Consider the following 288,358-nt stretch of genomic DNA (forward strand, 5'->3'; position numbering starts at 1 on the left):
ACATTCTGATAAATGGCTTTTGCAGAGGCTACTGGGGTGGGTGGGGCAATAAGCTTCTGTTTCCTCTCCTGATTAGGCCTTTGCTAAGAAAACACCCATAAGACTCAGTAGTGTGGTGCGTTTTATAGTCTTAAACAACCCATGTATTCATATATATTTTTATATATATGTGTGTATATGTATATGTATGCTTTCTCTTTCTCCTGTCTAGTATCATATTGAAAATGTATCTACTTTTTGCAAGAGTAGAGGAAAATTCCTGGCTGGCAGCTGTGTTCCTGATATGAAGCCAAGCACTTACCTGCTGCAGCCAAGCTGGTGATGAAGAACACATGCACTGTGTCACATCACAAAACATAACTGGAAGGGAAGGCAGACTGAATTCTGCATGTGGACAAAACCTCTCCTCTCTGCTTCTCAAACACTGAAAAGCTGATGATCCACTTCTTAAAGGTGTTGTGAGGGTGCTCAGGCATTTTGGGCATTTCCATTAGTATATGTAATTTCCTTCCTATTTTTTCAGTGGTAGGATGCTTCTTATTTAAGAAGCAGGAGATTTGGGATTAACCTCTGAATGTTACCTAACTAAATCAACAAAAGTTTTGTTTGCACAGTCCTCAATAAGGCAGGGATTTCATCCCTGATCATAGAAAAAGTTTCTCATTATATATTCATTTATGATGTAGTGAATTGGAACTTGAACCCGCCTATAAAGGAGCAGCCTGCTAACAAACACTGCTGCTCTGGGCAAATTAAGTTGAACACTTGCATTCTGGGAAGTTGTGCAAAATGTTTATCTTAAGAAACAGCCTTAAAAAATACTCAAGGCTATCAACAGTGCTGGGCTCAGCAATAAGAAGAGGGACACAGATACATGCAAACTGACTCCAGTTCTCTAAACAGGAGAAGGAGAAAAAAAGCACAATGAAACTTTGATCACAACAGTGCATCAAATTTCCTTTCTGTATTGTATGTGAATTTATAAATACCACTCATTATTGACTGAGGGAAGTTGATGCAATTGTCCAAGAAATGGGTCTTGAGATAAGAGTTTTGGCTACTGTATCTTCTGCTGGGCTGCTTACCTTGCCATTTTTGCAGCATGGCTGTTCAATTACTCCAGCAGAAAGCCCTCGGGACAGTCAAGTTTCTGAAGGCTTATGGAAAACACAGACTACAGGATTTCCAAGCATTGGTAATACAGACCCATTTCTATGTAGCAAAGTTATGTCCTTGATAGAGTTGTAAACGTTTAAACAGAAAGTGGCTTTCATTCTAGAGAAAGAGAGAAAACTTCCAAGTTTAAATGGCTTATTCTGAATACAAAGTAAAGCCATGTTCATCCCCTGGGTACTCGCTGACTCACAAGCGGTTTTCCAGAAGTCTTCTGGCTTTTAAACCTGTATTCTTAGTCTTCAGAAAGAGGTTACAGAGCAGAGTGACTTCTGCAGGGATCTCCACAGGATGGGAGGGACAGAACTTACCTTTTCCTGGTTCCTGTGTGACAACCTGCCCTGCATGAAGGGAGAAACTTGGCCTCAATCCCCACTTCTGGCACATTAGCAATGTTACATCCCTAAACAGGAAGGCACTCTGGTACCTGAGGAAAAAGAAAGAAATTAAACAGGTGGCAAATGCAAAACAGACAGAGCTCAAAGGCTCTGAAGCGTCAACACAAACAAGTACACATATATATATGTGCATGTGTATGTAATACACATAAATATATATGTATATAGATAAAGAATGAAAACAACATTAACTTCCCAGCCTTATTTTTGCAACCAATGCATGATTTTTTTTATGCCCATGGCTGGCATTGTACACAACTCCCTGCAGTAAGATGAAACTAATATTTCTAATTTATTTATTTGCAAGACAGGCTGAAGAGGCTGCTGGTCTGGGGTGGACAGGCATCAGAGCCATGGGACACAGCCAGGCAGGGATCAGCAGTGAGACTGCTGAGTGGGCCAGTGGCAAACAAGACCCTTCATCAAGGCAGAGTATTGCACCCAACTCCAGTTTTCTAAATTGTGTTAAAAATCCACTGCAGTATGGGGGAATATTTAAGGAAAATAACTACGGTAAATTTGGACACATATTTGTAACAAATACGTATAACACTGGGATATGTAGAATAGATGATAATTCTTACCAGGGTACAGACACCAATGATATGATTTTATTTAACATGGCATTCATATTCTATCTCTTGTATTTGGTACTACTGCTGTCCTCCCACCTCTCATCTTACTTTAGAAAAAAAAATAAAATCTAATTACTCCAAACATGCAGGCCTAAACCAGAAGTGATAAATGAAGTAATCAGCTCAATGCATCTAGCAAACGATGAGCTCACATATTTTGCTTTAGAAGCTGGTATCACTGCATATCTACTCTCAATAAAATTGACTTTGATTAAACCTGCTCAACTAGTCTTGTTTATAATTTTTTAAAACACAGTAATTTAAATATAAATTAAGTCTTTGAACTTAAATATCTATATTTCTAATAACATGTTAAGATATATATTAATATACTTAATGTATCCACAGCAGTTTTTGAAGATGCAGGGTTTAAACTGATTCAGATGTGATGTTTGCTTTTTAGAAGAGATTTCTAAAAACCACACTAGCATACATGCATCAAGTTCAGCATTTCCAAAAGTATTAATAATAAGTGTTAGAGAAGGGCTTCAATATATATGTGATCCTTGTTAATTGTTTAAGATTTAAAACCCTTGTTTCAAAAAATGTTCACATTGATTTAGTTTTGTTAGAAGCAATTTCAGTAAATTAATCAAGATGCTTCAGGGCAGAATTTGCATGTACAAGCCTACACCTCCCTCATCTCCACAAATCTCTCTTATGTTCCTTCATTTTACAATCTGTATGATCTGGCCATGGCTTTGTATGTGCATTATAGCACAATGACAAATTTATGTCCAGGTTCCTGGTGAAGCACTGAGCATCCAACAGCTGGAACAGAATTGCTGAAAGACGCTGTCAATGTGAAAACTTTCCATGAGCCAGTACCTGGAGACAGATAAGCAGCAAAGACAGGTACTTCGGAGTCTTCTCTTTTTCTCTCTCCCCTGTTTCTCTCCAGTGTTCCCATTTACCAGGCAGGACAAGCTCAGCCCAAAACATGAGTTAAGGCAAGCAGAGCCTAATGGCAGACCTCTCATTTAATTAAAGGACAAAGGATAGTTAGGATGATTCCTAACCTAAACTATACTAAACATCAAATTCATAATAAATTCTGGCACTAGGCAGACTGCCAGTTTTCAGACACTTCTATGCTTAATTTTAACTGCAGAGCCATCCCTGATGTTATTGCAATAGTTGTCTGTCCCCACCATGCATACCTCTGTAGTTTCTGAGTTTCACAAACCAGTCACAGGCCTTCTCAAGGGTCAGTGTTCTGGAAAAAAAAAAAAAGTGGCTTGGATATTAAAAAAAAAAAAAAATATTTCTGTTAGGACCAATTCCCACACAATGTTTGTTTGTTCAGCACACAAAAGGAAACTGCACTTTGTTCTCCAAGAAAGCTGGCTGTGCTGCAGACAACATTACACTGACTGAGAGTCCCAGTAGGGCAATTCAGATGGCTCACAGGGTATATTTCCCAGCCTGTGCAGAGCTGACCAGTCCACCAGTCCCCAATAGCTTTGATGAGGTTTTTGAGGCCAAAATGAGACTGCTGTGCACATACCGCATCTGGTATTTTCACGAGCAGTAGGTGGCAGGATGCTGGTTTAAGGTTCAGTGTTGTTAAATACAGTGTTAAAAACAAAAAGCAATCCTGGGTACCGGATACTGAACTGCATGAAATACCCCTCTCAGGTAGGATGGTCACACTGCTGGAGTTAGCCCTTATTTTGCTAGCCAGAAGTGCACCTAAGTGATAACCTGACCTGAGCACACTCCCCTGCACAAAAACAAAGACACTTCCTGCTCCTAAGTACTTTGCATTTATGCCAACAGGCAATGGTGACTCACTCCCTTCAATTTTCAATTGTGCTTTCCCTTCAAAATGGCTCTGGCTGACTTGGTGTGGATGGATCCCTCCTGCTGCAACAGCCAGACCTGTGCTGGTGTCCAAGTCTACCTGCTGGAACGCCTGTGGATCTTAACTGTGCATAACATTGTGCTGCACTGGAGTAATTTACCCTTTTTCTCACTTGTTTCATGAAGAAAAATCCACTGTAGTGTGGCTCAGAGGTTATTGCTGTAAAGCACTGGTGTTACTTGTCTTACATGGCCCTGGTGAGGGCACATGGCAGGAGAGCCTTGTGGTGCAAAGGCAATTGGGCAAGCAGGGCTGAAAACCGCACTGCAATTGAAAAGACACCCGGCTCGCTTGGTTACTTCTCTGCTCTCTTCCTCTCTGCTACATACAATGACGTTTCTCAGAACAATTCCCCCAGTTACAACCTCTGCCGGCATTGCACCAGGCTTGGGTGAAGCTGTGCAAAGCCATTTCCTGGACTGCCTGAGTTCAGGCTCTGTGGAGGTGCAGCAGCCACCCCATCTTCACCTGCCACTTTGGTACTGAGACACTACGTGAGCTTTCACCTGACAGAGGGAGAAAAAGATACAATCCAGGCAGAATTATGGAGCAGCTCCTGATGGCCAAAAAAGCCAGAGCTGCTAAACAGAAATCAGGAGATCATCACTGCATCCTCAAGCTTTGCTTCAAAACTGGGGTTTTACAGCATTTTCAAGTTTGAAGGAGAGCTGGGAGGGAAAGGCATGTTCTGTGCATAAATCAGCATCATTTGGATTGAAAAACATTTTTCAGAAGCACCATAACATTCAGACCACTAAAGCCTGTTTGTAGACAGCTACTGATCCAGCATCTCTCACAGTTCCCCCTTTCCCCTGCAGCCCTCACTTTGAAAAGGTCTATTTCAAAAATGCACAAAAGCTGGGGAGGCTTCTCCCATTCCTTCAAAGGAAAACCTCAGGGAAAGTCCTTTCTGAATGTCCTTTCTTGCCTACATATTTACATTTCGGTGAAGGAACTGTGCAAGTCACCCAAACTGCAAACTTGGCTTGTGATGCTGCTGCTCTGCTGTTCACTTGAAACACAGTTTTGCTTTCAAGTTCAAAATGAAATGTTTTTCTTTTCCTGCACACAGCAGCCAAATGCTCCTTGAGCCTTCTGAGGTGCAGCACGTTTCCTTTGCTGGGAGAGGGGAACTTCCTCTTTTCAAAGCATCAAATCCCTCTCCACACCACAGTCTATATCTGGTTACTGTAAACAGCCTCTCAGAAAACTGAAAAAAATGTGAAAGAGGACTTTTTTGGCCACTTTGTATGTATTCAGTTGCTTTGCTCATTAATTGTACTAGTCTAACCCTTCCTTTCCTTGCAGGGGCGGGGATAAGAACTTAAATCACCACTTTTAAGACCAAAGGGAGCCCAGTTTCTCCTTTGCTTCATGCTCCCCAGGTGTCCATAAGTCAGCACCAAAGATTTCCACTGACTTCCCTTTGCAAAATGAGAGCTCTGTGAGTCTTTAGTGACTTATGCCTACTCATCCTCTCTCTTCTGCCTTCTTTTTATTAGCAGGGTAGAGCTGTTACACCTTTGCCATAGCTTTTCATGTGCAGGCAGACAAAGTGTCACAGCTCCCAAGGGGCAAGGGAGAAATGGAATCATACATTGGAGAGAAGTTGTATGTAACTCAATAGTTAAAACAAATCAGAGCTTACAGGCTTACAAACATGCAAGAAACTCTTTATAAATACATCAGAAATCTGTAACTGCACATTTATCTCACTATATAGGCTATATATTGCAAATAATCCACAATATATTACTGCTGTAGAATTCATAACTATACAGTTATGCAGAATTACATTATTTATAATATAAAACCCCCATGTGTTATATATATATGTGTGTGTGCAATATAAACATTTTATAAATTTTATAATACAAAATTTATATGGTTAAGATGGTTTATGAGCCTTCTCTGAAATTCCTGAAAGTCTACTTGAAATCTGCTCAGCCCTCCTAACATCTAGTTTATAGTTTCAGCACATTCAATGTATAAGAAGTTTGTCTGTGTTTCCAGAAGCCATGTGTTTGAGCCTTATTGTTTTGTTTCTCAGACAGGAAAAGTACTGTATCCCTGGCATCCTGAACAGCTGCTCCAGGGAGGGCAATTCCAAGATACAGTCTTTAGCCATGCTGCCTGTCACAGCAATTTCTCCTAAGCTCCTGCAAATTACCCTGTTTGAGAACACGGCACAGTGCAAATGTGAAACAGAACATGAAAAGAACGGGGGTAAAAAACGAAAGGAAAAAAACGAGAAAGGAAAAAAGAAAGAAAAAATAAGAAAATATAAAGAAAGGGGGGAAAAGCACTTCAACCTTCTGATTTGAATCTATTTGGTTTCTTTCATTACTTGTTTGCATATTTCTTCACACCTTTCATTATCCCATTACAAAGCAGCCAAACTTGCTGAACATCTCTGCTAGCGGCACAGGAGCAGAGCTGAGCTTTGATGTTGTGCTCTGGATATGTATAGCTTCATGTGAGGAGCAAAACAAGCAAAACAAACCCTCAGCCATTCCTGCTCCCTAAGTTTGGGTGTGAGTGCTGGGCTGCATGGCATAGCAGGGGCACAGGGAGGGAAGAAGGAGAGCTGTGCCCTTCCCAGAGCAGCATTACTGCAGTGACACCACAACCATACAGACCAGTTTCCAACCTGAAGCATTGAGGGGCTTAGATTTGGGACCATTCCCACAAGTTAGAGATTTTTAATTTTTTTTTTTTTTTTAAATGCAAGCTGTTACCTCTCAGTAGAAATAGCTTTTAGAGACATTGTCAAAGAAACCACAGACACCAAGATCATGATGAGCTGCCTCTGGGCTTCACCTTGTGTTCTCAAGGGGTGGTTTCCTGCAGGTCCATACAGATGGGAGAAGAAGGCAGAGAGGAGAAACTCTATAATGAATTAGACATCTTTTGCACAAAACACAGCTACTTTATTCACAGCTGTGGTACCCTTGCAGTCTAGTCTACACAGTCTAATCTAGGCTGCATTTGCTCTCTGGTACACAGAACAAAATAATTTTAAAATAGCAGGGGTAAAATTAACAAATACACAGATCAATTAGGAAGCATCTGGTTTTGGTAAGAGAATAAGACCTCCACCTAAATTGTTAAGAAACATGGGAGCATTATCCATATCCACCAGGCCATTGAGGCCATGAGCTATCCCATGCCTCACTGGAATTACTATAATTCCATGTTCCTTTGGAATACATATTTCAATTGCTGTAGTTCGTGTGTAATTGTCACTGGGCAGATCCCAACAGCCCCCTCACCTTTATGTGCCTACACTGAGGGCCTGCCTTGGTGACTTGGTGACATTGGCTGCTGCAGCCTGGCAGCTTCTTTTAGGGATGAACTGCCCACGCAATATTCACATGGAAGGAAAAGGCACACACAAGTTATCCTGGTTTCTTCCCTCTCCATTCAAAGTTGCACCTCTCAGCTGTCCCCCGCAGGACCAGGTTATTACAGGGGTTTTGGCTCTGAGCTGGCACTCACTGGGTTTACAGGAGGATCCATCTTCCTGCTGCCACAGCCAGCTCTTCCTCTCCTGTGCTTTCTGAGGCCCCTTGGAAAAGCTTTCACAGAGACAGAAGAAAGAAGAGCAGCTCTTACATCACAGTTTACTTGTCCTGAAATCTGGACAGCCCCAGCAACTGTTGGGACCTAAAAAAAAAAAAAAAGCAGCTTTGTTTCACTTGCTTGATAAATTTTTTTTTTCCAGGAAACAAAGTTATCTGGAATACCTCAGGTGGCTGTTGCAACTCTCCCTTCTAAGAGCTTTCATTACTAAAGCTTGCAGGGGACATTTATCACTGGATAAAACCACACAATGCAGTGACTGCAGAACCAGAACTGTGTGACTTCATGACGTGATTTCTGAACCTGCATCTATGGCTCTCTCCATATATGTATTTCTTTTATCTGTTCTTTGAGGAAGCCATCTGAAAGCCACCTCAAGTGCAACTTGAGGCAGACTGAAGTAAACCTATTTTTCCACATTCTACCTGAAAAAATAGGATTTATTTCTACATCTAACAAGCTGATGACACAGCACTGGTATGAGTTGAGAAATGTTGCCCTGTGCTGGTGCTATTAATATTAACTGAAGGATACCTCTCAGTATTAAAATGGCCACACAGTTTGCTCTTTTCAAATGCTCACCTGGGGATCAGAGATATTCTCCAAGTGCTTTTGTGTCCAACACCAACACTCTGCAACAGCCTCCAGTTGTCACAAAGCAGCAGGTTGGCCAAGGCTGTGCAAGTGAGTTCCCTTCACTCTTGGATTTACTCCCCTCATTAAAAATCCATCTGAATCAGCAGTTCACATGTGTGTGCATGAAGCCAGCCTGTAACAATCAGGGCTGTGGGCAGGGTTTGCATCAGCAGCAGCCCTCTCTGATGGAGGACCACACAATACTGAGAGAGCTCAAAGTAAATTACACTTTTCTCAGCAGAGCCCATGTCCACAGCAACCTCACACACAAAACCAGAGAGAATAACACTCTCAGAGAATGAGAGACCATTTCAGACCCTGCCTTGCATGTTGGAGCACGAAGTATGAACATGTGGTTTCAGGCTTGACAGACTGCAATTAGACCAGGGGAAAGTCAAGCAATCAGTGCAGGCTGCAACCTCTCACAATAGGTGTGTGTTAAAAACATCGCAATTATCATGCTAATTATCTGTGAGGAAAACTGCTGTAATGCTCCAGCCCTCGGAAGGGGAGAAGGTACTTGCTAGATATAAGGTGTCTCACAGAATTCAACTTTTTTTCCTATTTGCAGTGGAAATGGAAGTCACTGCTTCGTAGAGGTAGGACTGAACAAAAGGCTTGAATGTCTTCATTTTCCTCTGTTTTCCCCAGTCACTGGCAGATCACTGAGGGCTCATTGGCTGAGAATGGCAGCACTTCCTTGCAAAGCAGTTTGGACCTGGCTGCCACCCAGGCATGGCCTGGGGTGCACTCCCTACAGTGGTCTCCCAGTGCACCCCTGAGCTCGATTCCAAAGCCACAAGCCTGTGGGAGAATGTGTGTATGTGTGTGTGTGTGTGTGTCTGGGAGCCAGGGCTTGTGCTGTCTTCTCCAGCACACAGCTGTGACCTCGTCCTGGCCTGCTTTAGATGTTGTTCTTGGTCTTATGCCCCACTTAGCCAACTAAAACTGAGTCTGATTTATGAGGTGTTGGTCTTTAACAGGCTGCAAAAAAAATACCAAGGCTGAGACACTTCTCATCCCTGCTCCTTCTCCCTTCCCACCCTTGTTTGTGGGAAATAACTTACAGTATAAAATCTTGCCCTGATGCTTCTTCCATGGTCTGTTCCTTCCCCACCTGTACTTGATGCTGCTTAGAGGTTTCCAAGAGCAAAGCCTGCATTTGCTGTGCCATAACACTGCTGTGTTATTTCCTATATTGTACTTCTGCAACATGGTTTAAATGACCTGGAATGCAGAAATATTTCTCTACCATTTTACAAGAGTAATTTCAGTCTGTGGTGATAAAACATGCCAGTTTTTATCTGAGATTTCAGCATTGTGAGGTTCACAGTTTGCTCATAGGCTAATGCACACGTGAAGATGCTGAGCAGCACAGAAAGGATTGGTCTTGTGCTTCTTGGATCCACCTTCAGCTTCCACATAGTGCCAAAAGCAGGAAAGGCTGCTTTGGATGACAAATTGGAGGAACTTACTGGGCACACTCTTTGATCAGGAAACAGCATCCAGCTCAGAACAGCATGCTTTGAACAAGTAGATGAATTTTTATCTGGAGAGAGTGCATGAAAACACCAACCTTGAGGACCCGGAGGGAGCAGATCTCAGCAGAAGCTGCGGGTGCTGCACAAATCAAAAGGTACAGCATAAACATACAAGAGCCTGCTCCTTTTGAAAGCCCAGGAGACTCCAAGGGAATCAGTTGTTGTGAACCTGATGCAACCCCCCCGGCACCATCGGTGCCCCCACAAGGAGATCCTGACATCGCTGTGACCTACATTGCTCTCCCAGCCGTGCTCCAGCTCCCGGCGCGTTCTGCAGCGTGAGCACGCAGCCCTCGCCTCCCGCAGCACCAACAGCCAACACAGCATCATTAGTGGCTCTGGCAGCCCACAGAGCAATAATTGCAGGCATTATGAGGCAGCCACAGCGATGACAGGCTCAGAGGACAGTGCCATAATCAAGGGAACGTATAGATAAGAACAATAATAGCATACGGGATCTCAGAGGAGGATAACAAGAGAGTTATTGAAATGTGCTTCGAGGAATAGAAAGATCAACTCAGATAGGAGGGAATCAAACTGGCATTTCTTTTAATTCTAGTTCAATCTCAGCTAAAATCTATACATTCAGGGCTAGCTCCAATTCAGACTACCAACAGACACACACACACCTCACTGCTTCACGTATGGAATAGAGCTAGATCACTTCAGACCTCAGCTGCACTAGAAATATTTTAAAATGTGGATTTATATAAAGTTCTGGAAATATTCAGGAGTAAATTTTTTTTCTAGAAGGTTTTTGTGTTGCTAGGCAAAAATGCAGGAATCATTCTGATTAAACCTTAGACTCAGGGGACAAGAATGATGATTTAAATTTTGATTATTGAAATTTATATTTTGTAAGAGATTTTTAAAGCATTGACAGTATTCAGAAAATCAAAAGTCTTAACATACAGGAAGCTACACATGAAAAAGCAGTAACATCCCTTTAACATGACACCTGTGGCTTCATCAGCTCCACTTGTAGCACTTGCGCATATTTTGATTTTAGGGTGAGATAAGCCTAAAATCTAAACCCCAGAGCTTCCCAGGTTTTATTGTATCCCACTTACAGTGGGATACTTCTAGACAAACATGCAGCAGAGCAGCATCAGTTCTAGAAGAACCTGCCTTAGAAAAAAGGAACAGAGGCTAGTTTCTCTGATTTTCTGGGTGCAGGTACACCTCTAGTATGGTCATTTACTGCTTACTTTCCTCCACTTCCCCAAAATAAACAGCACGCACGCCACTGTCACGTATTCAGATTCCTATAATTGGAATAACCAGGGCAGGAAGGTCAGACACAGGACCGAAGCACAGCTAAGCTGAGGTACAGCACCAGCTGTACCTCCGGCACTCCCCACCCATTTCTCCCCGTGGGCTGCCGGGCTGCGGGAGCCGAGAGCCTGTTCCCCAGCACACGGATTAGCGAGGAGGGCTTTTCTGCTGGAAAGCCGGAGGACGATGAGTGTGGAAGCCGCGGCGGCGGCTCCGAGAGGCTCCGAGAGCTCCGGGCAGGGCTCGCAGCGGGGCCCGGCACGCAATGAGCTCTGGCCCCGGCACGCAATGAGCTCTGGCCCCGGCACGCAATGAGCTCTGGCCCCGGCAGGCAATGAGCTCTGGCCCCGGCAGGCAATGAGCTCTGGCCCCGGCAGGCAATGAGCTCTGGCCCCGGCAGGCAGTGAGCTCTGGCCCCGGCACGCAATGAGCTCTGGCCCCGGCACGCAATGAGCTCTGGCCCCGGCAGGCAATGAGCTCTGGCCCCGGCACGCAATGAGCTCTGGCCCCGGCACGCAATGAGCTCTGGCCCCGGCAGGCAATGAGCTCTGGCCCCGGCACGCAATGAGCTCTGGCCCCGGCAGGCAATGAGCTCTGGCCCCGGCACGCCCGGCCCGCGGCGCGGCTCCCCGCTTGCTCCGGCCCTCGCTGGCCCCCAGGACAAGCTGCTGGCACCTGGGAGGTGCGGGGCAAGAGCCGGGGGCTTTGCTCGGGTTTTTGTTGGATTGTTTTGGCGCTGTGGCCGATGGCAGCGCCGGTCCCTGCGCCTCCGGTGGCTCCCGCTGCTTTCGCTCTGTCGCGCTCGCCCTGCAGCGAGCGGCTTTCCAAACAACAGCGCGTTTCAGTAATCTGTCGGGAATCGGCCTCCCAGATGGCAGGGCAAGAGTTTTTAAGAAGGAATATATTGGATTATTTAGGTCAGCGTTAAGCTGCTTTATGCCTTTTGTTCTTCTCTTTTCCTGAACAGATCCTGTTGTAGCGTTCCCGAAGTGTAACATACTGTATCACAGCATCGGTCCTGTTGAGTTGCCTAAATGAAAACCTCAGACACTGCTCAGACAAAAATTGCTCTCTATTAAAATAATCGGAGTTGTGCTGGATTTATGCTGTTGCACCTCTGAAACATAACATCAAAAACAATTTGGTTTGCAGAGCACAGTAGGCTTCATAAAGGTCCAGCAGTGCTTTGCTCTGTCATTTCTCTCGTTTCTTGCTATAGAGGATAAGTTATATGTACAAATGACTCTTGAAACCCCACAGAAAAAAGGTGAATGGTATTGTTATGCAGTACAGCAGTAGGCTCATCTAGCTAATTTTGTGTTTCACTATATAATTATAAAACATAGGTAGATATTTTCTATAGAGATCTGAAACACTGAACCCAAAGAGCATCTGTGTCTTGGTCTACTATGCCGAGTTAAATTTTTCCCAGGGGAAAAATATATATTTCAGATCATTGCTTTCCCCCACCCCCTTTCTTTTTGTAATTATATATATACACTACTATAATAATTACTTATTTTAAAAATATTTTTTATGCCATTTTAGATTAAATATGCAGCTTGAAACCAAACATATAATTTGGGTCTTCAAAGACAGCAGTACCAGACTACTGCTTTGAATTATACAATAAAATGAGCTACAATGATTTTTAAGTTTCTATTATAATTGTTTCTCATTTACCAGTAATTTTGCATATGAAGAGATCCTAACCAAACTGAATGCATCAAATGCATCTTTTTACATCACCTGGAGAGCAGTGAGTCCCTTCTGCTTTAAAAGCAGATGCTGTGCTCTTTCACATGACGTGTGAGATTCAGTTGACTCTGTAGCTTTTCTGGTGGGGAGCCTTGGGGGTGAATAAAGCAGAGTTTTTCTTGTTCAGGTCAAATCACTGAATATTTGTCTCTGAAGTAACTTCTTTCAGCATTTAAAACAAGGTCTGTCCCTAGTGGTGAAGGACAACTCCCTAAGCTTGCACTGTGTTTGATGGGTTTTCACAGCAATCTTAATTCAAGTGTGATTTTTCATGACATCCGTTCTCTCTTCCGCACATCTGCGTCAGCGACTCAAGATGACCTCAGAGGAGCTGCACACATCTGGATGAGTGCCAGGGAAACACTCACACAGCTGGAGACGTGCTCAGGGCCCTTCAGTCCCTCCTCTTGCTTGCATTGCTCTTGTCCTGGGACATATTCCTTCCTTGGACAGTATCCCAGTGAGGAACATTGAAATTAACCAGCCTGACTAAGGAAACACTTCTGCCATTTTTCATTTGTGACAGACATCAAGGAAAAGTGACTTTGGCTGGGCTGAGCTGGTCCAGGACTGACACTGATTCAAGGAAAGCAAATCCTTCAAGTAAATAAGAATCAGTGGGTTTTATTCCATGATATTTAAAGCAAAGAATCAAACTTGTAAAGTGGATTGCAGGGAATTTCCAGCTGGAACAAACCCAGGTCTCATCTAACCTTCCTCTCAAAAGAAGGTCAGCTGTAAGGTCAGGCCTGCTCCCTCAGAGCTTTAGCTGTCCTTGATATAACGTTTTAAATAGGTCAGCAGAACCTTCCTTAGTGCCTGTGCTAACACCCAGCAGTCCCACCCTGCATCATATCACTGCAAACGCTGCAGCTGGTAACCTTGCCAGCAGATGCCACTGCAGGAAATTTGTTATGAAACACAAAACAGTCAAGATTAGGACTTTTTGTTACTTGGTACATCGTGGTACCTACCCAGCAGCTTTCCAGAATTGCTTACATCAAAAGCTGGTGATCGGAAAAAACCACCTGTATCACTGTCTTCCCATCTTGAGGAACTGAGTTCTTTTGGGGTTGGTGTAGAAAACACAGCATGGCAAAGAGTGAAGGTGCAGCAGAAAGACTGGACATGACAGATGCTGGTCACTGCATTTAAGCCCCTCTGGCAGATGCAAGGTGGATGATGAGGGACACAACAGAAACCTTGAGGAACAGCCACACTTGGAGCATCCTGCCTACAGTTTGTGCTGCCCGAATCCTCAGAGACCTGCTGGTGCCCAGGCAGCCTGAAGTATCACAGAACCATGGAATAAGCTGAGTTGGAAGGCATCCATCAGGATCACTGAGTCCAGCTCCTGGTCCTGCTCAGGACATCCCCAAGTATCCCACCCTGTCTCTCAGCTCCTTCCATAAGGAAGAGACTAGGAAAGGGTTTGGGTTTTTTGTGAGATTCTTTCTGAAGTTTCACTGTGAATTGTTTGTTCTTGATACAAGAAACCTGGCCAGGCACATACATGGAAATCCAGTGATCAGCAGGCACCAGCAGCCACCTCTGGGGAAGATCAGGCTCCACCTGTGCTGCAGCATTTTCCTGCTGAAGCTCTGTCTCTGGCCATGCTGACACTGCTCAGAGCAGGAAAGAGCAGCACTGATTCTGCCAGTAAACTGTCCAAACAATGCACATCTCTCCCTGAAGAGGTTGTGGGAGAGTGGTGGAAGAACCCATCTGCTTTTCTTGGCCTACATTCGCTGGAGACAGACACTCAGTGACAGGAGCTGGAACACTCCTGCCTTGCTGCCAGCTCAGCAGCCTGAGAAGCCTTGATAAGGCTCAAAACATCATGTGGAGCTTGGCAGTGGTGGCCTGTGACTTATCCAGGCAGCAGCTGACTCCAGCAGCCAGGCAGGAATCACCACACCCCAGCCTCCCCCAGCTGCAGCAGCACCTTGGCTTTGTTTTTAAATGAAACTCGTGGGTGCAGAGGCGGTGGGGGAGATCAGGTGTGGTGGGTCATGTGCTGTAACAAAGACTGGTTGATGTGGAGGTGGACCTGCAAATTGCAGAGCAATGATTGAGGGATCACTGCTGCTGAGGAGAGAGGTGGTGAGTACAGGAAGGTGAGAAAACCCACCTTAAAGAGGGGAATAGGAACAAGACAGACCCTTAAACAACAAGGTGTCCACACAGTTCCTGGACATCCTCTGAACTGAGGGAGTCTACCAGCTTCTGAAAGCTGTGGAGAGGGACACAGGAGAGAGGCACTCACCTCCCAGCAGAAGATTCTACCCCAGGCTCCTGGATTTTTCAGAAGGTAATTTCTCTGCAGGTGCATCCACAGGAGTCCACTCTGTGTGTAATGAGCCTCTTTTCCTTCATAATCTCACTGATCTCAAGTTAAATGATTAAAACCTCCTTACAACAGCACCCAGACCACCCACTGCCAGCACAGCAGTCAGGGAACTGGAACAAATCCCTTGACATAAAAAAGAGCCCAAAGGCCTTCTTGAGCAAATAAGGTCCCTTATTGTCAAGCCACAGCCTGAGAGGGATGAAGCCTTCATCATCTGGAGATGCTGCTTTGTCTAGGCTGGGCAGTTTAGAGTTGGAGACCTAACCAGCATGGAAAAGCTGAGATGGTGCCAGTCCCTCCTGGAGCCGTAGGTTTCCTTTAGGGCTGCCAGCACAATCCTTGGCATCTACAGCTTGTGACTTTTCCTGTTCCCAAGATGCTTTCTTCCAGTCACAGGAAAAGAGGATGTCCCCTCTCCCTCAGCACCACTCCCGAGTTACTCCTCCATCTCTCCATGGTCAGATCAGACTTTTAGGCAGATGAAGATGGCATCTGTCCTGCAGCAAGGTGCAACCTCCCAGTACATCCCCCTGCATAGCAGCACCAACATTCACCTAACAAATAATATTTCCTGTCAGCAACAACTCTCACTTTACCAACTCCCCAAAGCATTTTGCCCTTGCAGCCTCCAACTCCGCTGGCCATGGGATGGTACCACCTGTACATCTCTATTCGGAACACATGGGCAGGGTGAGGAGCTCACAAGACAATTTTCTGCTAACTTGGATTAACTGTGTGTTTGTGGCACACAAAGATGTTGCCTTGTGGCAGGAAATAACTCAAACCACAGAAACATTTCCTTTTCTTTCTTTTTCTCTTGAAATTTTAGCAGCAGGTTTTGGGGTCAGCCCCTCAGAAATGTAGAAGTATCACTCTTGGGTTTGTGCTAGAGGATAAAATGCATAGTTTTTTACTGGGTGATTATTAGTGGGTCCAGACCCACTCAGTCACTGGAGTAAAACAAACAAACAAACAAAAAAAAAAAACCCAGAGGAATAATTTAATAAAATCCCTTAGAAGAATGAATGCATTTGAACAAAGCCATCACTAAAGTGCACCAAATGCAGCTTTTACTTTTTCCCCCCAACAACTATTGGTGTTTGATGGTGCCCTACCATCATACTTTTAACAGTCCTTTTGAAACATGACACAGTATCTGTGCATGCTCAATATAAATTCTGGTCCATGGGCAAAGCAGACTAAACACACTGAGAACATCTGGCTGCCCACAGACACCGAGTTCTCTCATCTGTGTCTTTTTTTTTTTCTGCACTTGAAATTGTGAAAATTGTGGGCTTAGGTAAAAGTTCAGATTTATGGAGGAAAAGACTATAAAGAATTAAATTGCTTTGCTAGACTAAGAAAATAACAGATGCTGATGCAAGGAGTGGAAACACCACAAGTTTCTTATGATATTCCCTATGTAGTTTGCTGGGAATATTTAACCTGAGTATGGAAAATTCCTTTTAAATTGTAGTCCTCACACAAGCAAAGCTTTGGTTTTGAATGAGAATGAAATAATCAGATCCTCTAATCAAAATCTCTCTATTGCCACAATCTACTTTGTGTTCTTGCAGGGGCTTTCTTTGGACAAATGTAACAGAAATGTGAGTATGGATGGGTCATGCAGGGAATCTCCACTCATTTCCACTCTTTTCTATGAAAAGCACACCACAAAACAGAGAGGCTGTGAAGCTCCAGTGACATTAATAATTTCTTGTAAGAAAAGAAAAATATATGATATTTTCCTTATTCCTCTCTTGGTCCAACACTGTCAGTGATCCTTTTGTCTCTGTATCCCACACAGACTGCCATGTCATCAATCCCATTATATCCTGAGACCTTGGAAAGATCTTTGATCAGTTTTTCATTTTAAACAGAATCTTGTGTATTTGGGAACAGAGATCATGCACAGAACATTTTCTCCTAATGGGCCCACTGTATTCTTCCCCTAGTGGGATGAGGAGGAGAATCAGGAAAAAAAATGTAATAAACCCCAAATTCACGGGCTGATATAAGAACAGTATAATAATTGATAGTACTACTACTGCTAATGGAGAGAGTAATAAACCCCAAGAGAAACAAGGGAGGCAAAACACAGCTCAGGCTCTGCCAGGAGCTGAAAAAAACCTTCTCAACAGGCAAGTGAGAGGATGATGAGGGAGAAGATTTAGGAAGCCTGAAGGAAAAGCATGTATCTATATCCATGTGCTTACCTTTAATGATGAATTTAAGATTTAAAAGACCATGAACAGCCTGAGCAGTCACCCCCTGCCTCTTCTGAAGCTGTTTCAAGACTAAAATCACCCTGGAGATTGTTCTCCAGATTTGGAAGGAAACAGTCCCATTAACAGTTCAGTGATGCTTCAGTTGCTCCAAAGGGTATTTTCAAGAGGAAGAACTGAAATTAACTGGAACATGAAACCTATATGAAGTTCACAAAATACAAAAAGACTGTTTCTAAGTCACAGTTTGCAATAAAGAATCTCAGTCTGGCTGTGATGCATCTGTGCAGCACTTGAGTGAAGGTTTCCTCTGGGAGCATTAGCCTTGGCAAACAACATGAAAAATCCCCTCTGAGAAAACCTTGCAATGGGAGCATTTTTATTTTCATTCCCTTGAAAGCAAACCTGTAGCCTTTACAAAAAATTCTAGTGAGGATCTTCTCTCTAAAAAGGATTCTCCCTTACCTGTTGCAAATTCAGTGCTAGTGAAACTCAGTAGCAGAGCTCAAAAATCCCTCAAGGCCTGCAATAGCTGCATCCCCCTGCAATGCCAGCTCCAAACTGCCCCAGCTGGAGATGCCACCCAGCTCCTTGCTCAAAAAGGAACCCTGACTTGTCAGTAATTCCTATTTATTTATCCAGTATCTCTTCCTCAGCTATTCAGCAGATTACCAGGAAAAATAAAAAGGTGCCATTTCCTGCAATTCACGTTCTATTTTATTTGCTTAAAATATTTTTCACAGATGCATAAAAAATGCTGGGCAGTATTTACTAGGTAGTAGTAACAAGACAATTATGTCTGATGGCTGGGAACATTTCAGACTAAAAAAGCCCTAACTAGTATTGACTTCAGAGAAGCTGAGCATACTCAGGGCTTGAACATGTGCAGTTTTTCTTTCTGATAGCCGAGAGTTACACAGGGAAATCTTCATAATTTGGGTCCAGCAAACAAAAGCACAAACCATTTCACCTTTAGAGTAACATAGAAAGTAAATTTGGTCTTTTTATTGACTTTTTTGCTCTAAAGGTTGCAGGCTGACACCGAGGAAGAGCAATGACTTCATGGCCATGAAGCTGTCCTTCAGCAGATACATAAAATGTAATCATTGCACAATGAAAAAGCCCAGATTTCCTGGTGGTGCTCAGGGCTTCAGGGCCAGGCTGTGCTGGATCCTGCAGTGCTCAGCCCCAAGCTATGCCCCTGCCAGGCTCTGCCTCCAGACCTGAACTCATCTCCTTTATGCTAGTCAAATATGTAAAAAGCATTACCATGGTTATGTAGTTCACCTCTAATGAAAAAATAAAGGCATAAAAGTGAAAAGAAATGCAGCAAGAAATTGCAGTAATTTTGAAGTTCTCGTTCCTTCTCTTATTCTCCTCTGGTTTTCCTCACACACAATGCTTGGAAGCACACAAAACCCAGATGTCCAAATCAACATTAATTGTTTTGACCATGCTAAGTGGGCCACCATCTTTGAAGCATTTTGCATCTCTGTTCCTTCATTTTCAATGAAGGAATTTGCATTTTTGGCTGTCAGAACCCCTCTCTTCTGGAGTCCTCTCATTTGCCTACCACTGCTGTGGATTTGCGACTTCTCTACCTATTTACCCTGAGGGTGCAGTACCCCAATCCATCCCTAAGGCTAACCAATAAATTGCAGAACTGCCACGTTTTCAGCTTGCAAGTTATTTTTTAGAAGTCCTCAAAGACTGCTTTTATTCTTTTTTTTAAAGTAATTAAGAGTAGTAGAAAGCTGTCACTGGTGTGCAGTATGCTCCCCTTCCTTGTAGTTTGAAAACTGTGTGGGCTTGTGAGGATCTGGTGGAAGTTTGCCACTACAGCTTCACAAAAGCTCTCCTGACTCCAGAGTACCTGAGAAGAGCATTTAAATCTCTGAAAGATTTTATTTCCCCCCATGGAACAGAACAACCCAAGCAAATCTTAAGGCCTCACTCAGTAACGCAGCCTCCAAAAAGGTCTCAAAATGTCTCAAGCACACACTGAGCTGCCAGGTGAGGGAGATACCCCAATCTCTAGCTTTGTTGAGTATCACTTCCTCAACAAAGCAGTAACAGGCTTTAGGGTGAAAACAAACGAAAAAAGGCGACTAGCAGTGGATTTCCTTTCTGTGCTGGACTAAGGCCTCCTGATCATCAGACAAAATCTGAACCTGTGCATCCATGGCTGACTGCACTCTCCCTCTGGGGACACAGCATTCATTAGGCACTGCCCCTCCCATGTCCCTGAACTTCCAGTGACCAACAGGACTGAGCTCCTTGGCCTCCCATTGTTCCTGGGCACGGTGGTCACCACCTCCTCACTTCATTAAGTCACAGAACAGCCAATCTCAGTTTTCTGCGTGCCTCACTCCTACTTAGGTCACTTTTGGAAGGAGTAACAAATAGACTGGTTCTGTGACTGAGACATTCACCTCCATAATAAGAATGAAAGTAAGAATACGCTATAAAAAGGTTCTCACCTCTGAGAATCCAAACACTGGCTGCATTTCTGTCTTCACTCACTCTGAACACAGGTAAGGATTTTTCACTTACCCCATAAACTCCTTGATGAACCAACTCCATCAGCACTGGACTCTTTGGCCCCCTCTCAGCTTAACTTAACACTGCAGTGGGAACCTGTGGAACCGAGAGCCAAGCAGAGTTCTTTTGTCATTAGTGGAGCAAAGATTACTGAGCTTGTTTTTGATGCTCACCTTTGAAGCTGAATAGTCTGGCACTGGCAGAAAGAAAATTTTCAGCCTAAAAGCCATGGAAAATTCTGTTTCTCAACTTCTCCAAGCACAAGGCTTCCTGGCATTGACAGACATCCCTAGATCCAGTCAGGAGGCATTTATGAATGTGTCTGCACCCCCCTTTTCCTCAGGGAGGCTTTTGGGGCTGGTTCTGCAGCATCACAGGGCTTACTGAGCTATGTGGGGTCTAACGGACTTCACAATAACAGGACTGGGGAAAAAAAAGGTCAAGTAGCAAAAAATTTACCTTCAACATAAAGGTAATTTTTTTCTTTACTTCCCAGCCCTACTGATGGGCAAGCAGCCTTCAGACTACCCAGAAAGCCACCCCTCCTGACTACATCAATTTGTGGATTCCATCAGCATCCAGAGTAGGTTTAAAAGCTGTTGGTATTTTCAAGCCTCCTGCAGCCCTGTTCATTCCAGCAGCATCCTTCCCTGCAGGCAGCCTAAACACGTCCAGAATCCCCTACACTTTCTCTTCCTGTACCCACTTCCTCACTACTTTTTTCTTTTCCTCTGCCTGTGTCAGCAGGACAATTCCCAGAGACTCTGCAAGGAAAAGCAGTTCAGCACACTTAGAGCACATTAGCACAGACAACTTTATTGCTGAGTTGATGTTGTTCAGGGAATAGCTGGGGACTTAAGTGGTTCCAGCTGGTTGGTGATAAAAAGTTACATTACAGATGGTAAACATCAGATGATGATGGGAGATCCCTTCCAACTCTACTGTGCTTGAGCAGCTGAGGGAGAGACCTGCAGTCACAAAGAGAAGTGAAAATGTCACGTAGGTGACAGCTCTAAAACAGGCTGAGAAGGGAGGAAAAGGTGGTGCCCACCACTGAGTAACAATAATGGCAAAATTATGCATCTCAGAGAAGATGTCAGCTTGCAGCTGCCACAGCCAGAGCAGCAGCACAGCCCAGCTGCATCAGCTGCTCCACATCTTCTGCATGGAACAGTTTATCAGTAGGATATGAGAATAATACTCACTAAGATCCAGAACACCGAGCTCTACAACTTAAAATGTTAGAAAACAGAGTTATATAATGACACAGTTCAACTGGGATCCAGTTATAAAAGGGAGGCAATTTCCAAAGCTCTTTGACTTTCAGCATCATTGTGATAACCAGCTACCCAAGGAAGGCCCTGTGCAATGAAAATGCTGTAAGGTTTGCCTGAGCTTTTCCAACATCCAGAACCACCCCTCCTCTGCCATATCTCAGAAAATTACATCAGTTTCTATTGCATATGTTTTTAATTAGGATTATAAACCTAGACCAACTTGAATATATCTCCTGATATATCAATTTCAACATTCTCAGATGACCATTTCCACTGTGTTAAAATAAATATTAATTCCTGGTAGGCCCTCAAAGAAGCTGACTTAAAAACATGCTCTTCTGAATGTGCAAATACCTGCTGTGACAGTACTGATTTAATATACTACTCCTCTCTCCCTTAAGACTTTCAGGTAGCATGTAAAAGAAGCCTCATTTCCCAAAACCATCCTGTAAGACAAACAATGTAAGTGATCTTTAGCCAATTCTTCAAAAACTTTGAAGTGGCCCCAGTTCCTCCAAAATCACCGACTTCTCCCTTTTTACCTTCTCTCCATCACCTCCTGCCCAACAACAGCCCACAGAATCAAGAAAATTTTACAGCTTCAAAAGGAATTGTTAATCTTTGGTAAAAAGCCAGTATGGGGCAAATTTTTCTTGCTTCCCATCTTGTGCACCTACTGAAAACTGAGGGAATCTTCTTGATTTTGCATTTTCTTTGATGACTAGATGTAAAAGACACTGGCAAGTAATATTCAGCACTGGAATGGAGCCTAATTAAAGATTTTTAAGAGCCCATGACAATCCCCACTTTGATCAACCACAGACCATCTCCCTACCTTTTAATACACACACCTTTAAAAAGTAGCTACCTTTCATCTTTTGACATTGATGGACTGAGTTGGTGACACTTTTAGGAAATTTAAATCAGAAATGCCCACATTTGGTGCCTAAGCACTGCCCCAAGAACAGCAGACCATTTCAGAATCTAGTGATAATTTTATTTAAAAAACTCCAAACCTTTATAACTTATTAAGGTTGGTGCCAAACTTAGCACTGGAACCAAGGTTTGCCAAACAACAGCAGCAGCAAAGTACAGCTTCAGGATGTCAAGTCAAGGACATTTGAACAGCTCTGCTCAGTATTCTGCTGTAAGATAAATTGAGGAAACTGTCCTTAGTGCACAGAAACCTCTAATGATCTGCTGTGGTAGGTTTGCTTTATTACCAGTATTGAAAATAAGTCATGAACATAAAAGCAGCAAGAGAAGAAGTCAGACTGACTGCAATTACTTCCCACCCAGTCTTTCCTTCTCCCTCCATGGATACAGAGACCAAAGTGTGTATATACCATGTGAGAATGTAAATCACATCATACATTTGAAATTAATTTTAATTTATGTACAGCAGTCACTGTTCATGAATGTACACAGACCCTGCAGTTACATTCTTTATAAGGTTAAGTCTTCACTGTTCTCTACTGGATCTTCTGATGCAGAAACAGAAAGGAGAAGTGGAATCAAGGAGTAAGTCATTAAAAATCTGGGGACTTTGAGTAGTAAATCTCAGAGAGTCTTCTATGAGGTTCCAGAAATAAATGGTGGCAACGTGTATATATTGCAATTTTATTTCATTCGCTCAAACAAAACGTTAGCATGTAAGAAATTTAAAATGACACAATATGATAAAAATAGCAGAGAATGAATTGAGAAACTAAAAAGAAGGTAAACCTAAATGCATGAAAAGTCAACATTCATTAGTGAACAGCTTCAGTCTTTGATTGACACTTGGTAACTTTAAAACAACGAACTGGAAATCATTATGACTGTCTGAAGAGATTTCAGCACCAGCACTAAGGGTTTTACATTCAGTTGGTTTGCGGTTGACTCGGTAGCCACTTGTCTGTAGTGCAGGTTTATCACAGGTCAGATCACAGTGTTGAGGAAAGCAACGCCCTCCTGGCATTAGGAAGGATCCCTTAAACTGCCCTCAGCTTAAGACATCCATTGTACAAAAGCACAGAACCACCACAATATGGTTTTTAAAGAACTTAGTCACCAGTAAGCAAAATAATCGTAACTTCTGCAGTTCATTTTCAATACTGAAATCTCTGGAAATGGTGCAACTGTCAGTAAGTCAGGAAATGTCTACAGTAATCTTTAATTCAATCTGATTTCCTGGAAAGAACCAGTTCTGCAGGTTGGGATTACAGAAAGTATGTATGTAGAAGCAGCACAAAAAGACAACATCTGTTCCTTTTTCTTTTAAACAGAAATCATGTTAATTGTAGACCAAGGCACAAAACGTTTAGTGCATAAGCCAGTTCCTTGCACAATCTAGAAGTTCAGCCTTTAATTTTGAACCACTTATAGCCATCCATGCTATTCCACTAGGTAACTCCTGAACCCTCCTAGAAACGAATCAAACGTGATTTCTGACAAGGGTAAACATCCTTACTGCTCAAAAAGTCTGTGTAAAACAAAAAGCTACATCAACAAAGATGAAAATGCCTCCTCTTGTTTTGAGAAAAACAGTACTTGACAAGCTTACTATGGATTTTTTCTTTTTAATGCCTTCAATAAATGCATGCAGAAAGGTGATATTGTTTCTCCTCTTTATTAAAAAAAATTAATAAATGGAGTTAGGCAGTATTTCCACTGTTGTCTTCCCTTAGAATCTGAACCTGTAAGATCAGACAACATTTAAATGGGAAAAAGATTTCCTATTGAAGCCTTTCTGAAGCTGTTAAGTGCTGTTTTGCTTTGGTGTTCAGTCTGCTATTGAAAGCATCTGTGCCACAAATGGAGCTGCCTGTACTTGTAAGCAAATCTCTCCACAAGTTGTAGGTAAACTTTTCCTCTGGATTGGCACAGATCCCAAAGCAAACATGGCTTCGAAAAATGGACAGTGCAAGGGAAAAGGGAAGATTTTGATCCATATTCTTTGTCCAAAGCACTACAAAGCCAATTTGCAGAATTTTTATTCCACTGAACTTTACCATATTAAAACACAAACTTAAAAAAACTTACACTCATAAGATTGAAAACCCTGGGAAAGAGAGGTATCACCTCCCCTAAAAATGTTGCTGAAATTGTTGAGCAAAACCAATAGCACATCATTGCTATTTTTCAGTGTTTGTCTCATGTGGAGCTGTGGGAGTTTTTTATTGGTTTTGAGTTCTTTTGGAAAGGAGGGTGGTAGATAAATTAGGAGGAGAAGGGGCCATTTACTGTGACCTGATCGTTCTCAGGTAACTACTGCTGTTCTGTTTCATTAAACAACCAAAAAAAAAAGGGAGTCTCAGAAAAGAGTGAAGCAGAGGGTCATGGTGAAAAGGTGAAGGACAAGACACACAGGGGCATCCTCAGTAAGTCAGATGCCTACAACATTTTTTCTCTCACCGAGAAATGAGTTTGGTTCACCTGGGAGTTTCAGAACCATCACTGGAAGTTATTACTGAATTTCAAATAGAAAACTGAAAAAAGATACAAAAGGATCAAGTACCTGGTTCCATTAACATGGTTACTGATAAAAGTCATGTTTTCCTCATTATTACACATGCATGTAAGATGAAGAAAAAGTGTAGAAAGTAATAAAAATGTGTCACCTTCCCCCTCCCTCTTCCCACATCTTCCTGGGCATAAATTAAGCCTTACAAATGAAAAGGCTACTCTGTGACATGCAATTTTTCTTTTAATTAAAAAGCTGGCTGTGTTGTGTTACATTACAAAATGTCCACATGCATAAATCTAAAAAAAGCCCCAAAATCTACTGTAAATCTACAACATACTAATGATTTACATTTGACTGCTGATTCGCTTTATGTCGAAGTCTTAGATTTGGTAAAGCATCGTAACAATGTAGGAAGGCATCTACATCTTTAAACTCTGGACTGTGTTTGCTTTTTTTTTTTTTTTTAATTTTCCTAGAAAATTGCATGAAGGCTAACTAGAGAGGCTTCCTATCATAAAATTCGAAAATCTTGATATGTCATCACCGTCTAGGTCACCCTTACTTACAAATATTGCCCTTTAAAAGCACACATCTCTAATAGTTCCTTGTCTCGTGAACCGAACTTCTACACATCTGATCTCTTAAATTACTCATGGAAATATCAGATATGATAGGAAGACAAACCTGAGATACATTTGAAGTACAACAGTATAACTTGCTAACTCCTTCATTAATAAAGAAAACCTCTCTGAAAAGCCTTCCCAAGCTTTTCCCTGTTTTTTGTTTTGTTTTTTTTTTTTGTCTTAACAACAAATTCTGAAACATGTGCAATTTTATCTTGACATGAGTAGACTTCAAAGCACTGTGATCTTGTCTGATAGATGTAGGAATTTCTGCATAATCATTACAGTAACTTTAAGAGTCTTTTCCACCCTGCTGTAAAGGTCAGAAAAAAGCTGCAAACTAGGAGGGGAATAGCATTATCACCAGAGTGATGTGTCTGAAGCTTTTCAGAATAGGTTGTTTCTCCCTCCTTCCAAGTGTCTGTCTGTCTCCGTTTTCTTCTAACAGCTCACAAAACGTAGTCAGTTTTATATCAAGTTAAAGAGTCACATCGGCTTAGTACGAGTCTTTCTATGCAGTATTGGACTTGCTGAGTTCCTGCCTGATAGCTGCAGAGAGACAGAGACACAGTTAGCAAATCAAATAAAGTAATCTTTACTAGGCAGGAAGCTGGAACATACAGCTGACCCCCCAGAGCAGGCTCACCCTGCTCTCACAACATGAAGAACCAACCCCTAAAGCAGCCCCATGTGGCTTCAGACAAGTGACATTATCAACCAGGCACTACATTTTTTCTTCCCGTAAAATTTATGTTCAAAACTTAATTTTTAGTTCCCACCTCCAGCAAGGCTGTAGGAATCACCACCATTGGAATTTCCAAGGAGTGTAAGTATGGGCTCATTTATTTTATTTTTTTTTATTTAACAGCAGCCTCAGGGCCCTGTTTGCACTCTACAGGTCTAAAAGGCTGTGGTACAGCACAGCACAGATAAAATATAGGGAAAAGCACTACATTCCCCTTAGTCCCAAACCAGCCAGTTCTTTCTACAACATCAGTTGATGACATGCAATATTTTATCAGCAGTGGTATTAGATTAATATGATTTTTTTCCTCCCCACACTTTGTTTTGGTACATTCCACAAAGCCAAAAAGAATAAAAGGCCCACCAAGGTAGTAAATCATACACAGAGTTTTGCTTAATTCCTGGCAAAGGCAAACCTTCAGGATTATATTTTCTCAATGATTTCCCTTAAGTACAGAATATTACATAGGAAAATAGCTTCTGTTGAAATGAAAATGGAAACTGTGAGACTTCTTTTCTTTGACACTTATGTTACAGATCAAAGACGTAATTGAAAGCTGGAAGCACAATTCTCTTCTGAATATTACTAGTTTTGAATTACATACCTCAGCAGCTGTGCATTATTTAAAAATAACCTACCTACCACCACATGATACTAAGGATAACTTCAAATCACTCAAATACAGCATCACTTAAACCACTCTTAAAAGACACATTGGTGTCAATGTTCTACTAAAACAAAACCCTCAGGAAAGAAATCCTTGAAGCACATCAATTGGAACAGGTCTGGCACCAGTGGTTTGCCACTAGACAAAGAACAAAGCTACTTTTACCAATAAATAACTCTCAGGCTACCAATACATTGTATTTACATTTTAAAGCACCTGCAGCTACTCTAAACCTAAGCAGCAGCAGTGAACAAAGCAACACTTACCATCAATGAGTTCTTCCTTTAATTTCGTTAACTCCTTCCTCATTTCATCTAAAATGTCCTAAAATGTGTCAGAGCATAAATAACAGATTAGCAGATTTGTTTTGCCACCTGTAAATTTCTGTGGAGAGAAATCCAGAATTCTCTCTACAATCCTTCCTGTTTTTCCTTAACCCTTCTGAGAAGCATAACCCACCCTTCAGCTTCCAAGTTAATCCTCAAAACCCAAGGCATCCCTAGAACATTACTAGTGCAGTTATAATGCAGAAAAAACAGTCCCTGCAATTGCCACAAACCGATTCCTGTAGAATTTATGCGGAGAAGGGATAGAATGAGAAAGCTTTGCTACAAGTGAAATGTGATGTGGAATGCAAAGAAAGGAGCTCACTAAACACCACAAGCCAAGGAAGTATTCTACGGGGAAAAAACTGAAATGTAATCAAGGTATCAAGGTCCCAGTCCCAGTGGAATGTGATGGAATGAAGATAACAGAGTGAAGTGCTGTCCCTGCTTGCTGTTTTTTCCATCCTTTCCTCCAAGCTCCTTCAGAACCACTCACCAGGCCAGAAGCCACTCTAGAACTACATGGGGACATGGTCTAGAAGCAACTAAAAGTTGCTACCCAAGTAAAAGCGGCTCTAGAATTACCCACAGAGCTGCAGCCTGCACCAGAATCTCCCTCCCCACTTAGGGTGGAGCCACTGATCCAAACATCACTTGCAGATGCTTCACCTCCAACTCCACAACTGCCACAGGATTCCTCTGCTCTTGAACTGGAGAGCTGCACAAAAGACAGAATCCCTGGATGCTCTTCCCCACCTAACTTGTGACCACAGGTGCTCACATCTGATATTAAAATTCGTTCTGCTAGAGCTGCCCCAAGTTGCTTGTTTGGCTACAGAGAAAAGAATGAAAGGTTTTCCAGGCAAATTGATTTCCCAGTTCCATCTACAGTGTCAACACCATCCTGTGTGTGCTGCCTAATGCAATAGCAGGAACTTTGTGAGAAATGAATGGGGCTGTCTAAGCCTCCATCCTACAGCTCCAACTCCTAAGAATACTGACAAATGCCTGGGCAAAAATAAAGGCTAGCAATTACTAAATCATTAACTTTCCAACTGGCTAACAAAACAGTTAAAAATTGGTGTTGGACAGCTGCAAGTCCTTATATCCAACTTCCATAGCAATCTTTTTTTAAAGCATTATCCACATACCTGCTTCAATCTGTCATAATCTAGACCTTCTGACTGTACTCCGTTGGCACTGGGCTGTCCCGTTGGTGTAGATTTTGGTCTGCAGCACAAAAACACATTGATGAATTACTGGTTGCTCCTTATTGCAGGATTCATACAACTCCCCCGTCAAAATTGCTGACATTTGTTCAACAAAAACATAGTAAAAAATCAGAACAAAAACCAAAAAATGTTGGGAGTGGGAGGATGGGAAAAATCAAGCAGACCCAAAATACCACACAGAATAGAAAGCAACACCCAAGAATGTTTTACACACACTGGAAATATTAATTACCATAAGAGTTATTAGTTCAAAACAAGAACTTTCAAAGCAGCAGACAGATTTCACTGTCAGTGGTTTCTGATTTCTTCATAATGGGCATAAAAGGCTGAATGCCTTCAAATGTCAAGTACTTTCCTTTTGAAACTGCTTGCTCATTCAAAAGTGGATCTCCCAAGGAAGCACTCCCACTAACTAATGACTGCATGCTGACTGTATGAATGCTGAGCAATCACCCTGGGGGATTTTCAAAGGTTGACAGATCCAAGCAATACTATCCAACTCCTCTGCAACCTCAATTATCCCATAAGTTGCTTTTTAAAGCTACTGAGAGCAAACACTGTAACAGCAGCAAGATTTTTCAGGTGATACTTGAGAGGAAGTTCTAATGTTTTGGACTATGTCATGTTTGATATTTGCTTATGAAATACTCTCTTAGACATCAAAAACTTGCTTACCCAGATCACCCTGCATTTTTTAACAAGGATTCCAAAAGAAGGGGGTTTCCTGCCTTCCCACTTCTCTTTCCTGATCCCCTCTTTCATTCAAGGGGTAATTCAGACTCATGGACTTACTAGAGCTGTGAGCAGAGATAAAACCTGGATGTCCACAGCAGCAATACCAAAAGAGTTCTCCCAAGAGGGAGGAATGTTCTGCTGTTCTTAAATACATTTTACATCTTGGCTAGCATTCTCCATCCCTTACCTGTAAAACTTCAAGCCAGTAAGAAGCTGTTGATAAAATTCCTGACAATTCATCTCAGGGGGTTTCCCTGATGTTTAGAATTATCATAATCTGCTAATTTTAAGGAAGAGCAGAGTATAAAGCAGGTTAAGCTGGGTCCTATTTCATTGGCCTTGTATGTGGCATCTCTGAACAAAATAGCCTGGCCTATACTCAGTGTGTCCCTTCAAAATTCCTACACAGGAGAACTTAATTTAGCACTGCATTTTTCTGTATTTGTTACATGAGAGTGCAGGCTGATTTACTGCAACAAAGGTAGACAGGAATGAAAAAAATACTTCATTTCTTCATTTGTTTTAGACAATTACTACCTTGAGCTTTCGTGCATCTTCCCTTACAAGACAGGAGTTTATCCATAAGGAAATTATCCTATTCTACTGGTTTTGTTCAGTAAGAGCTGAATGAACCTCACACTAAATTGTCTTGCTGTCTTTTACAACCTGACAGGACTATGTTCTGACTTGCTAACTGAAGAACAAAGTGTGACTCCAACAGAAAAGGGTGCACACATCAAAATGCTGGTTTGATACGTCTTCCCTTGGGATCACAAACCTAAATTGTCACAGCTGTAAAGGCTTAAGTCCACACAGTTTAAATGTAAGTTCCCAGAGAGAAACTGCTAATTACTCTTCTTGAAACACACCAAAATTAAATACACAATCCACCGAGTAAGACAGAAAATGAAATATTGAATAATGTGATAGTGAAAGAAGCTGGAAAATAGAATTCACCTTGCAACCACCAGAGAACCTACTGTGTGCACTAATGCTATGAAGGCAAACCACAGTTTAGGATCTTTTCCAGAACTCTTTACATGTTACAGTGCTTAGTTCAGTATGGAAGAATTCCTTGCTCAAAAACATCCATCAGCTGAGACCTTTGGCTATCACTGTTTCATCTGATACGTGGTATTTAAAGAGTTACTTGCAGTTTACACCTGAAATTGTGAGCCCTGACCTACTCCAGGCAGAACAGCTGAGTTTTTCAGATAGTTCATATATAGTTTCTGATCATTTCCATTGACTATGGTTCTGTTCCCATACACTATGGCATGACAGCATTTATCCAACAGGACTGAAAAAATCCTCTTAAATGCAGCTCCTGGCAATTGCTAACAGGCACCTAGTGCCTGCCTTAATGGAAGAACCCAACCAATACACTTTAACATTTTTTTAAAACTACTTATGAGTTTAATGTATTAATAAGAAGACTTCAAAGAAAACCTCTACACAAATTGTTTCTTTTTTGTCATATCTTTAGAACAAAAAGTCAGTTTTACCCACCATAACTATCTACTGCTTCTATCTGTTAAAAATCTCCACAGGAAAGCTTCTTTATCAACGCTGCCCCTTAATCTTGACAATGTACTGCATTTTTGCTTTCCCAAATGCAAGATATTCTTAATTCAAACACTGAAATACCATAATTAGCAAAACAGGTAATTTCTAATCTCAGGAAAATCTAGCTGTGTTCCTTCCCAAAGTATGTTGTGGTTTTGTTTTTTTTTTTCCCAATTTCAGCCTGAATGCAGTTGTCATTTAGGAAAACATTAACTAATGAAATTTAGTGAATAAAAACGTCCCAGCCATTCAATCCCAACGTGGCTGAAGAGCTCTCCCGTGTGGTTCTTCATAGCATTGCCTACCAGGACAGCGAGGCAAGCCTGACAGTCCCTAACACACCTTCGACCAAGCATGCAAAGGAAAGATCTTATTCATGCCAACATGCATAATACACCACCCAAGATAAGTAGCTAAAAGGGGAACTTTTAATACAAAAAGATTAAGTAATCACCACAATGAGTGCCTTCATGAAAAGCAAAGGTGGAATTTGACTCAGTAATTCTGAGGGGCTCTGGAAGACATTTACCTCTGGAAAGCTCTCAAAGCCTAAAGAGTTTCAATGTCAGTACTTTATGACCACTAGAAAGTGAAACTTAAATCTCTGGCAAAAAATACATATCATGTTACCTAATTTGTGACTATGTTCCAAGTAGAAACATGAATTTATGCTTAAAAAGTCTTTAATCAAAAAGCAGACGTGAAAACACACCCACAAAATGAATTCCCATTCCTCTGTATCTAAACTTAAGAGTTTGACAGCCTGCTTCTTAGAACAGTGCAAATGGTCCACTAAATCCTGGAGTATTCAACAGGAATTTGTACCTTTGCAGGTGGAGACTGCCAGAAAACCAGCATTTTATATTAATTCATACCTAGTTCTTAAGCCATCTCAATTTGCCTTTGACACCGTCTGCTTTTAATCAGTGCAAAAGTGGGCTCAACTGGACAAATAAAATGTGGAGGAGGAACCTGGAGATGCTTGTGGTGATTACCAACCCGTGTAGAAAAAGTCCAACCCTGAACTGGTCAAAGGGGTTATTACGAAGTCTCAAATCCCAACAGGATGATACCTGTTTAGTGAATCATAGAACCTGTTTTCAGAAGCAAGCAGATTTTTCCATGGAGATTCCCGTCTATTAGGGGGAGAAACACTACCTTTAAAAGCTGTAATAGCTCTTAATTTTGTTCCGTTTTAGCACCTTAAACACCATGGGGTTTCAGTAGATTCAGAAGTTTTACTTGCATGAAAAGGCCTGATTTTAGATAGGACACTAACTTGCTTTAAAATACTTGTAACATTCACTCTGAATAAAAACAACTTCATCCTCTACCTCTGTGGAAGCTCTGAAGAGAAAATTTTGCTGACTTGCCATTTTCTTAAGCGTGCTTTGCTTAATCCCTGTAAGTGACTCACATCCTCCCTGCAGAGGTCAGGAGCAGCTCTCCAGCCCTACCAGGTGAAAGAAATCCCCTTCTGGCAGACACAGGGTTAGTGTTTCAAACTGCAGCTCCCCTTGGCTAAACAAAGCTAGTTTAGCAAGCTGCTTGCTGAGAGAGACTTGGCAAGTTGGGAAATGTAGACACTTAAGAAAAATACAAGGATATTCAAGAGAGACTTCTTCTAACAGCTTTGCTTGCTATAAAATTTTCCTCTTCCTAGCAGAGGAAGCCGTCAACACTGACTAGAAAACTGTATCAGCAGGCCTAAAGTATGTGCTATGGCACCTTCCAGCAGGTTATGACAGCACTGGAAAAGAATATTGACGTTAAATAAACACAGATTTCTTATTTTGGAAGTACTTTTAGAGTATATACCCAGGGAAGCTCACATCAAGTTAAATTCTATCTGCATTTTCCATTGGATGAATGAAGACAAAAGCTTGATGGAGAGAGTGCCCCAATAAATCTAAGAGAAATCTCAAAAATCTTCTGTACTCCTCTAGGTCAGAAAATATTTTTAAACAGACCTCAGCACCTCTGAATTCCACCAGCTGGAAAAAGGTCAGAGAAACTGGAAGCATGAAACAGTTTGCGAAAACCTACTCCTGTAGGGGCAGGTAGAATCAAAACTTCAGAACATTCCCGACTCCCCAAAAGTCACATATTGAGAGTTGCCCTACTTATTAATCCCTTTACCCTATGGATAAGCAATTTGAGCAAAGTATCTACAGCCAAAGGGCTGGGTCAGCAACTGTCTTCCACAATATGAACTCTGAAATGCTCTTTAGGATTCCTTACACCAATTATTTCTGTGACAAGTTCCCCCTCAACACCACGTTTTGAAGCAGATGAAGGTATCAACACCAGAGACCCTGGTCAAAGCAGGGCAGACCTGCTGGGGAGGAGGGGGAAGAGGGCAGGGCAAAGCCAAGGCCAAAGGTGATGCAGTATTTTGTTACACTGACAGTGTAGCAGAGAGAATGTCACCACCAATGGCACCTGCTTCCTCACAAAAAAAAAAACAAACAAGTAAGCAACCAGAACCAAGGCTGCAGACACCTCAAACTCCTGGATTTATTCTAAAAGAGACAAAGATACTGAGAGTGTTTAGTGTTGCATTTTAGAACTGAAGACCTCAAGGGCAACTTCAACTACCAATGAGGCCTCTCAGAGAACAATTGTTTTTAATACTCTGATCATCCAATCTTCTACAGCTATTCCAACAGCCAAATTTAAATGGGAATACAGGAAATTTCAAACATAGCATTCCCAAGTTGAACATATTCTTTTGTTTTCTCTCAAGAAATTCAGGTGACTTCCTCAGATTATCAGGGGTCAGAACCCTTTAACCTCTGTGTACACAATACACAGGAATTCTAAATGAACCACAAGCCTCTTGCTTAAAGTAAATGACAATTAAATATAGCTCCAAAAAATTGCTAAAGCAGCCATTTCACTTACTGAAAATGCCTACCAAAATTCCAGCTGACAAGTTACCAAAGACTGGTTGATGCACTGAACGGTGTAAAACATTTCTACACTTCTTTAAGATGGACATTCTTAGATTGGTATGAGAGCTACTGAAAATTGTCATAGAATCAAATCTTACCAAGATGGCTTAAATATCCACAAAAGCATTCTGTGAGCAGCAGAGAAATAGAAAGAACACCTCTTCTCTAAATTTACTACTGAATATGTGAACTGCAGCACTGAATTTGGTTTCACCTTATAGGAAATTTCACACTTCAAATAAAGAACTAAACATTTCTGTAGGCAATTGTACACCTTACTAATTCAGGTTATACACCAGCAATTGTTAAAATAAACTTTTTTGGGTACAACTTTTGTTTTTACTGTCAAAAATTTCTCTTATTAGCATTCTCCAAAAGTAACTCTTAATTCCTTCTTAAAACTGCTAAAAGCAGTTTCACAGCAGCAGTTTTAAACCCATAAAGATGACCTTTACTCTTCTAGTCCAGTATCTTCAGCAGCATGTGCAACAAGAACAAATGTAAGGAAATGACAGCTGGTACAAAAGGGGAGTACCTGGAAATAACAGGTGACTTGCTTCCATTCACTGTATTTGTCCTTTCCCAAGGCTTTCTTGTTAGTTCTGGAAAACAGAGTGAGGAGATTAAAAACTGTCTTTTTCTATGCACTGTGTAATTTGTATGAGGAAACTTCAAACAGCTGGCAACTCAAGTCAGCTGCTTGGTGTTTTGCTCTTTTTACTCCATTGCTTTAGGTCTTTCACATTAAGCTACCTCTTGTATTCATCTGTGAATGCATCAAGTGAGAGCACCTTCAAGTCTCACTGGTCTCCCAGACACTGTAAATGCCATTTGATTCTTAATCTGGCTGGGAGAAGGCCTGACTATACTTTATAGGCATTGGATTTATTTGTAAGTATTTATAGGTACTGGATTGCTGCAGCTGTGAAACATGGAATTCTGTAACCAGTCAGCTGCAAACACTTGAGGAATAGGCTTCTAAGCTAAAGGTGTTTTCCTAAACTCTTAATGATAGAAAATTAATTCAGTGCCAGTGTCAGTGACATGCCAGCAGATACAACCTGACACAACCAGAATATCTTCCAGCAATGAGAAAAAAGAAGGTTCATTCCTTACAATCTGCACAAGTTAGTACAGACTTTCTATAGTGTGGATTGTTATTACTTGCTATCATTACTTACTCAGGACTTCAGTGTGCCAGTGATCTTATCAGTCTTCACTTCAGATTTGGAGTTTGTTTGGTCTGCTCCCTTTCTTTTGTATTATTTATTCATATTATTTAGCTCTGCTAAACTAGGTAAGCAGAGAGGCAGAAAGACCCTTTCAGAGTCTCTTATTGACCAGAAAATTCCCTGGAATGCAGCTGAATACTGAGAATACCTAAATTGCAGAAGGTTGCCAGCATAGTCTGTAACCCAGCCAAGTACAGGCTACTTATGCTAGTAATGAGCTTTAAACTTAATTTTATACACCAGTCTTCAGGATTTGTCCTGCCATAGGAGCTATTTTAGCAGGATTTTAGCCGTATCTGCAAAACTGAGAAACTTCTGCTATGGCTGCAGTTTGCTCAAGGATGCTATGCATTCCTCTTAAAACACTTTAAAGACCTGTTCCAGTGATGAGGCTCAGCATTACCAGAGCATCTCACAGTAAGAAACAAAGAAAATTTCTCAACTGGAAGGGAATGGTCAAATTCTGAATGCATTTGACATTTTTAACAGATTAGATGAGGCTTCTTATCATCACCAATTAAAGGAACCACTTCCACTGGTTTTCATTTCCTTCTTTTTGGGCCTGTATTATCAGAAGTGTTCCAAAAGCAGTCATTTTCCCAAGGCTAATGTCCTTTCTGTTTAACAGAACGAAGCAGACTCTCTCTTAAAGGAAGAGGAAAAAAAAAGGGGGAGGGGTGTGTGTGTGAAAACCTCGATTTGTGTGATGTCATTTACTTCCTTGCAGTCTGACTTCTCCAGATGAGTGCCTGTATCTCAATACTAAGTTTGCCAGTTATTTCCATCTGGACACACAACTCCTAGCACTCTTTTTTATTCCCCAGCCAGGTGTCACCTGGGTTTTGTTCACAATACAGCAGTGGTTTTCAATATTAAGGCCTGCACATCATCAAGTGGTTGAATCATCTAGAGGAGAAGTGTACGCATGGGCAAGCAGTCAGCAGAGGAAGCTGGAACAGACTGAATGCTGGTGTATTCATGATCCAGTTACTTCCTTTCTGCTTCAACTGCCTTTTGGGAGAACAGACTGCAGGGTTATATGGCACAGCCTCCCTGTTTTGCAGGTATGTACTGAGCGGTGGCCAGGGAAACTGAGGGTGCAACAAGGTACTACTAAAGGACAGGAAAATAAACTCTTGAGTGTCTCTTGAGAGACAATAATTTACAGTGTGAATATATATGTATGCTGGCAATGCCTCTTGGTCAACTGTAGAATGTGTAAGCTTCCCTTACTCACTGCAGCAGAGGTGTTGGCTATGGAGCTCCAAAGAATGCCTCTTCAGCAGAGTGATCATGGGCAAAGAATTTCAACACTCTGCATTTATATTCTTTATTCACTTATGTTCTATTTATCCATCATCTTCTCAACCAGGAACCATTCTACGCAAAACCCCAGGTTGAAATCATGGAAGAGGAAGGCTCCAAAATTCAGCAGAGCTGACCAAGATTTGTCACTAGATTTTAGCATTACAGAGTCCCAGAGTTCACAAACCTGAACTACTTACCAGGTGTGCTTGTTGAAGAAACCTTGGAAGATGAAGACTCTGATTCTTCCTGATTAAAAGGGAGAAGAGAGGGAATAGGGAGAGAGGAGGGAGGAAGAAAAAAAATCTTTATAATCTGTTATATTCATGAGAGTCAATCTCAACTGTTTAAATATTTCAGTTTATATACATATCTATAAAAAATGGTTCTGTTCAAGTGTATATAGAAGATGGACGAGCACTTCAGAGTAGTGGTGATATGTGTGTATATTTATACATTAATGTATAAATAATCTTTTGTACACCACTGGAATCTCTCTGATGATCCTTGTATTGAGTAATGTGAAGTAGATAAAATTTCTCAACTCACAGCTTTATCTTCTTTCTGCTCTGGTTCTGTTGATCCCTTTTCAGCAATTCTTCTCCTGTAAGCAGAGACAAAAGTTATCAAGCTCATCATGGCTTTAAGATGGAAGAATGTTGTTTACTGCAATTAAAGACTTATACAGACTCATGAAAATTTGTGTTTTAAGAAGTACTTTCAAAACACCTTCAAAGGCAAAGTCCTCCTGCCAAAGCAACTGTGCAATTTGAAGTCTGTATGCCCTCCCCTACTACTGCACAAAGGCTAACACAGAAGTACTGGATTACACTCAAATAAAAATGGCTATTCATGAAACATGATCAGCTTCCCAAAGCAACCACGAGCTGCTGTCTATCTGATCCTCAGCCAGCTGCAAGCAGGCACCCCAAATCCCACCTGTGTGATGACTAAGCAGCTGGAGCAGAGCAGGAACAGCTCCTCACCTCCTGGCCAGCAGGGCGCTCATTTCTTCCATCAACCCACTGCCTCCCAAGGGAAGGGGTCCATTTCCACGGCCACCGTCTGTTTTGGATGAAGCAGAACCTCCTCCTCCTCCACTTGAACTGGAGGAGTCTTCACCCTTCAGAGCACACAAAAAGACACCAGATGTGCCAACAGAATGAGAGCTGACTTCATAAAACCAGCGAAGTTCACATGCAAGAAAGACACAAGTGCATAAAGAACGGCATGGGCTGGCAGCACATCCTTTAATGCTTTTTTCTTAATGAATTAAGCCTACCCCAAATGTCTCGATACCGCTGTTAACCTTGAACAGAGGTTAGAAGTGGGAACAGGAATCAGAAAAAGAAACCAGGGTTATATTTACCCGTGAGACTTTCCTAAGTTTGGCTCCTGCAAGTGCAGCTGCTAGTCCAGTTAGAGGGCGATTATCTTCGGACACGAATCCCGCTGAAAATCCAGAGGCTGGGAGGGGGGGAGCAGGAGGTGGCAGGGGAACGGGAGGGACTTGGCTGGGCAGCGGAGGAGGCGGCGGCGGTGGTGGCGGCGGCCCCGAAGGTGGGAGTGGAGGAGGTGGTGGAGGGCCAGGAGGAGGTGGGGCTGCTACTGAAGACTGAGCTGGGCCAGGGGGCAGGGGAGGTGGAGGAGGAGGTGCAGGTGGTCCTTGGACAGCACCTAGGGTCAGAGAGAAAACAAAGAGATGACATTAAGGATTTAGAAAACAAAGGTCTTACTTTCATTGAAATGGTGGCTCTTTTGCTCAGTGTACGAGACATTAAAGCTGGTAAGATACTGGGCAAGAAAACACTGAATTTCAGCAGGAGAGAAGCATTCTTATCCAATACACTAAGCACATTACACAGTATGCTGTGAGAGATCAGACAGCTCCAGAGACATTTACATGAAACCCCTCCAGTCAGGTTCTGTGCTGCAACCAAGAACAACTTTATACCAAGAAACAGGCAGAGAGTCAAGTTAGGCATGAGCTTCGTAGCAGGAGGAACAATGGGGTGTGCTCACATGGTGCTAAACAGTATCTCACTGCATTAACAAGCACTAACACATCACCCAAACATCTGAACCCTTAAACTATTTGAGTGCCAATGCTAATTTCTAAGCTATATGTAAATCTTTCCTTTAAAATAATTCCAGCAATCAACTTTTATGATTTAATACAAACACTAATTAGTGAGTTAGAAGACTGACGTATTTCAAGCTGATGGGAAGAAGCTGTTTTATATCTATTATTCTTTACTTCTTTAAATTCACATTGTTATCCAAATACAATGTGTACTTTGAAAAAAGAATATTCTGACGATCACTGTACTATTATTATTATAGGAAGAGTTTAAGAAATTTTGACTTAGACAACAGCTCCATACCTCCAGAGATCCTACCTCTGTCTCACCAAAACCACCATAAGGCAGGAAAAATTCTGTACAACTACCTTCATCTCTAAAGGCAGGAATTTCACATACAAGACAAGTCTTCCTGGTTTCCTACTCTGCTAACCACTGCAGAAATTCAAAAGCCTGTTAAACCCTTGGCATCACTCACTGTCCAAGTGCACACTTTTATTCCATACTAGAAGCGAGGCCATCCACTCTATTTCCACTCCATCCCAAAGCAGCTCAGACCTTCATTTCAGACAGGAGGATATAAACAGGGTCCATTCTGCATGGCTTGTACCAGGCTGCTTAACCCCCAGGAGCCCCCCTGCCCACATCTTTGGAGCTACTGCAGAGTTCTGTACGAAGACCTACATCTATTAAATCGACCCGAATCTGTTAAATCAATATAAAAACAGGATTCAGGTTAACAAAGACATGTATTACCATGTAAAATGCATTTCTATTGTATTGAGGAGTGTTCATGAAGGCTATCATCTGGCTTAATCAAACTTTTTGTCCAAAGTCTTCTTAGAAACACTGGCAAAATACTGCAGAAAGACCTGTCTCTCTGTATCTAAATACACACATATTTATGTATGTGCCCACAGCAATGCATCAAAATACAACCATTGTCCAGAAAGAAATGCTGCAGGTGTCACATATTACTTTCTAAATTTGAATTATTCTTCAGTGAAGGTCATTTACATGTCCAAAGCCACGCATATGCTCTTCTATGCTGGTTGCCACTAGGAAACTAATGATCCTGCCTGGTAACATCACTTCCCAAATAAACCAACAATGCAGGGTTCACCAAGCAAGAATCTGACCAACTCTGTTCTCAACAGGTGAGTTCTTAAGAAATTAGACTTTTCCTCATGACAGGCCACAGAACATGGGCTCCTAGGCACGGAGCTCTTCATTTCCCTTACCCCAGCCGTGTTTGGCTGCGGCATTAGGATCACTGCAGCTTGGAAGCGCTGTGTTAATGGCTGGGGGTAGTCAGGGGCTCTGACACCCGCGGGCTGCGCCCTGCTTAGCGCATTAGTAGCAATAACAGAAAGCCTTACCCTGCTGGGTCGGAGCTTCAACCGGCTGAGAGGCTGCCTGCAAGACTGGCTCAGAAGCAGAGGAGTCTCCCAGCACAGAGTTTAGAGAGTTCTCAACAGAGGCAGGGGTAGCTGCAGAGGGAGAAGGGAGAACACTAGGCTTGGATGAGGGAGTCGAGGCATTCGGGGAGTTGGGAGAAGGAGAAGCTTGAGGTCCAGAGAGTGACAGAGGCGGAAAGGAAGGCAGTGGGGGGGGAGGAGGTGGCAGAGGCGGCGTTGGACCTGAGGTAGAAGGTGAAGGAACCGGATAAGCCAGGTTTTCGGGAAGCCCGTTAGGAGCCGTGGGAGACGTGGACATTTGGGCCGCCGGGTTGGAAGCCGACACCGGGAGGACGGGTCTCGGGCCTGTGGCTTTGCCTGGCGGGCTGCTGATCATTACTGGAGGAGACGGGGGCAGGGGGGCGAAACTGGGCGCGGCCCAGGCCGCGGGCTTGGTGCTGGGAGGCAAAGTCGCCGCCGCACTGACGGGAGAAGGGGGCCGAGAACTTTTGTTCAGCGGACGAGGAACCGTAGCGTAATGGGGGAGAACGGGGTGGAAAGCTGAGCCTAAGGATGTAGCAAAACGTGATGCAGAGTGCCTTAGAGGCGGTGTAGGGGGAGTGGAAGTCGGTGGTGCAGAAGTCACTACAGCGTACTCCGGTGTGGCCTCTGCCATTGGCGCTGAGACTGCTTTTGCATATGATGGAGGAGGTGCTGAAGGAGGCTGGCAACTGGAGTATTCAGGAAGTGGAGTGCTATACGGGGAGTTGTCGAAAGATGGAGCTGGACAGAAGATGGAAAGCAGCAGCAAAGGCAGGATAAAAAAAGGAGAAAGAGAAAAAGGGAGCTAATGAAGCAACAAAACCAGCATTCAAACAAAATGTAAAAATGTAGACTACAGTTAGTACCAGAGGATTAGGCACAAGTGAAAATACTGTTAGGAAAGTTTTACATATTACCAACAGCTGCTCTTAAATTTTACCAACTCTTTTTGTGCCAACATTTGAATTTACAGGTACGTTCTAGAGAAAGTTTTCTCAAATCCCATCTGTGAGATGGGTTATAGGGTTGAGCAATCAGTCTTTTACCAGCTTTTATCTTCTTGTTTGCAAACTGCAAGCAAATGTAGCGACCTTAACATTTGTGTCAACTCCACTAATAAAACCCCTACCATAGGCAGCAAGTGTAATCTCTCTATTCCCCAGAAAAAGCTCCATAGCAAATATTGAAAGTACTGGGAATAAAACTACCACTAAAATCCTCTGCTCTAAAATGACTTACATAGTATTCCTTGACTTTCACCATGAGCTGACTTATGTAAATTGAGTTTGAGACTGAAGAACAACCAAGCACTTGACTAATGTTCCATTATATTACCAAAATGAGAAAGCTTTCAGTTATCACTGGATACATTTCCACAGGCAGTGCATTATCTTATCTACAAATACATACAACACATTTCACTGAGATGTTACTACAATGATAGATTAGGCAAGACTTCAGACTGAAAAGCATTTCTCACACTATTACTTTGCCTTATATAGGAACATACCTTCTATGTTAACACACTCAACCTTTTACCTTTTAGGGTTTTTTTCCCAACTTATGTAATGACAATACATTTGTTGAATAGAGCAAACAATGATAAGGTATTTAGAAAGTTTAATTCATCACACTTTAACCAATGTTGGAGGTGCCCAAAATGATTCAAGTTCTCCCACACAATCAGAGAGTATGGACAATGGAGTGAGCAAACAATGCAAAAAAAATTATTTCAGAATTAATGGAAAATTATGACAGAAAAGTCAAATATCTTTGACTTCTTGCCATAAAAAAAAGGGAAGGAATTCCAGCAAAACGAAGCCTGAAATACTGACTGTTGCTACACAGCTGTACTCACTGCCATTTGCTGGTTCTCCCACACTCCATCACCCAAACACATAAAGAGCAGTCTGGTGGTAGAACACACTTGGGTTTTGAAATTCTTACCAGCATTTGAAATTCTTCTCTCTCTTTCCCATTCCAACTGTTCCCTTTCCAACTGTTCTTGCCGTTCTCTTTCTTGCCTCTCCCGTTCAAGTCGTTCCAGTCTCTCCCGGTCCTGCCTCTCCTTCTCTTGTCTCTCCCTTTCCAGGCGCTCTTGCCGTTCCCTTTCTTGCCGTTCTCTCTCCAGCTGCTCCTGCTCTAGGCGCTCTCTTTCCAGTCTTTCCCTTTCTAGCCTCTCTCTCTCCAGCCTCTCCCGTTCCATTCGTTCACGATCCAGCCTCTCCCGTTCCAGCTCCTTCTGCCTCTGTTGCTCTTGCAACTGTCTACAAGTGGTGAGAAAAGGAAAGAGACTAAGCTGCAAAGCAAAAATCAAAACCACCAAGCAACTGTTAAAAGGACAAGGAGATAAACTGATCAACAATCCTGGCAGCAGCGAGAACAAAAGCACAGCATTTGTACCTATGTGGAAGTCTCAATTCTAACATGCCACTTTTCTGAGCTGGATAATAATTTAATTATGTTTACAGTAAAAAGAATCACATACCCGATTTCTTCTTAACTAACTGAACATTCTCAGAGACAGACTTCAAGAGGTAAGAATAGAAAGCTGATGCTGCTAATTTGCTAACTGATACAATCTTTCCAGTTTGGGATATGGAGTTACATTTGTTCTTTGCATGGTATTTTATACTCAAAGCAGTGAATAGAAGTACAGTGAAATAGCAGTAACACAAATACTCATTAAAAAAGAAGCACCCCCAAATAAATTATGGTTTTTGGATTAACTAGTCAGGTAGAATTTATCCATATTTTACAGAAGCATCAAAATGCCCACGTGTCAATCCACATTTGCATCTTAACACACACAAACAGCTGAACTGGCAACAACATAAGAACACCCTGAAGGCACAGGAAAAATGGACATGGTCAAAAAAATCCAGGGTGCAGCAGCCAAGGAAACACTGCAGGGAGCTGGCAGGGTTTCCAGCTCATGGGAGGCTTTGCAAAGCAAAGCAGGGAGGGGGAAGACATGAAGAGGAGGAAAACAAGTAAAAGCCAGGCAATGGAAATATCCTAAGGGTAAGAAGAAACCTTGCAGAATTCTCTGCCAAAGTCACTGGGTTGACTGAAAGGACTTTCTGGGAAAAAAAATGCAGTGGGAAAAGATATATACCACCTTTCTGATCCTTTCTTCCCAACTTGTTCTATATTTTATTTAGGGTTTTTTAGGGCTTTTTAAAAGATGTATCTTCACAGTTGGTTAAAATACAGCTTCTTGATTTTCAAAGCTTTTTCATCTCTTGGGGATAACTCAGGGATGAAACAAAAATTAGGCCAATCCTCCTCCCAGCTGTGGCCAGTATGTTCCTGTCAGTACATACCACTGAAAATGTTGCTAGCTCTTGTTCTCTATTTGAATTCTTGTTTCCAAAAACCAAACCAAAACGAAAAAACCATAGCAGTTAGAAAATCTTGTCTACAAAGCACAGAGGCATTTCTTCTGCCATGCTTCAGATGCAAACTGATGACAGATTCTCAACAAACACAAAGCACAGCCAGCTCTTAACTAAAAAGCAGAGAGGAAACCTAAATTCCAACACCTCAAGATACCAGATGTGTGTTTTCTACACTGTGCCACTGGGTAGTTTAATTTGGACAGTCATTGGCAATACTATGTTGTATATTTAGAGTCATAAGGACTGAATTCTGAAAAGGAAGGGAACTTCAGCTGTTTCATTCCTTTTCATGCCCAGAAAATACCAGCATAACTGCAAATTCCAGCCCATGAACTATTGTAATTGAAGTCCATCTGGTTTTCAGACCAAAGCTTTTCCTTTACAAACAAAAAACTAATTGAAATTTCCTAATTTCTATAACCAAATAAGTTCCAGTTACGCACAACAAAAGGACTTTTTTCACTATTTAACTCGCTACCCATCAGAAGCAAAATCCAGTTCTGCTCCTTTACCATTTCTTCCCTCAGCCATAAAACAAAGCTGTAAGAGCAGTCACTATGAAACCAGAGCTGCAACCCACCTTGTTAAATGACTGATTTTTAGCCTCTGAAGTCCACTAAAAAGTCTGATGATTGACCCATACGTGTTTGGAACCAATACAGGAGTTCTATAAATGTTAAGAGAATATAATACAAACCACAGAAATTTAAGCTCCAAGAGGTATTAAAAATATTTTTGACATTACATTTTTACCTGTTCTGTACAAAACTAATTTTACTATGTGCTCTTTTTTCCCCTCTGATAAAACCTATTATTAGAGGAAAACAGGGTTTTCATCAAGGCTAACTTCAGCTTGGTCATGCTAAAGTTATTTTTATTTTTTTTTCTTTCATAAAGGAGAGGTGGATGTACCTGCTTCTATCTAAAAGACTGTTCAGAGCAGAAGACAGCACTGACAGACTCCAAAGCAGCTTTTGTTTATTTTCGTCATTCTTTTGCATTCATTTACCAGAAATGAGCATATTCTACCTAGAAATGTACACTCTGTTCATCCTAAACCTAAAATGTAGATATGGCATTTCAGATCATAAACATTTCATGTTATATTTAGTTTATAATACTGGAAGGTATCAATTCCCTGGGTTTAACAACATATCAGGCAACTGCCAGAAAATTTCTTTTGCTTAAGTTCTTAATTTCTTTTCAGAAATAGAAGCTCAATATAGGTCACTCCTCACACAAGGGCAGCATTGCCAAGGCTGTTTTGCAATAAGCCATACCAAGAGCTCTGCCACTTCATATTTCCATAAGCAACCTGGAAAGGAAACAGTGAGGTGCTCGTCATAAAGCTCCTTAATAATATTTAGTTATTTAGGGTAGCAAGGATGATGGCTGATTATGAAGAATTACTGATGGATCTTCTAATTCCAAATAACATGGGAATAAAACTGGGAAATAAAACTCAACTGAAGTGAAGCAGGGTAGAGAGAGGGAAATACTTGCTAAATTAATTTACAAAGTGCTGGACTTTGGGTTGCCTATGGACCCAGGAGTGAGATATTAGGGTTACAACACGCAGTTCTACAACATCCATTCATTGATGTGTCCTGTTCAAAAACCTCAACCAGATGCTATACATGAAGAAAGGATTATGGAGCAGTACAGAAATAGCATCATCCTACCTCACAATCCCTGCATCCCTGCTCCCACCTCAAAACAGGGAGAACAGCAGAACTGAAAAGACTCAAAGAGCAGCAGAAAAGTGTTACCAAATGTACCCAACACCTTCCATTTAATAGTAATTTAGAAAGCTACAATTCTGAGAAAGACAACTGGAGCTGTATGAAATCCTGAATGATGGGGACGCCCCTTCACAACAGCCAGGAGGAAAGAGTTGATGCAAATAATGAGAGCAAAGCTCAAAAGAAAAGAGCATCCCTGCACATCAGGCAGATGAGCAATAGAACTACTTGCCAGAGTGATTCAAAAAAAGAGCAGGAAAAAGCCCACAGGAAAAAAAACCCAAACCAACAACCATGGGAAAAAATTTAGATAACAGAAATTCCATCATGCAGAAGCTGATGAACCAAGGGATGCCAGAGGATGGGAGAGCAGCAGAGAGAAGCGTTCCAGGTGTTCAGCCTAGCCCAGAAGGGTTTGTGTCATAACAAAATGCATCTAAGTGTATTTCAATTGGCAATGAACACTATCAAATTCTATTGGCTAAATAAGATGCAGATGAAAGACAGTGAAATAAGCATTTATATCCACACCTGAATAACAAAGTACTCATTATTTGGTAAATATTAAGTAATGCAGTGGGGTTTTTTGGGGTTTGTTTGTTTGTTTTGTAAAATAATCCCCATTTTCCATTTCTTCATAAAATAAAAGGAATAAACCCAGGTTTTTTTGCCAGGAACGAAGTTAAGCACTTTGCTTACAATGCAAATGCTCTACCAAGAGAGGGCAGCAAAATACCTTGCAAGCATATCTTACACATACGAGATTAAATATACCATTGCTGAGAATAATTTCTCATTACATGTCATTGAGGCACCCCTTTGTCAACAAAGAAGAAGCCAAAACAACAAGCAAGCAAAAAAAAATCACCAACTAAATTACCCACACCTCACAACTCACTAATTTTCTGCTGTCGTTTTAACAATCTTAATAAACCTTTTGAAAAGCAAACCAAAAGGTGCACAGGTCAGAAGATCAGTATGTCAGTAGTGCAATCAAGTTGCTTTAACACAACCTAATAAGCAAGGAAGAATTCCATAAACTACACACTAGATCTTAGCAAGTGTTAGAGTTGTAGCAAAAAAAGACTAAAACTCCATTTCATTATTAAAAAAAGACTGCATTAAATCCTTCTGGTTTTGTTTAGCTAGCATTAGATAGAAAAAAATTATTTTTAAATTTTGTCAGAGATCAAAATTCTATTAGGCAAAAGCATTAGTAGATTAAAGAGAGTCATCACACATCAATTAAAGTACATCTGAATGTCAAGACTGGTAGTCCAAGAGCCCTGTGAAAGCAATACCTGAAAATCCTTCAGTCTTAGAAAGCACATTTGGCCACCAGGACAACTTTTGAAGAAGCTAGAGGTACTCAAAATGCCCCAGAAAGCTGTCTCGTAGTGAACTGCTTGTTATGCAAAGACAACTCTAACTATTTTAGAAGTGTGACTTATTAAATCTAAGAGCTAATTTACATGAAATAGCTGAGCCTGCTGTAAAACTGTACACGTCAGTCACACACAAGGTACTGTTACTCATGTTTAGATTCAGAGTCAACTTCAGAATCTCAGAATAGCTGCTAGCTTTATCACAGTGACTATTCATGACACTTTCTTTGTGGATTTTAATTAGCTTCATGTCAAAAGCACTTTGGGAAACTTCACTTTGGAGTGTTTTGGGGGAGGCTCTTGGTTATTTTTTTGGTGGTGCTGTTTTTAAAATAGTTTACTTTAACATTGAACCAGCTTTTAAAATTATTTCCCCTCTTGCCTTTATACTTTTGTTCAGTTAAGGAGATACTGTGTGAGGATAAAGAAAGAATCATATTTACAATACTAACTTGTGACCTAATATGAGCATTGATCCTGCAGTTCTTTGGGCAACCAAGCAGCAGGAGCATGACTACATTCTTGAAATAACACATGGAGAAAAAAAAATGCAATGAGCAGAATTAAGCACACACTGTTGCATCCCTGCTGAAAAAAAAATCTCCCTACATTCTGTGATGGTGACAGTGTTTAGAATTTCTCCTACATGACAACTGCAAAACAGAATTGCAGTTAATTCACTTACCCAGGTACACACAAAACCTTCCTGGCTTGCTCTTGATCATAAAAAGGAATAACAATTAAGCAGTCCTGCTGTCTCAGCTCCTGTTATTATATGAAATGAGCCAACACCACATGCACACTGAGATCACTTTTCATTTAGCAAGTTTCATTCAAAACCCAGTGTGTGTGATGGGTAACTAGGAAGCTATCTCAAATTAATACTATCCATTATTTTTTCATCTGTATTGGGGAGGGGGGAAAGGAACAGGTGGGTTTTTTAACTTCTGTTCCTGAAGGTGAATGACTGGGAGATCCTCTGGGCTTTTTGCTGAAGACCTCAACATAGTCAAATTAAAATAATGGAGCCCTCAGTTAATTATCTTAAAATATGGCCATTACCATACAGGTTGAAGAAAATACAAAGATCTCACCTAGATTAAGAAACTTCAGTGTTTACTGGTAAAGCAATATTCTATTTCAGAGCAGACTTAATAGCCTGAGAATCTGTCCTTTCCTGGGACACTTTTCACATCTAAGCCTCCATATCTTTGTCACCTGCAGCAGAGTTACTGTATTTGTGGAAAGACTCCTTCCACCAGAATAAGGACGCCCTGAAACATGAAGAAACTCTAATTGTGACAAAACCCAGAGCTTCTGTCACAAGGGCACCAAGACAAAAAAAACCTATGAGTAACAAATCCAGAGCTGAAACAGTTTGCAAAAGCAAAGAGCTGCCTGCTCTGGCAGGTCACCTTGCTTCCTCAAGTGAAGCTGTGCTGTACATTCACATAAATCTTCAGGATTCTAACACTAGCTTGCTTTGCTCTTGGCTGTGAGATCAAGCCATTACATTTTTTCCTAAAAAGATGATAGGAAACTGCACTGAGGAGCCCATCTATCAACCTGAATAACCGAGTTCAGCCACGAACCTGGAAGGCTTCTTGTCACAAAGCCAGATACATTAAAAACAGAGGTATTTCCATGAACAGTACAAAGGCATCTTTGTATCACATCCAAATTCAGGAGACACTGAGCTGACATTCCAAGATGAACAGAAACTTGTTTGAAGTATTTAATTTTAAAACTCACTGTAGAAAACAAAGATCCAAGACAAAGCCTGCAGAAAACAAAATATCTTGAGGAACAGACCTGACTGAAGTAATTGCTGCATTGAATGAAGAGGTCAGCTGCAGGCAGATAATTCATAATATTTGACAGCTGTTTGTTGTCATTTATGAACACAGCAATTTCGTACTTCATTCTTTCTTGGCAGAGAAACTGTGTGTCAAAACAGGGCATCACATCACTCAAAGATCAATATGAATACTATCCCTGTTCTGTCTGCTTAAAAACAAAAACAAGGCAAATGAGGGAGAAAAAATAAATTCAGCATGTGTATTCAAAGAAGACACCAAAAACAATCACTTGAGTTACTAAAAAACAACGTGGACTTTTAGAAAAATACAACTGAGGGGAGATTTTCTGCGTCTCACATGGTGGTTTTTTGGCTTTTTTTGGAAAAATAGTTTCTTGCTTGTGCTGTTACTTTTTCTAAAATGACAAAGTGTGTCAGAAGAGAGACATAAGGATGACACCCAGCAGGCAGCATGAAGGTTGCCAGACTATTGCTGGCTTCAAATATTGCAGGAATATTCTGCACTTATTGTTCAGAAAGTTACCATTAAGACATTCAGCGTAAGAAACCAAATGTGGTTCTAAGAAAGTACTCAACAGTGTATGCATCTTTCTTTCTGTGCTTCACTAGGTTTGTTTTTTTAAGTTTTAGAGACAAGAAAACTACGGATAACTACTATGCTTAAATTCTAAAAGCAAATGTATCACTTTAGCTATGATTAAAGCTGGGCTCATCAATCCAAACCATCTGAATTGTTCAACCTGGAGCCTCAGTGTACCCAGCCTTTTGGGGCTGCCCCGAGTTCCTCTAACCCTGCCTCCAACTGCAGAGCAACAAACAAGCCAGCAATGTTTTGAGTTTTATTCTCAAATGCTGTTAGCCCCAGCATGTGGGCACAGATAACATTATCTAATCCAGCAGTCACTACTTACTAGAATACATCTCACATGATGGTTCTCCTCCTCCCACCACTGAGTCACTGCAGCAAACAGAGCAGCTGGCTGCAGACAGGCTACACAGCGTCTGCCTGAGCCACAGGCAGCAGCACCAGATGCAGACTGACCTCAGCTCCATCTGAAGCACGTTGTCCTATCACCAGGAACTGCATGCACTCTCTGGACATCCACAGAAGCACATACAGACACAGCCAACCTACTTAATCCCTGTTCAGACTATTAACATTTTTTAAAAAGTGCTTTGACATGTGATTTTGAACTTCACTCCTAGCTTGATTTTTAATTGTTTAATCCTCTGATCATCTTTTGCACAAGTTCAGGAAAGTATGTTTGTTATGGCCCTTCAAATTTGCAAGAATTTATCTGAGTAATCAAAATGGAGTACCAGCATTAAACTTGCTCTTCCATCTTTAATATTAAATATTTATTCACCACTCCAAAATTCAGCATTTACCACAGAGCTCACTCTCCTGTATGGTCACACAAACCTACTGAATATTTACAGTATCTCAGTGCCTACGCATTATGTACCATGGAATGAACACACACCACCCCCCAAATTTCATAATTCATGTACAAAGAGAAAAATACATCCACGTCTTGAAAATTTGCAATCTGCATGGACATCAAACACAGGCAGCCTCCATAGAGACCAAGAATCTTCATAAATAAAAAGTACAGGATGCACCAATAACAGAAGCTCAGCAGAAGTGATCAATATTTAACCTTTTTGCATCTTCCTAAGCAATCTCAGCTACATAAACTTCACTTTGCATTATCTAAACTAAACTCCTGCTCTAGAACTCTTACCAAGTCAGCTTTATTTTCTGTCAAGTGCTTGACAGTCAGGACAGTTTCTACCTGAGCATAACGTACCTGGTGTCAGAGAAACCCAGACAAGACTTAGTCAGCTGGGTACAGTGAGCAGACAGAGGGACTCGGAAGATCTGCCAAGTCGGACTGTTAAAGGCCAGAGGTTGTGAAGTGAGTTTATGTATATGTTCTGGAAATGACAATTACTGCCACTCTGAATTGTGCTCTGGACCTTTGGTTCTTTCAGCAGCAGTGAGAGGTGAGACTGGTTCAAATTATGGTTTCTATCAAACACTTTACACAAGGTGAAATTATGAAGGCATGTAATTAACTACATGGATCATGATTTTGAAACACTGCACAAATTTAGGTCCTTACAGCTATTTCCAGTGTTCAGGCAGCTTTCCCTTGATCAGTCACCACTGCATGTAACACTTCCAACGTCCATTTGATTTTTCCCTGTACACTAATGTGGTCTACAGGATGGTGGTTTTCCCCTCTAAAAACAGGACACCTACTATGAACTCTCATTCTATTCTGATCATCAAAATCTGCAATATCATCCAACTCCTCCTGTTCTCCTTCATTCTCACGTATCTCAACTCACAACAACAAGGACTTGCTTTGTTCAGCAAAACACCAAAATAAATTTGATTGCTACAGGTCCCATTGGTGCACTGATGCCTGTTTTTGTGCTCCTCACACTTCCACAGCAATCCTCCTCTCTTCCATATTAACTGAAAATTCCCTCTTGACATCTGTCAAGTGCTTTACCAAAGCCCAGGAACAGCCTTTCTTTTTATGCAAAGAAAATACTGTCTGAGTCCAGTTTACTGTCCAATGTTTTATCTGTTACCAAAGTCAAATTAACAGGCTTTAACTTCCTTGATCAAAAGAGATTTAAGGTTTAAGAAGAAGCTTTTATGTTATAAGCTAAAAATGTATTAGCTAGAAGTAACAGGAACTAGGTTTTATCAGTCAAGCAGAAATTAGTAGCAAGCCACTATGATAAAGACATTAAGAGACAACTAGAAACCTGAAATGTATTGGACAGAAGAATTCTAACAGACTAAGTGATCTATTAATGCTCTTGGATCAAACCTCATTAAGCCTAATTGTCCTCATTTCCATCTTTTCAATATATTATCTCAAACTAACAGAACTTGAGCTTTCCTGGCAAAAGCTAGATCACAGAAAGACACCTCTACTCATGGAATTTTAAAAAAGAAGAATCTCAGCAGCAGAAAAACCTACTTTCATTAGCAACTCCCTCTCAGTAGTGTATTCCAGAGAGTACAACTGGAACACAATTTCATAAAAGGGAACCACAATAACCAAAATCTGGAAAAATGTAGAACAACTTTCAACTCCAATTTCATGCTCTGCATTAAAAAGAAAAAAAGCCCACAGAACTGAAAGATTTCAAGGCAATTCTACTGATGTCATCAGAATACTTAATGGAAGAGTGGTTTTCTCAGTCTTCTGAATAGATCAATGTTAGCAGCATCTACAATTATGCTGTAACCACACAGAACCTATTACAGCTACCCATAAAGCCAGGTAAGTCTCTGAAAACTTCACTACAAATGGAAAGAAAAGGACACAGGCTAAGAAAGAAATTTAAGAAAAAGGAAAAAGTCCCTTTTAATTCCACCTAAACCATGTCTATGCACAGCTACAAACAATACAATCATATGAGTGGATTCTACTGGCCTCTCAAACCCTAAACCAAAAAGCTAACAACTCCATCATATTCATGTGTATCTCAAATTAGAGCTGTGTGCTCAGTTATAACTTAATCAATCCATATGCCTTTCAAAGAAATCCTACTTCCTTGAAAGAAGCTGTTGGATAAATGGCACAATTTCAGAAGCAAAGGAAAGCTGGAAGTTGTGTATCTGGCCACTAACTAGGGAAAAGTTACAGGCTGTGGGAAATCAGTAGAAACAAGGCTACCAGAGACACACAGCCACGAGCAAACTTTTATTCCTTTAAACTACAATAGCTACACTGATACTGAATCGCAGGATTTTTTCTCTTAGCATTTCTATATATGTTTTCAAAACAGCTCAGGAGTATGTAATAATCACTAATTTACAAGGGTTGTGGTTTTTATTTTTACTGTAGTTAAAAAATAAGATTAACCAAATTCAGAAAAAAATGCTTTAATCTGTAAAATAAAAATCTTGCCTTCAAGTCTCTTAGTAAATATGAAATATTTGAAAGTCTCTGAACTTGCACTACAACTAAGAATCCTTCCACAATGTTACAAAAATCATACCATATCAATACTAAATTCTAGCACAGGCACACAGCCTGTGTTTTCTTCAACAGTATCATCACAAACCAAACTAAACCAACAAATAAATAAAATATTTAATAATTATAATGCCTCCTAATATTCTGCTGTTGCATCTTACAAACTTGTAATGTTTTCGAGTACTTACGAAAGAATTCGGTCAAGTTTTGGTCCATGCCGTCCCTGAAGGACAGTAGGGGGCTTGTACACCCTCATCATTCCTTACTATCTGTACAGTTCCTCTGTTCCTGGAGCTCCTGGTCTCTTTATTTATGAAGCAGTGACCATTTTGAAGTTATTTATAAACATTAACTCATTAAATTCCCAAGTGTCATATTAGATACCAACTCAGTGACTCATATTCCGGACAATGTATTTACCACGGCTGGGAGAGAAGGTAAATTTACATGCAAGAGTAGCACACACAGGCACGCCATGAACTAATCTTGTATTTTAAAATTGTCTTTGGCATTAGGTAACCCTGCAGTTATTAACAAATATGTATGTCAACTGAAACTGGCTTATTATCCATCAGTGGAATTTATAAACACTGCCCGGCCACCATTCTGACAAAATAAAAAACAACCCACAGAACAAAATATCCCTTCAGTTTTGAGGATCAAAAATGGAAGCTGGAGTGTTTTAAAGATTGCTATTACTGTACTGAAGTGAGTGCAAATTAAGGAAAATTACAGCTAGCTTCAAGTACTCCCTGAGAGGGAAAGCATCCACCATGTGTTAACGTTTCTTAAAAGACAGTAACATAGTTACTAATTCACCAGAAAAAATTACTTCATTACACCTTATGTGTAATCTTGGCCACATAAAAACATCAGCGTTTCAGATGGCACATCTGGTCCAAGCAGCCTTAGAAATTGTATCGCTGTCCAGTAAGCAATACAAATATTCAAGTACAAAGCTCTGCAGCAAAATAAACAAAGTAGTTTTACCCAAAATGTAAGGGCATCTAAATTCTTTCTTAGATAGAGAAAAATCTCTGAACCAAAATAATGTACTTCTGCTGGCAATGAACTAATTTCACTCTTCAATTCCCAATTTTCCCAAGATTCCTGAACACTGGTTATGAAAGCACAGGAAAACATCAGACCCGTTGAAGAGCTCTCTTTATTATGCCACTCTTCACTGGTCAGTCCTTTGGCAAAATACTTCTGAAGAAATGTTTCTATTTCTGCCTAGGAAAACCCTGAAGCTCCAAGCCACATAATTTAACTTTGAAATTAGTCCTTCTCTGAGCAGAGGGTTACACTAGACCTCCACAGAGTCCCTTTAATTTTCATGCAAGCAGATATTTTTCTCCAGTTTAGAATAATTTAAAAAACATTTTCCTGCACTTAATACAGGAGTCAGTTACACACTACTAAATCCAGGCACACCTAAGAGAAGGGATAAGAGAACAGAACTCAAAGACAACTATTATCAAGCCACACTTTAAAGAAAACCCCCACCCAACAGACACACATTCCACAAGCCACAGACTTGGCACAGCCTTTCTCCTGATCCATCACAAACCCCATGTTCCTTCCCACGCAGTAACATTTATTCCCATTTCTTGCATTCCCTGTAGTCTTACTGCTCCCCACAGGATTCAAGTCTGCCCACACTGCTTTTACCCTTTACTGAGATTGGAAATGTCACTTGGAGATATGTTAAAAGTAATATATACTTAAACCTTTTCTTCACATCTATTTACTACTCTCTACATTATGGTAGTAACTCTTGTTCTTAGAGTCTGAAAGCTGCAAGATAGTTACTACAGAACAGAAGTTCTAGCTTAGAGTTAATTTAACTTTATTACAACCACATAGTTACAGGAGTAATGACACTGAAGAAGCATTTGTGAAATGTTTTAACAAAATTACATGTTCTTCTTAAGCTAAATGAGACAACAGCAATAGTCCTTCCACAGACAATCTGTCTAGCAGCATGAGTAAACACTCATTCCAGTGTTCCATCCTTGTTTCAGGGAAAAACAAAACAAACGCAGAACCAGACTTCAAAGGGGACATTGCATTAAATGGAAACAAGTCGAGCACACTGATCAAAAAAGCCAAGCCATAAGAATGCCATCTGATAGGATATCCTTCACATACCAATAATTTCAGGAGACTCTCAGAGCTCTTAATATAGGGCAGCACTTTTTTCTGAGGAGATGCCACTCTACAGTGCTTCTCTCAAAAGTATTTCAGCATTATAAATTTCAGATAATGCAGCTTCATAAAGGAACAGACAGTAAATAGAAATACTAAAAGCCACTAATGTAGGACAGAAAAAAAAATTCAAAAGAAAAAAGGCTTTTTAAAAGTCTGTCAAAAGAAGTGACATAGAATACTTGTATCATGACAGCAAACTTGCACATAAACACATCAAACAGACAAATTTGTAATGAGGTTCTTGCTATTTGTTTTTAAACAAGGTAACTGTCAGATAAAGTGATTCCTGCTCAGATTTAAGAAGACACAGAAGAAAAGAGACAGACAAGTATGATGCCAATTTTGATGTCAACCCTTTGTTCATCTTATATAGCTTGTTTATCAAATGAATTATTCCTAAATTGGCAATATGGTTCTGCTCATCTTTTCATATACACACTAAATGCTGAATAGCAAAACAGAAAAAACTTCAGTGCTAATTAGACCCAACATGTTTAAGCATTCTTCCAGTCACCACAAAAAGCTATTAGGTGCATTTACACCATCAGTCTGAACCACCTCCCATTTATTCAAGGCTCCTGTTCCCCGTATCTGTCCTGCATGTGACCAAAATCGCTCCCAGCATCTCTTCAGGAAGGGAACAGCTAATCTCCTGGGAATATTTTGATGGTAAAATAATCCAGGATTGCACCACAGGCAGTGTGCTTGGGACAGCCCAAGGTCTTACTGCTTTCATTTACCCCAGTGTGACAGCACTGTCCTACAAGCCTTTGCCATGTCATACACCCATAACCCAGACACTCACCCCACAGCACCATCCCACATTGCCTTGAAACAGAAGTGGAAATCTGGCAACCACAGAGTTTGTAGAAATCAGGCACTTCATCAATACATAAGGATTATTATAAGGAATGGGAAAAAACTCCATATAGTCAAAATGCTATGGGTCTGAAAAAATATCCCACAGGGATAGAAATGGAATGGAACAGCTTAACTTGGAGGAACTGGCCAGGGGAACACAGACCAGTCACTGAGGGCAGCACAGGTATAACCAGCACTGCTCCAGCTGAAAACCAAACTGTTAAAGGCTCCGTCAATTTATACATTAAGGTTTTTTTGCTAAAAAATACAGTGTAAAGGCAAACAAGATTTCCAATAGAATGTTCTGATCTAGTACATCCACATTCAGGACAAAAACCCTGTCATTCATGATGACTCAGTTCTTTCCTTCTAAAACTTCCTTCCTCACTTGCTGATTTTTTCAGTGTCAAAAACAGAATGCACAACAGTCACTGGAAAATTAATTAGCTTGGCTGAAAATGACAACAGTGAAATCTCCCAAGGCTTCCCCTCTGATCTTCAACTCTCTCCTGGCATGCCAATTCCAATTGCATTGTTTGAATGGGTGGAGAGCATGAACAAGGGAGCCAGCAACAAAGCTTTTACAGAGTGGCACTAATGAAAACTGTGCACATACAAAAGCTGCCCTCATGGAGGAGAGCAATCCGAAGCCCTTGACATTTATTTTCTCCTCATTAGGAGTTATCACTTCCTTGAACTGAACAGCTGTTCAGTTCAACACTTTTAATACCATACCTTCTCTGGATTTCCATTTCTTCTTGTGATGGACCATTTTGTACTTGAGAGGGAAGCTGTGAATTCTGTCGAGGCAATGTAGGACCTAAGAGCAAAGACAGATCACAAATTAATGATTTGAATTTTTATTATGCAAAAAAAAAGCACAAAAAAGGCCAGCCATTACACAACATGTTAAGAAGTGCTCACTTCTGCTTTTTAAGCCAAACAAGCTCAACAACATAATGCAGCAAATAAAAACTGCAACCTCACGCATGTACAATGCTACCTCACGCATCTGCAGAATGAGTTTATTTCACATAGATGGAAAGGTCTCACAGAAATGCAAAACAAACTTTCTATATGATGGAATTTGCCAAAAGCTTTGAAAAGCACTCCAAGTCTGATTTTTTCTTAAAACAATAAACAAATACTCTTGGAGGAGCAGGAAAGGCTCAAAAAATTAAAACACTCACCTAAATAAAACACTGGAAAAGGGGGAGAAAAAAGGAAAAAGGGAAAAAAACAGAAGAACAGGAGAAAAACCATCAGAACCATACCACCACATTGAGAGAAGGAAGATAAAGCATGTTTCTACAGGGCACACAAAATTTACTCAGATTTCAGGTCATTAACTTGGATCAAAAACCGTTTTTGCATAGATAAGTATTGTGTCCAAAAGAATGGGGGCATGTAACAGATGTCCAAACTGTGAATTCTGCTAAGCACAAGAGATGCAAAAGGAAAGGTCATGCAAAATCATCTTCAGTCTTTACTGATGGGAAATTCTGAATCATACAACTTCCAAGTAATTGTCTATGTGAGATCAGCATTCTAGAAAAAAAAAAGTTTTGCCATTTTAATCACAAATGTATTTACAGGACAAAACTGTGAAAAAATAAGTGAAGAATGACAAAGTGTGGAATGGAATACAGGAGACCATGAATGCATTGCTGCTGTCAGGCAGTAATCCAGGAAATTATTTAGACTACAGCTATGCTCAAGATTATGGAATTTATAAGAAACAAGAATTAAAATAAATTAAAGCATCAAGTTTTGGAAACATCCAAAAGTAAAGCAGTGATTTCCAACTGATACTCCACCAAACTAGTTAGAGTTATGGAATCATAATGAGATCTTCCCCATCTCAAATATCAAAACACAAAATTTTTTCCCATCTGAATTTGTCAAAGTCACCCAAACACATAAAAAGATTATGTGTGATACACTGACACATCAAGGACAGGCAATTTGCTTGAGACACAGCAAACCAGTACCTTGCTTAAAAACCCTACAAAAATGTTCATTTCCTCAGAATGCCACAGTATTGTGTCCATGGTGATATTTAATAGTGAAAATTATAAAAGTGTACACTAGCTAAGTACCCTACAATTACGAAAAGTAATGGGACTTAATTGTAGAGGATGAAAGCAGGCAGTGTACAACAGAGGTGGTGTCTTCCTTAGCTACTCTTTCAGCAAGCAATAGGCCCTTATACCGAATGGCTTGATGTTGCTTAGGATGCACTATTTTTGCTTGAAATATCTCCAAGAGATACCTCCAGGTATAAAACCTAGAGTATTTTAAATGCAAAAAATTTAATTATTGATTTATCATCGCAGTTAGACGATCATTAAGTAGAAACGTCTGCCACATGGCTCATCTGGAAAACTTTTCTGCTTTAGAACCTCCCTAAGACACACAGGACGTGTGTGCCTCTCCTCTCCCCTGTGTGACAGGTGGAAAGCTTCAATACCCATTAAGCCATGACTGCAGCTCCCAGGCAGCTGGGCTATTTGCTGCCTGCACCAGGCTGCAGCCTTTCATGGACTTTCACAAGTCCACAATCCAGCAGCAGTTAAAGGTGCTATAAACACCAGCACTGCTGCTTGCCATGCCCAACAGGACACTTGCAGTAAGTCAAGGCTCACAGCTTGAGCTGCAAAATACAAGCAACACTTTAAGTATCAGATATGTGATGAAATTCCCCTCCTGTTCCTCTGAATGAAACACACCGACCTGAAAGTTAATAACAAATAACAGAAATAAAAAGAAATTGTCACAATGTGTCTATATACCAACCAGAACTATTTTGTACTGGAAATGCAGTAGAAATGAAAAGTTCCAGCTTCCACCAATTTAATCTTTAAGAGTATTTAACAGGTTTTGTTGAAGAAGCTATTACCATGCTGCACTGGCTGGATGCAGACCACCACTCTCCAACCTTTCTACTTGCTTCATCTGCACTAGCTATTCCAACACACCTAGCTATGAGAAAACCTGTTCTTGTAGCCTCAAACTCTGTTCCAGAGCACTGCACTTCAGAAAACCACGTTATCCATCAATCCTGCACAGGGTGAACATGAGCAAGCCCAGCCAGCTTTAGTTTGGCCAGCCTACTCCAGTGATGGGCTTCTTCCATAGACAGGCACACAGGAGACAGAAGAAAATCATCTGCTCACAATTAACCTGGTGGTTCCAGTACTTCTTACACATTTTTGCCTTAAGGAAATGCAACCTGAGGATACCAAAGGCTTTCAAGAAAGGAAAGTCCAGCTCCCAAGTGATCCATCCTGTTTTCTCAAGAAATTTCCCTCTGCAGCACCCTGCTAATGAACATTAGAAAGTTAAAGGTACATGCCAGGTGGAAAAGTATTTTTTATCCTAGAAGGCTTATTACAGCAAGCCAGGACTACCACTTTATTGCTAAAATACAACTGACTGGGTAGCAGGACAGGTGGAATATTAAATAAACAGGAACTAGCTAATAAAAACCTCTCTCAGAAGTTTTTGAACACTTTAAGGTACCTCAGAAACATCAACCCCCATGAGAAATACTCAAATACTGCCTGGAAAAGAACTCTGATCCTCCTACAGGATCACTTTATCTTCAGAAGCCAATATAAGCCAAGCGAGAGATGAGGCTGAATGGTCTATTCATTCTGAATTTAAAAGAAAACCTAACATCTCTCTTTTTCTAAAAAAGCACAGATGGTGCACTCTGCAGCACATTCTGACAGACAGAGGATATAATTTCATACTAATTTGTTCAGCAGCCATTTCAGTTTCAGTGCTTTCTGTTTTTCAGCTTATTCTCACCTTCGCATCACCCTTCCTCTATGACAGTTCAGGCAGCTGAGTGGTGAGAGATGGACAATGCAATTTAAAGCCTGCATTAAGCATTTCCACCAGCTAGATGACAGCCAGACCTGGTTCTTCATGCAGTCACACAGACAATTACAGTGGCATCAACATCAGAACATCAACATCAGACTGCTGGGGAGTGCTTGAACCAAATCAAGCATCCCTAACATCATCCTTTTAAACCACAAGCAGAGAGTTTATCAAACACATTAATTTTTTTAGTCTTAATCAATTGGTTACCTTGAATCTCTGTTCAAAAGCCAAACCAATCTGAGTTGCACAACCCTGTGAAAGCATAACTGGCAAGCTGGGGAAGGAAGGAAACACATAGCTTGTCCTCCCTCAGTGCCTTTTGCTCCTCTGTTGCTTCACTCTTTCAGTTACCTGTCTGTTCTGGAGTGTCACACCACACCCTACCCCATTTCTTTTAATGCCAGCTGCATTGTATGTTATCAGTGTTGACACTGGCTGATATTGAAAATATCACATTCCTAGAGCCCTAAAAAACCCCAAGCATCAGCTGTTCAAGATTGGCACAACACATGTCCTGCAAGTTATCCACTCAGCTACAGTGTGTGTTTGCATTTGGCTGGACAGACTTACTTGGGAGCTGATAACACAAGGATGGACAAAATGGGGTTTGGGGGGAACCAGTGGCAGCCAGATCATGTGAAATCTTTCTCAGAAATTCACATGGCCTAATTCAAAAGGCAAAAACACATAGAAAACTTCTCACTCCTGCAATTACTGTGCTTCAGAGTACATCAGTAAAAGACAAGCCCTAATTATTTAAAAAATCTACTAGAGCTGGTCAACTATCACACGTAAGAATTTTATTTGAGGTGAAAATCTCCATTTTCTCCCCAGAGAAAAAGTTTATATAAACAACTCAATAACTAAGAAATTCCACTCCTTCACTTCTCAGGAAGTTAGTGCCAAAACTAAGCAGTGTTCCAATTATATAGTCTGATATCCAAATCAAAGTGTGACTTGTCTTTTAGAAGTCTTTTCAAAGACTGAAAGCGGACAGCAAATTTATTTATATATATCTATAATATAAATATAAATGAAGTAGCTAATTATAATCTTTAGAAAATATTTTCTTTAAGGATAGTTTGAATACTCCTACTAAGCAAAGCCCACACCCCAGGCAAGAGTTCAAGCTACAGACAAAAAGTATTTTATTAGGGCATAGAAGAACTTACTAAAATAAAGTGTGTTTACTAAATGGTTAAAGGTTTTCTGAAGGAATGGAAAGCAGGCTTTTCAGAGATCTGTGCAGGAAGCAATAAGAACAACAGCTATGGTGTCCCCCTTTGATGTGTCTCCAGCTCTTCCCCCATTCAGAGCCTGTCCTGCTCTAGGCCATGCCAGAACAAAGTCTGGGTTGATTTGCTAACCAGCCTTGAGCAGAACCAAAACCACATCACTCCTCAAGCCCTGGACATGTGTTATGGGTTTATATGCAAGACCATGATGGCCAAAAATGAGGGTATTAACTAGCGACAAAATTTTCTCTAGTACTTCTGTTTGGGTGAATCATCTCCCAGCCAAGACTTCCTTTCCCTTCAAAAACCTACTTCCTCACTCACAGCTACCTTCAGCTGAGTTAATTCACTCATCACTCCAAATTTGAAACTAAACACTTTCCACTTCAATCCACAAGCTCTTTTAACTTGATCAAGGCAATAAAAAGCAACAAGAACAACAAAAGTATTCATTATTTCAATGAATTTAAGTAGAGGTAAGCCTCCTATCAGTGCCAGCAGAAGCCTCTATCAGTGCCAGCAGTGCCTTGGAACCCAGGCACTGATAACCTGAGAGCCAGGCTTGGCTCAGCACCAGTGTGCTGGGGGGGGGGGACCTCAGCAGCTCCCAGTGTCCCTCTGCCATCCTTTCATGCTTGGGGACACAGCTTCACCAGCAAGGAACTACAGCTGCTGAATGAAATACAGCATCACAAACTTAAAGGAGCAAGTACTGAAGTTAAATATATCAACACCATCTACTGTGGGATATTTATAGCTCCCCCTCCACCCTTAGCTGTGTCAAAATTTGTTTAAATAGCAATGTTATAGGTGATGACTCTCATTACTGGTGTAAATCCTACAGAAATGAGCCTAACCAAGGCATATTGCACAACTATCTTCATGACTTTTATGAAAACACCCTGCTCCCAAAAGGCAGATTTAATCTACCTACAACTTCTACTGATAATATTTTTAAAGACAACACTATAAACCTTCGACTGTAAAATATGCTGACATTCTTCTATGTTTATTAAATAAAACTTTATTCATAAATTAATGTACTTCTATTTTCATTTGCCATGCATTTTAGACCAGCTACCAGAATTTAATTAAATTCTTCAGATTGTTCACCTATAATTTAACGCTTTCACATGATAAATCACAAATTCTGAAGAACCAAAAAAAAATTTAGAAACACCATATGGGCAACCCTTAAAAGTTTGTATAACTCTGAAAAGTTAACAACCCTCCCTTCACTTCCAAACACCACAACTAAAACTGATGCTGCTTTCAATAATCTTATGTGCAATTACCATGAAGAGGCAGAACTTCCTGTAGGGTCAACATTTTGGCACATAAATCAGGATCACCTAATCAGTATTAGCTATTATAAACACCTAGTAATGACCTCAAAAAATATTTCATCAATCCCACATTTAAAAGGAAGGGAAAAATCTTGCTAGCAAGACCAGAGATATTATCCAACTTTTGACAACACAGGTAATAAAAATACCATCATGTTACTCCTGTTCTGACAGGGAGTGCTGACAGCCTGTTCCAGAGGCTTGCTAAGAGTACAGGTATAGCATCATTACTTCACTGCTGTAGAATTTTTATTCTCCCAAAACAAGTTTTAGCATGACATGAACCAAAACAGTACAAAGAAAAGCACCCTCCAAGCTCCACATATACTTTCCTCATTTCAGTCTTCTGTAGTCTCTCTCTATATTCCAATTAGGCAACCCCAAGTTTTATTTCAGTTTGCATTTACCAAAGATATTAAATTATTCAATCCATTATTTGAATGTATTCCCCTATCAGCAAGGATTTCATTAGCTATCTCTGCTGGAACAAAAAGGACTGCAAATTAATGTACAGCTGTGAATAAAGATTTGTTTATTTAATAACTGGACAACCTAACTTCTAGAGTTACTCATTCAAGAGCAATTCAAAAAACTTGAACCACAGGGACTTTTTCCCCTCCAAAGTCAGAAGAATAAAATAATGAGACCTTGGAAACAAAAAAAACCCCTCTGTTTCTTTTTCTTCCTCCCCATTTTCCTATGAATTAAACTGTGATCTAAGGCAATACTAGAACAGATGCACTGAAGCCCTTTATGACCTTACCTTTATATCCAGAACATTCCAAAATCTTTTCAAGAATCAATATATAACTGCTACATATTAGCACAAAAAAGCATCACAAATCTTGCATCTATGCAATTCTATCGGAAATAATTTAAACAGATTTATTTACTGTTGTGACAACCTTCCTTCAGTTCTTCTGCCGCTTTCATCCTCTGCAACAAACAACTCCAAGGACCTCCCCAGATGCAGATTACGCATCTACAAACCCCACACTTGGTTTCCTATTCTCTTAGCAAGGTTTTCCTGAGGTTGAAGACAGATGCCACACAAAGCAGCATCGATTCCAGCTGAACTAGAAGGTGCTTTCTGCAGCAAAACTGAGCATGATACTCCTTTGTTCCTCCCAACACAAGCTTCCCTTACGTGACCTTATTCCTTCAAAGAAATAATCCATTGTCTCACACATCAGAGAATTCTCAGCTGTCTGATTTCCCTTCATTGAAGCTTTCCTCTCATTCCAGAGCCATATGATTGCAACAATGAGCCTACTTAATGCAGATATGAAAATTTCTTTTGTAATGCAATGCAAAACCTTTGTAGTGAGCCGTCATCTGCAGACAAGACAATTACTGAATATCTGAACATGCTGCACACAGCCTTAGAGTCAGAAATCCTCTTCATTTGACCTCTTAAAATTGATGACATGCACTTGTCATTTGATAAAGGTGTCACTTTTGACCACGTCAAACAGTTCTTTAATGTAACAAATAGTAAGTCTTTCAAAATTTTCCAAAATGAGGGCCAGAAAAAAACCTTGGTTCACTTTTAATGCATTTCTGAAACAGTGTGGGGCAGGAATCTGCTGTGTTTAATTCTTTAAAATTCCAGGATAAAATGCAGTCCTGTGCTGTCCTACTCTTCCGGATTTGCAGGTTGGCTACAAGCTGCCCAACTAGCCAGCAGGAAAATAGGGTTTGCTAATGCAATCATTCAAACCAGAATGAAGCTAAAACACTTTGACATTTATTTAGATAAACACAGTTCAACCATTTGAGAAGTTAGCACGTTCATTTGATCAGTCCTATAACCCAGGGGGAGGATAAAATCCTAAAACTGCAGAGCATTTTTAGCAATTTCACTGATAAGGCAGCCATTGCTTCCAAGTCCTTTGAGACAAATCTGCACTGTTTTTTTAGCAGAAAGATGCCACTTGCAGCAAAGCCTTTACTCTTAACTTCAGAGATTTTTACTCTGCATTCTGAACTCATCAGAAGGACAAAAAGCCCATCCCTGTGAGCCCAGTGGTGCCTTGACTCCAGCAGATCCACTAGAGGGAGATCCTAAATTAAACAACCTCCAATTTTGCCAGCAGCCAGCAGAACAGCTGAGGATGCCAACTAAAAGATCAATGACATTTTTCAAATATATGCAAGAGAAGGAGACCATGATTTAATTTTATTTTAAAAAGAGCGAGAGAGCCATACCCAACAGCTGACTTGCAAACTACAAGGATGTACACAACTTAATCTTTAATATCCCTCAGAAGTCGTTTAGATTTCTGTGAACCCTTGCATAAAATTTAAAATTCATCTACAGCTTTATGAATTTCTGAATAGTATGCTCAGCTAACATTAAAACTGCTTTCCTTTTATGAATAAAATACAACACAAAATAAGCAAGCTAATAAAAGAAATTGCCAAAATGAGAAAGCACAGCAGAAAATAAGGATACTGCAAGAATCTAACCTTAACTAGATGTAATTCTAGAATAAAAGGGAAGCTATCTATGTAGGATTTCTTTATTTTTATTGGAGTTGGAGGTTCTGTATACCATTTTGGATACACTAGGAAACACAGCAAGCTGTCAACTTCAAGTACAGATTTTTGATGCAGTATCATCAAAATACCAACGAGGATAGCATGGGTTAGAAATTTTTAAAACTCAAACAGATCTATTGAAAAAACAAAACTAACCATATATAATGTATTGATCATCATATATCAGTGTAAGTTTATTTTATGACACATACCCTCTCAACACCTTTTCAGAAAGAGTAATTTGTTTATAAAAGACAGGCAGTTGCAATCCATGTCCTAAAATGAAGAGCTAATATTAGAGCCTCAAAGCCAGTGACCTGTCTAAGTAAATATTCATCTATTTCAGAGATGCTGGGGGGAGTTGGGGGGTGGGGGGAACCTAAGGCCAAAGACTTATTTCTAGGTGCACTTCTAAGAAATTATACCAACTACAGAGAAACAAAATTCACTGAACTTTGAGCAAGGAGCACAATTAGTTTGTTTCTACATTTCAAGCCACTTAGCAGCTTATTTCCATTATTGAAGTAGCATGTTCAGAAAGATATTTCATCTTTTTTACTTCTTACACTGATAGAGGTCAGAAAAATTAATATCTAGATCAGACAGTGACAAACTTCCCAGTTGATAAAACTTAGGAAGACTTGTTGACAGTACTCTAACACAGAAACATTATGAACATTTATCTTTAAACACTGTCTGGAAGTGATATGAGGCTGAGAGAACAATTCTGTGTGCCTTATTAGGAATTTTTTTTTAAAAGCAGCAGCACAAAACTGCTCATCTGCTGAAACAATGCTGACAGTGTTAAGGTTTGGTTTTATTTCATCCTGATGGAAGCTAGAGCACCTATCTGTCTGTGACACAGGTGACAGCAAAACTTAAACCACCACAGCCCTTGGCTGACCGGAGCCCAGGAAGAACAATTATCTCCCTTGCTCGCCATTAGCTTGTGATGCAGCTAATTAATGCATTTTGACTTGCGCCTGCTGCCACCAAATTAAAGTCACAAGAAGGAGAAACAAAGTGACATTGCTGTTATTCAGAAAAACTTAAAGGTTAACCCAGTCACTTTCAAACATGGTTACAAACCTTAATTTGTGTCCATCTCAGAATTGCTGAGAACAAACCAGAGGACAACAGCACTATAGTCAGTAACCAGGCTGTGGTAAGTCATACACAGTTATGAAATTTTAGTCATAAAATTTTAGTTTTATCCAAGTCTTTACCAACTGAAGTGGCATCTCTGCTTATTAATAAAGTTTCTACCACTGGACAGTGCAGCAGCCCACAAACACTTTGCATAAAGTAGCAAGAGAACAAGTCATTATACAAATTGCAAGCCACAAAATTAAAAAGAACACACTGTCTAACAAAAAAATAAGCAATGCCATGCCTGCCTATGTCATTTCAGCCTCTCTAGCAGCTCAGGTTTAGTGTTATGAGGAGTTAAACTGAACTATGAAGATATGTATATGCATAAATACACACTGAAACACATAACAAATTGTTCAAGTACAGGTAATGGAAAAGAGCTCGAACACTTCAAATCTGTGGTAAGAACCATCACTTAGGCCTTTTCATCAAGAGTACAAATGAACACTTCACGTGTTCCCAAATGTTTGCTGGGAGACAGGTGATGAACAGTCAGAATGCATGGAAAGTTTACACCTGAGTAACTCTTAAGGAAAGCAGAACTGAGGGACTGAGAAGAGAAAACACCTAGCTGAGAGGTAGGAGACTGGGAATTACAACTGGGTTATTTTAGCAGGCAAAAAGAAACTTCCTAACTCTAGCTACCATTTCTATTTTGGCCTCCTATGTTGTGTAACAATGTAAGCACTGCAGAATGTATCATCCACAGCCTAGACAAATTAGTTTCAAAAGGTAAGTCTGGAAAGGTCTACCAGGAAAAAAAACAACTCAATAAAACCACCTTTTTTGCTGGTTGAGACAGCCCTAGTATAGCTATCTACAATCTCTCTTCTATACAAGAGAGAGAAAACTGACACACAAGTACCATCTCTTGTTACACAGGCAATCTTTAAAGTTTAATGAGGACAAAAGAATTCTATTTGGTTACAAGAACACAAAAGACTCTTAGTCTTTTAGAAGAAACTCCCTCTGTGTGTGTCACAGTGTTATACTGATCAATTTGCTGTAGAGCCTACCTAGAATATGTTACAGACATCAGCAGAAGACTGAAAGCCAGGAATTTTTCCAACACTGTTTTAAAGCCTATGTCAACCTGATCTTCAAACAAATGAAATTACAGGCATCTAAATCATATGTGCTCATCTGAATGTTAACCCTGGATTCAAGGTCTCTGAGCTAGAAAAATCTGTATGGTAAAAACTGCCAGAGATGATTACCTGAATTCCAGAGTTTGGAGGGGGAAAACCCTTCACCATTTGATAATAAACTAGTAAACCAGTGAGAAGCAAAAATACCAACACACAATAGGAACCTGGATGCCTCTAGAATTCCTGAAAAGTATCTTCCTTACAAGGTACATGGTTCTTGGGTAGGTCTTTTTGTTTTGCTTCCTTAAAAAAAGGCAAAGCCAGCAGTTTCTGTATGTAATATAGAAACATGAAAATCTATTTACTTGCTAGGAAGTGCAATTACAGAGATGTCAGTTGAGTTCAGAAGTACTGTTAAGAAGCAGTAATTAGTCAGACAAAACATCTAGATAATTAAAGCACCTAGAGGCTTATTTATGATTAGAAACAAGACTTGCAGACTTTCATGCATAAACATTTGAATTTTTCTGTATTTGAACAATCTTAGGGGGGAAAAAAATAGTGAAGAGACTCTTACCAGCTTCCTGTGAATTTAATACTTCTAAGGCATGCATCATGGCACTTGCGAAGACATTGGCATCTTCTTTGCTGCCAAAATTCAGACCATAGACCTGCCTAGCATCACGCCACTGGTGGAAAGTCTGTGTAGCCTGATTGTACTTCAGCCCTTTTGGAATGGCACAATTTATTACCACCTATAAGCATTAAAAAAAAAAAAAAATTACTCGTGTTTAAAATTGCTGCTCCATAAGAAGTTTCAGCTTTGTGTAGATTTCATTCCTCCACCACGTGGGTTAATTCACGACCCATAATCTGTGAAACACAATGCTGAAAGCTCATAACCATTTCAGTTTTCATTCAAACACTGTCTGCAATCAGTGATGGGAATACACAAGGGGACTAATGAGATATTTTGTATCAACTTTTGTAGTTTAAGTGTTCTCACTTCAAAAGATGTAGCCATGTTTCACAACAGCAAATGCAGTAGCATCAACAGCTCTGACTTCCAGCAGCAGACTACTTGATGTGAAATATGCATCTGAAATTCAGAAACTCATTTTCCCATGAATTTCACAGGGTGTTTGTTAGGTTTCTGTTTTAACCAAGTTATCACCTTCTCCCTGTGGCTGCTGCACCCCTTGGCTTGCAGGGCTTTCAGCAGCAGTTTACTGGATTTGGTCACAGGGTATCATTTTGCAAAATTGTTGTGGCACACACAAAAGATGAAAATTTGAGCTATTAGGGCAACCACTTACTACAAGCCATCCACTAAGAGGATCCCATTGTACCTGGATAACTATATCCTCTCACCTTTTTCTGCTGAATAATGGGACAAAAAAAACCCAGATTTGCTCTCAGATGAATGCACAGAGACCATTTATTACTTGGAGTAAATATTTAGTAACAAATCACACAGGAGATGACCAGTTTAGGCTTCAGGTGTGTAATCAATGACCAAAAACAAACCAAAAGAATTCTATGAAATGCTGGGGGGAAGGAAAACAAAGCTAAGAAGCTATCCTCAAACAAAATATTAGGTTTTAACCCCATCCCAAATATCACATGACAGAGCACATTTACAGTCAGTGCTAATTTGCCATTTAATCATGATCCAGTAACTTCATCAAGGAAATTAAGATGTAATCCCTGTTACTCCCTTCTCACTCTCTTAAAGTGGTACATGATCAGCATTACCAAATATCAGAAGGTTTTTTTGAACAAAATGACCTGGGGAAATGAGACATCACACATCCAAGTTTTCATGAGGTAGGAAGAGCTAAAAGAGCTGCTGGTGTCTACACAGGCTGCAGCTCACAGTGTAGAGTGGGGGAGAGAAGCTTTCAAGTTGCCACTTTGCCTTAAAAAGAACCAGATGACTTCTATGTACACCACTAGCCTGTATAAATAGATATCTGTAGGAAGGAATGGCAAAAGGACTATTGCCTTGGGGGTATGCAAAGTGCTTAGTTCACAGGGAAAAAGCAATAAAAATTCTGCTTCTTCAGTTAAAAAAATGCAATTTATTTTTTATTGGTCCTGTAATTTTGCTGAAGACTTCATATTCTAAATTTTCAGAGATTTCCTCACCTGATGATCCTGAATCTTCCTGCCCACTACTCTGAATGTGTTGTTGCCTGTGTGATGATATATGTGAACTCTGCTGAATCCAGTTGATCCACCAGCTGGTACCCATTTCTTATTGGCATCATCGTAGACCATTACAGCAGCTCGTGCTTGGCAGATACTCTGTTCACTGTTAATATACAAAGTGGAGAAGAAAATAAAATTACTTGTGGCAAAGCATCATCTTTCTGGTTAAGTTCTTTTTTTTTTAATTTAAAATGTTAAAGCACTAGTCCTTGCAAGTTGCTGAAACTCCACCTTTCTGAATACAAAACCACCAGGACTTTGATATTTTGCTTATATCTGAAAAGCTATGGTCCAGACAGAGAGGCCTAACAACTAATAAAGGAGATAAGAAGGTGCTCATATGTCTTCTTTTTGCATTTTTTCCCCTTACATTTTTCCCCCCTCCTTTTACTCCTCACCAGCCATGAATTTTCATTAAATGCCATAGCCATACACAAAGCTTTCTGCAAAGACCAAAGAATCTGGAGTTGCACTAGCTCCACACAATCTACACTTCCCAGTGGAAATTACTTTCATGAGAAATAAGAATTGGAAGGTCCTTGCACCTTTTCACATATAGAGAAGAAAACAAACACAGACAATCAAGTCCAGCACAAAAATTTCAGCTCATAAATGAAAACACATTTTGATTTTGTCACATTTTACAACAGCTGACACCCAGATGTAACACTTTCTCCCTAAGAAAAGGTTCTACTGATGACCAAAAAGTGCAAATTCATCAGGAGATTGCTATCAGTAGCTAATCCTGATTATGTCAGTCATCTGGAAGCTGGGCTACAGCCTGAAGTTAAAAAGGAGCGTATCATGAATGTCATCATATAAGAAACACATTAAATCAGATCATACCAGAACCAGACTTATTTATTAGGAGAGGAAAGGGTGATACCATGCAGGTTGTCTCTGGGGGTAATATCCAGATGCAGACAGGAAACAAAAATAGAAATGAATGATTTCTTATCAGTAAGTCAGATTCTGTGAGCATACCACCCCAGCACATCCAACATTATAGAAAGCACATGATGCCTGGCTTGCAAGGAATGTGGCCTGCCATTTGGAAAACTGAGAAGGCTGAAGAGACATGCATCCTTCATTGGAAAGTAAAGGAGTATTTCTTCATATCTGATGAAAGAGGGAAAGGATGCCTCCCCCACGCATCTGTCTTGCAGATTTTTTGTGATTTTTATTGGTTGGTTGGTTTGGGAAGGGGTGTGTGTGTTTGTTGGGTTTTTATTTCCAAAGACCATTTGAATTTTCCAGTATCTTATTCACATCTCCTAATACATGAACTTTCTGAAGTACATCCAGCTGTTTTATTAACTTTCAATACCAACATTTTTGAGAAAACAGAACCAATTACTCTCACACATTCCATGGCATTCTAACTATTATAAAAGTGCTCAATACTGGGATGCTCTTTAGGGCTCATGGAGAAGACAGAATACTGAGATCATGTCTCTCATGCATATGGGAGATTCATGATCAAATGAGGAAATAGGTTCTTAATTTTAAAAATGCACGTGTTCTAAGCCCATCACCTATTCAACAACTAGATCAGAATGGGATTACAACCTCTAATTAGACCATCCTTTTTCTAGTTCAATTTAGGGATATTAAAATAATAATATATATAACTAAAGTGCTTCTTTTCTAAGCATAGTTTATAGTTTAGACTGGAAGCACAACATCTGAACCAGGAAGATTAAATGCAAAGAAAATAAACGTTGGTACAGCTTTTAAGCATTTCACAATGCAATTAAATATATACCACAGATGAAATATGGTTCACTCACTTAAGAGGACAGTGCAAGAACCTACTAGATTTCTTTATTTTTAGATATTTCTGGCACACATCTTAAAGTTCAAACCTAGAAACATTCTCTACTATTCACAAAATACATGACAAACAGTAGTGGTTTTTCTAAAATGTCTGACAGTAAACTTGGAAAACTTCTGAACCCATAATACATTTTTCCTATCTTTCAATTTGGATCAATCACAGGCATGATAAACCATAGGTGACAGGCCTAGATACTGATTTGGATGCAGAGCCATGTGGTTCACAGAGTTCTTGCTAAAAATTAACTTCTACTCAGTCATGTGCCAGACAGATTAATAAAAAAGATTCTATTAGAAATTGAGACTATGATTCTAAGCTAATATGTTCCAATTGCAACAAAGGTAGAACCAGAGAGTGACTGAGTAATGGTACAGCAGGAGGAGATTTAACAGGAAAGACCATCAAATTTCAGGTGCTCTTATTCAGCCTAAAAGTTCATAAAACTTTTTACATTATTTTATTTAACATACAAAAAAAAAAAAATTAATAAAGAAGAAAAACCTATTCATTTTAGGACTATTCAGTATTCAAGTGGCACTCTTCACAAGTGCAAATAAGATGACCTTGAACTGAATTTCTAGCTTTCCTTTAACAACTGCTAAACTATTTTTAGTTCCACTTCTCAGGCCATGTCTTATAACTGAAAGTATTAACCAAGTCTAGATCTCAACTACTTCATGTTCCATTTAAAATAAAACCATTTTCGTAACAGGGAATTAGTCTTCTTCATATAAAAATTTGAGATGATGCACAAACTTTTAAAAATTACAAATACAAAAATTTTCCAGCTGATTTTTTCAATCACTACAAAATAAACCTTCTGCCTTCATTTCATACAAATCCTGTAACTAAAATTTCAGTGTTCCAAGTGTGTAATTTTCATATCCAGGTATCAATTTGAAGGTGACATACTCCCCTTCTGCTAACAGTTCCTCCCCCCAACAGCACTTTGTTTATGAGACTGCAAGAGTAAGATGGAAAAATGAAAGACAAAAAAGACGCCTATCAGAAAGAAATTAAACCATCACAGCATACAAGGCTATTTCCAGGGTTCAATAAATATCAGGTGAAAAAATGATTTATTCTATTACTCTCTCTTAGTAATAAGTTCTCTAAAATGAACAAAAAAGGAAAAGTATGGAGGCATGAGCTTTAGTGAAAAGAATCTTTAGTTCTGCTCTTCAGTGGCCATTTGATATTTTAGTATCTGAATATAGTATATTGTATGTTATACTTAGACACCATAAAGTATTTAAAAATGAAAAAAGAAGCATACTAGAAATCCATTAACTTTAATGGGTTACACTAAATCAAAAATCCACACTGTGAGCTCATGGCTATCTCTGACAGGTCTAATGAAAAATACAGTTTAGTTTTTTTTCCTGAAGATCCACCTTTTTCTAGGAAAATTCTGACTTTAGCATACACACAGTTACAAGAACCTGAACCAGTCTCTTGTATTTTACAAATACATATGAACTTCAGTGCAAAAGAAAGAACCATGTGAATCAGAATTGTATAATTTATTGTATTTCTTGCTTTTCACGCTTATGACACTTCCCTGCTGTACTTGTATTAGGATTCAGTTCTTTACCCATCTCAGTATTTACACATGAGCTCTTCACAGTCCCCAGGGTTTGCTGCAACATGTGTGTCCCTTACATGACCTGTGTTAGGATGGCTTCCTTCATTCACTGCACCAGAATCACTTTGGTCTGATCACAAATTCATATTCTTTACGTATTACCTTGCACTGGTAGCAAATAAACAAATTGTCTACAGTCACATGCAAGAGAAAATAAAAGGGTCTTCATCTCTCTGCCATGTCATTAGGCCTTCAAAAGCATCCTACTGGGTTTTACTTGCCTATCTAAAAATTTTTATCTTCCTGGTGGGGTGCAATGGTTCCAGAAACCATTAGACTTGGATTAGCGTGCACCTTTTCAATATGCGAATTGATCAGGGGATGTGGGAGATTGAGCATCTCCAGCTTCACATGCTACTGCCAAAATGCACAGCTGCTCCAAGAACTGATTGCTAGATTATTAGGGCAGTGCATTGGGGAACTACAGTGAAATATTAACAAAGAAAAACTGAGAAATTGTATGTTCCCAAGTAAACTTACTAAACTAAGTATATGAAATTATTTGCAGAAAACAGAAAATTATTACGAGGGAACATTCATGCAAAAGAGTGCTTACTAAACCTTAGGAGACAAAGTGTACAAATCACTCTTCCCAAAATGTAAAGCTTGACAAATAGCTGGATAAATATATGTTAGGAGGAGTTATTCTCCAGACAAAGATGTAAGGCTCTGATTGTTAAAGCCAGCCATTATTCTGGGTAAGTCCACCTACAGCAATACCATATAAAGCCAGCGACAGGGTGGCTGGTTTTTATTTGGGGTGGAAGAGTGGGGGGAGGTCTGGCACTCAAAAGGCTCACACAAAAAACCACAGTAGTAATGAATCATAAGATTATTCTTATGGGAGAATATACTTTTCCTCCTCCAGTGATGAGATCATACAAAAAGCTCAAAAACCATAGCAAAGTGAACCCTAGCAGACATCATTCTTTTGCCCAGATGGAATGTGTTCATTCTTTCACATCCCAAGTTCTTAAGCTCAATGCACAGTGACACCAATCCAGTCTGCTGACCTAAGCCCTATTTTTTTTCCCTTCTCCACAAGAAGTGGATGCTTCTTTTTCTTCTCTCAAGAACTAAAAAAGATAAATATACTTCAAGGATCAAACTCATGAAACACAGCACAATTGCAGCCACAGAAAAGATCATTTAAACATACTAACAAAGCAAGGAAAAGCTGTGATAGCTCTGATGCTCAACCTTTGGTATTTTTGTCAGTAATGTAACAATGAAGGTTTCGAAAAATTATATACTGTTACCACTGCTTCTGGTGATTCAGGTTGGATTTTTTTTTTCCTGCTAAGTTCTCAATTTACAGAGACATAACAACATGTTCTTAAAATGTGCAGTCTTTGCGGGGCAGAAGGAATGGAAAGAGACACTGATTCATCAAACGCCTGTTTAGGATTTTCAAACCATGTGGCACAAAGCTAGAAAGAAACTCTAAACATTTCCAATTCTCACATCTTAAAAATACACATTTTTGAAAAGCAGCTAAATGCTGGTCCACATATAAAATTCTGTATCTTAGTGGTGGCATTTTGCAAGGTAACTTTTCCTGCTTGTTCCTAAATGCCAACTGGCACAACAAAGTGAAAATATGTGCTCTCTATTTTGCTATTAAAAAGTTAAAACTAACCACCCAAAACCAAAACAAATTCCCACATATACTGTACCACTACTTTCTATTAACTAAATCAGACACTGTAGACAAAATTGCCATGTATTCTAAGTCGCTCATCTGGCTTAACAGTTAAGCTACTTTTTAGCATCTTGAAGTTAACACAGAAGTATTTCCTATGCCCTCAAATATGCTCCAGACTGAACTCAATTACATAGCTTAATATTTATTTTTTGGGAGTCGGGGAAAGGGCTTGGCTTTGTTGACAGGGGTGATGCGAGTGAGGAGAGGGGAAGAACTTTGAGTTTCTTTAGGTTTTAACTCATAATCAGCTTGCTTTAATTTTATTCATTTCTTGAACTTTAGCACTTCAGCCAGAAGTACACCTCAGAGGAGGCTGTGTATAACAATTACCACCTCCTCCTGCCAACAAAGACATCCACACCATCAACAGGACATAATGGAAAAATACAAACCTTTAGGGCTCTGCAGAGGTGAACACAGCGGTTCAATAAGTTAAGTTTCTCTAACACATCCTCAGCAGAAAAGGAAGAATCTCAACTCTCCCTGCATTACTAAAAGCCAGTTAAACACGCTGCTGGCAAGGGAACATCACATGCTTGGTACAGCAGAAGCAACTAAGCTGTGCTGTGCACTTGTACCCAAATTCAAATTATGCAGCTTGCCCACTCCAACACTTCAGCCAGGACAGAATTTACTTGCTATTTAGGTTTTAAAATAAGACTCGGTTGGGAGCAGCTGATTCATCTGACCTGTTTCCATGCGGATTCCTCCTCAGACACTACAACCCCCCATAGGACAAGAGTCTTTGCTGATTCCTTCCAGCAGATCCAACTCTAACAAGAGTTCCTTGTTGGAACAGGAGGTGAATGCAGAGGGAGAAATCCCAGACTGCTTCTCTAACAGCTCTCCTGTACTTGCCTGTGCCTAGCAAACTTTTGATTGATAACTGAGAGATTCATTCATCTCTCCCACTTTTCCATCTCTGATAACAGAGAGATTCATTCATCTCTCCCACTTTTTCTTCTCATGAATTACTCAGAATACAGATTAACTGCAACATCAGAAACCAGCAGAAAATCCTACATGGAAAGTCCCAACTAGAAATAAAACTAGTACTGCAGAGAAGCGGGGGAAACTGAATCACTGGGATTAATAGTTGGCAAAGGAAAGGTGCTTTGCTTTTGGCACAGGGCTCTGCAACACTCCAGAGTTTTAGCTGGTACACAGTTTGCCGAGGACAAACTTTCCTTATTCAATGAGTACCTTCCACTGAAAGAAAATTGGTTTTCATCTTGTGTATAAAAGCATTTAACATTAATTTAGGAGAAGTCTGCTCTCGGAGCCAGAAAATTCTCATAAATTTCTCTTGTTGCTATAAATCTGTTCCTTGATGATTTTGCATTTGTAGCTTGTTCCACAGCAGCAGGTGAATATCAAACAGCTAAAAGAAATCATTGCAGGACATTCAGACAGAAAGAGAAATATTATTTAGAACAGCAGGTTGATGTCAAGTGAAAGCCTGCTTTTCACACAGAATTCCCAAATTAAAACCCAGAGAAATTTTCTTTACCCAAACGTTTCACATACTCATGTATTCCATGTTTCATCCAATGGACAAAGCAATTTTGTGTTGGCAATTCAATATTGTCTCCAGGTTTGGCATATGTTAGTTCACATAAAAATTCACCTATTCCCTCAAAGGAAATCAGAAATATCAAGGAAAGAATACGACAAGTCAAAACAATAAACACTCTCTACAAAGGCAAATCTTAAAAAAACCCAGAGTATTAAGGGGAATTAAGAACAACAGACTGAAAAACATGGATTTTTGAATAGCATGAAACTAGTATTAACAATGGCTAACTGTATATGCAATAATGTGATGTAGTATTAATAAAATATACACGTGACTCATTTTATCTACCTTTAAATTCAAAAATACTCTCTGAAATCAAACCAAAGATGATATTAGGATACTTCACTTCTCAACTCTCAAATTAAATAGACTGTGTAGTTACCCAAAACCAGATACTAGTCTTTTAAGGAAAACAGACACTAAAATCCTTTCATACACAAACGTAGGGGTGTTTTTTAAACAATTCCTTCAGCAGATAGAAGGAATGACCATGTGCTGTCTTGTTCTTTTAAAAAGTATAGAATTATGAACTTTCACCATCCATCATTCCAAGCTTAAGACAGAAGAACATGGATATGCTAGAATTTAATTCACAGATTTGTCTTTGCCTTGTACACAAACTTACTGGTAACTTCATGGAAATACGTTATTAGAAGCCTTCATTATTTTAGCTTGGAGGTAAGATTTTCAATGAAACAACCTGCAAGATACAAGATCAACATTTTCCCACTTTCTTCCACTATCTTCTAGATCTTTTCATCCCACGGAGAATAATGAAGGTTTTTTCCCCAATAAATGTTTCCAACAGATGTTTTGGAGGAAAAAATCAGGACTATACAGAGGCCAATGATTTCATTACAACACATTTACACTGACGGGAAATCTTTCTAGCCGTTATTTTTATACTGGTAAAATAAAGTCCTGCATTTAGACTCCATAGAACCACGAAATAAGATAATTCAGTTTATGTCTGCTCCATCCACTCATCCATATCCTTGTTTTCTTTTATCCTCTTACACAGGGGTGTTCCCTTAGACATGGCATTTTTGGTAATTTATCCTGATTTTTTCCTGAAAATATTACATTGTTATAATCAAATCCATTTTTCCACTGATTTTTCAAACATATTTCTTCAGGGCATTTACCACTTTGCTTACACTAGAAGGCTGTGCAGAAGCCATGCAGTAACTGAAGAAGATTCAACACTGCGGCATCACAAGCCAAAGGTTTTGCCACAGAAAAGGCTAATTCTGTCTGGGTAGTGATTTTACTCAACAGTACAACAGGAGCAGAAGATTCCTACCATGATCTTTCACCTACCTCAAGACAGATTTTTATCAAAAATCAATTTCTTGGTTTGTCTCTGTTGTCAAAGCTAATGGGAAAAAATCTCTAGAGCAAAATCTGGGAATGAAGCAATCTGCAAGCATCAGGGTACCCTGTAATTGAACAAAGCTATCAACCATAAAATCAGTATCTTTACCAAACAGGAACAATCATGATGGATTGAAAAGTTCAAAGCTTTTAACCTGAAGGCCTTAAAAGGCCAGGACCAAAAGCTAGCCAGACATATTAGTTCTTCCCTACAAATAGTCTATTTTTCAAGGGTTTGTTGCTTTCCTTGCTGCAGTTCCATGAATCTGTGCCCAACATACTGTGGAAAGCCTTTTTAAGCAGGCATGAAAAACAACATCTACAACAACCAGACTGACAGCTGATGACTTCCTGTGAAAACCACTTAACATACATACATTTCCTATGTCCTATACATATTTTAACAAAAAGTGACCTTCTTCTGTTATTTCCTAAGCTTTCAACACATGGTACAAATCACAGCTTTCAGGGCCCAGATTCCCAAGGCAAGCAGAGTTCCCAAAAGTGCTGCAACAGAATCCATCATTACATTACCAGCACCACAGATCATGTAACTCATTTTACTGTCAGATAACCAATGCCCAGCTCCTCCTGGAACAGCAAGAGAGCAGCATTTTTACATCACCTGTTTAATACAAGGGCAGACTCTGATGTAGAGAGCTGTGTAAAGGGAAGGTGGCTAATCTTTGAGTGACACATTCTAGCCCCAGTGTTAACATATGAATATGCAATTCATGGTTCATTACAAGAAAGACTGATTACAAGAAGGAATTATCTTCTTAAAACTTAATTTCACCTAAAAAACCCCCCCAAAAACCAAAAACAAACAAACAAAAGAAAAACCCCACCGTATTTTGTTCATTTAACACTTGTTTTTAAATACCAGGTTGATGCTGACATAAATGTAGGGCAGGTTGGATGGGGCTCTGAGCAATCTGGTTTACTGGAAAGTGCCTGTGTCTGGCACAGGGGTGATCTTTAATATTCCTTCCAACCCAAGTCTTCTACGGTTTTATGGCTTAATCATGAAAATGTGAGCAGCAAAGTACCAGAAAAGGCTACACATAACTACCTTGGCCTCAAAACAAGTTTGGTCCCAGAGTTTCCAAGTCTGCTTGAGTACTGCATTAGAGGGAAATAAAGTTAGGGGCTCCAGTCTGATGGAGAGTCCACCCAACTGAGCAGCATGCACCCAACACAGGTACCTTGTGGTGACACCAGGAAGCCACTCTAACAGCTCTACAGGGTGATCAAGAGAAGTCCCTGACAACCTGAAAAAGACAAATGCCATGACCATCCTCCAGCAGAACAAGCAGCAAGGTTTGGGGAGCCAGAGGCTCAGAGGGCTGCAGGAAGCAGTTTGACCTGGTAAGCTGTTACTAGAGCATTTCTCAGGGGGAACAATACCACTGTGGTGCTGTTTAATGCACTTGTTGATCACCAGGAAAATGGGATGTAATGAAACTTCAGCGAGTCTGTGGATGCATTTCTGTAAATTGGGATAGACTGGTATGCTGGACAGCAGAGCTGCTGTTCAGAGGTGTCTCAGCAGGCTGGAGAAATCAGGTGACAGAAACCTCAAGAAATCTGGAAGCAAGGGTTAAAATCTGCACCTAGGACAAAATAACCTCAGTGATGTAAAAAGTGAATTTTCCCCTCTATTCAGGCTGCATCTGGCACATTGTGCCAAATTTTGGGCTCCCCAGTGGAAGGAACAACCTTGACAAATTGGAGCTAATCAAAGAGGGCTAGAGGAAAAGATGCACCAGGAGTGGCTTCACAGCTGTGGTTGTTCAGTCTCCAGCTAAGGCAGGAACATAATGGCCATTCTCAACTACTCAACAGGGAATTACAGGGTACAAGAGTCACAATCTTCTCAGAAATGCAGTACAGAAAGGTAGGAAATCATCAAAAAGTGCAGAAAAGGAGCTTTTAACCAGGCAAGGAGAAGTTGTACCAAGAAATCAGTGAAATACTGGGGGAGGCTGCCCAGAAGTTGTGGAATCTCCATCCTTTGAGACTTCAAAATTCAACCCAGCCAAGGTGATGGGAGCAGATGAACTCCAAGAACTCCCACCTTAACTAAGACAGTGTGTGACTCTAGAAGAAATAAATTCTTTGAGAACACCCCACTGAACTGCAGATATATAAGTACCTTATTTATGACAATTTCTGCCTTAGCACCTCATTTTATTGGAATGCTTTTCCCAAAAATAACAACATGCATTTCACACTTGAATTTTCAAGCAGCCTCTCCTTCTGTAGCCTTTAAGTGAAGATCATAGAGACTGCTGGTAGTTCTAATATTCAAAGCTTAAAAGTCAGAGGTTTAAATAAACAACATACTATTTATATCACTGATGTGTACTACCAAATAAATGCCTGCATATTTAATAATAAGCAATAAGCCTTATTTCTTTTACTCTCTCCTCCCAACAAAACATGTAAGATTGATTCATGAATTTCTGACATCTCTTAACAAGTCTGTACTACAAAATATTTCAACTATAAACACAGCTCTTGACAATCCTGTCCTCATTTCCAAGGGCAACAGGATAAGGCAAAGTTCTGTGTCTTATTCAAACAGCTCAAACCAAAAGAATCCTTAAGCAACCCAAGACCTGTCACAATGTAGTAAGCAAACACTGATGTGTAAAAATTACCCCAGTTACAACAGCTTCCTTGTACAAGAAAATCTAATGAGCACTCTCAAGTTGTGCATTCAGTACAGATATTTATGATAATGTGTAAAACAAAGGAATACTAAATTTTCACTTAAATGCCTCTCTACAGTAGAGCTCTGCTCTCCTCTTTGAGCACAGGTTTCCACATACAAATTTCACAAATCAAGGAGAGCTTATCATCATCAAGTTGACACAATCTGGAAGCATTCTGCTTTCACTTCTATTATGGGTTATTTACATTTGCCATTGAATGCAGTCAAAATGATCACCTATATTGAAGTATGAATTCAATTTTCATGCCAAACTACTGCATTTACTCATGGAACAGCACATTTTTCTAGTACTCTCCTCTTCCGTGATCCAAATTACTTTTTGGCAAGGCTAAGTCAGTCTTATTTGAATAACTCTGATTTCTTCCCCACATCATTTTATCTCTCAATATCACTTTTTAAACAACTATTTTTTCACTCCCCCTGTACTCTACATATTAGTAATAGCTTTCCTGAAGTGGCTGCTCACACAGCTACTTCAGAGGCTCTTCTTCCAAGTCTGATTGCAAGTCAGTCAAGATTAACTTGAAGAAATTCCTGATTCCAACTCATCCCCCCAACTTCCTACCTTCTTCCAGCAATGCTTGCTAATACACTTTCCTCAAAATACTAAGTTTGTCATTAAAACCTAATCCCTTGGGCAAAATCTCAATTGTATACGCTTTTTTATTAAATGCAGCTTAAATGAACCTATAATCATTCAGACCTGTAATCAGTTTTTCCTCTGAATATCCTTCATACAGTGCTATTCACAACAGTAAAAAAGTTCTGCATTTCCTAAAGTCTGAATCTTGATTTCATCAGTTAATGACTTTGATAACAACAAGGTCGTAAAGGTAACATGATCTAAAAATTCTACCACTATTTATACATTTATTTATAAATTAAATCCTTTTTCTAGAGCTGGCAGAGGGATTCAGAGGAATCTGTCCTGTCAGGTATGTGCTGCTGTAATTCTAACAGAAGGGACAGGTTACTGTATACTAATTGTTACTTGTACATGCAAAAGGCTTGAAGTGCTCTACTCTTCCTCTCCAGACTAGCAGGCAAAGAACAGCACAAGAAATAGGAAAATCAATGTTAGAATTCATTGCAAAAGTATTTTGATACTCAGTGACCCACTTTTAACTTTGAACACCAACAGATGACTGCAGTAACTAATTCAATCTAGTTAATAATTAACATTTACATTTGTGCATTCATTACATCTAACATTCTGTCCTAGAAAATTGGATGATCTAGATGCACCATGAAACACTGAGTAGAAGCTATTTGATTTTCCCACAATGTCAGCTATTTCAAGTATCTCTGGCAATAAAAATTAAGCAGAGAGAGTGCAATGGCAGTAAGCACACAGCCCTTGAACAGAAGTGTATCAACACAGATGTGTGCTTGAAACACTCGTTTGGAGGGGTTTTACCCACACAGAGAAGCCAGTACAAATGGACATTTGCACCATCATCTCAACGAGTAAAAACAAAAACTATCTTTCAACATCTCTCACCACTCTCAAATAGGACTGTATGAAAATTCTAGCAAAATGGTTACACAGTGAAAAAGAAGAGCAGTCTCACTCCAGAGCAGACAACACCCACAAAGAAAAAAATTACTAAATCATTATGCAAGGTCATAAAAGTTACTATATTGATCAACATCTTTATCATGAGTTACACATTGGTTTTTCTTCTAGAGAGCAGCTCTTCTGGTATTTCAAACCTCTTGGCAAAGTAATTATTGCTTCAGACTGCAATACTCTGTTTCCCCCATTTTAGGATGCTTTGCTTGTTAGCTTCTTAAATGTTGTCACTGAGATCTGCCTTCACACCAGAAAAACAGTTACCAAGTTAAACAGTGAGAAACTGTGTTTGCCTTGCTTTCCTGGTCCCAATTCCTAAGCAGTTCAGCTGTCTCTCCAGTTGTTCCTTTTGCTTTGCAAATGCTCATGTTTAGAGACAAAACCTCAATTTTAAGACTCGAAAGGCAACTCTCTTTCACATTTACTTTAATCTTAAATGTGTGTCCCAGCTGGAAACAGGACAATATGCTAATCTGTTAAACAGTAGGATCTACAGTAACGGGCACATATCCACGTTCTGTTCCATTAAAATACCACCTACCTCTACCCCCAAGTTTTAGAACAAACTGCATCACATCTACTGGTGATAGCAAAAGAAGATTGTATTTCACAAGAGTCCTTTCATTTTAAACTTTCCCAGACATGACAAATCACACTTTCAAGTGTATCTGCATGAACAAATACAAATAATTGTTCAACAAATCCAAAACCTCTGCATGTGAATTTCTATCTGTACTCGGGCACAAGACTTGACTCCAGAACAGCCAAAATTCGATTAAAACATCACTTAGAAGAAAAGTATACAGATTTTTATGTTTTCATATATTATGTTGTACACATAATACATTATTTTACAAAAAATTCCACTGTGTGTAAGTCCTTTATACCCAATGGTATTACCGGGTCAGGAAGTCCCTTAAAGTTCTGATAATTTTTTCTTTTTTTAGGGCAAGGACAAAAGTAGTTACTGGCTTCCTTTACTAGAAAAACAGGAAAATTAAGTTTTCAAAATAGCAATTAGATCCAAAACCCCCTGATTTAGCAAGAGCACATTTATTACATTACTATCAAAACTGGAAGATATGTTTAGACATTTTTCTTCTAATATTAGTTAGAATTGGATGTCAGCTATTCTATTTCCTCCTTTTCAAGGAGCATAACTGACTACACCTTATCTCACCCTGAGAGCCCTCTCAGCCTTAAACTGAAAATACTATTTTACTGCTTATCTTTTCTTACCCAAGTTTATTCAGTGAATCATTACATACAAGGAAGTAATTCTCATTAAAGTGAAATTAGAAATTCAATCTAGAAAGGAGGAATACAAACAGCCCAAACAGAACAGCAGCTCTAGCCAGTTAAGGCTTTCACTTGTGGTTTTAAAAGTACATCAGAGGAATAAAAAGGCAGAGGCCTATACTAACCACTATACATTCCAAATGAAAAAAAGACTTGCAAACTCCAACTGGGAAAAGAGTATTTAAAAGCAACGTTATATATATTCATTGATTATTTGCACTAATAAATAATTTAGAGGAGAAAATACAAGGCAAAGGTGAGCTGAAGAACAATTTTGCTCACACTAGAAAATCAAGACTCCTTATCAGCATATCCATTGTTCAGGTTCGTGCTAGCTGCAAGTGCCAGAAAGCTTTATCTGAGCAGGGATTTTCACTGGTTCAGCTAATCCAGCAGCAATTATCGGAAAACGCTCTTTTAAGGCAGAAAGCAGCACGATCCAGCTGGCACGCCAGGGGCCTCTCCCATTGTACAAGATGGCTGTTGCTGGGCTCCAAATGGAACGTGCCTTTCATTACTCTAGATCAACACTCCAACCATTGTATTGCCTTCCCTCTCCACTACAGCTCCCTTTTGGAAACCACCTTTCCCAGGCAGCCTCGCCTCGTTTTAACCGGCATTTTAGGATGTTACTGTCACTCTCATACTCATTTCAGTGTTAGGACAACTTAAGATTTCTGTCAGAGAACATTTGACAGCTATTTACAGCCCTTGCTCCTAGGCTGGGTTTTTCCAGTGTCACACACTCTTTCAACAGCTACACCCGGAGGTTTAATCTTTAAACCACACAGGGAGTGCTCTGCAGCTTCCCTCTTCCCAAAAGCTCTGGGAATCCTACTCTCCTAACCAGGGCCTTCAGGTCTGCCTGCAAACAAGGATTTCTGAGGCAATTTGGGTGGGGTTTTTCTGGTTTGGATTTGTTTTGGGTTTTTCTGGTGTGTTGATAGGCGGTTTTTTTGCTCTTCAACTCAAGAAAATTTCCATACTGTAGCATACACATCAGTTTGATAACACCAGCTACACACTAAACAAGATTTGGTTCTCTTTGATTGTTACCTGCCCCACAAAAGCCTTCTTTTAGGGAAACAATACACAGGACAAGGGCATTAACACCAAGCAGCATTTTCAGACTAGCTATGCATTCATATTCCAGAATACATTATGTGATCAGCTGCTAACCTGAGGTAAGCAAACAGACTGCACTACCAACTCTAAATAGGTATTTTGCAGGGAGACAGAGTGAAAAGAGAAATTTTCTTACTAGCTTTATACCCTATGTGGTCACGTGTTAAAACCACAGTGCAATTAGCTGGTCCCTGATATACTCCAATCCAGTTTCCATTTGTGCATATCCAATTGTCCAAATTCATTTCTTAAAAAGCAGGCAATGAAATGTAATGATAAAATTTGGTTAATGTAATGTGACACAAAGTCAACAGAACTCAGTTTACACATCTTCCTGGCATAAAACAAACAGGTAATGTTTCAGAAAACACTAACAACCTTTAAATAGGCTGCAAAAATTACATACTCTCAACTTTTTTCCACTGTGACCTTTTTCCTCCCCTACATCAGCATATTAGTTGTGGGGGTTGTTTTGTTTATAGAGTTTATCTTTAAAAACAAAAAGGTAAACTTGCTTGTTCTCCCTCCTCCCATGCACAAAGAACAGCAGTCACTGCCTCTATGAAGGACCTAAGGGCTGTGAGTCATTTGTTTTGGAAAAAAGCTCCTAAAGGCTATCAAGCAAGACTGTTGAGATAAAGCCTTTCAAGACTTACATCAGGGTTTCCCAGACACTACGTGTACCAGTAAGTGCAGACTAATCACATTTTGTCAGACTGCACACTGCTTCTGAACCCATCTACCAGCACGCCAGCGAGCCTAATGTAACCATGAACTATTAGAAGCACATGCTACTCCGTGTAAGAGCTCTTCTGCTTCTTCATCCTCATGCAAGTTGTTCCAGAAGCAAAAGCTTCGGGGCTTTTTACAAAACTGAGACAGATAGGAAGCAAAACCAAGCAGGGGGGACTCAGGGTTGCAAGAGTGAGGAAAGCAGAAAGCTGCAGAAAGGCTGCTCCAGGCCGAAGGAGAAAAGAAGCTCCAGCAAACTGGTTAGCCACCCCACCAGCACAATGCTCTGAATTAGCCAAAGTTCTGGTTTGGTTTAGAAACTTTTATTCCAGGCAGCTAAGGCTGCCAGCAACCTAAGAGTCTAATCACATCCAGGCCTTGTCAGAAGCAGTAGTTTGGATGTCAGTAGCTGTTTTCCTTATGGTTCTGTGTCAGACCTACAGCAGCATTTGCACTCAAAGCAGGACAGAGGTTATTTAAATCCAGCTATGGTAACACATCTCCCTCCACCAGCTGGGACATCAAGGCAGTGTTTTTTAACAGCTAATATCTGCTAAATTAAGTGGACACACACAGATGTCCACAGGAGCGAGACTTCTCAAAAAAATAACCCAAAACCAACACAAAAGCGCAGGCATTTTGAAGAAAATATTCAAATGAAAAAATACAGTAACAAGCACCAGCATGCAGTCTTACCTCTTCCTGCCTAACAATGGTCAGAAAAGTAGTCAATACATTATAAGGGAGCATTCAAAGCAAATTGGAAAGCCTGGGAATGAACCAAATACAATCCACAATTCCTCACAAAACACAGCATACAGTGGTACCCACCATGACCACCTTTGTTTCCTTCACCTCAACAGCTAAAGAAACAATTAGAAAAGCCTTCAAAGCGGTAAAGCAGCACCCTGAAACACCTAACAATACTGTTGCATCACGTAAAGACATTCAGTTTATGGAACAGCCTCATGAAAAAACATGCATGTCTTTTATAGTGCTGTGTAAGCCCACAGGGAACACTTTTATACAATTTTTTAAAAAATACAAATAATTATACTAAGTGCAGAGGTATCAAACAATTTATTCACCTTCATTAAGTAACCAACATTCACACTGCAAGATCTAGTGGTATTAACAATGGCTTGGCCAAAACAATCCAAACAGTATTATTACTGCCAAGAGCAGAGACTTCCTGTTGAGAGGCAAATCCACCTCCAAGTATGAAAAACATGCTCATAAAAACTAAGATTCCAGTTACCTGTGAATGTAAGATTTACCATTGTATAACCTTTTCTGTGACAAATCCACTGATGAGTACCTTGTCATGAAATGGTGTATATGGGGGGAAAATAAAAGCCGTAACTACTAGTGGTCATTTGGGAACTGTCTGTAACAGCCTGGCTCAGGTAATGTGAGCACATACAAGACTACAGGGAAAGAACCACTCTCCTACCAGGAAAGACAAAAGATCACACAGAAGTGACAGGCACTGCCTTTCATCATTATCCAACTTATTCAGGGCAGGGGAGAAGCACTGCATGCTAAGTATATGGTACTGACATCTATCCATATAATGTAAAATCTAAAGCATAAAGAAAAAGTAACTTCAATTTTGCTTTCTACAAACATGACCACAAAGTAGCACACTTTAGACTACAGCAGACATACAAATTGGGAAAACACTTGGCAAGGCAGAAGTGTGCCCAAAAAAGACACAGGAGTTACGAGGTTACAAAATAAGAGTAAAGTATTCCACACAGAGGAAAAAAACCTGAGGATGTACTAGTAACATCCTCTATAAACAAGAATAACAGGAAAATTCCTCTAACAGTAACAGCAGTGAAATATTAGAACAGACTATGAAGAAATATTGTGAAGTCTCTCGAGGAGTCTGAAAAAGTGATGCATGTCAAGATAGGTTTATTGGATTCTTTCTTTTCAAGCTGCTATTTTTGGAGCACCCCTGAGCACAGGCAGCCCTTGACCTTGCAGCCAGCAGAGCACCTGCAGGCAGAAGGTGCCAGCACCCTTCTGACACTGCTGCAGGGAGGGACAGACCCCATCACATGAACCCCCCCCAGGCAGTGATGCAATCCCACAGGTATCCATCACCGGTGAACTCTGGCACAGGAGAGACCGGCAGTGGCAGAACAAGGTCAGGATCCAGCAGCAGAGTTACAAAATGTATTGCAGCACTCAGGTGCTGGTTTTATCGTTCTCAGGGCAGCAGAAGGGCTGTCTCAAAAGGCACAGAGTAAGAATCAATCAACCAAATGTATCTGGCTCAGATGTTCCCAGACCATGGCTCTGCTCCCATGTCTGAGAAACACCCAAGGAGCATGCATAACTTTATTAGGATCCAAAGCTACAGCTCAACTAATTTGCAATTATGGCACCAGCTGGTGGCCCAAAGCACCGTGCTGTGTCATTTGAGCCTCTCAATGTCTGTGGCAGTAAAAAAACCCCGATGCCTACAGTATCCCAACTTCCTTTAACATTCCAGAGACAAAGTTACATGTAGGAAATCAACTGAGCAAGGATCTAAACACGCACTTATCATAGTTTAGAAAATGAGAAGTCTTCCCTGAATTGAGAATATCTCATCAACATAAGTGATACACAGCTCAGCAGTGTTCTTACTGTTTTTTCTAACACTTCCCCAAGTGATTTTTATTTTGACTTATCTGCCCAGGATAAACAGTCCCTCAAATGCAGCACTGTCTAGAAATGATCCTGGTAGATTATGAGCAGGCATCTGATGGATTCAGAGTCCCAGGATAACAGATTACAGAACAAGCTCTTCATGGTTAGAGCAGAACGTTCTGCCTCCTTACACGTGTGACTTCACAACATACAAAGACTTTCACGTTGCTGACAAAGGAACAAACAACCCCCTCCCACCAAAAAAAGAGAGCAGTACTTGCATAATAATGATTCTAACTCAGTGTTTCCCATATACTGACAGAGACACTAAATTGTCTGTTTTCAAGCTCAAAAAGCAGCATTTGTCCTAAATATTTCAGGCAAGGTATAAGAGACAAATATTCCAAGTTTCAAATATTACACATGGCAGCATATGCAGAGAGAATTTTTTGGGCAGGGAGGAAGAAACAAACCAGAAGTTCTTCCTTTACCATCATAGGAGGCATTTACTATTCTGAGAACCAGAAACCTGGACCTCATAAATGATGAGGGAATGTGAAAAGTAAGGCTAAATAATCAACATCAAGTGTTATCTGTTTTTATCATTTCTGGAACCCATTAACCTCTAGCAATAATATTCCTTAAAATGAAACAAAATGAAACAAATAAATCCCTAAATGAAACCAAATTAATCCTTAAACAGACTAGAAACAGACTCCTGGTTACAGTTTCCAACAATTTTTAATACAGTAAAATCATAATTTTGTTTTTAATGTTCGTCTATTTAAGTTTCGGTGGTTTCAATGATTAAGGTGCCTGGTGAAACTAATTCCATGTGGTTACTCAAATGGTATTTGTTCCAGCTGATAAGAATATGCAAATTTTTTGGTTAAAGAGTCTGGATCTTTATCTGCTTCTTTTAAAAATTCTGGATTACAGATGGTTGTAAAGTCCTGAGCATGCACAGCTTCTCTTCATGTGCTCTGTCAGCTTTGCTGTCTGGAGCATGTCCCCTCTGAGGAAAGGCTGAGGGAGCTGGGCCAGTTCAGCCCTGAGAAGAGACAATGCAGAGGGGACCTCATCAGTGTCTCTCCGTATGGGAGGGAGGCTGCCAGGAGGAAGCTTCCAGGCTCCTCTCAGTGATGCCAGGCAATAGGACAAGAGAGAATGGGCAGAAACCAATGCACAGAAGTTTCACCTGAATATGAGAAAAAACTTTTCACAAAAAACTGTGCAGTGCCTGAGCACTGAAACGGGTTGTCCAGAGAGGTTGTGACGTCTCCCTCACTGGGAACATACAAGAACCATCTGGACACAATCCTGTGCCCTGTGCTCTGGGATGACCCTGCTTGACCAGGGAGGTTGGACCAGATGACCCATGGTGGTCCTTTCTGACCTGACCCATGCTGTGAAACATTCTGTGGCACCAAGGTTGCTCTAGAAACCCAAGGATGTCAGGCACCACAAACATCTGCAACTGCCTGGTAATTCCAACTATGTCAATTTGTGTCTGCTCACCACCTCCAGACATGCATTAGCTTCTCAGATGCTCCAGTCCACATTTAAGCCTAATTTATCTTCCATTATCAACCACTTCAGATGTTTATCCTCCAGCTGCCACTACTTCTGCCAAAGCATTAAGTGGCAACAAATGGCCAAGCCGTCAATCTTACCAATGTTTCTGAGAAACTTGATATCAGTTGTCCTGTGTAATTCTAGAATCTGGATAAATTCTAACACCTTGGGACAACTCTGATAACTAGATTCAAACAACTGACTACTAAAGGCTGATCAGCTATTAAAACACTCTTTCCAAAAAGAAAGCTTGAGAATTTTGGGCTTGTGGTATTTGGTGTTGGTTCTGAAATCAGCTTTTGCTCTCCAAAGGTCCAGTCCCTATGAGTGGTCTTTCATGCCAGGTGCATAAATACATATAAAGGATGAAGACGAGACATTGAACCTTCTCTCCTATTTTTAACAGATTGGTCTGAATCTGTCTGCAAAAAAACAGAGAAGAAAATGGTGTAGGAAAGTTTGCATGGTTGCTCTCTGTGCTAGAATTAGGTCGGTGCTATCCATGCTCCCCTTTCATATACCAAGTGACATTTTTAGAAATACTGGCTAACAGAAGCTTAGAATTGAAACTTGCACATATCAGCAAATTTGTATTTTTTCAAAGTTTTGACTTCAGTATATATAGAGAGGTTATATTTTTAACAAGCTGAAGTTAAAAAAACCTGTCAGACAGTACACAAGGTCTGTTTGCAGAATGACTGCACAAATTCCTGCTCTGTGCATGCCATTTGACTCAAAGTGCAATCCCAAAGACAACAGGTCTCTGTTTTTCACATACCAATTGTTGGCTTGAATCAGTGAATTCATTGTCTGAGTCTGCATGACCACAGCCATAATGTAATTTAAATAAAGTTCTTGTTCCCCAAACTTTTGCAAGTATTTTGAATACTTTTTGGTATCATAACATCACTTATTATTCTAAAGCAGTCTACAGACTTGAAAACTATATAACTTTGTGAGGAAACAAAAACCACCCTACAAAGTGTCACATGATTGTGAGGCCATTTAAAAGAGCTTTCCATCTAGTCCTACACCTTAAGAGACTTGCACTTGGTTTCTGAAGGTTCTTTAGGACCAGAAGGCAAAGCACTGACTTCTCCCACTGTCCCACATTCCAGGTGGTGCCTGCTGAAACAGTGGCTGACTGCAGGACCTGCCGGGGCCTCTCCTGGCAGCCAGGTAAGCACCAGGGTGTGGCACAGCAGCCAGGACAAAAAGCTCCTTCCAGATCCCTCTCCAGCTGATAAGAAGCCTGCTGGATGCTTACAAAGGAGAACTGCAATACACCAGCCCTTCCTCTGAAGAGAAAGCCACAGCTTTGAATTCGTGCACCCTGTAGTATTAAGTACTGTATTCTAAGTTTAATTTACTTGACACAGCATAGATTTAACTCACCCAAAATCTCTATGCTTACGTTTGACTAACAATCCCATGCCATCATTTTCATTGGAAAAAATCTTTATTCCTGCTTAACACTTTTTTTTTTTTTCAGTTCATTTGCTGTACACATGGTGCAGAATCTCAACAGCCAAAAATGCTGTTCTTCGCAAAATTTCTGCTGCAACGACAGCCACAATCATGTCTACCCTTCATCAATATTCAGTTCTGGGTACTCCAGTGATAAAGCTTAAACCAAGTGATTCAGTTATAATAGCAAGTGCCTCTAGACAACATTTCATTATCAATTTGCTGTCACAACAATTTGAGTAGGAATCCAAGTTTATTGCAATGTTTTTGGATTTTAATCTAGGTTATGGTATTATCCACCTATGAAAGCAATTAGCATAAAAAATATTCACTATTAAATGGCCCCAAACAAACAGTGAACACCTTTTCAGTCAGAGTTCCATTTCCCAAGACAAAAAAAAAAAGGCATGTGAAAAAAGGTTTAATTAAAACACCTAAGTACACTCTGATTTTTGCAGCTAACCATCAGCAACAATACTGCAGAGAAACAAAACAGCCAAATACAAAGTTGGGCCTCTTAACTGGATCAGAGAGGCAATGAAATAAGTTCACAATTGCTTTTAAAGGAAACACAAGGCAGAGGTTTTCTATATCAAAAAGAGCTACCCACCTTAAAATGGGAGCTCAGTGTAAGTTATTTGTAAAGGCAACTCACTGTGGTCAGCAAATCGCACTAGGTGTTACCCCTCTGATTTTAAGAGACAAGTAAGCCCTTTCCTGCATCATTCACTGTTCCATTCTACAACCCAAAACAACCTAATTTGACCTAAATTTAAATTATATAACCTCCGTTCCTTTCAATGGGAGCTTTACAACCGTAAATAAAGACAGCTTTTGGTCCTGACATGGAGACATAATTGAATTTTGAATTAACTAGAACACAGGCACATATTCTTATACACAGCTACATTCTCTCTTTATAGCCAGCATCTAACAGGCAAAAAAATAAGACTTCTGCTGTAACTACCTGCACCTTCTGAGTATACACTACCTGGGAAGGTTTTAAACAACATTTCAGATTTCCCAGAACAAATCAGAAACTCATCCATTTCTTGCCTGTACTTCAACATTAGATTGTTAATCTCTCCAAAATCTAGAGCCCACAAAATTTCCACCTTGCCATCACTGAAGAATTACTCCTACTCCTGTTAATGACAACCCAGGATATAAGAGAAGCTCAAGACCTTAATTAGTGTCAGATTAAGATTCAAAACATCCAGAAATGCTATGAGAAAATTCCTGGAGTAATCCTAACATTCGCAATACACAGACTATACCAATCCACAAATATAAGCAGTATGCATGCAATGGCCAGCATACAACTTAAAAGAGGAGTAAATTCAAGCATTTCACTAGACTCCAACCATATCGCAGATGCTGGGGATTTTTTCAGTCAATATATCTCTTACACTGAAAAACTCAAGTGTCAAGCAAAACCCTTCTATCAAAGTCACAGTATATAGAGTGATGCCACCATAACTATCTTCTGAGGTCACCATGCTTCAGTTTTACAGCTCTCCTATCAGGAGATAAAGGGAAGGCGGGTTAAAGAGCCAACCGATACTACTGCACCATAAAAATCTACTGACTTTTCTCCTGACATACAAGGGTCCTGTGAATTTAAAGTTTAAGGTCTTAGAACTCACATTCCTTAGAACATTACAGAAAATTCTAAGCTTAAAAATTTAATATTCCTCCGTGACATAGGATTTCTATTCAGTTTTCTGTGCTTTGCTCTAAACACAGCTACCTAGAGACAGCTAAAAAAAGAAGTGGGGGGAAGGAAAAAGAAAAACAAGCAAAACTGACCTGTAATCTGAGTAATAAACCAGGTACAGCAGCAGGACAGTGACCTGATTGATGCAAGGAAAGCCCTGTTCTTGCTCAGTGTGAATCATACACAGGAGCCGTGCAAGTTTCAGGCTCTTTCCTCCAGCCATAAAAATTACGCAACATGCGCTGCCTCTGTGCTAGACACACAAAGAACACTTTTATAGAAACGGTGCCATAAAAATATTACAGACTTGCTAGAGCAATCACCAAAGTAACCTGTCAAAAAATTGTCACAATGTTTAGAAAGATCTTCCCTTACTAGTGGAGACCTTTATTTGCTATAGGAATAAACTGGAAGGTGCTGTTTGGATTCTTTGAACTTCTTCATCTGCATATCCACTTAAACCACACAGAGGAAAATCAACACTGCCTTTTTGGTCTTAGGGTAGCACAATCAACATGATTGCTCCTCCTTTCCATTTTACTTGCAAAGAAAAATATTCACTGTATTGTACACCATAAACCAGGCTGCTTAGAAGAAGTAGAACTCACAATGACAGGGCACAGGCAAGCAGCTGCAAATCTGAACTTCTGATTTGACTTCACCTAAATAAATCCCTACAACCCTAAAGGTTAAAAAGTTACATATAAAGGAAGTGAATTTCTGGACTTTGTTGCTACAGGAAGCTATGGAGAAAGATAAGATCAGCAAGCTACAAAGGAATTTAGAGGAATTCATTGGTAGCAGGTTCTTTAAGAAAATAATAAAAGGAATCCATAGGCATGTTCCAAAACACCTCAAAACAGACAATGGATTCTAGGATGTTGGCACAGGGAAAGGAAAAGAGATCCCTATGGGGCTGCTGGCAATTTCTTCCAAGCAGCTTCTCTTATTGCTCCTCTCCAGGACAGTGTATGGGACTACATTGAGCAGCAGGCTGCCCCAGCAGAGCGCTTTTCCAATTTCAATGTCACTTTAATATTAAAATCTCTGTAATTCACACAAAACCTAACTCCTTCCATAGACAGGGAATCGTGGAATGCTGGTATCCGTCTTGTTTAAATTACACATCCTGTTTTCTTTGTCTTGTTATCAAGGCAGTTAAATCTAAGATAGGAAGCAAAGCCTTTTAGATAAAAAGTCATTTTCTATTGTTTTAGGTAGTAAGAAGGAAGTCCCAGTTTAAATAAACAGCCACTCTGCCCAGGGATCACTGCTGGGGAAATGCTGGCAAGCTTCCTTTTTTAATCTGACATTAATTTTAGATGTAACAGCTTTCAAAACTATTTGCATTATTTCATAAGTAATCTACTGCTACACTACTTCTGATACATTTTTATCTAATATTTCATAACAAACCAATCAACCTAAATCCAGTCCCTACAAGCCCTGTTCTCTGGTTATCAGGTAAGTCCAGAAAAGCATTGCTCCATGCCCCTCTAAGAGCAGGCTGTCAGATGGAAGGAATTCAGAAAGCACAATGCAGAATAAACCTGAATTTGAGACAACTAATAGATCTATGAGCTCTGTGAAGAAACTGTGAGGAGTTCAACATCTAAATTTAATGCTGATGAGAAAATAAAAGAAAAAAAGAGATGATGATCTCAGCAGCAAAGGAGCCTGTGTATGTGTGCTAGTGAGGCTGGTGTGTTTACAGGCAAGATGTGACAATGTTGCCCTCATTACTATCACACACACAGTGTTTAATCTCTGTGGTAAGGAATTATCCAGGAAAAGCGCTTACACTTCCAAGAGACACTAAACCCAACAGGAAAGCTGAACACAGTGAACTTTACAGGCTTGTAGAGAGACACTGCCTGCAGTCCTCTGAAGGATTTTAAAGCTACATAAGTTATGATCTCCCACATCTCAGCTCCCCCACGGCTACTAGAAGATGGGAAGTATGCCAATCCTATCACCTTTAACTACTCAAGATTGGTACAGCAGTGTCTGGCCAGACCTGCTGCAGTGTCAAAAGAGAAAAACAACTCCAGCTCTTGCTTCAGCTGGAGAGCTAACAATAGATGCAGTGCATTCCACGGATCAAACAGAGCTGCAAATAATCCCAGCATTTTTTGCCATGGTCACACGGAGTACACAGGCTGTCACTGAAGTTCTCCCCAAACTGAGAAAATACTGGGGGAAGTCTTGGGGCTTCTGTAGCCTGCAGCCACTTTTTAAAATGGCTTTTTATGCTATTGTCTCTGATGAGCAAATAGATTCAGATCTGACCAAGCAAGACATTCTAAAGCTAGGAAACAAAAATTCTCACTTTTAGACAATAACCTGTTTTGCAAACAAGGCCTATAAAAGATCTTTTTAAATGCAAACTAAATTTAGGATTGATATTTCAGTTGCAGTTTGTCCAGTTAGTCCAAATCCCATTAAAAAAACCCTAAAGATCTCCAGAGGAATAAAATATTTTAAATATTGTTTCAATTAACATTAGAAAAATTGTTCCACTAACTTCAAAATTTTTAGGAAAATAGCAAAAAAGCAGATAACAGTTTCAGACAAAAACTCTGTTTCTAATTTCTACAATGCTTGCAATGAAATACAATTTTAGCAAGTGCTAGACATCACTCAATGCTTAGTGAAGCTTAGACAAAGCAGTGATCAGGTAAGCCTTCATAACATTTATTTTGACCAAGCATAATTAAATTCCAAAACCTTGAGCTAAGTTATTGGAAAAACACAGAAAACAAGGAGGATGGCTATATACATTACACAAGCTTGTAAAACACCGCTACAAATCAATTCCTCTTCATCCTATTACATTTTTTGGTATTAGCTCTACAACTGCTGGGCTATAAAAATGGGCTTGTGGATGCTCTCTTGCTCATCCCATCCATGGGTATCTGTAATCCTACAGTAATCACCTGAAAATCACAAGGAAAGCATCCTTGGCAGAAAGCTGACAGAAAGACACTCACTGCCAAGTGAACATTTGTTTCGTTAAGAATACCACTGAGAGAGATTTAAAATGCAAACATCTATTTCAGGTTTTCACTTGTGCCTTTGCTGGCCCCCTTGGTTAGGGCTGGATGTGCAGCTGAAGCAAAAGGCAGCGCTTGTTTTTGAAAGGCACGCGATGCTCCTGAGAGGAAAAATGGCCACTTACCTCACACCTCTGGATTTTACTTAGAACAGTAAGTTAAGCTCTCTCTGTACGTGGAATTTACTGTATAAAAAGCTTGGACACTCGCCCCACTCCTCTGCTGATGTCTTTTTCCACACTGTCTATGAAGCTTTTTAAACCTAACATCCAATAGGGAGACAATCAGCACAAAGTTACTCACTTAAGCCTAAAGATATTCAGTAGTGTACAGCAGATGAAAGGAATTCCAGGGAAAGACCATAACTACAAATAGTAGCTTATTGCAACAAAAAAGGAAAGCAAAATGCAAAGGTTTTCACGCTTTCAAGCTGTTTTGCAGACACAACTGGTAATACTGTCATGTTGTAATAAAAATTCAAATACTTTCAAATAGAAGTAAATAATCCATGATTACCAGTTTAAAAGCTTATCCCCTAAGTGTACCCAGTAGCTACACAGAAAATTAGTATTTGATAACCTAGTCCAGCAGTATTTCCAACACTTTCAGACAATTATGAAACACAAATAAGCTGTGCACAAAGGAAACAAACCACCTGTCTCTTCAACTAGTATTTTTGCTAGGTGCAGAAGCCAGGAGCACTGCTAATTACATCTCAGCAAAACTATCTCTCATGGTACAAAGCTTCTTCAAGCAGAGATTTATTTTCAGGTAAAACATTTTGTTTTTAAAAAATCATTATACTTACAAATTTTATACTGTAAGTCATAAAACACTCTCTAATGCATTAGACTTCCTTAAAAGTTCCTCAGCTATGTAGGTTTCTTTTATGACAATACACCTCATTCTCATACTTCATGGAATTTCTGCTGAAAGTCAGAACAAATTTAAGATTTAGAAGAGAGCAAATTTAAGATTCTGCTACAATCTACTGCAACAAACAACAGTCTGGGCCAGACTGAAAGGATTTTAATCAGGTGCCTGCAACACACTGGTACCACAGTAAGGGAACAAAATCCGAAGCACAGTGCAGTTGTGTAACTACAGCAAGAAGAGTTTATAGTGAAAAGAGGGTTAAAGAGGGTTATTCCTGCAAAACCAACCTCCACCCCTCTTCCAGGCTATCATCAGTAGGTTGTAGCCCAACATTTTACCCCCAAAGCTGGTCCACCCTGCTTGGATCCCAAGAGGGTAATCCTTCACAAAGCGATCCCTGAGCATTCCCAGGGGAGCTCACACCACTCTCATTCTTTACACTTTAGTCTTTTCTCTGCAGTACTATCAGTGATACCAGCAACAGATTGCTCCACACTGCTTTTTACAAAGCTCATGTTCTCAACTGTGCAAAAATTTGCAAGCTCCAACCACAACCGATGACTTTTTTTGTACATTTTGTGTCTGCATTTACTATGTACCTTCTCCCCATGACAAAACCTGGATGTCATAGCTACGAGCCTCAGTTTTCAGGAAACTAAAGTTGTTTGGCTTACACTGAACAGATACAATTCCAAGCTGTGAAACTCAGCAACATTTTCCACAAAACTACTATACTTCAGCTGGTACTCACAACCTGAGCCCATGGAGGGATGTCAATCAAGTTTGCCCATGGTCCAGTGTTCCACCCAGAGCAGATGTGAGGTTTTGAATGGGGAAGGAAGCAGGCTGTCATGTCTACAAAGAGCCTATGCTTACCTTCAATCACAAGAAAAACACAAGCACCAACTATTAGTAAAAACTGCTAAAAGATAACAATTGCATCTTCAATGCCACTTATGAACTAACGATGTCAAAAAGTCTAATTTCCTCCAGTTCTTCTGGAGTCCTACACTAATTACCACAGAGGGCAGATGCTGTCAAACAACTTCGTTCTTCACAGCATTCACAGGGCATTTTTGTAAGAGATGTATACACAAAATTACTGTAAGGAGAGCAGAAAGGAGATTTGAAAACCTTATTCAGACACCAGATGCTACACTCAGAGAAAATATATCAAGTGCAGCTTTGCAATGCCTGTGCTGCAGCAGAACCATAAAGAGATGGAAGAGTATTCTTGCTATCAGAGAGGACAGGAGCCCAGAAGAAGATGCAAGCAGGGTAAGAATTCTGACTAATATTGGCATACTGGAAGACTGACAGAAAAAACAAATTCAGGTCTACATTTAGATACATTCCAGTGAACAGATGAAAATCAGGACATGACAGGCTGGACATAATCAGCCTTAGCTTCCAAAGGAGGTGGACCAAGTGAAGAGTTAACAACTCTCCAGGCAGGAGGTCCTAAAAACAAACCACAGTGAGAGATTAATGAAATTGGCGAGTTCAATCTTCAAAAGACTCAGGAGAAACTCAAAGCCTCACATACACTAGAATAGCTTCAGACAGAATAAGCTGGTCTGTACTATCCACAGTTAGTGAGTATGGAAGCATTAATACACAGAATGAAGATTTAAATAATGTAGTGAGACAAAACCTCCAAGGAGAATTCAGAATGGGAAAAAGTTTCACAGTAGAGGTGATACCATCTCAGACTAAAGATACATTTAAATGAGGCACCCAAATTGCAACTTACAGATCAGAGCCTGCAGGAAAAATCTGTCTGCCCAGATGATCTCTGGCATCATTTTTCTCTGGAGCCTCCAAAGATTTAGACAGAGAACATGTACAGTTATTTTGAAAAGCTGTTCCTTGCTCCTTCCTTAATAACTAGGCCTACATCTGCCATGTAGCCAAAACTCACAAAAGTGACCCATCTCATCATTTATTGGAGACCACTGTTTACTGTAGACCATTTACTGCACTTCAATTATCTAAATATCTAAAAGGAGTCACTGAAGTTGACTGTCCCAGTCAGGTGAACATTATCCATCTTTTATCTGTATGGTAAAGGGGAGATCAACTTAGTCAAATCCAAAGCACCTTCAGAGAAAGCCACCAGGTCCAACCTACACAAAGCACTAGGACACTGAACAAAGTGTTCCAGTCCTGTCTTAAAAGCTGATGGATAACTATTGATGGATGTTAGCTTGGCTGAAGTGAGCAATTCTGATAAAGTACAGTACAAAGAGAACACAGATCCCTGAAGTTTGGGTTCCTGGCAAGCACACCTTGTTGTGATCACAGTTTGTTTCCTCCATGTGCATGCTCTACTAACAGGACAAGAACTAAGAGTTACACTGATTTTAGGGAGCATATGCAGCTGACAATCTAGCTGTTCCAAATCTACGTGCCTTTCAATGTGCCATGGCACATTATATTTGGCCTATTATTTCAATTTTTAAAGAACATGAAAAATTACACTGTATTCTGGTTTAAAAACGAACTCCAAAGTTTAAAAAAGTACATGAGTTAAGAGCACCGCAAAGTTCTGGTTGCTTATATATGAAGGAAGGAGTGACTTGCAGTTGTAAAACCATTAAAAAGTCTTAGTTACATACTTACTCCTCTCACCCCTCCCACCTTTTTTCTCAGACTGCCTCTGACTTTGGATACATGAACTGAGGAGTAAACGAACAGCTAGTAGGTTTCTTCATTATTCAATGTGTAGTGACGTTTTTTGCACATTAATCAAAACTTGTTCTGAATACCAAATTCAGAAGTTATTCACAGTTTAAACACAGTGTCATAAAATATAGCATTTGAGAGCTTCAAACTTGAGCACAGATTCTTTTTAAGAAATTAGCAAAAAGAAATTAGCAAAAGGAAAGTAAAGGAGAAACAGAGGGGAAGTTGTTTCCTCCATGGGCGAGCTGAAGCACAACAACTGGTGCACCAAGTCTTCTGATATTGCACATTTAATCAAAGATGATCTAGGAGTCTTTGTCTTCAGTGGCCATCTAAGATTCTCTCTGCTTTGAAGGACTAAGGTAGATGCTGAATAATTTAATGTTTTGACAGATCAGCCCACAGTCTTAAGTTAGTCAGTAAGAAAACAGGCCGGGACACAGCTAATGAACACCCCTGACAACTCTCAAGCAGCACCAAAGGACAAAAATTCTTTGAAAAATAAGAAGCAGTCAGTGCTTGCAGAAAACACTGAGCTGAGTCCATGAAATCATCTTCCCTTCAAGCAATTCCCTATCTCATTCATTAGAGACCTTCCAGCCTCTGCAACAGAGAAAGACAAACTAAACAAAAACAACACAAAGCAGGCTTCAAACCACCATCTATTTCTATCTGCAAACAAGAGTCCAGGCTCTATTGTAGAGAAGGAAAAAATAGCATAAAATAATTCACATGCTCCAACATCCTTTTTGAGAAAATTCTGCATCTGGTGTAAGGGCTAGCAGGGTAGTGGCACTGCCCACATATGCACAAAGGTTGTATTGATTGCTTTTCAACAGCCAAACAGAACCTTGGACTACTGGTATCAAACCTAAAAGATCTGCCCCAACTTAATTTCAATTTGAGGGGTAAGATGATGGCTATGAAAAGCTGTTTTATTATAGCCCTATTTATAGCAGAATAGCCCCTGAGTCTAACTTTTAAATGCTCTTTGTTCTATAATCAGAGTTATTCCCAAAAGAGTGTTTCCAGAACATCCACTTTCTACTCTGAGTTCCTTTAAGATTTACCTAACTAGTCTACCAGCACACTACTTAAAACTTACAGCTGAAATTTCCCACTTTCCTGGGTATATTCTAGAACTTCTTCATTTACACACTAAAATAAGTTAATTTCATTAAAGTTACAGATGAAAATGTTATCTTCACAATTTAATTTCATCTGCCTCCCCTTCTCAAGTGGACACATTTTTACAAATTCCTACTGTTTCTTGTGCCAAAAGATAGAACTGAAACAAGCCATCATAGCGTTGAGAGTCACAAGCAGTTTTCTCTTTCTCATCAAACAGTTGTGCAAGAGAAGCAGAGATCCCTCTTCCCAAAACAGAAAGCAAAAAGGCCCCAGGCATCCCCATCATGTATTTAAATCATTTCTGTGACAAAGCTCAGGTTTGATCTCACCAAATGCCATAAGAATTTTTTAGGTTGCATCAAGTTCTCTTTGTGTACACAAAGGTTTTTTATTGGGCCTCCTTGAGAACAGGCAGAAACTCCCTGGCATTGAGGTCTGAATTAAGCATCAGACTACGAGAAAGGCATTTGTGTTACCAAAGGCTGCTTGCTCAATGATGCTTTATAGATTAGGGACAACCCCTTGGCAAAACAAGCAAGAGAACAGTACTGAGAGGTGTTTTGAATCTTTTCAAATAGCTTTACTTCAACTCTTTATTTTGGTTTCTGCTTATTAAGAAGTCACACATAAATACATTTACTATAGTATTTTTTATAATAAAAAGCTGCTTTCAAATCTGCTTCAGTCTTAAAGAGATGTTAGACAGTTCTAAGATCAAGAAAGTGACAATATTTGACCTGATAATTTAAGTATGTATCTTAATTTCAGCTTAGATTTTGTGAATTGTCTTTCAAATCCCACACGAAAATTCAGAAAACTGACTAAAATAAGATGATTACATAGTACAAACATCACACCACCTGAGACACAATGCATTCGTTACAAAACCACAGTACTACAAATCCTCAGCTTTCCAGTTTCTGTATTTCAGACATCTATATTGCTTGATAGACTTTGAAGCAAAGATCAAATTAACATCCTCCTAGATTTCCAGTATTACTTTTGCTTTGTCTTCCACTACAGAAGACTAACTAGATTATAAAATAATGCCTTACCAGATGTTGTCATTTGTCCATTACTTAATTACTGGTTCCAGAGCCACAGAGAGTAATTTTCTCAAACATGCTCTAAACATTTATTCCAGAATCCACTGAGAGCAAATGTACAGAATTCAGATGCCGCGACTGGCTGGGTTTAGCACTGGGGAAAATGGGGAGGTAAGCAGAGGAGGGATGAACATATTCAAATATTAACATTAAATCTAATAATATAAATTTAAGCAGATATTTTGGTTTAAAGGTTCAGATAGTGCCATCTGCGTCACATATAAAGACTATCACAATTCACAGCCCAGTATTTTTCCCATATAACAAATTTCTCCCTTTTGAAGTGTTAACACGTTGCTTGGCAATGCCATCCCACCTCGAGGAAGATAACAGATAACCACCACCCCTTTTTGTCTGCTTGGAAGCCTGATTGTGTTGCACAGGTGTCCCATCCATCCAAAAACAAAGAGAGGCTCTGCAAGTGCACTGACGTCAGGCAGCTCCAGCAGCCCCAGAATAGCAGCTCAAATACAGACTTCATACTCCAGTGCTACAGGAAGCCAGAACCATACCCTCCTGCTAAAGTATAAAATGAACGGGCAGAGATATGTGCTGGGAATACCAATTTAATATATCCTGTACTAAGTGACATTCTGTTTGTTGCATAGCAACAGGAATCTACTGCAGAAAAACAATATGGAACTTTTTTTTTTTTACTTGCCAAGCTACAATTAACCCCAGTCTTCCTGAGAAACAGAACAGCCACAGAATAAACATTACCTTTGTCACCAGTCCACCAAAGATGCTATCTCCAGCATTTACTCTGTTCTATATTAAAATGATTCTGTGCATTTAAGTGGCTGGAGGGTATAGTGCTGCCAAGAGAAAATTCCCTGCTGCAGTGCATATGGCCAGCAACATTTTAATTCTTTAGTAATGACCAATAAAAAGTTCTCAGATGCACAAAACTTCCATTCTTAAGCATGAAATGCTTTCCTTGTTTTACAATATTTCTGTCATACTATGTAAAAAAAAACTAAGGCACTCAAATTTTGAAAGAAAAGTCTATGGCTCTATTTCTAAATGTTTTTGCATTGTTTTGTTTGGGGGATTGGTTTTTTCTTACAAAATAATAAAAATGAGCACCTACCCAAACTACTTTGAATTTAAAATGAGTTTATCTTCAGCTTTCATTACAATGTACATACACTTAAACTCTGTGCCTCTCCATGGGAAAGTTTTTTGTAAGACAGTACGAATTGCACAAGATTTCCCCATGTTCCCAAAAGATCAAGAAAACTGCAATCACTCAAGTGGGAAATCAATACATCATAAAAAATACATCATATAAAAATATGCACCAGCAAATTGGAGAGAATCCTCTCTCAGGTTTTTGTTTCTTCGCTAGTTCTTTCTTAAACACCATTCCAAGACAAGACCAGGCTACACTCCCTGAGAGTTACAACCAAAATACCTGATGAGTAGGTTTTGGGGTGAGTTTAGTCCCTACATCCACCCCAAGCACAGACATACTCAAGGACCAGGAGGTTAGTTCAATTCAGGTGGGAAAAAAGTGAGATTTCAAATACATGGATTCAAAATCTGGTGAATGCCGAGACTGGTACTACACAAACCACCAAACCTGCAAGCATTCCTCACAGTTACATGAACAGTCTTTATACCAAGGTTCTTTTTATTGTTGGAGCAGGAGCGCTGCAAGAGGAGAGGTTACTTGCTTTGCATCCAGAAAGAATAAAAGAAGGCATGGAAATTCAAGGCAAGATATCCAGGGTACTCAGAATTGGCTTAACTGTACACTCCTCTATCCTGTGGTAACTGGGGATTTCAATAGGGGAAAAATAAAATTCTACTATTAAGTATTATTGAGCATTAGTCACGTCTAAAGCTGCAAGCATTGCAATGCAGTCCACTTCTATTTGCATCTTACAGGTTTACTATACAAAAGTCACACTAGTGACCGAGTTCATGTCTTCACAAAAATAACAGAGATGGGCTCCTTAAAAAAGGCATTCAAAGCATCCTTTCCCCCCCAGTGATTTCCAGTAGCCAGATGCTTCAAAGGAAAATATATCTCCAGGCTTTACATGGAAACAGTGACATTTGAAAAGTATTTTCACAGGTTTACTTTCTGACATTGCTTTCTGTAATGCAATCTCCACTTCCTTTATGCAGACATCATCTTTGTAGAGTAAAACAAAAACAAATAGCAATTTAAATAGATCCTACAGCTGCTAACCTGTTTTCAAGCACCCAATTCCTTAAACTCTGAAATAAGAATTACACCAACTATTGCTACAAGGTCACACATCAAAACTACGAGCTACTTATTAAAAAACTAAACCACAAATACACTAACATTTACCTGTATCTGCAATGTGCCTGCAACAATCCACACAGTACAAAATCTCCACATGGTGTCTCCAAATAATTGTGCAGCCTTCTGAGAAACTCAGCCCTTGGACGTGTGCAATTGCCCGTGTCCTGTTCCCCACCACTGTAGCAGGTGATCTAATAAGGTATTGCCTCAACTTATAAAACCTTTGTCATGTTTATAAGCTTAGAGCAACAAAGCTACAGCAACAGCATTCATAACCTACAAGACATCCTTTGTGTTTGTCATATTGCCATCCATTTGTGGATTTAGCTATTGTTGGAAGCTATGTTCCTGTGACAATTACAGGAGCACTGACCTGTTCCATCAGTGACTAAGATAGGTACACAAAATAAAAGGAATACCCTTTGGTTTCAAAGCCACCTTTTTATTATGCCAAGGAAGAATCCTGAAGCCACCCTATTCCCCCAAACTTTACAAACAGACTACTCAAAGATACTGCCAGAATACAAAATCAATTCCCTGAGTGTAGCAGTCCAAATTTCTTCACCTCACAACTTAGAAGCAAGGTCAGATGCAAAGTGCAGCAGTAATCATTCTGAGGATCATTCCGAGGATAATTCATAGATGATGCAGTTAACACAGCTGGTCACCACACCAAAGGCTGCTGGACTCAATCACAGCACTGTGGAAACCAGAACAATGGTTCCACTGCAATCCTTCAGATTGCAGCATGAGACCCTTAAGATGCAAAATCTATTTGACTGACTTCTTTTATGTGTTTATTGCTTTGGCCTTCTTCCTCAATCCCAAAGTAAAAATTTTCATCCAAAAGCCACTACTGCATTTCCACTCAGTAGCTAAAAACCCAAGGAAACCATTAAATGGTACAAAACCTCATTCTCAATTACTCTCCAAAACACGTAACACTAAAGAATCAGCTGAACTACAGCTGAACAACTTGAGCTTAAGTTCAAACACTTGCTACTCCAGTGCTCTAATCATTTATCTCTTCATCCTCCTACTCATGGTCAGACACAGGTTCCCTGATAGGTCAATTTTGGAAAACTTTCTCCTCAGCCTTCTCTTGGTCAGAACAGCACTGAACTGGGAGGGTCTTTCATGTCCTCCCTCATCCCTCAAACAGCAGGCTCTTACCAAGGGGGGATAAAGCACTGACTACTAGAGACAGAACTACTGTCTCCAGACTCAGCTTCAGACCAGATGGTTCATATCTGACTAGGAAAGAAGTCCTGTGTTCCAAACATGTTTATTTCATATACATACATCAGACACTTCCTGCACCATCCTCCTGTTCTACTCACACTAATGCAATTCAACAAAGTAGATTGGTGTATAACAATAAATTGAAATATAATCTCTGACTATATTCAGAGATTTCTATCAAAGCAGAAGTATTCTGAAGTAGGAAAAAAGTACCTCTAAACATAATTTAAGAAAAAAACCAGCATTTCTGCTAGAGTAGTACATAACGAAAACCAAACCATATCTGTTTTTAAGTAGCACATTCAGTGAATCGACTTACATATATAAATGGTAAACTTCAATACTGATCATTTTCCTAGCACTGTCATTCACTATTTTAATTCATTATCTCTGACAAAATTAGGCTCATTTAGATTAGGTTTCACTGTTTGGTCAGTCTGGCCACACCATCTATTTCAGACAATAGATAACAATGTTCATTCTGCAGTTGTAAAGTCCATTTACCATCATCCACAGTAGCCAATTGCAGATTTCTAAAAACAGGCTTTGCAAATGCATTCAAGAATACCATACAAGTTGTCTAGGAAAGCTTCACTGTGTACAGTTTTAAATACAAATCAAACAAGATTTAAAAACAAAAATTCAATTTTATTAAACTTAGGCAGGGTACTCTTAAAGAAGAGCTAGCATTGTTTAATGGACTAAGGCTTGCCAAATGGATCATACAGTCTCCTCAAATACCAACAAGAGTTCAACATAGGAGATATAACAAAAAGTGTACACATCACTGTGCACTGTTTATAGAAGACTCTGTTATAGAAGCTTTTAAAAGAAAGCAAAGGGCAATGAGATTTTTATGTAACAGGAAAATACAGGAAGAAAACAAGTTTTCAAAATGAGGAGCAGCGTATAGTGTTCACTGTAATGCATTATGGACATGAAAAACATACACTAGCTAGAAAAGGAAAATTCTTGCTCATCTGGAGCTGTAAGCTTAGAGCCTGAAAAAAGCCACATATTCAACATAAGTTATTTGAAGAACTAGTGATTTTAGGCAGCAATACTACCAGGTTCAATGCCCAGATTTACTTAGAGCATATGCTTAAGTCACATTTGCAAAGCCAATCAGAAAGCTGAAAGGAACCTGAAACTACCAACCACCTCTTTCCACCAATGCCAGTAAAAATACCACTAATGCAGCAGTACTGAAAGTTTTGTTGGAAATACATTAACTACAACAGAGTCTTAAATCATCTTTCCATTTACTACTTCCATTTTCAATCCCATATGATAGGAAAAAATTGCAACTTAATGGAAATCTCCACAAAATATAAACTTCTAGCAGACATGACCACTTATGAAGACATACTGGTCTATACAGGAATATACTGGAATAGATATACTATGTATACATATATATATATACAGTACATAATAGATATATCCAGTATATAATATATCTATTATATATACTGGATATATAATAGATATATCCAGGTATATCCAGTATATACTGGATGTACTGGAATAAGAAAGTGTTCACCACTAGCCAGATGGGACCACAATAAAACTCTGCCTTAACTATATGGCCTTCAAAGTATTTCAGTTTAAAAGCTGCTTTCACTATATGGTAACCAGGAATAAACTGACAGCAGTCAGTTAAACTACATTTTAGGAAATTCCTTTAAGGACATACATAGAAACTTATTTCCTCTAAAAAGAAAACTTAAATATTTCTTTACTTGCTATAAAACTGCAACTAATGCATAATATAGGTCTTAGCTATACCAATGATTATTCTTGCTCTTTTACCATTCTGCTTAATCCCAAGTTGTAAAAGTTCACCTGTTTTGAACTAGGTGATAAGTATACTACAATGAACAACAACCTTGCCTAGCCTTCTGTATGGAATTTGCAGTAAGTATAGACTGCTTTGTAATCCAGTTCAGGAAACAGAAATTTCAAATTTGTGAAGAAAAGACAATGAAAGAACAATTTCAAACAAACACCTTCCAACTGTGTTTGTGATGCAAACCAAAAGTTTAAGTTATTTCTGGCAGCACACCAGTCCAGCAAAGTAGCATTTTTATATCACCCTCTGGAAAGCAATCAGTTTCCACTTCATTCTCCCACACTTCACCTGGTGTCAGCACCTTTCTTTACCATAATTAAAAAAAAAAAACAAAAAAGAAAAAACACACAACACCAACTCACACACTTCGCAAAGAAGCAGACCAGTTTTGGACTAAACTGAAATTGTTTTTACTATTTTTCTTTTACATAAAACAGCTTTGCCTGGAGTATTTTCAATATGTGAAACTAAGAGCAGATTTTTTTTTTTTGCCTGAGCATTGTGTTTTCTTTTAATGAGCCTTGTCTAAAGATTACTCACAGAGACAAGAGAGTCGTACTTCAATTCCTCATATTAACTTGTGCATTGATTCCCAAAACATGTGCTTGTTACAAGCAGTTCAGCTGGAAAGACTAATCCGAAGTGGATTGACACATCATTTCACATCCCACTGAACAGTCCTGTTTTCTCCAGCAGGCTGTCACCAGCATTTGGGCAGGAGACCCAGAAAGATGTCACATCACCTCCCCAGCAGCATAAGCCTCCCATAAGTGCCTACAGAGCCATAACATTAGGAGCAGCACACACCACCACATAACACCACCAGAGGCTGGTAAGCACAACATTCACATTCTCTTCTGGAACACTTCTAACATTAGTCATAGAACAGCTACAGTGAAGGAGACTTGTCATACATGATAGCAGGGGAGAGGTTTGGCAATTAGGAGAATAATTTATTAGGAGTAATTGAAGTAAAATTCAACATTTTCCTCTCTAACCAGTATTGCTACAAAGCATTTTCTAATCAGACTCAATTACTTAGATACACGTTTTTGTATCTCATGCTGGAAAATTTGAAAAGCAAAATAAGGTGGTGCAGCTGTTTCTAAAATGGGAAAAAGTTCCTGTATGTTATTCAACCAAAAAAAGCTCCATACAAACTATGTTCTTCTCCAGGTTTGCGAGAACCCATAGCAAGTTAAGGGAGGAGAGCACAGCAGAGACACAACAGTGGCTCCTCACCTGGCAGGTTTAAATACAGGCAGGTAAAAAGCAGCTTCACTCCTACACTAATCCCAAGGGAGATTCTAACAGCCCAAGAACACAAAATAGTTGTATTGAATTCCCAGGGACGGCAAGGTAGGGTGGGGAAGCAAAGTAGGCACCAACCAACATCACAGCTGACAGTTCAGTAAGGCTGATGTGACTTCAGTCTTTGCTATATTTAATTTGAGCTACAACTAGAAGTAAGGTTTTTTTTAATCTAACACAAAAAGCACTTATCTTTTGCTCTCTCTCACCACTACAGCACTCTCCAAACCTAAACATGCCTGGATGTTTAAAGAGCTGGCACGTGGATTTCTCCACTGCTGAGTGGAAGCAGGCATGAACTGTCAAAAGCAATTCTAGATGAAAGGTCAAAGCAAAGAAGGGAATAATATCTGTTTCACAAAATACATTTGCTCTCTCTAGTAATGAAAGCAAATGACTCTATCCAGTGGTTCAATAACCTACTTCTATAATAGTTCCACATGAGCTGCCCTGGCATGGCAAGAGGCAGCCCTCATTACAAAGTATTTCCAATCACATGCCTAAGGCAGCACCAGAGACGTCACTTAGGGCAAAGCATCCACTGAAACAGGTGCTGGGAGAAAAATGTTTCTGCTTTTTATGGAAGTGGAGAAAAAAGGCTTTTAGGCTAGAGTGGCCCGAAGCAGGATGCCAACTAACTCGCTCTTGTTTTCTGACCTCCAACAGCAAACATGAAACCCTGAACCAGAGTCAAGAAAAAACTTGTACATGCCCTTCCAGAGAGCATTCCTGAATTATACACACTCCCAGACTGTTTCTAATTTTTAGAGGCTGACAACATAATTGCCAAGATGGTCATAAATAGCTTTGTCTAAAAAAAAACGGATTCTCATTCCTGCACTCTCCATTCATGGGGCAGATTTTTAAAGATTTATCGTTTTACTATCAAAATAATTCACTAAACTATCCAGAGGCCTTGTGGGCAAAACAGCTGTCAGATGCCGTATCAGGTGGGCAGAAACAGCCTGTCCAAAAATTACTTGCAACTGTCACAAATAAAGTGCAAGCTAAAGACCACACTTCTATCAGACAGATGACTCAGTCCATCTGTTAGTGTACTTAAGAACAAGGAAAGTAACCTGAATTCTTGTATCCACCTGAAAAAAAAACCCTGCCCACAACTCCAATTTTTCTCTTGAGATACAAGCAATTTTAGGAACTGTACTGCTTGCAGTTATGCATATCCAGTCTAATTTAACTGCCTGCTTGCACTTCCAACATTTTGTCAAATATTTCTTAACTAAATTAAGCTTCCTATTTCAAATACACCATTCGGGCAAGTATTAAAACTAAAGCCACAATTCCGAAGAGTTACCTTACGTATCCAAGAATAACTTAATGTCACCATCAAATTGATGGTCTTGCTGCTGTGCTATTTCACTACCTTAAATAACTGCAGTTATTGCAGCAGACTGAACTGTAGTATTGTCACTAATAATGCTCTTGTATACCCACTTTGGTGGAAACCCCAGGAAATGCGTGTGGGTTCCTTCAAGCATTCCTAGTCCTAATGAAGGTACATGTTTTGTTACTTGTGCAGTGGGCTTTCACTCAGTAAACAGTGAGTATTGTATTCATTTTCTTAGCACAACACTTAAAATATAATGAAGGCTTACCAGCCCAGGCATAAAATATGCTGACTTTTAAATAATAACGTGAAGTGCATTCTGTAGCAACATATTTGAGCAGAAAAGCTGCTGATTGTAAGTAAACAGAAATTTCAGTGTGGTTTAGAGACCACAAATTTAGCTACCTTTTTAGCTTGAAAACACAAGCAAGAATACAACATGACTTTTCAGAAAAGGCAAAATTTATAGTAATTTAGCTGTTTGCCCTATCTAAGCATGGAATGAAATTCACCTATATACGATATCCATAGTAGCCCATCATAAACACAATTTATTATACTGGGCTCTGGAAACATTTGAATTGAAAATTTCTTAAAAATACTGCTTCTTTCCCAGTTCTTGGGAACTTGGGTAATGCAACCCGACTAAGCAGTCTGCTTTCTGACCAGCACACTAATGAAAAACAATTCTTTCCCACACAAAGAAATGAATGTAGTAATCCCAAGAGAAGGCTGTACAGTTTGATTTTTAAAAAGTCGGTATCTTGTAAAGCTCATTTATTTTTATTGGAGTTAAGACTCAAAATGAGCCTGATATAGGAAAAAAAAATGAAGGTAATTCCGTTAATCTTCACTGTAAAACCCCAGCTCTAGCAGCAGAGTTGTGTTTACCAGCTTCTGTAATACAGACTTCAACATATGCTACAATAAAAGTCTGTTCACACACGCACTTCTTGTACAAATACGATGGGAAGTCATGCTGTTACTAGAACGGGGGCACCAAACTTTGCTGTTACCTGAATCTTCCCCCCACCACCTTCCAGTCAGCTGGTAAATGGAAGCTTCACTGAAGATGCCCATTCCTGGATACCTATTGTATTATAAGTGCTTTCAGGAAACAGGATTTGGTTAGCTGACAAAAGTGCTGCCCCTGAGTACAAAGAGAGCAACAGGTGTTCATGGGAATCAGCTGTTTACCTAGGGCAGGAGACACAGATACAGCCCTATTCAAGCTAGCTCCTGAACCAAGTAACTTCATACTTAGGCTAGACCATTTAACTGGGATATTTAATATTCAGAGTTTCTCTGCAACCTAAAACCCCTAACAGATGTTATTCAAATAGCATATCATTTCAATTTGAATACAAAGCAGACTTCTGCAAGAATTAATTCCTGTGTAGTGTCAGTGTTTGTGTCTTACAGAACTGCTGATTGTTTTAACATTCAAAGATGCTCTCACAAGGATGTTTAGTATTATCTGACAGAAGGAAAACCAGTTTGCTCTTGGGTAACTGACCAGCTAATCACCCAGACAAGACACAAGATCTTAACACAAAATCATCAGAATTAGTTCAGGCTCATGATGGCCGAAGAACAGCCAAACCACAGGGGAGAAAGTGAGAGTGCTTCTCCCCCCCCCCAACCCTGCCCCAGTTCATCTATGTATTTTTTTTTATTCTTTGGAGCAACAACTGCATACTTACCTGCCCAACAGCAATGACAGAATGCAGTTTACTCATTCCACAAGACCATCAATATTGTGCCAAAAGTATATTTTTAGTATGAACTGCTAAGATTTAACAGTGCGTGCAAACATTGGAGCTGTATATGAAATACTGGTTGCTTGTCACTCCTCACCCATCAGACCTCACCTTGACCAGCAAATGCGCATTAAAAGTCATTACCTGAACAAAATACAGCATGAAGATATTGTTTAAACATGTTTCAGAAATATACCATCAACCATAGTCTAAACAAGTCCAACGAGAGAGTATGCAGTGAAAGCTTGCCATTGTATTGGAGTCGGACCAATTAAACAAAACTGAGTGAATGTAATAGTGCCTCTATAGAGAGAAAATACTTCTTTAAGCACATCATTTTTTTAGCCTGTGTAGTTTAATTGGTACAGCTTGTTTCTTTTTTTCCAGAGGGTTGGAACCAAGGGTTCTGGAAGTCAGCTTCCTTTGAAACACCCCATGACCACTCACCAGAGCAACCCTCCAAATCACAACTGCCTCTCCCCCTTGCCAGCTTGATGTTCTATAGGCACGAGTGGGTAGAAAGCTTCAAGGCCAGTAAAATATTCATTTACCTACATTTACTCACTGCTGCAAGTCAACTATTCAAACACCTAAATAAGCAACCTAAGGGTAGGTTCAACCTAGACACTTTCCTGTTGTGCTGGTTAAGAGAAATACTTGTGCTCCCTCCAAGCTGGCACTGGTCCTAGCACACATACAGTTACACCAGAGAACAGTGAGCAGTCTTGCTGCTATAGCTCACTTCACTCAGCATCACCCCCACAATTCAAGCACTTTTTGCCAGCACGAAACCCAAACTTACATGGGGCTTCCCAAGGTTATTTATGCCAAGACTTGCTCGATTAGCAGCATTCATTGTGCTAAAGGCTGTGTCAAGATAATTAAAAAGAACACCTCTGCTTAGGTATAGGTTTTCCAAGCTGTAACTTTTCACTTGCAGGGTATCTGACTTCTACATGAGCAACATGAATAACTGAAAATAAATTATCACAAGACAAAACAAAGCTTAAAATAACGTAAGACATAAATACCTACAGTTAACAAAGAAAACCAGAGGGAAATACAAGAACACAATTCTAAACAAAACAACAGGGAGATTGTTCCCATGCTTCCCGCTGCAACGCTATTGAAGGTGCACTGAAAGAGGGAATCCTCACAGTACAAAAAAATTTATTGGGATTTTCCTGCAATTGACAAGGAAATCTAATGGCTCATCAGTTTTATGCAGCAGAGGAATTTGCCGACTTTGCTCACGCAGATCTTGCCGGATCTCTACACCAAAGGACCTCACGACTTACAGTCGTGTCTTTAAGACAAAGAAGGTTCATATCCAACTGCAAGGCAGACAATAACTTCCAGGCGAAAAGAAAAAAAAAAAAAGAAAAAAAAAAAGAAAAAAAAAAAAAAAAAAAAGGAAGGCATGAGTAACTCGTTTCCCCAGCTGTCTGAGCGAGGGGCAGGCCTGCAGGGAGCACGGCGTCCCCGGGCAGCCAGACCAGCGCTCGGCCACCAAGCCGCATTTCTCACCGGGTCCTGCACCAATCCAGAAAGGAGATTATGGAAACAGAACAGGCGCTAAAGGAGAGCCGGGGGGAGGATGGCGGGGGGAAGGGGGGACGGGCCGGGGAGGCAGAAAATCGCCTTCAAATGAATGAGCCGGCGGGGAGCGGGAGTTCCCGGCGGGAAGGCGGCGGGCACCCACCTCCCTCCCTGCCGCCCCCAGCCGCGGCCACCTCTGTGTTTACATCCCAAACCTCCGAACGCGGCACTTCCCCGGCTGCCGAGAGGGGGATCCCCCCTCCCTCCTTCCCCCCGGCGCCTCTTTATTGATTACCGAGGGAAAAGCCCAGCTGCTGCTGCAATGCAACACGCGCCGGGTAAGGCGGAGGAAAAGGGGGGAAAAAAATCACCACCGGCAGAGAAAGAAAGGAGACGGGCGCCTGGGGCTCACGCCGTGCCCGGCCCGGGGGAGGCGCCGGAGCGGAGCCGCCCCCCGCCCCGGACTCGGGCCCCGCCGCCGCCCCCCGACCGCAACTTCGCCGCCGCCGCGGGGGGACGGGGACGGCGGGCCGCCCTTCCCCCGCCGCCACTAACAATGGGCCCTTCCCCCACCGCGGGGCTCCCCTCGGCCCGGCCCCCTCCCCCGTCGCCGGCCGATCCCCCCGGCCCCCATGCCCGTTCCCGTTCCCGGCCGTGCGCCGGCCGAGCCGGGGGGCGCGGAGCATCGCCCCCCAACCCGCGCCCGCCGCCCGCTCCGGAGCCGGCCGCTCACCTCATGGTGCTGCCCGCGGTCGGGGAGCCGCTCCCGCTGCCTCGCTCGCTGCGCTGTCTCCCCCGCCCCGCTCCGCTGCTCGCCGCGTCCGCGCAGAGCGAGACCCCCGGAGAGCGAGACCCCCGCCCGGCAGCGCCGCCCGCCCGCCCGCTCCGCCGCTCCCTCCGCCGCCGGGCCGGGCCAGACCACCGCGGGGAGCCGGGGGTGGGAGGGGACGAGAGAGGTGGGGGAAAGGGGCGGGGAGGAGCGAACCACCGCGCGGGAGGGCGGGGGGAACGGAGAAGGAGGAGAACGGGCGGACGGGGGCGACCGGAGACACCGGCGGGGCCGCGGGAGCGGCGGCGGCCAGGCTGTGGGAGCGGCGGGCGGGGGGGAAGAGGGAGGGAGGAAGGGGCGGGCGGCGGAGGAGGAGGCCGCGCCCACCGCCGCGCCGTGCCCGGGCGGCTCGCTGGGGCTCGGCGGCCCCGGCGCGGGGTGGCGGGGGTGGAGGGACGGGGCGGCCGCAGGTGTGGTGGCGGCTCCTCGGGAGAGCCCCCGCCCGAGGCACGGTCCTCCCCGGCGGCCTCGGGAGTCGCCCCGGGGCGGAGGGGCGGGATGGGCTCCCGGAGAGCCGCGTCCCGGCCGGCGGAGCCCGGCGTGTGAACGCCTCCCCCCGGCCGCTGACCCTGCCCCACGCTGCCCGCACCGGGCTCTGTCCGGCCGGGAGCCCTGGCCCGGTGCCCGGGACACGGAGCCCCGAGCCGCCCTGCCCGAGTTCCGCAGGTACCGGCCGGCGACAGCGCCGCGGGCGGCGGCCCCTCGGTGTCCCGGGGAGCCAGTGGCCTGAGCCTTTTTCAGGAATACAGGAATGTTATTTCTGCATCTTTCGGTAGCCCCGCGCCTGTCCTAAATGCAGATTTGCGTTCCGCTTTCGGTGCCCGCAGCGGACTGTACAAGTTTCTTTAACCCAGCTCGTGTTCGGCTCTTTTCTGTCAGCTAGCGAGTGAATACTCGTTCTCTCCCGTCTTAGTTAAAAGACGCGATGAGCAAATGTCTTTGCAATTCCCAATGTTGTTAAGCCATCTTGGTGCTTTTGCACCTCCAATTTCATTTCTCCCTAATGAATACCAATGGTTTCTAGGGTCTAGTAGTAAAAATATACAGGAGAAACAAAGGTGTAAACATCTTCTTTATAAGTGTCTAGACTTCTAGATATATTTAAAAAAAATTAAAAATATATATGTATTTCTGATGTAGGTTCCACACATGTAAGGGGATATTACCATGAATCTCAGCTATTTGACACCACCTCTTCCTTGATCAGTGAGACACTCTGTCAATTAATGGTGTCAGTAGCACAGTAAGAGATGAACTAATCAATGAAAAAAAATGGCCAGTTGTTAGTAGAAAACACTAACTTGGGAACAAGGACAGGCTCTGAAACTGAAGCTAATGAAGAATAGTTTGGTAAGAAAACATGTTTTTACTGGCATAGGGATGATGTCAATGAAAATGTTGCAGTAAAGGTGAATCACAAAATGCAGATGAGTAATCAGAAGACAAGCGACATCGTGATCTTAAAAAGTGTGTACCTTTGTGAACAATGTAAAGACAGTCTGAAAAAGGGACACAATTGGATCTGGTAAATAAAATTACCGTAATTGCTTTCAGCAAATGCTGAGGACTCTAGTGACTGGCAGTGGACCTCAGTTCTTAAGGCATAATGAATTTTCTAAGATCTGGGCTTCCTATTACCAGAACATCCTCCAAATAAAAGGTTTGGAAAGAAAGCCATTCTGGCAGTGAAAAAGCTCTTGAAGGCAGCCAAGCAGAACTGTTAAAGTCTGTATCTATATAGATGCATCTAAGATGTATGTCTAATGGGCTTCAGCAGGTATATCAGTAGAAGGAATGGCAGAGACAGGAGAAGAAGGATTTTGTTCAAAGATACCAGTTATTCTATAACAGAAAAAATCAGAATCATAATGTGACTGTCCTGATGCAACTGTCTGGTCTTATTAGTCAAACCTAAAAGAATTTTGACTGTGACAGGTATATAAAAACCACTAAAAGTATGCCTGGGCTCCAGGTCTGCCTGAGAGGGAATGAAAATAGCCAGAAGCTTTTACTCCTGCAAAATAACTATTATCGCTATTTGTGTTATATTACAAGGTGTTCTTAGCCAAATCAGATATGGTCATAGCTGGATTTCTCAAGACCTACTCAGTGGTACAATAGAATTTGTAAAAATGCCAGAAGAATCATTTTGCATGCTGGCATCGCAGATGTCACCAAGTGCAAAGTCATTTTGGATGCTAGCTTAGTCAAAAATCCCATTGAATTAATCTGTAACAAAATACTAAATCTGCAGTAACTCATATTAGCAGCTACATGAGAAGGAGAGGAGCCAAAATTATATAGGGCAGAAATCAAATTATAAACGTTGAATGCCTCTTTCTTTCCAGGTCAATTTAGTGAGGTTATTGTTGAGAAATTAAAGTAGTCTAGCAGAAGAAGGAGTTAGTGTCGTGTACCTGTTTATGGTACTGAATTATGCTTTGAGAAATCTGCCTGCTCTCGTAGCAGACCACATGCTCCCAAGCCGTAATAGCTCAGTGTGTCCTGTGTCCAAGTCACTTGGCATGACTCTGCTGTCACCTTTCTCACTGACAGGATCCTCCAGCAGCACAGCACGGGTGTCAATGCCCTCTGCATCCTCTCCCACTGCTCTCCCTTCTTCTGGCAATGACAAAACCAAAGTGGCAGAAAGCCTTCTTAGCTGGTGGTGTCACACTAATAACCTGAGGCCCGTGACAACCTACAAGGCAGAGCCACATAATGGTTCTTCTAATCAGTGTCCAAGGATTGTGTTCATGCCCTTCTTCCTCTGGATCCAAACAGCTCAGAATACCCCAAAACCACTTTGCATTCTTCCCTCCTGCATTTTCTGCTGCTCAGCTGCAAGTGGGGACTGGAATTCAGGTGCTTCCAAAAGCTAAGCCAGCTCTGGCTGAGCAGTACGGTGTGCTTGCTCTCCCAACAACCTGAGTAGTGAAGGCTTTCTGAATGCTACAGAAATGGCTCACCCATGCATAAACCAGAAGAGGATGTGTTCCTGTTTCATATCACCCAAATGCAAGAGTGGGGACAGCTTGGTAGGCTACTCCCAAGCAAACCCAGCAGATCCCATCGCATCTCACCAGTCTGGATAACCCTTAATACAGGGTCATGAGGAAGATGCATGATGTTCTAATGTTCTGGAGACATTCAGGGAATCCAAAAGCTTCAAAAAGCAGAGTAATTATTTCTCTCACAGTGTGATTTCCCCTGTCTTCTCTGAAACAATCTCCCACTTTCCAGTCTTTGTTTCTTTAGAAAGCAAAAAGTAGCTGAGATCTTCATATGTCTTACAAAGGTCAGTGTCCTAGGACAGCAGCTCATATGCAAGATTACTTTGGCCTTCTTCAATGACTGTAAATAACATAATGCAGGATATAGTCAAAGAAGTTTCTGGAACAGGGGAAAGTATTGTTTTTTCTGGTGGTTTTGGCTTTTTGAGGGTTATTGTTCTTTTCACTTAATACATCCAAAGTTTGGTTTTTGAATACATAAGAAGAGATACTTTATTTCACTTGTTTGGATTATTTTCTATAGAACTAGTATAGAAAGAAAACACAATTTGTTATATAATAGAAGTGAGAGAGTTGCAACAACAAAGCATGAGCTTTCTCTCCAGAGATAGTGAAGGGCTTTCCAAAAATGGTGGACTAAAAGAAAATAGCTCTGACAGTGTGCTTCTGGTAGCATTGAAGTTTATCAAAACAGAAGTGAATTAAGTAATTGAACATATTATTCTCATCAGTGATTATGTTAATCTAATTTATAAATATATCTTTTGCTTTGGATCACAGAGCTGATGCCTGAACCAATTCTCTGAGGTCATGGTTAGTTGAACAAAATGAAGATCCAGCTATTATATAGATAGTTAAAGTATACTAGCTAGCATAACTCTTCCTGTCCTCTTCTTGCTTTCCCTCAACCCCAAGTCATTTTCAATTTCAGGTTACCATGAGTCAGCCAACTGCTGAACTGTTGCATAGCAGACCATGAAAGGAAATGCTTTCAACTAAAAACTCCTTAGTTTTATTTTATTTATGAAATTACACAGTTTTTCCTAACTGCCTTCTGGGGAAGGGGGAGTAAACTATCTCTAAAATTCTCTAGGAATGCTAAAATAAACAAATATTGGCATGACTCAGCAGATAACAACAACAATAGCCAAGAAGGTCTTTTCTTAAAGGAATAATATTTTTATTTTGTTGTAAAAAAGGCAAAACAACATCACCAGCAAAGGAAGCAAATATTTTGCTATCAAACACAGTCCTTTGACTCCCAAAGGTGAAACTTGGTCTTCCTACCAGCATACTCCGCTCCTCGTTGTACAAGTAAACAACTCCTAGATCTTCCATCAGGCACCTCCAAAGAGGAATGAAAACAGCAGCTGTAGCTTTCTGCCATGCTTCTTTCCCCCAAGGTTCCTAAAAGTGCCCCCCACACTGTCAAACAGCATCAGCACATCGAACCACAAGCCTGTGTAGATGTGAGTGGTATGTGTCTTTCAGGCTGTTCCTAGTAGACTCAAATACTTAAGTGAAAATTCCTTGTATAAAAAGGGATTGTTTTTCCCCCCCTAGGTTTACCATGAAAAGAATTTGTATTGTGCTGCAGGCTATTCAGTGAGGGTTGAAGTCTCTTTTTGTGTAAGTACTGTCTATCAAGTGTAAATCGATGTGTTGTGTACTTAGTGTAAAAATGCTTTTCTGACACTAAGATAAATTATGATTGTTGTTTTGACCCTAGTCTTTCATTTGCCTCCACTCAGCTGCTGACTTTTGTGGTTTCTGAGATGAAATGTTGATTTAGGACTAGTGGAATTGACCAATCTCATCTCTTCCTTTCCATCTAATTTTATACTCTTATCCCCTAATAGTCTTGTTTGCCACCACTTCTTATGCATTACCAATCAAATGTATTCATTATGTCCTTCTCTCTCTCTTGCTAATGTCTTAGAACAAATTGTACTCTGCTGCTTTATCTTTTGCTGGAGCAAAGTCAAGGCACAAAGCTGGCCCAGGATTTAGTTAAGATTGTTTTGAGCTATCTTTTCTTACAACTCTAGATGAGTTATTCTCTGAGGTACTCGATCACAGCCAAAGATTCGGAGTGTTATTAATAAGTTATTATTAATAATTGTTAGGTACTTACAGTGCTCTTGTAGCATAAAAAAGGGCAGGCTTCTTGCCCAGAAGAGCTATGTATGGGATGTCTACACTGCAGTCCCCCATGTCTATGGTAGCTTTAAATACTCAGGTATTACTTATCTTACTTACTCTACCTTAAAGTGCACTGAGCTCTGCAAGCAGCTTCTACAACCCCAGCTGAGGTTTGAATTCACCAGAGCACATTTACTGCACTGTACCCCTTTATCCTGTGTGAGATTAGGCAGGCAGATGCCAAAGGAAATGGTGTAGCCTTTCAGTTGGAAGCCTGCACTGAATTTCACCAACTTAGCATTACTTTGCACTACCGTGGGGTTATTTTACTCATACTCCATTGCAGATACATTCTGCATTTTGTCCATCTTTCTCCTTTCTCCTCCCTTCTATTTTAGTTGAATGACAACACACTTACTATTGCTGGTAAGTTTTCATTCACTACAAAGTTGGAATAACTTACAATGGAAATACTGTCCCAGTTATAGATGAATGACAACACTTTTACTATAGCTGGTTAGTTTCCATTGACTGCAAAGTCAGAATAACTTGCAGTAAAAATAATGTCCTGATTATAGATGAATTACAACACTTTTGCTATTGTGAGTGAGCACCTGTGGATTGCAAAGCGGTTAGTAACCTACAATACAAATATTGTTCCAAGAAAGGTTGCAGCTTAGTCAGATGATAACCTTTTTAGTCCTTTTCCAGCACTGCAGATTCTGCTTTCTGGCAATAGCTATAGCCAGTTCCATAATTTGGATTTCAAATTTAGTAAGTGATAAATCATGCATGAGACCCAAAATATACAAAGCAGCAGTTGCAAAAATATTCTTCCTCAGTATTTTAGAAAGAACATCACAAAATTTTTTTGCCAAAAGAATTAATGTTTCTATAAAAAGACATATGAGCTCTTAAGAGATTACAATGCTAACACATGCCATTATTATTACTATAACTAGCTAGAAATTATTTCAGAATGTAGATATACTCTATAAAATAATCAATGAGAAGGAATTCCTTGCAACTGGCCCTAAGTCACGCTTCCAGGACTAGGGATCTGCATTTTAACCATAATCACTCTCTCCGCTGAGTATTTATTTATTCTCCACTTCCTCTGTTAGTTCAGCTCCCATGTGTCACAAATACAACCACATAAACAGTGATGGATTTTCTCCAGCTCCTTCCACCCTCAGACAGCACAGAACCACCTCGTACCCTATTTCCTGTGTCACAGGTTTATTTCTAAACAACTTATCCCGAGTGTTTGACACTGACTGGTGTGCTGCAGTCAGGGATTCAGCTACTATGGTCAACTGACTGCTTTCCAAGAATACCACTCATTAAAATGTACTGCCGGAGACTCTACTTTCAAATCCTTGCTGAATGCTGGGCTTTCTTACTGGTTAATAAGAAAGGATTCATTTTCTGGGGCGTGTAAATAAGTAGACGTAGGAAAAGACCAATAAAAATTCCCCACCAGGCTTTTTTCAGAGTTTTCAAAAAACAACCTTCTACTATCTGGAATACATTTTACTGTCAGATCTTCTTTGTAAAACTTGCCTTGTTTCTCTTAGGCTTACTGTGTCTGGATAAATTCTATCTTTCCTGGGTTTTTTCCTCTTCTAAATAGCTGTAAATTTTATCATAGACTTCTTCAGACATCAACTATCCCAAAAATATCAACTGCTCTCTGATACTAACCAAAAATTTTCATTGTTCCCATAGCTCAGTTTCTCAAAAGCTTCCACTTACATTTTTGTGGTTTTGTTCTAAGCTTCCTCCCATGTCTCTAGTCCTGGAAACAAAGCTAATATCTTTATTCAAGGTACAAACAACTGCTCTTTGCTTCTGAACATGGGAAGAGAAATCATATTTCAAGAGACTGTTTCCATTAGAGTTGTTGTCCGTCTTAAAGATTCTGTGGATTTATAATAAAGGACAGGTAGCACCAGCTAGAGAGAGAATGATTTGTAACCCCAAGAGATGCTCAGACAATCATTTTATTTAAATGTCATGACTGGTTGAACATTTCTAACCTTACAATTGTGAATAGAGGTTGCTTTGTGCAGGGAAATGACTCTTCTAACAATGATCCATTCATTCTGCTGTGACTACACCAGTGGATGAAGGGGAAATGCCAGCTTTGCAATGTTTAAAATTATTATTATTAAAACAACTGTACTAGGGTATTGGCATATCTGCAAAGAAATAAAACCTTTCCACTGCTTACCTGTTCATGGTTTAGAATCATCCTAAACTGGTAACAGCCCTAAGTATTAGCATCTGATAGGGTTGGTATATTCATAAAATCATCAGTAAAAGCCTCCAAGAGCTCCTGGACAAAATCAAACAGAAAAAGGAAGCCTACAGTGGGTGGAAGCAGGAACAGGTAGCCTTGAAGGAATATAGACAGAATTGTAGCCAGGAGTCAGATTATGAAAGCCAAACCCTGATGGAAATAAACTTGGCCAGGGACATCAAAGAGAATAAAAAAGGCTTCTATAGGTACATTGATGATTAAAGAAAAACCAAGGAAAATGTGGGCCATCTTCAGAAGGAAATGGAAGACCTGATTACCCAGGTTAGGACATGGAGAAAGGTGAGGTCTCAATGATTTTTTTGCCTCCATTTTCACTAGCAGGGGCTCCAGCCATACCAACTAAGTCACAGAAGGCAAATGGAATGAAGAACCACACAGTGTAAGGGAAGAACAGGTCCAGAGCATCTAAGGATTGTGAAGGTGTACAAATCCATGGAACTTCATGAGATGCATCCATGGGCATGCCTGAAGGCATCAGTGGATAAAGTGGCTAAGCCACTATCCATCGTATTTGAGGAATTGTGGCAGTCTGGTGAAGTTGGCAGTTGGTGGATAAGGAACTGGCTGGATGGTCACTCTGCAGGAGCTGTGGTCAGCAGCTCAATGTCCAAGTGGAAACCAGTGATGAGTGGTGCTCCTCAGGGGTCAGTATGGGGATTGATGCTGTCTAACACCTCTGTCAGAGACAGGAACCATGGATTCAGTGCACCCTCAGCACGTTTGCTGGGGACACGGGCTGAGTGGTGCTGTCAACGTGTGGAGGGAAGGGATGCCACAAGAACCTTGACAGGATTGGGCTGGCCCACGTGAACTTTATGAAGCTCAACAAGGCCAAGTGTAAGGTCCTGCACCTGGATCTTGGCATCCATCCCTGGAAGTGTCCTAGGCCAATTTAGGCAGGCCTTTGAGCAACCTGCTGTAGTGGAAGGTGTCCCTGCCTAAGGCACGGGGTTGGAACTAGATGGTCTTTAAGGTCTCTTCCAACCCAAACCATCCTAGGGTTCTGTGATTCTACAAATATGAGCCAATGTGTTGGTAAAAACATGTTCAGATAAAAATGCTAGGAAGATAAGATGCCCATCTCTTTCCACAAGAAGTGATGGATAAGGTGAAAAATGCACAACTGAATGGGAATCTGCAAGATTGCCAGCTCATTCCTAAAACCCAGCAGCAGGGGCAATCCTTGTGTGCTCCTCTGGAGCAATGGCTGAGAACAAGAGCAGGAAATGAAACAGGGCTTCAGCAAGAAGGTGGTGATGTTACAATGCTAAAAAATTGATAAAACCTTGTATGAATTCATCAGTATTTGTCCTGAGAAAAGAACAAGTCATTGATCTAAAAAGGCAGGGAATTAATTTTTTTTTAAGGAATTACCATATAATCATGTTTCATAGACATTACTCTAAACATAACAACATTACTCTAAACCAAATCCAGAGAAAATATAATGCCAAAGTCAGTCTGCCATTGTAGAGGTGGGCTTTGCATTTAGCAGTTTAATTTTGGCTTTAAAACCAAAGGAGGCCTGTTACTTACTCTGATAAATCTGCTGTGCATTGCCCTCTATCTCTTAACCTCATCAGAAAAAAATCAAAAGGAGTTTTAAAACAGACACATTATAAGATTCATTTGACAAAAACCATCATCAACTTCACATTATTCTCCATAGCCTGGAACAGTTGGAGTGTCCGGAGGACAGCTGAAAGCAGATATGCTCCTCCTGTCCCACCAAAGCACAGGGATTCCTGCCTCATAATGGTCTTTTGGGGCTGACCACACTTGTGGTAACTCAGAGCAGGCTGGAAGGGACCCCTCTCCCTTTCCAGGCTTTGCTTAGGAAGGGAGAGGAGCTGGTAAAGCTCAGAAGATGAACTAGCCCAGGGAACTACAGGGGGATTTCATGCATGAATCAGATGATGTTAGGTCAAAGCACACCACAAGAAGTGATGCCTTTGAAGCTGAACAAAATGGGACTAAAAGCATAGCTTTGGAATCCTGGTCTGTGACTTGTACAGAGATGTAGGAACTTTCACCCTAATAAACAAATTCTGGTTGCATTCATATGTTAACTAAGAAAGAGGTGCTCCTGCCTCCACTTACATTCAGATCACTGAGGAAAGCCCAAAGCTGTTAATTTTTTTGGGAAGATCAGCCTGGTATAGGCTGCAGGAAGGTCTTGGACACAGGAGTCCTTCTTGAGCACAGCTAAATCCATGAGCTTTCTCTACAAAGCTCTTAATTTGTAGCATTTTCAGGCAATTTATTTTTGGAATTAATCTTCTAAGTCACAGAAATAAGCAAGTTACCCTCGTTAGTACTGCATTATAGCCTCACCAGGACAGCAGTGCTGGTTCATCTGCTACACAAGTACCTGAGCATGTTCTCTCTGTGTGAGTTAACCTTTAACATAAATCAGCTGAGACTTCGACCCACATAAACTGTGACCTTACAACAGGGCATTTCTTCTTCCCTTCAGTTTCAAACACAGCAGCTCATCTTTTCATTTACATGAAGACCTTTTACATCAATTACATCTGAATTTTACACTATAATTAGGATCCCTTTGCACCAAAAAAGTGGTTCAAAATGCATTAATTAATAACATTAAATTAGAACACAAGAGACTGCCTTGCATTTTTTGTTTCTCATCTAAGAATTCTGTGAAGCCAACTGCAATTCACAAAATTGCTCAGCTTCACAAGCATTTCTCCCTCAAATTCTTAGACCTTTTGGACATCTTATTTGTTTCTGTGAGGGCTCTCAAGCAGTCAAAAATGTGTTTCTCTTCCTATATCCTGCTGTGTGTACCTTTGCTTAGTCCTTCACAAAAGGTTTTCCTCAAAAGCTGAGAATTTTCCATAGCTGATGTTTTACCTACAAAGTTCTGCAGACAGACTCTCCTGAGATGCTGACCTCACTTGTTTAATGATTTCTCTCCAGCTACTGCATTCTTACAGCAACTGTACCGAGGAGTTCTGGCTGGTTGTAAAAACCAGGAAAAGGCTTGTCCAAGTGTATTCAGGGGACTTAAATGTAACAGCAGAGACAATCCTGTTAATCCACAAAGCAATTAAAAAAATTATTCTTAAGCATCCAAGATTTTATCTTCATTGTCTCTTCTCCTTTATTCTGTAAAGAAAAATTTTGTTTAATGTTAAATTCATTACTATGGCTGTGACAGATGGGTATAGATACTTTGGAGTAATTGCAGAAAGGGGGGTCATTAGTAGGGAAACACAGAAATGCCTAGTTGGAAACTGTGGTCTTCCATAATCCATCAAAATGCCAAGATTGCTGACAAAAGGCAGATTCTTAGCTGCTATTTCACTTTACAGTGGGTTTGTCCAAATGGGAGTATTGTGCAGAATTCTGTTTTGCTGGTTTCTAGTGGAAATAAATGATGAAGAATCCCCAAGCATTTGCAAAGCTTACTGAGAATCTTTGTGCAAGAAAAGGGAAGGGTTGGAAGCTATGACCACGTGAAACAGAAATCATAGTCCATGTTCAGAATACCTGGCTGGAAGCACCCAAAAGGCTGGAGGGATGGATCTGCTAATGCCATGTAGCATGTTCTCCCTCTGCACTGCCTGCTTAGCTCCTCTGGGATGGAAGGAGAGGTAATGGCAGCCTTTGGCCTCGTGCCTGTCATTGCCATGACATTTCCATACATTCCCTTCAGCACTGTGTATGTCTCCCTTTACCTCTCAGCAGCAGCAGCATCAGTTACTCAACAGGAAACATCTTGAAATAAGCCTTTCATTTGAGGAGTCTGCCAAAATGAAAACACTTTTAGAAAGAGAAAACTGATCTGCTAAACAGAAATAAATCTGAAATTAACTGAAACCAAAATCACATGTTTGCCCCCCTATGCCCCCACCCAGGTCTCTGGATGTTGGGAACCTTAAGCTCCATTCTGAAACTAAATTAGACTCCCAGTCTGAAAACTGACCTCAGACTCAAACTTTGGTGGAGTGGCTTGAGATTATATGTTCTCTACTTAGATATAATGCACAACTTTAGATCCCCTGTACTCACAAATTGTTTCCTAGAAACAAAATCTTATGATTTTCTGTTCAATTAGATTGTGTATTTTAATTAATTCTCTAGTCTTTCTCTGGAAGCAAATCATCAAATAGAAGAGACATCTGCACTGTTCTAATTGACTTAAATAGAAATAATGACTGCACAACCTTTGGGTTGATTTGACACCTGGATTATTTCTCACTGAGAAAAATAATACATCTATCCACAAGCAAATTTTCGGAAGAGAGAGTGTGATAATTTCATCAAAAAAGCGTTAAGGTAAAAAAGTGGGCTAGAATTACACACATTTACTGAGTGGAAGCTCTACTCCATCCATTGTTAGGGCTTCACTTTGAAGACTGAAGTGAAACAGCAACAATTTATTTCTTTCTGAGATTTCCATAATAGAAGAGAAAGGAAGATCTGGTCCATGTATTTAGCTATAGACTATCTAGGAGTTCTTCTGAGTAAAATACACCAGGATTTGCAGTTGCCACCTTTATTCCCTCTGACAGAAATAATTCCATTGAAATATTTTTTCCAGACATATTGGGTTTGCATTTTATTAAAAAGGATAAAGCTGTTGTTATATCTAGAAAGCAAGTAGCCTTTCCAAAAAAAGAGTACCTTGAACAAATTTTTACAGAATAATTTATCTCACAAAATTAAACTCTTGTACTTGGAATTTCATATACAAAACACAAACCTTGGGAACAATTCCCATAAGGATTCATTTAACAGGCTTCATTATGTGGAAAGGGTATAAAGCAACCAAAAACCTAAAATGGCTGCTCGGCATTATATTGTTGTGTGGCTGCAAGCATGATTTACAACTATGCATTTTCTGCCCTTGTTTCTTTAGCTTAGTGCTGAATTATAAATGAACAATTGTATCCTGGCATTCTTCTAGTTCAAAAATAAAATTCACCTGTTTGAGGGACACTTTTTTAACACATTCAGTCAATGAATTCTTTATAAGGAAATGCTTTATTTGAAGAAAAAAGACCCCAACCTATCTCAGACCTTTCTGTTTTACTTTTAAACAAAGAGTAAAGACAGCTACATGTAAAACCAGGCCAAACAGTTCAATGTCAGCTTGTTTGAAGCAGTTCAAGTAACTGTGGATAACCAATTCACAGAAAAGAGAACTGGTTTGCCCTGGCTTGATTTGAATTTAGATGTGCAGTAAATTTGTCCACTCATAGAAGTATTTGACAACACGTGTAGTCTGCAAAATCCCTTTCAGTCTGCCTGACAACATGAATCTTTTTGTCTGTTCAACATTTGTGGTCCATATCTGTTATTAAATAATGTACACAAATGCTGCAATAAACGAATCATAAATAATTACTGAGTGGGTTTTTTAATAGATGATTCAAGTCCCCGCCTTGAGGGCTTGCTGTCTACCTCAAAAATGGGCTAAAAAGATGGAAAATTATGCACAACACCAGAAATTAGCAGAGGTCTGGCACTGCTCAGTACTAAAGGCTTGAGAGAAGACATTGGTGTGAAGGAAGAGAAGACAGAAGTGTGAAGCTCAAAGCCAAGAGCACAGTAACACCACAAAGCCATCCAAGTTTTACTTTCATACTGGGTGTGATCTCAAGACCTGCTGGAGGGAGGATCACCAGGTAGCCAGTCCTTGCTGTATTTCCAGATCTGTCCCAGCTAGACCTGAAAGTTTGTTATTAAACAGATGCATATCTAGGAAGGTGTGACCAATCTAAGAGATGCAGTTGTGCTTAGTGTTTGCAGGCCCCCAGCTGGGCACAGAGCTTGTCCTTGTGCCTTTCCAAAAGCCCCATCACAGGGCCATGAGTGGCTCTGTGGGGCATTCCCAGGGGTTTCGGCAGACTGGTGGAGACGACTGTCCCAGCACTTTGCATCCTCTGACCACAGCCACTAAAATAGCTCTCGAGCTGTCAACCACAGCCCTGGGGAACAGGGAAGGTTCTTCAGCTCTCTGCTTGTATTACAGGCCTGGATTAGGCTGATTTAGCCCTTTTTTTTTTCTTTTTTTTTTTTTTTTGTAAATATGGCATCAGGATCTGCCAACAACATTCCTCCCATTTTATCTGATCTCATAACAATTATTTTTAGTAAGAACTGGTTTGCCCTGAAAGAAAAAACAGAAAAAATTCTCTAAAAAAAGCTTTGTACACTTAAGACATATGGGACAGAAGGAAGCCTGCATCTAGCATTACTTTTTTCAGCCACCAGAAAAACCCTGAAATTGCCCTTTTTAGCAAAGAGAAAGATAAATGGGTTCATTCTGAATAAAAAAGAATAGATATGTCTTGTGCCATTCTTGACAACCTTTTCTGAAGTCTCATTAGCTCACAGAACATGTGCACAACTCCCACCTCTAAGAAATTTACACAGGTGTGATTCCACCAAAGTAACAGTTGAATAGATGTAGTAGAATGAGAGCTATTTTTGTCCCTTCTCTGACAAAAATTAATTGAAATAGATACATTACAGAGGTAGCAGCAGCCAGTCCTCCTTTCTGACGAGCTTACACGCACTGGAGACATTACTTGGGGTCATCATACTCTGTATTTTGGTGCACAGACTTAGTGAATGGCATGCATGTTATGCTTACTAAGCTACTTTGGATAAACATGGAAAAAATCTAGTGGTGTAGTTGTCACAGACCAAAATGGTGCTATGTGATTTGAAGGGAGATTCCTTTGCTGTGTGTCATTTACCTTTTATACATTTCTGCTGAGCAGCATTTCATAACCATTCATTCTTTGGATGCCCACACTGACATTGTTATATACATACAGGCAGAAGAAAATGGGAACTGTGCGTTCTTCCTCAACGTCACATTATAGTCCACAAACAGCTTTATTGCTCATTACCATCTTTGGGAACAAAGGCAAAGGGATGACGTGTGTATGTCTCACAGTAGAGCAATTTCCTTCTCACACTTGGAAAACAGAGCTCCTCTCTTTTACATATGGTTTACGTACACATGCATAGCCTTGGGACATCAGGATTAGAGGAGAAAAACCTCTCATGTTTCATAGGTAAATCAGTGACAGCCTTGGTCATGTGCTAAATGATAAATAAGCTGGCATGGTAGAGTTAGCAGAAAGTTGTAATGCTTTAAATTTTAACATAATTTCTCAAGCCATGATCCTACAAGTCATAAGGATTTTTGCGTAAGTTGGGCCCTGTCATGAATTAACTGTTAACATAAATGATACAACAGCAAACGGCTTCCTAGATAATTAACTTCTTTGGGAAAAGAACTGCTTGTGTCTCTCTGGCATACAGCACAAGACCACTTCACTGATTCCTGCCTTTCCTGGCACACCTGGAGTGCACTCACTGTGCTTCAGTCACTGTGAATTCCTTGAATCCACTGACACCATGGGGAGAGAATTATTATATTTAGGATACAACAGGAATTGAAGTTAATGTGAAATCTATTTTTCCCCTCCTGTCCCCTGTGGCACTCTGAAACCACCCTGTGATGCCTCTGTTTCTCCATTTCTGCCTTCATGGTGATAATTTCCCCATCTCAGGAAGTCTGAGAGCCTGTAAATGTGTTTAATGTGAACTGAGGCCATCAGTTGCAATTTTCAAAGCAGATGTAGCTATTCTGTAAAGGAGGTTGGGACATTATGGATAATAAAGATAAGGCTTCCCATAGCTGAGGTTTTAACACTCTCAATTTAATTCACTGTTTTCTTGCTGAATTACAGTATTCCAACATTAACAAGTACTAATGATGACAGCTGAAAGTTACACTGTGGGGTATCCAACTCATCTCAACACTTTGGAATAAATCTAGCCCAAGTAACCCAAACAAAAATGAAGGATACTGTGTTGCCTTACAAACATTCACATCCTTTCCTGTAGTAATCCTAGGCCGTCCTTACCCTGAAGGAGGATCAGATCACAAATGCTGATATAAAGGAGGCAACTTTTACTGTTCCTATCAGAAGCCTCTCAGTTAGACCAAACCTCTGCCAATTGCTTTCCAGTCATTCAGTAAAGAATGGGCAGGCTTGGATTAAACTTGCGTGCTGTGACAGAGAGCAGGGTGGAAATGCAGGTGGAGCAGCCCTGTGACAAGATATATGAAGTACCTGGAGTACCACAGAGCTTGGAAGCAAAGGAGACTAGGATGAGGTCTAGAAGAAGGAGCTGGGATGGAGACAAGGAGAAGTAAGGGTAAAAGGGCTAAGTTGGGAGTGTAAGAAGGAAAAACTAGAGTAACTAGGAATTGAACACTTCAGAGATTTTTTAAGAGATGTGTCTAGGTGGGCTACTCCCAGAATGTGGAATAGAACCCAAAATTTCTGACTTGCATATTTTTCTATTTTTCCTACTGAGATCTACTAAATAAAAATGGATGCCTTTTCTCCTTGCAGCCTGCACAGGGATGATACACTACTGCATAGTAAGAGCTGTCCATGAACCTTTGCTTCAATTTGTGGATCTGGAATTCCTTCCAAAGAAACAAATGGAACTGAAAGTAGTAACATGTGCAAGAAAATCAACTTTCCTTCCTTAAAAACCTAAGAAATTCTTCGATATGCGTGTGTTTGTGTATATATATGCACACACACATAGTGTGAAGGGAACTTGTAATGACACTGCTGTCAGAAAGCAGGAAGTGCAGGAATACAACAATTGGAGCTCAACCATTGCTCATGTGCTCTGAGCACTTCCATTTGTATCCAGTCTATTTCTTACACCTCGGGCAGAGGTTCCTCCAAGTCCTGCGGTGCTCCACAGTTACTTCAGCCTTTTATTCTTGGGAAGTGTTCGTGTAGTGGTAGTCCCTAAGTCAGAGATCCAGTCTGTTCATAGACTGCTTCCCAATATAAAGGATCTGGACTGTAATTCCATAGCTGGAACTTTTCACTGCAGTGCTCAAAGAGAATTCAACCAACCCCCAGCTTATCTCGCTGTTCTTCCTACTCTTCTTCCTTTTATTTTTTTCTTTGCTTCTTGGGCTTTTATATTTTTTCACACTTTTTTCAACAAAAAATGAAAGCATTCTATATTTTTTCATCACTCTTTTCCTTTCCACCTCTTCTGTTTCTGTGCTTCTTTTCCACAATTAGCTCTTTTTTTTTTTCCCTTCATTTTTATTTCCCTCTCCTGTCAAGGAATGAAGCTTGAGCCTGGATCTTGTATTATCTTAATAATTATTTGAACCTGTATTACATCTTCAGACCACCACTATAGTCACAAGAGTTAAAATATCTATTCTTTAAAATTATTTTTTCCTATAAAAACTAATCCTAGGCAGCCTTCCAATTATGATATCAGTCTTGTAACATTTTCCTGAATTTGCTGACATCCTGAAAGAATGATCTCAAGAGGTGTATTCTCCTGGCTTGAAAGGGCCAGCAATGACACATCAGTCAGTCTCTGGCCTGCCCACAGCTGATTATTTTGGGCGTTGGAATGGTGCAAGTGGAGAGAATGAAGCCCCCCAAGACGCAAGATCTGGAAACAGCTGGAATAAAGATGTGCAGGAAGGATGAGGGGTTAGGAAAAGAAAATCTAAGAATAAAAGGGAGGAGCTTAAGAGCCCAGAGGCAGAAGCAGCAGTAGCCTAGAGCAGAGATTTTCTGAGTGTGATGGAGAACAGGAAAATAAGAACTGATTAACTTTTAGTTGTAACGTAATTTTAATCCCTGAAAAAGCCTCCTGGTGGTATCAGTATGAGAGGCAGTGATAACTGGGGAGATTATAATGACACACCATAACCTGCTTTCTTTTCTCCTCAGCTCTACTCTGTCATCTTCCTTATCCTTCCCTATTTTCCCTGCCTAGACCTGTCCAGCTCCTACAGGAGTTAACAAGAGCTTTGCCATCAACTTCAGGAGGAGCACAGTTGTGAATTATTGTAAATTGAGGCCAGCCATGGCAACAGACTCACAGAAGGGCCAGTTCCACATCAGGAAGCAGAGGATGTTTCACTGACAGTGTTAATGCACTGTCAAGCAATAAAACTTCTGGTTTCTGGCATATTTTGGAGCAACATGACAAAAAATTGCAGAATCCACAATATTATCCTACCCTCAGTTTTCTACTGACCCTAATTACAGTTCTGTTGCTCAAGCTATATAATTTGATTTTCAACAGCACACCAAAAAGGCAGGAGCTCAGCAGTTCCCAGAGCAATTGCACAGTTTGCTGGACAAATGTGTTTTGCTTCTGGTCAGGACTTAGGTGAATAATTAATTAGGAAGTTAGATGTCCAAACATGTCTGCAGTAGGTCTACAGAGCAAGAACACTTAGTGCTGGCATGCCTGGATGTTGAAAGTTGCTGGTAGCTCTTTTCTCTAATGGCAGGTGGTAGATCCAGTGGAGGCCACAGTGTTCTTGCACTTTCATTCCAAGTGTAATGTTCATGTTTTCAGAGATAACCAAAGGACTAAGAACCACTGGTGTGGTGGCACTTGGCCCTCATGTGTATGACAACAAAAATATGCACTGGAAAAGGAAGGTATCATTTTACTCACCATATGTATCTTGTTTGGACCTTAAAGCATTTTGCCTTTCTCTTATTTCCATACAGGTACATTTTTGTTTATTTTGCCATTGAAATCTCTAATCCTTTTTTGTCTAATTGTTGTTGACATGCAGTTGATGTACACCTGATTCTGCCAGATGAGCATTGCTGTGGTTCAGTCAAGAGCTGCCACCCTCAGCTAACCTGTCCTTCTGAAGAAGGCTTCCACCTGATGCACCAGGAAGCCTTTGCTTCCTCCCCTGCAGAGACATCAGTGCAAACCCAGTCAAAAATCTAGCTAAGGTGACTGTAAGTACACAATCAGGTTTTCCATGAGCAAACTGAGGTGTGAGAGCTCTCTACACCCAGGGTTGCCTGGGTGGCAATGACCTCCAGCCAAGCAGCAGGTGGGAAGCCAAGGCAGCCACTTCTGTAGCTGCTGCGGTAATATTCACCAGAGCTCATCTCTCAACATGGAGTAATGTTCTTGGCGTCAGTGGGAATCAGGTTTCCTCTGACTGAAGTGAAAAGTAGCAAGGGACATGATTTTAGATTGTTACTGATTCTGTTTTGCTTTCAAAGGCAGCAAGATTAAAATTTGAATTCTAATTATGTGTATATTACAGCCAACTAATTCCTAAGATCAGAAGCAAAGTTGCCACTAAAATATATTTTTTCAATTCCAAGCCAGTCATATAAGTACAGTGACTAAGATTAATCAGTTCCATGGTGCTCTCATTCTGTGTTTAATAATAAAATAAAATCAAAAATTATTAATGAAATCCCAAATCCTGCAGGATATTGGAAATGGCAGATTATTGTCTGAGCTTGCACTCTGACCCCATCTTATGTTTGTCTGCTGAAGCACAGTAAGCACATATGATATTATAGAGCAAATAAAATACACAATTAAGCCAACACATTCAGGCAGATAAAACTAATGACAGGTTTAGCTCTTCTCAAAAATAATGTGCTCAGTAGAAGACAATTTCTTGAAGCATGTGGAATGTCTTAATACATTTCCAAGCTTAGATTTTCAAAACTGCAAAATACAGACATTTATAGATACGTGTCTCAAATGTAAAATAATCTTTTGGGAAGGAATAGACATAGTATTTTTTTCTGACACACTGAAGGGGAATAATGTTCATTGTTTATGCATTTGCTCAAGCAGTGGAATTTTGCATGGCTAAACCTCACTTCATCAGAAGTATATCAGTTTAAATTAGCTCAAAATCCAACTCAACATTCATTTTTGGATCACAGTCTTCAGAGGAACTGATTTATCAGGATGCCTAAATCCAGATGCACTACAAATAAGCCAGAAAAGACAAATAAGCCTCCTGGCATAAGATAAATGAGACGGGGGGAAAAAAAAGTGAAAAAAGGAACAGCTTAGGGAAAGTAAGGAAAAACCTACCAGTGGGAAGAATGCACAGTTTCAGATTCCAAACACTACCCCACTTGGATTTCCTCATGTTCTACCTTCCCTTCAGCTCATCTTTTTTTTTTTTTTTTTAACTCTTTTTCCTTTTTTTACCCTTGCCTTCTGGACCTCCTTCCCTGCTCACATCCATCAGCTCTCCAGTTTTGCGTTTGCATTCATTTTTAAACCACATCTCTTTAACAAACCTTATAAACCATTTGGAGTGCCTGAATGAGAACAGTTTGGAAGGAGCAAAAAGCTTTGGGCATGGTCTGAGCAATGGTAGCTGCCTGGGTATGCTTTGGGCTCCCAACAAATACAAAACAAATCACCCCAATAATAGGATCTTAAAATGAAAGGCAGTTAACAGCAGACCTTTATCATCCTTCTGTCAGGTATAGCTGTTTGCTGATAGTGGAGCTGTGAAGACATTGTAGAAGAGGAAAGTTTATATGAGAGGAAAAAGTGAAGGAAAGTTGAAATGTTTGTATGATACCAGTTCTGTCAAGAAACAGTGGCCAAGTGTAAGAATAACTACTCTTTGAGAAATTGGGGATTAAACTGGCCAGGGACCAGGCCTCCTTAGCTGGGGAGCAGCCCAACAGAGAGAAATCCTTCTTCCTGCATAAACTTTCCGCTGATGGTGGCTAATTAACCTGGTACTTGGTTAAAAATTTAACATATTTGTCAGGTCTGACTCAGTTCTTATTCATCACATTTAAGAACACAAGAGTGTCTCATTTCCATCCACGTTCATGTAATCTGACTTGTACAGAGAGGGAAATGAACTCAGAGAAGTTAGATCTCAGATCATGCAGCAAAAAAGTTTGATCAGGTAGCCCTGAGTGTAAGACAGTCAGTGCCACATATATTACCATTATACACTGTATTTCATTTTGCTCGTTTTGTCTCCTATCAGACTCTCTCGAGGCCTTAGTTTGTATTCATTCACTCTCTCAAACGTCTTCCCAGATGCTTAAATCCCACTTCTGTTATTGCAGTTTCTTTTAAATTTGTCTGGATCCCTTGTGCAGAGTCAGGATTTTACTGTTGCTTAGCTCAGCATTCTCCTGGCTGGACTCCAGCTCAGGTAATTATATCCAGAGCTCTCTCAGACTTCCCTCTCTAGCTGCCTTTGGAGAAGTTATTCTTCCTTTTCTTTTGCAAGCTGCTTTATAACATTGCAGATCCTGGGAACTGATGGCATATGTATTTTGGAGAGGCTGTGCATTATGCATTAGGGGTGAACCAACACCTTCCGCAGCAGGACTGAAAGTACTGACAGCTTCCTTTCTTTTTCATTTGAATGCTATTTTAAGTGGGCAGTTGTCACACCAAGCAGAAGCTGAAGGACAAAAATTCGGCCCAGATGAATCTGTTGTTGCTATTTGGATGTGGAGACTTCACCCTCTAATTTCCTATTCTGAATCTAGCCTGGATTTGCTCAATAGCTGCTCAGTGGCTTATGTCACTTGAGCTGGTTGTCACAAGATGCTCACAAAAATAGATTCCTCACTTATTGGGAGAAATATCAATACAGAGGCTAAAGAGAGAGCAAGTACTGCTGGAGTTAATGCTGCTACATCAACCAGGAGGCAAATTACAAAGCAAAAGCAGTAGAAAACTTAATCTTGCAATGTCTCTGTTCAACCCAGCAGTTCTCCCTTTCTTATATTTAACCAGTGCTAGGCCAAAGACAGTTCAAGGTATCCTTTCCAATGAAAAGGATTCATATAGAATCACTAGGAGACTAAAACATTGAGAAAAGTTAACTAAGAAGCATGAACCATCAGGTTAGGCAAATTTCAGAAAGGAAAAGTGATACATAGTAAAAAAAACAAAATAAAGAATTGTAATTTATCTCCTTACTAGACACTGCTCATTTCCTGCAGGATATGGGCATGAGAACTGGCTGCAAGTACTAATGCAAGCTCATGTAACTCCTTACTACAGTGCAGTTCTTCCAAGGCAAAGAAAAGGATCTTCACACATCAAACAAGTAAACTGATCAATTTTCACTCCTTCACCTTGGAGGAATTTGAGTTGTTGCTATCAGCAGAATTTTAAGCTGTTCCCTATTCTGGGCAGAACTGCTGCACTCAGAAAAATCTTGGGAAGACAAATGATTCAGGAGAGGTCAATCTGTGCTCCCGAAAAGCTTAAGAAATGCTTTCCTAATCTAAACTTGAAGGTTTTACTTTCACCATGGGCCACCTCTCAGCGGGAGATCATGAGAGCAGCCTCATCTACGTGGCCTCACTTGGAATGGATTGGACCAAATTAGCTCCAGAGGACCTTTCATGCCCGCTGTGCACCCACAGGGAAATCCTTCACACCACAGAAATTCCTACCAAGGAAAAATAATAAAAGAAGCATCCATCAGATGAAAAAATAATATAGACTATATTCAATATATTTTTGTTTTCTTTTCCTTCCAAATCTACAAGTTTTAAAAGCTGCCAGGTCCAGCTCAGCTTTCACGTTAAAAAATACAATTTATACCCAGTGAGGCCATGACTGAACTTAGATCACTTGCTGAATTAGGTTCTCCAGAGAAGTCACAACCATCACATCCTTCATGTTACAGTGTCCAGCCAGCTGAGATTGTTTCTGCACTTGTCCCAGAAAAAAACAGAGGAGAAGGGAAGGAGCAGGGGTCTGTAGAAGAGTACATCTGGAGGTTTAACTGACCCTGCTGCAGAGTTAAGTTAGCACAGCCTCTGTGCAGTTTTGATGGCAGGACTTGGCCAGTGCAAAAACACCTGGCACCAGGTTCACCTTCCTCCCCCTCTGCTAAACAGCCCTTTCATGCAAAAAGAAATTAACCCCATTGTACTCAGTAACATTTTTTCCTCCCTCCCCTGCAGTTCAGGGGTAAGTGAGCAGTCATAAATCCATATTTAAAGTGCTGTTGACTGCTTTAGAACTTGGGCAGTAAAGGAAATAAAGTAAGCACATAAGCATGTAGCCCTTGCACTGTTAAACATGGCATCTAGTGCTGGCGATAACTAAAAGCATGGTTGACTAAGGAACTAAATAAAACTGGAAGGCACTACTGTATGATTTATATCATATGGGTTTTTCTATAATTTTTGTAAATGGAAACCAGGATTAAGTGCAGGACATGTTTGCACAAGACAACAGGAACAAACATATTTTAGGATTCTTACTGCAATAAAAGCACTGGGGACAAGGAAAGAGTGAAAGTATACAAATATACTTGAGCACTGGAATTTTTATGAAGGAGAAATATTCACTCTATAATGGTATCCATGTAGAATGGATGCTGTTGGCTTATATTATACCAGATGATTGATGATGGCGAAACATAAATAGCTAATGAACAATGTAATCTGTATTACTTCATGCTTATTTATTTTCAAGAGGTGATGCAAGAATAAACCAAATTCTACAGCTTCATAAACTTCAGCATCTGTTTCTTTTTCTGTTTGAAAACTTTAAACATCAAGCAGGTTTTGGGACCTGCAAGCAAGCAAGTAAAAATTGCTTCCTCATGTCCAACCCAGGATTTTCTTATTAGTCATTATGAGTAAAGATGTCTAATGTAAGAATAGCAACAGTTTAATCTTCCACAGAACCCAAATATTTCAAGTACATTGCTAATATTACCAGGTGAATTTGTATTGAACAGTGATACGGATTTTATCAAAGAGAAGCAAAAGCACTGCTTCTCTTTATGAAAGCTATGGATCAAATTTTCAAGAGTGCTGCCTGTTTTATCAGCTGCAGGGTCTTTACACACAGGGCAAGCTCACCATAGTATAATCCTCACCTTATTTTAGTCCTTTAGTAAAAGAGCCTCAGACTGCTCCTGCACATTTCTACAAATGCAGTGTCAATCTCCTGTTCCCAAAATTTGTTAGGACAGCTATGTATTTTCCTGAAAAAAATGTTGTCAGAGAAACTAAAGGAATGCTTGAACTACTACTTTACCAGAAAGCCCTTTCTGGCTGTATGATTGCAAACGTTTGTAGTTGAGTGAAACTGTTTTGAGTCAAATTTTAAAAAAATGTGGAAATAACCATTAGCAAGCCAGAGGTGTCTGTGAAGATCATAGAGGATATATTGAAGGATATTAAGAGCGTGCTGCGATTCAGCTGGGAAAGATCAAAGAGAGCCAGATAACAGCCAGGGGACATCAGAGTACCATGGAAGTTGCTGAGAATGTAGGAAAAGCCTGTGTAGTGCTGTGGGACGTAAGGGAAGCTGAATAAGAATGTTAAGAAACATCCTAGGGTGATACAGAAAACCAGAGGACACATCCTCATGCCAGAGTTGTCTGAGAAGGCCTTGCAATGGTGTGAGATGCAAGCCTCAGGATGATGAGGAAAACCAGAGAAGGTTGAGAACTGCTGGGGACACAAGAGAGTCGGCGAACAGGAAGGAATGTTACTGAATGCAATCACATCTAGAAGGGCTATAGTTGCTGGGTAGAGCTACAAGGACGTTTGAAATAACAAATTCAGAATGTCCTTGTTTTATGGTGAATAACATGTGATGCTGGACATCAGAGACCAATAAAGTCAAATGAAGAACAATTAAAAATATGCCAAGGAAAATACATCATACCACAAAATAGAAAAAAGATCATTGCTAGAGAACATAAGGGAGAATCTGGAAAATGCTTTCAGCAAAAAGCTCCTCAGCCTTAGGAACCTTCTTGGAGCAGCTGCTAAGCCTGAAGAAGGCTATAGCATGTTAGGGAATGAGAGAGCAACCGTAAGGTGCCAGAAACAGTGAAGCAGATTGTGAGCTGAACGACAAATGTGTAAGTTGCTGGTTGCTATAAGGGGCCGCAGTGTCAGGAAATGTTGGAGCCTGCTGTACTGCTTCTGGAAGCTTACAGGAAGGATGCAAGTTGAAAGAACACTGTATAGGTTAAATAGCATCAAGAAATGCCAGAGAAGACCATGAATTTAAGCCTGTTCAACAGAGGGATCCAGACTAAGACAGTGAATTATTGGAGTGGCCACATAGAAACCTAGGCAATGCTGTGATTTCTCAAGGGCCCAAGATACCAGGAAAAAGCTCGAGAAAGAATGCAGATTGCCAGGGGGACTGAAGAATCCTGCATATAAACTAGGGACAACTGAAAGCTGTGAGATTGTCAGGAAGCACAGGGTAAGGTCACAGACTTAACTCAATGTCTGGTTTCACCGTTTGACTAATAGAAGAAAGATGTAACCCAAGATAATCCTGCATGCTTCTCTTTTGCAGAGCAGAACAGAACCCCTTTCAGTACTGTCTTAAAGCAACGAATGTTTCCTGCTGAACAACCATACAAGGCCATGTATGGAAAATAGCTATCTATCCTATGTCATTGTATGTGTTTAAACAGGGCCTTGGAAACCACACGAGACCAGGAGAGGAAAATAATCTCTTAGGGACAAGGGAAAATCTTAAAGGACTAAATTGTGCTAGGTCTGTGTGCTGGTGCAAGGAGCCCTTCTGCCCTCCTCAGCACAGGTACAAGCAGGTAAATATCCCCAGTTTTTATCAAGAGTTTATAAAATACTGAGAGAGAGAAAAGCAGCACAGAAAATATGTTTTATTCATGTATTCATCTAACTCCAGAGCATTGGTCCTAAAATAGAGTAATGTGGCCAATGTATTTATAATTCACGGTGCCAACTGGCTCTGGAGCAATGCCTTGCTGGAGCCTGGGCAGAGCGAGGCCCTCAGCCCCCATCTGGCAACCCAGTTTTACAGAGGAAACACTCTGTTTGAAACCTGCTCCTTGCTGCACATCTTCCCTAGGGAATGCCAGGCACCAGGACTTGAGCAGCACAGCTCCTCCCTCCTGTAGCACAGCTCAGCCCCAGGAGAGCCACTCTGCAGCCTGAGTTTGGATGGGGAGGTGCAAGAAGACAAAGAGTTATTTTTTGTCAAATCTGCTGTGGAAGGCAGAAAACAACCAGGTTTCCAACCTCTTTCCTTTGTTTGCCTTAGGTCTCAGTTTCTATATCAGGCTCTGGTTCAGCTTCCATTAGCGCTTCCTCATCAACATCGCTAACAATGCTTTCCTCACTGAGGGTATCACTAGGAATATATTTACTGCCAGAATCCTCTGGCACAAAATCACTGTCTGAGTCAGAGCAGAGAAATAATTAACCCTCATGATACTTCTCTGAAGAATGAGTAGAATACCTAATAAGATTTATGGGACATCAAACTGATGCTGCTCCTAGGGAGAAAATCATCCACTTACAGAAGTTGTCATTGCCACCAAGGAGTGAGGAGGCTCCTGAGTGGACACAGGAGACATCCTCACCTCACCTTAAGGCAACCTGCATTCCCTTAATTGAGTTAGTTACCTTACATGTCCAAACAGCAAACCACTTGTTTACTGCTCTGGCCCTGGATTAGATCATGGTTTCATTTCCTTAAAAAAAAAGTCTATCAGAGTCAATGGATTCTCAGCTTCTGTGAAACTGGCCAGGCTAGAGGAAAGTAGGGCAAGACTATCTTACCTGAAATTACCAGCATTTGATTTGCAAATGGCCTTCAAATACTCCTGATCATATTCTTGTTATGTAAGATTAGATTTACCATTTAACCTACAATTCCAGAACTGAAATAGAACAGTTGAAAAATTTCCCCCACATATGGAGAAGAGTGTTGCTCCACAGAAGAGAAATAAGCACCAAAATATATACAAATTTGCAGGATTTTGCTGTTTTCAACTCCAGAGACAAGAATTTTCCTTCCCTCCAAAAAGAACTCAGTCACTTCAGTGGCAGACATTTGCAAGCAAAACTAATTAACTTTCTAGGTCCAGAAGGATCACCTCCCAAAAGCTGGTAATATGTCTCAGTGGGGTAGAAAAAGGATAGTACAGTCCTAGCTGGCTGGGAGGGATCTCTAGAGAAGTACATATGATACAGATTTCTGTCTGAAAAAAAACCAGTAGTCTGCTAAGATCTGGAAGCCTCAAAATCCTTTCACTTCTGCTGGGAATTAAGTTCAAAGCAGCTGCATGTAAATGTTGCATAGCAAATGCTACACTGGCAAATCTTCCTCATGATTCTTGTTTTTAAATCAACAAAAATAAACTATAAGGAAGAGGAGCTTGCTTTAGGGCAGACAGTTTTACCCTGTTTTAAACTAAAAGTGAAAACAACCTTAAGGAAAAAAATGAAAATATTTGAAATATGTATGAGCAACTGCACTGCCCTGCCTCATCTCTTTGTGCTGCACAAAGGGGACACAGATTGACAGAATCTTTTACACAGAGAGATCTGGCCAGAGATGCATCAGAAAGCATGCAGCTACCATTCCCAGTTCCTGTCCCTCCCAGCCAGGAGTGGGTAAGAGGCACTGAGACAAAGCAGGAGGATCAGTAGCAGGCTGGGAATTGCCTGAAGGCTCGTCGTCATTCTTCAGACCCTAAAAAAGTGAGTGCAGTGAGTGTTTCCTCCTCATTCACATCCCTTGCATAAGTGCTTCTGGTATCTGTGCGACCTCCATACTTCTGTCTCATCTAAAAGAAAGGGGAACTTTGTCAGTAATTCCTGAAGGAGGAAGATCACTTCAACCTTTGACTTACTACTCATTTAAAAAAATGAGATCAGTAAAAGTGGCTAATGGAGAGAGAAAAACACCTCAGCACGAATGCAACGGTTAGGGCACATTGTAAATCTTGTTAGGAGCTGTCTCTTCAACATGAAATTACAGTCATGGCATGGAATTTATGCAGATATTCTCCTTGCCCCCACACCTAAACACCACCTAGGTCTCCTTTCATATTTTTAATCTAATCCAAATTTTTTGAAAACACTAACCTTAGAGATTTGAGGTTAAAACTCCTCTGCAGACCCAAGCCAACTAAAGTGCCAGGTAAATCCTAGCAACCTCCATGACAAGGGTCTTAATAGCAGCAGTATGTTGGAAGTAAGGAAGCCCTTCCCAGCACTGATCCCAACTCTTGTGTATGCTTTATGTGGGTCCGTGAGCTCAGTACTACACAAGCTCTGGATCAGACACCTCTTAGAAGAAGCTGCCATACTGCAGACATCCAAGGAATGTGTGTGCTTGCAGTTGTTCCAGGAACTGGCCACACAAATGTCAAGCATCCATTTTGATGCTAATTTGACCATAATTTGGACCTCCACCCTCACCAGTTTGACCAAGGACAAAGACTTGAACAAGGGAGCTTGAGGAGTTTGCAGGGTCTTTACTCTGCTGTGCATTCTTGGCCACAGTTGCTCGGCACAAAGTTCTGCTGCTGCTTTAAATCTGGGAAGGGGTATATGGGGAAACAGCTCGTCTGCTGCAGCTTCCCGAGCTGTGCCAGCCAGGCTGCCCAGCAGGTCCCTGTGCTGGAGTCCCCCTCTGCCTGCAGCCCAAGGGATGGGAGAAGCTGCTGATTCAGATCCACTCCCCCTGCTCAGCCCATCCTACTTCTTGTAGAAATTACCACCTCTTGAGATCCGCCTGCAGAATAGGCTCGTGTGGACACACCCTCAGCTACTTCGGTCTACCTGGGCCAGACTTAAATGGATTAAGTAGGAGTTTTTTGCTAGCCCAGTTTGATTGAAGTGGGTTGAGGGGTACTTACACATGCATTTCGGCAAACACAGATCCTGAGAGGGTATTAATTCCTGGGAAAAGGCAATGAACAAGGAGCAGGGACTACCAGCTCTTGTACTGCCACAGCTAAATCAAGAGTCCACTCAAATGAGGCTGTGCAGATTCAGGGACAGGCATGAATGTTCTTTGCAAACAGTGAAAGCTACTATTCCCCACCAGCTGCAGGTTGCTGCTCTCACTACAGCACAGGGGGAAGGGGAAGCCTGTTACTCTCACTTGAGCAAGAACTTGGCAGGATTCACCTGCCAGGAAAGTTCAGGCCTTAGCATTACAGCTGCTCCCTTTCTGTAGGCTGAACTGAGGAGGAGGCAATTTCCATCTGATCCAGGCTCAGACATGTAGCTCAGAACTAGAAGTCAACTTAAGTTAAAAAATTCTGAAAGCCCTTCCACCCCAGCTGCAGTTACACAGCTCCAGAGGATTGGGGAAGGTATCCCTGTAAGCATCTAATCTCTCTTGCCTCTTCTGGTGCTTTGTACTGAATTACGTCAGCCGTGGCAGCATGAACAGCACAGGTAAACCAGCCTTAAGTCATGCCTATCAAATAAAAAGCTTTGCTGCTTAAAGATAAACGTAAGAAATCAATGTGCTTGCAGCATGTGCCAGCAGATGATCTAAGCCCATTTTAAGCAGGCTCAGAAACTTCATGTAATGGTGATACAAAATCTATGAGCAGTTAATGCTAAGAGTGTCTGTCTGCTTCCAGAGTGCTTCAGATGCTGGTTCATGAGCTGGCTACCAGATGTGCTTCTCTTTTCCCTGAAGGCCATCACGAGGACTGCTATTTCATTCTCAACTCTCAACAGCCAGTGTGGTGACAGCAGAGAGGCTACTCTCTGACATATGTCTCCTGCATGACAGCACATCCATTTGAATACCTTGTTATGCTGAAGGAACTGAAGTGACCACTTAACAGGAAGGGATGAATCTTTCCAGCTATCAGAAGTGAGCAGCTTAACAAGAACACTGTCCAAAAATGAAAGAGCAGTTTCTGTTCAGGATAGAACATGGCCATAGGCAGGGGTGACTCTCTTCCCAGTGTAATGGCTGTTGCCATCCACACACATACACTCCCTAACAAAGTGATATTAGACCATATTAAATGACATTGTCTTTTCTGATGTTAAAGCAAATTAGGAAACAATGCTGCTTTGGGCAAGGTCATAGCTCAAGTGTCTGGCAAGTGTAGACCGTGGTGTGTCCTGATCAGGACCATGTTTGGAGTGTGCTCCTTTCACAGGAACAGGGGCACTGGGGAAAAGGAATGAGCACAGTGACAGGCATCCAGGTTTTACACTGCCCTGAAGCTGTGACTCGGCTGTCACAGGAACCAGGACAGGGCCCTGGAATCCTGCTGCCCACATACAGCCTCAACTGCCATGAAATGTCTTTTAGCAACAAAGTGACATCAGTATTTAATTATCCTGTTAGGACAATATGAGCCTGAATCACTGTAAGATGCTTGTGTCCAAAAGAATAGAAAACTGGCGTTGATGTTATTAACTGTGTATGGCTCAACCTGGCAAAACCTTCAGCCAAACTGCATAAAACATAAAACCCCTAAAAAGGAGCCGCGTGCTTTGTGCTCCTTCAGGAGCTGTGGAGTGAAACCTGTGGCTCAGACTGGCGTGTTATAACCCATCCAGGAGCACAAAGTACTTCTCACTGCAGGCTCGGTTCTCATGGGCAGAGAGACTCAGAAGCCAGTGAGAAGTCAAGACTTCGGATCTCAGTGTATTCGAGAATTATCTGCATCCCTATGCACATAAATTCACTTTCAAAGGAAAAAATAGCCCGTGTGATTACAGTCCGCATCAGTACAAATCCCAGGCTGGTTTAGACCATACACACACAAGAATGGAATGTATAATCACAATGCCTGGGATTCTCCTTAACTTTGCTAAGGGCTGGGTTGAAGCTACTTTGAAAGAAACAACTGTATCTCCTTTAAGCATTAAGCATTCTTGGCAGAAATAATTGCCTTGTAACTAACTCCTCATTAGCACTCTCAGACCTGAATTAGTGCGCTGACTTTATGTTGCTCCCGGTCCAAGAACAGGATTAGCATCCTGGCACCAAAGTCTGCTCTTAATTATACTGCTACAGATTAAAAAAAAAAAAAATCCAATGAAATAAATGGAATGACTCTGAATTTAGTGCAGCATAACTGAAATCAGTTTGTCCCATTGTTTCCCATCTAATCCACAATTTAGCATGATAAAGCAGAGTGTTCTATACAAAGCTTTTTTAGCTGGGAAGACCAGCTTGTTTTACACACCAGTAGTGTGTCATGGTGACAGATAACTATTTTCATGAATTTAATACTCTTACCTGAATTCCTTATCCAAGAGAGAAAAATAGTTTTTCAAAAAAAAAAAAAAAATCACCCCAAAAAAACCCCCCAAAAACCCAGAAATGAATATGGCACCTGCTTTAGATAGAATAAAAGCGTTAACATGAAGAACAGGAAACCAAATGTCTGACCCTGAGTGATGCTAATCAGCTGCACTTCCATGAACTTTGCAGGAGTTGTAAGATCTCCATGGATGATACTCTAAGATCTAATGCAATGCTTTCTCTACTATTTCATTTCAGTTTGTCATTAGTACAAAGTAAGACACTAGATAAAATACCTAAAGAAATAACCAAGTACAATCCAGGTGCCTGAACAGAACTTTACGAAGCAGAACTTGCAGTGGCAACGCATGTAGGAGCTTGATCAAAGAGAGATAATTAATCATGTACATACAGGCTGGATGAGGGGAAAAGGCCTGAGGAAAACCCACATGAAAAGTCTTCATCACACAAGGACTTACATTATTGCTTCATAGCTTTTTATGGCCTTAAATCCAGGCAAAAAAAAGACGTTATCTAAGGTGGTCTAGGGAATACAGCAAGGATATACAGACACAGACTGAGGAAAGGGTAAATGAGGTTTAATAGCATTCCAGATTTCATTTGCAAGTGATGGAATGGGCCGTTAAGACCGTTGGAATGATTTCTTGCATGGCAGAAAGCAGAAACTCAAGAAAAGAAAGCAAGATAAGTATTTATGTTTTAGTAGAATTCTTACTAACTACCAAATTATTATTGGCTGCATACCAAGCACTCCACGCAGTGATAAACAACTGTTCATTTTATTTCGCTAAACAAAAAGCCCATTGAAAGATTTCTACTATTACTGCACTCACTGGAACTCACTTGAAAAATACAGTTTTGGACATACATCAAATACAACTTACAGCTGAATAGCTGCAGTGGTCTGACTTACTTTCCAAACATGTCAAGAAAATGTTCTGTTCTCCAGGCAAAAGGAGAACAACAGAGCGCAGCAGTGCACTAACTACAGGTATCAGACATTCCCTGGGGCTCAGAAATAGCTTCTCTTCTTAATTGTGGAGAGTTCAGCAACTGGCCCTGCTTTCAGGGGAACTGGGGGCAGGGGTGGTTTTACAGCCCTTCATTTTTGGTGGCAATCCAGCAAAACCAGTAGGAATTCCCATATTCTGTCTTGCCACCAAAGAAGGTACATTTTCAACAGCTGTGGCAGCACAACAGTACATAAGGCCACACATTAAACTAGAAAACCAATTCATCTCGGTAAAAAAAGTGTTACTAAAAACGGTGCTGCTTTTAATTTCAGCATTGGTTTGATCCCCAGTACAGAGTCACAAACAGCTGTGGCAGCACAGCGTGGGGCCATAGGTGGTGGTGGCAGTGATGACAAAATCCTTAAGCTCTGCAGCCAGGAACAGGCTATGCAGAGTTGTGTACCAGGCTGTACAGAACTGTCATTGTGACACATCCCATTTCCCTCAGAGGCAAGGCCAGTTATGAAATCCCTCTCTCTGTTATTTGCCCTGGCTGCTGCAGTTTCTCACCTCCAAAATTGTGCCTACAGAACAGTTTTAGAAGCTGCATCCTAAAATGGATCATGGAAATCATCTATGTTATGGGGGGAAAAAAATACTACAATGGGTTTGTTTTCTGATCTTGCTCTGTTGCATTAACTCAACTGCAGGGCTAATGACTGGGCTCCTGAACCACTTCTGTGTCAAAGAACACACAAAAGATCCTGAACATTTCAGTTAAAACTAAAATCCTCTCTAAAGTGCCTATGACAGGACAGCCCAAAACTGAGGCTCTTTCAGAAGGTGCACCCATGTCCCACTTGAAAACCTGGACTCACATTTGGTGAACAATAGTTCTGCAAAATGTGTGTTACAGGGTTTGTGCTCTCCACACCTTTCCTTTCCACATGTTTACATCCCCTACATATCTGTTCAACATTACCAAATGCAATTCCTACTCTGCTGTTATAAATAGCTACCCAAACCCAAGGAGAGTAGAGAAGCATTCTGTTTGGGATGATTGCTTTAGGCTATGTCCATATATCTATCACCTGATAATCTGTTGATTCTCAGCATCTCTGAAAGACAACTGTCACAGGGACATTTCTATCTCTCTCAGGATTTTTCAGAGCTGCACAGAGAGAAAGAAAGAGAAAACAATTTCTACTTCTGCTCCTTGATTTTCTCATGTGGAATGTGTTTGGAGAATTGTTTACCTGGGGTGATTGCTTGATTGGATTCTGGTGAGAATTGTTTGAGCCTGATGGCAAATCCAATCCACCTGTGTCTGGACTCTCAAGAAAAGGGTCAAAAGTTATTAGTTAGATATGGTAGAGAAAGCAGTTATGTAGTTTCAGTATCTGCCTTGATATAGTATATTAATGTATTGTAGCATAGTTATAATAAAGAAATCATTCAGCCTTCTGAACTGAGTCAGACATCATCATTTCTTCCCACCGGGTTTGCCTGCATTTACAATAGACAACTCTTGTAATTCTGAAGCTGGGTTCTGTGACACATCAACACCTAAACCTTGTGAGCAGGTCTGGAAAGAAAGAAAGAAAGAAAGAAAGAAAGAAATCCCTAAATTTTTCCACCTTCCATAGTCTCTACTCATTGGTGCAAAGCCCTTTACCAGAATTATTTAGACCACATAACACCCACAAAGTCATAATTTATGAAGTTTGTCAGTCTAATCACTGCAGACATTTTCAGAGTAGATCCCCCTAATAACAATTATTTTCTGCTTTACTGACTCAGGGAATTTAATTCTAGTTTTTCTTCCCTTACCACTCATCCACCCTTTAATTTCTATGCCACATTTCTTCATTCTCTCTTGCACGTATTGTGCCTTTTGTGGCCAAAAAAAAAGCCTACAGCTATAGTATTTCCCCTTGTTGCTAGTGGAGACTGCAACAGCCTGCATAATTTGTCCCCTCAAATGCAGATCTGCCCTAAACCTTTTAGTTTATTTGTTTGGTCACGCTGGTGAGTTTCAAGTTGTTCAGTAAAACTTGGAGCTGTGAATCATCATCAGGATCTTTCGGGTTTTTCACAGTGAATCCCTGTGAAATAGAGAATAGAGACTGCAAATTAGGTGCTTATTGTCACTGCAGCAGTTGCACAATCCCTGTGACATGAGCAGAGCTCAGTTCTGTGTCTGGCTACAAGCTTTGCTCTATACAGGCACAAAAATCATTGCAGGCAATGGGATTTTAAAACATAACAGCAGAAATCTCAGATCTTTTTTTATCCTTCCTCATTTCCTTTTTGACAGGAATTTTTAAGTCAGCTTTCTGTAAAAGCTTTACACACGCGCGCACGTCTGAAAAGCAGAGTTCCCCAACATTCCATAATTTTATCTATGCCATTCAGCCTCTTCCCCAGAGAGCAGCTTTACTTTAGCAATGCCTCAGCACCCCTCAGCAAGGCAGACCAGAGGAGGCAGCGGGGCTCGAACCCGGCACCCTCCAGCCCCACCCCGGGCGCCTCTCGCGGCGCGGCGGGCGGGGAGCGCCTGCCGCCATCCCGCCGCGCCTCCAGGGGTCGCTGCGGCGGGAGCGCGGGCCGCCGGGAGCCCGGAGTTACGCGGCCCGCGATTGGGTGCTGCTGTCCCGCGGACCAATGGCAGGCGCCGTCTCAGCCGCACGCCCGCCCGGCCGCCTCCGGCGCCATCTTGCCGCGGCGGCGGGGAGCGAGCGGCCCGGCCATGCCGCACTTCCAGGCCTGGGAGGAGTTCACCCGCGCCGCCGAGAAGCTGTACCTCGCCGACCCCATGAAGGTGGGACAGCCCGGCCGGGAGGGCGGGATGCGTGGCCCGGCTGCGGCAGCGGCGCTCTGGAGGCAGCTGCAGCTGCGCGCGGCTCGGCGGGGGCGGCGGGCGGTGTCGGGCTGGGGGGGTCGCTGGTGACTGCACGGGGGAGGCAAGAATCGCAGAATTACAGAATTACAGAATCGATTAGGATGGAAAATACCTCCGAGATGGTCGAGTTCAGCCTATGACACAATCGGCTATATTAAGTAGACCATTGATAGTCCTAAGTGCCACGTCTGCTTATTTTTTGAACACCTCCAGGGATGCTGATTCCACCACCTCTCTGGGCAGCCCTTTCCAATGTCTAATCACCTTTTCTAGGAAGAAATTTCTTCTAATGGCCAATCTAAATTTCCCCTAGCAGAGCTTAAGCCTGTGTGGGGGTTGCATGGGAGAAGAGCCGACCCCACCCGGCTACCCCCTCCTGTCAGGAGCAGTAGCGAGCCAGAAGGTCACTCCCGAGCCTCCTCTTCTCCAGGCTGAGCACCCCAGCTCCACTGCCCTGCTCTGGACCCTCTGCAGCGCCTCCGTGCACTTCGTGGAATGACAGGCCCGGAACTGGCCGCAGCCCCTGAAGTGTGCTCTCACCAGTGCCGAGTACAGGGGAAGAGAACCTGCGAGGAAGGGGATTGATTACTCGTTGGTGTTGCAGCTGAGCATCCTCTTCTGTGGAACGGGAGGGAGCTCTCGTTTGTAGCCCCAACAGCATCCCTGGGGAACAGCGTTTCAGGTGGTGTTACTGGCAGCTGGGATGAACCTCAAGAACTGAACTTCAAAGACATTGAGCTCATGTCTGTGTGTTGGAAACCGAGGTTAAGAGTTCTGCCGAAGTATCTGTAATTAGTTTATTTTATGAGTTTATAGCATTTAAGACCTATAGTATTTGAATTTGTCCTTTCATTAGCTCTTACGTTGCATCGTTGCCTGCAGTCACGTTTCAGAGTGGAAGGTGTTTGCATCCTAAAGACCAATTCCTCAAGGACTTGACTTCTCAGTTTATGACTGTTTCTTGTTTCTGGTCACTTTTTTTGGGAATGTGGTTTATGCAAATATTGAAATTAACCTCAGTCTTCAGAAAAAGCATTATAGTTTGCCTAAAAAGCTGCACAAAAATGTGATGTGAAACTTACACCTGAGAAAACTTCAGTAAAAAAGGCCTTGTGTTCTTCACCAAAAGTAGGGGAACTGGAGAAACCTTCAGAAGATTAAATTATCTGATTATTTAAAGCAGATTAGGTCTGCATTTTAATTAGCACAGAGATACCATATAAGATTGCTACTGATAATAAAATAGCCCAGTTTTGCCTTCCTAGGCTCTGTGACATTCAGTTAAATGAAGGAAGGAATGTCCCTGCAGCAGGGAGTTGCTCTTCCCCTTTCCTTGAAGCGCCTCCAAAAGCAATCTCTTCCCATCTGTGGCAGTAAATTTGTCTAGTTAGAGAGGGGTTTATATAGGCCCTGTTGTCATAACACAGGTACCCTCCTGTTAATTTGGCAGAGAATTAGCCCCAGCAGTTTCATAACTGGGCTTGCTGGGAAGCAGAAGGAAGAACAAGAGCTGTGGGAGATGGATGTGTGTTCCCCAGCCAGGTCTTGCCTTTGCAGGAGCAGGTTATTGATACATTGAGTGTGAACCCGCTGCCTGTGGCAGCCTCTCTTGTGCTTTTGGGGCTGCTCAGCAGGGAGATGTGCTGTCACACTGCTGCTGTGGGCAGGAGGTGGCAGTTTGTTAAACAAAAAGGGTCAGTCTGTGATGAGAACCGCTGTGGAACAGGAGTGTTTCAAGATGTGTTTGCATCGAAGGAGGTTATTGACCATTAGCACAAATCACCGTACAATAAAAATTTTGCAGTGTGAGTTCAGAATGCTGTCAAAGGCCACCTTGCTTTGTTTCTAGTTACTGACTTTAGCTGCAGCTGCAAACTGTGCTCAGGAGAAATCATTTAATGCTCAGCCACTGAGGATGTGGATTTTATCAATGTGGCTTTGAGAACTTTGGTGACTTGAGGGTCCAGAGGGACTGGATGGGTTAGAGCTCAGGGGAGTAGCTGTGATAACAGTTCAGGTGCCATAGAAGAAAAAGTGGTGATGTTGAGTCTACCCCACTCAGCTGATCCCTTTCAAGCCTTCATGTAGAGCTACTCTTTTTTGAAGTGTTTCAAGCCTACAAACACAGGCTTCCAGTTGGTTTTTCTGGGGTGTGATACACAGCGAGGGGGTGTCTCGTCTCGACACGACTCTCTCATGGTTTGTCCTGCCTGTCTCCAAGGTCTCTGCAACTGTTGTTGCTGTATTTGCAGGGTTTTTGAACATGCCCAAATGTTGACCTTGATGATGCTGCTAGAAAACCAGTCTACACTGTAAGGCAGGGAAATGGGGTGGGTCAACTTCACACCACCTTGGCTGTGGGATTACAGCTCCCACAGCACCAGAGCTGAGGACCGCCACAGAGGTGCTGAAAACATGGAGCAGTACATAATTATGATTAAGAGTAGTCTGAATGTGGGCAGATTCCCTTCAATATATTCTGCAATTTGTTAGCTGTAAGTGCTAATTCCTAAAATGTTTGTCATTTCAGGTGCGTGTTGTCCTCAAATACCGACATTGTGATGGGAACCTCTGTATCAAAGTGACAGATGATGTGGCTGTAAGTACGGAGCACATTCCTCCTACAGAGCTTTTGTACCTCTCACAGACTTGTGTTTTGCTGTCAGTAAACTTGGGAGCTCTTGGACACTGCCTTGAAAGTGCCTGACAATTTTCTAAAAAGTTGTACTCAGCCTTCCCTGTTGCTCTATGATTGACAGTGACCAGTTCAGGAGCCTTTTCAAACAGGTGTTTACTAGTGTGAGCCTTTTTATCTGCTCAGAGTGGTGAAAACTTCCAGCCATGGGTGAAGTTCCTTCTTTGTGATTATGAGACTGAGTGACAGTGATGTTACAGCTAAGGAGTTTGTTTTCCTGCAGCCAAGGGTATTCTGGTATTCTGCAGTCCAGACACAGTATTCTGCCCTACTCTTGTCTTCAGACTTGGAAAAGAGTCAAATTTCTTCTTTCCAGGAAAAGTAGCCTGGCATTGGAATTTCAAGTGCCTGGAATGGATGTGAAACTCCAGTAAAGGCACTTCTTGATAGGGCAGTAGGGCTTACCATGAGTGAGGTGTTGATTGTGGGGCAATGATAAAGGGGAATTTAAGGGTAATTTTATTGAAATCGTCCATAGGGGAAGTTAGAGTCAGGTGATTCACAAACGTGAACTTACTGCCGTACCTGCTTTCAGTCACAGAATGATGTTACACCGGGTGGGGGGAAATGGGGACTGGTTTCAGGATTTTGGTTGGGTTGTTTTAGTGTTTGGGGTTTCTTGTTTTGTTTGTTTAGGTGGATGCTGTGTTCCCTGTTTAGGGCTGTCTTGGAAAAACAGGTTTTGCTTGGGGTAGGGGATCCCCTTCAATGGGAATGGAACTTTAAGAATTTTATGTCCCTGCGAGTGTAACATTAAGGACTGTGAAAGGCAAAATAAACTTGCTTTCAGAATATAAAGAATTGGAAAGTAACTTCAGGTTTAAAATTTGTTTCTGTGTTTAGACAACACAAAAAAAGGACAGCTTTAAAACCCAAGTTTTAACAGCTTTTTGGAGCTAGAAGAAGCTAGGATAAATTAGGAGTTTCCCTGTTTTCAATATGGGAGACATGAGCATTAAGGAGAAGTTTAAAAGCAAACACAGATATGTTTGTGCTTTGAACCAGGGTAGATGTGTTGGTGCTGCCTCCTGGCAACTAATGAACATTTCAGTGCTCTCCTTGTTTTTTGTGTTCCAAGCACACAAATGCATAGCAGCTACAAACAAGATAAAAGCAGTTGAAGTGAAATCTGATATCAGGAACTTTGCCTTGCAGTGTTTGCTGTACAGAACAGACCAGGCACAAGACGTGAAGAAGATTGAGAAATTCCACAGTCAGCTCATGCGGCTCATGGTGGCCAAGGAATCCCGCAGTGCTGCCATGGAAACGGACTGAAGGGCTGCGAATCAAACCAGTGCTCCGGTCATACTTCACTGCAAGCAAATCTTTTGGATTTGAACGAAAAACTGGGGCAGGAGATGCTTTTATGTACTGAAGTGGACTGATGGCAAGTCTGAAGCATTTTCACCCCTCAGACTCCACTTTGGAAATCTAGGAAAATAAGTGCTTTCAATTGAAAGCTTATATTTATTTTTGGGTATTATGCAACTATTCTTACATGTAGGTATGCTAAAAAGACAAGCAAATATTTTAAATCTACAATATATTAATGCAAATTTGATAGGCCACAGGCATACTTCTGGAAAGTTACTGTAAAATTTCATATAGATTCCATTGTGTTCATACCTTATGCTGGTGTATTCTCAAAATGAGAGGGTTTATTAATCTAATACTGTAGCATGGTGACTGGGTCTAATAAATATTGACATACATTATATACATCTATTGGGTTTAGAATAACAGATGTTTTCTGAATTGAAATGTTGAAATTGCCAATTTGTATTACCACTGTTACTGGCAGCACTCTAGCTTTTGGTATGGCTCTCAGTCATAAGATGAGCATCCATAATGCAGTTTGTAGAACTCTTATATTGGCTAAGTGATTAAACTTCTGTATTTTAAAAATTAAATTAGAAGTTCACTTGAATATTCCCAGAGATCTGTAAGAAACTGGGAGGGTTTTTTTTTCTGCTTGTGCAAATACTATTACTAAAAAACAGTCAGTGGCTTTTTTACATACTTGAACTATTTTGTACTAGCAGGGGTTTGTTTTCCCATCCTTGCTTCAGGCAGAGTTGAAGTATATCAGCAAGACAAATTCTAGAAGCTCTTGCCTATTATGTTAATAGAAAATATCCAGCTGAACACTATCCAGATTCCTTATTCTAGCAGCTTGTTAACTGCATTTTCAAATGTTACATGTGGCAGGTGGATGTCAGCCAAATGAATAAATGGATGAAAACAGCTTAATAAATACTTAAATACCACTGTCGGAAATAGACCAATACTCCTGCATCTTAGATGTGATTCTCACAGTAACCTCCGGTAGGCTGATGGAAGCTTTAATTGTCTCTTGTAAAAAAGCTTTTTGTTTGAAAACCCAGTAGCTAAAATTGATACTCCTTTGACTAGGTCTTGCATACTTGAACACAGATGAAGATTTTCATGTAATTAGGCTATTGGTATAACTAGGTGCTTTCAGAACTGATTTTTTTAGGTTAAACCAAGCCACAAAAGTAAAGCAGGACCATACTTGTGGTGGCATTTATATATAACAAAAACAATTATTTAAGTAGTTACCTGCTGTGAGTTACATATAAATAATGGAGCTACTGGGAAGCAGTGGACTTTCCACATTTGCCAAAAGCTTGGAAAAAACCCACCAGGCTTGAATATTGCATTAGAGTACCCTTTCAGTTGAGCTCAGAATGTTGCACGTTGTTGGAAAATACTGCAGCACTAAATTCCTGGTGACTGCTTAAAATTCTAGTCTGCAACAGTGACTGGTATGTGTGTAACATTTTTGTATTGGATTTTGAAATATAAATAAAGCCAGAGAGAAGGCTGGGCTTGGTTCATTGTTAAACTGTCATGAGATACTGTAACACTGAAATTTTTCTTTGGTGCTCCAAATAACTTACCTAATATTTGCAATATAGTAGTAGAGAAATTGGGTGTACCAAGTGGCTGAAATGATTCAGCTTTATACTCCAGTAGGTTTTAGAGGAGGAGCAATTACAGCACTGTATATTAGAGGAGCAGTTCTTGGGCAAAACAGGCAAGGGAATACATTTCTACTTTTCTAAATTCAGAAATTATTTCCCTAGGACCCTGGGGAAAACCTGTTGCTACTTTTGTAAGGGTTATGTGTTGTTAAGCTTGTTCTCCATATACTTAGAAAAAATAGAGTGGCTCTGTGCAGTCCAAATGCAAAAGAAAATATTACAAAGCAGTTGCTTAAGAAGATGAAATTGTGTGGAAACTTGTTTAGAAAAATATAGGTGCTTCATAACTTTGTCCTGGAATTTTCATCCATTTCCATACCATGTTCATGGGGCTGTAGAGAAGCTCTGAATTCCAAGCTGTTTCTTTCTTGCCTGTATTCTTGCTGAGAGTATGTGTGCTTATGTACACTGATCACTTCCCTAATAAACATCCACGGAGTTGGTCCATCATGTTGCCAGCTACTTGAGTGTGTCCTCTGGTTTGTGATTAAAAAATCAGTTTATTGTGGCTGCTGCAGCAAAGGAGGTGCTCACAGCTTGCTAGAGACTGCTGCTCTCCAGCCAGGAGCTGGTGCCACTTACAGGCTGCAGTCAGGCAGGAGCACATGGGCAGCCCATGCAGTGACAGACAGGTGACCTTTGCAGAAGTGGAATGATTGAAAAAAATAGGATGCTTTTCCCTGCTACAGCTAATTTTGTTGCTGCTTGTTAGTTATCTTCAGTAATTGTTCTGTTTGGTGAGAGTAGTTTAATAAAATTATTGTTACAAGAATTTGGGTTAGTTTACCCATGGAATTTATTCTGTTTCTCTGGGGTTCTCACCTGCTGGGTTTCCTGAGTGTCTTGATTTCAATTCTTTGTGCAAAGCACTTAGGCTGACTTCACATCCGAGCTCTCTCTTATATGTAACTAATATGCAACCACTTCTGTTTCCAATTTTAGAGGTTTGAACCCTGAGCTGCTCCATATGTAATCCATTGTGGAAGTGTATTCTGGAGTGCAGGAAGATTTTTTAAATTATCTGTAGAGGTGAGAAGTGAGAAGTTTGTTCACAAGTCTTTGTTTTAGAGAGCCTTATGAAAGAGGCCTTCCTATTAAAGTCCTGACCTAACTTCTAGGAGTGACAGGTTTATTCTGGAAAACTGGATGCTTTGGTGCTGGAGTCTGTCAAAATCTGAAAAGGAGCCAAAGCCAAGCAGGTACTTTTAAAAATGTTTTAACTTGTCAAAAGAATTAGGTTTCATCTCAGTAAGTTTCTTCACACAGTATAAAAGTGGGTAATACTCAGCATTTTGCTGGAACAAATGTGAGGAGACTTTCCTGTCAGTAGGACTGGGATGATCACTTGTTACTGTAGGCTGATCTGAAAGGATTAAGTCGTTTTAGATGTTCTCAGGTGTCCATCCTGCTATAGGTAGGATAAATCCCCTCACTTTGATCACCTGGAAGAAGGATGCAAAGATAGTTACCTTACCCACCTGTGCTTTCTCGCTTCTGGCTTGGGGGAGCACAAACCTCTCACGGGAATTACACTGTAACCACCTCTTAAATGAACTTTGGATCTGAAGTGGAAGTACATAGAGACTAAGTGGGTTTTTTTTCTGTAAAGTTACCTAGGCTGCAGATTATGCACAAGTTCAGATCTTTGAAGATTCTGTGAGTTAGTTTAGTGGTTGTCCTTAGGGCGTAGGAGCTTCGTTGAAAACTGGTATTCTTTGTACAGTGCTGTGTGCTGAGGGACCTTCCAATTGACTGAAGCAAAGCTGTTTTGATCAAATAAATCCAAGGAGTCCTTTTATTAGATAACTGTCTTAAAGGATCTTCACTTATTTTTATTTTTTTAGGAGAAACTAGTCTATGAAGAACTACATCTAATTTCTTGTTTATGTTAATAGTAATTTGGTTTTCAAGACATGGTGGTATCTATTTTGAAATGCTGATATTACTTTAAGGGTAGATGCTGTGTGACTCAACACAACTTTTGTCTATTTTCTGTCGAAAAGAGCTTTGAGAGTTCAAGGACTGGTATTTAAATACAAGCAATGGTTAAATTGTCTTTGTTGCTGGGGATGATATAAAAACATGCCTTTTATCTCTTATTACTTTCACATAAGCAGGTCTTTAGTCTAAGTAGACTCTTCAGGGTGGCTTTCAGATAAACCTCTCCACCCTGATGCTGGGCTGAAGTGTTTGAGTCACTACAGACTGGAGACAGATGTGGGCTTTTTAGTCTGTAGAAATGTTATTTTTGAGATGACAATGATTCTAAATGTATTTTAGCAGCAGATTAGTTACTCAGCAGAATGCAAAGCATGGTAGTTTGTTAACCCCTGCTTATTATGCAAGCCTGTGTGTGTGCCCAGTACCGGCTCCACCAGAGTAAATGCTCCTGGGAGAAGGTGGGCCTGAACTGGACCGTGTAACACTGAAGTCTGTGGGAACTGAGCAAATAAAAACATGGTCATGGCATGACAGCAGAGTTAACTGCCTTCCTGCAAGTCCAGGCCCATGTTGTTGAACATAATCTTTGTTTCTGGTGAAGCTAAGTCCTTCTGGTTTTATACTGTGCCAAGGTGGTTGTAGGGGTGTGTTCTTGGAGTCCTATGATGGGAAAGCAATTACCTTTTGCCGTTCTAAAAGCATCTTAAGCCCTGAGTGCCATCTCTGAGTGCTCTTGTGTGGAAGTGCCTGGTCTTCTAGCAGGAGCCAGTGTGCTCAACCCATTATGACTCCTCAAACAGACAGTTCCTGGGTGTTGTGAATATTTGGATTACAAAACCAAGAGTATAGAGTTTCTCTTAAACTGTAATGCTGGTGTTTATGAAAGTGTTTTTTCCATTTAAATCAAGACCAGCTCTGAGGATATTTTACTTTTTTTAGCAAGTTTTGGTTTTGTGCTCACATTCTTTTGCTGCCTTTTTGGTGGCAATTCTTAGTAAATGTTTTAAAACTTGAAACATCAGTCATACCGAGAGGTCTGGGATAGATTGATTTTTTTAAAATTTCCATTGAAGCTGTGTGTGCATATTGGGTTCTTTTTCTGTCTAGAAGAAGACATGTTCTTCTGTTCATGAAAGGACTGGTCTGCATTGTCCTGCCTTTACTGAGAACCTTCCTGAGCTGCAGGAGGGTGTTTACAGCAAGAGTCCAAAGACTGGTTCCTTGGAGAGGGGCTTGAGTTTTCTGGACACCTCCTGAATGGCTGTGCTGGCTGATAGTGAGCAAATGAGAGTTCGGGCAGCTGAAATATGCATTTTAACTGGGTTGCTCATGCATGTAAATACAGCCACCTCTACAGCAGCTCTGCTATCATTGTGTGGCTGGGAGATGAAAGGCTCGCCTCGGGGCGCTGACAAATGAGCTCTGGCAAACTGAGCGCGGCTCAAAATGTTACTTTGGGAAGGCATCTGCTCCGCTGAGGAGCCAGCAAGGCAGGGGGATGAACTAATGCCTCAGACACGTCCGTGTGAAACTCGGTGTCTTGCTTTAAGTTGCCTGAAAAGATGGCTTTTAAATTTGGGGGCAGGAGGGAAGCTGACCTTTCAGCGATCGACAGTTCGGGGGTGTTTTCTGTTTTTTTAAACACATTTTCTGCGGCAGTGCTCCCATATAGCTGAGGTCAGGAACCAAAGGAATGAACACATTTCATCAGGGATTGTTGGTTTGTGCCCAGAGGCGAACCTTCTGTGCTCGGTCACACAGCAGAGCCGGGTGACGGTGAGTAAAACCCTGCAGACAAGCAGCCGTGGCTTTAGCAGAGCAAAGAGCAGCTCTGGAGCAGCTCCTGACCCTCCGCTGACGCTGATGGTGGCACGAATGTGCAGGCTGGGATCCCGCAGCAGCCTCGGTCCATAGAGCAGCTGGCTGCTGATCCCCCTTGCCTCTAGCACCGCTTCCAGTGGCTCTCTGTTCCCATTCCCCAGTGCGTCAGAAAACCCCTGGGTGTTCCGGAGAGCTGCCGGTGTGCTGTTCCACCTGGTTAGTGTGCCGAGATGGCTTCACAAAAGGTCAGCTGAGTGCTACAGGGAGTGAAATGGAAGGGTTGGGAGCTCCCCAGAGGAGTGAGGAGAACGATGGGAGTGAAAGAACCAGTTTGATTGGCTTGGGTTGCCATGGAACCACAGCCTAAAAATTTATTATATTGGAATTTCCCTGACTTGCTTGTAAAAACCTCCTGTCTATCACTTTATATACCCTGTAATGTGCATACTACACAATATTTACCTAAAAACTGGACATGTCAGAATTTGTTTCTGCATTGTTCTAGCTCCTGTGGACAATACAGAAAGGGTGGATCCAAAACCTGTAAATTATATTCTTCCTAGAAGCCTGTACCACTCTGGTAGTCTCTTAGAGTAGCCAGACCTGAACATATGGTACAAGGTGTAAATTATACCATGGACTTATAAAACTGTGTTGTAATTCCTGACATTCTTGAAGTGCCAATGTTGGGGCAGGGATTTAAGCAGGGATCACAATGTTAAGCGCTTATTCCAGCAGAAATGGTTCAGTGAGCTGTAGCTGCTCCAAACCAATAAATTCTTAAGATGCCTCTAGAATGTATCCAGGTGGCCAACCCTTGAAACACAAATATTGAAATACCTCCTGGACATGATTTTGCTGGTGGTGAGAATGGACTATTTTGATTTTGCAGAAAAGAGTTTTCTCTTCTCATTTTTTTGATTCCTGTATTAAGCTTCCTTCTTTTCTGACTCTTCAGTCCCTTCTTCTTTTTCATTTGTTTTAAACTTATTCTTTCTCTTCAGATCTTTCATGCTTCCCTTATTTTCTTCTTTACAGGTGATCATGGTGATGTTATAGTTGGCTGAGGGGAAGAGGATTGTTATACAGTTACCTTCTACTTGTGGGTGTTGATAAAGGATTTTGTTCGCAAAGTTGAGCTTCACTAGGGGGACATTCTGTATTGTCACACTTGGGAATAACACACGTATAGGTGTCACTGAAACATTAATATTAAACTGCATGGCCACCTTCCTCAGACAATAATAGTATAAGAAAATGGTTTTACTGGATATGAACAAATTACACTAGGACGTCAGCAAATAAAAAGATCCTTCAGCTCATACTCTGTATTGGAATATCTACATAGATTGTAGCAATTAATTTGCTTTCCTATAGTGCAAATTGCAATCTTCTTGGCATTATTTTATTTGGCTGATGACAGCCAGTCTACAAGATGTAAAAGATGAGATATCAGCAATTCTCCATAATAATATTGATCAATACCTGTATTACAATATAAAGAGTTATTTTTAACGATAAAAACCATTATTTTATCTGTTGTCAGTTTCTCTGTCCTTATGTGAATCTTTGTTTGAATTCTCTGCAGTTGCCCTCCCACCAGTAGTCCCATAAGTTTCTATCATGGCCACATCCTCTCCTTAATTTCTGTAACAAACTCCAGCTGCTTTGAAGGTGGATATTGTGTGTATTGTTCCTCTACCTCAGCCCAATGCTAAAGCAAAAATTACTTAGAGGAATGCCAGACCATGGAGTTGCTAATGTTTTCCATTTGTCTTACTTAGAATCACAGAATATCTCAAGCTGGAAGGAATCCCCAAGGATCATCAATTCCAGCTCCCTACTCCTCACAGGACTACCTAAAGCTAAACCATATGATGAAGAGCATTGTGCAGATGCTCCTTGAAATCTGACAGTCTGGATGCTATGACTGTCCCTGTAGCCTGGTCCAGTGACTGACCACTCTGTGCAGAACCTTTTCTTAATGTGTAATCTGAATTTCCTCTGATGCAGCTTCATTCCATTTTCTTGTGTCCTGCTGCTGACCACCAGAGAAAGGAGATCAGCACCTCCTCTGTCAGGAAACTGCTGGGCTGTGATGAGCTCACCCCTCAGACTTATCCAAGTTCAACAAAGCAAGTGTCCTCAGCTGTTCCTACTGAGACTTCCTCCTGAGACCTTTCACCAGGCTGATCACCCTCCTCTGAGCACAATTTAATTGTTTATTGTCCTTTTTATGTTGTGGTACTCAAAACTGCAAACGGGACTCCAGGTGAGGCTGCGCCAGCACAGAGCAGAGTAGGACAATCACCTCCCTGGTGATGCTGTGCCTGATGCACTTCAGGACATGGCTGGCTTCTGCCTTTTGTGGTATTTGCATCTGGGTTGTCCTCTGCTAGGCTGTGGGAGTTGTATGATTTCACAAGAAACAGCCAAACCAGTTCCAGTTAGGAGGGGACCACGTGAAGCACTAAACCTGGTGTAATCTTCCTCTGCCCGGTGTCTGTTTGAGGTACCACTTTGCTCATTGCTCTTTGCTGCTGCTACTGCTGTAAGGAATCATGGAATTGCTTAGGTTGGAAAGAGCCTCTGAGGTCATCAAATCCAACCATTAACCCAGCACTGCCAACCCCACCTCTAAATTGTGTCTCCTAAGGGTTCAGTGCTGCTAGAGCACAGAGGAAAACTACTGTTAAGTGAATTGTAAATTTAAGGAGGTGAACGCCCCCAGGAAAACGTCTATGCCACAGGGATACCTCCACAACAGGGACTTTGAACTACCCTGTCCACATCAAAAAAGGAAGGACAGGAGGCCCTCAGTGGTAACAGGGCTTTTCTGCATGCCTGAGCACACGTTTTCAGAACGTGGGACAGCCTGGATGAAGTATGGTACTGCCACTTCAGCAAGTTAGAGAGGCTGGAGTTACTGACTAGAGATTGGAATTGGCATCCTTTTAACAAATAGGGGACAGAAAAAAAAGCAAATTTTCATTAGTTAAAATAGTGAAATAGAGTATTTTGCTGGCTTTAGCTGGGGTAATTTTCTTTACAGTGGCTAGTATGGGCTGTAGTTTGGATTTGTGCTGAAACCAGTGCTGATAACAGAGAGATGTTTTTGTTACAGTTTGGCAGTGCCTGCAGACATCAAGGCCTTTTCTGCTCCTCACCCCACCCAGCAGTGAGTGGGCTGGGGGTGCACAAGGAGCTGGGAGGGGACAGAGCCAGGACAGCTGATCCCCACTGGCCAAAGGGACATCCCACAGCCCAGGGCATCCTGTTCAGCAGATACAGCTGGGGGAGGAAGGAGGAAAGGGGGTGTTTGGAGTTACTGATTTCTCCAGTGACTGCTATGTGTGATGGAGCCTCTCTTCCCAGGAGATGGCTGAACACCTGCCTGCCCATGGGAAGCAGGGAATTAATTCCTTGTTTTGCTTTTCTTTCATGTGCATCTTTTTCTTTTCTGCCTAAAGTGTCTTTATTTCTACCCATGAGTTTTCTGACTTCTCTGATTCTCACCCCAATCCTGCTGCTGGGGGAGTGAGTGAGTGACTGTGGTACTTGGTTGTCAGCTGGGGTTAAACAGTGCCAAGTGTCTGTGTGGTAGCTGTAATAAAGGGTTATGACCCTGGCACAAAACACAGTTGCATTTTTAACTTTCATCCTGTAGAAGTTCTGTTTACTATAAAATTCAGCATAGTCTTATTTGTATGTAAGTGAAATCCATGTAGTCCTACAGAAGAAAGATGAACTGCTATTAATGCTTTTGGTGTCTTAAGAAAAACAGTACAGAGCAGGTTTTGAACACAGATGCCCCAAAAGGGGTAGAACTCAGCCAGCACATTTGGTGTGGAAGAAGAAAATAGCAACAAAAAGGCAAAACTTACTTACAGAGCCGTTTAGGAACATGTTGCTTTAAACAAGACAAGTTTTTAATTTAGCTACTATTGCTGCTGATAACAAAAGAGAGTGAGAGCTGCACCAAAGGCTCTGGGCAACTGATTACTTGAGCAGAATGTGATGATTGGGCTGAAAGGGTTGAAAGATGTGAAAGGAATCTTTATCTGTGATCACAATTCTGTCTATCGAGACCCCAACAATCCAAGCAGGAGCTGAGATGGTGTGGAGGTGATGAAAAATGAAGATTGGATCTTAGGAGTGAAGTAATAGGTGAAAACTGAGACTGAATGGAAAAACCTCCGAGATTAAGAGTTTAATGTTTGCTTGTTACGTTTTTCCTGGTGGTTTGAGTTGCTACAGTTTGACCTTCTGGGGCATGTTTAGATCTCCCTGCCCTGGTTTGTAGAACACGGTTTCAGGGAACGAGCAGCCCTGTCAGGTGCATTTTCGGCCCTTCTGTTGGGCACAGTCTGTCTCTCGAGTTCCGCCGCCGCGCAGCGAGCCGGGCTGGAGCCGCTCGGCCGCTCGCAGGGGTAGCGCAGGGCGGCTGCCCGGCCGTGCCCAGCCCTGCCGGGGACAAACCTGTCCCCGAGCCTCTGTCCCCGGGCAGAACTGCATCTCCCGGCGGGCTGCGGAGCGGGGGCAGGGCTGGGGAGGCCCGGGGGCTCCGGCCCGGCAGGTGAGAGCGGGCGGCGGGCGCGGCGCCGGGATGGGATGCGGCGGGACGGGCTCGGCTTGGGAAGTCTCCCGGCGGGATGCGAGCGGTGCCCCGGCGGGGAGAGGAGCTTCGGCTCCCCGTGCGGTGAAGGAAAGCGCTTTTCCGAGCCATCCCGTGCGTCCAAGCCCGCGGTCCGTAAATGCCAGGGATTCAAAGAGAGCGCGGTGCTCCGCAGCTGCTGCTCCGCGGATTCCGAACAATGGGAATTGTTCGAGTGTGAATAACGCGCTGGGTCCGCTGGGGGTTTTTGTTGATTTGGGGAACAGGAAGGCCCTAATCTGCATTCCTGCCAGGGGAGCGTATATGGCATTCCCAGCAGCTGGAGCCAGGGGTGCTTTTCCAGGGTAAGGTCCCTGATAAACGGGACTTAGCAGTGCTTATGGAAACAACAGTTTTATTTAGCGTTCCTCGGGAATGTGGCCAGGTTTCCCTGTTTAGTTAAAGTATGTGGCTTTAACTATTGGCATGCAAATGGTTTCAGTTTGGTTTATTTGCACATTTCTAAATGGGGATATGAAATCGAAGTTTTATTTATTTATGGATAATTTTGCCATTTATTTATGGGTGATTTTTCCAGTTTTAAAGATGGTTTGACTGAGTACTTTATGCATAATTCCCTTTGCTGAACAAGCGTTTTAGGTATGAAAAGAAAACCTTTTAAGTTTAATGCCTATATTTTGTTGCACAACTTTGCCAATCTGCAAAGACTAAGCAAGTTACGTACTCTGCTCAACCTGGGTTTAGTTTGTCAGAATTCAGTTGGGATTTTGATTGCTCAGGAGTTAAAACATACCATTTTCAAATGCATAGCTTAATTTTCCAACACTATTGAATTAGGCTGCTTTCTCTTCCCTTCTTTTCCTAGCCTTGCTTTATCTAAAGTAAGAGAAATTGCCTCGTAATTTTAGGTGAACATACAAGATAGAATCAGCCTTAGAAGCCAATGTCTCAGAGTTACTCAGAGAGCCACAAAAGCAGAGTTCCTATTTTGATTGGCAGTACTCTTTGGAGATGCTGTGCTTCTCCCCTGAAGCGGATATTACTCCTGTTTGAAGTAAGCTAAAGCTGAGCCTTGATTGCTAATGCTTACTGAAAATCGATGGAAGATAGTCCCCAAAAGCAATTAAGCAGCTTTGAAAATCAATCCACTGTTGAAGTTGTCCAAGGACAGGGATTAGATCTTTGTCAGAGCTGAAGTCTTTGTAGGGAAGGTCCTGGCACAGTGGCAAGTTCATGGCTCTTTGTTCTACATCTTTTCCAGTCTGAATTCATTTCCAGCCAAAAAATTTAAAAAAAAAAAAAAAAAATTGTTCAAACTTGTGTGTGATTTGCTAAACTCCACTGGCTTGTTAATTCCCCAGTGTTCGTTATTTTATTGTGTGTGATCATAGCATTGAAGTCAATAATTTGAAATAGAGCATGGTTGGTAATAACCAGTGCAGCCAGAATCCACATGCTATTTGTCTGTATGAATTACCCAAAATAGGCTTTGGATTACTGGGTGTTTTAAAAGGCTTTTTTGCCCTCTGTTATTTACTGTATTTTAAGTATTTGATCATTCTGTAGAGCAATACCATTCCTTTCAGCCTGCTTGTTTATCCAGGGTTTCAAAAAAGCTTTCAGGATTTTTAGGCATCAAATGGCAATGTTTTAATCTTGTAAGCACTGTGAAACAAGCTCAGGCTCCTTAGTGGAAGGACCAATTTGTTCTGAGTAATTACAACGGGTAAATGAAACTTAGGGGTTAGGGGTAATAATTCTGGAATGGTAATACTCCCAGAAATTCTTGTTGCTTCAGTAATAGTTTGTCAAGTAATTTGTCAGTGGAGAAGTGGCAAAGCAGAGCTGGAGGTGGTAGGTGAAGTACAGCTTGTAGCTCTAGGCAAAGTAAATCGATTATCTTACATGTTCCTATGCACATTTCTTGCATTATATTTGGAGTATTCAAATTCTGTGGCCAGATGAGCAGAGGTAAAGCCTTACCTTTGTGGTAGAGTGTGCACTATTTCATTGAGCCTGAAAGAGTATTTTCTTCATGCCATGCATAATCCCAGAACCAGGGCAGTCTTTTTTAAAGTGCAAGTTCCAAATGTGGCAAATAGATCTCTAATTACTGTGTAAGTCCCTGAAGAAAAGTCACTTGGAAAGTAGAGCATCTTGCTTCTCTCTGAAGAGCTTTGGTCTGCTTGTAATTAATGTTGAAAATACTTTTTTCCCTCCTGAATACTTCTGTTGAAAAAGTCCTGGATTCTTCCTCTGCACACATTATTTTTAATTAAAAACATCATTGTGTGTGTAAATGGGTATTTACATAAATAGTAAAGCACAAAACATCTTCTTCTAAAGTGGCATTTGCTTTAATATCTTGGTCATGCTAGACATGGCAGGATGGCTGACAGTGATTTGAATATACCCTGGGGTTTATGGTTGGTTCTTTTAAGCAGCATTATGAGTTTTTATATCCATTTAAGAACTTGTTATTGATTAAACGCTTTCTGATTGGCAGGGCTGGGAATATTTTTGGGAATATTGAATTGTGGTAGTCATGCTCTGTTAGTTGTTTTCTCTGATAGTGCATTTGCCAGAATGAAGAAAATGACCTGTGATCATGTTTATGGAGGGATCCTGCTGGATTAAAGAACAGGAGCCATTTGCTAGGTTTCATCTCTGAAAAGTCACCTAAAAATCTGAGCTGTCACCTAACATTCCTCTAGCTTTTATTTTGAAACATCTCTGCAGGAGATTATTAGGTGTAATCCATGGGACAAGAAAGGGCTCAGCAAACTCTTGGAGTTTGTTGTTCTTTTTGTCTCAAGCAATTCTCCTCACATTTATTGCACCCAGCAGTCGAATTTTGTTCATCTTGTGAATTCTGTAGTTAGGGCACACAATTCTTGCTCTCCCTGTTTGTTCTGTATCTGCAGCCTGGGTGGGCTTTGCTGTCTGATAGAAGACAAGTCTTTCTCCCAGGCAAAACACCCATGTATGATGAATCAAAACCCAAGCTCTGTTGGAGGACCAAGCCCTCTTGGGTGCTTCATCATTAGTGTTAATTGCTCTCATCTGGTGGGTATAGGTAGTGCACTTTCCTAGGTGAAGGCCATGAATCCAAACAGAACTTAAATATTGTTATTAAGGGAGAGATAAAGTAGCAAGAATTGTTCTTGTTACATGTTTACTCTGGCACATCCTTTTGGTGTTGCAGTTATTTGACAGAAAATGATGGCTACCATCTGTTCCCTTCCTCTGGCATCATTCAAAGTTCCTTTCCTTGTTGGGAATGAAGTTTTCAAAGGGAGACAACAAGTTTTGACCTCTTCCTGTTTCCATAGCCACATTTAATATTCTTTTCTTCTTTTACACTTACAGCTCTAGGCAAAATGAGTTGATTCTCTTATATATTATTTTGTACAGTTCTTGCATTATACTTGGAGTATTCAGGTTTTGTGGCCAGGGAGTCTGGTGTCCTAGGAAAAGAAGGAAATCTGAAATAATATATGAAGTAATGAGTCTCTCATAGAGGTCAGAGGGAGTCAGACATCATCGAAGAAGGAGGAGTGGCATCATGGGAAAAGGAAGAATTGTGGAAAAAATTTGACATCACAGTGGATTGAGGTCATCTCACACTGAGGAAGGAGAAAGTCTCACACACAGGGAAGAGTGAGTCTGGCATCATGAAGGAAGAACAGAGTCTGGCATCAATGAGGAAGGAAGAGAGGGGTCTGACATCACAGAGTTGGACATCATAGAGGTAAGAGGGAATGTGGCGTCCTGTAGGAAGGAGGGAGTCTGGTATCAAAGATTAAGGAGGGAGTCTGATATCACAGAGGAAAGAAATAATCTGATGTCATAGAAAAAAGCAGGAAATCTTCACTAATGGAGAATGGAGTCTCATCCCAAAGGTAAGAGGGAGACTGATGTGACAGAGGTAAGAGGAAGTCTGGCATCACAGAAGATGGAGGTCATCTTGCATCACAGAGGAAGGAGGGAGTTTGGCATCACTGACATTAGAGGGAGTCTCACATCATGGGGGGAAGGAGCACATTCTTGTTCATGCTGCCCTTACTACTTAGAGTCATGATCCTAATTTAAATTCACAATGTGCACCTCATCTGTCTTGCAGTTTGCCAGATAATTCCTCTGGCAGTCTTTACATTCATCATTTCTATCTCCACACCTTCTTTTAACTGAAGGATTGTCATGTACTTTGTTCTTACCTCAAACTACTTGCACTCTTTTTTTTTTCCCTCTAAAGCACCACATATACATCAATTCTGCATGTTTTAATAATTAAAGGTTTCAGTAACATAGTTTTCTAACAGTGCTAATACAAAAAGCTTGTAAATCTGCTAGCTGAAAAGATCTTTCCTTCCCTGATTCTGTGGAAGAATCTTAAGAGACTCAGACTAATGGAAGATCCTGCAGTAAATAGAAGGGGACATACTGTGATGTACCACCAAGCAATTTGAGATAAAAACAAGTCCTATCTGGAGATCAGGGTAGGCAAAATATTGGCAATAACAACATGGCAGGGAAGGAGGGTAACCTTTCACTCTTTACTGCTGGAGGATTTGGTGAAGCTAAAATTAGAGCCCACATTTGCCTTAAGGCCTGAGCAACAATTACCTCGATCTCATTTCCTTATCTGTAATATCTCACTCTTTTGGTTCATTTCCACCTCCTCAGAAAATGCAGATGCTGGCACAGGATGAAGAGGTGAACCTCATTATTGCTAGAAACTCTAGTTGAAGGCAAAACAGAACCATGTGCTGTTCATAATTTCTTTTCAGGCAGTAGGAATGAAATGTTGAAGTAAAGCTCAAGATGTTACTTGGACTCTCTTGGACTGTGTCACTTAGTTGGCTGGATAGTGGCTAAGAATTGTTAAAAAAACTTGTTACTGGCATGGTATCCTTCCCTCTTTTAACCAGAAGAAGGGATTTGAGAGAGCTTTCAGCTGTGTTCATCCTCCATCGTATGCCAGGCTGTTGTCACTTCTCTGCACCTGTGCAAAAAAGCTGTTCTTGGGATTTGAGGGTCATTAAATAGAGTAAAGCTGGATAGGATAAATAGGATAAAATCTTTGCATGCTCTCACCTTAATGCATTATTATGGTAGTTTGAACAGTTCTTTCACCCTTAATTATCATGACTGAACAGTGCTGATTTAAGAGTCCTTTCTTGCCATTTGTCTGCAGAGTCTTAAACAGAAATTATTGCAGATGAAGAGTGCATCTCCTTTCTTCTGAATCATGCACTCAGTCATTAGATCACATTAATGGGCATCACACAGATCCCAAGCTGGATTCTGTCAGGTTGTGTTTATGTAGCCCAACGGCTTTTTTTAGACTCTTGAAAGAGAGTGGGTTTGTTTAATAGAAGCAAAATAAGGAAAATTGAGGTAAACAAATCATTTTTAAGCAGCACAGAATAATGTGTAGGGCATGGCTTTGAAAGAACAAGTAATGTTGCATAGATATGTGTTCTTGTAAATTGAGTTTCTTCTTCTTAAGAAAGTGGTATGAAGTATTTTAAATAATGATTGGGAGATGAGCTTTAACTGGCCAGTTGTTACATACATTCTGCCCCTGGATGAGGCAAAATGGGTAACAGTGAACTTAATCTCATACTACTTTTCTTTTATGCTTAGTTAGACTTGGGTCTCAGTGCCTGTGGACTTTCAGAGTTAACAACAGATTGTAATTGTAGGAAAAATGAGGTGGGAATGTGTTGTGTAAGGTGGTCAAACAGTACTCTGGAGTAATGTGCCTCAAAGGACAGGTGCTGTAAGTGCAAGCTCTGGGTGTGCAGAGGGGCACCCCCAGAGCTTAAACTGGCCCTGTTGCTTGTTCCTGTTGTCCAAGGGACTAAGAAGATGAAGAGCTGCATGGGAGCAGTGCCTGTGCCATAGGTGTGGGGTGTTCCTCAGCAGGGAACACCCAACCCTGACTGGGAGCAGCGTGCCCCACTCCTGGGGGAGGCCTGAGCGAGTGTGGTTTCACTGCTTTGGGGACACAACCTCACTCCTTGCTTGCAGCCTTCTAATTAAGTTCCTTCTGTACTGGTTAATTTCCGATTGTGAACAGTCTAGGGGAAAAAAAAGTAAAATAGGATGATATAATCTCTTCCTGCTGTTTTGGAGATAGCATTGTGTGCCACCTCCCTGTGGCAATAAAAAATGTAAATGCTAAATTTCTTATCGAGACAAGCCAGAAACTCTGTTGGATTTGTATTTCCTGTCTTTGATTTGCCTTCCTGCACAGGACGCTTTATTTCATCCGATGCCTGCTTCTCCTCCTCCCCTACAATGTTAATGCATCATTTCATGTTCACCTGGGAGATGTTATCACTTATAGGCAAAGCAATTTCTGCGTTGCTAAGCTATTTTCTAGCTTGTCATAATGCTCCATAAACTACAGAAATAGGAAGATTTTCTTCTACGAGTGACTCGGTGGTTTTCTGTCTGTTGCTGGAGCTACATGATGGCAAAAATGTGATGCCTGGAGATGGCAGGACGCAGACTGAGGGTGAAGCTGTGAGGGCTGTGCCATGTCTTAGTCCTTTTTAGGCTGTGGCAGTGTTCAGGGGCTTTGTTACAGGTGCCATGAGTTTTTGAAGTGCTTCAGTGGGGTTGTTTTTCCTTCAGGTCTCTTGGGAAGAGTAACCTGCAATTGCTGCTCTTTGGGCAAACCAGCGTGTAAACAAAGTGCAGCAGCAGAGAGCTGCTTTTTTGGTAAAGCCTGATATGGGACTTTATGTAAGGGAACAAAAAGAAACAGAAAAATCACTTAAATTGAGCTGTTATTTCTCCTGCAGGGTAATTATTAATCAATAAACCTTGTATCTCACAGTGTGCCAAGTGCTCTGAGCTCCCTCACAGTGTGCTGGTAAACCATTTTCAGAGAGAAAAATGTTATTAACCCTAAACCATGATTAGCTCTGAAAACAACAAAGTCTCACAACTCTTGCTTCAGCCATGCAGCAGCAGTTTTGCACTGGCAAGGTTTGGTAGCACCCTCAAGCTGTGGGTGTTGTGCATCATTCGTTGCAGCTGGGTTGTGTTTGGGCCAGAAGGCACTTCCAGCATTAAGTTGAAGGTCTGCACAGTTGTTTATTTCTCCAAAAACATATTTCAGAAGGATTCTAATGCTGCAAGGCTAAGATGGATGGTTGCTCATAGAAGGAGAGGGGGATTTTACCATGATGTGTTTCATAGATGACCTCTCTGAAAATGAAGAGCAGGGTTCTCCGGGGCATCTCTTCCTGTGTATTGATGAAGACAAAGCAAGAGACAGGACATAGCTTTGATGTAAATAATAATTGCTCTGTTCCTGTGGACCCCTTAGCTCTGATGTTAATGCACAGATAGGGGACAAATCAAAATGCAGAAAGGTGCTGAAAACCAGGAGTGTTTCCAATAGGGGGCTGTAAGACCCTGTAAGGAAGTTCTGGGGTTTTCTTGCAAACATATTTCATGAGATGTGCTTGGCCTTCAAGAGGAACTTGGTTTTGGGCTATTTACTGGGCCATTGCATTTCAACATTTTTCTTTGAAAACATGTTTTTAAAGCAGCAAACCAAAAGCATTCCTCCTTGAAGTCTTTAGGATAAAAGTACTTTCTGAGATATTTAAGTGTTGTCCGTAAACAATATCCACTCTCTGGTACAGCAAAGTCTCGGAATAAATGGAAATATTTCCTTCTCAGGTCTTGCCTTTGGTCACATAAAAAGAGGAAAAAGCCAAACCAAAACATGAACTCCCTTTGAAGCACTCGTTTATAAAGGCAACAGGCCAGCGTGGTTGCATCAATAGACTTTAGACAATAAAACCACCAGCACTTTGTTGTTGACATCTCTGAAAACTGAGGGTAGAAAAGTGTTACTGTACCTGTTTGTCCTTCCACATTCATGGTGCTGTATTGCTGCATCGTGGAACAAGTGCTAAGGAGCTGATAACTTTCATTTCACCACAGATCCCAGCAGTGATTAGTGGAGGAAATTCATGTGCAGATGCCTCACAGCTGAGGCTGCTTTGTGCTGCTCAAACAACACAAGAGAGTTCCAGAGAAGCATCCTGAATAGTGAACTTGGGAAATCAGGGCTCTGAGTGGCTCCTCTGGGCCCGGGCTGGAGCTGCTGGTAGGAACATGCTGCATCCCAGCAGCTCATCCCTCACAAAAATCCCCTTGGGTGAGCTGGTGGGCGTTACAGTATTGCTGATGCACTTGGTCCTTCCCTTCCTGGGCACCCACAGCAAAATGTGACACCCTTGGGGCTCTGGGGCCCGTGTCCATTATCATCAGGAATTTTACAGGCACTTTCAAGGGAACTGGGAGAGATTGCATACAGAAAGTCTCTCTGTTAGCAAAAAATAACCCAACAAATATCAGAGGTGGCTTCTTCCAAGTCAGGATGACATCTCATGGAAAACAATTTGTCACCAGCCCCAACTATCTGCAGTGGAAATCAGGATTCCTGTGGGACCTGAAGCTAGTTCTGGCACTTACTGGATTGTAAACAAGCTCATCCTCAAATCTGTTTGGAATTCTCTGCAAAAATGGGTGTCTGTTCACACAGCGAGTTCTTTCCACATATGGTCCAGGGTGAAGGCAAAATATACACATGTGCACTCAATCCCTCCCCAGGTCTTCTGCTGCAAAAATTCTTCTTTCTCAAGTGTTCTTGAGAGGAGATGGGAGTGTTATAAATGAAAATTAGTCCAGCCAAATTAAAAATGAAATAATAAAAAATTGTATTTAGGATCGAATTCTCTCTGAGCCAGCCACAAGGAAAAGGACAGTGCCGAGCCCGGGTTCAGCGCTGGGTGCGGGACAGGAAGGAGCCTCTGGCACACACACTGCCCTCCTGGACCCTGCAGTTCTTATAGGAATTTTTCTGCCCGAGGCCAGGATTTCAGCAATCCACCTTTTCTTTCTAGTCAGAGTCCCACATATTCATAAAGTTATTTTCTCCGGGGGTTGAACAATCCAGGTCCAGGTGTGGACTATTTTTCCTGATGAGATTACAGGAACCGTGGCATTTAGATATATCAGCCTGGAGGACTCCAGCGATCCCAATCTGGGTCATTACCAGGATGATCAACTCCCAGGTGTTCCAGTATGGCCCTTTGGGACAGCCCCTCTCTGGACTAGCCACATGTATTAGATTGTAAATGAGGCTTTGGCCAAGAAAACCCGGCTCTGGGGTAGCCGAATATGTAAAGGGGCAGCTCACACAGGTGGTGTGTGTATTTTGTAATAACTAAATATTATACATGCCAAATCATATTTCCCTTGATTCAATACAACAATATTTCATTGGCGCAAATTATAATCATACATACCAGGAGGGAGCAGAAATGGTTCTGCAGCTCTGGGTGTGGACATGAGGGTTTGTGGCCGAGGTTCAGCTCTGTGCTGGGTGCTGTGCCCGTGTCTGAGCTGGCAGGGGCCGTGGTGCTGATGCAGCAGAGCCCGGGCACAGAGAGCTCTGCTTTGGGAGGTGGCCCAGCCTGAGCCGCGGGGCTGGCGCTGACCCAAGCTCTTCTCTTTGCTGGGGGGGCTCTGTAAACACGTCGGACTTGGCCAAGAGTTGGGATTTCTCTGTGTGGTGTTCACACAGTTATGGTGGTGGTCCTTTCTAGTCCAGACATGGCCCAAGTTGTGGTGTGATTTAGGGGAAGCTGCTGTTTTTCTCCATGAAGGCTTAAGAGTAGAAGTGATATAAAATGCTGTAGTAGGTATCGTTTCTGTGTAAAGTGCTCTGAGGTTTCTAGAAGCCCCTCCAGTTGTGCTTTGCAGTAAAATTTAATTGTGCTCAGGATGCTCCTAAACTGCATTGGTTTGTGTGCTGAGGCAAACTGAAATTGGATAAACTTTTTAATTCTGGGGTGAGTTATGGCCTGGGTGTTGTAAAGGTGGGGAAAGAGCGTTGTCTTGTGCTCCAGATAACATTGTGAAGAAAAACAAGTGGCAGAAATTATGGAAGCACCAGTGAAACAAATAAACAAATCAAGTTTTTTCAGTGCCTATCATTCCCAATGGTTCCAACCTCTGGGGATGCAGGCACTTGCAAGGCTGTAGCACTTGCATGTGTAAAAAATAGATTTTTTTAATTTTAATTTTTTTTTTCTTTTAGCTTGTTCAATCTGCACAGTGCCCGGAAAAATGTTCAATCTGCACATATGTTTCATGGGTGCTTGTCTTATGTGTTTATTTATTTATGGTCAGCCATTAGAAAATCAAACTCATGAAGTTGACTAAAACCTGTCCTGTCACATAAAGGCACTTAAACAATTCCATTCAGTTTCATTCCTGCTCTAATCCTGTGAACTCCTGTTAACTTGTGCTAAAATTCCTGTTTTGATCCAGGAGTAAATTTGGTGCATTCTGATGACTATTTGAGCCATTCCAGAGCATCAAATTACTCTGCAGCAGCAAAACCAACAAAACCTTCTGGCTCTAGAGAGAATGAAGACGTTCTGGGTCATAAACAATCCTTGCCCTACAGAAGTTTTGAATACTTGATGTCTTAGTAATTCCCCTGCAAATGAGTGTTTGAAGCATGACATTCTTTAAAACAATGCATTAAAATGATGACAGTACTGTTCCCCAAACCACCTTACAAACGTTTCTTACACTTAAAGGCATGCTTGAAAACATTAATTATTAAAGACTAGTCTAAGTGGTTTTTTTACTTGCAGCATGAAACCCCCAAATATATTCAAATTCGGTTTTTTTTGGTTTTTTTTTGTTGAGGTGTTCTGTTTGACTGAAGCACAGCAGCCCTGCAGCTGGGCTATGCAGATGTGTTGTGAAATCAGGTTGCTCAGAACCTTGACAGAATTTTGTCACTTGGCAATGTGATCACATTTTAGAGCATGGGCTTTTGTTTTCTCTTTAGAACAGTTCACAGGGAGAAGGAAAGGGAAGGTCTGACTGCCCTTTATACTGCTGTTCAAGGGTTGTGCAAATATATCCCTGCTCCACTTCCTGGATGACTGGGAGGTACAAGGTGGCTGCCCATATGCTGTTCACTTTTTATTCTGTATATATATATTCTGTCTTGCTTTTCTTTTTCTCTGAATCTACAGCAGTAGACTTGTAAGCCTTGCTGAAGAGATGCTCTGCCCTGGCATTTGTGGGGAATCTAGAACTTCAGAGGAAGAGAAAGCATTAAATGTGAATTGTATAATTGTAATTATTATGTTATATTTACATTATAATGACTATTTAATTGCCGCATTATCTCCTTAACTTACTTTGAGCTCTGTTTTTATTATGTCTTTTATTTAAAACAATTCTTCCTCATTTGGGTAGGTTGAAACATTCTATTTCAGAAATTTCACAAAAGTATTGCTATCATGTGAGTGCCAGAACATCCCATAGCTGGAATCCTGTCTGAAAAGGGAAAAGTCTTCACCAAGAATTTATGTCTCTCTGAGCTGACTGGGCTCACCACAGTTCTGTTCTTCTCTTGCAGACATTATGCTGCTCGAGGTGTTCCTGGTCCTGGGGACACTCCTCATCTACTTCTTGTTTTTCAAGAAGAATGAAGAGACACTGCCCTTCAAAGATGGGTGGTGGGGCAGAGGACAAAAGCCTGTGACTAAAGAAGACTCAAGTATTCGGCCATTTAAGGTGGAGACTGCAGAGGAAGAGCTGAGTGTAAGCAAATCTCTGGGCTGGGGGGAGGGAAGGAAGAAATGGCCAAACAGATGCAGAAAATGTTTGGAAGTAATTTTTAAATTGAACCAACAGAGTGCCAGTGATGTCCAGGTGTTGGGGGAAGGGATTTTTCAGTCCTTCAGAAAATAGGTATGAATAGACAGATCTCACTATATAATTTTGTTCTCAGCTAGCTCTTGCATGATTGCTGATAAATAAACCTACTCTGCAAAGCCTAACATAAAAATCATATTACAGATTACTTAACTCTGTTTTTCTGTTTATGCATTTTCCTCAGTTTGTGTAGACCAGAATAAGAACAATGTCTTTTTTTTCCCCCTTTCTTTCAGAAGCAATCACAAATACCTCATTTTCTTGACTGCTTTATGTTTGCAGCTGTGTTGGATGCTGATTCTTCTGTAATTAATAGTCTACTTTGGTCAACACTAAATTACTGTGGTAATTACAGTAAACACATACGTTGCAGAATTTGTTGGATAGAAAGATTTTGATTGTGTGTGTTTAAGCCAGGGATTCAACAATTTCATAGATCTTTGTGGAGTCATGGTTCAAACAATACTCATGGGATTGCTCATATTATTAATTTATAATAGATTCCTAATTTCTCAGCAAAGCTTGGGTTTTTTAGCACTTTGCTTACCCTTCTTAGTAATATCAAGGGACCTTGGTCTCCATTTTGTTTTCCTCTTACACTGCAGACACTAAGATGGATAATTTCTAATTTAAAAATGAGTGAGCAGGATTAGATTTCCAGACCTACCTTTCAGCTACTCTGTGGTTCTGTTTGCAGTAGGAAGGGGCTCTTGGCTCAGTCCTTCCCTGCAGAGGGACTTTGGAGTGATCTTGCATTGTCACCAGCATCCGCTGCAGCCCTGAAGTGCAGTGGGAACGTGACTGTCATTGTATTCCAGATGGACAAACTTCAATTTCAGTCTGTTCTGTCTATGCAAAATCCTTCTGAATGTTTCCTGGTGAAGACCTCCCACCTCTGGGTTTGGGAAGGGAAGGAAAAGGTTTGGGCCAGATCCATGCCTTGACTGTGAGGGAATCACAGAATCACAGAATAATGAGTTTGGAAGAGACCTCTAAGATAATCAAGTCCAACCTTTGCCCTAACACCACAACTCGACTTTATCACCAGGTGCCAAGTCCAGTCTTTTTATAAACATATTCAGGTGATTCCACCACCTCCCTAGGAAGACAATTCCAGTATTTTATTACTCTTTCAGTGAATTATTTTTTTCGTAATTTCCAACCTAAACCTTCCCTGACATAGCTTGAGACTGTGTCCTCTTGTTCTGCCAGTTGCTGCCCGGTGGAAGAGATTGACCCCACCTGTCTACAACCTCCCTTCAGGAAGCTGTAGAGAGCAATAAGGTCACCTCTAAGCCTCCTCTTCTCCAGGCTAAACAACCCCAAGAAAGGCAGCAAGACTTACCCCTTGAAGCCACAGGAGTGCCAGCAGAGCATCTTGCCCTTTGTGGTTCCCAGCCTGGCAGACAGGTTTGGCAGCCCTGCAGAACAAAGGCTGGGAACAGCTGTGAGTGGAAGAGGAAGGAGGACACCTGCAGGAGGAAAAGAACAGGAACAGCTGACGGAGCATCAGCAAAAGGCACAGGGGTCTCATTAGAGATGTTATTTCCATTGTTCTCGTTCCCCGTGGGAATAACTAGAAACCACACGCAGCCCAAGAGAGCAGACACAAGTGCTTTTAATGTCTCTTCTCTCTCCTTCCCTGTAGGATTTATTCAGGAGACTTGACCAGGCTCGATTCACTGAGCCACTGGAGAACAGTTGCTTCCATTATGGAACTAATTCGGTGTATCTCAGGAAGGTTGTGTCCTACTGGAAAAACCAGTTCAATTGGAAAAAACAAGTTGAAGTCCTCAACAAGTACCCACAATTCAAAACAAAGATTCAAGGTGTGTTGCTTTCCCCCTTAAAATATAACCAGCAATAGATAAATATATCTGCAAATGAACCTGGTAGGAAGAAGGCTCTGGTTGTGTCACAGAGCCTTCCCTCCTGGCTGGATCGTTGGCATCACTGCTGAAGGAGCAGGGAACTCCCTGGTTGTAGCTGAAGGCTTTAGGACAAGGAATGACAAATGGAATTCCCTGTGCATGAGCAGACTGTCAGCTGGTGTTAACAGGAGCCAAGCATGAATGTTTGGAAGCAGAAGTGGATCTTAAGATGTACACATGTTCCCTGCCTTGCATGCAGTCGTGCAAAAAATTCCCACAGATGTCTCCTCATGCTCTGTGGAGCTGCCCAGCTGCTGCTGTCACAGTGAAGCCATCAGCCTGGCAGCCCTCCTCAGCTGGCCAGGCTGGCCCTGCCTGGCAGGGCAGATGTGCTCTGCTGCACCTCTTCAGCCATTCCCAGGCCTGGGAGTGCACAGTGCCTCTCCCCTGGGGTTGATGTGCTGCCAGGTGTGAGGGAATGGTTTCTCTTCATTCAGAGCACACTGCACCCTTCCAAAGAGTTCATTCAGCCAAGGTCTGCTGGTGCTGGAGCTTGGTCAGACTGGGTTTTTTAAAATACCTGATTTAGGGTGGTGCTCAAGTCAGTTGTAGGTCTAGAGCACAGCAGGCAATTGTCTCACATGATGGCAAAATTTAAGCTTAACAGAGTATTTTGTTCTGTTTTTACTTGCACTCATGATTGTGTCTTATTTCAAAAGGTGCACTTTGCCATAATATTTTAAATGGATCTGGGACAAATCAAATAAATGGTGCTATATAGTGGTTAGTGCTTAAAGCACTTATTTAAATGATGGTTAGTGCTGAAAAGATAAAACCAGAAAGTCTTCCCTTAAAAAAGAAGAAAAAAGCACCATCTGAGACAAGAAAGGGAAAGCAGCTAAGGACGATGCACTATGTATAGCAATGGGAAAGGAAATTTTCGAGTTGGGAAAGATTACAGAGAGGAGATATGAAAAGACAAGGTCAAACATGCTGTGTATCAGATTCCTCCTTTCTGTCATCACTTGAAAGCTTTTCAGAGAATGTAGAGATTCACAGAAGTGTCAAGGATGGGGAAATCTCAAGTCAGTGAAAGATGATGGGATTGCTGGCGAACTGGAGTGGATGTGAGCAAAACATGCTTAAATACATCAAGAACTGAGGCATTCAGGCTCTGCTGGGAACAAATTCCTGTTTCCTGGAAAATATAAAGCCCTGAGTTAGTTTGAGGAAGAGCAGCTCACCTGAAGCAGGCAGTGCAATGCAGTGAGAAGCTTTCCTGCTGGAAAGAGTCAAAATGGAAACCACATTGCAGATTTTACCTTTCACTGAACAAGCAGGAGACTGGTACTAGAACACAGGCTTCTGTTTTGGTTTACTCACTTAAAGAGATACTGAAAGCTTTGGGCAAAGGGTAGGAAAGCACTACAAAAATGACTCTCTCTCAGCAAGGCATAAAATCATCAATTTAGCATGATTGGTTTATCAGCAGTTAAGATGTGTGACCTGATTACAGGAGGCTTCCACAAACAGAGAATAGTTAGTGAAAGCTTTTAAAATTCCTTTTGTGCAGCATTTAGAGTCAGTGGCTGGGGACAGAAACCAGACATGTTCAAATGGAAAATAAGGCATGCACAAAATGAGGAAAGTGATTCATGCCCCCAAACAAATAGCTGCACATCGTGATGGATTCCCTATCTCTTGATGCCTTCAAGCTGCAGTTGTAGGCCTTTCAGGAAGAAAAATCTCTGGCTATCTAAAGCCTATCCAGTGCCATGTAGCAACATTTGGGTAAAATTTAAGGGTACTTGGACTAAATGATGTAACTGTCTCCTCTGCCTGTAAGCTGTGTGAGTCACTGTGTTACCGTTGGTAGATTGCTTCACTTCTATGTCTTAATTTGCCAATTGATTTTAAAACAGAAATAGTCAACCTCATTTGGCTGCTGTGATGCTTAATTGTACATTATCAAGTACTTTAAGGTCCTTGGATAAATGTATCCAGAGAGGTGCAGTGTTTGTATGCTCACCAAAAGAAGACTAGAAAAAAGCTTTATTCATAATCTGTTCTGTGATTAGTTTCAGTGTCATGGTAAATTTGTGTGTGCTAAGTAATGATTTTATTTTTACAGGCATTGATATCCATTTTGTTCACGTAAAGCCTCCTTGTTTGCCTGAAGGCCAGGCTGCAAAGCCACTATTAATGGTTCATGGTTGGCCTGGCTCATTCTACGAGTTTTACAAAATTATCCCACTCCTGACGGATCCTGCAAGCCATGGCCTCAGTGATGAGCACATTTTTGAAGTAATTTGCCCATCTATCCCTGGCTATGGCTTCTCAGAAGCACCCCACAAAAAAGGTATGACACAGAAGAAACTGAACCTCCATAAGCCCAGTCTCACAGTGAGGGAACCTGTGTTAGCAGAACAGCAACTCCTGTTACACACTTTTTATTTTTCCAGTGAGGAAACAGACCCTGTGTGTCAAGTGGGAGGAGGGAGATAAGGGGGTAACTTCAGGTGACATCACTGGCTAGTTTCTAGAGCAGTGTGTAGATCATTTAAAAGGACCATAAAAAGCTATGAAGTGACAACTCAAGAGTTGTAATTTTGTCCATGAATTGTCTGTGAGTGAGCAGGCAGGGCAAATTTAATTTATTAGTGTTCCTTTTTGGTGTTTTGCATCCATATTCAACAGCATTGTACAGGTAGGTGATAAGGAAGAGTTGAAACAAAGCAGTTCATGTATTCACATGGCAGGTTGCAGCCAAATACCTGCTTGCTCAGCTTGTGCTCTGAGTTATACAATCACAAACTGCAGCAAATTGAGGCAAGGTAGTGTTTAAAGTGATACTTAGTTTAGTATTTAATTGCATGTGCAGATGTGGAGAAGGTTGGGTTTGCTTTTCTCTGCTTCCCTGGCTATGATTCCTGTGGTCAGCATTCAGAGAGAGATCTGCAATAAAGGCAGATCCTCCTCATGGTTTCTGCTTGCTCTCTGTGCTTGGATGTGAGCAAGAGTTTGCATACACTCAGGCAAGGAGAAAGGGATTTGTAGCTTTTGAGGAACTTGAACATTGTCTTGATGTAGAGAAACAGTGCTGCAGAGTCAGAAGTGTGGGTGGAATTAATGCAACAAAAGTGTTCTTTTCTTTTAATGCAGGCTTCAACTCCGTGAGTGCTGCGTCTGTGTTTTATGAATTGATGCTCAGACTGGGATTCAGTGAGTTCTACACCCAGGGTGGTGACTCTGGCTGGCTCATCTGCACCAACCTGGCCCAGATAGCTCCCAGGTGAGTACCCCCTCGGTGTAGCTGTTTTACTCTGTGAATAGTTATTTCCTGTGCACTCGGGAGTTCCTGCCCAAGTTCTCACTGTGTAGGTCCTCTCTTTGGTGCTCAGTGTTAAGCAAAGTCCTAAAATTACATACCTTAGTTTTTATTAATTGTTTTTCATTTCAAACAGTTGTGCAGTAGTTTTGTAGTGGCCTCGCTGAGGCCTGGAGTAGGACAAGTAGAGAAAAAAAAGGAGGATTTGTGGCTTAGTGCCCTGGAATGTGTGCTGATTACTGACAGTTGTCCCTTTGACTTGTCATTTTTGTGTGAAAAGCCACACTACAAAGGGCAGCTGAGGTCCTGGTGTAATTAACAGCCTGGAATTCAAGTATGTCCATTTCTGTTAATAACATTTTAAATGTTACAGGCCACAGCACCACGCCTGGCAGAGTTCAAGAAGTGTTTGGGCAACGCTCTCAGGCACATGGTGTGATTTTTGGGGCTGTCTTGTGAAGGGCCAGGAGCTGAACTTTGATGATCTTTGCGTGTTTCTTCCACCTCAGGATATTCTGTGATTCTAAATACAACAACTTTGAGTTTTTGTTAAGTACTTGTTAAGTTGTGGGTTTGTTTGGCTTTTTTTTTTTTTGTCTGTAGCCATGTGAAAGGTCTCCATTTAAACATGGTCTTAGTTTCGAAGCTGGGACTCTCTCACCTGCTCTCCATCCTGCTGGGCCGGTACTTCCCAGGGCTCTTCGGATTCCAGGATGAAGATGTCAGGAGGATGTTCCCCTTCTTGAAGAAATGGCTCCACAAGATCTTGTCTGAGTTTGGCTATGCTCACATACAGACTACAAAGCCGGACACTGTTGGTAAAACAAACAAAAACAACCCCTCAAAAATAACCCTTTTTGAGCTTGGAATACTTAAGTCTCTTCACTTTAGTTGTACCTTCATAGAAACAAAATGTACTGTATGCAGAAAATAGGGTTGTTTTTTTTTTTTGCAGTCTATCTGCACATCCAAACTGAGCATGCTCCAAGTGCCACTGACCTCATTTTCCAGTTTTCATAAATAAAATAGATTATTTAATATTTTTCCACTTATGCTATCACTGGGGACTGTAATTCCATTTCAAATGCAGCTCTGCTCAGAGCAAAAGATAATTTCTTCTCCAAGAATGGATCATATTCAAGTAATGTAAACTACAAGAAGCTTTTAGCTGTCTCAGCACACAATGTAGTTTATTAATTATAGCAATAAGTAATACCTGAGAAGTAAAATCAAATTTCACTTTCACTCATGGTTCTGAATCACTTGCAGACTTTCAAGGAAAAAATTGTAGCTATGATTGTTCTTTCTACATGAACTAGTCACTCAGGTGGTTTAACTGCTTTAAGTATCTGAATATTTAAGTGTTTCTATTTTAAAAACATCTTTTGTGACTGAATTGGACAACTGAGTCAAGAATACTGACTACATTTTAGTTTGGTGCAGCAGCAATTCACTGATGGATTTTATTATAAATACAGCTAAGGGAAATGTTTCTTAATGGTGTCCCATAAGCTTACCTACAGAGGCAGGTATGTTCTTAAAATGTGTAGGCAAAAGGATAACTGTATGGATTTAAAATAGTTTTGCTTCTGTCAGGTTTTGGTTTCTAAAAATTGCCAGTCTTTTGTGCTTTATGAAAGAGAGGGAGGCTGATATCTGAAAGATGCCTAAGCCGTGCTCCTTCTCAGTCAGAATTTGGGCTGATTTGTGTCCTTATCAGTCACGTGTGGTCTGTCAGAGCAGACTGTGCAGATTGGGAAACAGCAGCCAGTTCATGCTTTGGGAACTGGAGCATTTCTGCAGTTCTCCAAAGGACAAAGAAGAGAGGAGCAGGGTAGTGGCAAGTTCCTGAAAGGAGAAAAACACTCTGAAGAAATTTCTGACAGAAATGGCTGCATTCCAAGTGCTCTGAGGACCAGTGTCAGTTTTTCTCTAAGTAAACAGATTGCACTCTACTCACAGTGAGTAGATGAGAACAGGCTATTGCTTGTTGTGTCCAATACCTCTGGAAAGTACTCAACAGAACTTTCTCAAACGCTTGCAATTTCAGTTACCAATACTAGTTGCTTAATAATTGAAATCCCACTGTCTTGTTTAAATAGCAACTACTGATGAAATTGTGCCAGCCTTCCTGGAAGGCTGGGTTGCATGGGTGGAACTTCAAATATGTTTCTGTTCCTTGGGAACAGCTTTTTTACTGTTTTACTGAGAAGCTGGGACAGCTTACAGTCCCTGTATTTCACAGCACTAGGATATGTGATCAAAGTTCCAAGTGCAGGTGTGTTCTTTCTGTCCAAGAAAAGCAAACTATAAAATCTATATGAAGGCTTGTTCTACATGAAGGCAGTTTGCTATTGCTAATTCAGAAGATGGACCATTTAGCAGAGCCTTGCTGTTCCTTAATGACTTTCTAATAATCCTTAAAATGTTTTTGCTGTTAGATAATGCTGCAAATCCTCCTGGTCATGTGTAGGCATGTGGGGTTTGGCTCTGTAATGCTGTTTAATACATGACAACTTCCAGATTAATGGAAGCAAACCCTCCTTGGCACATAGAACTTAATCTTATTAGCTTACCAGAAAAAAAGAAAAGCCAGCAGAAATCCAATACTGTTACATCAGTTCAAAAAATGTTCAGTGCGAGCTAATAGGGAGCCTGCTTGTTTGCAGCTACTTCCAGTTTATGATTTGGCATTAAATTGCTCCAACTCAATGTACTATTTTATTTATTAAAGAAAGCAGCTGATGGAACAGCTTTGTAAATTTACATCCCCTATATTATAACAGGCAGCTTCTCTAACACTCTGAGTTCTGTAGCTGGATATCAGTTATAGTTAAATTTTCCTCCTCCTTTACAGGCTGTGGTTTGAATGACTCTCCTGTGGGACTGGCTGCATACATCTTGGAGAAGTTTTCTTCATGGACTGATATGGAATTCCAGAATCTAGAGGACGGAGGACTAGAGAGGTAAGGCCTTTCTCTCCTGCCATTTTGGATGAGGTGACTAAGCCCAGAGTCACAGCTGAAGAGGTTTGTCTGAAGGGAGCCTCTCATAACCACAGCTGGTGCAGGGCTGCACTCCAGTACACAGAGAGGCAAACAGGCCATGGAGGCTGATGGATTCCCTTCCCACTTCCATCTTCTAGAACAGAAATGCACCCTGCAACTCCTGGATATTAAAAACTGACTTATGGGGAAGAAACTCATTAGGACACAAAATCCAAAATTTTACCCCACATTAAGATGCTGGCAACTCATGACTTATTGTAATACTAACAATTAACTCTCTGTGAATTTGTTTTGGATTGATTGTTAGAGCTTCATCTACCTGTCATTTGCTAATAAAGGATTATGTTTAGTGTGCACCAGAAATCAGAGCTGAAATCCCCCTTGAGAACTACCTGGCAGGAATGGAGAGAGGGGGCATGCTAGGGAAAGGCCCAGCTGCAGCAGATTTGCATGGAATGTTTGCCCTGCATACAACTAATAATTTAATATTAAACATGCCCTGTTTACAGCACACATTGGTGTGTGAGGGCTCTGCTGAGGGCTCACAGTAGCATTTCAGATTATCATTAATAAATGGCACAAGCTGTTGCATGTGCTGTTCTGCTCCCACCCTCCCAGTCTGTGGACAGGAGAGACAGCGATGCTGGAGCATAAGGTGCTTGTTGGAATCTGCCTTCTGTGTAGGAGTTAAAATGTGACTTCCCAGTTTGTGTCTGGAAGCCTTTAGCATCCTTAATTGGTCACTGGCAGCCGGGGGGGGGGGGAGTAATAACTTCACCTCTCCACTCTTAACCACTATTTATTTCCTATAATTTTTTTCCCCTGAAACCAAACCAAAATCAAGTCCCTGCTAAAGTGATGCAAGTCAGTTTTCCGTTCTAATGAAATAATCTCTTGGGCTTGCCTCTTCAGAAAGTTCAGCCTGGATGATCTGCTCACCAATATAATGATCTACTGGGTGTCAGGCTGCATTGGCTCCTCCATGCGTTTCTATAAAGAAAACCTGCAGAAGGGGATAGGCACACAGAAACATGATAAGTAAGTGTGGCTTCTTCTCTTGAAATATTTTACTTTGATCTTAATTTTATAGTTACATGCCTTATAGATTCCTGAATGCTGAGGAAAAACACTGCCCTCTCACAGTATTCTTCTGCAAGACAGACCAGGTAGTTGATGTACTGTGCTGTGCTTTTAAAACACGGTGCTTAGGTAGGAACCCTGAGCGAGGAGATCTGACTGGAGGCACTGCTTGAGGGCCTCCCATTCATGGTGTATCCATGTACTTCCTGGTTTTATTTCAGTTACTGTATCAGTCTGTGACTGAGCCACCCAGTCAGTTTTAGCGGTAGTGTCACCCCATCAGTGGTTGTAGTTTTAGTACTTTTCTGGACACACTTTCCCTGTTTCTGCAAAAGGCTCAAGTCCTGCCTTTGGAAGCAACTGCAGCCTGCTGACAAACTGCATCACTGAGGAGTCAGTGAGACTGATGTGCCTGCTGCTGCTCAGACCCTTCAGACAGCAGCTTGGTTGCATGTACTTGTGTCAGCCTGAGTGAAGGCTTAAACCTGCCCCGAGGTATTTGCAGCCACAGCTTAGTGCCATGCTATTTATTTAGCTGTAAAATGATGCTCCCAGGAAGCTGACTCAGTTCCTGAAGCCGTTGTGGCTATGCTGTGGGCAGTATCTTGCTCTGGTTCTGCCTGCATGAGATGAGCTGTGTGAGCTTCTAGTGCCTAGAGGACAGAATCTCAAAGTCCTGTGTAAAGTTCTGACCTCAGCCTTCCAGTGGCTACATGCCCAACACTTTTTGCATCTATATTTTTAAACTTATGACAATGCAGCTTATGTGTATGGGATATTCAAACCTAGAAAATGTGGCTTTTAAAACAAGCACAGATCATTCAGACCCCTCAAATCCAGTTGCTTCCTTACACTTCCTAATGTGAAGAATGTTTTGTAGTGTGAATTTGTGCCAGTTAAAAGCAAGAGCTATTTTACAAGGTATAGTCTCACATATAGAAATGTTGCTTCTAAACAAGTCTAGATTATTAGTATTCCTCTCTCCACTCCCCCTATGAAGTAATTATTTTCCTGCCTATCCTCCAGTTGTCCTGCCAGGCTTAGCATATTTGAGTGGTTATGTTCTCTGTAAATCTTTCTCCAGCTCTTATCAAATTGCGTGCTTGCCCATCAATTTGAGCCCTGTGTGCAGCAAGAGGAAATTTGCTGCCCACCATCTCCTAGGGCTCTCCTCTCCCTTTCCATGCTTCTGAGCTTCATGCCCTGGATCCTCTGCAAAATTGCCTTCATGTCACTGTGTACAAAAACAAAAAAAAAAGAGGTTTTTTTCCTCAGGAATTAGAGTGTTGTCTTCAGTTTTAGGATCTGGAAGTCAAACTTTTAATGCCTAACAGAACTGTGCCCAACTGCTCAGGAACATTTCCTTGGGACTTTTGATTTGTTGCAGATTTAAGTGTTTGGAAGATTACAGTGATTCTCTCTCCTCTCTCAGGCTCACAGTACAGGTACCCACTGGCATTGCTGCCTTCCCTAATGAAATCCTGCACATACCCCAGGCTTGGGCCAAGAAGAAATACACCAACATCGTCTCCTTCCACTTCATGCCTCGAGGTGGCCACTTCGCAGCTTTTGAGGAACCTGAACTTCTTGCTAAAGATATTCTGCAATTTGTGAACAAAGTAGAGAAAGAGCAACTCTGGAAAAAGAAAGGGGAATAACTTCCCTAAGAAACAGCAGAGTAATTACTTTTAGCTTAGCACATGTACAGGGCTTACTAAGTCTGCCGTAATCCATGTAATTAGATCTTATTGTTGATCAGATGTGAGCAAGGACAGAAAGAAAAATGCAGTGTATATGCATGAGATACTGCCATGGGGACCAACAGATTTTGGGCTGGGTTATTTTTTGTTCAGCTAGGCTCAGAAAGCATGAAGAATACTTGGGTATCTTCAGAAACATGTTCTGTGGTATTCTTGACTCTTGCTTTGAAATTGAAAAATAGACCTCACAACTACTAACATACCTAGTAACAGTTAAATTGTTATGAAAGGCTTTTTCTTTCATGGCAGCAGTAAAATTTGAGTTGCTGTGAGTAAGAAGTTCCTCACACAAAAGAATAAGGAGCAGCCTGGCAGACCTAACTTGCATGAGTGCATCAATCAATCAGCACTGATGATCTACAGTATCTTTAAACTGCCTTCTGCTGGCTGCCTTTCTCTTCCAGCCTGGGCTCCAAAGCAGCTCCTGGCTGTGAAGAAGCTGGACTGCCCTGTGCCAGGCTCCTGGGATATGTGAGGAGCAGATGAAAGACACAGGTGCCTGTAGCTCAGTCCAGGAGGTGGGGCTGGGTAGAGTAACTACAGCCCCAGCTACCTCTGCACTGAATTTGTACTCTCAAATCATAGCCCTAGTAGGCTCAACACACTGTGGCTTTGCACTGCTTTGGCAGGGTATTGTAAATACCTCTTACCAAAGAATAAAAATATTATTAATTCAAAATTAAAAGAAAAGTGCATTAAATTTTTTAATAACTCCTGTGTGATTATTTTAATTTTTTAACAACTGAGATTTTGCTTGGTACCAGCTAGGAAAATCATCAGTTCAGAACTTATCAATTCTGTACTTCATCTGTCACAGAGGTCAGATTGAAGGTAAACTGCTCAAAGAAAATTGAAGGTCTGTATGGCTTTACCAGCTCCTGTCCCTAGTGTGTGCAGCTGAGCTTCAAACAGGTCTTAAACCATCTCCAGATGACCGATTTCAGTGTGGTTTTGTTCTCCAGTCACTTCTGATGTCCTTCTCTACTTCTGAAAGCACAGGGAAATACAATCTATCAGTAACACTTGCATGGATTAGTATTATTTCACAATATTAATTGAAATGAAAGCCAAGATCAGAAGCTCAGCAGATCCAAGCTCCATCCCACAAGGTTTTAGACTCAAGCAAACTGCACAGTTTGTTTCACAGGAGGTAAATGTACTCTCCTCCTGGGCACATCCAAATCCCCATGCTGAAAGCCACCACCAGCCCTGACAGAAAATCATTAGGGCAGATGGGCTGCAGAGAAGCCTGGGTCAGTTTTCTGAGCAGAGGTGAGACCTCTTGCTCCCTTTCCTCTGCCTGCTGCACCTGGGTGCCAGTAGAGTAACACAGAGGAGCTTTTAGGTCTCCCTACTAGATTTGATCCTCAAGCTGTTCTTCAGTTAAGACAGCTACTTGCTTCCAGAATAGTAGTGAGCACCAATTCCATGCTCACTTGTAAATGCTTTAATTCAGTCAAAATTTGTCTTCACATTTGCAAAATGTTGTGTGATGCAGGCCAATCTGTTTTGCACACTCAGGAAGAAAACCCAGAGTCATTCCCTTTTAAATGGGCTCTCCATGGAGAAGACCCTCCCCAAACTTGTTTCAGGAGCAGTATGGTGAAAGAGGGTTCCTTATTCAGGAAGACTTGGCTCACCTCTGACAAGAACAGCTGCTACACCCAGCACTGCACACCCTCCTGCACAAGCCTGTCCTGCTCTGCACACCAGGTAAGTGCTCTTCAGGGTTTGATAAGCTGCTGTCTGAGAGAGAGACAAATCAGGACCTAAAAGGTCTGGATTTTAGGAGCTTAAAAACTATAATTAAATGCATGATTTTTAGCAGAATTTTTTCTGAATTTTGATGTCACACTTCTCAAACCTTAACCCCACAGCTATCAGCAGCAGTTACTCATTATCTACTTACCTAGAGTTAGATAAAAATGCAGTGAAATACTATGACAAAGTGAAAAAGTATGATATTAGCTATACAGCAGCTGTAAAACCTGCTCTCAGTTCCTCTTCCCTTTTCAAAATAACCCTCTGGTTTTAGCAAAACACAGCCAATCCCACAACTTCTAGTGCAAGGTTAACACTAATGAACTGTCTGTGAGCCAGTGGTAGCATCTCCATCTCATCCTGAAGTGAACAACTCTTCCAGCAGCCTGAAATCTGGATTTGACAAGTACCTTGAGAGAATTCAGATTCACTTCTGATACCCTCTGGTACTAGCTACAGGCAATTATTTGGTACAGATAACCAGAAATAGTTTGAACATTTCTGTTAGCAAGTAACTGCATATCAAACTATTGCAATAATAATAAGCAGTACAAAAGGAGTCCCTGCTCTGTTACAATTGTTCTTATTGGCCAGGTTCTTATTGCCATTCAGCCAGGGAATTCTCTCTAAAAAGGCTAAGTGTGATGCGCCTGGGCTGGCTGAGCTGTTTTTTGGGAATAAGTCTACATCCTACAGCATAACACAGATTATGGTGACACTCTGATGCTCAAAACATTGTGTTTTGCTCCAGGGCCATTTCTTAGTGAAGTTCCAATTTCTGGCCCAAAGTTGCCCCAAAGTCACTGCTCAAATAAATTGCTGTCCTAAAAGCCCTGCCACATTAAGTTGCTCCAAAACATGCATTTATCCCACGCTGAAACCAGAAGTAGCTGACCTAAACCCTGCTTTTTAATTATCCAGTTATAGCTCATTAAGAGTCTCGATAAGGGGTTTGGAACCATGGAGATGCCACTGAAAATAAACAACTTGTACTCTTCCTACCCAGCTGAAGTGCTTTGGAAAGTGCTTCTGGTATGGAAAAATACAAGTAAGGTCATATTCTTCTCATACAGCTCCAGATAAACTCCCACTACAACCAAATTTGACTTCTGATTTTTAAACTGCAAACTGAAAAATCCAAGTCACCATATGCAGCCTTTGGACATCTTACACAACAAGACAGGACTTCATATACATTAAACAAAAATGTCAGGCATTACTCAGATTGTGAATGGAAAAAATATGAATAGAAATCACACTTTCATAAGAGAAAGGAAGTTAAACAATTATTTAATGGAAAATAGGATTTGTTAAGCCTAACATCAGAGTTAGCTCTAAATTCATGAAGGGTACCAGTCATCACCACTGAGTCAGCTGCAATTGCTCAGGGGCAGGACTGAAATTCAAGGCAGTCAATCAAATGCACAGTTCTGTTTTACAGCAAGTGCAATACATAATATGCACTAAATGAAGATACATTTTTGTCTGAAAAGGGAGTGGAAAGCTCCTCCTGGGTGCTGTGCAAAAAGACAAGGAATAAATCCATATTGAATTCAGTGTAGCATATTTTAAAACACTGAGAAATGATGCTGCTTGTTTTACTTGCTGTAATAGCACTTCAAGGAACATAAGTCACACTAAAACTGTCTTGCTCAGGATTAGTTTTCTTTCATGGAAGAAATACCCTGTGCAGTGCCAGACAGCCCTGATGGTGTTTGCCAGTGCTGCTAGAAGAATTAGCCCCATTACAATTGTCAGCTGTCTTCTGGGGAGCAGATATTTATAAACAGGTCTGTGCTGAGAGGTGACAGCTCCTTCCCCTGGCTACGTGTAGTCCAAACCTCAGGCTTCCAAATACCTTCCTGACTGGGTTTGAAGATGCTGAGGATGATCATGCTCTCCCTGTGTTCAATAACTGAATGTCTGTGGTTTTGAGGATATGATTAACAATAAAAGATTGAAATTATGAGTTTCATCACCTTCTTAAATGAAAGATAATCCTTGCAGCAGTTGTTCAAACCACTGCAGGTGATCAGAGGGAGTGCAGCACAGGGAAGAGGTGAGCAGAAACACCAAGGGACAAACTCCAGTCAAGCACCAAGTCAAAGAACCAACAATTCTGAGCTCTTTTTTAGCCAAGCCTGTTTTGCTGGGTGGTTTTCTGTGCAAACACCATTGTACCTCATGAGTTCCAGGAATTCTTGTAAAGGTTTCAGGAAACTAAGGTCCAGCCCTGCATTTTTGTCTCAGTGGAAGTTTTTTTATCACCCCAAGTCTTTTGTGTGGCTCAAAGATTTTTGCAGTGATCAGAAGGCAATTCTTAATATTTCAGAGAAACCAGAGGCAGAGATTTTAAGCAATATCTCACACAAACTGAGCAGAAGAATCCACTGCAGAACACAGATGATGTCATTCTTCTATTTTCTCCACTCTTTTTTCTTTTTGAAAATAAGTAATTTAAATTATTCCTCTGAAAGGTACTCGATTTATTTCTTTATTTTTGCCCTTTTCTTCCCAGAAGATTCTGATTCCTCATCTCAAAAGGGAATTAATTCTTCCTATTTTAGGGACATTTTTGAAGTTACAGATTTAAAATAAAAAAGAACAAGAAAACCCTACTTCAATCTCTAAATCTAGAATCCTAACATAAAGAATTTCAATGTCTGCAACCAAATCATGGTACCTAGCAATTCTTTAAATCACTTGTTTTTTCAATTTTCACCTGTGGGGAGAGCTGCTGGTTTTATTTCTCTGTCTATGTAGATGGAGGGGAAAAAAATACTGATAATTTGCCTTAGGGAAAAAAACCTATTTAGAATTCCAAATAATTTTTGACATGGAACATCTTCACTTGAAAGAAGCAACTTAGTGCTTTACATTTCAGGAGAGCAGGCTATAAAAAAGCCAGTCAATCTGAAAATCCAAGCATAAACCAGCACGAAATGCATGAAGGATTTTCATACAGAAGGAAGGCCAGCTGTGTACAAGAATACATCTCTTACATTTCCTCAGCTCTCAGTCTTCCTCCTGTACTGCAACTTTTTTTTTATTTTTTTTTATTTTTTTTTTTATTTCAATGAACATCTAATAAGCACAACAGATAGGTAACTTTCAAAACCAGCCCCTAACTTCTGTCACAAACTTCCACCCTTTTGGGAGGTTCACAACCACACAGCAGCAATGATGAGACAGCAACAAAATCTGGCTCCTGTTTTATTTAGAAGCATCTTATGACATACCATACTTCTAGAATTCTATCTTCAACATCACTTTTGAGAAGAGTGCTTTCATTAATTATTAACCAGCACTTAGTTAACCACTGAGTCTGGGAGCAGATACAAAAATTTCCCTCTCTCCTTCTTGGCTATTTACAGTCCCACCCATTTCCACTCGAAGTTGTATTGGCTGCAGCTGAGATGCTCCATTCTAACCAACAGGATGTGGGATACAGAGCAAATGCCAGGACTTCACCCAAGAACCAAAAAATATAAGGAAGAATGTTCCATTATAATGACCCAATCTTCAGTCTCTCCACTTTTAGTTGTTTCCTTTCTGTTTTTATCCTTCAGACAGCTGTCCTCAGAAAGAAAAAAACAACTTCTGTACTTCTGAAATATCTGAAACAGGCACTTGCAGCTGTTACAGACAGGTGACAAGCAGAATCCTTCAAGAAGTCTTGTCCAGATATGACAGAGAAGGAATTTGCAAGACCACTTTCAGATAAGACACATGACCATGGCCATAATTAGAAATTAAAAGTGTGCATTTCCTTATATTGTTGCAGGTTTGAGACAATAAAGGGTGTCTTTTCTTTGTAGTCAATAGACTTGGGATAAAGCTCCCTTCTCCCCAAATCTTCTGCCTCTCACATCACTTTTGCTAGAAGCCAGGTGAAAACTCTGGCATCTGTTGCTTCTGGGACAAGCCCACCTTCTTGAAGAGAAAGCTTCCAAAAGCAGAAGGCTTCCAAACACTCATAACCTGATTATCTGTAGAACAGACACAAGAAAGCTTCAGTTGTGCTGCCAGCATGTGTGGGCAAGCAGAGCTGGGAACTGGACCTCTGTAAAAAGACAGAAAGAACATGGCCTACTGCTACACTGGAGCACTTGGAAACTTAGCCAGCACAAAGATCTGCTTTTGGCACAGGATATGGGAAAAGCCCAGAGGAAAACAAAGCATGAACATGTGCACCTCATGCAAATGAGAAGTTGCAAAAATTTGGGTGTTGAGGATGTGTTGTAAGAGGGCTGGAGGTGAGCCAGATGGGCCTGGCACACAGAATCCTGGCACAGAGCTCTGTGTATGCAAGCAAGCCAAGGTTGCTGAGCCTCAGCAAACCATGTAGCATTTTCCTCACTCTGGAAGAAATTCATCTGCCCTGAAGTCTTTGCAGAAGTGTACCCTGATGTACAGTATCAAATGAGCTCCATTCTTCAAAGTGTCAGAGGCTGCCCCCTCAGCTGTGTCACAGAGAATCCCATCACACACCACACTCTGGGGCTTCCTCCTGTGGAGGGAGAGTGTCAGCTTGTCCGGGATTCCTGCCCCCAGGAGCTGCTGCAGTGTCGGGAAGGACTCAGTGTGGGGGAGGCGCTGCTCCAACTGAGCAATGCAAGGCAAGCAGCAGGCACTGGATCCCAACAAATATGGGAGCTTCTGGGAGCCACAGTCAGCAACTCCAGCTGGGCCATTTGCTTAGGCTGCCTGCCAAAAGGTTTATAAAAAGAACAGTAAAGAATGTGCCATGGCTTTAAATATGAATTTCAAATACAGTGCAGCCAATATCCGCATTTGTTGAGGCTTCCAACCCTCAGCTTTTCTCTAAGGCTCAGTCAGGAATGCAAGGAGTTTCTCCTGCTGATCTAATTTTATCCCCTTGCAGATATCCACCAGCATGAAGGAATGAAGTAGAGCCAGGGCAGTTTCCTAATTACTTCCAGCTCTCAGAGAGGGACCCAAAAGATAATAATGAAGCAAACAACACAGCAAAGATGCTAAACCAGCCTATAATTTGTGTGTTGCTGTACACAGCTCTTGTGATAATTTACTAATAGGTGACCCCAGCCTTTTCTCCAGCTGGTGCCTGTCCTAATACCATAGACATTTCTACGAGTTTAACTGCAACAGAGCACAGTGGCAAACAGGAATAGCTGCTACACAGTAAGTGAAACAAGTATGGGTGATTTCCCCATTAGACACATGAACTGGTTCCTCAAATGCCAATAAAGACTTTTTAGCAAGATGTAACTTTCCATTACCTCAGAGGTTTTCCATATTCTATATCTGAAGCACCTTAGCATGACTGGAGGTGGGTTTATTCAAGTCCACAGGAGAGATGGCCCTGCCTGTGCTGAACTTGTGCCAGCCAAAAGGAGTGTCAACAGCAAGATTCAGCAACCTTCCAGGCACAAAAAGGAAATCAAATCATTAAAGCAGTTTTTGTCCTCAATGACACATAGAACCTCACAATGAGTATCAAAAGTCATCTGTTCAAAAAAGTGAGGTATATCACAGAGCATAGAACCCCCTCGGCACTAGCATAGTAAACAGATCAAGTGTGATAGCTGAATGAATAATTTGATTCTTCAATAAGCTCACTCAAAAGCATCCACTGCTGCTGCAGACACCTGGATGAGATGGGGTAGTGCAGCTAGAAAGGAGTCAGAACAATCACAGGCTTCTGATCTAGTTAACACAACAAGCTGCCTCCTCCTTGTGACCTCGTGTCTGTATGAGAGATTCACAGATGAGTAAAAAATTGGGAGTCTGTTGGGGGTTTTTCCTTCTTGGTTTGAGCACCAACCTGGAATGGCAGTGTGTGCACAAGGTACACCCCACCTCATAATGCCATGATTGCTAAAAATCAAAATGCACACATACGAACCCCTGACTAAACTGCAGCACTGAAGTGAGAACTGTCCTGGGTTGTGAACATAAAATAGACTGACAAATTCATGCCCCCCTCACTAGCCAAGGTACCTCACCTGCCTTTTAAGAACCAGGAGGTGAATCTTCAGCTAGGATGGGTTTGTAATCAAAGGGCTCAGAGCTCCACACAGTCCTTCCTGCAGCAGGCAGGTCTCATGCTCAGCACTTGTCCGAGTGCTGTTCTTGGGAAGCTGGAGGCAGCTCTGCAAGACACTGAACATCTGCACACATTTATAGCACAAAATCTCCTTCAATCTCAAGATGCTGCTTTACAGACATGCTAGAAAAGGTCAAATTCAGGAAATCACAGTTTAACAACAAGCAAGGAAACAGCAGGCCAGAAGTTTCTTCTACCCACAGGTCACCCCTAGAGAAATCCAAAAGTATTCAAATTCCTCATGGGACATACTGTCATTCTAAGGCTTGTGGCAGTGCTCTTATGAAGAGTTCATGACCACGCTGTGAGGCCGCAGCCTCACAACAAGGACTGTTACAACATACCGAGGAAAGAAAAAATAAATCAAGACAGCTTGAAACTTTTCTAAACTCAGTGTTTTATTGCTCGTGATTATTAGTTACACTTTGACACATTGCACTTTGGAATAGATTAGCACCTACTACATAATTTAAAAACTTAATATCTTAGAACTCATATAATTTGCACTATAGAGAAAACCCTGTCATCTTAACCCAAGACTAAAAGAGATAAAATGTTTACATCCTTTATTGTTAGCAGGTGAGCTTTCATTGTGGAAGGCCCTTAAAAATAGTGAACAGAAACTAACAACCTAAATGCCCTCCAAAAATACATAAAAACAGTATCAGATAAGTCACTCCCTTCTTTACACCAGTCTTTTTGCTTTGGTACTTTTAGTACCCAAGTGCACAGTAATTCCCTCATCTCTTTTAAGGAAAAAAAAAGTAGCATGATCAAAACTATGCTGACTACTTTGGGTGAAAAGAGGAGAGACTCCCACACACCATTCTCAGCACCCACACAAACAGCATTTTCATCAAAAGTGGCATTGTCTCAGGATTTAACACATCCCAAGAGGTTTATAAATAACAAATGTTGGGTTTTTTTAAAAAGGGAAGAATTATTTTGAATAAATAAATGACAGCTCTAATAGCTGCATTGGCTTTGGTGACCACTTATCTATATGCAGCATAAGTTATCTTCATAAGGCAAGTGATGAGCTAGCAGAAGTGAAGTCCCTGAGGATCAGCATCTCCGCCTTCAACTTATTTGTTTCACAATGTGTGTAGACAGCCTGGAAAACAATCAGTCCCAAGGCATCTGCTTTTTAATCTCTCAGCACAGCTGCAGACCACACAATGAATTATTTCTGTACCTTTTCTGCAGGCAGGAATACATAAATAACGCCGAATACTTAGGAGGAGGAGGAGGAGACAGGGAATTAGTTCTGCTAAACCTGGGCCAAGTGCTCCACCTTGTGTTCGTGCTCCCAACACAAGTCAGAGCGAAGCTCCCGAGGCCTGCCCCACACCTGCAGGTCCTGTGGCATGGCTTCTGATTCCTTCTGCCTCGGAACAAGTGTTGTCCATGGTGCCGTATGACTGCTGCTCCGTGGGGGCCAGCACCGTCCTTTCGGTAGGATGAGGACGCAAAACCTGGGGGACGTACATCTGAAATCACAAGTGAAGGCTTTTAGTGGTCTCTCAAAGAACAGTGCTGGGGTAACTCACCCAGGAGAAATTTTCCCCTTGTCTCTTCTCGTCATCCTTTTCCCATTCTTCACCTTACCACCTTTTGCACCCTGCTGGAGGCTTCCTGGTGCAACACTCGTCTGCATCTCTTGCTTGTGGCACCAAGGCCTTTCCTTCTACCTCAGTCCTATGTCCTTCTCAGTGACATGGCAAGCAAGACCTGCTACATGTCACAACATTCAGAATCAAAGCAGTGGCAACTGACTGCATTTGGCAGCTGTCCAGATGTGAGGCTCTGTCTAGAGCAGGGCACAGAACACAGCACACAGAGCTGCTGGAAGCAGTGTGTCTCAGCTACTCTTAAAATGGCAGCCGAAGGTACTTCCGGAACACCACTTGGGAGCATCAGGGAGCCCAGCTGCAGAACTTTCTGGTCCCACATGCACATGGGAAATCCCAGTCCATGCAAACTAATATGTGCTACACAAGCTCTTTGGTAAGCAGGGCGAGAAATTAGGTTTTTCTAGGAAACATAAGGGAATATTAGTAACTCTTAGCTTCTTACAGAAGATGTTGGGACTGTTGGTACATCTGTGTCTTTTCCTCTTTCACCTTGTGTGTCTTCAATCTGTAACCAGCAATAGGTGGGGAAAGAAAGAGACACAACATCAAACTGATGAGTGAAACAATACTCACAGATCACGAGCACCCAAAACCTGCACAGACAGATCTCCGTGCAGATCTAGCACTCTCTCCACCAGTCTTTCTACACAGAATCACAGAAATGTTTGGTTTAGAAGGGACCTTAGAGATCATCTAGCTTCAAGCCCCTACCATGGCCAGGGACACTTTCCACTAGACCAGGTTGCTCCAAGTTCCATCCACCCTGGCCTTGAACACTTTCAGGGATGGGCATCCACAACATCACTGAGCTGTGCTAAGTGCCTCAGCAACCTCACAGCAAAGAATTTCTCACTATTACCTAATCTAAACCTACTGTCAGTTTAAAGCAATTCCCCCTTGTCCTCTCACTACATGCTCTTGTAAAAAGTCTACCTCTACCTTTTTTTGTAGGCTCCTTTCAGGTACTGGAAGGCTGCAATTAGGTCAGCCCAAAGCCTTCTCTTCTCCAGGCTGAACACCCCCAATACTCTCAGCCTGGCCTCAGAGCAGAGGTGCTCCATCATCTTGGTTGTATTCTCTGGAGTCACTCCAAGAGGTCCATGTCCTTCCTTGTGCTGGGACCCCAGAGCTGGATGCAGCACTGCAGGGGGGTCTCTCTAGAGCAGAGACGCAGAATCCCCTCCCTCAACCTGCTGGCCACACTGATGGGGATGCAGCCCAGGATACTTTTCCCATACTATTCTTTTCCCTCAAATTCAGTTCCTGCAGACACTGACTTTCCTCTCTGCCAAGCAGCCTACCTGTACTACAGGCCCTCTTCAGCCATCTTGCCATGAACAGACACTGCCAGCAGGAAGGCAGGGACAGCACAGCAGCAATAGCTGGTGCTCCATTAAGCACACAGGTAGGTGCTGAAAGGTCAGGTATCCATCACTTACCCTATAATTCAGTGGGCTCAGGTACTTGAAACAGCCAAAACAAGTGTAAGCCAAGCAAATAACAATAGTGATGTTGACAACCAGCAAGGTAAACATTGTTGTAGGTGCTTTAAAACCTAGAAAAATATCCAGAAAATACAATATTAAAATGCATAGAAAGAATGCAGAAAAACCCAACAAAACCAAAAGAAACCTTTATTTATCCTTCTCATTTTCAGAAGCCTCATGGATTTTTTTTTTTTCTTTAGAGGAGTGGACAACCTACTTCCAGCCACAAACAGCAGAATGTCATTATACACTAAGTTCTCCCTAGAGAACTTTTCCTAGAGGCCAAGAAATGTTGCTGTAATGCTTAAATGATAGACAAGACTCAGAATGATTCTACTCCTCCATCATTCATCCATTCTGGACCCACTTCTTAAACACTTTCAATAATGATCTATGAAATATAATATTAATTACATTGATTAATTATGATGATGGCACCAAATTGGATGGTTTGCCATCAGCTCAAAGGGATGGAGGTAGGTGTAGAGGAGAATCAAAATGGTCTTGGTAGATAAAACCACCCCAACTGCTTTAAAGGATCAAAACGAAAAAACACCAAAAATAACAAAAAAAACCCCCACCAAAACAAACCAACAGCAAGATAAAACAGTATGTAGAAAACAGCAAGTAAGTACAATTTTGAAGGAAAAATAAAATGTAGATATGAGGGATAACAATAACACTTCAGCATACAACTGCTGGAAAGCAGTAAATAGTGGGATGGTATCAAAGGACATGGTGAAAAAAAGTCAAGTCTCTGGCACCTACACAAAATAATTCAGTGCTACCAAGCCTTCAGCCTTGTCTACAATAAAATATAGACAGAGCTGGGAAGAATCCAAGAAAAAAGATCAAGAGAAGGAACAATAACTATGAACTAGGCTGACAGGTAAGTTTGAGTTCAGAGAGTGCAATAAACCATAGGAAAGGACGTGGTTGTCTAGTATGGAAACAGTATTAAAGATTACAGTGACTTCTTTTTTTCCAGATTCACTAGGGAAATATTCTGAAGAAATTAATCTCATTTTGCAGTAGAGATGACTTGAATAGAATATTAGGAAAATGTAAACATCACTGCAAGCCCTAGCTGTTTCCAGGCTTCTTCAGACAAAAGCGGCAACACCAACTCTCAGACATTTCTGTGGTAACCCCAGCATATGCAGTGGCACAGAATAGACAAGTTTTACACTTTGACAAGTTATAGAAACCCTGCAGAGGCCTGGTCACAAGGGGAAAACCACCACACACATGCAAAAAACAAAACCAAAAAATATCTACAAACACATTATTATTCAAACCAAAAAAGGAAGTGAAAAAATGTTCCTAGGGGTATTCTGGAATGTCCTTCAGAGGCGGTTGTTTTTATAAGCACAGGTTGCATGAATATTTACCAGATGGTAAGGAGTGCCTACACCAAAGCCAATGTATGGTGCAAACCACAAGGTAAACAGCAGAAATTAAGGAAGGAAAAGTCTCCTATATCAGTTTTCCCTGCATGGCGTCCTCAGAACTCCTGCCTGCCAACAGCTCTGGAGAACAGGGGATTCAAGTGACTGTCCCAGGAGATGGGGCTTGAACTGCAGATAGGACCTCACCTCCTCTGTGGTGAGAGGCCCAGTGTTGATGGATGGGTGGGTGAATGAGTGGGTGGATGGATGGATGGCAGGCATAAGAGCTAAGAAAGAATACAGGCACTGAGAAGGAAAAAATGAGTACAGCCTCTAACCTTCTGTATACAGTCAGGTGGTTTTTGATCCTGACTGAGACTTGGGGGAGAGGTCTTTCCAGGCCTTACATTAATATATGAGGAGTGAGAAACCAGAGTATTGTCACTGGACTCTGCAACCAGACTGAAACACCCATATCAAGCCAACAACACAAGTCACTGATGAAGCAATCAAGCTTTACACCATAAATTGATCTATTTTGCAGATAAGGAAACAGAGTTCTCTTATCCTTCCTTCCTTCTTTTTAGCACAAGAAGCAGCAATGAAATCAATGGCAATGAAATAAAAGTATCAAATTCCTACCTCTCAGACTGCCCTGTGCATTGACAAACCACTGAAAAACATCCTGTAAACAGGATACTCTACACTGACCAAGTCAAACATGGCAATCCAGCCTGTGTTTTCCATTATTAAGGTCCCTGACAAATGATGGTTTTACCATGCAGAACTAGAAAACATTATAATAAAGATTTATTTTTTACTTCACCAGGATTTCCTTACTAAAAATTAAAGAGGCGCATCAGATGCTGAGTGCTTGAGTTGATTTATCTAAAGCATGCTCTAGAAATTCTCCTGTTAATTTAGAGGACCCAGACTTGTTGGTCTTCATGGTTGCAAAAGCAGGTCTCAAAACACGGGAAAAAACAAGCTCTTAAAAACACAAGTAATGCAGGAACATCTATTCACATCCAAGGACAGCCTGAAGGAATAGTTCCAAGTGCCTCTTGCATCCACAGGGAGCTTTCCCGATAGCTTTACCTCTCCCTAAAGTGAGATGACAGCCTGCCAACAATACCTTTCCGACTGCTGGTATGCTAAAAAACACAATATAGATGTGATCATTTGTCATGAGGGCACAATACAGTTAGCTATCAGGAGCTTCCTTCCAAAGAAGGGGAACTCAACCCTTCCAGCAACACTGACATCCCCATTCCATGACAAATGCTTTCTCCTATATCAAGAATAAAAACACATAAGCTGTTGCCTACCTTTTTCTGACATCAAAACTGTTGGTACAGCACAGCCAATACTATGAATGCCAGGTATTTGCAATATACAGAAGATTTCATTTTAAAGATAAATTACATACAAAACATGAGGTTTTAAACTACAATGTGAGGAAGAGGGTCACTGCAGTCTTCCATGTAAAATTTGATGGATGAAGTGGAACACATGGGCACCAGCATTAGCCAACATTTTAGCATTTTTTCCTAAGTGATGGCTGTATAACCAAGGCAGCAGCCAACTCACCTAGGTAAATTAAACTAATGCCCAGGGCACAAATGCAGGTAGTGAAGCCAGTCATCATCTTACTATAAAGAGCTAATTCTGATAGATTTTTGTTCTATGTAATGATTTTTACTGTCTATCACTTTCACAGCCCAACTGGCCAATTCCAGGTATACTGATTTAAGGAATAATGATCTCCTGTGAAATGAAGGAACATGGAGCTCCATGCTAACAGTTTAATACATCAGCCATCTCCTTCAAAGGCTCTTGTGCAAATGTTGTGCAGTTCAGGGCCAAAGGCAACCACCATGGGAAGGAAAAAGAAAAGTCCACAAAAGCTTATGAAACTTCACATCTAATTCAGGGATGCTGGCAAGAGAGCTGGGAGCAGCTTCCAGGTGGAGACAGGTAACACTTACCCAGCCTCACAAATGAGTAAAAATAGAGCCAGAAAAGGCAGAGGATGGGAGCTGCCAGGGCCTGATTGACAGCTGCAAAGTGCATTTTCTTCTCCAGCTTGGCAGGGAGATAGGCGTAGTAGAGGTTGTGACGGTCAACCATGTGCTTCAGGAGGATGTAGATCAAACCTGGCAGGGAAAACACGAGAGCCAAGCAGAGGTTATCAGAGGTTTGATAAAAAGCAACACCTCTGAGGAGATCTGCACTAACCAAATGAGTGGATGCAGCCCAGGCACGAGGGGGGTACAGCTGCAGGACAGCACCTGCTCCTAAAGCTTAGGAGCTTAGCTTGTTGCATCTCCATCCCTCCCCTCACCACACACTTCTCTGTGGTGCCTCTTGTGCTCCCAGGGAGAGACCAGAGCTCCTTCTAGGTGCTGGCATATGAGGTCAAGCCAGTAGGGAAAACTTCCCAACTCCCCTTCCACTGTTGCTGTTAAGGAAGGCATGACAGTGGCTTATCATCTCCCTCTCAGTCTTCACCAGATTCACGACTGGATTCAAGTCTGCTATTCCATATCCAAACAAACAGCCATCAACTGCTGTGGCAACTATGAATTGCAACAGCTCTGGGATTCAGTGGCACATTCAGATATTTACAACCGCATACAAAATGGAATGTAAGTAAATATCAATTACATTGTTACATAAAAATTGGCTACATTCTCCCAATAATAAGGTTGTTGATTAAACCAGTTCTGAACAATATCTAATTTAGATAATTATCTCGTATCTAGCTCTGTAAAGTTTTGGATCAGAAAATGAAAATAATAACTATATAAAATTATTTAGTACTACTTATGTCTGATCTAAACCCCTCACCATAAAAGTCAGTACACTCAAATTTGAGAAATAAACATATAATAGACATTAAATGTACTTTCAACATTTAAAGGTAGTACAAGAGCTAAGTAATTAATCATCTCTTTCACTGTTCTTCCACAAGAAGGGAAGTAAACTTGAATCCAAGTCCTAAGGATTGTCAGCATTTGAATGGGAATAAGAATGCAGAGCTGAGCCTTCCAAGCTTCCCACATGCCCCATCACACTCCCACAGTGCTCCCTGGAAAACTTACCAAAAGGGACAATGATGGGACATGTGATGCTGTAGGCCATGATGACAGTGAACACACACAGCATCCAGGCATACATTGCTCCAAATTCATATTCAAATGCCTGTTGCTAAGAACAAAAACAAAACACCCAAAACTCTCAAGTCATCCATCAATGTGTCAGGAGTTAAGAATAGAATCCCTAAAGCAACAATTCACCTTATCTTACTCGCTCCCCCTGACAGATCAGTTATTTCCCTAAGAGGCAGAAATGATGTAAATAGATGAAGTATTTTGTGTTTTTATTACCTGGACATACAGAAAAGATGCTGTTTCTTTCCTAGCCTTAAAGTAATTTCTCAGGCAATCTCCATATAGAAAAAGCAGCTCCTTAAAATCACAAGGCAGAAAATAATTGTGCCAGACTCAGAACCTTCACCTCACTGTGGTAGCTACATACAGGCTTAAGTTCCCATTGTGACACCTGGAATTTCTAGCTATAGGATGAAACATCACCTGGAAGTGGAAGTCCACCTCATAAAATGGAATATAGGCAAAAACATATATTTTGCTAGGTGTATGTTCTTTAAAGCAAGTTGTACACACCTGATGGCTGACAGAAGAAACTAACTCTAGACAGATTTGAATTAAAAAATGCCTGAATTTCAGACTATAAGATAAAATCAGAACTATTATATAAAATTCAAATCATAAAACTCTGACTTAGAGCTATGAAGAGATTGATACCTGAAGCTCAGAGCTTGGCTTTTGATTTTTGACCATCTCTGACTGGAATAAATCCCTCCCTGTTATCTGTGCTGTGAATGAAGGGAATATGAACCTGTCGTGGACAAGCGAAACAAACAGGGAGATGATAGTTAATGGTATGAAGGATGGGTGCTCCCACTGTTTCTGACAAGGATCAGTCACTGAAATGCCTGACTGATGTTTCCAATACCTGTTTGATGTTTTTCCTCTCTGCTGTGGACTTGGCCATGATCATGCGTATGGTGTACAGGATGAGGCCCGGCAGGCGCAGCAGCTCCATCCCATTGCCCACGAAAGCTGAGGCAATCACATAGTTCACAAAAAAGGCTCCCTGGTCAGGCAGGAAGACACATCTGCCCGAAAAGACACCAGATACTGATTAGGAGGAAGGCAAGCAAACACTGGAGGTATACAATGTATCCCTCTTACCATAAAAACAAGCACTATATATGTTAGGAAGTGGCCAGTAGAACTTCTGATAACCTTCTTGTAAAAGAATACTTCACAGCTACAAATGCAGCCAGGGTAGTATGTAAGAGCCTGGCTGAGTTGCAGTTCAGGTAAGGAATAAACTGTTCACAAAAAGGTGCAGCAGCCTGATGGGTGGCTGACAGCAGCAGACAAGAGCATCATCTGATGTCTGCAACAGCAACCTGACACAAGATGAGATAAGACTCCAATAGAATAATCACCTCTCCTAACTTAGTAACTCCTAATTGTCTTCCTGTTACTGATTTTGAAACTGCATTTGGAAATCTATGTCCTAATAATTGCATTCTATTCTTTCCTCCAGGAACAGGAGCTTAAAATAACCAATATATACAAATTTGCAATGTAATGTGTGTAAAAACATACATTTTTCTTAAAATCAAGATTCACTGGATTACAGAAAGAACTGCTGCAGCTCTTTGATCTCACTGTAATCCTTGAGGAGATCCCCTGTCAATGATATGCAACAATCCTCATCCAACTCCAATATCTTATAATCCTTTCTGTGAAGAAGTTCTTTCTAATGTCCAATCTTATTGTCTCCTCCACTTATTCAGAAGCTCAGCATTATCCCGAAGTAGCAACCCTGAGCAAATTTTAATAAACATTAACCAAGGACAGCAAACAAAAACAAACAAACAAACAAAAGCAAAACCAAACAAAAAAAACACAAACCCAAAAAACCCCAAGAACTTAAATCCTAAGTATTTATTTACAAAGGAATAGCAAAGAGAATATTATTTAGCTAATACTTACTCCAGCCTAACTGCAGAATCAGATGATTCTCTGTCAAACAGCCAGCGGAAAAAAAAATCAAGACTGAAAGAAAGATGGTGAATGTAATTCAGTCTCCCACACCTTACTGTCTAAAAATGCTTCTCTTTTTAAGCAGCTTAAGTCAAAATACTGCATAGAAGGAATTTAATCACAAATCTAAACACTATTTCAGCTTTATCCCAGTTACTGATATCTAGAAATTAGAAAAAAGGTACAAGATTAAACAGAACAAAAACATCTACTTAATATTAAAGTTTTATTACTCATTTTTAGCAATTGTTATACAGATAGGACAAATTTACGCCATCCAGAGAAGCAGTCAAAAACTGTAAAGGTGGGAAAAAAAGGACAACTCCAACTGAAGTATAAGACACAAGTCAGGAAACTTGGTTCTCAGCTATAATGGTGATTATGGGCAACTTTTAATTAGCCATCGATCTTATAAGGTCTTAAATAACTTTGTTAAAAGAAAAGCCAGGCTTTGGAAATTTTAAGGGCTCTAAAGATCCCAGATGTAAGATGAATATTGAAACCTAAGGTGTAATGATAACATAACCACACACTGAAGGGACTGGGGGTACATTGACTATACCTCACAATTAGAAAACACAAGTAATATGTCTCATTATAAAAATACTCAGCCATTATCTCATTAAACTATGATTCTTTACCTGGTTAGACCAAGGGAAGGCAGAATCAATACCATGAAGATCAAAAATATGTAGACTTTATGCATCATTATTCTGTTCTCTGCAGATCTATCAAAATTAAAAGGCAGAGTGAGAAACTCATACAAAAAGCTGCCACATATGAAGGATCTTCCTTGGACAATGCCAGCACTTGTCAGACTCCCAGTTTCCCCTACCATATCACATTGCTACCAAATGAAAACCAAACATCTTTGACATATTCACCAATGTGGACCAAACAGACTTTCAGTATCTTCGTGGGCAACAAAAATATTGCTGAATGCTAATCCAGACTCTGGATGAGCACCACTACAGGTCTGCACCACATACACAGGGATGTGCCACAAGCACAGCTGGTCTCTCACCCAAAGACACTCAACCTTGCAACAGCTTGTAAACAAACAGCTCTTCAAGTGCCATGCCAGGAGGGATTAAGCAGTTCAGAAAAGGGCACTACTGCCAAGAAACCAGAGACTTCGACAACCTCCCTGTCAGGTGTCAAGTCTTGGGGAACATGACACTACTAATGCTATACCCCCACTACAGCAGCAGGAACATGGATCCAGTGACACCCTGTTTCCAGAAAAGGGCAGCACTATGAACACTTCAGACTCCCAGAGCTGGTATCTGGTAAGGGCTGTAAAACCACAAGGGTTTTATTACAGGAACACTTGGGCACCATGAGACCTATCAGTGTACCTACACTAAGGCTTGAAATCAGACCTGTGGTCTCTAGTGACTTCAGAAAAATATTTTAACTGATTGAGAGGGGCCCAAAGCTCATGTGTGTAGCACAGCTACCAAAACAAAGTCAATAAAAAGCATACAGCTGTGACAAAGAAACAATAGACTCTAGACATGGTGTCTCAGAAAGGAATTGTATAAAAATTCAAAAGGAAATCCACCAAATTTACCTTAGAATATAAAAACTACATGTTTTATATAAATGACTACAAGCTTTATGGATAGACTTAGTGATGTTAAGTGAAGATGGGATTGAAGCACCATGCTTTTATCTTTGTGTAAGTAAACAGGGCATCAAATCTGGTACCCCATACCAAGCTGTGCTGAGTTCTCCAAGTCAGCAGCTCATTAGTGGGCTTGACATCTCTGGGGTGCACCAGCTTAATGTGAAAACCTTGCATCAACACATCTGTTGGGCCTTTGGCCCCATAAATCTTCTCAGATCACCATGATATCCAACAGATCTGAGCTGTGCACCAGGAGTTACACCCAGACCATTTTGTCATGTCAAGCTACAAAAAGATGGATGCCCTTTTTACAAGCCTGGAGGGGATCCAAGCCACATGGCCTATCCTAGAGAGCAAGTTAATCATGGGATTAGAGGCACTTCCCCTGCTCCTGTTGAAGCTACACCTCCTGAGCCTGCTCATACAATTTTTTCTTGATTAAACTCAATGAGAAGTGAGGTGGGGAGCAGGGGAAAGCATAAACAAATCATGTGGTCATATTACACTTGCTGTGGGGGTTACAAATTACCCAAACCCTAAAGTGTGGTTTAAACACTAGAAAGACAAGAACAGGAAATTCCCTACTATAAGAGGTGTGCAGATTTGAGAGCTCTGTCAAAGATCAGCACTTTCATTTATCTTAGGAGCTCAGCTGATAAGGTGAAAACAGAGGAAAAGATTGCTTACTTTGTCCAGTGGGACTCCAGCAAAGTTGAGTAATAGACAATTGTTGGTAACAAAGCTGAGAAGGACCAGAGCAAGAGCGTTGGGAAAAACTGACTGATGACAGGATTCTAGTAGGGGAGAAAATAAGGATAAGTATTAAAACCACTTTAATGCAGTTGTGGTGGAACAGAGATGCTAATATTCTACTTTTTGTAAATTATAGCAGGATGAACTGAAGAAATTATATTCAGATAGATTTAAACTGAGTAATGAATGCTCAGCACTGGCATGCAAGGCAAAAAGCCTAAGTGAGATCGGGAATTAAATTCCATGAGAGTGCAGTCTCATAAGTAGTTTTTATGTAGCTTACACTAGCTTGGGAAAATATTTAAAAATAACAGCTTGCAAGTTGCTTTAGCTGCAGTCAAACTAGGATCAGATATATATGCTTTGAACCCTATAAGCAAAATTTAAAAAAAACATTTTAACTCAGAGTTAAAAATCTGACTTTCCCCCTTTTTATCATAAAAATCAAAATACAAGTTGGATTTGAAATTCTATTTTTTGCAAAGATTTTTTTATTACAACATTTATTTAAGAGTTATTTAAGTTTGAACTGAAATTTTTTATCACAAATACATAAACATGTTATAATAATAAAAAGCCTCAGATAAAAATTACTTCAGACTATTATCTAGGAACAAAAGAGAGCTAAAGACCTGATTCTGGACATATGCTTTTAAACAGCAGCTACATAAAACTGTCCTGAGAATTTCAACTGAAGCCATAAGGTAGGAGCTTTAACTGAAGGTGAGACAATGAAACCCTATCACTTAACCAAAATTTTGGCCTGATCCACAGCTATATCCAAACATATGGCAATACTCACATTAAGGTAGTGAATAGGTTTAGTGACATTGAACTTGTCCATGGTTGAGATGATTATGGAAGGAGTAGTAAGAAAAAACAGCACAATAAAAAGAAGCAAATTAATGCAAGCCCATCTAAACCACCATTTCAATCCATGCACTGAAAGATTTTTCCTGGAGAAAGAAGTAAAAAAAAAAAAAGACATTAAAACAAGCAACAAGAATTTGTTGTTAGAAAAAGATACATACACTATCTGTCAAGTAACAGGTGGCAATGCTTTTTCTAAACTGAGCTTTCAAAGTTACATAACAAAGCACTACTCAAGTTCCAGTTGCTACTAGAAATAAAGAGAACTGTGCAACCTCTCTTGAATGATACCATAAGTTGTGTTTGCAGAAGAACATATCTAATCTTTCATTACACAAACATAATGTCCAATCTAGTTAAGGTCTGGGATGAAACACTTCCATTGTTCAATAATACAGAAATGAAACAAGAAGAGATAGAGCTGAAAGACAGAATTTCTGCAAGGAGAATACCTATCAGAGGCAGAATCTACCCAAAAAAAAAGTGATTTGAAATAAAATTTCAAATTTGGAAACACTGCAACCCTTTCTGCCATATTAAAACAGCAAGTATAGATTTTATCAAGTTCTTAAATGTTATTTGAGATGGTTGTCAAAAGGACTGGAATGATTTAAACGCCAGGTGAAGACAAATATTCAGAACAAACAAAACAGGGATCAGAGGCCCAGCAACATTCCTGATTATGACAAAGCTTTTTGTGAACTTGGCATATCCCTGTGGTCCCTCTTCTTCAAGTTGGGGGGGGTGAGAAAAGAAAAAGAACAAGAAGAAGACAGACCAGAGTTTACAGAGTGGACTCTGTAAAGCTACTCTCATCACATGGCAACTCAGAAAAATATATACATATTTTGAAGATAGTTAGCACTAAAACCAAATTGCTTCCCCGAGATCTCAACAGTAGATATGCACTAGCCTCAAAAAACTGAAAGACTGAGGGATAGATATAAACAGGACTAAATTTTTTTTAAATTTTGGGGTGTAAAAACTCTAGTCCATTACCCCAGGTAATGTCCACAGACCCCAAGGTCAATGAAAAACAATGAAAATAAAAGTAATGAAAATAAAGAAGCAGATCAGCCACATTCCAACACTACAAAAAGTTTTAGTTCAGGGGTAAAGAAAAACACCCTCATCCCAGTCTGTCCTGTGCCCATTCCAAATCTACACTATCACCAACAAATGGATGTAAGACAGGAATCTTACCAACAAATATTCTCAGGATAAGGAGCATATGTAACCTTCCAGTTGGATACACCCAGCTCCCTGCTGTAGGGTGATGGCTGGGGTTCTCCTTTACACTTAATGCTCTGACATTTGCAGGCATTGAAGTCCTTAAGGATGCTGTAAGGAAGAAGAGGAAGATTTTTCCAATTTTTTGCACCTGAAAATGCTAAATAAGTAATGAGAAAGTCTGGGAATACTGATAAAGGTTTTTGGTTTTTTAAAATTTTGAATAACCTGTGATCAAGATAGAGCTTAAACAACAATGTAACATATTATGCATTAATAAACATTATTTAAACAGTGGCTACCACAGGCCTGAGATCTGTTTTTTTGGAAATAAAAAGCAGTCTTGGTTTAAACTATTTACTGCTTCTACCAACATGAGCAACTCCAATGAGTCATTAAAAAAATTAAAAATCAAAGCCTGAGAGTATTGAAAAAAAAAAGTTTACTAAACACATCTTTACATAATACTGCTGTATTCAAATCAAAGTAAACTAATGAAGTGAGACTGCAGACTAATCCTTTACACTAGTATCAAAACCAGCCAATTTTGTCTTGAGTACCAATTTTCCGAAGAGTTTTTAGCATGCTGGTATTCTCACAATTCAAAATATTAGCCTCTTTCACCTACCCCTAAAATAATTACAGTGCTCAATTCCATCTTCCAATATTATGAGTTGACTGACACTAAAAATATTTAAGGAAAATTTAAACATGCCCAGAATAAATGCTTTCAAAGATGTCTCAAAGGACAGCAGTAGAAGGGCAAGGCACACATTCAGAAATTATTTTATTACAGTAGCACAGAAAAAATATATATTATATTTAAATGGAGAGATTCCAAAATGCTTTTTTCTCAGCTGTGGTCTTAACATAAAGAAGACAAAGAACCACACACACAATCACCAAACTAACAAACATAACCCTCAACCCCCCCAGGCCTTTTCCTTACCAGAATTCAAGCAGTGATGTCAGATTGCCAGCATGTTGCAGCAGCAAGTATTTAAAACAGTTGATTATTTTTTGATAGTTTATTTTTCAAAATACATACAGAGCAAGTTTTAGCCATTATTAAAAAGCTTCTACAACCACCTGAGCCTCCAGAACCTCACTTCTGGCATCCTGTTTCTCTCATCCTATTTGAGGGCCCTGAAGAGCAGAGCATCCTAAGGGCACCAAGTAACTTTCTACTTTAATGGGAGCCTCAGCTTCACACATAATTGAATCTAATTTCCCAGGGAATGGAGTCCACCACATTAATTTCAAGCTAAACAAACTAAAATATTTTCAGTTCTTGATCAGAACACTTGCTCAGGGAGGGACTATCCCATCAAAACCGTACACAACACATCAATAGCTAGCAGTGCTTATTTCTTCTTTCATTTTTACATCTCAAAATGTTATTTCATTGCACAATTAGTGATTCAAACAATCACTACTCAGTGAAAGAATAGCAAGCAAAACTCTCTCCAATATACCAAATTCCTGCAAGAAATTCTACATCCTTGAAAAAGGACTTCCTTGAAAAATGGCCTCAAAAACTGTCTCTCTAACATGACTTGAAGGCCAAAAAAATGCAGACAATTTAAACTACAGAGGCTAATAACAGAAAAAAGCATGATGTGTTATGTTGCAATACAAATATTATTCTGCTTCCTTTTACCCACTTTGTGTTAGCAAAAGATGTTTACAGAGTGCCAACAGAACATGAGAGGCTACAGACATTTTTCTCTGCGAGTGCATAAAAGCACAAATTCTGATATTAGGTCTAAACATATATCTATAACAACAGGTAAGAGATATACAGAATATGTCTATCTATCACCTGTGGCCAGATCCTGACCCTACCCTGCTGAGATGACTTAACTGGCAGTGTAATTTGTACCCACTCTGATAGTTTGGTAATTTGACCATTTGCACAGCAGGAAGTGGAGCTGTCAGTAACTCATATTCAAGAACCAATTAGTCTGGCCTCCTATAAACCTACCCTAATGGACTGATCCCACACAGAAGAGAAAGGCTCTTTAGCCCATTAAATGTCCCAAGCCTTTTAGTTCCTGAGATAATTTCTTCATTCAAAGCACAGAGGCTAAAACACACTTATGGAAAAACTTACCAGAAAGCAAAGCAGAGCAAATCCACAGAATGGTGAAAAAGAAGAAAGGAAGAACCAACATAAGCAAACAAGGGACACAAACAAGAGATCAGTTGTACTAGTTTAGTAAAAAGAGAACAAACACAATGGACAAAACTTACTAGGTTGCCATGGATTTATCTTGAAATGTTACAAAGGCCATTCCCAGTGGGTTATTATGAACAGCTTGTTCCTCTTTTGAATATTCTTCCTCAAGTTCATTTCTAGCTTTGGTATAATAATCTACAGCATCCTCCTGTGGGGAAATTGATGGCTGTTACATGCAAGTACCAGATAGCCAATATCCTCAATACCACACATCTTACACAAACTATAGTCACCCTTCCTCATGCCACTCCCACAAATTATAAATCACGTCACAATGCAAAGACAAACAGGAAGATTTTCTTGTACTTCACTTTGTGTGCTAAGATTACATTCCAAAAGTTTCAGGGAATTTCTTTTCTATAGGAATACAAGAACATGGCAGATAAGCTATGAATGAATAAAGAATTTTCTGAAGGTCATGAAACATAATACAAACACTATTTTCTACTCCTGTAATAAGCTACTTAGCTATAACTACAAAAGAACAGAATCTCTTACCCTTTCACATCCTCTAATTTCACAGCAGCAGAACTGACCACATGGCTTAGGGTTGATTTGGACCCTCTTGCCATACTTCTGATGCAGGTGTTCATAGTAAATCAGGCTTTTTTCTGCCTGTTTTCTGCATAGAAAAATACATCCACAATATTTTGCAAGAAAACAGTATCAACATCAAGCTTAAAAATATTATAATCCCTGAGAGAAAAAAAATATGCCAAGGACTGATAGCAAATTATTCAGTCATCAAAGATATTTACATGCAGTTAATTTTCGTTATTTATATCATTTGTTTGAAAGTCTGTGATATCATTATATAGCCTACACTTGTAGTGAGGTTCCAGGAAAAAGAACAAGCCAATGCTATTCTTGAGAGCCCAGAAGAGAATACTTGCCTCTCCTGTGATCAGCACCTCTGGCCAAAGAAGCAAGGTTAGCAGAGTTATTAATTCAATAGTTCACTTTTTTACTTTGCACTGCCTTTCTATAAATAAGTACATCCATACATAAATAATCAGCAAGTCAAAACTTAACTTACACAACAGACAACATATCACACCAACAAGAGATGGGCTGAATCCCATAAAGCTCTTTAAAACACAGCTGAATCTAACTGAAGTCCAGACCAGAACTTGAAGAGCAGAATCCATCTTTAGGATGCACCAGGTTAGTAGTGCTGGTACATGTTGATTAAGGACTAGCAAAACATTCATAGAATTATGCTAAACTCATGTAGGTTACAAAAACAAGTACCTTTTTTTGAAAAGGTTCATAAGCTTGGCTACGTCGTAACACAGCTGGACCTCCAGCACAGTGCAAGTTGGGTAGGCATCCCTGAAAGGAAGCAGCGCTTGAGAACAGCAAGAACAAAGTACAATGAGGAACCTGGTTCAAAGAGCAGTACTGGTATCTAACTGACAGCTCATCACTCATTTAACTTTTGAATGAGCTATCAGAGTTCCACAGACAGTTGTTGGAAGTTACTTAACATGAAATGCATAGCTTTATTCCAAGTAAAAGTTGTGTGGGGGCATGAGTGGAAAGTGTGGATACACAGACACTTTCCTAAATTCTAAGATCAGCTAACTTGATTGAAATATAATCTTTTCTGAATTTTAAACAGTGTAAAATTAAAAAACAACTTATCTGCTTGGGCAGGGGAAACTACCATGTCAATTTTACATCTTCTACTCCTAAACAAAGATGGAAAGAAATTTTTTACAAGGGCATATAGTGACAGGATAAGGGAGAATTACTTCAAACAAAAAGAAAATAGGTTTAGATTAGATATTAGGAGGAACTTCTTTACTGTGAGGGTAGTGAGGCCCTGAAACAGGTTGCCCAGAGAAGCTGTGGATGCCCCACACCTGGAAGTGTTCAGGGTCATATTGAATGGGGCTCTGAGCACCTTGGTCTAGTGGGAGATGTCCCTGTCCATGGAAGGGAATTGGAACTTGATGATCTTTAAGGTTCCTTCCAACCCAAACCATTCTAGGACTGTAATGTTATTCCTCAAGGATGGAACTTACGTGAAATGGTTTTGCACTATCTCTTCACTCGCATTTTTTGGAAGACCAGTTACGAACAATGTGCACTTAACCTAGGAAAGAAAATGCGAGTTACCTTTTGTTAAATACATTACACAAGAGAAAACAAGAATATAAAGAAGGCCAAGACACAGTACAATTAGCTGTTTAGTAGAGTGGGAATAAAGGTAGGTAATTCTGATTTTGGTAGGAGATCATCTATTAAGACAGTACCTTCTACATTGGCAATAGGTTACAGCAAAATTTCACAAATCCCTCCCCAGTTCCCTTCTCTCCATCCATCTTCAAAATTCACTCAGTAGAGCATTGCTTTCAGTCAATTCCTTCACATTTATTAGCATGCAGGAGGCACCTTAGAAATTTGCTTTTTTAGCATTATCCATTGGAAAATACACTTTTTTCACTCCAATACAGAAACTTACAATGTTTTCTTCTTTATATGTGACATACTTCATGTGATGTCTCATGAAGACAACAGTCAGAATCAGGTAAACAACAGCAAAAACTGTGTGCAGCCAAAGAAGATTATTGCTGTCAGATAAAACATTAGGAATATGAGAAACAGGAAGAACCAATTGCCCAGCTGATACAAGCAGCTATCAAAATGATAATCAGATCAAAATCTCTCACTGAACACAAAACAAAAAACAAAGCAGCTACTGGTAGTCAGTCACATCTATGCAGATGCCTTAGACAGCCAACAGGATTATTTGCTTCTTATAAAATTCTATGGGTTATGGAGCTAAAAAGAAAACAGATATTCTATGTCATGGACATACTTAGGCAGTGTTTGGCTTTCACTTTCTCATTCAGATGACCTATAGCACATATTATGCTATTTGCCAAAAGGTTTGTTATATACTTTATTATTTACCGTGCTGAGTGCAAAATTAAATTCTCCTTGAACATAATCCTTACTTAAATTGAAAACAGCCTCATAAAAGGAGTAAATTCTGCTTTTCTGATAGCTCCTTCTTCAAAGCTTACAGAAGTTTTGTTCTCCAAACAGCTCTTCAGTATTGTGAAGAGCATTAATAATTGCAATTAAACTAAAATACAGGAACCTATTTTACAGAGAAAGTCCAACAAAGCAAAAAAAACCAAAAAAACCCCATTAGTTACTTTGTTTCATAACATGGTTAAACAAAATAGAGATTCTACTGGACATAGCGTCAGGGATGGATGTGGTTTGATCAAGAATAAATCAGATTTGTGCAGTTTTGTACTTCAACTATTTTACAGACTTTTAAAATCACATAGAAGTAATTTTAATTGTAATCTCAGATGGGAGACATATGCACATATATCAATCTAATGTAAGGGAATTTAAATCATCCCAGTTGCACATTCCAGTAAAACTATCAGCTTTACATTCCTTCTGAAGCATTGTTCCCTTTAATGGGAAATTTCTGAAAATAATATCATTGGGTGTGCAGTCATTAGCCAAGGGAAACATGTGGTGTAAGAAGTGGGAGCTGAGAGACCGGAAGCCAAGCCTCAGAATTTCTTATCAGCACTCTAAGTGCACAGCCTGAAGCAGAACATATCCCAGTTTCAGTTGACAGACAGGGATTAAGTTATTCCAACCCCATGAGCCATGCTGCAAGTATCAATTCTTGTGTTTAGAGACCATGGTAGAAAATAGACATCAGTGTAAAGAGTCTGTGCAAGACTTACTCACCTGGTTTGTAAATTTACTATAGTTGTTCTTCCAAAACTATAGGGATCTTTATCTAAGAAGGACAAGAACAAATAGGAAAGTTAACTGGTGCAATGCTTACTGTCAGAAAGTAATCTTTTATTCTATTTTTTAAAGAAGTTGATATATTTCTTTTTAATGCTGAGCAAGTTATTGATAAAAAGACTTAGAATCATAATCAATGCTGGTTTACTCTGTCCTGTGTTTTAAAGTTGGAAAAAGACACCCCTAGATTACACCACATTCAAGTCATCAAGAAAAACAGTAGAGTGTTTTGAAAATCTAGATCTGGATCTTTGAAGCAGTTCTCTTTCTCCCTTCCATTTCCCTTCATGTCCATTAACAATATTGCTTAGGGATTGAACATATTTCCTTCACATTTTTCTTTCATCTTAACCGAGTTCTTATCTCAGGCTTTTAAGCTGCATTAATTCAGTGCTGATAAAACAGTGCTGACAACCTTGGCAAGGTCAAAAATGGATTTACATGACATTATTTCTCTAGACTGTCAAGTATTTTAAAAAAATTATAATGCAAGTGAGGGAAAATTGAGCAAATGATCACAGAGGAAAAGGAGTTTAATGTATCTAGAAAGTTAAACAATCCTTTTAGCCCAGACTGTTAAACCACATTGCAAGTTAAGTCATCACAACTGAAAGAACTACAAATGCGCAAATCAGCTTACAGTGGAAGAGAAGGAAGAAGGGGAGAGATACTAAAGCTTTGTATTTCCTAGTCTCATAAAGGTTAATCCAGAAAAACAGAAGCTATATTGTCCTGCTTTAATAAAAAACTGATATTGATATAAACAGAATTGCCAAGAAAGAGCTCATAAAAGGGAGGTCAGAGATGGAAGTTCCAAAGGTAAACAATACAAAAAGGAAAAGGTTCAATGTGACAAGAGCTATGTCACAAGAATCTTAAAAACCATGTACAACACTTTAAACATGACCTTGATGAGAGTGATACAAAGCCAGTTAGGAAATGGGATTGTAAGGGCTCATAATCAAAAATGGAAGAATGTATAACCAGGGTTTAACAGACATCTCACTCAAAGAACTCAGGTTTCCCACCAGCAAACTGAATGGCAGACTAGAGGACATGATAATTGTAGTTGTAGGTGCCACACTGGTAGAAATAATCAGGACTGGACTGCAAATTATCTAGTCAGTATTGACAAAGTCTCTGCAAGATTTGTCCAATTTTGAGACACAAACCAAGACATAAAGGAACAATGGGAGAGAGTGTAGCTAGATTAAAACAAAAATTCAAGGCATGGCTGACAATTTTATAATCAGCCAAATGGAAAACATTTCTCATTAAAGACCAAATTAACTGGTTTGTTTATGAGAAAGAGGAAAAGGCAGATAAAAATGTTTATAATTCTCAAGCAGCTACAAGGATTTTGTAAAGAGGAAAAGAATAATCTATTATCTCCAGTGACAGATTAAAAAATTATTTTAAACTAATTGAAGCAAAAGAGGTTCAGACTGGGTACTAGAAAAATATTTATCAGCTGTGAAGATGTTTTCCATTGACAATCACCACCAATAAAAACCATAATGATCAACACCACTTAAGAAGGCATGGATAAAGTTAATCCTGCCTTGAGCCTTTTTAAGCCTTGTCATCCAAGTCTGCAGGAGGTCTGCAATTTTGTTTCTGACAACTGTTTAAAGAGCCCCCTACAATCACAAATTTCATGGCAGACTGAGGGGGTGTGTTGGGTTTGTATGGCCAGGTATAGGTAACAGGGCTACAGGGGTGGATTCTGTGAGAAGCTGCCAGAAGCTTTCCCTACATCCAGAAAAGCCAATTCCAGCCAGCTCCAGGACAGACCCACTGCTGGCCAAGGCCAAGCCAAATAGGAATGATAGTAACACCTCCACGATAACATAATTCAGAAGGAGAAAAAAGTAATTGTGCATATCTAACTGCAGGAAGAGAAGAGCAGAGTGAGAATGTGTGAGAAGAACTCTGCAGACACCAAGGTCAGTGCAGAAGAAAGGGCAGGAGGTGCTTCAGGCACCAGAGCTGAGGTTCCCCTGGAGCCCATGGTGGAGAACCATGGGGGTGCAGAGATCCACCCTGCAGCCCTTGGAGAAGACTCATGCTGGAGAAGGTGGAGGCCTGAGAGGAGGCTGTAATCCTTTGGGAGGCCTGTGCTGGAGGAAGGTCCTGAAAGAGACCTGTGAACCCACGGAGAGAGAAGCCCATGCTGAAGTAGGTTTTCTGGTGGGACTTGTGACCCTGTGGGGGACCCATGCTGTGCATGAAGGACTGCACCCTGTAGAAGAGTGACCTATGGTGCAGTAGTTTGTGAAGATGGCATCCAGCCAGAGCAACCCACTAGAATGGTTAAACCACCACCTTATAAACTTTACCAAAAAAAAAAAAAATCTAAAAAGTTTTTACTATTATATAAAGATCTGTTCTAAGAATACAAAAAAATAAATTCTTACCAAGCAGATCACCTGACAGATTGACAGGCAATATCACACACACAGACAAAATGCTGATAGCAATCAGCAAGCAGATGATGTGACGCTGGAAGGCAAGGTAATGGATGGCATCTTCACCACACCTCTCATGAATCTCATCATCACTGCATCAGACAGAAAAGCACACGGTCAGATTACTTAGTCTTCTTAGGAGTGGTTTATAAACACACATTAAATCCTCAGTCTACTCAAGGACATCCCCATGCCCACCAATCCTCATTGGCTCTCAAAGTGGCTGTGTTCTGTCACAAGTAAATTCAGGTTACAAAAGTGTATTTTTCTTGTGCAATACCACTATACAAACCTTAACACTAGGAAATTTAAGATTGAAATAATAATATGAAAAGCAAATATGAATCCAAATTCTTTTGGACTAGAAGAAGACAAGGTCTTTTGCTGTGACCTCCTGCATTATGCCAGTCACAAGCCTAGCTCTCCAAATTTAAGATCAGTGACAGTATTCACTCATCTCCATAAAGGCTCCCTGTGAGGCAAATTACAACAGAACCTTCTCACTCTTATGACACCCAGCTAACAGGAAATATAAAAGGCTTTGGAGTGAACTCTTACTATCACTGTCAGCAGTTTAGATAATTAGAATAGGAGAACTTGGAAAGGAAGGAACTGAACTAGCAAAAATGGAGAAGGACAGGCTTAACCCCCATCTCTTTCATATTTCAGTGTATCCAAGATAGAAATTGATTTTTAAAGTCCTGATCTACTAAGCCCCAAGAGACATAAAAAACACACATCACATGTCTAACATTCAGTTTCTGGGAAACCCTGGGATGTACTTCCCCTAGTTGGAATTGACTAACCCCAACTAAACCACCAGTTGCCCACAAAAACCCTTGCAGGGAAATCCCACTGCCTGCCTGGGGCCCTACTGGCTTCAAACAGGGGAACACCCATGGGGTACTCTTTGAAGAGTAAAATCCTAGAGTATAATTATTAGCTCTGAATCCATATAAATGCTATAGAGTCACTCAGATTCATACACTGTCCCAAGATTAGGCAGTCCCTGGGCTGCTAGCAGGACAACTGTATCCTGAAAAAGTATTCCCAAAAGGTGACCTTGTTTTTACTTCCTTTTTTTCAGCCAACCAGAGGCACCTGTATCAGTGCTTGTATTAAAATTATCTACTCAAATGAGAAAATAACCCCCAAAATTTTGGAATGAAAACCACCTTTCTAAATTAAAAAATATCAAAGCAAACCATAGTTCACTATTTCTGTTTCATATACTTACTGCATCCGAAAAGCAGCAGTAATCCAAGAACAAAATCCCTATAAATTAAAAAAAAAAAAAAAAAGAGAAGTTTCTAGGAGCTGACATACAAAAAACAGATCCATCCAATTAAGACAAGTCTTTATATTAAGACAACCTCTTAGCTAAAAACCTGTTAGCTTGTTGCTCTGACATATAAGGGTCTAACACAAGTTAATCAGTTAAATGCTTGTTAAAAACACTGCTGTGATTACATTAAAAGAAAGGTTTCTTATACTGGCTTACAAATCCCTCAATGAAACTAGATATTAGAATTCACATGTCACTGAGCATCCCACTACGGTTCAAAAAAAACCCTTCTCTCTCAAAAGGGCTCTTCTTTCAAGTGAACATTATCCACCTAGATAGACACGTGTTATTCAACAGCTAAATACACAAATAACAATCCTGATCAAACACTAGTATGCTTTTGATGCTCACACAAATAATTAATTGCAAGGCTAGATGTTAAGTTGATGCATTTATATATAAAATGTTGAAAACTTAGGATGCCACCACTGGACAACTCTTGCATGGCTCATTCTGAAGTTGCAACACAAAATTATAGAGGTGTACCAATTCCACAAATTCAGAAAGACCATGGAGGGATCCAGTTAAAAGTTGGGCCAAAATATTACCCTCCACTCCAAACCAATTTGATTATTAAGAGTGCATAACACTATTATTAGCCTCACACTTGCATCCAGTTTGCTCAACACTGTGAGGAAAACAATGTACTGTAAAGAGCAACTAGGTATAATTAGCAATGTGAACACAATGTAGCTTTTTGAACTGTTATCCCAGTACAAATTATCTACTAGTCTTTTTTTCAGTCTCCTCTCCCCTTTTGACACACAAACATATAGTCCATCTCTAAATTAAAAAAAAAAACAAATCACCAAACCAGACTTAGAAACAATGACACAAGATACTGGTTTTATGACATGGCAATAGCTTGTCAGGAAACAGAGATTATACATGGTTCTATAAAACCAGTTAACAATGCATTAATAATTTTTGCATGGAAATGAACTTCCAGTTTAATGATGGTTCATTGAACTACATGGAATGGCAAATTACAGCAGATTCCATTCAGAAAGTATTATCAGAACTCTAGAATACTTACCTTATCATATTCAAGATCTTCAGGTATTGATGATGATGTTGACAACCGGTTATATCTTGATTCACTAAAACAGATTAAATTATGCTTTTAAGTATCATTAACAACAGATGATGGAGCTCTATGGAATTATTTCAACTTTAACAATTCTGACTAAGGGATGTAGAACAAGCACACTTTTTCACTTTTGAAAGCTGTGGTTTTCACCCTGTAGCACATGCCTGACTATAGTAACTTGTGTGTGTCTCATGTTGAACAGAGAGGACATGAGAGCTCCCAACTTGAGAGCACATAACTGAACTTCAAAGAAAATAGCATTTTATCAGGATATTAAATCCACAGTGATGTAATAGAATGCAGTACAGGTTTGGAAGCCTAGCCAGGATCAGATTTGCAAGCTGTCTTCCTGTTTGGATATTCCTCACTACAAGACATCTCTTCTTTTTCCTCCATTGTACAGCCACTGCTCACAATTTCTCTTCACAACTAAATCCCTGCAAAGCCACCCCCTTACACAAAAAATCCTTTAGCAAGGCTAAAAACATTTAGAAACTCTGTAGCACTTAAGAATAGCAGAGTGCCTGTTTTCATTTTGTTGCTAAAAAGATATGTTGCAATGGTAATTACAGGAGGACACCTGTTAGAATCGGAGTGTGTTCCTCAGTGTCTCTGTAATTTTGGCCAGCAGGCTCAGCTCACAGTCCAGCAGGACAAAAATACAGGCTCCTGGGTGTCTGACTGCTCCAGCCTGTTGGTTTCATGCCTCCACAGCATCTTCATGACTGTTGCCTCAGCCAGATGGATCAAAGCCTTCTTAGTTATTGCCCATTTTATTTTACATCTATCTTTCACAACTGTCCATAGATTACACCTAAAAACAGGGTTTGAATTCTTTCCTGTTGCTCAGTTGTGAATTTACCACAACTTGATTGCACCAGGAAGAGGCTCACTGTTAAAGCTTCCCCACTTTACACATAGACAGCATAGGTTTTAAACGTCCCAACACATCATCCTACATTAAAAAAAAAAATTAAAAAGCTCATTTGAAATATTACTCAAAATTAGTGAAGAATTTCAGAAACATGCAACAGTAAGTTTTTATTTTTGAACCCTTGGGAGATTTTATGGCATAGGCTATGCAGGGAGCTCTGGGAATACACTGGGCTTGAGCCAAGATAAACAAAATGGTTAATATCCCTCTATACAGAAGCACACTGCAAACATCAGTGTGCAGCATGTCAGCAGACAAGCAGCCTACTTCCTTAACCACAACTGGAGGATGAAATTCATGGCAATAGAAACATAGGACTTATGGCTAAAACTACAGACAGTAACTCTCTGAGGGGGGGTGTATTTCACACAAAACAGTTTGCAAGTGATCTAATTATATAAATGCACCTAATATAAGCCACATTTACTGTACTTTCCTCTCCTCTCCCCAAATGGTTTCAACAAGTCAATCTGATTACATTATCTTTTTTACCTTTCAACTTCTGACACCAGTGCAACGCGACCATAGTCCCAGAATCTCTTTCTTATAATGGAAAACAGTAATATTAAAATCTAGAAAATAAAAGAGAAGATATTAAAGTATTTATTTTTCCCATTTCAAAATAATCATTCTTAGGTGTGTAAGAACTGACAAAAAATGCTGTCCTAGTTCCTAAATCAATTATCATATGCCAGCCAACTTATTGGTGGTCATGCTACAGACCAACCTGTCTGAGACCAAAGCTACCTCTCTCTGATCTCTGCAATGTACTGTTAATCTGCCCCCTGTATTTTCCCTTTTTGAAAGAAACAAAGAAAACAAGCAAAAAGCTCAATCACTGGGTATTTAATATTTTTTTTTTTTTTTAACAAGTTGCTCTACAGAAAGCAATGAAGTGACAAGGCCTGTTTTGCCATGCATATGTAGCATACACCCTCACCCTTTTGGTTCCTCCTCCATCCCATACCTGTTTGGCTGGAAAGTGGTGTTAGTGATGCAATTTACTGGGATCAAACACTGACTGGCCAGCCAGGATACATGTCCAGATTATCTCTGTGTCAAGACTACACAGCTCATTTCCACATTTCACAATTAATATAACCTTCTTATGTGCACCTTCCTCCTAACAGGGAGGATTAAGTTAGATCTTCCTCCTTCATCTGGCCATTAAACTGCTGCAAGCAGGAAAGTTCCCTAGATTCTTTACAACTTTGGTTGAAATTGGCTATAGTATTCTCCAGTTATTAAGCAGGACTGTCAGATAAAAATGGGAAGACAATGAAATACATAAACCTCATTTCCTCTGGAAACCAGCCTAGGAATAGCATATCACAAACCCATCAACTGTCAGTTACTAAAAGGATATGCTGTAAAAATATAATGAAAATAAGAATACAGGAGTTGATAGATAATCCTCAGTACTTGGTACTTGAAGAAGAGAGGAACCTTCTGCACTGCACCCATCTCTTTACTTAACCCTGCTTGAGTGCAGAGTTCAACAGCAAGGAAATCAAAAGTGGACTCAGTGCCTTAAAATTGAGCCACAGCTTAAAAAAAAAAAGGCAAACACTTCAACTAAAACTTATTCAATGCTGTGCCATTGGTCACACAGAGCTGTAAATACTGTACATCCTCAGAAAATGGATTTATGGTAGCATACACCAAATCAACAGCAAAGAATGCCATTATACAACTTTGAGGAATATCCTCTACATTCCTACAGAATGACCAGCTCAGACCACAGGTACTTTAGGTTTCTTTACAGTAGATTTCTAGAACTCAGAAACTATTACCCCTTTAATCTATTTTACTACCACAGACCCTCTTCTCAGGCCAATGTGCAGGTTTGCAGCTCTGTTTCTGTTGGCTGAAGGCCACCTAGGCCAAATTTACAAAAATAACCACAAGCTTAAGTGCAGTTTCAGGCCTGTCCTGGAGCCCCCAGATAGCAACTAATCATAGTCCACCTTTTCTCAGGATTGAGCTGGTCAGTACATTATTTCATCTTCATCTACAGCTTCAGGAAATCTAATTTTTACAAGCTGGTTTTTCAAAAGACAATACAATATGCAAAATGTGTAATTTCACAACTGAGTTAGTAATGGTGTCCCCTTCCTGAAAACCTACCCAGTACTTAAACCCAAATGTTCTTGCAGTTAAGATAAAACATGAAAATTTGAGCTACAACCACAAAATTCACTGGCCCCACAAACAGAGCCTGTAAAACTGCACTCTCCCTAAATCTATACATCTAACCCACAATCCCATCTGTATGCAAACATTCATCAAGACTTGAAAAGCACTATGATGTTCCCAGAATGGCCTCATTTCTTATTCTGAACATTCTCAGAAACCAAATTCCAACCCGACAAATACGAGAATTCGGAACAATCGCACTTTTAAGAAGGCCAGAAGTATTTTAAATACAAGAAATAGAAAACTGGGCTTACAAAAAAGAAGGTTACGTCAAGCAGCAGGACAGTTGGGATTCCACCAAAAGTTACTCCTTGGAGCACGGTGCTGCCCTGGGCAGTGCTGTAGCAGTAAGTCTCATTTGTTCTGTTGAAAGGTGCACTCCTGTTCCCAAAGAAGCCTAGATGAGAATGTCCAAAACCCAGAAAATAGAAAGGGTTCATTTTGTCTATCCCTTTAAGAGAAAAAAAAAAAAAAAATAAAAAAAGGTGAAACCAACTTGTGAAAAGTCTGGCTGTTATTTGTGAGATCTTCACATGTGAAATGTTTTGCAATAACTGGCAGGTTCAGCTACCAGCAGCCCAGACAACAATTCCAGACCTCTAGTGAACCACATTCTCTACAGAGATCTGAAGATAACTGCATAAGATCCTCCCATACATTTAATCTATAACATCTAAATACATATAACAGTCTGGTCTGTGATTCTAGGAATCAGGGCATTACAATTTTGTTCCTAATTGATGAGCACATGTGAACACACCAGCTTGTGAACTTTGTATTTAAATATCAAAACCTTGAGATCATTAACAAATTCACCACTAATTCCACAGAAAAGAACAACTACACAAATACATATGTTCATTTCTTCTCTTGGAATATTGGGTGACTTTCCTTTTTAAAATAATTCAACTGAAAGGCCAGCACAGCAGTTATTGTATGTCACAAACAAGAAAGAACAAAGAGTATTGCTCAGAAAAGAGGTATCTACCTCATTTTAGTCAACTGACTGACCTGATCAGATAATGTAATAGCATATAAGAATGAACGAGATTTGGCTATTGATACAAAGTTCTTTTTACCAGTGCAGGCAATTGCTCGTTTAGTTTGGGGCTTTCCACTTCAAACATTTCCTTTCTTGGATCTTATTTACTTGCTGATTCCCAAGTACTGCTTCATGCGGAACACACTTCAGCTGATAAATTCACAAAGAAACCACTCCCCGAAAAAAACTCAATCCTTCAAAAGCAAATATTCTAGGTCCTCATCACACAGGTCCAGGGACACTTTCAGTATGCTGTGCCTCTAAGAGGAATGCACATGTCTCTGACGACAGCACTATTCTGGATGCTGAAAACGAAACAAACAAAAAAATGACAAATAACTAAAAGCAAGAAAACAGCTGGAGTATGCTCCTCCCGAAACAGCATCTGCTAAGTGTTGGGCAGCGTGACACGGTGAGGAAACAGCTGATGTGTTTCATCACAGGGAAAAAAAAAAAAAAAAGAAAAAGAAAAAAGAAAAAACCCCAACAACGCCCACAAAAGTTGTGCCGTGATTCTCTATCCTTGCTTTCTACGGACTGAAATTCAGTGCCGACGCATAAGAAAGCATTTTGGAAGAGCCTTCGGGAATCTTTAGCACAAGCCTGCACGCTAAACTCTAAGGAACACCCTGGAGTTTATCAGACACCGCTTCCAATTCTCGAAAGCTGCTCTTTTTAAACAAGCCAGCTGCCGGGCAGATAAAGGGCAGGGGAAGACCTCCCACGGCTGGGGCTGCGCCGCAGGAGCCCGGGGAGCGCGGACGGGCTGCAGGAGCGGGAGCGGCTCCCGTGCGGCGCGGGGACCCCGCTGCGCTCCGGCTCCGGCAGGACCTGGAGCCGCGGCGGGCGGGACCGGCTGCCCAGGAGCACATCGGAAAGCGCAGGGCTCACGCCCGGCGCAGGGAGCGGGTCTCTCCGCTCCAGAGCAGGGCGGGCTGGCTGAGCTGCCCGCGGGGTGGGGACGCTGCTCCCGGAGCTGCGGGGTCCCGCTGACCTCGCCCACTCCCCTCCCCGCGGCCCCGCACGCCGCCGCTCCCGCCCTCCCTTACCTGCGCCGGGGCGGCCTCTCCTACCCCCGCCCTTCCCTTCTCCGCCCTTCCCTTCCCTGCCCGCCTGCCCCGTCACCTCACGGGCGGTCCCGGCGGCAACAAGTCGCGGGCTCTGCGCAGGCGCGCGCGGCCCGCTGTCAGCGCTGCCCCGCCCCGGGGCGCGCCCCCCACACGGGCCGGGAAAGTGCCGCCCCACAGGGAAAAGGCCGGAGCCGCCGGAGAAGTGCCGCCCCCTCACTTCCCTCAGGGAACGGCCCCTCAAATAAGCTGAGGGAAAGCCGCGTCTGCCCAGCCTGGAGAAGAGAAGGCTCCGGGCACACCTTATGGCGCCCACCAGTGTCTCAAAGCAGAACAGAGCGTTTTATAGCGCAGGAAAAAAAGCCGATCCCCAATAAACGTGAGATGTGATTTCCATAGAGACTTGGCGATTTCAGGTCTGGTGAAATGGGCAAGCATGCAGGCCGTACACTGAGATCACAGTGGTTTGGAAGGGACCTGAAATATCATCTATTTCCAGCCCCCCACCATGGGCAGAGACACTTTCCACAAGAGCACATTGTTCAGAGCTCCATCCAACCTGGTCTTGAACACTTCCGGAAATGGGACATCCACAACTTCTCTGGGAAACCTCTGCCAGTGCCTCACCACCCTCACTCAGAGTGAAGAAGTTTTTCATGTTATCTAATCTAAACCTAGTCTCTTTCATTTGAATCCATTCCCCCTTGTTCTATCGCTGGATGCCCTTGCAAAAGTCCCTCTATGCCCATGTAGAAAGTCCCCCCAGCCCTTGTGTAGGTACAGGTACAGATACTGGAAGGTGCTCTAAGGTCTCCCAGGAGTTTTCTCTCCTCCAGGCTGAACAATCCCATCTCTCTCAGCCTGTCTTAGTTGCAGAGGTGCTCCAGCCCTTTGAGCATCTTCATGGTCTCCTCTGGACTTATTCCAACAGGGCCATGTCTTGTGCTGGGGGCCCCGAGCCAGACTCAGCACTCCAGGTGGGGTCTCACAAGGGCAGAGTAGAGGGGGAGAACCATCTTCATTGACCTGCTGGCTAAACCTCTTTTGACAGGTAACTCTGAAATAAATTAACAAATTAATGGTAGTAGCATGAACCTTCCATGAAATATGCACAGCGCCTTGTCTCCACACACAACTCATATGTTGTGAATTGGAAAAAACCCCAAGACCTAAGGAGTTTAGGTTAATGAGTCTATGATAGAGCTGGGATGAGACCAATTCCCAGATATCCACAAGGACATCCTATCCTTTAAGGGGTTCATTACTTCCAGACAACAGGCCAGAAACACTGTACAGCAGGTCCCTGCTGTCCACTCTTCTCTACCCTTTATTTTAGTGTTCCTTCCACAGCCATTTGATACCCAACATTGCCAACCATCCTCATCTTCCTGTGCCTTCATCCTTTGCCCCTGAATGTCAGGACTGACCTCAATGAGCAACAGGCATATGAGGAAGAAGAAGATGAAATTATAATGAAATTGTAATGATGAAAATGTGCCTGCTCAGAGGGAACCAGGGACCACTTGCCTTCAAAGGTTTGCACCCCTACCTGAAGCAGCAGTGATGTCTTAGAACAGCAACCCACTCTAAAACCAAACAAAAATAATTAAAGCATTGCAAGGTTCAGTCTGATGTTACATTGACCAAAACCTTGGCTATCTGCTGACTTTTATGTTTAAAAGGAATTCATGTCCCAGCTGCCAAGAAGCTGCTTTCTGCTCCATCTGACAGTCCTGATCCTGCCTCTCTATCTTTAACTCCTTGCATTCCCATGTATTCAGACTGCATGGATTACTTAAGGTCCTGCATGCATAGCTACTGTCCTGCTCCCTGCCACTTTATTCATCCACAATTGTTTTACTTGGCCAAATCCTTGTTTCACTTTCTAGGAGTGCCTGCTCAGTGGGGAGCAGCATCTGGCTGTACGTGTTCTATCTGCCTTCTCCCACTTCATCCCACAAAAAGGGCAAAGTCCTGGTTATCTGCAGTCACTGAGAGACATTTCAAGACAGAATTTCATCACTTACCTAGAAGATGCATTGTAGATAATCTGAGATTTTAAATTGGCTGTAACAATTATGCAAGTTAGAAAATGACATAAAAGTTCTCAGCTCAGATTCATGATACTGGAATAAAGAAATCCCACTATTGTTGAAGGATGTTAGTTTTACCTTTAAACACTCTCCTCTCTAGGACTGTGTTGGTGGGAAAGTTGTTTGGCATGAGTGTTGTAAAGTTATTGTTCCATCCTGTCTTTTCTGGAACAACTCTTCCTGTGGACAACTTATTTCAAAACAGGATTTCACAGTGGAATAATTATTAATTTCTTTTAAATGAAATACATCAACCATGTACGTGAAGCCTCAGTGTGTTCTTGCAGCTCTTGCATTCTAGGACCAAAATCTGCTTGGATGATTTCCTAACCTGTTCATACTCTTGATTCTTGTCAGGTTTTTCAAAATTAGGAAGGCTTTGCTTTGGTTAGATTATCTTACTCTGTAGTGTAAAATAGGTAATATTGTAATATTCAGTGATCTCAACATTTTAGTTTTGGCTTTCTTCAATGTGATGACTTTTGCCTAGCTACAAAATAATTTTCCCTTTCTTTCTGCCACAAGAATAACATCGAGCTTTTGTAATTTGTTTTTGTTCTTCCTCTGTCTAGACAGGCTCTTTAGCTAAGTGGTGTGATTTTGTTTATCTCTAATTTCAACAGCAGAGTCACATTTCCCTCCTCCCTACCTCTTGTAAATAGGGTTTTGTTTACCACTGTCTGTTCTTTTGGTGACAAAAGCCACATACTGTCATTAGTTCACAAACGTTTAATTATGTTGCTCAAGCAGATGGAAAACCACCCTCAGGTCCTAGGGAGCAGGCCAAGAGACTCTGAAATCCTTCCATCTTTCTTTTATTTTGCATCCTCCATATCCACTTCAACAGCTCTTTAGCACCAGGTTGAACAAGTGTGCAGGGTATTTACACTTCCACATGTCACTCTTCCCTTACTTTATTAAATGACCTTATGGCTGGAGAGCTCCCTTGTCACTTTAGTTTGATTTATCACAGCAGGATGTCCCTTGATGGGTGAACTCCCAACAGGACTTCAATAGTCTCTGGAGGTGAGTAGCAGGTGTCTTGAGCTTTGCCATGCGTGGCAACTCTCGCCGTGGTTTCTTCTCTCTGAAGAAACCCATCAGCCCAGCTTGCAGTTCCCTACTTATCTGCCTATTCAAATATACCTTAATGGATTTAATTCAGGCTTCCAGCCTGGCAGCCCTTTGCTATCTTTTAATCTTTGCCTTCATCTGGCAACCTGTTTACGAGCCTCAATACACCACAGGACACAGTGTGGGCATTATGGGATTTTCCTTTGAAAGGTCTGAGCATTAAAATGTTTCTAATATAAACTAACAAGTAGAAAAATCTAGACAGATACATGGATTTAAATGTCATTATACAAATCAACAAGCAGCAAGTCTTGACTTTGACAATTTACCCTTCTTTTCTCTCTATTCTTTTAAATTTTGGCATGCTGCTTCTCATTCATAGGTAATATGTTGACTTTGAAATTGCCTTGCATTAAAATTTGAATGTATTTTTATTAATCAATACAACATATTATTATACAATGTATTTAACCAAATATATCTAGCGATACATTATAGAAATTTGCTTTTCTTTTCATTTTATGTCAGATAGGAAATGCTGAATGTAGCATTGGTATTGATGCTTGAGCATGATTCATTTTTCTTGTCATATTCATCAAGTTATACTTGGATGAAAACTGGAATTTTATTAAAACACACAGGAAACTGCAATCTAAAATAGCAATGCTGAAAAACAGGAGGGAAAAGTAGGCTTATTGCAACATACTTTGCATAAACAATTTATGAAGTGGTGAATCCGTGAGCTTCGTCATCATCACCTCTGGGCAGGGTGAGGTTTTAAACCTTGGTTTTTTTGGAGTAGTTAGAGGTGTGGAGAATCCCTTGCTGATATATAGGATTGTTAGGCTTATTGTTAGCCTGTAACAATGCAACCACTGTTGGTGTGACACACTTCGGTACAAAACTAGGGCAAGGTGGCCTGCAGTGTGGGTGACTTCATTGTTTCCTGAATGTACACATTATCTTAATGCTTATCCATGCATTAACCCCATGGGTATGGAACCTGAAGGGACTTAATGCATAGGTGGCACAGCACTGACTATAATTAAGGCAGGTCCCTGAGAGAGAGAGGGAGATGGAGAAACCATCTGGCACAATCTGGTTTGTCCCACTGAAGAGGAGAGCACCTGGCCACGTGAGCTATTGGATTTATCAGACACTAGGTGTGCTTGTTACCAGTATGAAATATCAAACCACTCTGAGCTTGTAAAGTTTTCCCATTCCCAGCTACAGCACACATTAGTTTTCCTGAACAACTCCAGTGTCCTCAAGAGCCTCTGTGCTCCACAGTGTCCTCACTGTACACAGTGACTCCTGTTGCAGCACTGCTGAGGTGAGCCCTGGACAGAATTTAGCATCCTTGCCTTAGGTTCTGCTTTCCCTGGATCACAAAGATGAGTAGCTGGTTGTGCAGGAGCCACAAAATGCACTAGGAGATCTTGCAGTCTAAACCACTGGTGGGTCAGTTCAGCTGGGTTTGCTGCAGCCTTGAATTGAGAGTAAATTTTTATGAATCAGGATCTGAAATCCTGGTTTTTATCCAAATAGGTCAGAGCTACTCAGGATTGATCTGCTGTATCCATGCTCTAGCTGCAGAGAGTCCAGTGAGATTCCCAGCTTTTAGATATAAGAATCCTTTACCAAGGCCTTGGCACAACACTTCCTAGTTTACTGGCTTAATTTCCCTTAAAATGTCAGCATCAAACATGCTGCTTGATCATTTATAAATTTATAGATTAAATATTTTTTTAAAGGACTTCTATAATGAGCAGTCTTTTTTTTTTTTTGTCTTTTTTTTTTTTTTTTTTTTTTTTTGGTTAGGCAAGAATTCCCCCTTCCCACTTCCAGATTTACAGATGAAAAGAATTCAGTGTCCAAACTGTGAGGATTTCAAAGAGCTGGCAAGGTCTGAGTTACAATTTCCACAGCAGCAGTGACTTGGCTCCTTTGCAGACAGAGCAGGAGAGCACGGGGTGTCACTAATGCCAGCAGGATGATCCTGGTGAGCCCAAGCAGGGGGTCAGGTGCCAGGGATGCAAGGGGCAAGTGGCTGGGGTGATTTGGTGTCAGGATGCAAAGTGGCTTAAGCAGGAAGATGTGAAGAGCTGTGGCCATGGCAAACAGGCACAACCAAAGGCAGTGAGGCATTTTCCAGCAAGGAACCCCCTGAAACCAGAGGAGCATGGCTTTAGTAGAGCATGACTGGAAATGGTGGGGAGCAGCAGCACCCAGCCAGTTCCAAGTGCATGACTGCTGCCTGAGGCACACCACAGGCACATGGATCCTTGCTGTGTGCTTTCTGGCACCTCCACTTTAGGGAAGCAGAGTTGCCTAAATCTGCTCATATCTTAGTGAGTGATTACCTGTTGGACATGTTATCACCATACTTTCTGATTTTCCCATTCTTGTCCCTCCCTGTCCACTCTTTCCTTCCTCTTTTTGTAGTACTTTATTTCCTCACCCCATTCATCCTTTCTCATATTTCCTTTCCTGTGATTCATTCTTTTACTCTCTCCAAATCGCTTTCTTTTTTTTCTGCTTCATCTTTCTCCTTTCAAATGTATGCAAAGGATATAAAGGTATTTCCTGACATCTCTTCCAGCTGGACTGGGCATGTTTGACATTGCCTCATGAGTGGGAGTGTGGCCTAATCTGTGTAAGAATGGAAAGTAATGTAGTCACTGCAAGCTGAGCACATTGGACACACAGGTGATCTATGTATCAATGGAGAACTTTCTTCCCTGTAACAGATGGCAAGAGGGACATGTTTCCCTGAGATACTTTAAGTACAGTAATCATTAGACTCTATTGCTGATTAGAGTTTTGTTGGTAGAAGCTGTGGTGCCTTTGAAAATCAGCTTATTTATTTTGGTGTCTAAATACAGACTTGAAAATTTTGGCCAAGGCAATTTGCTCAAGGTCATAATCCTGACTCAGGGACAGAACTGGGAAGAGAGCCCAGATGTTTTCAGCTCTCCTTTCCTACTGATATTATGTGCAGTTTTAGTAAAGCAGATGTTTATATTTAGATTCACTGAAGTAGATGTTTATATATTCAGGTTATATATCAGATAATGATAGAGTGAGTGGTCAGAATTAATGCGGGAGAAGTTAAGAGCAGGTCCTGTAAAGTGGCACAGTTTCTGGAACTGATAAACTCCAGGATGGAAGAAAGGATCAGTGTAATATGGGAACACCTAGCCAAACTATTGCTGCCTTCACAAAGTGGTGTACCTTTTCTTTTACACCCTGTCTGGGTCAGTTCCTGGGGCTCTACAGGTACAGCTAAGAGAGCAAGGGCTGCATGCAGAGCCCTGCCATGAGCAGACCTGAGATTTAAGGCCCCAAATTGCCAACTGCCCTGGGCAACAGTGAGCCAGGGTGACTGTCATTCCTTTGCACCATAATTCCTGTGAAGATTAGAAGAGTTTCATACATCAATGTAAGAACTTGAACTTATTATTCAAATTATGATAGTGAGAGCATTTCTCAGTGGACATGAATTGTATTAAGGAACCAATTCCCATCCACTTAGGAAACAAGACAACTGAGTTCTGTTATTGCTGTGCTTTCTAGATCAGTTTCAATGCAACCCAAGCAATAGTATATTTTCATGTCCTTTTATGAATCACAGCGTTTTCTCATTTAGGACAGCAAGTGTTCAACAGTTTACCAGCCTGGGAACACAGTGAAGGCCAGAGGTAAACTTTCCTACCACAAGGGACTGAAAACAAATCGAGCAGTGAAGCTTTGCAAGAGTTTTAAGAGACAATTTTCCAAGTCTGCTTCACATAATGATTTTAAGATTCCTCCCACTGGATTTGCAGAAACTGAACTTCCTTGAGAACATTGTTTTCATGTAGTCTGCCTTAGAAGTTTTCCAACAGATCTGGTCAAAATGATCAAGCATTTTAAATTAATTCTCAGGTCATCTACGTCTTTGCTCATATTACAGTAATTATTTCTAGTTTTGCTGTCACAGGGTAAAATATTCCTTGCTCTATTTTAGAATCAAAGCAGAGAAAGGGGACTAAGAACCCAAGTTTTGCTCAATGAAAAATAGACTCTAAATTCCTTCTTGTACCTTTGAAAAATCTTCTCCACGTGTATGATTTGTCAAAAGATGCTGAGTTCTGCACTGGCAACTTAAATAAAGCCATGGTGCATAGATAAAATAAATTTTAGTCACCATATCTTTAGTTATTCAGCCTGGAAAGCTGACAGATGCCAGCTTCAAATGCATGGCATTTCCTGCAAAATCACATGTCAAAGCCAAAATTAAGGTTCGGAAATGCATTTGGTTGCTATGTGGAAATGTTGGCCATTCCTGGATTAATGGTTTTGAATAAGCAAATGGCAAGGTAAGAAAAGGAAAAAAGAAAAATCAAACAACTGAAGTTTGTATTTCACGCTTCAAGTGACTCGACCAAGTGTGGCTAAATTCCCTTTTAAAATCAAGTGACCATGATGCATCTCCCATGGTGCTGCAGTATGAATGCTAAAAGGATTAAAACTGGTCAGGTCACAGAGCTTTAATTTTTGCTCTTTTAGAGGCCATGTTATATCCAAGACCTTATACTGCTTCTTTACATAGATATGAGTGCATGGCAGGAAATTACATAATTTCCTGTGCCATGAAGTAAAATACACTTTTCTGTTCTCTTTTGGAGTCAAATTCACAAAAACTGGTCATTTTTCAGTTCTTTCTTTTCTGAATTCTTTTAAATTAAATAGTAATAACATTTAAAAATGTTAGAAATCAATACCATGGCAATATAAATATTTAAGTGAAGACAGCCTTGTAGTAACAGCTTGGGTAGGAGCAGTCTATTCACACACCCTCCCTTGTGAACATTGCAGCATTATTTGAAAGCAAAAGAAAATTAGGGGGCTATTTTGATATTTGTTCCTGTGCAATTCTCAAAGGTAGAACAAACTACTCAATCTAGACAGAAGGGGAATGGAATGAAGAGGATAAATAATAAATCACCAGCAACAGTAACCAGCTCAATAGATTTTGAAAATGAGTTAATGATTTGAAATTTTATTAACAGATCTAAAATATTTTAAAATGCATTTAAAATAATCTACAGGGCCTTAAGACCATTCTCTGAACAAGCATCAGCACTGTGAAGACAAAGAAAATCTTCCTGCAAAAGTTTAGTGCAATACTTGCATCCTCTTTCTGTTTAAAAAGAATGAACATCAAGCATCGGGATGAGGGATTGTAGTCTGATCCAGATCATAATTTCCAAGATGGTTTTGTACCTCTTGAAATTCCCAGCTTCCTGGAAGCCTCTCAGACATGCTCTCCCTGTATGAGCCCAGCTCATAGGCAGGCCTGGTGCTGTTGCTGGGCCCATTCAGAATTCTACCTCACCATCCTTTTGATCATAGCCCTAGTGTGCTGTTAACATCAAGGACAAAAGCCATGTGCAAGTAATTATTTTTGAAACTGAATACATCTAAGTTCCATGGTGTAAAACCCACTGACATGCAATATCCCCAGAGTCACTTCAGCACCAGATGTTACAGATGGAAAACGACCATGTGAGTAGTTTAGCTCATTTTCCTGTTGTTGCAGGTATCTTTTTGACAATCAGTAGATTTGCTAAGGCACTGCTCAAGCTAATTTTTAATAGCTCAATGAGGACTAGCAGAAACCTTTGGGCAATTGCTCCTCATCTATCTGATGTACCAGATTAGGGAAGTCTAAACTATCAATTCTGTCTTGTCATCTGTGTGTGTGTTATCACTTAATTTTGCCTTCTACAATCTCTTATTGAGTTTTGTAATTTTCTGTGCAAATAACAGGCACTTAGAGATTTTTTTTGCACTCCACTAACAAATTACTATTTTGCACAACAGTCCATCATTTTTAGCAGAAGTTGCTTTTTAGGTCTCACTCATCTTGGCATTTCATCTTTATTTTTGGCCTACAGAAAAAAAATATTTTCCAGCAAAGTTAGTAATGCAAATTATTCAACTTGAATTAACACATACTTCATAATCTTTCTGCCTTTACAGCTTCTCCTGGCAATAGAAATAAATTACAGCTGCTAGAATATAGTGTTATTCTTTCTCTATCTGAGTTGGAGAAAAGTGATTCATTTTCTCTCTTTCTTAGCAAAAGAGGACAGTCTGTTCAGTGAAGCAAAATTTATTAGGGCTAAAATTAACTGGAGGAAATACAATCCATAATTAAGCCAGGTTACTTAGTGCCACAGATGCAGTATGAAGAGTATTCCAACTGTATTACCATCACAGGAAAAACTCAGTTTCTGGAATGCCAGTTGCCACACAAACTTGGCACAGAATCAGTAAAGTTATGAGACATTGAATCTGCACATTAAGGCAAAAGAAATGTACTTTTAAAAAAGGCTGATAAACTTCTACACTATAAATATAGTTGCAAGGAAAAAGCAGCATTTTAACTAGGCCAATAAATGGGCTCTGATTAGAAATTAAGTGGTGCTCCTACAGAATTCAACTATTTCTCAGTAATTAGGACATTCCTTAATGAAGTGGACTGTGGTGTAAAGCAAGCAATTCAGGGCTATTGTTTATTTATCTGATTCAACTGCATTAGCTAAAAGTCAGTGTTTTTTCCAGCAGACTATGCTGCTGCCATCAGATCGGTGACGAGTCCGGCTTCTCCAGCTGCAAACAAGGAACAGACTGGGGCAGTGGGGAGGAGACTGCTGAAGGCATAGAAAATGCTGTATTTAAACAGTTGTGTTTGTTTTTCTGTTAAAAAAAAAAAAAAATCTTGAAGATCTCCTTTCTGCCAGAACACTGGCACTTTGCAAACACTGCCAACACAAACCCCTGCGAGCGAGCCAGCTGACATCAGCTGACCGAGGACATGAGGGGGACTTTGGACATTTTATCCATTCCTCCTCAGACAGACAGGCTTTTGTCCTGGCCATCTGACCAAAACAAGCTCATGAATAAAAGCAGAAGTTGCCTATGGAAGATGTGCTTATGTCAGTGCAATCAGAAGAGAAGAGCTCAATAGGATGTGATGTTTCAGATATTTCCATTGGAGATGGCCAGTTCAGTCTGGCCTGTACTGGTGATGAGGAAAAACACCCTCATGTCCTGGCCTAGATTAAATGAGCTGGACAATTTCTGCATAGCTTAAGCAGGTGATAGTTTGGATCACAGAAGTTGCTACTGCAACTGGCTCCTGGCAGGAGAGTAAGCACTAAGGACTGAGGCTGAGGTTACAGCACCTTTGGAATAGGATCTGTGCACTCAGAGCAACTACAATTCATCTCAGACATGGGACATGAAGTTCTATTTCCCAGAGACAAGTTAGCCAGAGCTCACAACACAGATCTAAAGTCCCTTTTATGACTTTATACCCAGTGGAAGGAGGAAGAGAATGCATGAGAGGCAGGTAAGTCAGGTGATACCTGATTAAGCACAAAGCCTTTTGGCACAAAAATTAACAAAGCCAAATTTTTGCAACAAATCCCAACCGTCAGTAAGATCAACACAACTGCATTGAGTGGCTCTGCTGTTTTCAGTCTAGCTCTGGGAGACACGCAGATGTCTTGTATTATTAGGCCTTACCTTCTGGAAACTTTTCCATGCCAGGTACTTGCCGAGCAAGCTGAGGCCATGAGGAGCAAACTCTGGGGAGCTGTACTGGCTCACAGAAGTTGCCTTTCACATCACTCAAGCAAGGGCTGTCTTAATATGGGCCCAGCTGTAATACAAAAGGGTTATGTCCATGGCAATTGAAGTCTTCAAAAGTTTAATATTTAGACCCTCAATACTGCAAATACATTTCAAACATTCTTGTTTCCCAGGATAATAGCTACATAATTACGGCAAGCCTATCACACTTTCTCTTTGATCCCACTGGATTTATTTACCAAAAGTCATTGCATGGATGTGCACAGCAAATGTCCTACAGAAGTGCCTGCAACAAAATTAAAAGCTTAAATATAGAGATTCTCTCTCCACTAAGTACTGGCTTTTATTAAAACTGGGATTTGCTCATACTTCACCCCTTGCAGCCTCTTTGAATCCTCTTTTGACATTTCAAAAGCGCCATGCAGGTTCTAATACACATTACACAGAAAGAGCTATTATAAAATTCCTGACTTTTTCTTGTTTGCACGACAAAGGGGAATGGCAAATCCTCCAATTGGACCAGATAATCACTCTCCTGTGAAAAGCCTCCAATATACATCCTCTGTTTTCTTCTTAGTTGAGCTTCAAGTGTGTTTGGTCAATAATTTTATTTTGTGTGTGAAGCCCATAAATCACCTTCCAATACACATTGGACAGTGGAGAGTCCTGGTGGATTTGGCATCAGCCAAAGGAGAAATCAGATCCAGATACAGGAAAGCTGGGTGCTGCTAGAGCAATCAGACATTTTAACTTCATGTTGTTGTGGTCTTTTGAAGAACGCTCACTGCAGAGTAGGACCACTCTCTGGAGCAATTGGATAGATAAATAATTAAAGGATAATGTCTTCTGACATAAAAGAGAGACCATTACAAATCCATGGACTGCAGTTTTATCCAGGTGACCATATAAACCTAACAAATTCCCTGCTGGCTGAGCTGGCCAACATTTAGAGAGCCCACGTGCAGAAAAGCTTTGTCAGCCATCTGAACATTACTCAGGTGGTTTCCAAACCTCTGACACAGCCCATTTTGTGACCAGCTCTTTTGCCCCGGCCTCAGGAAAGCAGTAGTGCCATTCGGCTGGAGAGACAGTCCTGAGGGAAGAGCTGGGCATATGGAGCTTCCCTAAAGGGATGAGGGGTCACAAAGATTTCAAGGAAAAAACCTTCCCTTTTATTTGCAAATGCAGGAGTATTTGACATGAGCTGAACTTGAAGCCGACAAATGAAGTGGATATTTTTCACTTCTGTTTGTGTCTTGGGAATGGATGCATTTTGAAGTAATATACAAATGCATGTCTAAAATTCATCTCCAGAGAAAGATGCTACACAAAGTGCAGGATTAAAGAATGCACTGCCTTGGGCCATGCACAGGCTGTTACTTTGTAGTCTGTTCCATTTTACTCTTAAAACTCAATTTAGCTAAATAAGGTGCCCTTTTAACATCTAGCAGAGGCTTTATCATGCTTAAGAAGACAAGTTTCTTAAAAGGTTGTAAAGACAAAGAGAGCAGTAACAGAAGTGTTGAGTGGGGCTCTTTCAGACGGCTTTATTGCCTTCCCCTGAGTACAAAACAGGCTGCCTCCCTCAGCTGACACTTGTTTTAATGAGGGATGAGCCACAACGGGGTGATTTTGTACAAGTTCATTACATCTCATCCTCCAGCCAGACTGTCCTCAGGGCACACCATTCAGCCTGGGCATTGGGTGAAACTGGACCAATTTTAAGTAATTTAGAGAGGTATATAAAATCCAAAGGCCTTTGATGCTGAGACATTTGTATGTAGGCTCAGGTATGTGGCTACTGGAGAGGGAGACTCTGCCCCAGGTGCCATGCTCCTTCATGCTTTTATCAATCACATTTTATTTCTTCAATTCAGTTCTCCTAGGATTGGTGCCAAAAATAGATTTCCACATCTTATACCAGCAAAGGCCAGGGAAGAAAAGGGTGTAAGTTTCCAGTTTAAATGTTCCAAGGTAAACATCCAGCCTCCTCACCCCAGCCTTCAGATCAGCTTCACTCTCCAGAGCCAGTGCTCTATTGTGGCTAATGTTAACGGCATTCAAAATTCTGATATTCTTCATCCATTCTGGGGAATAGTGCAGTGGTTTCTCATGTTCACTGGAAAGTGATCTGCCTTTACATAAAGCCCTCTTCTTCTAAGCATGAGTATTATGAAACCCACAGGAATCCATAAAGAGTGATGGGACGTTTTTCTAAAATGTCACACCCGTACATCTTCCACCTTCTGTGATTCAGAAGCAGAGTAAAAGCCCATAAATCATTCAACTGCTGTGACTCACTGCCCTGATTCATACACTTGATACAAATATTCAGAGATCAAAGTGGAACCTAACACCCCCCTCAAAAGATTTAAATGATTTTTCAATGCTTGCCAAAAAAATGCACTTCCAGCTGAAGCTAAAGCTTCTCCTGATTGTTATTGGCAAATTCTCTGCAGTAAAGATTGATGCTGTCTTTAGGAATCGTATGGTGTAGTACATAAAGCAATGTATTCTGCAGTTGTGCTTCCTCCCCTAGCAAGGCTGAACAGGGGACACTGATTGCTCAGGGGGCTTCTGGGCAAATATTTACAGGGAATTAAAAAATAAAAAAGGAAATTTCTTCCCCGTGGTGGAATCTAGGACCCCCCTAAATCTTCTTGTATTAACTTTGCAGTGGATGAAGGTGTTAAACTGGCATGTCTCTACCAACAGGGGAGTGATCCTTTTAAGTCCTTTGCTTCGTCCCCACTTGTGAAATTTGTTGTGCCAGTGGGACGAAGCTGGCTATAAAACCCCAGCACAGGGGACCTCCATCCAGCTCGGGCAGCTTGCCAGCACATCTCTGCCGAGAGCAGCCCCAGGGAGATCCCCCCTTCATCTCCGTCGGGCAGGAAACTGTTTCTCTGCCGGAGGAGGATGGACCTGAGGTGTGCCTGGATGCTCTGCGTGCTCTGCTTCATCCTCACGGCCCAAGCGTTTACTCAGGAACGGTTCAAGGAGGTGGTGCTGAAGCAGCTGGGGCTGTCCGAGGTCCCTAAACTTCATACGAGAGACTTGGTGGACCTGGTTATCCCAGACCACGTCAAGAACAAGTACATGTCCATGCTGAAGCGCCAGAGGGTGAAGCGCCGAGCTCTGCCGAGCCTGGCTGGCATCCTCAGGGGGATCCCGGGACACACAGGTAACGTTTCTGCTGCTCGGAGCATCCCGAGCATCCTGCTGCCGCCAGCGGCATCTGCCGGGACTCTCCCGCCCGGCCGCAGGATGGACAGAGGCAAAGCCCCGAGGGGAAAGGGGAATGAGGGTCGGGTTTGGCTCCAGAGCTCAGCTAGGCATGGGAGGTGCTTGCAACAGCATCCTAAAGATTAACAAGCACCCTTTGCACCTGGAGAGGGAGTCCCGCAGCCCTTCCAAAGGACAAGATGCTGCTGGAGCTTGATAGATGCCTTGGTACCCTGGGAACACTCTGGGCAGGTGGGGGCGTGGGGGGGGGGGGGGGGAAATAAAAACGTGCAGGTAGGTTTTGGATGAAATCTACAGCAAGCCCTCTAATAGGAATCACACCCTTTGGAGGATGTTTCACTTTGGCTCATCTCTTTTTTGTTTAGGCTTGTTGTTTTGGAAATTTACCAAGGAGGCAAATAGCCATACAGATACAATAGTGGCTGTACAAGGGCACTTAGAGCTTATTGTGCATTCAAAGGACATACACAGCACCCTGGGCAGCAAATGAAAATACTTTTTCATTCCAAGTGGTGCAGTTTCCTGCTTTCATGCCCAGCACTGGCGCAGAGGTGCACACCTTTTGAGGTCTGCTCAATTTGGGGTCATGTTATGGCAGAGATTTGTTCTTCCTAAAGGCTACAGAGGCTCAGACATAGGAGAATAATCAGGGCATTTGCAAGACATTGATTCAAGTATGCATTAGAAAAGGTGTGTTTAGTCACTCTGCCACAAGGACTCCATTGGGAGCAGGGAAGGAGTGTGTTGTGATGATAATTGTGCATGAAATGTGGTAGCTTTTCTCAGCAGGGTGGCAGTGACAGGCCATCCTTTTTGTCCCCAACTGCACAGGTATGACAGGGGAAGTCCTCTACTCTGACACAACCACACGCCAGAAGCTGATGTTTGACATGGAGGGCAGAATACCTAAAAACAGCGAAGTCACAATGGCTGAACTGAAACTCTTCAAAAAGCCTCTGGATAGAACAAACCTGCCTGCTAAGCAGTCTCACAGGCCTGTCTCCAATGCCAGAGTCAGCGTGTACTGGGTGCAGCAGCAACACGATGGTACCAACAGGACCTCCCTGATAGATTCCAGGTAAGAAAGGGGTTTCTGCTGGAGTTCCAGAGTTTAGGTCCTCTAGGATGCATTTGCACATCATGTGGTTGTGCCTCAGCTCAGTCTGATGGGGTTTACATCTGTACAACCTCGTTATATAGCCTATAAACCCAGAATGAGCTTTTATTATGCTGAGATGCCAATATATGAGGATTCTTTGAAATAATATATGCAATTTTGCCATGTACTGCTATATCTTCCTCTCTAAAATGCCCCTCCTGGTCCAATTCTCTGAAACTAGTTCAAGTGGGTTACTGGCTGCTGGTATTCTTTCCATTGGCCATTTCATTAGGTGATTAAGACAAGTAAATTATGCAAAAAGCATCTGATTCTGTAATGGTGAGCTCTGTGGAAGTTTTGCAACTCTTGAATGCTGAACTAGACTAGACTAGAAACTTAGGGCCCTAATGCAGCTCAGACAGGAGCAGGTGGGAGCCTGGTGTTTACCAAGTTGTCATCACCAACACTAAGGCTGCACGTGATCCTGCACCACCTAATTTTTTGTATGAGCATGTAGAGAAGGTTTTATCTGGCCCTTCAGTGTCTGTTAGATCTGCATGCTTCTTTGTGAGGAGGCAATTAGCTGTGGGTGCTTGCCCAGAGCAAAAATGATCATGTAATTAAGGCATATGACAATCTACAGGAAGCAAATTATTCTGCTGCAATAACAGCGCTGCAAGCCTGGGATTTATCTGATGGGCTTTTCTAATGCCAAGCCCTTGTCATGCAGGCTGGTTCCTATTCGTGAGTCGGGCTGGAAGAGCTTTGATGTGACCCAGGCCGTGCATTACTGGCTGCGAAACAAGAGGCGGGAGCCGATGTTCCTGGAGGTGTGGATCGAAGGGGAAAGGCTGGGCAGTTATGCCTCGGAAATGGCCAAAGCCGTGCGCTTCACCTCGCAGGACCCCAGGGATAAAACCCTAGGCAAGCCTGAGCTGGTGCTTTACACCCTCGACTTGGATGACTATGGGTATGTATGAAACCTAAATCTGTACTGTCTCTGGTGTGATTTTGTCCCTGAATTATTGGGGGGACAAACCCAGGGTGGGCAGCTCTTACCCTCACCAGCATTTACCAGCTGTGAATGGAGTAGTTAGAAAGCTACTGCTGAATCTCACCTCTCCTCTTCCCATACCTGTTGTCTGAATACTCAAACAAACCCTGAGCAGGGCCCAGGTGTCATGTCTCGGAGCCCACCTGTGCTATTAGCAGCAGGGATGATTCCTCCCACTTCCCAGTTTCCAGTTATAGCACCCATTCCTGTTTCTCCCTTGGTGTCCAGGAGCCCTGGGGACTGCAGGGAGGAGGCGGCGATGGGGAAATCCACCTGCTGCCGGCAGAAGCACTACATCAGCTTCCGCGAGCTGCCGTGGGCGCAGCACTGGATCCTGGAGCCGGCGGGGTTCCAGGCGTACCGCTGCTCCGGGAGCTGCCTGCAGCCGCCCCGCGCCCTGCGCCGCCTCGGCTCCGGGCAGCGCTCCTGCGCCGTGGCGGGCAGCTCCGCGCTGCCCATCATCTACCTCGTCAAGAGGGGCAACCACACCGAGATTGAGGCGGCCGAGTTCCCCAACATGATCGTGGAGAGGTGCAGCTGCGTCACGGACGGCGAGGCGCTGGTGTGACGAGTGGGTGGCCTGGGGTGTCATCCATTCCCTGCAGCCCTGCCAAGAGCCACCCCGGCCCCCAGCCCCGGGGCCAGGGATGAAGGTCCTGGGGGGTTCCTGCCTGCAAGGGCCAGCAGCCCTGGGGCCCTGCTGCCCTGCAGAGAGAGCGCACTTGGGGGCACTGTCCGTGTAGATGGGCTCAGAGGAGTGTTCTTTTCACATTTGTGAGGGGTACCTTAGAAGCCTAGTGCTTCTTGGGACCTCCTTGATGCCAGCTGAATTTCACTGTATTTATTTCATCCCCCAACCTGGAGTACTGCAAACTGCTCCAGGCAAAAGAAGATTGCCTATGACCAGGTGAAGAACAAATTTGTGGGCTCAGCCTTTCATTCTTAGGCTGCTGTGTTTGGTCCTTGTCTGCCCAAGCCGTGTTTATGGTGAGCTGGAGAGCAGAAGCACTTACATGATATAAACTGTGATATAAACTGTACAGACACACATGCACACATGTACAGAGTGTATGAATAAATGTGTGTACTGTCTACATACTGGATAGCTACATATTGATTACTTACGTATATATACATACATAAAATATTTCCTAGAGCTCAAAGGAGCATATTTATGTGCATATGTATTGTATGTACATATACATATCTACATGTACATAAAATACTATCTGAAATGCAAAGGCTTATATTTTTGGCCCCTAAACCATCGGCTTAACACAGTTTTAGGCAGAATTTAGAGTCCTGGAATCAACAGGAACATTAGGACTTAGGTTTCCTTGTGTGAATAACAGTTTGTTTTTCTGATTCTGTAATACAGTTATTTCAATTTAGGCATATTTTTCAAGTCGTGTGTGCTTTCAAAATCAAGGAAAAAAATAAACGTATTGAAGTAGTCATGTGTTTCCTTGTATTTATTCTTAGATCTAAAAGTGGTGGGGAAAAGGTCTGTCATGCTTCTGTGAATATCCAGTGCCCAGCTCCTATAAACATACATGCAGCAGCAGCTTTTCTCAGCTACCTGTGTGAGCTTATTTGCTCCCCCAAGGGTCTGGGCTGAATCAGCAGGCAGAGCAGAGCCTACACTGCCAGCGCTTCATCCTGAGCTACTGTGGAGTTTAAACCAACACTTTCTTAAAGAGAAAACCTAGAATCTTACCTGCCAGCAGGAGGTGACACTCTCCTCGTGAGCCGAAGCGGTGACAGAACCTGCAGGGGTCAGCTGGAACTGTAGGAAGGGATGAGCTTCCTCCCATCCCCTTCCTGCCCAGGTGAAGCATTTTAACCCTGACTCTTCCTGACCTCTGACCAACACATACCCTGGAGAAACGCAATGATCATGTGGTTTAATCCCTCTGAGAACTGTGCTGAGCTGCTGGCCATGGTGTTACCCATGCTAATGATTTCCACCTTCATGTCAGACTCCTCAGTTCATAACCCACTGTGACAGTGGCAGTGGCTCTGGGGATGAAGCATTTGCTGCTGACCATCCCTGTTGGATGGTGAGATGTGGTCCCTGAGGCTCTGGTTGAACCTGCTGCTGGTGCAAGGACTCTGAAATGTGTTTGTCTGCCTAGACAGGGTGACCATGGATGAGGGGAAAAGAGACCTGTTTGACTCTGCAATGGCTACATGTTATCCACCAGGAAGACGTGACTGTTCCTACTGTTCTGCAGGACCCCAGGTCTGAGGTTACCCAAGCATCTCTGCCACCACCTCATGGGTAGGCTGGCACCTCTGACTTGTGTAAACATCTGTGGCAAAAGAGCTTTAAGGGGAGGAAAAAAGCAAAAACACAGACTCACCATTCACCAGCGCTGGGCTGCAGCACTCTGGGTCGCTGGAGTCAGGCCTGGATGAGCCGGCTTGATCTCTGGCATTCCCTTCTCGTGACTGTGTAGTATCTACCTTAATGCCATTGGCATTCAGCCCCAGGTCCTCTCCAGCCAGCTCGGGGCAGGGCACAGCCTGAAGGCCAGGAGCTCAGCTGTCACCACGAGGAACAAAGCCGATGATCCAGCCACACACCGAGCTTGGGGAAGAAAGTGAGCTGGTTGCTGCCTGAGAATGAATAGCATTAACCCTGGCTCCCCTCCAACCTCCAGCACTTGGACTTCAGGCATCATTCATCCTCCATCCCAGGTGAAATCCTGTGCAGTGCAATTTGGGGCAGGCTGTTGAGGGAAATGGGGAGCAGAGCATCACAGGAGCCGCGGGGTGGGAGAGGCTCCTCCCTCCACCAGGGTCCTGTGCTGCGTCCGGGGCCCCTTGCGCCCCTTGCTTTGTGTCTGGCTGCCTTTGCTGGGGTGTCCTGCGGACAGGAGGTACACAGAAGGGAGCGGTGGGTCTGTGAGTATGTGTGTGACACCTGGAGGGCGGGGAGGGGGAGGCTGTGGCCGAGGAGACCTGGTGTTACTGTGGGGAGAACTGCAGGTACTGCAGGGTGCAAATCTGTGAGCGATAGAGCCGTGCCTGCCCTGCTGCCTGCATGGACACTTGGAATTATCGCTAGGGCAGCTGCACAGATGTTACAGCATCTCTGCAGGGGCTGGTTGTGAACTTACATTTGGATTGAACCTCCCCACTTTTGTGGAGACAGGACACTACTCCTCTGAACTCCACCTGGCTTTGTAATAAAAATGTTGCAGACTTGGAGGCTGGGCTGTAGAGAAGGCTCCAGAGACTTCTAGACTGCAAACTCCTGGGCAGAAGGCTGTGGATGAAATACTGCCACACCTGGGGCTTTTTCAGACATCAGCTCGTGCTGCAGGTAATTGTCTCCCAGCCTGTCATCTTCAATACAGGCTGCATTTGCTGTGACACCTTCTGTGTGCTACTTGCATGGGTACAACTTGTAATGCACACAAAGGCTGCCAAGCTGTCATGTTCTCCTTTCCATCTGAGCAGCACCACAGTCTCTGAGGAAAGGCAGAACATCTCACATACCTGGCAGCAGCGTGCTTCAGCATTGTCATTGATGTTGTGCTGTAATTCAATAAAAAGGAAGAGCAGTGCAGGGGTGTAATGAACCCCATATAGTCAGCAATTATTTTAAAAAATGAAAAGGTTGTTTAAGGCAAAGCCAGCATTAAACTGTCAGGCATCCTCCTGCACTACTGGAAGCACAGAGCATTCAGGTGCTGCTCAAAGAGCAGGAGGTGTCTGCTCTTCACATGGAGGACTTCAAGAGCCCTGTTAGTCCCACACTCCAGGTTAGGTTCTTGTGGGAATGTTCGTGTGGCAGCTAAATCTTATCAGAAGCATGAGCTTATCATGAGTGCCAGCTCTGGCTGGCCCTCATGGCAGTGCTCACAGGGTGACCTTTAAGGGCCTGCAGTGGTTAATGAAGTTGGACATGGGATCTGGAGGTGGTCCTATCAGTCTCAGGAAAGCTTTCCTTAAGAGAGGCTGGGCCATGCCAGCAGCACTTTCTCTCTCCATTATCTCTACCCATTATCTCCATTCTAGGAGAGAGAACAAAAGTTTCAAACCACATTAAATGCTGCTGCTAACTGGACTACATTACCTTTCCATGTGTGATCTTTCCATGATTTCATTTAAACTAAGACTGCTTTCCCATTTTCTTTCAAAATCTGTGAAAAGTTGCAGCTTTTCCTAACTGGTGAGGCCTTATTTCCTCTCCCTCTCTTGTTTTTTCTCTTTTGCACTTCACAGACTCCTACTAAGGGTGTCTGACACTTTGCCTTTCAGGGCAGCCTTCTAATTGCTTGTGTAATCGGAAAGTCAGAAAGTCGGATGCCCAATCCACATCCCAGCAAAGGTGATAATCAGGGAGCCCCTCTGGCTTTGGCTGGCAACAGCTGGAGTCTGGGAAAGGGGAACCGAGGGCAAACAGGAGTGCAGAGGTGATGGGAGTGGCAGGGAGTATGAGAGAGATCCTGCAGGATTTTGGTGGTTTAGAGGATTTGGGCTCCTCTGTCCACTCATGGAGCAGGTGTAGGAGAGCAGTGTGAACAACATCAGCACATTTCAGTATAAAACAGAATAAAGAGCTCATCATGACTGCTGCCTCTGGCCTGTGCTCTGGACATGCTCGGGCACTCCAGAGCTGCTGGGGTGCCTTGGTTTCCTGTGGTAAAACCAGCAGGTGCAGAATGACCAATAAGTACTTTTTAACCATGGCAGGAGATAATAGGTTATCTGGAGATGCTAGGCACTGGAAATTTGTGTAAACAATCCACAGCCCTCAGTATCTTATTTTTGATAATTGTTAAATCAGCGTGGGTTTTTTTGTTTGTTTGGGGTCTTTTTCCAAACTATTTATTAATTTTGTTTTAAAGCTTATCCTAAAGTTTATTTATGGGTTTTCTGTTTACATTTTTCCTTCTGATTCTAGTTAGGAAAAATCTGCCTCTGGAAGCCTGGGATGCCTGCATCCCCTTTGAAGGTCTGTTCTCTGTTTGCTGAAAATGAATGCAATCAGTTCATAATCGTTACTTCCCAGGTGATTGCCTACTTCCAGCCCAGTGATCAGTAGCCCTGTCACCCTTGGGAGGTGCCAGGTAGTTACTGGGTGCTGGGTACAGCATCACACTGGCCATAAGGTGCCATCTATAACCACCAGACCTCAGAGAATTGTTTAGGTTGGAAAAAGCCATCAGGATCATTGAGTCCAGCCACTAACCCAGCACTGCCAAAGCCCACCATGGCCCAGAGGAACCTCCAGGGATGGTGATTGAATCACCTCCCTGGGCAGCCAGTTTGTGTTTCCACTGAAGTGTGTAATGTTTCCAGCACACGTTTCACAAGCTGGATGGCTCCTTATAAACACTCCTTTCCATACAGCCCAGACAGGTCTTTCAAGAGCTCCTTGCTCCTTTCTGCCCCGCAAGTTTTGTGCAAATTCCTGATTCCTTGTGCCAGGTTAGAGGCACCCAGTGAAGGCAGTGGGGAGAAGCAGGACAGGCAGCTCCTGCCTGCATTCAGGCCACTGGGACATTTTCCAAGCATACACAGCTGCTGGCTCTAAACCCGGACTAACTACCCTGGATTAGGCCAGCCTCCAACAGAGCTGGAAAGCAGTGGTGCCTGTCCAGCCCCTCCTCTACTGCTGGGTGAGGTCAGAGTTGTCACCTCCCTCCCTTTCAGGTGTCATTAGGCATGTTAATCTGCAAAGCCACCCTAATTGCTCCGCTATAACCAAACTCAAGCCAGCTGAGGTGGCAGTGCTAACAGGGGTGCAGGCATTACCATTTCCAAATAGATATCTTGGAGAAAGCTTTAGGATTTAAAAATAGCACCTTCCTGGGAACAGGCATGACTACAAACCAACCTTTCAAATGCCAACATTCCCCAAAAAGCAAAATGTGGGATAAGAACGACTTGCAGGGGGGATCAGAGGGATTGATTGTGACTGTTTCAGGAACAGGCAGGATGGTGTAAAGGTGACCCGATGTCCCTGCTCCGCAGCAGCACCCGCGGGACTCGGGTCAGGTGCCCTGCGCGGAGGGACGAGGCTTTGCCAGCGCTGCTGGAAGCGGAGCCATCCTCCGCGTCAGTCCAGTGCCACCTACAGCAGCCAGAGCAGAAGCTGCAGCACCCGCCAAACCAATGGAAGCAATTCCAGCACGCTCCAGCAAAAGGCGTGTTCACATCAGTGAGTGCCTTTGAGGAACTTGTTCATTAGCACCGTGCAGGTGAGGACAATGGAACGGAGCCTTTTGGTTGAAGATTGGCAGCTGCTGTTGTGTCTGCTGGTGGTGATATTTCTAAACCTCCAGCAGTTCCTTCCCTCTATGACCTGTCCTGTTCCCTGCTGTTTTGTGTGTTAGATGTGCTCATCTTTCTTTCCAGGGAAGAAATGGGTCCGTATGAAGAGAGGAAAAGCCCTCCTTCAGTCTTGTGCCAGTGTTTTCACCCATTACTTTTTTCAGTCAGTAACTCCAAAATGCCAGTGAAACACGAGGCAGTACTTAGGTGTTTGAAATAAATGCATTTAAAATGACACTTCAGAAGTGTGACTTCTGTAAGTCACACCACTTGCTTTTTGGGGAAGTGATTCTGTAGAACGAACCTTTTCTCTGGGAAGATACTTACAGTTTTGGTGCATTTACAAACAGAAGCATCTTTCAAATCTAAAGCTACATAAATAGTCACAAAAAGACAGACACAGGCTGCAAACTGCATTATCCTCTGGCCCTGGACTAGAAAGATCACCTCTGTTTTGATGCCATTCTCTCCTACAGAAATAGCCCATTTAGTTTATATGTATTTTTTTCCCAGTTGTTGACTTTTCTGGTTCTGATTTTTGTCCAAATTCTTAAAAAGCTTCAAGCACTTCACCTACTTGCTCCTCTCGCATTGAAGGATCAGTCCGAGTCCTATTGTTACCCAGCTGTTTTCAAAAGGATACCCTTCAAGCATGTGAAAGTCCTGAATTGCCAGTGAGCACCCCTCTGGCTCTCCAGACACAATAATGCTCTAGGCTAATCCTCAATGTGGGAAGATCCTAGAGCAAGTGCTTGTTCTTTTTTAACTAAGCAGGAGATAAACAACTCCCAAATAAACTTGCCAAATGTGGCGCTGGTTCAAGGTACAGGTGTTGCCCTCTAAGATGGATGTAGGGCATTTCTTTTAATTCTGGCACTACTGAAGATGCAGCTGGTCAATAGTGTTTGGTGCTACTGGTGGTTTAAAATATCCCAGTCCTTCTTCACCAACCAGTATTTTAATGTAATCCTGCTTCTGTTGTGCTGGCATAGATTTGTTAGAGCCACTTCAGGGAACTGATTTGGTTTAACAAGGAACCCACAATACTAAAGGCAAGTAAAGTAGTCTACCCTACACAGGGTAGGCTTGCAAGTGGCTGCACCAGTACAACTGAAATGAGAGCAACTGCAGTGAGGGGAATTAACTTGGGTAGGAGTTGTTGCCAGAACACACCACTAACATGGTCAGTTCACTTTTGTCCCATACTCCCCATACTGGAGAGGAGCTTGAGTGTGCTCAAAGAGCTGAAGGCTCTCTTGTCCCACACACTGTCACTGCCTTTTAGAGAGCTGGTAACATCAAGGGTTTGCCACTCAGACAGGGACTGCCAGATCTAACATCCCCACCCAACAGATTTACACCAGCAAATCTTCAACAAGCTAAGGTGACCTCCCAGGCACCCTGCATCCCAGTTTCCTAATGAAACATTCAGTAAACACACCCATTTCCTTCCATACAGAGTCCATTTGTCCTGTCACAACCTCCATGAGATGTAATTTGCAGAGCCCCAGTGCTAATCTTCTCCCTCCAATACACTGTGGAACAGATCCCCAAGCACTCTGTCTATAATGATATCCTTCCCACCTGTCCATCTTTTCCATAACTCCTTGGGATGCTAACAAAGCTAGTCGATGTGAGTTCAGAAGCTGGGGATACTCAGTTGAAAGGATACCAAGAGCTTTTATTTAATGACATCAAATACACATGCAAAAAAGGTAAATATTCCCAAATCTAACCAGAGGTTTTCCCCTTAGGGGGCTTTGCAAATAGGGATGGCTTAATCTGGTCTCTAGACAGACCTCTCACTGAAAAAAGCCTTGCTGCTCTTTCCTTCAAAGTGCCTCCACATTTCAGTCCCAAAGACATCAATCCCATCTTCAGCTTCTCTAAACCCAGGGCTTCCAGTTCAGCAGCAGAGTTGAATGCCAGCAGGTCTATTGGTTCTACCTCCTGAAAAGAGAAAAACATTTGAGAAAAACATTCAAGAAAAACAGACGTTCAAGAAGCACTTGGACAATGCTCTCAGGCACAGTGTGATTCCGGTGCAGGGCGAGGAGCTGGACTTGGACTCTTGTGGATCCCTTAGACCTCAGAAGATTCTATGATTATCCCAGGGAAGTTCAATACTCCCAAAAAAACTGAATGAAAAACATCAGTTTACCATCTTGCCCAGCAATTCAGTAGCTTAACCTTGGCTTCCAGAGGCATAGCAAAGCTGACAGCCCCATTTTAGCTTGATGCAGAATATAACCAGTATACCTCCAGCAGGAGCAGAAAGGAGGATAAAAGTTATTTCTAATGCAGTTATGCTGTAGTTAAATAAATTGATTTTAAAGCATCTCTTTTTACTAAGATTAACCCCAAAAAACAAGTTGTGAAGTTCACATCTCATCCTGCCACTAAAAGAAAATATGGATTAAAATTTCATCTTCAAAGGAAATTGATACATTGGCAAATTGACTGAAGGTAGAAAGGACCCCTACAGATAGTCTAGTCCAATCCAGGGCCTTGTCTACAAAAACCCATGGAATAGAGGGGTTAATTCAAACGCTGGAATTTACTAACACACTATAATGGACACCAAATCTAAGCCCATTTTGTTCAATATTTAAATGCACATACTGGTCTTATAGTCTGTACCTAAGAGACTTCAGAGCAAGGAATAACAGCAGTGGGAATGAGAGAACTCCCCATAGGCACTTGGCAAAAACAATTCTTGCCAGCAGAACCAGAACCTTTGTCCTGCTAAGTGTACAAAAATCCAACTGCTTGCCTCATTATTCTCACCCTACTTCTAAAAAAGAAGTATTCATCAAGGACTACTATAAAAATATTTCCACCTGCAATAACAATCTGCCACAGCATTGGTGGAGTTTCCTGTTCTAGAAATAGAAAAGTCTTGCAAATACTGAGCAGAAGGTAAACAGTGAAGAATGGTAAACATCCTGTTTAAAACTTGCCAGCTCTAATAGTACAGTAGATGACAAAGTTCTAATTGATCAATTACATCCTTGGTCTTTTCCCCACTGAACTGTAATGAACTTTCACACGTCAGAGTTCCGTTGTTGCCAGTGGCAGACTTTCCACCCAAGGTGAAAAAAAGCAGAAGATCCCAGTAACTCCCTGAGAAAAAGAGCTACACTTTGGTTTATTACTAGAGTAAGCCCAGATTCATTACTCCCAAAAACCTTTAACAGTATATGCAAGGACCTATAAAGCAGAAGTATTGGCACCTTTTGCTGCTAAGTATCAGTTGGGGTTTCATCAATCCTGTGGGAAAAGCTACATTGCTGGAGCTTGTTTGCTTCTTCAGCTCTAAAAGCAGCTGAAGACGCATCACATTTTAAACTGCTCCATACTTACTGTGCTCTGTGACTGGTTTGTTTCCTGTGCTTTAGCAGGAACATTTTCTTGCTCTTCTTTCTGAGCTTGAGTCACTCCATTCTTTCCTTGGATGTCTTCCTTTGGGGCCTCTGTCATTTTGCTCTTTTCCTCGGCCTGCCCACCTGTGCACACCTCTCCTTGCAGATCTCTTCCAGGACCTTCTGGCTGCTCCAGTGGTTTCTCACTTGCACTGGTAGATGGACTGTCCTCTGCAGAAGCCACAGAGCTGCTTGAACACTCATCAGAATTTCCAACACTTCCATTAGCACTGCTGCCTGATGGACAACTTCTGTCAGATGTACAAGGGGAGTCATCCTTATTGTCATCCTCACAGCCCGAGCCTGTGGCCTCATCCAATCCTGGCCTGGCACAGGAAATATGTTACAGATTAACATGCATCTATCTTAAACCTTTTCTCTTTAAAATAATTTTTTATAATTGTCATATTTCTCTTTACAAAACCCATTTCAGAGAGATATAAGGAGCTACTCCAACAGCTATTTAGGTTAGTTTAGTTAATGGAAGATTTGTCAACATTGAAAAGGAGACCAAAACAGGTATTACAGCATTCCCAATACAGAAATGACTGGAATCTTTGTCTTCTCTTCCATTAGCTGAAAGATGCCAGGAGGGGGAGGGGGGGGGGAATAGTCTTTTTAAGTTCATTGTAAATATAATTAATTTATGAAGAAAAGGACAATAGGAAGTAGTAAAATATAATAATTTAGAAGGGGTGGGGGGGGGGGGAATTTTCTATTTTTGCAAATGAAGTTTGTCCCCTCCATCTGGAACAGAATTATAGGAATGCAGAAATGTTTACTTTCAGTTCTTTGATTTACTCAGGTCAGTCTTATTTCTATTTCAGGCTACATCTCAGACTAGACTCTGCTTACTTGTATGTATCTAACTTTTCATCCTTTTTAAGTCTTAAGACTGGAATATAAAAATAAGGTATAACTCTTACCAAGGACATTTTCTTTTTTCAGATTTTGTTTCGCTCTTTCCAGGTTCACCTGGACGCTTCCGACTCTTGCCACTTTCTGATGACACCGCTTTGCTGGCAATAACCTGCAAGCCTTCAAAATAAATTTCAAAGCGAACTTCATCAGGACACAATTAATGTCTGTTGTAAATTCTACTTATCTTTTCACTTCATTTGCAATTTAAAAGACTAATTGAAAGAATCACTGTTGGTGATATAGACTCAAAGCTTAACATAAACTGAGTAGCAGCAAAACCTTTCCTACATGGATTTACTAAGGCAGAGTCAATTAAAATTGGATTCCTGAACTGAACTATCAGGTTCTTCATCCCATTCAGACTCAAGTCTCACTATCTAGCTGACAGCAAGAGAACAATACAGGGATAAACAAAGAAACCAGGAAATGAAACAAAGTATTCTGCAGTTGGATCCAATGTCTAGTTTTTATGTACAACCCCTTTATAGTTTTCCTGTGTAATTCTTACAGCTCAACTAGCAAAAGCACCTTCACAGAATCTGGCTCTTATTACAAGGTGACCTAGCAAAGTAAGGTGAAGCATCGCTTGTTCAATGTTCAATGGGATTTAAATTTAAATTTAAGAAATTTACGCTGAAATTTAAGATTTCATTCAGCCGAAATAAACCAATTGTTTTTTTTTAATTTTCCTGCTGGAGCGAGGCTAGAGAGGCCCTCGGCGCGCCGTGGGCTCTGAGGAGAGGCGGCCAGGCTGCCGTACCGATGCGCAGGGACTCCTCCTGGCGCTCGGCCATCTCGCGGTACTGCCGCTCGTACTCGGGGTCGGTGAAGGTGTGCCGCGGCTCCGCCAGCTTCCGCCGCAGCCTCTCCAGCCGCCGCTGCTCCTTCTCCGCCTCCCGCTCCGCCTGCTTCTTCACCCACTCGGCCATCCTGCACGGACACAGGCACACATCAGCGCTCTCAGCCTTCGCCTGCAGCACGCTCCCACCGCCTGCTAGGCTGGGAGGCAATGGGAAATGACAACAGCACCCAGCAGAATTAACGAGGAAACAGAGACTCTGCTGCAGAGAGGAGAGTAGGGTTTACTTCGAAAGCCAGAAACAGCAGTTAAGTTCACACACCCCCAAGACTGCGGTCTTGCAGCTTCAGAGACAACTGTGAGAATTCCACACAAGGAATCCAAGAGGTGCAAAACAGTCTCTCAGACTCAGGCTGCAGTAAAATCACATCTATGTCTGCAATAATAGAATTACAGTCATGAAAGCCCTCTTGGCTTCCAGTCCACCTGCACTCAAGATTTCATTTCTGCTCTTTTTAGTACTCAAAACACCATTTCATTCCTACAACAGGCTGTCATTTGGTCTCTTTTGTTAACAGTGAGCTACAGGATCAAGTTATTTTACAATTTCAGCTTCTGAGAAGATGCCTTACGCTTTCTCGTGATTGACATCCCGCAGCCTCCTTCCACTGAGATCTCGACAAGCCTCTCTGTTTGTTGTCTTCTCAATCTGAGCACCAAGGGCTCGCAGCATCGACCCAAACCCTTCCAGAGGAAAAAAGTAATCAGGAATTAGCTAAACAGAAACATCTCGTCAGTATAAGGAATCCAGCTTAGGTTGAATTCTTTAATTTTTTGGCTACTGAGATCTTGGCATTTATATGGGTTTTTTAAAAATAAGAGAGATTATAAAGTCAATTAGGTCACATAGCACATTCAAATCACAGACTATTTCTACCTGAAATATTTGTCCTAAGTGACCACCAAATGACACTTGGCAGCCTAAGATGACAGGATCTTTTCAACACAATTTCAACTCTGAAGGCCCTTTGGTTCATGCTACAGACTTCTACTAACAAAGATATGCTGAAAAGTGATGTGAGGAACAAGTGGACTTCAGCCTCCCTGGTCAATCCTCAGCTTTGCACACTTTGGTTTTAGCTCAGACACTCTGTGTCAGTCATACACACAACAAGAGATCTGCCAGTATCTGAGGACTCCTGCTCTCAGTACAGACTATGGCACAGCAGCAGCTTTTTAACCTAAGAATCCAATCACTAAGCAGAATAAACAACAAACCTCCTTTTCCACCACAAAGTCTTGGCTCCAGGCTATAAACAACTCCACTCTGCAACTCATCTTCGTCGCTGGCCAGTTGCCCATTACACTTCACATACAAGCTTTCTTCTGGAATATTCTAAAAACGCAGCAAAATTGAGTCAGATCATTGAGCCAGAGAAAATGAAACATTCTGACAAATAAAATAATTAATCAGATGTGCTTTCTTCCTTCCAGAGAGGAGGAAAAAAAAAAAAAAAAAAAAAAAAATCAGACAATCTGAAAAGCATGATGCTTTTCTGTCTGATGGTGCTTGTTTTAATTCCTGGTTACCAAAGGACTGAATACAGTGTACATCAGCTTGCAAACATGAACAGGGAAAAACTGTACTATGGGAAAAATTCAGAAACAACCTGTGATGATCTGACCATAACCTTCATTCCCTGTCCTCCAGTGCCACTAGTGGGAAGGAAATAGAGCCCGGGAAAGAGGGAGGGGAGGAGGGAAGGTGTTTTTAGGATTTCTTTTACCTCTGATAATCCTACCCTGATTTTGACTGGTAATAAATTAAGTTCATTTCCCCAAGCCAAGTCTGTTTTGCCCGTGATGGTGACTGCTGAGAGATCTCCTCGTTCCTTATCTCGACCTTTGACCCATTCTGTTACATTTTCTCTCCCCTGTCTAGCTGAGGAGGGAGAGAGTGACTTTGGGATGCCCCTGGAGTCCTGCCAGGGTCAACCTACCACAATGTGTGCGCATATATATATATATATATATATATATATATATATATATATATATATATATATGTATATGTATATATGTATGTATATATGTATATATGTATGTATATGTATGTATGTATATAAACACACACACATATATATATACATACATATATATATACATACATATATATATACATACATATATATACATACATATATATCTATGTATGTATATATGTATATATACACACACATAGATATATACATACATATATATACATATATATATAAATATAAACACACACACACATAGATACATGTATATATACGTATATATATGTGTGTGTATATATATATGTATATATATATATATGTGTATATATATATATATGTATATATATATATGTATATATATAACGTATATAAGAGGCTACAGGGCTCTCTGACAGCAAACCGGCCTGCTCAGCAAAGCGACGGGAACGAAAGCAAGGTGCGCAAGGTGGGCATCGCGCCCGCCCTGCCGCGGGTGCCGCAGCGATCCCGGCGGGCAGAGGCCGCGGGCGGCCGCGCAGCGCCTCCCGAGGCCAGAGGGCCCCAGGGCCGCCCCCGGCCGCCCGCTGCCCCGGCACTCACCAGCTCCCGGGCGCGGTGGCGGCGGAGGCAGAGCACGGAGCGGCCCCCGGGGGGCGGCGGCAGCGGCCGCGCCCGCGGCCCCAGCGGGTCCCGCACCCAGAGCGGCGCCGGCGCCGCCATGGCCGCGGCCCGCGCCGTCACGTGCCGCGGAAGCGCTCGGGCCGCGCCCCGCCCCCTCAGCCCCGCCCGGCGCTCTCGGCCGGTTTTTATCGCGGTTCGCAGCTCGCGGCTCCTTATGGAACCGCACCGAGGCGAATCCAAGGCGCCCCGCCGTTCCGATTCGCGGGATCCGTGCGGCCCGCCGGGCTGTGCGCCTTTCCAGCAGCGGCTGCCGCTGGCGGCGGCGCAGGGCGCGAGGGGAGCGGGGCGCTCGGCCCCCTGAGGGACGGGAACACGCAGTGTGGAAACGCGGCGAGAGGGGCAGCCAGGATTTGCAGGGCGATGGAACTCGTCTCTGCGCATTCTTCGCCTTGTTCACTCCCACACGCGGTTTTGGGAGGTGGGAACAGGCCCTGAATTCGGGTATCTGGGGGCGATGTGCCTGGGTCGGGGTGATCCCAGATAGGAGGACAGACTGGGAGATAAATTCATTGGGAGCTGCCCTGCAGAGGACTGGGGGTTCTTGTGGGTGAAAGGCTGGACAGGAGCCAGCAGTGTCTACTTCCAGTCCGGGAGCCCCAGCACCATCCGGGGTTGCATCAGAAGGGCAGCTGGCAGGTCAAGGGAGGCGCTTCGCCCCCTTTCCTCCCATGACATCCCACCTGGAGGGCTGTGCCCGGCTCATCTCGGCACAAGAAAGGCAGCCTGTTGGAGCGGATCCAGAGGAGGGCCGGGAAGATGCTCAGTGGAGCTGGAGCACCTCAGCTATGAGGACAGGCTGAGACAGCTGGAGTAGTTCAGCCTGGAGAAGAGCAGGCTCTGGGGAGGCCGTGTTAGCAGCCTTAGAGTACTTAAAAGAGGCTTATAGAAAAGAGGCAGAGACAGATAGTGATAGGATAAGGGGGGATGGTTTAAAACTAACAGAGCAGAGATTTAGATTAGATGTTAGGAAGGAGTTCTTTACACTAAGGGTGGTGAGGCCCTGGCACAGGCTGCCCAGAAAAACTGTGGCTGCCCCATCCCTGGAAGTGTTCATGGCCTGGTTGGATGGTGCTCTGAGCAACCTGGTCTAGTGGGTGGTATCCCTGCCCATGGCAGGGGCTTGGAACAAGATGATCTTTAAGATCCCTTCCAGCTCAAGCCTTTCTATGGTTCAATTATGCAGTCACATATAATGTGTATAAATCAGAGTGAAGGTTGATCTGGAGTGGGAGTCCACAGTCAGCTCTTCATGACACATGATAACTACCTGTAAGCAGGAGACTGAAGAATTAGTTAAGGAAGAAAATCCCACCTCTTCCTGTTCAGGAAAGTATGTGTACAGAGGTATGATGGTGATCCAGGCAGAGCAACTGTTGTACTCTTTGGTGGTTTCAGATCTCCTCCATGTCTTCATCTTCAATATAACCATCCACATAGATGATATTTGAAGGCAGGTTGCTCCCAGATGTCTCTGGTGGGAATTGTTTCAAACACTAGCAAAGATGTGGTTGGACTGCCCTGAGACCTGCAGTGTGATACCTCTGTCACTTTATCTCTAAATAACAATGTTTCCTGCAGTGCCTTTTTGTTTAATAGCAGCATGGGCAAGGACTATTGCTCATAGTGTCATCTGCCCACTTCAGGTGTGTCCCCACCTGAGGGGGGAGCTTCCCTGCCAGGGTAGCACCTGGCACCCTGAAAATCCCTTTTAGCAAGCAAGGTAGGCTCCTGAATTCAGCTCTTAAGCATAGTGCTTTTTCAGAAAGATAGGGGCTGTGTCTGAGCTGCTTGGCTGTTCCCAAAAGTTTGGTGATGTGGCTGTCCCACCCTTTCAGCCTGCTGAAGAGCTGTGCTGCCTGGCCAGCCCTGTGCCAGCGTGGATAAGTGGTTCTCATGCCTGGCTGTCTTAAGCTGATGTGATAAAGAAGGAGGAAGCTGGGAAACAAAGAGGCAGAGAGATGACTTGAAGTGCAGACTTCAAAATGTAAACAAATGAGTAATAACTTAATTAAGGGGATCTCCCAATGGGTTTATCTTGGCCAACTCACAAATCAAAAACCACCCACCATTTCTTACACTATAATTTTAGCTAAAATATTTTTGTAAAGGATTATGATCCAGTCCAGATAATCCCTTACTGTCTTTATTTGCTACAACAAGTTGATATTTCTGAATTATGTGTCATGTTGACACAGTGGAGCCATTCAAACCCTATGTGTTTGTAGCCTGCAAAACCCGTGGTTATTTTTTGCTGGATCAGGCCCAAATTCAGTTGATGTTGTATTTTAAGTCATGTGGTAGTGCTTGTTTCATGCCATATCTGTGTCATGCCACCTAATGTTAAATTCCACCAGATTTGGGGTATTTTTATTCATTTGTGGTGTCTGATTGAAATGTAATTGATGAACGTGAGGTATGCACATATACTTATGCAGATGAATAAGTATTTTCTTCTCATCTGTGGGATTTCACTTGCATTCTGAGGGCATGAATCATTTCCTCCTCTGAAACTCCTGTTCTTGGCATGGAGGGTGTGGAGCTTGCCAGTACAGGCCAAATAGGTGGAGCTGTCCAAGAAAGAGTTGGGCCACAGAACTGCCCTGTGGATGTTCTGGATCAGTGCAATCCACAGGTTGTTTGAGCTGTGTCTTTTCTGAATGTTTCAGTCTATTCTTTTATCTCTGGGATTTTGTATCATCTCAGTGAAAAGTGGACCTAAAAAGAGGCCCCTTTGCATCCTGAGAGATGTCCATCAATGACAGCAACCTGTCAGTTCTAACTCTGACACCTGGATTCTGCCTGGGAAGTTAGAGCTGTGATACCCTGAGAGTAGGAGAGCTGACAGGTTGCTCCTACATCACCACCTTACAGGTGGTTTTGGGCTACTAATGCCATTCTCTGCCCGGTACTGGGTCTGTGGATGGGTGAGTGTCTATGAGACTTGTCCAGATCCTTGCACATAGTCAGACTACAAGCAAGCAGCATTTAACAAGCAGAGGAGTGGCTTTCTCCCAGCTCAGCCCTACAGCAGACCCTGCTCTCAGGATTTATGCAACACCATTTAGCTGGTTCATGTCAGTGGGCGAGTGTTCCTGTGTCTCTTGTTCTTGATTATGCTTCTATTCCTAGAACTCGTCAAAAGTCTATTGCCTTGCTCCTCACAGAAAAGTCTAAATAAGTCAAAAGGGCTGTTATTATAATTTCCCATTTGAAATGTATTTTATGAGAAATGTTATTCTCTTGGTAATACAATGAACACTCTCTGATTCTGCAGTGGTGCTTTGGACTTAGTTAATAAATCATGCTTGCCACTTTTCATTTAGAAAGGATTTCATAGACATAATTAATTAAACCTGACAGTATCCTTGTGGGATAAGTAAGTACTCTGACTATTTCAGTGGTGACACTCAGACAAACTGGTTATTCTACCTTATCAAATCAGTCAAAGGATCAAGTCTAGAATTTAAAACTTTCTGCCGTCTTAACATAATTTAGCAGATGAGGCCACCCATCCTTTTTGTATTTCATCCATATGTAGTGGAAATAGCAGGTGGGTTTCTGTGGCCTGCAGGATGCAGTGTGGGAGACCAAGCTGTGATCTGCTTCAAATCTATTACTTGATTTGACATGAAACATGGATTTTTCAGTCTGTCTGGAACCATCAGATGTGTTTTTGTCATAATAATGCTATTCATTCACTTGCTCATTCATTCACCCTCATTGTTTCCTCCAGTGTATTCCATTTTAATGGTGGTATCAATGCTTCCCAGTGTTTTTTCATGGTCTGTCAAGACCAGGATCACATTATCCAAGACTGTAATGAGGAAAGTGTAAGGTACTTGCTGGCCCTTGTCTTCTAATCTGAAAGATGCTTGTGGGAGTAAAGAACACAAAATCAGTTGTTCAGTAGGGGCCCAGATTATCAAGGATGGGTCAAGAGTTGTTCTGGTAAGTATTCAGTCTTTTTCACTTCTAAAAATGCTCCCAGACACAGGGAAGAGAAAGGATGGAAGACTTCACTAAAAGTATGAAACACATGCATATGTTCTTTTTAGGATATTCTAAGTGTTCAGAGATATTAACAAAAGTGAATTTTGCCCACTGAGGTCAGTTACAAAATTTGAAAACACATCCTTTAAGAGTGGGGGGTTTTGTCTGCTATGCAGTCAGTCATGTACTATCATAAATATATGGAACTGGATCATGTGGATATATTTTCTTTTACATTTTAATGGTATCCCAAAGGGTAAATTCCACATAAGTTACTTGCAATTAAATGTGCTGCATGCTTTCATATTATTTTTATATGGAGGATGAGGACAGGATGAAAATAAACCTCTGTGTGTGTGTTCTTAGGACAATAACTAAGAGGCTGTATGACATGAGGGAACACTTCTTACTTCAGACAATATGATACTGTTTGACATATCATACTGTTTGACAAAAACTTAATTAAGTGTAATGAATCTAAGCTGATATTTGCAAGAGCAGTTTCCTGACAAATGTCAATAGTCAGTTGCTTCAGTTTCTGTGTCATTGGTGCAATGGGGAGAGAAAGTGTTAAGATACCTGATACTGGGATGGGAGCAGGTGAGGGAGGAATAGAAATATTACTTATCCATTGTATGAATGCAATAGCTGCTGTTTAATATTCTTATTGTCTCACAGGGAATGCCTGGATTTCAATCTCCGAACAAGTCTGGGGCAATTAGCTGGATTTCTTTATTCTTACAGCCCATAGTTGTTACTAGTGCAGATAATCAAGAGATAATCAAGATTTTAAGGTAACTCTAAACGCAGTTTTACCCCCATATTGGTCCCTATATTGTACCTAACACCTTTGTCTCCATCCTATTCAGGCATATTTAAACTGTGAGTTCTTTCAGAGGAGAAACATGCACTACTCTACACATGCATATGTGAGGAGCCTGAGAAACCAAGGTGCTTCTTTGTTTGGCCATAAATACCATCAGCACAGTCAGACTTGTTTGTGTTATTAATAGCAATTTGAAATTTGGCAGCAACAGTTTGAAATGAATTGATTAATTAGACACCCAGGTAACATTGTAGAAGGTAGCACTTGGTTCTAAGAATTCCTTAACCCTGTGTTTTCTCTGCTTTGCTAGTCTGCCTAGATTTGGTCTGCTCTGGTTCATTTTAACCAAATACAGCTAGACAGTGCTGAATGGGTCACTTGTAGTGAACAGTATATTTTATAGGAAAATAATACCAAAACCAGTTCTCTGCCTCTTTACTTTTGCTCTCTTTCTAATGAAGCTTTTAATTACAGCTTGCAGAGACACTGCTTAATTACTGAATCTCTGTGTAGGGACTGGATTCTAGTTTTCTAATTATCACCTGTGTGTTTGACAACTTCATAAAAATCCAAAGGTAAGAGTAAGCATAAGGTATGAAATGTGTCTACTATGCAAGGTACATCTCTATTTTCTGTTGGACCCTTATACCTTAAAGTTTTTAAGAAACAGGAGAGAGTGAACATTTTATGGCTTTGCAATGTGGACTTTTCCTCCCATCATGACACTGTCTGCAATAATTAGACCAAAGTTACACTCTTCTTGAAATGATCAGCTGAAGGAAAAAAAAAAAAAAAAAAAAAAAATCAAACCAGGTATCCTCATTTGTTTTTCAACTGAGATGAAAACTGATTTGGAAATGTTCCTTGCTAGAACTGAAGTTGCATTTCCAGTAACTGGGAGGAGCTCCCAAATTATACTACCCCACCCACGTCTGCCTGCTTTCAGTTTACCTGAAGAGACTACAAAGAAACAGAAAGAGGAAAAGAGGACAGCAACAAAAGGGAGAGCACACAGGACAGGTGTGCTCTAAAAAAACAGAAATTTCAAGCAGTGTGGGTAAGCCCTCATTTTGGGTTATGTTCAGTAGAGATACCATGTGCTTGGCAGTCTGTGGTATGGTGATGTTCATAAATCCTGTTTAAAGCAGATGGTGACACTGATCATTTTACCTTTGATCAAGTGTTATGAGTCAGATCCTCAGCTAGTGTAAATTCTCAAGGGTCCACTGTTTTGAGGGAGCGATGCCCCAAGTTAAGGATCCAGTCTGTAGTGGAGAGAGGCCTCATTTTTTGGGTGCTGAGTTTGACATTGTTGTCTTTTGACTGGATCATATAAGTCCCACTTAGACAACATTCTTGTAGTAGTAATATTCATCTTCTTGTGTAAAGAATGTTCTGCCAGCTTGCTGAGGACCTACAAATTAATAATAACACATTCAGATTTGTATTTGTTTCTCTTAGGAAAAAACATACAAATATTGATTTAGGGAAAATGTGTGGGTTTTTTTTTGTTGTTGTTCTATACCATAAGTTTGAGTTGGAGAATACTGACATTATAGGATTACAGACATGTGTAGCTTCTTGTTGATTTGATATTGGAGTAATTTGCCATTTTCTTTACACAGTATCTTTTTGCACCCATGCAATTGAAATTAAATTCTTATTGTGATGTTCAGGGAATACCACTGGTTGGATTCCCCTCCAGTGCTTCTTCTAATCCTTTCCAAAACAGAGGTAATTATGTGTCATCTATGAGGAATTTGTAATACAGCTCACTATGCCCCTTGAGGATCTTTCTTAAGTCATATGTATGTGAGGCCTGGAAAAATCATGTCCTCACATGGTTATATTTCAATATTAGGAACATGATGATGATACAGCTGTGCCTTTGTTCCTTTATGTTCCTGTCTGACTTGGGCTCTGGCCTAGAAGCGATGTCGTGTCAGAATATGCCAGATTGGTTGTTTCTCAACCAGGGCTGTGAAGAAGTTCTTGCCAGTGTGTGAAAGTCACAGTTGGAAAATCTTGTTGATGATGGTTGTTTTGTTGTGGGTTTTTTTTTTTCCTCCCTCATGTTCTTTTGTATCAGGAAGTTACCAGAACAGTTTGTCAGGAGAAGCCTTCATGGCAGTCGTACCTCCCACATCTGCAGACCTGGGCATGGCTCCAACTTGTGTTCACTCCTGGTTTGTGCAGGTGGCCCTTTGTCCATAAAGGTTCTACAGGTGACCCTGTGCTTCTCAGAACCAAGAACCTTAAATATTGCAGATGTGTCAGGAACAATCTTCTGGGCCCTCTGAGCCACATCCCAAAATTCAGGACTGCCAGACAGCCAGCTTGTCCCTCAGTGCACCACGGGAGAAGGGTGCTGTGTGCTTTTAGCAGGGGGAAGTGACAGTGACTCCCAGGAATGCTTGCTGTCTTTTGGGGGTCAGGGCTAGGCCAAAGGTGTAACTTCAAGATGGAATGAAGTGTGTAATGTCAACTTCAGTAGCATCTGATAAATTACTCCTTCTCGCAGTGGGGGTTTATCCTGCATAAGCACAGCCCCTCTGCTGAATGTGGGACACAGAGCCAACATGAAAACTGTGACTGGAAGCCTTGTAGCCCAGGGGAAACAGGCTGGCAGCCTTTCCTGTGGTTCTTCACTGCTGAGGTTTCAAATGCTTCTTCTCTTTCTCTGTCCTGAGATCTGTGCCCTGCGGTCTATGTTTAATCCACCTGATGTTCTCCACTTTAGTTGCCCAGGCTGTGGCTTGTATTTTAACATCACTTTTACACTGTAAGTTGTAGTGCCAAGACTTAGCATGCAGAAGTTGTAGTGAGTCCCCACAGAACGTAAGGTTTGCCAGAATCATGCAATGTTAGCACATGCTAAATTTGTGCATTCTCATTTACCTTCTGTTGCTTGTTTTGATGAGTTTGGAGTTGTTAGGGGATCAAGCTTGTGCCTGCAAACACAACTGGCTGACACTTTCTTTAGAATTCAAAAACAAAAGATGAGATTTTGATGTTATCACTTGTCTGACTTTTGGTAAAACTCCCCAGTCTCACTGTAAAACTTAAGAGGGAATTTTGTCAGCAACTAAGACATACAAGTCATATATAACGAACTGGTGCTGCCTGAAAAATCCTTCTTGTCACCAATGATCCTTGGACTCCTTTAAGGCAGCTGGGCCCCATGAAAGCAGCTTTGTGGCACTCCCAAAGCAAGTGAGGCTTGACAGGCACCGTTTGATCAGAAGGAACCACCTATTGCCACATCGTTCCTGTGCACCCTTGCTTCCGGCCCCCTTCTCTGACACAAGAGATGTGTGGTCAGAGTGTGTTTGGGAGACAGGAACTTCTAATTCTGGCTCTGGCACTTTCTTCCTTGTGATGTGAAAGCAGCTCTCAGGGCACTTAAAAGGAGTTTTTAAAAAACAGCCTCACATTAGGGTACCCACGTGTGGGTATGCAGTCAGAGGCACACTAGGCCTCATTTCCAGAAGTGAATATCTGTTAATCCTTTTATTCTCTGCTGGAATTGTGGATACTGAACACTAAGTAGTCAGGGCAAATTGTTCTTCAGTAGGCTTGTACATGAACTGTGTTGCAGAAGTTTCTGAGCATTAGGAAACTAATGAGAAGTGCTACTATAAAGTGCTGTTCTCAATAGCAGCTGCATTTTCATACTGTGATGCTTTGTGAGATGTGAATTTGAGAAGAAGAGGAGGAGAAATGAAGAAAAATAATCTAAAAATATGGTACAGAAAGATAGAGTCTACAGAGTGTGTAACTTACAAAGAATGTTGGGAAAATAGGAAGCTTTCATTTCTTTGAAAACCCCCAGAGCTCTGTAGTCTCATAAGACTGAAAATAACTTCATGTTCTTTGCTGATGCTTTAAGATATAATGTCTGCTACTCCATCTTCCCTCTCCCTTTTCTGCTCTCAGGAGACCACTTTCTCCAGAAGTGGGTTTTGAGATTTGGGAATACTTGCTAAGAAAGATGGAACATGTCAGAACACTTCTCAGCTGTCTTAGAGCCAGACCTCAGAATAGTATTTTCATTTTTGAGACCCTTCCTCAGCTGAGGCTTGAGGAAGCATCACAAATGAGGCTTATGAAGCATCAATGCCATTTCAAGACAGTCTTAGGTTTTTATGAGGAACAAGCAGATTTATTTTGAAAGCAACCAGCCTACAGAATATTGTTCCAAATAAATTAAGATATAGGATGCCATAACTGTTATTTTGGTCTGCTGTTTGCTGTTGGAGCCTGAGTACTTCGGTCTGTGCTGTTTGCATTGTACTAAAGAGTAGCTGAGTTTCATTCTGCCTGCTATCCCCAGAGCCCCATGAAGAAGAGATTCATATCTCATGTGATTACCCCACTGAGCAAAGAAATGAAATAAATAATATTATCTTTTAGTTCTGTCAAGTATAGTAGCTCTCAGAGCCTTTCAAGGCAGTGTCAGCAGGGGCCGGAGCCTGCATCAGTGTGTGAAAAGGCATCCTTTACAAGAACAATGCTGCAGAATGAAGCCAACGGGAGCCTAATGGGTGGTGGGAAAGAGTGAGCCTTCTTTTCCCCTCCCTAATGCAAGCCTGCAGGGGTTTCTTTTCCAGCAGGTGTGAGCCTTGGAGCAAATCAGCCTGCTGGAATTCTTCTACAACAGGAGCTCCTAGGAAATCAGTGTACTTGTAGTAGGGATCTTATTTGGGAACCAATTAGAGCTTGTGCTGGTTGTTTCTCCTTGGCAGTTTTAATGAACGCATAACACAGAAGTACTGGAAATAAAAGATTTTGCAGTAGTTTCTGTTAGAAAACCATGGGCTACCCAATTCCTTCCACAGTACAATACAATGCTTCAAAAGACAGCAAAGGTTGTTATCCTAACTTAGTCATGTGTGAAGAGCCAGGAGAGCTAAAATCAGTTAAATAATTTTATTATGCTGTAACATCGGGAAGAAATATTCCCCAGAACAATTGTTCTTCCCTGTTCTGCAGAAAATTCTGCAAAAACCCACTTGAAATGTGTCTGTCAATGCAAACTAACTCAGGCAGCTACAGTAAATTTCAGATTCTTGCATTATCATTACAGAGGGAAAACTCCCTTTTTTTTTACTTGTCCACCAGTCCTTTCACACAATGCCTTTAACATATTTCTAGAATTAAATTTCACATAATATCTCTGAAATATGTTATCACATTTGATCATACTTAATCTAAAAAATCACAGATACTCCTTGTCATAGCATACAATTTCCAGGCTTTGGCAGGGCTGTACAATAGCTTCACGATTATCTGTTGTGCCCTATTCCCTATCGGGTCCTAGGACTTGGTTTCTGTTTCACTTAACCCTTTAGTACACTCCAAACTGGCAGTATCTAAGAATAAAGCATAATACTGTCCCAAGAAATAGAAGAAGACTGGGCATAAGCTTAGAGAAGTCAATAAGAAGCTGAAGTTTTCCTGACAAGGAGATTTTTTATAGTGACAGTGTAATAGGAATACTGCTTTTTTTGGCATGATATTGCTAGTCCTGTTTCCACCTTAAGATACTGAACTGTTGCATGCTAGTCCTTCAAAGCTGATAAGAAGAAATGAAGACTGTGGTAACAGCTACAATGCAATGTATGTACCTGGAACTGTTCTTAGCTCTGGATCAGGCAATTAAAGATATTTTTAACTTCCAGTCTTCAAAAGGCAATGGAGATTTTTTTACTTTCTATTAGAAAGTATACTAAAATATTAAGCATATCTAAAAGGCTATTATGAACAAACAAATAAGCAAACTAGATAGGAATAGGAATGGAGTTTCAGGATGTCATTATAGGGTGCTCATACAGGATTTTTATGACTCTTTCCACCAGAAGAAACTCACTAGACCACAGAAAAGAAAGAATTAGCACTATTTTATGTAATGTTATTTACTCTTTCATGTTCTGTGGGACCTTATTAGAAGGATGAGAGATGAGTTCCAGCAGTGATGTGTGTTAATAATGGGCTATACAAATGAGATTATAATAAGAGAATCCTGGATGATACATAAGGAATTAGAGCCAGGAGTCCCTATATAAAAGCAGGCATATACTCGGTGAAAGTAGGAGCTTGGTAAGTCTTTGTAGGAGAAGATCCTGCAAGTCAAACTCACCAAGCCTCCTAAAAATTAGTGCCAATCCAAAAAGAGAAGCAAAATACAAAAGTCCTGAATCTTATTATCTGAATTATTGTAGGCTTATTTTCATTCTTTTAGAACTTTGTCCTTGCAATATTTTTGGGAAATTTTTTCCATTGAAACAGTGTTAATTAGCAAAAAAGGTTTGGAGAAGAAACCAGAATTACTGCATTTGGGTTATGAGACATTAGAAAAATGCACTATGTCACCAAAGTAGGTTGTCCTGAATCCCTTGGCCGTATGTGATGCACAAAGTGTGAAAAGAAGTGCCTTTGGACTTTGGATGTCAGGACTGATGATTTTGCATTTTTAAGTAGCTGTCTCTTTTAAGCTTTCCTGAAGAACCCAGGAATTCCAATAAATTTTTTGTGTGGCACATGTACAGTTCCATTGTTATTTAAACAGGGAGACTTTGGGCTCAGTTTTCAGGGATACACTTCTTTTATAGGCATAAATTAAAAACTATGAATCCTCCCCAGGAACCCATGGAGCTTGAGAGTTGCTTAAAAGTAAACTCTTGTAGAAGAGTTTTCTTTGAACAGTGGGGCCATAATGTCTGATATATGTGAAGCATTTCAGAGAACTGCAAAAGGCAAAAGACACTATTAAAAGACATGATAAAAGTGAGGGAAAAGCTGTGTCTACTACTACTGCTACTACACAACAACTTATCTGTGTTTCCAGTAGGTGCCAATCTCTAAAGATGGGTGTACTACACAGCTGCTAGTTCTGGCCAGTGTACTTTTGGTGTCTGCATTGACAGGGAATAGAAATATTCCAAAGGATAGGAAGGTGTCCTATGTGATGGGCAACCCAGCATATCAAACAGCTATGCAGTACAATGGCTGCTGTTACTGTGCTGTAACTTCTGTGCTCTACAAACCCATGACATAGAAACCTTCAAAACAAATACTAATAGAAAGCTATTTACACAGAGACAAGATTATTGTAACTCGTTTTGAGGTTTTTAGGTGACTTATATTTTCCTTAACAACTGCCAATGATTGCCAACCCTAGTAACTTCCTAGGAAAAAACACCAAATGTGTATTTTTGTCTTTTATGTAGATGATTATTTAGGAATATGTTTAAATCTCCACCAAATGTACTGTTAATGCTAAGTTAAGGCTACAAATATTTTAATCCTATCAAAATGTATTTTAAGAGGAAGATAGTTTTAAAGCTTGTGAGCATTTTGTACTGACATTTAACTTTAATTTCCAGGAGAAATTGTAAGTGCATAGAAGCCATAATCACAAACTGGGTGGCAGGCCTGCCAGGACTGGAGTGAGGATGAAGCAACACAGTCCAATGTTTTTTAAGGATGGAATTGAAATTGGCTAGGAAAGGCTGTCCAGCCTGGGAGCTGCAGAAGGGAACACAGCAGGTATGGGACTGCGGCTGGCTGAAAAACTAGGGGAAGGTGGGAACTGTTTGGCATCAGAATCAAGAGGATGAAAGATAGAGATAGGGGAAAAAAACAAACAGAAATAAGAGAAAAATGCAACTGTCTGAGCAAATACATTGAGTCAAAGAGGTGTGTAGGGAATATGAAGTAAGGAACTGGGAGCTGGGGCAGGGAATAGGTGAGAACTTGCAGATCTGGAGTGCAACGGTTGGTTGGAGGTTCAACAATTTAAAGAAGGAAGATGGATCTGATTGAGAACAGGAAGGGAGAATTGGGTCTGGGAAAGAAATATTTCTTCTTTGATCAAAGACCCTTTGGAGTTTGGTGACAAACTGTGCCTGTCTTTTGTAGTGGGAAACCTTTTTCAAATGATTCTGAAAGATTACCTGCAGTGTTGCTTGAAAACAACCATACTCTGATAACACTCTAGACTCCCTTTATTTTTTTCTTTTTTGGTCCTGTTAACTTCAAAAAAGGCAAACTTCATCTGCTCTGCTGTGTTTTATTTGGCTTGTAATGTGTGCTGTAGCAAAGGGAAGCAGCTGCTGCAGTTGTTTGTAGATGTTCCTGCAGTCTCTGATGTCACTGGGGTTGATCTGGTAGCTCTCCCTCCAATTGGGCCAGTGCATTACGCTGGCATTGGAAGCTGACTAGTAGCTATTTGGAAAGGACCAAACCAACAGCGTGTTAGTTTTGCTTGTTTTGTTTGGTTTGGGTTTTTTTTTTGAGTAACATTTTGTTACAGTGTTTTTAGGTTTATATAATAGTTGCAATTAATGTATCTTGATGGATTAAATGCCTTCGTTCCTCTGCCCACAGTCTCCCAGGCAAGATGAGAGTTTCCCAACAAGAGAAAGGTGAAAGAGATTATTTTGAAAAATGTCTGCTACTTGGACAGCCCGAAGGTGTAAAAAGAGTACAAGCAGGAAATCTGCCTCTTTTTGCTGAATGAGGGCTGTCTACTTTCTGTGAAAGGTGCTGAAAACAACATCTGATTTGAATGTTCCTCTTTTCTATTCATTATCATTTGAGTCTTTGGCTCCAATCTGCACCAGCCGTTTTCCACCCTAATCTTCTTTCCCGTAGCAATCTGGCCACGTTTGCAGCAGCGGTGGTTACGCTGGGTGAGGATGAAGTACTGCAGTTGTCCTTGGCGTGTTATTGCCGGCTAAACCAGTGGAATCTCATTAGGTTAGATTTCTTCATGGCCGCTTATGGATGCCTTAGGGTGGAAGATGCCTGTGGTCTGCAGAGATAAAGGCCTTTGGAAAGGAGGAGCAAAGGCTTATCGGTGCTGCCAGTGAAAGATGAGCGTCTGAAGTCTTTTTAGAGTTGGGCCAGCTCTTTCTGTGCTGTTCTGTAGGCACTCAAATAGCATTTGTGGTAAAGCTCAAAGGGCCGTACCTGTTCCTGCAGCCCTGGAAAAGCACGGGTTTAATGGCATTAATCAGCGAGGACGAAACGAAGGTGCAAAACCTGATAATACTGGAATAGCTTTTCCTTCTCTGGGCTTTCCCTGTGTTCCGCTGTGGGCACTGGGCAGACAATACCCTGTAGTCCTGCCTGCGGCTTTCCTCATACGTTTGAAACCAGGCAGAGCTGCCAGCGGCAGGGCGGGAGCAGCGCTGCGGTCCTCCAGGAGACACGGGAGCTGGCTCGGCCGCCGAGCTCCCGGAGGAAAGCACGGGCTCGCGGTGGGAGGGGGCAGCGCCGGGGCCGGGACAGCCGCGCGCCCCGCCCCGCCTGGCGTCATGGAATTCCAGGGCGCTCCCGCCAATGGCGGCGGGGGCACGTCCGGTGCCACCCGCGACAGCCCCGGCGCGGCGGGTCCGGGCCCCGCCGGTGACCTCGGGGCTCGGGCACGCCCGGCCGCCAGGGAGGGCCGCGGCCGGGGAGAGCGGCGGAGCAGCTCCGCCTGCGGGAGAAGGGCGCGGAACAGCCGCGCGGAGAGCGCTGGAAGCGCGGCCGCTTCCTCCGCACCCCCCGGCAGCGGGCAGAGCTAAAGCTGCCAGGGACAACCTATGGATTATGGACCTCCAGGCAGCTTCTTGCGGCTGGGAACCGGTGCTGCCCTCTTTTAACTTTTCCAGATGCTCATCGTGGGATGTGTGTGTTGCGTGGGGAATCGATGCCAATTTCGGTGCCTGGCTTTTAGAGTTTATTGAGCATTTGCAAATACTCTTATTGTATGATGCTGAACAGCTCAGAGTTCACTTCAGACTGTCCAGTAAGGCACTGTTGTCTCATAAAATATTATCAATAGATAAATCAATCCACCGATACTTCTGTTTGTGGTTTCTCTTTCCTGACAGCCACCTCTCAAACTCACCATAGGGTCAGAGGTGTATGTGTGGCTTGTCTGGTCATGTCTGTGTCGTGCAGCCCGTTGTTTTTATCTGAGCACTAATGCAGACTATATCTATTTTAGCAGGGTGTTCTGCCCATGATAACACTCTCTTTCTTGTCAGGTTTGATTAGCCCCAAGTGAATGCTCACATGGTTAAACCACTGCTGCAGCTGGAGGTAGTTTGGATGTCTCCACACGGAGCTGCATTACATCATCATCCGTAATAAAGATTTTGCAAATCAAATATGGCTCCTTCTAACACCTAAATGACAGACAAGATGGTGGCACCAGTTTGTGTGAGCAGAGGATCTGACTCTGTATTTGAGATGCGCTTAAGACAATTGCTAGTGACTGTTCATTTGTATTAGAGTGCAGGTTACTTTTCCCCAGGGCATTTTGAACCTAACATTAATAGAAAATAAAGAGCAAATTTTCTCACTTAATATCATGGCAGCTGATACAACTGGTTGGGGTCTGCTGGCAATGACAGTGCTAAACTTACAGTTGCTTTTCCAATAGCTGCATCTCAAACTCCAAACAGTGGGACAGCACTGATGCAGGAAATGAGGCTCCTCTTCCTTCCCCAACAGTAGATTTTGCTTGCGAACCATCGTGCCTGCAGTGTGTTTCTGAGAAGCATCCCCAGCAGTCCCCTCCTGACACTCGGCTCTCATTTTAAAGAGCGAGTATGGTCCTTCCACAGCAGATCTTTGCTGGGTGGGGTCTGATGGGCCAGCTTACAGGGTGAAATTTTGTTTTGTTTCCATGTAAAGAAAAAAACCGCACAGAACTACAGGATCAATTAGGTTGGAAAAGATCTCTAAGATCGAGTCCAGCCTTTGTCCAAACTTGACAACTAGACCATGGCACTAAGTTCCATGTCCAGTGTTTCCTTAAACACATCCAGGGGGACAGTAACTCCACCACCTCCCAGGGCAGCCTGTTCCAATGTCCAGTCAGCCTTTCAGTGAAGAAATTCCTCTTAATGTCCAAGGTAAACCAGGCCTGGTGCAATCAGAGGCCATTTCCTCTTGCCCCGTCACTGGTTGCCTGGGAGAAGAGGCCAACTCCCACCTGGCTACAGCCTCTTTTCAGGGAGCTGTAGAGAGTGATAAGGTCAGTCCTGAGCCTCCTTTTCTCCCGGATAACACCCCAGCTCCCTCAGCCGCTCGTCGTAAGATGAATGCTCCAGACCCTTCCCCATCTCCATTGCCCTTCTCTGGACACGCTGCAGCACCTCCGCGTCCTTCCCGTAGCGAGGGGCCCAGACGCGTGGTCTCACCAACGCCCAGTACCGGGAGGAAAAATCACTCCCCTAGCCCTGCTGGCCGCAGGGTGACCCCAAACCGGAAAGAACCCCCTAACACACAGCGAGACCGACAGCGGCGGGCCCGGAGGCGCCCCGCGGCTGGGCGGGCGCGGCGGGGCCGGGCTGCCCTCGCGCGCGGCGTGCCTTTTGTGTTTGTACACACGGGCGGGGCGGGGCCGCGGGCGGGGCCGCGCCTTCCCTCCATTGTGCGCCATTGGCGGCCGCGCGGGCCGGGGCGGCGCGGCGCGCGGGGCGGGGCGGCGCGCGGGGCCGGCCCTCGCCGGTCAGCCATCTTTCAATTGTGCTCCGAGCCGCCGCCAGCGCCAGCCGCAGCAGCTCCGGCTCCTCCTGCGCCCGCCCGCCTGCCCGCCCTCCATCCCTCCCTCCCTCCCTCCCGCACGGCAGCCGCGCTCGCCCAGCGGACGGGGTAAGTCTGGCGCCGCGCCCGCCGCCCCCCGCGCCCCGACACCCGCCGCCGCTGCCCCCCGACCCTCCCCACAAACTTTTGGGGGGCTCGGGAGGCGGCGGCGGCTCCGGTTCCCCTCGGCCGCGCCGCCTTCCCGGCGCAGCCGGAGCGGCTCCCTCCGCCGGCACCCCCGGCCCCGCTTCGCGCGGTCGTTGCCCCCCTCTGCTCCCCTCGCCCCCGCTCCAGACCCCCACCAGCGGCCTCCCCAGCCCCTTAGCTGCCTCCTCAGCCCGACATCCCCCGGATCGGGGCCGGGAAGCGGTCGCAAAGGGGAGCCGCTCGCCAGCCCAGGGTAACTCTCCTGCCTTCCTTCCCCTGCTCCCCACAGTTGTTGCTCAGCTTCACCATCTTGTCTCTTTTCTCTGGTCACCGACCATATTTTTTTTCCTATTGCATAAAAAACAATAAAAAGGGAAAGAAATTCGCCGAAGGAACGACCCAAACGCGACGCAATTTTTTGGTTTTCGAGTGCAAACTTTTCCGCTGCCTCCCCCTGCATCTGCACCCGCATGGTTTGGAGTTTCTGGCGATATTTTTGGCGATATTTTTTGCAATTTATTTTTTCCTCCTTTGCAAAAGGACTAGGGCTGCGTTTCGTGATTGTTTCCATTTTGTTCTGGCTCTGGGAGCCGAGTTTGCCTGTGAGAGGCGCTTGGGAGCGAGGCAGCTCTTGGGGAAGCAGTTACACAGAAAGAGAAAGACGGCACCCAAAAAACAACCCCCCGAAAACAAAGTTTGTTGCTTTCTCGCACTTTATCCGGCCCTTTTTCTTTTCGCACGATAAACGCCGGGCTGCCTGCGGTTGCCGGCGGGTCGGGGAGCGCGGGCGGGCGGCGGCGAGCGCCGGGCAGCCGGGGAGGGCCGGCGGGGGCTGCCGCTCCGCCGGCCCCCGCTCCGCAGTTTCGGAGGAGGTTTTCCGGCGGGTGGGAGCGGCGGGTCGGTGCCAGCCCCCCGATGTTTGCCGGGCGGTATTTGCAAACACTTGGCAGGTGACGGGCGGCCGGCGGGGGGAGGCGACAGCCGCCTCTCCGCGCCTGCTGCCGTGCGGCTCGCTCGGCTTCAGCCGCCGCCGCTTTGATATTGAATTCGTGGGCAAAAAAAGCTGTATTTTAATATTCCGCGATCGGCAGGCGTTTAATTTCTAATTTAATTTTTCCTTTTTTGGTGTGTTTTTTTTTTTTTTTTTTAAACTGGCCGTCGGAGGCGTTCGGCCGCCGCGGGCTCGGCGCTCGGGGCTGGCGGGGCAGGGACGCGTTGCGCGGGACGGGGGCCGCGCTGCCGCCCGCCCCGGGGGCAGGTGCCGCGGGGGGCGCACGCCGAGCGGGGCGACCACCTCCCCCCTGCCCCGTCTGCCTACGTTCCTCCCGGCAGGTGTAAGGCAGCGACGTCGGCAGGAGCATGGCCCGTACCAAGCAGACCGCCCGCAAGTCCACCGGTGGCAAGGCGCCCCGCAAGCAGCTCGCCACCAAAGCCGCCCGCAAGAGCGCGCCCTCCACTGGCGGGGTGAAGAAGCCGCACCGCTACAGGTAACGCAGCGCCGCGCAGAGGCGGCCGCGGGGCGCTACCGGACAACCCCCCCCAAAAAAAATCTTCTTCCCCCACCCCGGGGGACCGAGAGGGCGGGGGGCGCTTCTCCCCGCCTCCTGCGCGCTCTGCTCCCCAAGCCGCCCGCCTGACGGCAGAATAACAAAAAAAAAAAAAAAAAACAACCGAAAAATCACCGAAAAGAAAATAATCGGAGGTCCCCGCCAGCCGCAAAAATAACCAGAAATTCCCTGGGCGGCACCGATCCCGACGTTTGTCATCAGCCCTTTTCCGGGCGTTCCGGTGCTGGTGACTACAAAACCGACACCCCTCCCGCCGCGGCGGAGGCGGCTCGGCGGTTCTTTTAAATTTTTCTAATTCTGTACTCGCGGTTATCTAGAGGCCGCAGCAGGGCTGCGCCTCCGCCGCCGCCAAGTTTATTGTTACCGGCGCGTTCCGCGCTCCCTCGCGGGGCCGGATCCGGCGGCGGCGGCGCTGGGCGGGCGCGGGGCCCTGCAGGGCGCGGAGCCGCCGCCAGAGGGGGCCGAGCACCCGTGGATGCGCCGGGGCTCCCGCACCGCCCCGCGCGCCCGTCCCGAATCCCGGCCTTGGGACTGCCGGGCCCGAGCGCGGTCGGCGGCAGAGCTGTCACACAGCCCCCGAGTCCTGACCTTTCCCGTCCTGGCTCTGTGCAGAGCGGCAGCAGTCGTGCTTCAGCTTGGAGGATGGTTTTGGGCTACGTGTAGGTATTCGCTGGAGAAAAGATGGATGGGGAAGAAGTAGGACTTAGAAGTAGGGGACTTAACTGAGAAGTCCAAGAGGGGATTTATTAATGGATCGAGGAGTCTGAAGAGGATGGAGCCAGGTTCTTCTCACTGGTGCCAAGCAAAAGGACGAAGCAATGGGCAGAAACCAATGCACAGGAAATTCCACCTGAACATGAGGAAGAACTTTGCTGTGAAGGTGACTGAGCATTGCAACAGATTGCCCAGAGTGGTTGTGGAGTTGTCTTCCATGGAGATTACCAAAAGCCATCTGGACACAATCCTGAGAAACAATCTCTGGGACTTAGCAGGGAGGTTGGGCCAGGTGACCCACTGTGGTCCCTTCCTTGTGGTCACCTGACCCACTCTGTGATTCCTGCTCTAGGTGTGAGGCGGAATTCATCAATTGGGAGGAAAGTAATAAAGCTGGAGCAGGAAAAGACAAAGCTTCCATGGAAATAAATGTGGTATTAGTTTCACAGATGGACATCATGGTTGCAAACATATGTTGCTATTCGAGATTTGTCATTTTGACACCAAAACTAATGCTGGATATTTTTGACTGAAAATATAATAGGGGATATAAATTTTGTTGGTTGTATGAATGCTGGCAGTAGAGAAGAAGAACCAATTCTCCATTAAAATCAGGGATTTCTGTCAGGCCCCTCAGGGATACCTTTGGTACAGCTGAACTTGGGGCAGCTCTGTGGTTTGCCACATCTGCACTGAGCTGTGTTGCTGTCAGTTGGACAGCACATGTTGGCCAACTCTTCCCTTGGTGAAGAGGGAGGAGCCTTCACCAGGCCTTGGGAGTCTGCCTGAGGGATCCGTGATGAAGCCAGTGGAAGTTGGCACAGACTGCTGCTGCGAAAGCAGTGACCCTTTGCCAGCGGAACCTATTTTGTATTGTAAATGCTGGGACTCTCCTAGGGGAAACAGGAGTGTATGGTGCTTGGTTTAGCCTGGAGGGTGGACCCCTATTTGGTGATACAGAATATGTTTTTCAATACGAATTATTTTTATTTTCATTGTATTTAATTTTAATAGGCCGGGCACTGTGGCTCTGCGTGAAATCAGGCGCTATCAAAAGTCCACCGAACTTTTGATCCGCAAGCTCCCCTTCCAGCGCCTGGTGCGTGAAATTGCTCAGGACTTCAAGACAGATCTGCGCTTCCAGAGCGCGGCCATCGGTGCTTTGCAGGTGAGCCGGCGGCCCCGCCCCGCGCGCCCATTGGCCAGCCTGTTTCCAGGGCTCCTCCGGGCCGCCTCTGATTGGCGGCGCCGCCGCGGTGGGCGTGGCTCGCCTGGAGGGAGGGAGGCGCGCTCAGCCTTGCCTTGCCCAGGGGGACCGGGGATGCCCCTGGGTGCCGTGGGCTCAAACAGCTCAGGGACGGCTCAGCTGCTCCTTAGAGCCTCTCGGTGTGGCTTTGTGGGTGGTGCTTTGGGTTGGGTTTTGTAAAATAGCCCCTCGATTTGTTAGGACAGTGCTTAAGATGCCGAAGAAAAACACATTTCCTCCACCTTTGAGCTCTGCACTTGGAGAGGGAACATTTTGTAAAGCGGATTCAGGGGTTTCCTAATGAGGAGGTCTTGGTGTCCTCAAACACCCTCTAAAGAAAAACAACCCAATAAACCACATCTAAACACAGTTGGGGAAATAGTTGCTTTCCTAGGATGTAGTTGATGCGAAGCACATTTAAAAATATATTAGTTATGTAACAGATTTTACAGAGAGAAAAATATTAACTGCTCTTTCTGGCTCAAATTCCTGAATCTAAGTTAGGATTCCCCCACAGGCTCAGTTCTTATCATGGGGACATCTCCCTCTCGTGATAGAAGACACTCCTGATTAAAGATAGCTGTTGAAAGATTGTTCCAGAGTGTATCTGTAATTGTAGTCTGTCTGACATGCAGACAAAATGGTCTCTTTCTAGTTAATGACTTCCACTTGATAAGGGGCCAAGATGTTTGCCATGAGAGCCCATAAACTTGGGCATATGCTTAGCTTCAAAAGGTGCCTCTGTGTGTTTGCAGAGTTGCTGCCTTTGCTTTTAGTTATTCTTTGTGGTAGTTATTAAATCCTGATGTTTATGTGTGTGTTTCTTTATCTAGAACTGTCTATTAAAATTTAGTAGCTAATACACTTTCAGAAAGTTCCTAGTTTGAATGTTCCTGGTTTTGCATTGAGGAGTTGTTGGTATAGAACCTGGTCACATACAATTCCTAGTGGGTTCTGCTTGCATAGTTGAAAAAAGAAACAAACTCAAAAAAGTAAAATATTTTTTTTCCTATTAACCCTTTGGGTACCATGTTGTTTGTGCCAGCATGGATATTTGGTGAAGTGTCTTAATTTTTCACATAGTGATTTGACAAAACTTCATTAGGGATTCTCATATCCTACTGCAAATTAAATGACTTAGTAATACCACAGTCTTCATCTGCTGTAGTAAATATTGATTTTTTTCATATTGGATACTCTTATGTTTTTAAACAGGATCTTTGAACCTAACAAGTTGATTCCTGGAGTTCCTGGCAATGAAGTGGTTCACACAAGTTTTTCTCTTACGTGTATTGTAGATAGGGTGACCTCGCCCTCCTTTCTATAATTGAGCCCCATCATTCCCACCTCCTCAGCCCAGGTGTGGCTGTGTCCAGTATTGGCACACTAAGATGCTTCCTAGGAGGTTGATAGGTGTTAGAATTCCATGTGTTCCAAAAGTGTTTGAACAACTACCACTGCTGTGCTGGGCTTAGCAGCAGCTAACTTAATGTGAGTCAGATGAATATTTAGGTCCAGCTGAGCATCTGTCTAGCTCAGAGTTCTGTCTGCAGCTGCTCAGTAACAGGGAAAACCCCTGTGGTCAGCGTTGTTCTTGTGCTGGCCCTGGTTCTCTCTGGTGTGAGGTGAGAACTGTCTGTGGTGGTGGGGCCAGGGCTGTGCCCCCAGTACAGGAGCAGGACAAGTGTCTGAAACTAAAAGAGTTCTCTTATTTCTAATAGTTCTCAGTACATTTTTTTTCTGCTAATTTTTGACTTAAGCCACTTCCTCAGTATCTGGAAGGAGCTGTTTGCCTGAACGGTGTGTTGGGAAGGAATACATGTTCTTCTTTTCCCTGGCACTGCCAATTTCACCTGACCTCAGTGACTCTTACTCTGGAAGAGGCAGCAAACAAGTCCCTGAAACAGTGTAACATAGCCTTTGAAAAGAGAATTTCCTAAAGAAAACTAACCTGTTAATAATGTAACCCCTTCCTGTCTCGTGGGAGTCCCATGGGAGTGTTATTCTGTTGTGCTCTGGAGGATGTCCTTACCAAATGGCAGCAGTACACTACTTTAAACATAGAATATTATAAGAAAGTGGAGGTTTTTCTTTTCTGAAAATCTAAAACTTTTGATATTTGTGAATAATAAAGATCAAAACCTCAGCTTAGTGCCATGTTACGCTGTACTTTTAGTTCTGAACGATGTCTTTTTTTCCTGGTGCTCAGAGAGTGAAAATGTTCTTTCCTCTTTTTCTTCCACACTAGGAGGCAAGTGAAGCCTACTTGGTTGGCCTGTTTGAAGACACCAACCTGTGTGCTATCCATGCCAAACGTGTCACAATCATGCCAAAAGATATCCAGCTAGCACGCCGCATACGTGGGGAGCGTGCCTAAAACCTCACCACGATGGGTTTGTCATTCTCGAAGCAAAATCTTCTTCCTGTTATTGGTAGTAATGAACGTTAGATATTTTTTCCATGGGGTTAAAAGGTACCTTAAGTATATGGTTGCAAGTGGAAAAATAGGGGACAGAATTGGGTATTGGCAAGTTTTCTTTCCATTTTCATTTGTGTGTGGATTTTTAATATAAACAAGGGGACATAAAAACAAACAATGTGGTCAAAAAATAAAATTGTGAATCATGGAAACTTGTTCACCAAAAGAACTTTATAAAAAAAAATTATAAATAAACCTGTCAAATTTTTCTGGACAATGCCAGCATTTGGATTTTTTTAAACAAGTAAATTTCTTATCAATGGCAACTAAATGGTGTTTGTAGCATTTTTATCATACAGTAGATTCCATCCACTCACTATACTTTTCTAACTGAGTTGTCCTACATGCAAGTACATGTTTTTAATGTTGTCTGTCTTCTGTGCTGTTCCTGTAAGTTTGCTATTAAAATACATTAAATGATGCCTGGTTTTAGTCTTGATTTTTAAATATTGCACATGGGTTATATTTTTCAAAAGTGACCAGCCTTCCCTCCCCTTTTGCTCTTCAATGCATGGCCTTATTCCTTGGGGCAGATCTAGGAAATACTGGGGTTGCTGCCTTGGCTGAAGTAGTGTATATCTGAGGTTCTTTTAAGAGTGCAAAATTGGACTGCATAAAAGCAAGTTTGGTGTGTGTAGGTAAAGTCTGGAGCTGAACTGAGCTCTCTAAGCTACAGTGCTAAGAAGCAGCAATTTGTTACTTAGATTCCTTTCTTATTTGATCTTGTGCTGAATTTGGAAGCATTTCTGATTTTACTGGTTTTTTAGTATGGTATAAATGGTGGAATGTAGTGGTTTGGGTTTTTCTGTTTGGGGGTTTTATTTTTCTTGGGTGTTTTTTGTTGTGGTTTTTTTTCCCCTTTTTCACTCCGTTAGTTTCTTGTAGATGTTCCCTTTTTGGTTGACCACCTTTCTGTTTCTGTCACACCCTCTAGCATTTTTGAGAGCTTAGTCCACATGTGATTAGTTTCAGCTTGTACACCCCAATCTAAAAGATACTTTTGTACCATTTTTGTTGCAGTTCTTTACAGAAGCAATACTTGGACAGGATCACACATTTAAAACCTACTGGGTTTTTATATTCTCCCACAATTGCTGATGGAACTTCACATGAAGAAATTTACTGCTGAAATTCTGTCCTGTGAAAACCTGGTTTTAATTTTTCCCCTTGAAATTTGTTTAAGGGTTCTGGCAGACCAGTCTGGAAACGAGTTATGTGCTGTAGTTCTTGATAGCTCTTGCAGATAATGAAATGAGCTCCACAGAAAAAAACGTAGGCGGTGAACAGATTTCACCTCCATGCTAAGGCTCCTGCAGAGCTTATTTGCTGCTAACTTCTTTTGAGAAGTTGTGAGAGTTCTAAACACGAGTGAATTTGTCTGAAGATTTCCAAAGAGGATTAATAGAGATATATTATCTGCTTTGGTATCTTGAACAGAGAGCCAAAAATTACAGAATAAATCACTTTGTTCATAACTTGCTCGGCTTTTGTAATGAATGCTGACTGCCAGGGTTGTGCAAAGTAAAGTATATTTAAATGGAGTAGCTTGTCACAGGCAAGACTAATGCTAGACAAAATGTGATCACATCCTTTTGATGCCAAGCAGTTCATAGCTATCAACTGAAAATTAAGGAAGACTTGTCTTGGAGCATCCAGAACAACAGAAATATAAAAGGTGAGCAACTGAGTTTGAACTGATTTAAGATGTCATTTCTGTCTACTTGATAATGAGCCTGTTAAACTTGCTATCAATGCATTTCAATTGTCCTGTACTTCAGAATTCTGTTTCACCTATCAGTCAGCAGTGCTGCAAGCAGGTAATTAGCCTGAGAGTTTTTTATTAAATAATCTGGAACTGAAGTATAGATAAGGAACTCAGGGTTTTCTTTCTTAGGAATATTAGGAAACCAAATCTCAAAATTTTGGTACTCAAATGAAATACTGAGCTCTTTCCCTTTGGGAGAATTGGGGTGAGGAATATCCCAGTTTAACTGACAGTGCAGTTAAATTGTTAAAGGCAGAAGAAATCCTGATAGAAGATGAGGGGATCAGGAATCTGAGCAGATGACATTTTAGTGTGTAGTGCTTTGACTCCAGCATAGGGATAAATTTCACCTATTTGAAAGTTGTGGTCCTAGAGGTGCCAGGTAAATCCTTTTAGTGATTAGCTGTCTGTGCCTGTATCAATGCCAAGAAACTTCCATTTTTAAAATAGTTTACCACTTTTCCCCTCTTTCCCCCCAATACCAGTTTTGCTGTTTCCTGGGCAGTGCAGCTACAGTTGAGATTTTAAATACCAGAAACAAATTCTAGTCCTGTGGAGCAGTTTAACTGTACTGAGTGGAAGGTTGGATGTGAAGTGGCTCCTTGTTAGTAACAGTCATATTCAGAAATAGAACATCTCTTTAAGACATTGTTTGATGTATGTCCACAGCCCAGTTTCTGAATTATTTTGGTGAAGTCCCTTATAATGTGTATGCAATAAGTTGGTTTTTAGGGCTCTGTTTTATATTTGTATTTTTACAGCTGCATTTACTTGCTGTTTCCTCCAGAGTAAATACAAAACCTTATTTTAAGTTGGTTGCTTTGTATCAGCAACACAAAAAGCCAGCTTTCTTACCAGAGCCAAAAATTAATGTAATGGGAAATGATTTCAGACACAAGATCCGTCCCTCTTATGTGGCTTTATCAAATTCAATGAGCAGTTCTTGAGAGCTTGACTAAGAGGGAGCTTAAACCCAGCATTTCAGATTTTATTTAGGAAAGTAACTTGCTGAATATAAAGTAACTAATATTAGTGCACCTATGTTTTAGTGTTGCATCTCTGAACCATGTTCCTCCAGCCCTTTATCCCACCTGGCAGTAGCTATTAGGTGATCCTAATCCAGGCACCTGATTCCACTTTTTTTAGTGACTAAAGCTAGTGTGTCTCACATCCATACTCCCTGTGCCACCATTTTTGGTCTTTTAGCCAGAACTGGACTCTGCATATCCACTTGCTCTGAAGATCTGGAACTTAACTTTAAGATTCAAGGTTTAATAAAATACAGGCAACGTTCTGGTCAAATATTTTGTTTGCTGCAATTTTATTTCTTGCTTTGGTAATAAAAACACATGACTTTTCTTGGCCTTCATAGGAGTAAGAACTTAATAACACTTTTCATATAACTCGGTTTCAAAGGCTGAAATTAAGAGGAGGAATTCTAGTGTCAGGATAGTTGTTGGGTTCTTTTTGCCCTGGTCGAGATCAGGAGGATATTGGGGAGCTGCTTGCTCAGCTTTTACTTGTGTCTTACTCACATGTGTAATGAATCATCCTCAGTGATGAGATGTTTTTGCACTAAGTGGATATTGCAGACCTGTTTGTGACAGGTTGGCCTTTAAGTATTTTGTTGAACAGAAAGCCACTGTTTATCTATTCCTTTTATTTTAATCTGTGAGGAGGTTTTGATCTTCTGACCTTGGTAACACAATGTCAAAAAGATAGCTGAGTGTGTAAAAAGTTTTACATCTGTAAATAGTAGTGTTAAAAAGGGATTGTTAGGACTGTATAGGCTTATAGGATCTTAATGTAAGCTATCTTTCTGATTGCTTTCCTGGGAATATTACCTGCTATATGATCAAAACTCAATATACAAGAAATTACATATTTTAAGTTAAGAGACTTGCCTAATTCTGAGGAATGGCTGCAAAATGCTGAGGCTCAGGAATGCTCTCAGCTGCAGCACACCTAGGCTGAAGCTTTCTGCTTTTTCCTTTATGGTGATCCTTACTGTCCCTCCGCAGCAGTAACACCAAAGATCAGGACACTGGGCTAAAATCCCACAGAAAGTGAGGTTGGGGTCAAAGGCAGGGTGTGTGCTCTCCAAGTCAACATCATAGTTGCTCTTCAGTGGGAAATAAGCCTGGATTTTCTGTCCATCTTTCTTCAGAACACATTTGTACACTTATATGTAGCTCGTGGTTTGATATGTGCTCTTACTTCCTTTGTGGTTTTGTCCCCTGCCAGCAGCATCCCCCTCATCTCCTTCTGCAGGGAGACTATTACACACAGCAGGGTCTCGAGCAGCAGGGGTGCTTTATGTTACTGAAAGCTCCTGTGATGTCAGAAAGATTCAAGAAGTTAAAAAAAAAAAAAAAAATCCTGGAAAAGGAAAAAAAAAAAAATCCCTACAGCTCTGGAAAACACTTGTGTCTCCCGATGGTGTCAGGACTGAGGGTTCTTGCCCTGCTCCCTTGAGAGGAGCCGCCCTCACCTCCTCGTTGTGTTCCTGTATGTGCTGTTTGATGGAGGCATCCCAAGCAAAACCCAACTGGAAAATGTTGCCTCTACACCCCAGAGTGAGTGAGAGCTAATCCCACGTGCCTCGGTGATAAATGCTGGCTCTTGGGTTTGCCCCTACCACTCTTTGCTCCTGAGCACTTGCTCTCCACTCCCACCAGCCTAGATTTGCAAGAAATGCTGTGATAACAGCTAGTTGTGATTTTTAGTTTTCCTCAGCATCCGTTGAGTTGGTGAGGGGTGGGTTCTCTCTTCTGCCTTCATCTGGCGCCTGCTTTGAGGAGAGGCTGAGAATCGCCTCAGTGATCATCAGGTGCGAGAGGTTCCTTCCTTTTCCGCGGGCTGGAGGCGCAGGAAGCCCGCAGGAGCAGCGCTGCCAGTCCTGCTCGGGCCTCCTCTCCCGCTGCATCAGTGCCTGGCAGCTGAGCCCTGGCAGCAGCGTGGCTGGGAGGGCTGCCAGGTGAACACATGGGCGCGGATGGCGGCCGTGAGCAGGGCGAGCAGGAGCCGGGCATGGCAGGATGGGGCTCCCAGCTGGAAGCGGCCCCAGGAGCGCTCCCTGCGTGTCCCGGAGCCTGGAGCCGCTCCAAGCTGGATGAGGGCAGCAGAGATGTCCTCGCACAGCAGCGGCCTCAGTGCCGGCTCGCCCGGGGCCCGGCAGGGCTGCCAGGTCAGGCAGATCCATCCCTGCCCCTCGGCTGTGCCCGGCCGGAGAGCGGGGCGGGAGCCGCACGAGTTGCTGCGCTGCCGGCTTTGCCCAGAGGGGCTGTGGAGGGATAGTGGCTTTTCCTTCGTGCCTCCTGCCATCTGCACCCCGCTGGGGATGGGGAAGATGCTCAAAGGAGGGGAGACGTCTCCAGCAGATCCCGGGGGTGTGGGCAGCATTTGGAGCTCGGGGAGCCAGGCTGATGCCAGCACTGCTCTCCCTGGAGGACGGGATGGGAGCTGGGATTTCACCAGGCAGATGTGAGCAACAGGAGCGGTGCCAGGCGTTGCTCTGAGGGATCCTGCTGTGGATGGATGTGCTCTCTCCTGGCATGGTTGCGGTCTATTGTTCCAGGAGGGTTTTGCCCTGTTCCCAGGGCATGGCCTGAGCGGTCCCTGAAGTGACATAAGGGAGTTGTGACTTGCTCCTGTCTGGGCTGGAACTGAGCTGGGTGGGGAGCTCAGGTGTTTCCTGAGAGAGCACAGCGCCAGCGAGGGAAAGCATTACACACTGTGGGGATGTGCAGGAGCTGTTGGCTCCCTCCAGCCCCCTCTGCGGGTCTGTGTGTACAAAAAATGAGCAGAAGTGTTTTTCTTTGCATTGTTGAGGAAGAGGGACTCATTTAGTGGATCAGGGTTAGGGGCTTTTATGGTGATGCCATCCCCATCTCCAAGAGAAAGAAATCCTTTCTCCTCCCCTTCCCTGGGACATGAAATGCTTTAAAATTATGGTATTTGTCATTGTTTTGAAGGGTGAAACTGGCTCTTTGATAAAACTTCCAGCTCTGCTGTGCAGCTCAAACGGTGGAGTTGAGAGATGTTTTCTGCCTGGTGTCATCTTGAAGCCTCACAGACACTGAATCCCTCTAGAGGAGGGCACATCTGTTCAGGAATCTGATCTCATTTCTGCCTTATAGGTTCTCCAGCTAAATGGACCATTTGCTTTCATGAAAGTAATTGCTTTGAATGCTGTGGAAAAGAGAAGCCAAAGCCACAGACAGCATCTAATCTCGCTGGTGTTTATTCAATAAATTAATAAACACTAACAGGGTAGCATTCAAGATCATAACAGCACACAGCATATTTTTAAGCCATCCTGGATACTGCTGGAAGAGCACACAGTGCAGCAGCCACTCTCTGTAATGTGCAAGCCCTGGCTGTGGGTGCAAACAGGGGTTACAGTGCACCCAGGAGCATCGTGGAGCTGGGGCGTAGCAGCTCCATAGAAACACATCTGCTGCTGCCCTGCCGAGGAGGAGCTGCTCTGGCTCCACTGCTGCTGCTGCTGGCACTGAATTGTCCCCTGGTCTGCCTTCCCTGAGCCTCAAGAGATGCTGTAAAACACACCAGTGCTAACAGCAGGATGCTGTCGGCCTTGGCACGTTGTTCCTGAGGCTGCCCTGCCTTCCTGCTGCCCGGATGCTGTGCAGGCAGGGAATGTGCTCCCAGCAGGGAAGGAACACAGCGAGCCTGGGAAGCCTGAGTCTCTCCAACTCCGTGTCACGGTGACTTGTGTGCTCCCTCTGCATGTCAGAGAGCCATAATTCCCTTCTGGCCATAAATCTTCTCCTCTCCCCTGCTGCACCGCCCTGCCCCTCTCTGCGCATCCATAGCCCTGCTCCCTGTAAAACAGGAGTACCACAACATTCCCAGAGGGTCTTCCCCATGCACAGGCTCCCTCTCCTGCCACTGCATCCACTCACAGTAAAAATGTACATATATTTATTGTAAACTTATTAATGTGAATTGTATGTAATTATATACGTGCATCCTAAAATATATAATAATAGTATGTTATTATTAAAGCATGTGAGGTTAGACAGATGCTTTTTTAATGTTTTAATTATAATATATTTATCATAATGATATATTTAGGCATATTAAAGCATACCAACGTCACAAGGGGAGAGGGATGGAGTATTACAATGGAAGGTTGCTGCTAGTTTTATATATATAACTCTGTAATTTTATTTTTCCATAGGGCTGTTAAAGGTAGGTTGCCCTAGGTTTACTTGTTAATATTGTCTTTTCTGTTTTTTTTTTTAAGTGGAAAAAGTCATGTGGATTCTTCAGAAAGAAGAAACATTTTTACTGATGTACAGTGTTTAAATGGCACCAACAAAAGTGTGGAGCTCACATTTATCACCCAGGCCACAGCCACCAGGGGCCAGCCCAGGCTCTTTCTTTAGAGGCTGGGAAGGGCTGCAGTGTGGAGAACAGAGATTTCCCTCCCTCCCATGTATGAACCTGCTCTGTCCTGCCCTCTCCTCACCCCCTTGCCTTCACAGCCTTGAGACAGACATAGCACAGTTCTAATGGTGACTTCTTTCCTGGGTTACCTTTACTAAATATAAGAAAATTAATTTTGTTTCTCCAGAAGTCTTCCATCCTAGTAGGATTCCAGCACATGCTCTGCAGAGCAGCTCAGACTCAGGGTGTTTGCCTCAGCCTCCAGCTCGCAGAGATGGTGTGTGAGGGAGATGAGGAGCAGGGTGCAGTAAACCAGGGGCAGGACATGGGTCCAGTTCCAAGATCTGGAGTTGCACAAAGATAGCAAACCTGTGGGGTTGTGGGTTTTACTGCCAGATGGATGAAGATGGCTCCACTGTGTGCAGCTCACTTTTGAGTGATGTGAGCAGCAGATAAGGTCCATTGTGAGCTGACTGGCACCACATGGAGCTGCTTTTATTTAGCACCATGGTGCTACTGCTGTCCTCGGGATGCAGCGTGGTACTAATCCCTTCTTCAGCTGGCCTGACGATGATGTGTTGGTGCTGAGTTGCAGCTGCTTTTATCCCAGCAACGTGGGCATTCACAGAGTACCTGTGGCTGCATCCCACGAGTGCAGGGAGCTGCTGGACCAGGGTGCAGCAAAAAATCTCAGCCCCTGGGTGAAACCCAGTAAGGTGCTGAGCTATAGCTTTGGGGTAAAGGCAGCCAAAATAAAATTAACCAAGCCTTTACCCACTGGTATTTATGCAATGCCACAGTTGTGACCAGGGCTTCACAAGCTGAGGAAGAGCACTCTGGAAGTGTTTCCATATCAAATAAACTCAGGACCAAGTACAACAAACCACAGGGTGGAGCAAAAGTGTGATGGAGACTCAAACAAGCAAAAAATGAGGACTGGGGATGCAGTCAGCACTGGGAATAGACACCCAGCTCTCTCTGTGAGCTCAGGAGCAGGATTTCCCTCCCAGCCTTGCCCCAGTAATTACTTTCTCAACTCTTTTAGGCAAGTTACATCACTTCTGAATTTTTGTTTTCTCTCCTAAACATGAGGCTGCTGCTCCTCTGCCTTTGCAGTGTGGCTGGGACAATTGTAACTGCAACACACTCCAAAGAGCCACCAGCCACTCAGTGAGATTTATCCAGGAGAGGAGGAGTTTAGTTCCTGAAATGCACCCTCCTCCCATTACAGGTCCTCTGAAAGCTGGAATTGATGCTCCACTGTTGGAAGAGCAGGAATTCAGGTGGGACCACAGAGGTCTCTCCTGGGAAGCTCGGAGAGGAGTGCATTTCTGCTGATGGAAATCAGCTTTCAGCAACATTGCTGAGCTCCCTGCTGCTTTAAATGCTTGCCTAGATGTTAATAATGAAGTTGTTCCATAGCTGAACAGATTCAAACAGTGGGAAATACACCCACCTTATTTAGAGGTGGCTAAATAAGCATATTTTATTTAATAAAATGTCATAACGCTCTTTTGGCATTAGGCCTGTTCTTGGTGTCCCCTGTGCTGGTTCCTGTGTCTCTGTTGGGTACAGGGTTGCCTGGTGCTGATATTGGCAGCCAAATTTATTTTTTTTCCCTTTTAATGAGGAACCAACATTTTTGACTGAGAATTTTGGCTCCACTTTGTGACTGCAATCAGCTAGTGACAGTTGAAGACCATGACATTAAAAATATATTTTTTAACTACAGTTAATTGATCCTCAAGGGAAATCAGTATGCAATGGGCTGTTTGCTCTCTATTTATCACTCTACTCTGCTGAATAAGCTTGGCTGTGCTGTCAGCTCCTGCATTTCCACAGTCATCCATGAATCCCCCTGTACCTCGGTGATGCCAGGCTTGCATTTCAGAAGGCAGAGGCTTAACCCCAAGCTGGGACAAGCAGCACTCAGGTGCCACTGGAGGACCTAGGCTGCTGGATGGTTTCAGACATTCTGTGGGTGCTCTGCTCCATCCCCATTTTTTCTTTCTGCTGCTTTCCTTCTCCTGCCCTGCTGCTGCTCCAGCTGGGAAGCCAGGGCCATGTGCATGTCTCCAGGCTACACATGGAAATTCAGCTTTCTGTGGCTGTGGCTCTGCCACAAACAAGGGGAGCCTGGCCCTGCCTGGCTGGCACGTTAAGCAGATGTTCAGTCTCCAGACCTCATTTGGGGCAGACAGAAATGAGAAGGGAGGAGATGATTTTCTCTCCTCCCCAGGACCAACGATGCCCTCGCAAAGCTCCTGTGTTCCCAAAGCCAGGCTGCAGACCCGGAGTGGGCAGCTGTGCTGGAGCTGCTGGCTGGATTGCAGGGATGCTCCCTCCAGGGTATCTGTGTGTGTGTGAGGCTGGCTCCAGCTGCAGAGATGGACTGGGCTGAAAGGATGCTTTAGAGGCACTGAAGAAATGCTGAGAAAATCTGCTGGAAGCTTGGGGGTTATGGGGCTGTGCCACAGCTGAGCTGACCGCTTTAGCTCTCCTTCGAGCTACTCTATTTATTTCTTTCAGAAGCAGCTCAATTTTTCATAACTGCCCTGTGTGAAAGGCTTATTATTTTCTGTTGTTGCTGTTGTTATTCTCCAAGGTTACACAGCATCTCTGTGGCAGAAATGCAGCCCTAGGAAGGAGCTGAGCCATCTTGGCTCCATTTTCGCATCCATGCAGACGCTTTTGCCCTCACCTCCAGGCAGCAGTGATGGGGAGATGTCCCATTGACAGAGGGATGTAATAAGGGTTATAAATGGAATAACTGGGCACAAAGAGCTAATTAATGTGTAGATGTGCTCTAGTTAATTGGGGAGACTATAAACACCACTCTACTTAGGCTGGACAAGTTAAGGGGAGGTGGTTTGCTCCTTTCCATCTGACACGTGAGGAGCAGAGCGAGAAGTTCTCAGCCTTGTGCTCCAGATAAGAGGTCAGCTTTCCCATTTCCATGTTAGCTACACTCTCCAACCTCCATCTATGCAAACAGTTGTTAAAATGACTCCTTGTGTTCCCATTTAAGTTGTTTTAACTGCACAAACGACTTCTATGTAGTAGTCAAAATTATAGGCAGTGGCTACTTGGAGAGCAGAGCAGGCTGGGGAATTCTGAATACTCCTTGGAAGAAAAGGAAGGGCAGTGGTGCCCTATTAAAGCTGTTCCAGACTAAATCCAGCACTGAAAGGAGCCACTTCAATCCATGCTTCCTAAGGAAGGTTTTCCTTTGAGCAGCAGCACAATGGTCACCACAATGGGATGCTCCAGCAAAAAACCATCTCAGGGCTGCAGCAGGCAGCGTCTGCCTTTCCCAGGGCTGCAGGAGTGACAGGCTCCAGGCTGCTTTCCCCTGCTTGGCTGCTCAAAAAAACCTCATCCTGGGCTGCATCCCCAGCAGTGTGGCCAGCAAGCCGAGGGAGGGGATTCTGCCCCTCTGCTCTGCCCCTGTGAGATCCCACCTGCAGGGCTGCACCCAGCTCTGGAAACACCAGTGTAGAAAGGACACGGGCTTGCTGGAATGAGGAGAGCTGGTTGTCCAGCTTGGAGAAAAAAAGGCTCTGGGGAGACTTTGCAGCACCTTCTGGTACCTAAAAAAAAGCTGAAGAAGGGTTTTTTGCAAGGGCCTGTAGTGAAAGGAGAAAAGGTAATGGCTTTAGACTGACAGAGAGTAGGTTTTGGTTAGATATTGAGAAGAAATTCTTCACTGTGAGGGTGGTGAGGCCCTGGCACAGGTTGCTCAGAGAAGTTCTGGATGCCCCATCCCTGGCAGTGTTCAAAGCTACATTGGATGGGGCTTTGAACAACCTGCTCTAGTGGGAGGTGTCCCTGCCCATGGCAGGGGGCTGGGACTGGATGTCCTTTAAGATCCCTTCAAACCCAAACTTTTCTGTGATAATTCTGTAACTGATTACTTTCCTAAAGTAATTGAAAATTGCTCCTGCTGTTCTGCACCTATTCAGGGACAAGTGCTTCTGAAGAATTTAATGAGGCATTATTTGGTGTTCATGGGGAGAGTTTGGGCAGTTTTCTTCCTGCAATAAGGCAAAAAGAAATGAGGGTTAAAGACTCACATGGGACAAAGTCTGCCTGGGGCTCAGAGTCAATTCAGAGATGTCTTGGAGTGTCTGTGTGCTGGGAAAAAGTGATTTAACAGAACACAGGGCTCCATTTCCAGCAGTGTGGGGTACCTTGAGCTCAAGGGAAGGTTTTCACATGAACTTTTGGGCCTCTGAGGGCAGTGACCATCCCAGCACCCGCCTGGCTGGGCACTGAGTGACAACAAAGGTCACTGCAGCTCCACCAGGACACCCAACCCCCCTGGTTCACCTGGAGAAAATGGCAACTGGGACTGAAAGGGAGGAGGTGGCAGGGCTGGGAGGTGATTTTGGATAGCACGGTGGAGAAATTGAGGGTGTTTGCTCAGCAGATGTGATGAGGCTACCCAGCACAGAGAAAGATGGACCCCTGCCTTCCTCTGAGCCAGTCTTATCACATGAAAACAAGAGGCCAGAGAATGAGGTTTATGACTGGTGTGTCTGAAACAAATCAAAGGAAAGAATATTTGGCTTGCCTGAGCATGGCAGGGAACATGCCAAATATTTCATGTGGGAGCACAAGGGTCAAGGTGTTGCTGTGTTCTGTGTTGGAGTGGCACATCCTGATGGGCAGGGACTGATGGCAACAGCAAGGAAAGGCCTAAAGTCACAGATATTGGACCAGAATTTAAATAAAAACTCCACAATTTATTATACAGCTCAGTGGGACAGAGTTGGGAACAAAAATCTGGATGTCACCCCAGGGGACTGCAGTTTGCTTTAGAGATCTCCAGTTGCATTGCTGATCTCCAGCCTTCCCAGTCCTTTCCCAGTCCCTTCCCAGTCACTTCGCCACCCCAGCTCCTTCTGCAGCTGATGCTGGCTATAGAAAAGGACAGAAAAGGACAGGGTTTCAGAGACAAGACAAAAATGCTCTTTCATTTCCATCCACCTGTGTTTGCTTACTCATGTGTATCTCTGACTTCCTGAGTCAGAATTTAGCATTTATCACCTCCCATTCCCACACCCCACCACACCTAATTTTTGTGATTTGGGTTTTCCCTGAGCATTACCCTGCTCCTTGGGATACAAAATTTCCTGCTAGGGGCATGACTTGAATGTACACGTGTAATATAGAGGCTGACAAGGGCTGATGAGAAGCGTGGAAGCTGTGTGAGGGGTACGGTGTCTGTATAAGGCTTCCAGAAATGATAGATCACTGAACTGGATGCTGGAAATGGCTCTGCAGCCTGATCCCATCACACTGAGCCAGATCTGGGATGGAGGTGGGTATAGTGCTGGAGGGAAACCCCTCTCCTTGGGCAAGTTGCTGGAGGAGCAGCAGAAACTCCTGTGCAAGGTGAGCCAGACAGAAAGAAACATTGTCATGTCTATTTTAGAATTTTTGTGCTGCTGCTCCTCACTACCCTGTCCAAATCCATCCCTTTAATGGATGCTGCCCGAGAGGAAGCACATCCATCCTCCTGTGAGAGAGTTCCTGTGCCCATAAGCCTGTTTCCCAACACTATAAATTGGTCCTATAAAAGATGTTACTCCTCCCTGCCTCTCCTTAATAACCCCGAGCCATGGCTGTAACAGCGCTTTGCTGCCAGCACATTTTTCACCAGGACTCCAGCCCCCTCTCTTTTCTCCTCCTGGGTCCTGAGCAGCTCCCAGCAAAACCAGGCAGTTCAGCATCCCAGAGGGGTCTGGGGGGATGCTCTGGGAGGAGGTGGGACACTGGCTGCAGAGGGGAGGGCAGTGGCAATAGGGCCACAGGAGAATTTGGGAGCTGAGTGGGTGCATGGAGCGAGGCCCCAGCAGCTCTGCAGTCACAAGGGTAAATCTTCCCCAGGCTCACCCTCCTGGGATGTCCCTCTGACATCACAGTGCCCTGTGGGAAGCCCAGCCCTGAGCCAGCAGCTGCAGTGGAGGTTGTGGGCTCGTCCTCAGGGGCTCAGCATTCCTTGTTGTGTGAAGAGCATCTCTGCTGCCCTCATCCAGCCTGCCTTCCTGATGGATTGTGCTGCCCAGTGCCAAGCAGCACAAATGTGGAGGTGAAATGGAGCAGGGAGGGCTCCCAGCTGGCTGCCCCATCTCCTGCCCACCCCAGCACACCCTTGGCACAGTGCTGGGATCCCCAGGGAACACCAGAGACCCTACTGACACCCTTGCCACCCAGAGGGGGAGGCTTTCAGCTTTACTTAAAACCAGTAAATGTCCAATTCCCCCTACAAGTGACCAAGTGGGGAAGTGCCCATCTACACCCAGTTCCCCCTTCCCAAGTGACACTGGGGCCAGTAGCAAAGTTAGGTCCTCCCTGCATGACTGGCATCCAAGTTGTGGCTGATAGTGTTTTTTTTGGGGCTGCTACTCTTCCTTGCATGTTTGGGGAATGTAGCAGAGTAATTTGTGTCTGGAAGTTCGTGTTCCCAGGTTTGTTTTT

At 42.0% G+C, this 288,358-nt stretch overlaps 7 protein-coding genes across 15 annotated transcripts; 4 read left to right on the top strand and 3 right to left on the bottom strand.

The window, feature by feature from the left end:
- Positions 1-22,230: 22,230 nt before the first annotated feature.
- ENAH (ENAH actin regulator) lies at positions 22,231-112,587 on the bottom strand. Of its 8 annotated transcripts, none has more exons than XM_077781913.1 (16): positions 100,786-102,902; positions 100,304-100,448; positions 68,436-68,601; positions 66,865-67,042; positions 56,225-56,236; positions 55,770-55,854; positions 41,556-41,875; positions 39,549-40,349; positions 37,458-37,765; positions 37,075-37,211; positions 36,638-36,692; positions 36,289-36,337; positions 34,087-34,153; positions 28,216-28,294; positions 27,005-27,062; positions 22,231-25,875 (listed from the first exon to the last, which is right to left on the bottom strand). In XM_077781913.1, the coding sequence occupies exons 3-16, from the start codon at positions 68,565-68,567 to the stop codon at positions 25,838-25,840; spliced, it is 2,319 nt and encodes a 772-aa protein (XP_077638039.1). In that variant the 5' UTR covers positions 68,568-68,601; positions 100,304-100,448; positions 100,786-102,902; the 3' UTR covers positions 22,231-25,837. The 8 variants fall into 8 exon arrangements, with proteins under 8 accessions (XP_077638039.1, XP_077638038.1, XP_077638040.1 ...); XM_077781912.1 differs by having other exon boundaries at positions 100,671-102,902; XM_077781914.1 differs by lacking the exons at positions 100,304-100,448; positions 100,786-102,902 and adding an exon at positions 112,418-112,587 and having other exon boundaries at positions 39,549-39,659.
- A 33,949-nt stretch (positions 112,588-146,536) lies between these two features.
- Positions 146,537-151,169, top strand: SRP9 (signal recognition particle 9). Its single transcript, XM_021543310.3, has 3 exons — positions 146,537-146,668; positions 149,280-149,348; positions 150,600-151,169. Exons 1-3 carry the CDS (start codon positions 146,597-146,599, stop codon positions 150,717-150,719), a joined length of 261 nt encoding a protein of 86 aa, XP_021398985.1. The 5' UTR covers positions 146,537-146,596; the 3' UTR covers positions 150,720-151,169.
- A 9,605-nt stretch (positions 151,170-160,774) lies between these two features.
- On the top strand, positions 160,775-184,366 carry EPHX1 (epoxide hydrolase 1). 2 transcript variants are annotated; one of them, XM_021543318.2, is made up of 9 exons: positions 160,775-160,787; positions 172,306-172,490; positions 174,253-174,433; positions 176,607-176,834; positions 177,638-177,767; positions 178,407-178,621; positions 180,661-180,769; positions 181,724-181,849; positions 183,324-184,366. In XM_021543318.2, exons 2-9 carry the CDS (start codon positions 172,311-172,313, stop codon positions 183,547-183,549), a joined length of 1,395 nt encoding a protein of 464 aa, XP_021398993.2. In that variant the 5' UTR covers positions 160,775-160,787; positions 172,306-172,310; the 3' UTR covers positions 183,550-184,366. The 2 variants fall into 2 exon arrangements, with proteins under 2 accessions (XP_021398993.2, XP_021398992.2); XM_021543317.3 differs by lacking the exon at positions 160,775-160,787 and adding an exon at positions 171,630-171,837.
- A 7,512-nt stretch (positions 184,367-191,878) lies between these two features.
- Positions 191,879-221,878, bottom strand: TMEM63A (transmembrane protein 63A). Its single transcript, XM_021543311.2, has 24 exons — positions 221,789-221,878; positions 220,777-221,044; positions 219,952-220,148; positions 217,994-218,073; positions 216,514-216,577; positions 215,370-215,407; positions 214,082-214,224; positions 211,602-211,653; positions 210,343-210,451; positions 209,903-209,973; positions 209,127-209,207; positions 208,374-208,497; positions 207,890-208,023; positions 205,610-205,747; positions 204,339-204,492; positions 203,471-203,577; positions 201,795-201,881; positions 201,103-201,165; positions 200,048-200,210; positions 199,114-199,219; positions 197,998-198,165; positions 194,574-194,689; positions 193,577-193,639; positions 191,879-192,990 (listed from the first exon to the last, which is right to left on the bottom strand). Exons 3-24 carry the CDS (start codon positions 220,135-220,137, stop codon positions 192,820-192,822), a joined length of 2,418 nt encoding a protein of 805 aa, XP_021398986.2. The 5' UTR covers positions 220,138-220,148; positions 220,777-221,044; positions 221,789-221,878; the 3' UTR covers positions 191,879-192,819.
- A 13,631-nt stretch (positions 221,879-235,509) lies between these two features.
- LOC110477510 (left-right determination factor 2) lies at positions 235,510-238,584 on the top strand. Its single transcript, XM_021543319.3, has 4 exons — positions 235,510-235,801; positions 236,704-236,941; positions 237,693-237,932; positions 238,245-238,584. The coding sequence occupies exons 1-4, from the start codon at positions 235,537-235,539 to the stop codon at positions 238,582-238,584; spliced, it is 1,083 nt and encodes a 360-aa protein (XP_021398994.2). The 5' UTR covers positions 235,510-235,536.
- A 7,380-nt stretch (positions 238,585-245,964) lies between these two features.
- SDE2 (spliceosome associated SDE2) lies at positions 245,965-252,184 on the bottom strand. Its single transcript, XM_021543320.2, has 7 exons — positions 252,065-252,184; positions 250,725-250,842; positions 250,079-250,190; positions 249,408-249,577; positions 248,653-248,764; positions 247,668-248,052; positions 245,965-246,254 (listed from the first exon to the last, which is right to left on the bottom strand). The coding sequence occupies exons 1-7, from the start codon at positions 252,182-252,184 to the stop codon at positions 246,036-246,038; spliced, it is 1,236 nt and encodes a 411-aa protein (XP_021398995.2). The 3' UTR covers positions 245,965-246,035.
- A 16,322-nt stretch (positions 252,185-268,506) lies between these two features.
- H3-3A (H3.3 histone A) lies at positions 268,507-275,119 on the top strand. The gene is made up of 4 exons (XM_021543313.2): positions 268,507-268,613; positions 270,024-270,178; positions 271,988-272,141; positions 274,468-275,119. Exons 2-4 carry the CDS (start codon positions 270,051-270,053, stop codon positions 274,594-274,596), a joined length of 411 nt encoding a protein of 136 aa, XP_021398988.1. The 5' UTR covers positions 268,507-268,613; positions 270,024-270,050; the 3' UTR covers positions 274,597-275,119.
- The last annotated feature ends 13,239 nt before the right edge of the window (positions 275,120-288,358 follow it).

Source organism: Lonchura striata, chromosome 3 (assembly GCF_046129695.1).
Source record: "Lonchura striata isolate bLonStr1 chromosome 3, bLonStr1.mat, whole genome shotgun sequence".
In the NCBI taxonomy this organism is placed as follows: domain Eukaryota; kingdom Metazoa; phylum Chordata; class Aves; order Passeriformes; family Estrildidae; genus Lonchura; species Lonchura striata.

Bases quoted from the DNA above. Each gene is read 5' to 3' on its own strand.
- SDE2 (XM_021543320.2), bottom strand. From the start codon at position 252,184: ATGGCGGCGCCGGCGCCGCTCTGGGTGCGGGACCCGCTGGGGCCGCGG. The intron at 250,843-252,064 runs GTGAGTGCCGGG...CTGCGTTTTTAG, and splicing joins GCCACCGCGCCCGGGAGCTG to AATATTCCAGAAGAAAGCTT. The intron at 248,765-249,407 runs GTACGGCAGCCT...TTTATTTTGAAG, and splicing joins GGAGGAGTCCCTGCGCATCG to GCTTGCAGGTTATTGCCAGC.
- EPHX1 (XM_021543318.2), top strand. From the start codon at position 172,311: ATGCTGCTCGAGGTGTTCCTGGTCCTGGGGACACTCCTCATCTACTTC. The intron at 172,491-174,252 runs GTAAGCAAATCT...CCTTCCCTGTAG, and splicing joins CTGCAGAGGAAGAGCTGAGT to GATTTATTCAGGAGACTTGA. The intron at 176,835-177,637 runs GTATGACACAGA...CTTTTAATGCAG, and splicing joins AGAAGCACCCCACAAAAAAG to GCTTCAACTCCGTGAGTGCT.
- H3-3A (XM_021543313.2), top strand. From the start codon at position 270,051: ATGGCCCGTACCAAGCAGACCGCCCGCAAGTCCACCGGTGGCAAGGCG. The intron at 270,179-271,987 runs GTAACGCAGCGC...TAATTTTAATAG, and splicing joins AAGAAGCCGCACCGCTACAG to GCCGGGCACTGTGGCTCTGC. The intron at 272,142-274,467 runs GTGAGCCGGCGG...CTTCCACACTAG, and splicing joins CGGCCATCGGTGCTTTGCAG to GAGGCAAGTGAAGCCTACTT.
- SRP9 (XM_021543310.3), top strand. From the start codon at position 146,597: ATGCCGCACTTCCAGGCCTGGGAGGAGTTCACCCGCGCCGCCGAGAAG. The intron at 146,669-149,279 runs GTGGGACAGCCC...TTGTCATTTCAG, and splicing joins ACCTCGCCGACCCCATGAAG to GTGCGTGTTGTCCTCAAATA. The intron at 149,349-150,599 runs GTAAGTACGGAG...TTTGCCTTGCAG, and splicing joins AAGTGACAGATGATGTGGCT to TGTTTGCTGTACAGAACAGA.
- TMEM63A (XM_021543311.2), bottom strand. From the start codon at position 220,137: ATGAACCCTTTCTATTTTCTGGGTTTTGGACATTCTCATCTAGGCTTC. The intron at 211,654-214,081 runs GTAAGAATTTAT...TGTCCTTCTTAG, and splicing joins TCTGTCAGGTGATCTGCTTG to ATAAAGATCCCTATAGTTTT. The intron at 209,974-210,342 runs GTAAGTTTCTGT...TTTCTTTCCTAG, and splicing joins CATATAAAGAAGAAAACATT to GTTAAGTGCACATTGTTCGT.
- LOC110477510 (XM_021543319.3), top strand. From the start codon at position 235,537: ATGGACCTGAGGTGTGCCTGGATGCTCTGCGTGCTCTGCTTCATCCTC. The intron at 236,942-237,692 runs GTAAGAAAGGGG...CTTGTCATGCAG, and splicing joins ACCTCCCTGATAGATTCCAG to GCTGGTTCCTATTCGTGAGT. The intron at 237,933-238,244 runs GTATGTATGAAA...CTTGGTGTCCAG, and splicing joins CTCGACTTGGATGACTATGG to GAGCCCTGGGGACTGCAGGG.
- ENAH (XM_021543305.2), bottom strand. The intron at 27,063-28,215 runs GTATGTGGATAA...GACACATTTTAG, and splicing joins ATTATGACAGATTGAAGCAG to GACATTTTAGATGAAATGAG. The intron at 25,876-27,004 runs GTAAGTGTTGCT...GTCTCTCTGCAG, and splicing joins AAAGGAAGAACTCATTGATG to CTATCAGGCAGGAACTCAGC.